At 39.6% G+C, this 288,358-nt stretch overlaps 7 protein-coding genes and 1 pseudogene across 14 annotated transcripts in view; 4 read left to right on the forward strand and 4 right to left on the reverse strand.

Moving 5' to 3' along the window:
- The first annotated feature begins 312 nt into the window (after positions 1-312).
- On the forward strand, positions 313-17,381 carry slc6a2 (solute carrier family 6 member 2). The gene is given in 15 exon segments (XM_020941406.2): positions 313-805; positions 1,378-1,509; positions 3,337-3,574; positions 8,661-8,799; positions 8,929-9,063; positions 9,522-9,625; positions 10,164-10,179; positions 10,182-10,293; positions 11,579-11,691; positions 11,778-11,906; positions 12,422-12,521; positions 12,759-12,859; positions 14,323-14,490; positions 15,748-15,819; positions 15,905-17,381. Coding segments are annotated over 15 exon segments (1,878 nt in total). The 5' UTR covers positions 313-510; the 3' UTR covers positions 15,929-17,381.
- Positions 17,382-22,065: 4,684 nt separating this feature from the next.
- On the forward strand, positions 22,066-35,252 carry slc12a4 (solute carrier family 12 member 4). The gene is made up of 24 exons (XM_020941710.2): positions 22,066-22,333; positions 27,857-27,954; positions 28,043-28,174; positions 28,419-28,565; positions 29,007-29,061; positions 29,189-29,319; positions 29,406-29,647; positions 29,791-30,005; positions 30,093-30,257; positions 30,333-30,431; positions 30,504-30,561; positions 30,629-30,803; positions 31,032-31,150; positions 31,239-31,337; positions 31,410-31,529; positions 31,645-31,749; positions 32,902-33,070; positions 33,161-33,356; positions 33,454-33,623; positions 33,697-33,828; positions 33,906-34,013; positions 34,082-34,269; positions 34,369-34,502; positions 34,613-35,252. The coding sequence occupies exons 1-24, from the start codon at positions 22,198-22,200 to the stop codon at positions 34,702-34,704; spliced, it is 3,285 nt and encodes a 1,094-aa protein (XP_020797369.2). The 5' UTR covers positions 22,066-22,197; the 3' UTR covers positions 34,705-35,252.
- Positions 35,253-35,314: 62 nt separating this feature from the next.
- Positions 35,315-44,758, reverse strand: dpep2 (dipeptidase 2). Of its 2 annotated transcripts, XM_055154581.1 has the most exons (12): positions 44,689-44,758; positions 38,798-38,904; positions 38,412-38,531; positions 38,201-38,327; positions 37,986-38,115; positions 37,775-37,925; positions 37,326-37,395; positions 37,061-37,237; positions 36,058-36,142; positions 35,906-35,981; positions 35,653-35,788; positions 35,315-35,584 (listed from the first exon to the last, which is right to left on the reverse strand). In XM_055154581.1, the coding sequence occupies exons 3-12, from the start codon at positions 38,519-38,521 to the stop codon at positions 35,396-35,398; spliced, it is 1,251 nt and encodes a 416-aa protein (XP_055010556.1). In that variant the 5' UTR covers positions 38,522-38,531; positions 38,798-38,904; positions 44,689-44,758; the 3' UTR covers positions 35,315-35,395. The 2 variants fall into 2 exon arrangements, with proteins under 2 accessions (XP_055010556.1, XP_020797294.1); XM_020941635.2 differs by lacking the exon at positions 44,689-44,758 and having other exon boundaries at positions 38,798-38,966.
- Positions 44,759-47,841: 3,083 nt separating this feature from the next.
- On the reverse strand, positions 47,842-49,859 carry LOC110175357 (ribonuclease P protein subunit p25-like protein). 2 transcript variants are annotated; one of them, XM_055154753.1, is made up of 3 exons: positions 49,547-49,859; positions 49,180-49,424; positions 47,842-48,983 (listed from the first exon to the last, which is right to left on the reverse strand). In XM_055154753.1, exon 3 carries the CDS (start codon positions 48,916-48,918, stop codon positions 48,283-48,285), a length of 636 nt encoding a protein of 211 aa, XP_055010728.1. In that variant the 5' UTR covers positions 48,919-48,983; positions 49,180-49,424; positions 49,547-49,859; the 3' UTR covers positions 47,842-48,282. The 2 variants fall into 2 exon arrangements, with proteins under 2 accessions (XP_055010728.1, XP_020797184.1); XM_020941525.2 differs by having other exon boundaries at positions 47,842-49,424.
- Positions 49,860-100,036: 50,177 nt separating this feature from the next.
- On the reverse strand, positions 100,037-234,924 carry celf6 (CUGBP Elav-like family member 6). The gene is given in 15 exon segments (XM_055154985.1): positions 100,037-100,164; positions 104,204-104,347; positions 104,803-104,815; positions 105,918-105,954; positions 105,956-105,980; positions 107,078-107,158; positions 108,082-108,144; positions 112,830-112,979; positions 114,420-114,564; positions 115,440-115,583; positions 122,747-122,826; positions 129,303-129,431; positions 138,932-138,980; positions 227,021-227,103; positions 234,780-234,924. Coding segments are annotated over 15 exon segments (1,416 nt in total).
- A 32,926-nt stretch (positions 234,925-267,850) lies between these two features.
- On the reverse strand, positions 267,851-279,533 carry LOC110175359 (protein mono-ADP-ribosyltransferase PARP6). Of its 5 annotated transcripts, XM_055154984.1 has the most exons (24): positions 278,889-279,019; positions 277,580-277,672; positions 276,770-276,862; positions 276,439-276,516; positions 275,860-275,954; positions 275,714-275,774; positions 275,472-275,562; positions 275,244-275,310; positions 275,013-275,162; positions 274,226-274,376; positions 273,905-274,036; positions 273,678-273,773; positions 273,468-273,560; positions 273,270-273,395; positions 273,061-273,126; positions 272,918-272,985; positions 272,770-272,818; positions 272,542-272,654; positions 271,795-271,867; positions 270,367-270,436; positions 269,501-269,580; positions 269,307-269,370; positions 269,136-269,220; positions 267,851-269,043 (listed from the first exon to the last, which is right to left on the reverse strand). In XM_055154984.1, exons 3-24 carry the CDS (start codon positions 276,770-276,772, stop codon positions 268,941-268,943), a joined length of 1,914 nt encoding a protein of 637 aa, XP_055010959.1. In that variant the 5' UTR covers positions 276,773-276,862; positions 277,580-277,672; positions 278,889-279,019; the 3' UTR covers positions 267,851-268,940. The 5 variants fall into 5 exon arrangements, 1 of the variants encoding a protein (XP_055010959.1); XR_008632341.1 differs by lacking the exons at positions 267,851-269,043; positions 270,367-270,436; positions 278,889-279,019 and adding an exon at positions 279,473-279,533 and having other exon boundaries at positions 269,153-269,220; XR_008632340.1 differs by lacking the exons at positions 267,851-269,043; positions 270,367-270,436 and having other exon boundaries at positions 269,153-269,220; positions 278,889-279,018.
- A 202-nt stretch (positions 279,534-279,735) lies between these two features.
- pkma (pyruvate kinase M1/2a) overlaps positions 279,736-288,358 on the forward strand; it is an 8,723-nt gene continuing 100 nt past the window's right edge. The window contains exons 1-11 of one of the 2 annotated variants that reach the window (XM_020941347.2): positions 279,736-279,896; positions 283,454-283,632; positions 283,709-283,800; positions 284,352-284,483; positions 284,568-284,754; positions 284,824-285,094; positions 285,166-285,316; positions 285,394-285,546; positions 286,759-286,925; positions 287,315-287,496; positions 287,565-288,358. The exon at positions 287,565-288,358 is cut by the window's right edge and continues 100 nt beyond it. In XM_020941347.2, coding sequence (XP_020797006.1) covers positions 283,482-283,632; positions 283,709-283,800; positions 284,352-284,483; positions 284,568-284,754; positions 284,824-285,094; positions 285,166-285,316; positions 285,394-285,546; positions 286,759-286,925; positions 287,315-287,496; positions 287,565-287,671 — 1,593 coding nt within the window. In that variant the 5' untranslated portion in view covers positions 279,736-279,896; positions 283,454-283,481 and the 3' untranslated portion in view covers positions 287,672-288,358. Of the gene's footprint in view, positions 279,897-283,453; positions 283,633-283,708; positions 283,801-284,351; positions 284,484-284,567; positions 284,755-284,823; positions 285,095-285,165; positions 285,317-285,393; positions 285,547-286,294; positions 286,462-286,758; positions 286,926-287,314; positions 287,497-287,564 lie in introns of both variants that reach the window. The other variant, XM_020941346.2, reaches the window with a different exon arrangement.
- Positions 282,188-282,304, forward strand: LOC129409297 (5S ribosomal RNA; annotated as a pseudogene).

Here is a 288,358-nt window from a genome sequence, read left to right on the forward strand (position 1 = left end):
CAGTCTTTCATCACAGTCTTCTGGACGTCAGGGGCACAAAGTCATGGAGAGCTGCCTGTAGCACGAGCACCAACGCCACACGCGAGAGAGTAACGGTTGGTGATTTTTTGAAATGACAACGTAGACACCTGGTCGTTTTTATACATTCTTTATGCCGTTCAATGGCACATAGGATTTTGCATTTTGACTTATTTTCTTTCACTAATTTATTTGTTATTATGAATGCACAATCACAAGGAGTTCCAGTGATTTGTCGTGCGTAACTGTAATCCTCACAACTTTACGCACACCTCCAAACCTCTCCAAACCTCAGTTAATCTTCTTTTCTCTACAACCAATATGCACAGATGTGTGACCAGTAGTTCCCGGGGACAGTACTGGCCTATTTAGTTTTTTAAAACAAACTCTTGGCGTCCTTTTTGTTCAGACGCAGCGGCTCAAACCATCAGCTCCTCCGCAGGGGGCCAACACGCAGTGTGGGCACTCCGACGCACTTCTCACCAAGAGAAGATGAATATCCAAGTCGTGCCAGAACACAAGCTCTCTTCAGTGGCTCCGCTTAAGCAATGCAACGTGGAGAAGAAGGAGGTAGAACTGATACTCGTCAAGGACCAGAATGGCGTGCAGTACACCAGCTCGTCCATCATGCCCGCCACTGGACGCCGGGCAGGTCCACCCGGTTCCTCCGAAGATGACCGAGAAACATGGGGCAAGAAAATAGACTTTCTCCTGTCAGTGATTGGTTTTGCAGTAGACTTGGCCAATGTTTGGAGATTTCCTTACTTGTGCTACAAAAATGGAGGAGGTGAGTGAACAAACTTGTAATTATGGTCAAAGTTCGTATTGTTGTTAAAGAGCACATAGGAGGCGCAAAAATCAAATATGTTTTACCACCAGTCATTTTCTGTAGTTTCTGTAGTTAACCCGCGTGCCACGCTTTCAATTTAATTATAAATCAAAATAGATATTTCACATGATCATGTCCGGAAGTTGTTTCATGGCAAATTGACAGCTCCGACAGGCGTGAATAGCTAATAGTGTATGAATGTAACTATATAGTACAGATGTAAGCAATGTCAAAAACGTGTCCTGTCTTTAATAAACTGGTGTATCAGATCTGAAATACAGATACATTCAACTGTCCAGTCATATCTGTGTATTTTGTTTCTATGCAAGGTAATGTGATATGAGTTCAGGGTAAGACATGTGACCACAACATTTTACCTTGTAAAATGATTTAATTGTACTCATGTACCTGTACTGTACATTATTACATTACATTACATTGTTTGTGTACCTGACATCAGTGACCCCCGGTTGCACTTATGACCTTTCACCTCATCTGACTAACAAAGTTATAACTTCCTTGTCTTTCAGGTGCCTTTTTGATCCCTTATGTCCTATTTTTGTTCATTGCGGGGATGCCATTGTTCTATATGGAACTTGCCCTGGGCCAGTTCAACAGGGAAGGAGCAGCCACAGTTTGGAAGATCTGTCCTGTTTTCAAAGGTAGATCCCCACAGACACACACATGCACCCACCTGCTGATCGTGCACATAACAGCCACCCTCTCTTTCTTTCACTCATCTCCAACAACCTCTCGTTTGCTGTACTTCTCGCTTGAGCACTGGCCTTTCATTTTAGCCCACGGTTCCTCTTTTTTTCCCTCAAGGTGTCACTTAAAACTAATCTTTCTGTCACAGCGAGCCCCTTGTTTCACCTCTGGCTTTTCTGCTTCCCTTCTCTTGTTCTTGAACTCCTCACCCTCGTTCATGTTTTATTGTAAATGTCAAATCAATATCAATTCAACAAGAGCGCTGTTTGTGTTCATTAAATGTTGAATCAATCCATTTGAGACATGTATCAGAATGAGCTAGATGATGAAAAAGGTCAAATTATATACCGTTACATTGGAGGTTTTTGTCCATTTTGCATTTGGTTTAGGAACTTTGTGAGTGGAATGTCAAAAGTGCTGAAACTGGAGTGGATACTGTTTTTATTGGCTGCAGTGGTCAGAATGGGTTTTTATGCAGAGACAGATGAGTGATGTTTTATGACTTTTGGGTTTGTGAAAAAAAATATTGTCTTCTAAATTTAACTAAAATATTTCCTTAACGTAGCATGAAAACATACTGATATATTGCACTGACAGCAGCTTGTAACTAGGGCCATAGACTTCATCGTTTAGTAGATTTTTTTTTCAATCTTTATACCACATTTTTTGAAACTTGGTTTAGTTTGACCATTTGACTCAAACAATTTAACTAAACAGGGGCTTAGGTGATCAAATAATTTGGAACATTTCTTATCTTAGCTCTTAGCTCACACAGTTCTAAGGCTCTTTCTCAAAACACTTGACACAGCTCTCATTCAGAAATTCATTAGGATTTCACATATGAGTCAAGAGTACAGAGGCATCCTACTTTAGCATATATAGGCCAAATAACCAGTGTACTGTTTGTGTAAATGTCTTGTACTGTTGGTGTAAATATTGGTTGAATTTCCAGAACACCTATATTACATACAGTAAGTTTTTTTTTATGTATTTGCTAATCTGACATCTTTCCATCTTTCACTTTTATTCATCACAAGTATTTGAATAAAATACCGCACAATCCAGTGTGCATATCAGTAATACATACATTTGTTTCAATTGTACCGTTTACAAAAAATGTTACAATATATTGAAAAAAACAAAACAAACTATTCCAGCCCCAAATGCGTATGTGTAAACTGTGAACCCCAGCATCAGACTGCACTAAGCCAGTGATACTCTGTGGTCACTGAAACCAGGACTAATGCGTTAGAGCTGCACTGTCAAATGAAAGAAAGAGCACTTAAAAACACATGAGCAAAGTTTCAGAGTTTTCATGGTAAATTTTGCTTTTGGGGGATGATTTATTGGTTTTGAATGTAAAACTGCATTTTGCTGAGATGAAATCTTGTTTAGGAAAATCATAATCCTGTTTGGGATTCTGTGTGAGCTTTTGCAAATGTTGATTTTCAATGGAGAACTGTGTCAAAGATTGCTGATTACTTTGTTTGAACTATAAATGGTTTATGTGGACGGTAGCAGAAAGCAGAGGGGATGGAGAGAGACAGCTGGAGTTTTCAAAGTTAAAGTGTTAAACTTCCTTATTTACCAGTTTACTAGTACTTATCTGTAATAAACGGTCGTTATTTTGTCTTGTGTCTTTGGGTCAGATCATACAGAAAATGCCATGCTCATGCCATGCACCCTTTATTGACTAATTGATGCACAGATCATGTCTTTATTTGACCAAGAATTTATTTAGCCCTACTTGTAAACCTTATATCTGGTATTGTGCCCATCAGGTGTGGGATACACAGTGATCCTCATAGCTCTGTATGTGGGCTTCTACTACAATGTCATCATCGCCTGGTCACTGCACTACCTGTTCTCCTCCATGACAAGCGAACTGCCCTGGCTCAAGTGCGGTAACAGCTGGAACAGTCCCAACTGCACTGACCCCCAGGACATCAGTAGCTCTGTCCTCGGCAACGGGACATCCTACGCCAAGTACAAGCTCACCCCAGCAGCGGAGTACTATGAGTGAGTTTTCATTTATTCTCAGATTCCTAAAGCTATTAAATAACTAGCAATATGTACTCCAGGCATTCTTAAATATCACAATAATACTTTCTGTTGGCACTGCATCTCCTGGAGCATGTCATAGAGCCAACAAGATTATGGATGTACTAGTACTACAGTATTGTATGCTTGGTGGTGGTCATTGAGTCTATAGGTGTGGAGTGGCTGCTCTTTGAGTAAGTTGAGGTCCAAATTAGTCAAAACCATTTGTGGTGTTCACCATTGTTTTAATTTAGACATTTCTAAACACAGGCTTTGTAGATCACAATGTTGTATTTGCTCATGATTTGCATATGTGGTTCCCTGATCCCTATAGTTGTCTATGATTTTGTGGAAAATCTTGCGTCAAAAATAGTTCTTCATTTTTGGTATTTTTGTCTAAATGGTGAAATATGCAAGTGTTCCTGGAATGATTCTTTGTTGAAAAGTGTAAACTGCAGACGCTGTAAATTTGAAGACTCCTAAAATTATCCACGCTTCACTGCTTGTCTTGTAGAAGGTGTATACATAAAAAGTTCAAATGCACTCTTTGAAGTATGCAGGAAAAACAGTCCATCTGTGTATGCTTCAAAGACAGCTCACTCTTCCCGGCCTCTGTGTGCATTGGGGGTGCAACCCAGAGGAAGTCTGCTGGAGTGACCAGGGACAATGCCTGGGACATGTGCCACAGACGCAATCTACTGACAGTGCCTCTCAGACAATATTGAGCTTTTTTGATTTCCGTTTACTCCGCCAAATCATTCCATATCCTAGAAATAAGTTTTAGTTTATCACTGTGAAATCAGGCTGGAACTGTTATCTAAAACCTGATATAGGTTCTAGAAGTTGATATTGGTCTAATTCCAAGTGGACTTATTTAAGATGGACAGTCCAACAATGGAGTCCTTCTAGACAGAATCTGGTAAGGGGTGAGCCTCTGTTGGGGGCAGTAAATCCTTCTCAAGCAGTGAAGCAATGCCAAGGCACAGCATGGACCCACTGAATCAACACTGTCTAGCTGCACCTTTTTTACAGACATGCTCAAGAGCTGTCTGTCTACAGCTATTATGTGCAAATGTACTGTACTACTACAGTAAGTAGTGTTCTCACTTGATGGCAGCTAATTTTCAAAAGCAAAATAGTAAAAAGTATTAATCTATCAGTCTTTGCTAACTGTACGTATTATGTCATTCAGTAACAGTCCTAAACTGGAGCAGGATAATTTGTATGTTTGTTGTTTTGTTTTGGGTTTAAAACATGTCTGCAAATACATGAATAATATGTTAGAGGAGTAGGAGCGGGTTAAGTGTAAAGGCCTCCAGGACACACACACAGGAGACACTTTCTGAGTATTCTGAAGAGTATTATTTTGCAGCATCAAGTATTGCACTGAGGACTGTCACTAGTGCCAGTCTACCCCACAGGCTAAGACTGCATAGTTTGGTAATAATTGGAAAATAATACTTAATGAATAATTAAATAAATAATTATGTTTTTCTTGTATTATTTGTGCAATTATATTTTCTCTATTGATTATTGCATTTATTTTTTACATGTCTGTGCATGAGTCAAGTAAGGTTTATCGTGTAGGTCTGGTATATCAATATCATTTCGTGTTTCCTCCCTATTCTGTAGTTTTTAAGGTATTGCCAAAATAAGGCTACAGTTTGACCAGCACTTGACACGTGACCCATTACCTTATTTTCTTTTAATGGTTTATACAACTTGACATTGTGTTAATAAAACAATAGTATTATGATTCAAATCACGAAACAATGTGTATTAGAAATTGAGGTGAGGAAAGGACTAGGAGAAAAGGCAGGTCTGCCAAAAAATAGATGTGGGCATTTTGCTGTAATTACAATTACACCAGGCTTCAGGATGTGAAAGTAATCTCGAACCTGCTCTTTATCTTTGCACATTGTCTGATGAAAGGAACAGAAATATTAATAATATGATGATTATTGCCCTGGAACTGAAAGTCAGCCACAAGGGTCACAAGCCACTACTACTCTTTGTGCTTGTGCCAAGCCTAAATAAACATGGGGGTTTGGGTCAGTGAAGGCGCCCGGCATTAAACATATTCTTGTATAAATCTTTGCACGCGAGGGGCAAGGTTTAAAGTGTAAAACTCTAATGGGAAAAAAACAAGTCCATAGTGGCAGAGAGAATCCCACATGACAGAAAAGCAGGCAAACATTTTTTTGTAATGCAGCACCTGTAATCTATTGTTGTCATAGGGATATGTTTTACATTATACTCTCTCCCGTTCTGTAATGCCACTGGCCTAGGCATAGTACTTCTCATTTCTCCATTTAAAAAAGCAGCATTAGAGAAGCATGTGCACTTCATCAGCTCTGACCAACAGGCCACAGCTAATGACCTTTCATGGTTTGAAGGTTTTACTCTGCTCCTGGAACGAATAAAGTGTGTTGAAAGAGAACTGTTTCTGATTTTATGGGACAGAGGATTACACACACTGGCCTTGGCCTAACCACAGGAATATTAGTCAGACAGACATGATATATAATGAGGGAAATACATTATGTGAAAGGCAAAATGTATCATTAGAAGGCCGTTCTTCATCAGTACAGACTAAGTACTGGCTTCTAATTCCCATAGCTCATTTTTATCTATTTTTGAAGACATCAGTTAGTCTCATTTGCACATTACCTAACACGCACAGTCATTCACATCAGGGATTCCACTTAAGCTCTAACTAGACTTAATAAATTGTGCACATTTAAACCAAATCTAATTACACACGCAGCTGAGGAAATTGCATTTAGTTTTAGCAGACAATGTTTCTTTAAATAAAACTTTTTAAATGAAATGGAGACGGCTATCAATTAAAATATTTGGCTGGTATGCCTGTAATTACTTCTTTGTTTGTTTAAAACAAGCTAGTTTAGTGTCCAATGTTTTGATGCTCTACGCACACAACACCATGCCACCCTTGAGTACACAAAGGACAACTAATGGCAACAGTGAGTTTCAGGAAAGTGGCATATAGGCAGTTTGCTGAGCGATGATAAGAGTAAATGTGTTTAGAGTAACAAGACCAAAGGGACAAGGATTGATGTTATAGCACGCACTTACTTATCAACTTTATCAAATGAACAAGGAGACCTAGGGGCATCACAACACTAACTCAAGATGTCCAGACTCTAAATTTCCCTTGCCAAACAAATTGTATCCTCTTGTCACTATCTGTCTCCCACAAGTCTTAATGTCTTTGAATGCATTATCAGATGAGATACAAGAGAAGACACTGTACTTTAGTGTCTTGAGCTGGAGCTTTCCATGATTCCATCTGTTGTTTGAGGAGTACCCACTGTATTAGACCAACTTCACTGTTTATAAACCATTCATCACTTTACATGCTGTGTGTGTAAGTAAACCCCTCTTAAAAAGGCACTCAGGGGAGGAAGAGCATTAATGAAAATAACACTGGTCTGAAAATATGAAAAAAAATAAATTAATTAAACAATTACTGTAGGTAGACACATCATAGTATGGTAAATGTGCATTGTGTCAGTCACAGACCTCCCATGGTATAGGCCTGTCTCACCGGACCATCCATGTGGCATAAACACTGTCTGCCACAAACCAGCCACACGTCATAGATTTGTGTCTACTGCCAGGAATAACAACCAAGAGTTTAAGTGCATTCCAATATGTCACTGGAACTGGAGCTTCTGTGTTTGCCGTATTCCAGCCGTCTGTAAAGACCCAAACAGCTTTCTATGAATATGTAGAAAGTAAAATGATGCATCACTGATAAATATAGAGTTGTTACAAACAGAACAACCAGATGCTTTTATATTTAACTATAAGTAACATTGTGTTATTAAAGAGCTGTATATGTGTGTATATATATATATATATATATATATATATATATATATATATATATATATATATATATATATATATATATATATATATATATATATATCCCTCTCCAGGCAGGCGTTGCAGATTTGCAACAGCTAAATTCCAATTACCTACTTACTGTAAATCCATATTTTATTAGCTTTTTTTACTCAGGAGCCTTTTTTCCCATCCATGCTGATAAACGTGGGCAATGCAGACTGTGTAAGAATGGCTACACACAAACGGCCTGCCAGAAGTGCAAAATACTTTTTTTGTTTACAAAGGATAAAAAAGTCAGGATTGTATATTACTACTCCATATTATAATTTTCCCCAAATATCAGATTTTTCCTGATACTAAAAATTTATTTGAGCCTGAGAGGGTAAAAAAAAAAAAAAAAAAAAAGATCAGTAATATGTTTACAATCAGTAAAAAACACATTCATGGACTGTAGCCTTCGAGCACATTTATAGTCCTCTAAAGAGAATTAGATGCTGTTTTTGTCCTGTGGGCCCCGGGAGATGGGTGATACTCCCTTGCATCATAAGGCTAAACTCTTGTTGTTGCTAGTGTTCCTGCAGACAATTGCATTTTCAATTGTACAGTCTGAGTCTAACCAGAGCTAGGGCTGGGTCCCTGGACCTCAGTTACATCCAAACATATGTAACTGAGAATATTTTAACTGTTTGCCAATAGCACAACACAATAGGATGTCCATAACCAGAACAGATGTGCAAGTCACCTCTACTGAGTGCTCTAGATGTAGCGGAGCAACAACTATACACTGAGCTCCTTTTGGGTGACTTTTCTTTTCTTTTTAGTCATGAAAAGTATGGGCCATGACAACAGACCATATGAGTCATTGACTGGTAAATTGAGAACTTAGCCTTTTTGACTCAACTCATATAACTCTTTACTAAATTCTAAGCTAGAGATCGACAATATTGCTTAGAGTTTGATATCAAATTATAAAAGAAACATGAATGATAATTCATTGTGAATTCTGAACAAATGCTTTCATGAATTCTCAGACACATGACTGTTTGGTTTAATGTTTAGCTTTGAAATTAAAGAATAATATGCGGATACATACAAACATGTGTAATTTATTGAAATGAACTAAAAATAATAGATATTTGGTAAAAACAGTCCACATGAGCAGGGAATGATTTAATGTTTTTCTCCTGTGCAGACGGGGTGTGTTGCACCTCCATGAGAGCAGAGGGATCCATGACCTGGGCATGCCTCGATGGGATCTGTCCTTGTGTCTCATTTCAGTACTTTTCATTCTGTTCTTCAGTCTGTGGAAAGGCGTCAAGTCATCAGGGAAGGTATGACCTTCTTAAGTCTTTCCCCCCACAAATCAAAACAAGTGTGTTTTTTTTTTCCTATTGCAAAACCAGCTGTCATGCAAACATTTAAGTTTTTGTAGTTTACTTTTTCTCTTTTCCTTCTTCTAGGTGGTATACATTACTGCCACTATGCCCTATGTGGTGCTGTTTGTGCTGCTGATCCGTGGGGTCACTCTACCAGGCTCTATGGATGGAATAAGAGCCTATCTCCACATTGACTTTAAAAGACTCAACAACTTAGAGGTTGGTAATAGTGGTACTTAGTTAACATTCAAAGTAGTTTTCTTAGTACGAGATACAGTTCCTACTGCCCCTTCGTAGTGTTTATGTCAGCAAAGCTTTCTACATGCCTGGTGACTGATTCACGGGGTGGAGAAAACATACTGAATCCAGGAACTGTTCTGTGTATACATTTCACTGATATAATCTTGACTCAAAGTGCACCATGTATTTGTAAGGGGAAAAGGAAAAGTTTACCCCTTTGAACATTAACAAGCAATTATGGAAAGACAAAATTAAACTTTAAGCAATGCATGCAAATTGAGTCGTCGTGGTTGAATAATAACAAAAGCTTATACCAGATACATACTAGAAACATTCTTGTGTAATTAATTAATATGTTTGCGTATTATATTTTAAAAACAAGCACTTATTTTAATTGTTAAGTTGCATCTTCTGCTTTTTTTTTTTTTTTTTTTTAGGTATGGATAGATGCTGCTACCCAGATCTTCTACTCCTTAGGAGCAGGATTTGGCGTGCTCATTGCATTTGCGAGTTACAACAAATTTGACAATAACTGCTACAGGTGAGACTATGACTGTAAAAAAGTATATACACATGATAATCCAAAAGCAAACTAATCTAATCTTACCATAGTGTACAGCCATACACCATAATAACAACTAGAAACACTGGAAAAGTCATGGCCAAAGGCAATGTGTTGACTATTTGGTGCTGTTCTGCCTCACAGAAAGCAGACATTGAATTGAGGTCGGCTTATCTTTTTTCCACATAATTGGTTGCAGTGCCTCAGTTATAAGAAAATGCTGTCGGCAAAACATCAGTCAAGTCAATTATTTATTTTAATACATTATACCCCACGGACAAAACATATTTTGCTGCAACTAAGGTTTATAAATCATAACGCTTTTGCCAGGACATTTGTTTGGCTGATTGGTTTCTCAAATGCTATGGTCTTGTCCAATTTGTCTGGTTTCCTTTCATGATATCAGCTTCATAGTTAGAAACCTAGCAACAACAACATAATGTACACACATATATTAATATTGCTTCTTTCAAATATTTTATTACTATTTCTTACTCTTTCATTGTACTGTTTTCAGGGATGCCCTTCTGACGAGCACAGCACTGTGAACTGTGTTACCAGTTTCTTCTCTGGGTTCGCTATTTTCTCAGTACTGGGCTACATGGCTCACAAACATGGAGTGAATATAGAAGATGTAGCTACTGAAGGTAAGAAAGTCTGGACAGTAGAAAGTCTCTTTTGAAGATGTTCTTACAGCCTTTTTCATTTGACATTTGCAAAACAACTCACACAAAATGTATGTGTTCTGGAAATTCAAGTAGGATGTTAAAGTTGGATGTTTCTGTATTCTGACTTGTGTGAAATCCTTTGCTGATAGATTTTTGGTGCTCACAAATATTTGCTTTTTGATGTCATGTTTGAGTTTCTATATTAAAAGTAATGGAGACTGGATCAGCATTCTTTACCACGTGACAACAGGTCTGTGGTATTGAAAAAACTTGAATTCACTAATCAAGTGTGTTTCTGAATGAGAGCTGTGTCAAGTGTTTTGAGAATGAGCCAGAGAACTGTGTAATGAGAAATACGCCAAATGATATGCCACACACTACAGGACTTTTCTGTCTTAAACGATTTTTAAACATGCAACAAAAGGTGCACATCACAGACACGAGGAGACTTAAAATCTCCAATCCCAAAGACTGCAGCAGGATACGGCTGCAGACCACAGGTCGCAGTTGTGAGCGTGATCGTGTTAGCTGTTTCCTGTCTACAGTAAACCCACTCACTTTGAGACTTTTAAAAGCATTGCATTTCTAGTTCAGATACAATACAAAACTGTGTTATTATTTTTTGTGAAATGTGGTGCAATACTTCAGATGCATGATTTTTTAAGTATAGTCAGGAAGTAGAGTCACTATTGCTAATCTGCAGTTTTACCTTGATCTGTGCACTGTGTGGATGTAAACAGACACACGTGAGGAACTACTCTGATCTTTTTACTTTCAAAGAATGCTTCAGACTGGATTAATAGCACAGTTTTGTGGACTGGATGTCCTTATTTGTGGAGCACTTTAAATTTACCACTTTAGGAGTGTTGAGTAAAGTCTTCTCATTATTTTCACTATATCCCGAGTTTGTATGTTGTGCCTCTGTGTCCGTCACTCCTCTGCCCCTGACGCTCTGTTTTATTGACTGTTATCTTAGCGTTGCTGATGTTTAGTGATTACGATCTGACAGAATAGATCAGAGTCACACTGATATCACACACACGAGGAGCTCAGTGGCTTCACGAAGGCACAATGTCGGGTCACAGCTCCCCGAACTCGTGGAGAAGGAAATCGTGCGGCCAAAATCAGGCAAATTCTCCTGTAGTGTGTGGCAGCCTTTAGCCCCTGTTCAGATAAATGCTTGAAAGTTTTAAAAAAAATGTGGTAAAATGAAACTAAAACTAATATGAATGTTTTTTTTTTTTTTTTTTTTTTATTATTCCAGGGGCAGGTTTGGTATTCATCATCTACCCAGAAGCAATATCCACACTGCCTGGCTCGACATTTTGGGCCATAGTCTTCTTCATCATGTTGCTGACTTTGGGCCTTGACAGTGCTGTAAGTTTACCTGATTACACATAATGAGTCGGCATTCACCTCACCAGCCTAACATTGCTAGTGTTGTATCTGTGCTTCGTTTCTAGATGGGTGGCATGGAGGCCGTCATCACAGGTCTGACCGATGACTTTAAGATTCTCAAGAGGAATAGGAAGGCATTCACCTTTGCTACAGCATTTGGGACCTTTCTTATTGCTTTGTGCTGTATAACAAATGTCAGTACTAAACTTTATTTCACTCCATTCACATCTACATTTAACTTGGGTTAATGCGTCTACTTCACAATTGATTTGAAAATATAATTTATATGAGCAAACATGCATTCAGAGCGTGGTTTCAGATAAAACATGTCCTTTGAATAACTTTAGTAAATACTGTTAAAATTCTGCTTTAATTTGGGTAGTTGACACTTGTGTACAGAGCAGCAAACCAGTATCTCATGATACTGGGAACATTTGTCACAAGATTTTATCAAAGGAACATTCAAATAGCAAATAACTTATCATAATGTAATTTATGGCCTATTAAATAGTATAGGTTATTAACTCTATATTAACTAAGTAATATAAAAAAAGTTTGCTTTATGTATAGTTATTTTTCGCTGCTGGATCTACAAGTGTTTTTACTTGCAATGTTTGAATAACATTCTCTTCACGTATCACACTATAGCAGACACCTGAAGATTAGCACAGCACACACACTGAATTATCTGTCTGTGCCCCTGGTGCAGGGTGGAATCTATGTGTTGACTCTGCTAGATAAGTACGCAGCTGGGACATCCATACTGTTTGGTGTGCTGATTGAGGCTATCGGAGTGTCATGGTTTTATGGTAAGACACTCACAATCACACTCACAATACTAAACAGAGGAGGAGGTATATTTATTATAGACAGAGGATAATCTTTACAGACATCACCATGGTACTTTTGATACAATCACCAAGCACATAGGTGGACAGGGGTGTAGTCAGTCATTGTTTTACTATGTCTCCCAGTGGGTATATATACAACGAAATGTATTGTCCTGAACATGTGTGATGTAACATTTGTTCTGTATCTACCTACAGGTGTGGACCGGTTCAGTGATGATATTGAGCAAATGATGGGCTTTAAGCCAGGCCTATACTGGAGACTATGCTGGAAATATGTTAGCCCTGCTTTCCTGCTGGTGAGAGGAACACAATAAAGCTCAAATCTTATGAAATGTTATGACAGAAGATATGCTACATTTTTAAAAGCATGTAGATTACTGGATCTTCATGATATGCATAATGTTCCATAAAAATATATCCATCTATAAATCATATATGCAAGTATAGGATCTTATAAAATTATATTACTTAACTCTACTTTTTCCATCTGTTATTCAACAGATTACAAAATAATATGAAAGTCACTGTATGTCCTTGTATATTGGCTAGCAAATGAATTGCGGTGGCACTCTTAAACTAAAACAAAGATGTGAAATTAAAAAAATGTTATTACGCTGTCAAAATTTTAATTAGTGACATCCACTGGAACTTCTATGAACTTATGAAGAACACTTATATCATTTTAGCACCTCAAACAAGTTCCGTGTGGTTTGAGTGGGGTCAGTCCACGTGTGCTAGCGGAAGAGCATAGCTGTGTCAACTGTTGTCCAGCGGAGGGTGGAGAGATCATGTGCTTCCTGTCATTCACAGGGCTGTCTGCGCCATCATCCAAATAGTGCAAATTAACAGCTGTAATCAGAGATAATTGTTCATGAGACAAAAAGATCAAACAATTATAAATGGACACAGTGCCAACATTTGTTTCGGTATGTAAATGGGCACCGACAAGCTTTTGTGTCTCAGAAGAAAGTGCTGTGCTTGTCCGACATATGACCTTTGAATTAGCAATATCACACATCATTTAACTGCAGCAATATATTTAGTGTGGAAAATAACATTTTATTCTAACAAAGTTTTAATAAATAAAAAGACACTTCATTATGTTTTTATGTAAAAAAAATGAATGGAAAATTATTTTCAGTAGAACATTACTTTTAGTACAACAGTATGTATTATTTAACAACACACATTAATTGAATACATGTTGAATAGTTAATTTTACTGCCATATATAGTGGAACATTCTGGGAGAAGCCAGAATGTTCCATCAGATCCATGAGACAAAGTTGCGTAGCGCACCTGTTAGTATTTTGTATTGACAGTAAAATATTTCCTGAAAACTACAGATTTTTAATACTCCTTTTTAGTCTGCATGAGGACTGTCACCCTTGGTATCCTTTCTCCTCTTTGGCATTTGTCACAAGTCAGGCAAATTTCTGTTGAATGGCCTTTTACATGGGCCTGCAGTGGCTCCAATCATAAAGGCCAAATGTGAGCTGTGTCAAGAACAGGTGGATCGGGTTAGAGTCTGAGTGAATTGTTTGATTTGAGTGTATACATATCCTCAGGCAAAGTCCCTTGATGAATAATGTTTTTGATGAGATTTGTAATTCAGAGCATGTGTTCTGCCATTGGCCGGACTTTCTATGTATCTGTTTGTCTTTCTCAGTTATTTGCTTTTCTTAACAAACTGTCATTTTTATATTTCCTTGAGCTGAAACACAAATTCACACAGACCATATTTAATTTTTTCTCCACAGTTTGTTGTGATAGCCAGCACCGTTACAGCAACAAGCCTCAAGTATGATGAGTATGTCTTCCCTCACTGGTCTAACGTCATGGGCTGGGCCATCGCCATGTCCTCCATGCTTTTTGTTCCTGTTTACGCCATATATAAATTCTGTAGTCTACAAGGAAGTTTCAAAGAGGTCAGTATCAAAACCTGTGTGAAAAAAGGAAATTTCAGTCATTTAGATGCTAAAGGGTCTACTTAGCCTGTTCGTGTGCAATATGAATACAACAGGATCTCACACACTCCAAATAAGACATTGCATAACCATTCTTAGATGTTGCGATATGAGATACACTACCATGCTGTTTTTTTTTTTTTAAATATATAATTTATAACTATCATTTATCAGTGTACATTCCTGCTGTAAGCTGATGACACAAGTGCAGAGAGAGCACAGCGATTGCATCAAGCCAATGAGGATTTATTGACCCTCATCATCAAAGCATTTTACAGCTATTTGAATCTGTCATCGGTAGTCTTGCCAGCTTCACTCCAGTGTACACAGAACCTTTCCTGTTGTGTAAAGGATTTCTCATTCATCACACTTCCTGGAGAACACTAGCAAAACCAAGAATCGGCCATTCATAGTCAATTATTTATTGAATTTATATGTACAAGTTAAAAAGTAATTTTGTTGTGTTAGTTTTAAAATTTTAGAGTGAACCTTGTATTAGACCAATCCAAAACAACTTTTAAAACAGATATTTCCACTCATATTTTTTACTTTTTATTACTTTGCTCACTGTATTTACTGATCTGTACCTGCTTTGAGTTGAACCACATTTTGGTATTGGAGATTTATGTTAGAAAAAGGGTTAACAGAGTGAGCAAATTTTCCCCTGCAATGTCCAAGTATGACTTATCTTTCAGTCCACGCATGGTTCTTTGCATGCGTGTTTTTAAATTTAGTAGCAAGATTTAATCAGTACCAGTTAGGGATGCGAGGACACACAATTCCCACAACACATGATCCACAAGAACAAAACAAGATAACGTTTTGACATAAATTATAATAAATACATTTTGCACTATTTTGGCCAGACAGTTTATATTTTTACTGTCATTGTAGCACTGTCAAAACATGACTCACCACTGTTATCCCTACTTTTTGTCTAAGCCAGCTTCAAACACATTTTATGGTATGAGATCTTGTTCCATCCCTAGTACCAGTGGAAACTTTTTTGTTACCTCACTTACTGTTTGAAGGTACCCAGTCATAGTGTTGTCTAAACAGTTTTGTTGCTCCTGTTTGTGGTTATTATATGAATGGTTTTAATCCAGATACAGAAGTCTATCAAATTGTACCATCAGTCTTGAATTGATATTGTTGCGTGTTTGTTCTGACGATTCCTAGAAGAAAATGGATATTGACATCTTGCTTTGTTTCTTGTAGCGAATAGCCTATTGCATCACACCAGAGCAAGATTACCACAAAGTTGCAGAGGGGGACATACGCCAGTTTAGAGTAAGTAGCTGTTTTATATTTATCTTTTAAAAAACATACAAAATTTGAATAACTGTGATTCATTTTTTTCCCACTTTCCCTTTAGCTGAAGCATTGGTTAGCCATTTAAAGGTCCAGGTATAAAACAAGACTTAGGATCCGCCCATGCTGCCTGAGGTTGGAAAAGTACTATAATACTAATTATACTACATCATGTGTACTCATTCTAGCTCTTACACAAAGCACACAAATGGGGCAGCACATAGAGAAATGTTTTGATTGTATCTGCAGACATGACTTTTTTTTGTACACATTTTTTTATTCAAGTATTTTTATTTTTTATTATTATTATAATACAGGGTGAGAGTGCACATAGTTATATTACATAATGTTTTGGAAGTTGTATTATTTATTTATTATGCTACAGTGTATTATGATGTTCTTGTTCTTGCCTGTATTGGCAGAATTTCTCATCTGTGTTAGTGCCTTATCAACCAAGACACTTCATATTTTACTGTACAAAAAGGAGAGACAGTTTAAAGTGTTGACTCAGGAACCCACTAAATTCAGTGTGTAGACTGTTATCTGTTGCTTTTCACAGGAGTGTATGGCAGACAGTTGAAGAAAAAAAGTGCCATGTTTACCTGGGTATGTTTCTTGTTGGAACAAGACAATGGTCACATAAAGTTTTAGGATATTTTGTTTTTCAAGACATTTTCCCCTGAATGATGCTGGTGTGAGATGTATTTCATGATACACTCCAGTAATATAACATTTAAAAGCTCTTGTTCTAACAGAAACATACTGTATCAAGTTTAACTGGCAGCCATCCTCTTGAGTTTGTTTTGACCCTGTCCATGTCATTCAAATCTTAAAACAAGGGGTCAAGACCAGGGGAGGAGGAAAGGTTCTAGTCTGCCACAATATGTTAAAAGGGAATTACATCTACAAGCTTTAAAATAACCAAGGAGGGCTTCTTTTCTGGAAAGTAATCTAGATTACAGTTAGACATTATTAGCTCTTTTGGCAATTGCCAATAAATGACTGTTGCTACTGTTGTGAACTGATTTTAGCCTTTACATGTTTGTGTGGAAGAATGTGTGTATTCTGTCTAGTGTATGGAGAGTATTGTCAAAATGTCAAAGTCAAATCTGGTTCTTATGTTATTAACATCCCAAGTCCTGGTATGTGAGAGAAGGTATTTCTCTTTTTTTTTTTTTTTTTTTTTACAAAATGTATTTATTGTAAAAAGATAAATTTAAACCCCTATTTGAAGGAAATAAGCCACAGAGAAGTAAACTAATATATGTGGACTATATAAGAATCTATAAATATATTCTTTTGTTATATCTAAACATACAGGCTATTTATCAAATTGTTTATATCAAGACGTGAATGTAAAGTATTTTAGGCGTAGCTGTTTATTGGTATCACATAGTGTTTGATGTATAAGAAGTATAAGATTCTCCTGTGTAACTCCTGGCTATTTCATCAATTAAGAACTGTGACCAATTACCACTTGGCTTTCCTGGACTATGTTTACAGACAATATTGTGTACAATACCCATGTGACGTCCAGAGTGAGTGACACCTACAGTATCTATGGAGAAGTATGACATATTTACAAATATTAAAATAAAGAATTTCGCTGATGTGACTGTATTCATTTATTATTATATATTTTTAAATGGTGATATTTAGTATATGTGTGATAGGGCGTTTGTAGATCAGCAGTGGCAGCTGTTGAGTGTATGAGCAAGATCTTCATAAATGTATGTGTAGTTGGTAAGATTATTGACGAATGGATGGATTGGACATTACCACAGATTGGCAGCCATGTCTCTTTCAGTCAGCCCCAAGGAAGCTGAGGCTAAAGAAGCTTAGCCAGTATTCACTCCCCAGTGTAGGGACTGAATGAATAATAGGTGCATTGAGTGCATTATCATTTTGTCTTATGGTTATGTGGTTTGCCGCTAAATATACTACCAAACTAAGCAATACACATGGGACCAAGGATTTTTGTGGTGACCATGGAAGATTCTTTAAAAGACCACAAGATTACCCCTGAATTTATTTAAAGCCTATTAAAATCCCCTGCTGTGCACAATGCTGAACAAATGCTTGTTTTTGTATAGCCCTTGCTAACTGATCTCTTCTGTGCTTTTCAGAGCTCTGTCCCTAATGCAACAACAAAGGTCAAAACCACAAGTTTGTATCAGATTTGTTTAGACAATAAAAGTCAAGTGGGACCACTGCAGACTGCTTTGTAATTGTAAAACGAATGCGATTCCTTGTTAATGTGCCTTTAAAGAACCATTCAAATCTAATTTCAAGAGCACAGCTCCATGTGGGCAAGCTAAAGGTGATGTGTTTAAAGTCTGGTAAGCTTACATTTATAATGTAGGCGATAATAGTTAAATACCTTCAAAATGAAGTACTCCAGTTGGACATATATTAGAAAATTATTTAACTCAACAATTTTCCACTGTAGTGTCCAAGTATGCAGTATCTTTATATCCTTGTGTAGACCTTTGAAGACACGTTTTTAAGTTGTCCGGCATGCAGTGTCTAAAGAGCGCCTTTGTAACTGTTTGTCACTTTTCATATCCCATGGGCACACCACTGCATGATTCATGCTTTTCCTGTTTACACCCTAAACCACCTTGACCAGTCAATGGGTTTCTATGAATCAGCAAACTCTGACCTGCTCCCAGGAGTTTGAAACACTGACTATGTTCTGGCCCTCACAAGTTCTGGTAATTTTAGTCATGATAAACTGCAGCTGTTTCATGGACTGAACACCACTGGCACCACTGTCATAACAGCCATAAGAGTTACATTAAACACAGAATCTCTGTATCTTCTGAAAATGAATCAGATTATTGCAATTCACAATTACTTCAGATTAGGCACTGCACACCAAACACCAGCATATCATGCAGTTACTCTAGCTCTTATGGTTCCAAGCAGGAAATGCTGGAGCTTCATCACCTCGTACACAAGTGTCACAGTGAATGTGTTATTTTTGTCTTAATGTAATCACAAACCACAGATGAACAACAAAAGATGAACGACTAGACTGATGTTCATCTTGATTTTAGGGCAACTTTTTACAACAGTCCTTCACACTGTAATGTGCTTTAGTAAGTTATGCATTTTAACTTTTTTCTTCATACACAAAGACACTGCAGTGTCATTTCATCGTCTTGCTGGAAATTTTTAGAATAGGCTCCATTGTAAACTCTTTGCTTCAGCAATGAACGTAAAAAGCAAAGGAGATTTACAGTATTGTGCATCAGATATTGACCCCATTAGCTTGGACCTTGTCAGAAATGACAGAAATGACCATGAATCAGGCTTTTGACATTCTCTCTATGAGAGTGTTGAACACATGCATTAAAGTATTAAAGTAAAGAGTCTTAGTAAGACTTTTTTTTCTTTCTTAATTCTATGTTGTAGTCTGCATTCTGTCATGAGTATGATGTTATCAACTCCATCAGGAGGTTACTTCCTGGGAGGATGGAGCATGTTTGCTGTTTGGGGCTATTTCTGACACAGCATACACATGCCCTATTGTGAAGGTCAAATGTTTGTCAAATGAATTTGTACAACTAGCCATGTGAACTAATTGTAATGTGAAAGATGTGCTATGTCTATATATTTATAGGCCTATATAGTCAGGCTAAAACTGAAGTATGGCCTAAATGACAGTTAATGGTCATATTATAACCACGTTGTTTGGGCCATTCTGTGACAATAATTTCTAGAGGATTTTTATTTATTTTTATTAGATTATTATTGGTGTTTTTATTGCACTAAAATACCTTGAAAACCTGTAAACTGGTACCCAGAGCTATTTGTAACTTGGCCTGGTGGATGAGAGCTATCTCCACCAGAAATCTTGGTGCTGCTATATATATAAGAAAATTGTTCCTTATTGTGTCAAAACAATTGTGATATTATTTTTACTTCGGAAATGATGTGGTATCATATTATGCCTATTCTTTTTCAAGGACTCAATAGTAAGTCCAGGGGTGGTCCTAGGCATGGGCGGACAGGGCAGCCGCCTGGCATGGCATTTCATTGGGGCGGCATAAGCACTTGGAAAAAAAAAGAAAAAAAGAGCGCCCCCTTCTGGTTAAGAATTGTGATAATGTGCACTGCATTGTTAAAATTGGCTACGTGTGAAATATTTTTTGTGTTTGTTTCACCCTTGGGGGCTGCTGTAGTGCAATAGTAGTGCTGTCATGATTGTATTTTCTGATATTTAATAAGCTATACTGAATAATATGCACCTGACATTAATAAAACGTTCTGATGAAAAAAATGTAAAAAAAAATTGTCTCTCACGGGGGAAAGGACTTTTTTGGTCTCCGTGGATGGATGAGCCAGGATGGGCTCTTGCCAGGGGAGTAAATCAATGCAGTCCAACATGTTTTATTATTGACTCAATGGTGTTTTTACACATTTAAATGATGTCTTAAGTTTCAAGATAATCAGATGGTGTGTTTTTGCTAACCATTGTATTTCCATTAAGCAGGCTGCAGGATGCAGGTTTGAAAGAATAACAGGCTGGTTGCTTGACATTCATTGTCCACAGCAGAGCTTCAGAGGAGGGGACCAAGTGAAAGAAAGTTCCCTTGGGGCCAAGTCAAACTAATGATGGCAGCTAAAGGTAATTGGATCGACTTAAGTCTCCTCAGGCACAGTATGAGAAAAGCCCAATCAATGTCAGTGCTAGAGAGATGGGGGTGCTGAACTTTCACATCCAATTAGATTTGGCCAATGTTAAGTACCAGTCAAAATGCAAAGAAACCACTGTTTTGATCAAACGCCCCAAATTACTTCATAAGGCCGATAGTAAACATGGACTGCCACCAAACATTAAGCATTAAGGCACCTTTAAATATTAATGTAACATGAAAATATTGAAAAATAGACTATGAACATTACGGTAAATATGGAGATACAATGTGTTGTAGATTGATAAATTGTATTTTACTATTATGTAAAAAAAAAAAAAAAAAAAAAAAAAAAAAAAAACTTTTGCTGTAATGTGAGGAAACTTGCGGAACATCAGGCCTTTGAAACGTTCGGATACTGCCATCTAGTGGTGCTTTTCTATATGACACGTGTAAATGTTTTCGTGACATATGGCGCCAAAGCTTGTTTTCAGTAGAAAAGTAAAGGCTTTAGCGTTTATGTAATCACTCCTCATTCATGAGTTCTGTGTACCGTAGCAGTAGCAGTAGTAGCAGTAGTATCCTAGTAGTGCTGTCAGAAGTGATCACTACGCAGATTAATTGATAGTAAAAACTAGTTTAAAAACAATACTCTTTTACAATGAGTAGGTCTGCTGATACTGACAAAAGTCACATAATCAGGACAAAATTGGACTTTTCTTGAAAAGAGAATAGTTTGGATTTCAGAAATTTGACCACGTGCTTTCAAACTCCTATTGTTCTGTATCGATAAAAGAGAGTTATCTGTCTGTAGTTTCATACATATATCAGTATCATTTATATATATATATATATATATATATATATATATATATATATATATATATATATATATATATATATATATATATAGATATATAGATATAGATAGATAGATAGATAGATAGATAGATAGATATAGATATAGATATATATAGCTTCGCTTCAGTTCATTAGCAGAATCAGACTATGATGAGTGGCCAGTTTTTTTCAAAGACAGGCTTTATTTTGAATTCAAACATTACATTACACTTTTATTATTATTTTCCACCCAGTATTAACGCAAGTGAACTTTTTGAAATCTTCTGAAAGACCTACTCAGAAGTGGCGTGGTCTAAGCAGTGCCTCGTTATAATAACCACCTTGAGAACAGACCTTTGATGTGGAACCTTTATGGCTCTAAATTAGGCCCTATACTACTGAAAGGCCCAATTTTATTGTGTTATTTAAAGAAAGAGAAGCAATTTGTCATTAGGTTCCCATCCCTTAGCCCCTCCCCCACTGACTGTGCACATCCCAGTTTGTCATAGTTTGATTATTTTCCAGACTGCCACGTTTAGTCTAGTGAGACGCAGTGCCAAATGGTTCAAAGTTTGCTGCAATCAAAAGAACAGAGATAACAGCTTCATCTGACCCAGCATTTTCTCAGCATAATTTCAGGATAAAAGTGCTCCCCTGTCAGAGCTTTTTCTAAGTGGTTAGTGGTAGTCTTTCTAGGCACATTGGAGACCAAAAGACCCAAAAGGGGGCTGTCTCAGGGGCGTGGAGTATGGTAATGGCCCCTGGAGGAAGTGAGCGCAGTCTAGTGGAATGTAGTTGCCATTATAGTGAAGCTGGAACTGGCTAACAAGCTAACTTGCTATGTGGAGTTAGAGCTTGGATACATAGTGATGAAAACATGCCTCATTTTACAGTGGTGCCAGTGAAAGACAGAGGAGAGAGCAGCTATGACAGCCTGGAGGGGGTCAACTGGGTGGATTACAGAGACACTGGACAGGACTACACTGACCATCAAGACACTGTCAGCTCGGATGGTGAGTTAAAACTTTTTCTTTTCCTCCCAACACACACACACACACACCCATCTTATAGAGTCATGTTTAAGTATGGATACTGTGGGAAGTATGTTATGTTATACACCTATGAATCACTGCACTTGTCTGGATGATCACAACAACAACTTGTATAATCTCCATGACAACTTATTAGGGGTACAAACTAGTTTTCTTAATTCACTTACTAATTTCTAACTACATTAACATTTGAGAATACAGAAGCTAGAAAATGTTAGTGTCTGTAAAGTGTGACAAAACACAATGGAAGGCGTGAGAATCTCGCACAGAAAGGATCAGAGGGGGTGGGGTTGTAGTGGGGGCAGAGTGCCACCCCTACAAGAAAAGCTGTGAGTTCATCTCTGTACAAAAGATAGAAGGAAGGGGGATTTGCTTTCAGACATATTTGAGCAGAACTGTTATCCACTTGTGCCTCTGCCTTGGCATGTCTCATTCATTAGCTTTAACTGCATTTGAGCACTGGAAAGGCAAGAGCAGAAGGGAATGGTAAGGCAAAACAAAGGCAAGAAAACTGACACAAGCTCTGATTGGTGTGGATTGAGAAGAGAGAAAAAAGTTTGAAAGAGTAGGCACGCGGGTGGGGCACTGGTTAGAGGCACTGGCAGGGCCACAAATGTCTGGTAGACTCTCTAACTATAGATGCAATGGAAGAGCCTAGTCGATCCGGTTCAGAGCCATGCTAACCAGGTTTCAAGCCAATATAGGGCACACAAGGCAGCTTGGGTTACAACAACATTGCTTTTACAAAGTCTGCAAACAAGCTTATAGATTAATGAGAATGGTGAGATAACTTTCTGCAAAAATAGCATCTTGTTTTGTACTTTGCCCCTTCAAAGTTTTAGGTGAGTAAGAGAGATAATATAGCCTGAAATGACCCTTTAGGGCATGGGAATTTACTACATGGCTGTTGCTGTCAAAGTCCATTCTAAACCACCCGAAGTGAAATAAAAGTAGGATACATCTGAAAAACATGACAGTTTTGATCTTAAGCCAAGTATGTTGCAGTGAATACACGTGGTAGACGGTAATACTGCTTCCACATATGTTCAGCATCTGCTTTTGTGATCTATGTCTATTTTAAGTGCTTTCAAATGAATTTAGTAGGAATCGGGAAATTTTGACGAATCTGGTGACTTCATGATGGGAGTGGATGGTTTGTACATGGGTGTTACTTGCTGTATTAGAGGGCCAGTGTGACGTCGGCATGCAGCTTGGAGGATATGACAGTGCACAGTCTGTTTGGGGGCTGGCATCTCCAGTGTAAACAGTGGGGTCATTGTGGCTCCAGCAACTAGCCTGAACCAACTTTAGCTCTGGGACTGCTTGTGTTTAGATTTTGTTCTTTGTAGTGGTCCGGCAAGTTGCAGAATACAAAATTACATTTACTTTGAAAGGACCCATATTATGCTACTTTCTATCCATCTGTTCTATGTGTTATAATCTGTTATCATTTATATAAATATAATTTACTCATCAAAAACATACCATGGAGTTGTGTTTTGTTTCATTCACACATGCTTAACAACCAAACCTGCGTATTTAAGGTGAGCTTCTCTCAAACTGAAAACACACTTTCACCTTGGGATGTCATGTGTCACAAAAACCTCTTGAATCATTTGGAGGATTTCAGTGCTGGAATTGCCGATCGCTACCAAACTAAAGGTAGAATCACTGTGTGGAACAGAACATTTTGAATTTTTGAGATGTAGACAGACTAATAAAAAAGGTTTATTCAAGCATGTGTGAATGAAAATGCAAGTTCAGGTCTGTTTTTGAGGAAGTAAGATTATAACATGGTTTAAAGCCCATAAGAGTCAACTTTGCGTAGGACCTTTAAATAAGGCAGGGTGATGTAAGAAAAGAAAATTAATCAAATGTTTATACTGATTGATCGCATTTATTTATTTTTATTAACAAATAAAATGCCTCTATTAGCATCCTGAGCATAAAGAGAGACCTTCTTATCAAGTAATTGGATTAGATAAATAATACCATACAGTTGTTAATGATAAAACATAAAGTAACATATATATTTTACTTAATATTGTTCAAACCTTTTTTGTGAACTTGGAAAAAATACTATGAATTCCTAGTGTTCTTGTGAGATAGCTATGGTAATGTGGCAGGGATGATGAAGGAGCTGGAACAAATGTAGCAAACAACCATCCCCGGGTCCTCACATGCTTGTTAGGTCTGCACTCTCACAGACAAACCAGGATCTTTCAATAATAATGCATACAAAGAAATCAAACCAAGGTGAAACTGGATTCTCCATCTGAATGCATGAGCCTATTTTACAAGGCTTTACATAGAATGGACAATGAAATGTTCTGTCAAAATATATATATGAGAAACCAAATTTCTATCATAACAAATGTACTTCTGTTTTTGTTAAGAATCATGGTCCCTATATCCAACGTCATCCCTTAATTTACCTTACCTAACCTGACTAACCCCATTAAAATACAGTGAACTTGTAATTGCCCCTTTTCAGACTGCAGCGCCTCTGTTTTGATCATTAGCACGCACATCAAAGCTAATATGTCTTAGCACAGCGGGATCACATTCCTAACTTCAGTTCAGCCATGGGCCAATTACTGTTGCTTGCTACAGAAGGAGGCTGAAACAGTGTAGAGGATACTTAAGGTAAAATTGCCTTATTTTTCCTGCATGCCGCACTAACATGATTTGGACTAGACCAACACGAGCACAAGGTGTTTGTATTGTCCTACAAGTTCACACCTTGTTGACAACATGCCCCACACAGTTCACAAGGCCTAAACGGAGCTAAGCTGTGCAACGTGTTAAGTTTTCATTAAAGAGGAAATTTAGCAAAGAGGCTTTTAACTGCCTAAGAGGCTAATGATCTGTGATATTGCTTTCTGTGATCGGCTTTTAAAAGGGCAACTTGTGCTAGGGGTGGACGATGTTGACAAAAATGCATATTGGCATATTTTGTAGTATCCCGATAATAATATTTAGATGAAGTTCAACAGGAATTTACTAAACGGGCATTTAAAGGGCCTATATTACACTATATTACTATACTATACTACTATACTACTACTACATTACTGATCTAGGTTATTCTTCATCAAAAACATACCTGGAGTTTGCTTTGTTTCATTCGCACTTGTTTAACACACAAACCCTGCATGTTTAGGATGTTCCACCTTGTGATGTCATGTGGTAATTCAGGAAGTGCTCCACTGTTTTTAAACTCTATACATCTTCACTAGATAATTGGATAATTGGACAAAGATCATTTCAGCCCTCTACTGAACTAAAGGTAAAATGAAGCTGTTAACTTAAAAACTACTGCTTCATGACATCACAAGGTGAAACAGAGCATTGAGCTTTGAGTTACTCACAAAAATTTACTGACAAAAGTGCAGAAACATCACTATATGGAAGTTTACAACAGTTTATTTTATTTTCACTTTTAACTACAACATTCACAATATATCATTCACACAGATTTCCTCTTTTCTGCATCACTCCAGGAAAAGCAACTAAAACACTACTCTCTCCACACCGGTGCATCTTTCAGGGAATAATTTAGGTCCATAAAATGTTTCTTTATAAAAGAAAAATGGACAATATGTATTTATACAGCATAAGATGGGGGACGGTTTGAAGGGAAATTTCCAGGTTTGTGCCCATTTTATGTGTATTTTAACTATAATATGTTCAGATGGGATATGGCTATTTTTGTTCTTGTGAGAGCTTATGTATTAGTTAAAACAAATCTAAATATGTAATTTAAATTTGCCTTGTTTCAAATGGAGTTGCACAACGTTTTACATAAGCCTGCTGGGCCTGAGCATGGGCTGTAATGCAAACTGTGAGAGCTGGCATGTTGCTGCTTGTCACTTGTGCGGTGTTATTTGCTCCCGGGTGACTTTGTACACTTTCATAACCTCCTAATCTTTAATCTTCTTAATTTCACATTTATCTTGACGTTATTAAACATCACCCCCATAGTGATTTTGACTAGAAAGGTTCAGCTAGCAACCAAGAATGACCTCTCACTAAAGCAACAAAAAACCCACCAACCCTTTTGACTAAATGCTCTTGCAAGAAGACAACACTAGAGGGCAGTGCAACTCTTCAAAACATTGTAGTTATTATTTCGATGGTCCTAAAATAAATAAAAACCATTGCGTTTACTCTTACTGTGTGTTGTTATCAGATAAACATATTTCAAGTTTAAAGGTGCTCTAAGTCACCTTTCTTGTGTAGGGTCTGTCACTTGCTTGTGTTCACGATGATACTGTTTTGCCTAGAATATTCTGGTGCTTACACATCTATCTCCTTCCCTATAAGCAGGTGACATGACAAGGCCTAGTTACAGGTCAGATCTGTGAATAGGTGGTCCCGCTCACAGTAAGAATACATTTTTTCCAAGTCATTTTTGAGCAATAAAAACACTCATAACTGAATGAATATATGATACATACTACTGTACTTTGCAACTCTCCAGGCAAAGCGATAACAAATTAAATGGTGACAAGAGTTACGTAGTGCACCTTTAAACAAATGCATGCAAACATCAGAAAATTACAACAGTGAAATTAAGAAAAGGCAAGGCAAATGTATTTGTATAGTACAATTAATACACAAAGTAAGTCAAAGTGCATATGAGAAAGACTTTAAAATCACAAAACAAACAAATAATAAATATATCATACAATCATACAATTAACATTAAAAGAGAAGAGTGCACACCAGCTAAACAGAAGTGTTCTGAGCCTGGATTTAAACATGATCAAATATCCAAATGCATACAAAGCTTCCACATTTGTGCCCAGTGTATGTTTGGCTAAATCCCTGAGAGGCACTGGCACCTGCACCACCCTCTCTGTTGCACCATGTGGTCAAATGGGCCTTTGGTGGTGTCACCCTGAGTGACCGGGCGTCCTGGATAGTCATTGACGGTTCCCCTCAGCCTCAGCACACTACACTGTACTCTGCACATAGACACAGCTATGCTCAACACCAGCGGCACCACTGAGCCTTACAGCACAGGTGAGTCTGGACATGCATTTCTCTGTCAGTCAAGGTGGTAGTTTGATAACAGTTTGGGACGTGAGCAGAGTTTTAGGTTTCCACAACAACATTTATGTAAGGAGACATGTCTGGTTTTATACAGTTAATTACCTCCAGCACAGTGACAGCTCTGCTTGAAACTTTTAATTGGATATTCATTGTGAAACATCTGAACTTTGTACCTTTGTATAATTTTGCTGTTCACTTAAAATTAATTTGCTTAATATTGTGTTTTTGATGGTATACACCTTTTATTCATTATCTTCAGATCTCATCCACACAGTAAAGATTTTTTAGCTTGCCATCGTGGGACGAGACCCAGTTTCCATTTTTGATTGACTTTATTTAATATTTTTGCTTGTGGTATGAAATCTTCATATCTCTAACTAAATGTGTCCTCGTTCATTATGTTTTGTGCTATATTTGTCATTGCAGGACATGGAAACCAAAAAGAAGATAGCCCTTTTCTCAATAATGCTGAGGCCGGGGGGAAAAAGAATGACTACTATGACAGGAACCTGGCATTGTTTGAGGTCCATATAATTCTATTCAAACATTTCATTATAATAAAATCAAAACTTTGCAACTCACTTTATCTCCAATTCTGTTTTGGTGCGACAGGAAGAGCTGGACACCAGGCCCAAAGTCTCATCATTGCTCAGTCGCCTGGTCAACTACACCAATATCACCCAAGGAGCCAAGGAGCACGAAGAGGAGGAGATCTGTCAGACTTTACGCAGCCACACGCCCAAGGTCAGGCATGGTCACTTTTTGCACACTGGCTCTATTGAATCCAATGCCATCTTTCATTTCCTCTACTTTTCTATTAAGACGTGTTGATTGATTGCCTCAGAGAACACACTGAAGTTGTGGCTGTTAAGATCTAGGTTGTACTCGGAAGCTGGCTTTATTGAATGACCTTTCAACGTACAACGATCGATACAAGTGATCAATGGTGAATACATGCCCCTCTAACTTTAGCTCTCCTCTCTTTCAGTCTCCCAACATGGGCACTCTGATGGGAGTCTACCTGCCCTGCCTACAGAACATACTTGGGGTCATTCTGTTTCTTAGACTGACGTGGATAGTTGGTATGGCTGGCATCATGCAGTCTCTTCTGATCGTCCTCATGTGCTGCACTTGTGTTAGTATACACACACTAAAACACATGTGTGGGGTTTTATTTCATGAAGGTTAGGCCTAACTGTAGCCATTACTTGCCTAACCTAAATTATTGTTTATATTTAAATGTTGTTGATGTAATAATAATAATGAGCCATAACCCTTCAATGTGATACATACCTGCCCCAACACTGAAAAGCTTACTAAACTTTTGGAAGCTTTAAAATACTCACCCTGAAAAAAAAGCTACAAAAAACAACAGCAATTAAATTCTGTTATTTTTAATGTTATCTGAATGTAATAATGTAGGCCATCAGTACCACAAAATTTCATTTCATGAATCAGTGAGGAAAAATGTCCTAATCAAACTGTTAATTTGACATTTTTTGTATGGATGTACTTGGATGTCTCTAAATCTTCCTATAGTCTGCTAACATATGTAATGAATCTTTTTTCTCTGCAGACAATGCTTACTGCCATATCTATGAGTGCTATTGCTACTAATGGAGTTGTTCCAGGTAACATACTGCAAATAAAATTCAACACCAGAAAATGAAAATGTGATTTTGTGCTTGTCCACAAGATGGCAACATTGTGTAAGTGTTATTTGTGGATGAGTAATATTCTTGTTCTGCTGTTTTATAGCTGGCGGATCCTATTTCATGATATCCCGTTCCCTTGGCCCAGAGTTTGGAGGAGCAGTAGGCCTGTGTTTTTACTTGGGCACCACATTTGCTTCAGCCATGTATATTCTTGGAGCTATTGAAATCTTTTTGGTCAGTTCACCATATCCTTGCCTAGTCCAAATGTACCAGTTTACTTTTATTTTATGATCCTAATATTTATTTTGTATATTTTCTAGAAATATCTTGTCCCCCAAGCAGCCATCTTCCATGCTGTTGACCACCATGGTACTGACAGTGCCAGTTTAAACAACATGAGAGTGTATGGATCTATTTGCCTGAGCCTGATGGCTGTAGTGGTTTTTGTTGGTGTCAAATACGTCAATAAGTTGGCCTCCCTATTCCTCGCCTGTGTTCTTATCTCTATTGTGTCTATCTACGCCGGGGCAATTAAATCTATAAGTCATCCTCCGGAATTTCCGTAAGTTAGGGGAAGAGCTTATCAAAACAAGCCTTTCTCTTAAACAGGAAGTTCAAATTATAGTATGTTTTGATGACTGCAGAATACAGATAGGTGTTCTATTTTAATCTTGAAATAATACTTTTCTTTCTGCTCTTTTCAAGAATATGTGTGCTGGGAAATCGTACTTTAGTCAGCAACAAATTTGATGTGTGCACCAAGACTGTAATGCAGGGCAATCTGACAGTGCCCAGTCAGCTATGGGAGAATTTCTGTACTCCTGGAAACCTAAGCAATAGCCAGTGTGATGATTATTTTCTTCAAAACAATCTGACTCAGATTCAGGGCATCCCAGGTCTGAGCAGTGGGATCATCAGTGGTAAGAAGTGATGTCTTTAGTCTTTCTGCTTCTAACTGGCCTACAGCATTCACAATGATAAATGATGGACTCTTTTACTCATTATAGACAACATGTGGAGCAACTATATGTACAAAGGACAGGTTCTTGAAAAGGCAGGACTGCCATCTGAGGATGCTCATGGGGGCCTGGAGAAGGTCTCCATGTATTTGACAGCCGATATCGCCACATCATTCACTCTACTGGTGGGAATATTCTTCCCTTCTGCCACAGGTATGAAACTGTTATTGTTAGCAAATATAATGCATGTGATTTTATTATTACACTGTTTTGTCTTAATTTTTATAGGAATCATGGCAGGCTCTAACAGATCTGGTGACCTGAGAGATGCTCAGAAGTCCATCCCAATCGGAACTATATTAGCTATTGCCACCACTACACTTATCTGTATCCTTGTATATCCATTACACTTCTTATCTCTTTACAGATATGTTTTTTTTTCTTGACATCTGGTTTAAGATTTAAGCTCTGTGGTTCTGTTTGGAGCCTGCATTGAAGGAGTTGTCCTTCGAGACAAGTATGTTCTCTAGTATTTTTAGTAAAGAGGAATATTATAATTCCATACACACTATTTGTCCTTTCAGATTTGGGGATGCAGTGAATAACTATTTAGTGGTGGGGACTCTGTCTTGGCCATCTCCCTGGGTTATTGTGATTGGCTCTTTCTTCTCCACTGTTGGGGCTGGTCTACAGTCCCTCACCGGAGCTCCTCGGCTTCTGCAGGCCATTGCCAAAGACAACATCATCCCTTTCCTCAGGGTGGGACAGACTTTATTTGTACAACAGATATTGAGTATGCCAGAAAATGTAAAACAATGTAAAAATTCAAGTTAGGAGTTTTATTGTTTTGAGGCCATATAGTTTTCTGGCATAACTGCTGTATTTGAGTGCTTTCATGCCACAGTTACAACATCTGGCATTCAAATCTGAATACAGCACAGTTCAAAATAATTGTACAATAAAGGTGTTTGTTTTGTCATCGGTTAGGTATTTGGCCATGGAAAAACAAATGGTGAACCCACATGGGCCCTGCTGCTCACGGGACTCATAGCTGAGCTGGGGATACTGATTGCCTCACTGGATATGGTAGCTCCTATCCTGTCAATGTGTGTAAATGTGCACATGCAAATAATACGCTGTTTATACAAAGCAGGGTCTATCTGTGAAGATGTTAACATGTATCTGTTTTTGTAGGTTCTTTTTAATGTGCTATCTGTTTGTAAACCTGGCCTGTGCAGTGCAGACTTTGCTGAGAACACCAAACTGGAGGCCAAGATTCAAATACTATCACTGGTGAGAGAGGTGTTTTTGCAATATGTGCAGTGATAAACAAAAGCAAATCTTCCGTATTTACCCCCCATACAGGACTTTATCATTCCTTGGAATGAGCATGTGCCTAGCTCTGATGTTCATTTCCTCTTGGTACTATGCCATTGTGGCCATGGGTATTGCTGGGATGATCTACAAGTACATTGAATACCAAGGGTACGTTTTATTTGGCTTAGATTTGGACTCAACTAAAATATTAAGGAATCATAACAACATATTTATAAGTGTGGCTTCATGTTTTTACATTTATGCTTTTATTTTTGTAAATCAGAGCTGAAAAGGAGTGGGGTGATGGCATAAGAGGACTTTCTCTAAGTGCTGCACGTTATGCCTTGTTAAGATTGGAGGTTGGACCCCCACATACCAAAAACTGGAGGTACTGTTATTTATTTAACAAAGTAAAATTAATTTAATTTTATAAATAACTGTTTTGGAAGAACACTTTTTTCCAGTAGTAGTTATAGTTATTTTATCACCAGATCACATCGAAACATCAGATTTTTTTTGTAATCCTCAGTTTCTTATGATAATAAAGGAGAAATTCAATTCTGTCAACTGGACTAATTACACTGAAACTAGCACACCTACTTTACAGTTTCTGTTTGTTAGCTAGGTCTATTGAACTGCACTCAGTGCCTCAGTCATATTAACATAATCATTCAGGCCCCTGATGGGTGCTTTCACACCTCTGGCTCAGGCTATTATTCAGGTATATTTATTTAGGTATATTTATATTTATATCTGAGATTGGAGTTGTATATAGGAGAGATTATGTCTGAGCCCTGCATTTCTGTTCAAAGATGGATTATTTTTCCTAACAAAAATAGCCTCTTTAACTTCCCTCTCAAACCATTTGTTTTCTTTGGCTAAGATATGTACCTCACTAACCTCAAAGGAGTGGTTAATGACTTTAAGATGTAGATTTACAGCAGACTGCAGTCCTGAGCAGCTCGGCCATCTATGTTGGTACATGAAGTGGCTGAATACACTGAACGGAATATACCACATTGCTTTGTTGTGGCTTGGTGTTTTGTCTTTCGGGTTGACCAGTTTCTGTCTTAAAGCGTTTGTAGGTTTGAAAAAGACTGGGATTTTATGTTGTCTGAAAATCTTCTGTAGTTTTTTAGAAACCACAGCCATGTAAGAAATACTTACGCCCTTTCTCCTGGGTTCTGATTCTCTGTTGTCCTGTTTTTTGTTGTTGTTTTTTTTAGCTAGGAACCACTTGGGCCCTGTGTTGTAATGTTCAAATAACTCAATTTTTGTGCTGCAGTGGATGGTGTGAATCAAAATGCAGGTATTGGTCAGTGTGTGTGGGCCACCAGCCTACCAGCAATCTGGCCAGAACTGAAAAAGCAGCTTGGATGAGCTGTGAAACGTATTCGACCAAAATAAACTTTTGTCCAGTTCACAAATTGAATTTCTCCTTTACCATGTATTCTACCGGGACGACTGAGGGATTTCACAGTTTATTATGACCTATCTGAAGCTGATGACAAGTATTGAACATGTTTATTTTGACTTACAGGCCTCAGCTACTGGTCCTGTTGAAGTTGGATGAGGACCTGCATGTGAAGTATCCCAGGATGCTAACCTTTGCCTCCCAGCTGAAAGCAGGAAAGGGTCTCACTATTGTGGGAACTGTTATCCAAGGAAACTTCCTGGAAAGCTTTGGTGAACTGCAGGCTGCAGAACAGGTTCCTGAATTAGCATGCAGTCCAAAACTGACTTTGACTCCTTACTCTAAAAGCCTTCCTGACATTTGCTTACCTTTTTATCCTTTCTAGGCTGTGAAAAACATGATGGAGATAGAAAGGGTCAAAGGTTTCTGTCAGGTTGTAGTGGCAAATAAGGTGCGGGAGGGCATCGTCCACCTCATCCAGTCCTGTGGTCTCGGAGGCATGAAGCACAACACTGTGGTCATGGGCTGGCCATATGGTTGGAGACAGAGTGAAGACCCACGTGCTTGGAAGACCTTCATCAGTAAGCTGCTTTTACTCACAGCATGGTTGTATGCCTATTTATCTGTAATAAATATAAAATATTTTGTACACATATGTATTGCATTTGTCCTTCACAGACACTGTCCGCTGTGTAACTGCTGCTCATCTGGCTCTGATGGTGCCTAAAAATGTGTCATTCTACCCAAGCAACCATGAGCGCTTCATGGACGGCAACATTGACGTGTGGTGGATTGTCCATGATGGAGGGATGCTGATGTTGCTACCATTTTTGCTCAAACAACATAAAGTAATAAATAATTCTAATATTTTTGTCATTATATCAAAAACATGATAACAAATCAGTTTTTTACTATTGCTAGGTTTGGAGAAAATGCAAAATGCGCATTTTCACAGTAGCTCAAATGGATGACAACAGCATCCAAATGAAGAAGGATCTGGCCACATTTCTTTACCAGTTAAGAATAGAGGCGGAGGTGGAAGTGGTAGAAATGGTAAGGCTTTATTACAACAATGAAAACTGCACTGTAAATACTGACTTGAAATTCTAAACTTTCAAAATGCACTTCAGCATGACAGTGACATCTCAGCCTACACGTATGAGCGGACACTGATGATGGAGCAGAGGTCACAGATGCTGAGGCAGATGAGGCTCTCCACAGCAGAACGACAAAGAGAAGTATGTGCTATTTGGGTTGTCAGTTTCAGATTTTAGTTAATAATTACTTATTATAACTTTTCTTTTAGGCCCAGCTGGTTAAGGACAGGCACTCTTTAGTTCGCATGGGGAGCCTGTACTCAGATGAGGAAGAGGAAGTGTTTGAGTCCCCACCAGAGAAGGTTCACATGACATGGACAAAAGAGAGGGTGGAGGCAGAGAGAAGAAACAAGAGCAATGCACCTGAGAACTTTAGGGAGCTCATTAGCCTTAAACCGTAAGTTTCACATATTTATTTATTCATTATATATTTATTTAAAAATGTATTTCATAATGTAATTTGTATGCAATTTGAATATTTGTTCTTATCGTGCAGAGATCAGTCCAATGTCCGACGAATGCACACGGCTGTGAAGTTGAATGAGGTCATAGTAAACAGATCGCATGATGCTCGATTGGTTCTCCTCAACATGCCAGGACCTCCCAGGAACAGTGATGGGGACGAGAATTGTATCCTTTGGCTAGATTGAATTTGTGAATTGTGTTACATTTATTCTGTATCATGTAAGGCATATAGAACAGTGACTGCTGGGTTGCGTGTGTTTCTTAACCTTCTTCAGATATGGAGTTTTTGGAGGTGCTGACTGAGGGGCTGGAGAGAGTATTACTGGTAAGAGGTGGAGGTCGCGAGGTTATCACTATCTACTCATGACCAGCCCACTTCCTTTTTCGAACGGACTGCACTCTGCCTGAACTGCAGAAGACATTAAACTGTTGTAGAAGTAAAAGTGATCAACTTTGGAAAAATGTATCTTATTTTTGTAGAATTTAAAACAGCAGTATTCATATTCTTCACAGTTCTGACGTTTATAGCAAATCAAAGCTGTCCTTGTGTCACAAATGAATGAGTAAAATTTAGATCAATGAGGTAACCATTTGACAGTATTATAAAGTTTTATATGAAAGGACCAGCATTTCACCATGTTGCAGTGATCATCTGTCACTTGTAGTGTCACAGACATAAACTAATTTGATTTTGAATGCACACTTTTTTATTTATTTATTTATTTTTCTATAAACTCTTCCCGGACATTTTCTATAAATGTTTATTGTAAAAAAAATAAAGAATAATTAATAGCTTTACTGTTAACCTTGACATGTCCTTCCATAGATGGGTGGTACAAGATAGAATCTAATCAAGATCTGTTTTATTAACCATGTTTTTTTCTATGTCAAAAATACAAATATCTTGAGAATTTGGAGATTTGTTTGCCTTCTTGAATGAGTGATTATCTTAAAACACACAAGAATTACAGATTACATTCTATTTAACAAAGACTATACTTTAATGAATTTATAGTTGCAAACTGTCTATATTTGAATCTCTAGTGGTATGGAGGTCATTACAGTAAAAAAAGAGTAGAGAGAAGCGGGGCTGCAGCTAAAAGAATGTGCAGCGTTGATGGTAAATGTTGCTCAGATGATGAGGAGGGTGAGTCTGGGTGCCTCAGCACTAGTCTACAGGGGTTCTGCACTTCCTCCACGCTGATCTGCACCTCACTGGGCGGCTCCGTGACCATTTTATCACGCACCTGTAAATGCATTTTAGTTTAGTTTGACATTTTTTTAAGTTCTAAACTGAATAGAAAAACATTTTTACCTCTTCCACCTTATTAAAAACTCTTAAGAAGTTCTGTCGAAGAATGTCTGCCAATTCATGCTCTGTCCAGTTCCTCTGCAGTAATTCCTGGATCAAGGCGGGGTACTTTGAGACATCATCTAACCCCTTGGGAAAGCTAAGAAAATAAGAAAAACACACATATCCAGTTATTTGCTTTCAGACACAAATCCCAAATTTATGGCCCAACTCCACCCATGTTATACACAGGCATGTTTTTTTCCCAAGTTCATACTTTATGGCACCCTCAAAGTCGCTTCCAATTCCTATTGAATCTGCACCAATGATCTTCTTAATATGATCAAAATGATCTGCAAAAAACAGTAAAAACACAAATTAATGCAACATTGTAACATTTCAGATTATGAATAAACAAAATTACCTCACCAGCCACAAGAGAAATGTTTGCCTCCCTTTTACAGGAAATGAAATTAGAATGAAAATTGACCATGATCAGACCCTGATTCTTTTTCTGAAATACAATATCATTATAGCACAACATTAGTAGTTGAGAATGTGTGGATGGGCATTATGTCTTCTTTTCCCTTTTGGTGTTGCAGACTATATCGAGAAATAAAGTATCGTGAGTGTACTGCATGCATATATTAAATACTACAATTATATATTTGTTTGAATAGCTAATGCTTAACCAGTGAAATTTGATATATGTGTTTGAAGAAACTGCTGTGTTTGAAGAAACTGTTGTGTAGGTTGTGTCTTTTTAAGGAAATTCTGTACAGAGCAGCTGACAAGGAGACATCCTGGCTGGCACCAAACCTAAATAGATCAGGTCATATACATAAATGGAGAAACTTCAGGGAGGACCCAAGGCGTGAACCTGATCAACATATCATTATACATATTTCTGTGAATGTATATATACTGGGTTAAGGGACAGATGCAGGCGTTCAGACTGCCTGAAACTAAGTCCTGTGTAGAATAGGCCATCAGGGATAGTGGTCTGACCCAGAGCTCTGTATTAGAATTGTATTGGACAGGGAATGAATTCTTTTTACTTTTAATTCATCGATTCCAGTTGTAATTTTTGATAGAACACTCCTAACGGTGTACTTCTGTTTATTGGTGCAGTAAATGCAAATGCAGGAGCATTCAAAATACGTTGTCACTGACAGGAAGACTGATTTGCATGTGCCAAAACAGTGCCATTTCCCATCTCAGTTATTATTATAATTAAATTTAAATCCTTAATAGGTGAATTAATTCATGGAGCTTATGGTATCCTTTAGAGATATTTTATCTGTTGTTCTGTATGGACAAGAGTATTTTATTATTATTATATTTATTATCCCACTACTACCACTGACTTTAAATTAACCCATCAGTACAATACAAAATTAAGCTTATTCAATTTCCAGCTGGGTGTTCTTACCAGTTCTTTCAACATCGAGTCTGGTACATTGCGATCATTGTTGCATAAAGTATATGAAGATGAATGGCTGAAAATCACAGGGGCTTTTGAAAGTTTTAGAACTGCTTGAGCTGTTCTCCATGAAGTGTGGGAGAGGTCTATGATCATGCCCAGCCGGTTCATCTCTTCCACCACAGCCTAATAACAAACACATATTTCTTGTATCACACATAAGAAAAATGTACCAAACTGGCATTAATTTGGCACTAAAAACATGTGAACTCACTCTTCCAAAAGATGTCAAGCTGTTATTCTGTCTTTGGTAAAAATTGTATCTTTTGGAGGATGATTCAGCCCTGTGTTAAATAAAGAGCACTGCTTTCAGACATGTGTTGTAGAACTATTGTGCAGATAAGCAAAATTGAAATCCCTCAAACAGCATTGTATATATTACTAGTTATTTGGTAAATGGGGCGTAAACATCAGTAACATGGGGATAATATAGGGCAAAACCTTTTCTTGTTCAGTGTCATTTAATCAACTTGCATCCATAGGTGTATATGGAACATATAAGGGAAAATGCCTTAAAAATTTCAGTGTTAAATACATTTTTCATTTCAGTCACTTTCATAAATCACTTACATTTTTTTTCAAATTGATATCTCAAAATCTATTCACTTAAGATATTTTTTGACTAGATTTGTCTCATAAAAATATAAACCCTGCATACATTACCATGGCGTGTTGCATGTGTGTGTGAGAGCCATAGACCGAACCCCGAGTTGGTAAAACATTCGCAGAACTGGTAGGCTGCTGTCAATGGAGTGGCCTCCCTCAATACTCAGCATACAAGCTATCTTGTGCTTCATGTGAGAGTTTCTCAGTTCTACAGTGACAAAAAATGGATTAACCATAATGTGTGACAAATATAATATAAAAAGTTTACCCTGAGTGGATGTGACCAGCTCAAAGTCTTGATTCTGTGTGCACACTCGTTTCAGCACATCTATTTGCTCTAGGGTCAGCCTCACAGCATCCTTCTCCTGAGCCCCACACATCACATACACTGAAAACATCTACAAATACATTTAAAACATAAATAACTTTAAGATACAATAAACGGTATATTATATTGTGTAGGAAAAATGGTGTGACTGGTACCTGTGCTTGGACATGCCCAGCCACGAGGCGGCTGATGTCAGTGGCAATTTTGCTCATGTTACTGAAGTTTATTTTGTTCACTTGGTTATTATAGAGTTTTCTCAGCTGAAGAGCAAGATCATTGTGACTGGCACAAAGAGAAATAAGATAGATTTGTATTTGATTCGTGTGTGTGTAATTTAAGAGAAATGTTTATCGATAAAGCTCTTACCCATCAATAAGAGGATATCTAGACATCAGATCGCGCACCCTGTCTTCTTCTGAATAGCCAGAGATCAACGCGCACAGGGAGACAAGGATGATGCACTGCAACCGGTACATGGCTCTACAGCTGCAACCGTATAAAGTTTACTCTTACACAGAAAAAAGATCATCATGTCTTTCATCATGTTTCATGTGATCTTTACTCCTTCATTGATTACATTCTAGCAGGACAAAGTTGAATTTAATTAATTTGTAATAATAATATAATAGGCCTAATAATGAAAAGAAACTATAGCCTTCAAAAATCCATTGTGCTTAATTTACAGCAGAAATGTTTAATTTACAGTTTCACATTAAGCCCAAAAACTCCTAGTGATTTTGCCGTTCACTTACCCGCTGGCTCGTTGAAAAGGGTTGCTGAGTGACTACTTCACTGAACAACTGTCCAAACAGAGGGAACTTTCCAGCTCTGACTCTCACAGGAGATACACACAGCGGACCTTCACAAAAGAGACAGACAGAGCAGCGTGCGTGACTGTCGACCGGCCGATGAGCCAATACACCTCTTTTAATTAAAGATACCTTAAGATAACACCTAGCTTGTAATTACTCACATAAATTCTTCCGTGTTTGGTAAAATTTACCATTGCTATAAAAAAAAGTGAAGCACAACTGTGTTTAATAGTTCGCTGAGGCCATCTGCTGGTGAAACTATAGGCCTATTCACTGTATGCCTCCGTTATAAATGCTAAGCCAGCGCAGCGAGTGATAAAAGACAATGCTAATGTCGTTATATCACCCACAATAAAGCTAACAAACAGATTTTCACCACTGTCACAGACTGATGTTAATGTACAAACGGATAATGTACTGTCATCACAAAACAAGAACAATAAAGTTGGCAAAAGAGTGCAGACATCCCGGGAATCTGTGCCAAACGTCAAAGTCAGAGATACGTTGCTGCTAGGAGACGGGGCTATCAGTGGTGTGAGTCACAGAGAAATCCTAACATGCTGCTACCCCACATACACTGTTTCTGAGATAACAAAACTCCTGACAAAAGTTTTGTCAACACACCAAGGGGTTAAACAGCTGATTGTGCACGTGGGTGCAGTGGACATCAGAATGGAACAGAGTGAAATCTTGAAAAGGGATTTCACTAAATTATTCGAGGAGCTTAATAAAGTGGAGGTTAAGACATTTATCAGTGGACCTCTTCCCAACATAGACCTAAGGAACAGGAACAAATTTACCCGACTGTTTCAGCTGAACACGTGGCTGCTGAACGTGTGTGCGCGGCCAGAGGATTGCACTACATTGAGAACTTTGATCTTTTTTGGAAAAGGGAGGACCTGTTTGAGGGAAATGGCCCACACCTAAGCAGAGGTGGAGTGAGAGTGTTGACTTCCTCCACGCTCTGAGGCACTGGCCTGGACAGGGTCCTGTGCATCCAGTGAGAGAAAAGAGAAATGGGAGAAGCATCCCTACTGCACCAAACAGAGAACCAGCCAATGAGTCAGCACCACTGACAGCACCACCGCTGCCACAACCACAACCACTTCCCCCTCCCCCAGACAACAACTCAGCAGCATCACCACCTTTCCCTCCCCCAGAGAACGAGTCAGCAGAACCACCTCCCCCTCCCCCAGAGAACAAGTCAGCAGAACCACCTCCCCCTCCCCCAGAGAACAAGTCAGCAGAACCACCTCCCCCAGAGAACAAGTCAGCAGAACCACCTCCCCCTCCCCCAGAGAATGAGTCAGCAGAACCACCTCCCCCTCCCCCAGAGAACAAGTCAGCAACACCAGCACCACCTCCCCCAGCACCACCAGCACACCCATCACCTCCGCTGCCCACAGACCAGCCTGGAGTCCACTTTGCTATATCTACTCCATCAACGGACTCTTCACTCTCCTTCTCCTCCCCACTTTCACCCATGGCACTTCCCAACCATCTAGAAAGCCTTATCAGATCGGGAGTCAAGATGGTTCCTCTCACACCTAACGTAGCACGGTCAAGGGTTCTGACATCAACTATGTTGAACTCTCCCCCAAACAAAACTGTGCCTGTTTCACCACCAGAGACTCTCTCAGCTCTCCCCTCTAATCTTTCACCCAAACCTCCCCCTACTCCACCTCCTTGGCCCTCACCTGGTCCCTCACCTGGTCCCTCACCTGGTCCCTCACCTGGTCACTCACCCAAACTCTCCCCTGCTCGCCCTCCCCTGCCTTTCCCCAGAGCTGTTATCACCAAGACGCACAGGGCCTCTGCTGTGTCCCAGGACATACAGTCATGATAAAGGTAATATCAGGCTGGGGCCCTGCGATGAAGCTATATCTCCAGTTACAACACATAGACGGATTAAAAGAAGGACAGTTAGACTGTCTAATCAGAGAAATTTAGTTCACATTCCCTGTAAGAAGATAACATCCAGTCCTACTGGAACAGAAACTTGCTGTGCTCAATGTCAGTCGAAGGCGGGGGCCTCGGCGACCAGATCTCCGGACATGGAGACTAGCTCTGGGGACATGGAATATATATATATATATAATGTATGTATATATACATTCCGGGGGAGGCTGGAGATAAGTGTCCGAGTGGGCTTCATTCTTGGCCTCTATTGTTAATGCGGCTGCTCGTAGCTGTGGGCGTAAGGTCTGTGGTGCCTGTCACGGCGGCAATCCCCGAACCCGGTGGTGGACACCGGAAATAAGGGTTGCCGTCAAGCTGAAGAAGGAGTCCTATCAGGGTCTTGTTGGCTTGTGGGACTCCTGAGGCAGCTGATGGGTACCGGCGGGCCAAGCGTGCTGCAGCTCGTGTGGTTGCGGAGGCAAAAACTCGGAGCTGGGAGGAGTTCGGGGAGGCCATGGAGGAGGACTATCAGACGGCCTCAAAGAGATTTTGGCAAACTGTCCGGCGCCTCAGGAGGGGGAAGCAGTCCTTCACCAACACTGTTTACAGTGCGGGGGGAGAGCTGTTGACCTCGACTGGGGACGTTGTCCGGTGGTGGAAGGAATACTTTGAGGATCTCCTCAATCCCACCGTCACGTCTTCCGAGGAGGAAGCCGAGGCTGGGGACTCGGAGGCGGACTCGTCCATCACCCTGGCTGAAGTCACTGAGGTGGTCGGCAAGCTCCTTGGTGGCAAGGCTCCGGGGGTGGACGAGATCCGTCCTGAGTACCTTAAGTCTCTGGATGTTGCAGGGCTGTCTTGGCTGTCTTCAACAGGTGTCGGAGCCCCATCGAACCAGGAACCTGCCAAGGTCGGCAGAGGAGTGGGGCGGTTTGCAAGCCGAGTGGTTGTGTGAAGCGGGCTTGGGATGAAGGATTCAGCTCTTCCAGTAGTCTTTGAGGGCCATGGTTTCTCGACCCTGGAAAAAATGGTGGCTTGCCCCTCTCCGGTGTGTGGGTGGGGAGTCCCTGCCTCAAGTGGAGGAGTTCAAGTATCTCGGGGTCTTGTTCACGAGTGAGGGAAGGACGGAACGTGAGATTGACAGGTGGATCGGTGCAGCGTCCGCAGTGATGCGGTCGCTGTATCGGACCGTTGTGGTGAAGAGGGAGCTGAGTCGAAAGGCGAAGCTCTCGATTTACCGGTCAGTCTTCGTTCCTACTCTCACCTATGGTCATGAGCTCTGGGTAATGACCGAAAGGACAAGATTGCGGATACAAGCGCTCGAAATGAGTTTCCTTCGCAGGGTGGCTGGGCGCTCCCTTAGAGAGGGTGAGGAGCTCAGTCACACGGGAGGAGCTCGGAGTAGAGCCGCTGCTCCTCCACGTCAAGAGGAGCCAGCTGAGGTGGCTTGGGCATCTGTTCCGGATGCCTCCTGGGCACCTCCCTCGGGAGGTGTTCCGGGCATGTCCCACCAGGAGGAGGCCCCGGGGAAGACCCAGGACACGCTGGAGGGACTATGTCTCTCGGCTGGCCTGGGAACGCCTCGGGTGAAGGAAGTCTGGGAGTGGCATTATATATGTATATATATATATATATATATATATATATATATATATATATATATATATATATATACAGTACTGTGTCAAGGTTTTAGAAAATAAATAATAAATAATGGTTGTTGTTGTCAATTCACACAAAGGAGTACACACAAAGTCAGGGATTCTGTAGTGTTATACTCAGGTGTATGATCAATCAATTATCCCAAACAGGTCCTAATGATCATCAATGTCACACGTAGGTTGGAACACAGTCTTTAAGTGAAACAGAAACCGCACTGTAGGAGGCTTAAAACTGAGTGAGGAAGAGCCAAACTCTGCTACGAAGTTGAAGCTGTGGAAGTCAGTCTCATGTCACAGGTCATACACCGTGGCAAGACTGAACAGCCACAAGACACAATGTAGTTATACTGCATCAGCAAGGTCTCTCCCAGACAAAGATTTCAAAGCAGACTGGGGTTTCAAGATGGGCTGTTCAAGCTCTTTTGAAGAAGCACAAAGAAACAGGCAACGTTGAGGAACGTAGACGCAGTGGTCTGCCAAAGAAAGTTAGTGCAGCAGATGAAAGACACATCAAGCTTATTAGCCTTCGGAATCGGAAGCTGTCCAGCAGTGCCATCAGCTCAGAACTGGCAGAAACCAGTGGGACCCAGGTACACCCATCTACTGTCCGATGTCTAGCCAGAAGTGGTCTTCATGGAAGAGTTGCAGGCAAAAAGCCATACCTCTGACGTGGAAACAAGGCCAAGCGATTCAAGTATGCACAAAAACATAGAAACTGGGTTGCAGAAAAATGGCAGCAGGTGTTCTGGACTGATGAGTCAAAATTTGAAATATTTGGCTGTAGCAGAAGGCAGTTTGTTTGTCAGTTGCCAAATTGACATGTACTAGCCTATGGCATAATTTTGCTTTCAGTCTATTATCACCTGTAACAGAAACACATTTTAATTAATCTCAGGTACAAGATATGATGCTTGATTTGGTTATTGTGTCCTCATATAGTCATGACAAGTGCAGTTCCTGTGTGATTAGAGCACCCTGCTGTTTGGAAAAAGTAGTCACAATTGTGTGGATATTACTCTACCAGGTTCCCACTGCGAACAGTGCACTCTCAACTGATATGTTTAGGTTTGGACTAGCTGAATAAGCTAAATGAATAAATAACTTGACAACCAGCCCAAATAATGAGGTCTAGAGGAAGATTTAAGTTGTCGGTTTTCCTGATATACTACTGTACTCCAAAATATCACTGGAGAACAGAGTTAGCCTATTCAGTAGAGTTCTAAAACAACAAGAGGGACTCATTATCTTTTTGAGAATAAAAGGTGCCATGATGGTGATGGTAGTATATTCACATTACTGAAATGCAGCAGGGAACAAACTTGGCTTATGTGGTAACCAATCCCTCCCTCACACACTATTTTCACATAGTGGCTGAAGAGTCTCGTCCAAGGACCTATTGACAGTAAACTGGTCAGACCAAGTGAGCATTCTATCACCAAACCACTATCATCCCAGGCGTTTATTTCTTTTTGTATGTATAGCAGTGAAATTTCCAAAAAACAAAACAAAACAATCAACAATGATGTAGCCTATAACAAGCTAGAACATTTTAATTTAGTCTTCATTAGAAGGAACAGTGTGCTTAGTTGATTGTTTCCATCTACAGTCCCAGCCAAGTCATTCCAAGAATGACTTTGCTAAAAAATGCAATATTATTCTTAGGTTATAGCACCTGCCCTTGTAATTAAACAGTTGAAATAAAAAAGTATAACATTTCATGAATGGAGAACAGTCCTCCTAAAAACTCATTTCAAAACACGTAAAGCCTTTGCCTGAAACCAATGAATAGTGATACTACTGCAGTCCATTAAACAAAATATACTTCTTCCTTACACCCAGCAGAGGGCAGCATCATTCTGGACAAGTTATTTCTGTATATGTGATTTGGAACCATTTAAAGGCATTCAAAATAAATATATACATATATTTATAAATCTCCAACCCGAAGTGCCTTAATTTATAACTTAAATTAATTGTCACGTTTATTTATTTTTACTTTATACTTCCCACTTTATAGTAAATGATGTTTACCCAAATGCTAGCATTTGCAAATTCAATGGGATAATCTGCAATGTCTTCCTCCAGGCAGCTGGGGACATTTTGTTTCACTGAACTTTCTCATTTCTTGTGCCCTGGATGCTGGCAGCCCTGTAGTCAGTATTCATTATCGCCACTTACAGCTTTGACTTAAGCACGGCAATTACATCCTCAACTGCTCTGATTAATCCAACATGGAGGCATTTTACAAAAAGACATTTTCAAGACACTTACCAGGGAGTAGCTGGGGCACGGCTTGTTTATGCTGATAGACCAGCCAGTCATATTGGAAATAATATGTTTTCACTGGCTGCTTAAGTGTTCTCCTAACCTCTTGTGTACACTGCAGAGAAAACAATGGACCATTGAGAGGAGTGATTAATTTTGCATTTTTCTTTAGACATAAGATGGAAGTATGTGTTGTGTCATGTTTAAAATTGCAGTTTTCTATAGCTGCAACAACCATTTGTTAAGTGGGGAGCATCTTCACTGCTCACCAGTTAACTACTTAACCTTTTCTATTCTCTTGCAGCAATCACATGATCAATCACTGCCCCATTACGTGACACAGGCAGACAAAGTGTATTGAGAGTGAGAAAAAGCAAGAGAAATGCTGACTTGAGAGCAGCTAACACAGGCAAAAAAACATAGCCCCAGTAAATATTCAATTTAAAGGATTCCTAGATAAGGCGGGTTGAAAAATTGAGGCAGCACCCATTCTTCTAGATAAGAGAAGACGGAGCCATCTGGAGGCTGGGAGATAGCAAACTCCCACGCCATCCCCGAGACCTCACTCTCATCTGCAGCAGCGGCAGAGAGGGGGAAAGTGAGTGCCAACACTTTCATTATGTTAACTTCAAAATGAATTCATTCACATTCACGGCATGCACTTATTGGCTTTGGTAAACAGGAGGTTACTCTTTTGTCCGCCACAATAGACAGTGATAATTGGTCAGGCTGAGCACAATGTTGCCATAGTGGGTTAAGAATTTGTAAAAGGTTATTAGAACAGTTATAAAGTAGTCTAAAAAATCTCAAAAAAGTCTACCAAAATCTACAAATAATACATATTTGTTCAGGCTTAAAAATATAAGCAAAATTAAAGACCATATAGTATATTTACAGGGATACACAGAAAATAGAATTTCAAGTTGATTTGAAAAGAAAAAAATATGTCAATAATATGATTTAAAAAATAAATAAATAAAATGCATTTATAGACAGAGGCCTAAAGTCTGTTTGTTATAGTCATGCCAATTTGGGGGATTTTTTAAGTTAAAAAAAAAAAAAAAAGGCAGGAAAAATAATTGTTTGTCACAGGGAAATTATTCAGTATTCCACTGTGTGTGCTGAATGTATTATCTTACTGACATGCACGTGTATTGAAAGACTTAAGATGTAATATTTCTGATATAGGTTGCTTTTTATAAATAAATAATATATAAACTTTTGTGATTCTGTTTGCATTAAAATACAATTAGATTTTATAAATAACAAACAAACACACACTTGGCATTTCATATTTTGGTCTTTGCAGAGGGCAGATAAGTTTTCTCTCATTGGATTAAATGAAGCAGAAAAGTCATTGTGCAGCTGGTTAAAGATGCACACGCAGTCACAGTCTGGCCTGGATCCCCTCCTAATCAACCTTGACTTGAAAACAAACATTATCGGCTGTAGAGAGGCTCTGGTAAATAACCTTCCTCACCTTCTAATGCACTTTGTCGACTCGTACACTCAACCATTTCATGCCAGTCACATTGCATTTGGCTCTGGGATAATACTTTTGTCACTACATTTTATCTGTTCTCTCACTCAGGTATGCAATGCTGCTATCCCCAATTACCTTCTCCTGCATTTTCGCGTTGGGCCCAGGATACTTTCTGCTTGATAAGAGATGCGGGTCGATTGGAAATTTACTTATAGCGTCACTATCTCTTTGACCGGAATCTAGGACTGACTCTCCCCATGGGCTCCTGTGTAAAAAGCTGTTAACTGTATGATAACAATGACCCACAGTGATAACCTTCCAGACTTAAGGACACACAGTTAGCTGCATGCAGTTGCAGTGTTCCTTATTCAACCTTGGATGCTCTGCTATACTGTGATGCACTTAATGGGATCGAGAGGGAGGCTAATCACTCTGCGTGCACCTGACCATTATATAGTCTAAAACTGTTCTGTGGTAGTCAGGAAGAGAGGCCTTAGCATTTCCTTGAAGCGTATTGTCACTTTGATTAATATAGCAAAGGAGGGTAACATCTGCTTTTGGAGATTTTCATTAAGATCAATGGTAAGGCTGCAGACAAGAGTTAGTGAGTCTAATTTATTATACCCTGAAGTCAGAGCTGATGAGATGGTAACAGTCCTACAGGATTTGAGGTTGCTGCGAGTTTGAATTAAGACATGGAATTGTGTTCAATCATTTACAATGTACACAATACTAGTATCCAAATACATTCTATATATTGCATCCAGTTGTTGCTAGTAACTCAGTTCAAAGTTAAAAATGGTATTATCGTCCCCTTAGAATTATAAGGTTCTATCTATGTCATAGGTAATTCTGAGATTTTGAGATTTAAAGTTTTGACCATTCATAGAGCACAAAGGAAAAAGGGAAATAAGGTTTTGCTGATATAAACAGAATTATAAACAGGGGTACTCAGGAACAAGAATATGAGTACTACAACAAAAAAGGTCAGATGGAACCTTATCATTTGAAGGAGATGCAATTTAAATTAGATGGGGAAAAAAAAGAACATGACTTAACGCCATATTATTTTTTCAAAATAGAAATGAATAAAACATATAAAATGAATGAAAGGTCCTTAAAACTATTGTATTGAAATGTGATTTTTACTTATTGGCAAGAGTTGCTACATTCATTGTCTGTTCTTTCTTGGTATTAATGGGAGAAATTAGATAAAAACAATATGGAGAAATATGTGTGCACAAAAGTGGTTGCCTCAAGTCTTACGCTTATTGTCTTAAAGGTAGTAGATTTTTACAGGTAGGTAGCTAGTAAAAAAAAAAAAAAAAAAAGGATCTCATGGTTGACTTGCCTTATATTTTGTCAGATAGTGTATATGTGAGAGTCTATCAGACCCAGTTTTAATCCATTTCCTCAATGTGTTGTGGTATGTTGCTATCTTAATGATAATCTTAGCCTGTATTTTTGCCCTGGGCGTTCCTGTCAGCCCGTGGTGGTTACAGGGAGCTGCGCCTTATCAACAGCTTTGTCATTAAATCAGCTTTTCTACACACAAATTTCACTTCCATTATCAGACCATCAACGCTCTGATTTCCTTTAGTCAGTTCAATCAAAGCTTTGCAAATGGGGTGTGAAAGTTGGAAAGATTAAATACAAAAATAAAATGGCGGCTGGAGACAATATTTAATTTGTTTTTGTAATCAGACATGAAATTATTTGCATTTATTTTTATCAATGGCTTGAAATAGTTTTGTTTGTGTACTTTCAGAAGCTACATAGTAATGATGGAAGGGCCAAAGTCTTTCACAGGATGCAAGCAGAAATCTGCTCCCTGTGACTTCCATGGCTTTTTCTCATATCAATGTGAAAAATGCATTGAATGAAAATGTCAGTTTTGATATGTGATGTAGGACGTCCCAAGAAAAACATCCCTTTAAATGCTGTTGAGTCAAGCTTCAAAATGGTCCTATGCCCTCCAGTAGTTCTTCTTGGAGTGCACGGTTCTATCTGAGTGAGTGTTCTGATTGTCTCAGCATTGTGCTTGAGCGGAGGGCAGCTCCAAATGAACTCCTTCTGATTCAATCCTCTCCACTGTTTGACACAAGTCCAGCCTGCAGTCACAGAGGGGGGAGCGCCGCCTGGGCCCCTTCCCCCAGACACACTCTTTTACCAGGGGGGAAAGACGCGGTGTATGGCAAAGGTCCTGGAGGTCTTTTACATGCTGCTGACTGTGACGAATTGAACCCCTCTCTCTCCTCCCAAAGTGCGCTCAGAGCCTCCGGAGGTTGGTAGCCGGGTTCCGTGGGGTCAAGCGGGTCTTTGGATAGCAGAATACTGATAGAAGGGACTGACCTGTGCACTGTCATCTCGGACGCCCCCCCTTCGCTGTTCTCCCACACCTCTTTCACAGTCTTGTAGCGCAGTTTGGTGAGCTGGTGGAGGGAGCCCACTTTACGCTTCATGATCTCAGCACAAGTGATGGTTTTGGTAACTGCTCTTCCCGACCCGCTGAAGACCACCTGCCTCAGACCTCTGGCGCTGCCTTCGGTTCCAGTGGCTCCCTTCTCGCCTTCCATCCGAGCCATGGCGAAACCCATTAGGTTACGGATTTTGCTGCCCTCCTTCACGCGCATCTCCAACACTCCGGAGGGCAGTCCTGGAAATGGGCTGGGGCTGTCCTCCTCACTTCGACAGACTTTTTTGAAGCCTTCTTGCCCTAGTTTGACTGCTGGAGGTGGGGCAATAGGTGGCATTGGTTTTGGTGGGATTGGGACACTGTTGACCACTGGTGTCTGGACAGGAGGGTTGTAGGTCTGACCTTGGTATACAGAGCACATCGCCATGCCTCCATTATTCGGTATTTGCATCTGTCTGTTAACATTCAGCCCTGGGTATATCCCCGTATTGTCCCTGCTTAAGTACTGGCTGTGGGCACTGGCCACTTGGCAACCCGTGAACATTTTTAGTAACTATAACTCTAACCCTATCTTAAAAAAAAAAAAAATACAGCTCACCGAATTTTGGGTGACATTTTTCCTTCCTCCCAGTCAACAGTGGTGAAATTTTAAGGACTTCATAAGAAATATTCCCCCGTCCCCAGGAGCACTATCAGTGGAGCCTTTAATGTTTCCTCTCAGTAAGAGCTGGAGAAATAAGATAAACGCCAGGCTGCTGAATTAACAGCACTGTTGGGACATTTGAAGATATTCTTTAAAGAGCATCTCAATTTCAGACCACAAATGGCGAGTGGGATAGAAGCCTGGTGACAGATACAACAAAAAGTGTGCTCAGTTATGCATCATATTTACATTAGACATTTCAAAAGTTCTGGTTAAGAACTTTCTTTAAAGCATATGAAAGAAATACAATTCAAGACTTTACCTTATTCTCTGAGACTCCTTCTTCTGTGGCATAGTTGCATCTTCTGATCATGTTTCGTCAACTGAAAGCGAACCCTTTGCTTGGACCCAGCTGTGAAAGTTGCAGTCCCGGCGTTTGTGCCTCTGGATGTTTTACTCCAGATAGGCTCCAGCTGTGTCTCCTCTCCTTGCTCTCATCCTAGCAGTGGCGTTGAGTCCACTGGAGGTCGGCACCTGGGGCGTCATCCCTGGAGCACTGTCCTTCTCTGCTGTGCTGCTCTGGGAAGTGTGTTCTGTTCCCTCCATAGAGACATAAGGGACACAAGCTGCCTCACTAATGCTCACAGGAGGAGTGTCAGTGTGGTTGAGGCAGAGCATGAGGGAGAGCAGAGACAGCCCTCTTAAAGGCACCGGTCTCTTCATCCTTTACAACAATGCACTCCCTCCCACAATTATGCCATATACGGCGCGTAAAAAAAAAAAGGAGAAGTGGGTAGGGCTGTGTCCCTTTAAAACCCAGAGCCCAGATCCCCGGCAACTTTGTCAGTCTCTTTAGAGGACGTTCTAGTGTGCAATGTACATGACTGATTAAACTCGAGTTCTGAAATAGAGATTCAGTCAACCTTTAAAAATGCATTTTCAGCCATGAAACAGTGAATTAAATTAGCTGGGCTTATAATTGAAAACATCCTTCAAAGACCCAGTGAAAGTCAGCGGCATTAAATTGCACTGTAGTTACCCTTTATCCTATTAGATGTTTGCGACCATTACGATTTACATAATGCAGCATTAATAGCTTCATTGTGGAGGCAATCAAGTGGCGCGGCGAGAATGCTGTCTCTTAACGCATGGATTGCTATAATGTTTCAAAGGCTCGAGAGTTCTTGCGATCAAGGACATAAGGGCCCCAAAAACCCACAGAACCATGACTTCTATGTTCAGGGTGCTATATTAATGCTGACTGTCTTCATTAGGCTGTCATATCTGTGTAGGTGAAGGAGATGGGTCTGACAGCTGCGTTAATAAGTATCTTAATGGGCTTTCCATCACCAGTGGGGGGCGCTGCATGGTCCAGAGTACAGGGCGCAGACAGCTGTGGCACTGCCTGTCCAGCCCAGCCTGGCGGTGGACAGGTGGATTTGTTTTGGTGTGTGACTGACAGATGGGAGAATAGGTAAAGACAGACCAGTGAGGCTGAACCTATGGGGCCAGGAGAAAGTGCGAGACAAGCCCTAACTACTCTTAGCTCAGTATCTGTGAAGACCAGCTCTACACAAACAATAAACTCAAAGTGGCTCAGTCCCCACTGTATACAGCCTTTACACTTCTATTCTTTATATTGAATTTGTCTTATCGTTGTCAGATTCACTTTGATTTTTAAGACCATGTAAAAAAAAAAGATTCTCCATAGACATTGACAGCCATGTGTAACCTGTTATGATATTGAAAAGAAAATAAACAGATCAACACCTTTAAATATTATAGAAATATTATCACAATACAAATATTATATGTTAAAAATGAATCCCATTTGGCTTTGGCTTTTTGTTGAGAGTTACATCATGTTGGAAGAGTTTGAGGTTTGATTACATTCGATTATGTTGAGTATTTTTTACTGATATGTTTGTTATGTTGCAAGTTATGTAGTATTTTAGTTAAATTTGCACCAATTCAGATTTTTCATTTTTGATACCGATTCCCATACTGTTGCAATCTAAGGACATTAACTAATACCAGAACAGAGATAATATCTTCAAACAAAAATAAAATAAGACAGAACTGATTTAAATGTGTGCTATAGGTGTTATTTATCGCTCAAGTAAAGACGGAACAACTTTGTATAAATTAAAGTTCAGACATAATACTTTCTGGGCTGACTAAACTCAGTAAATTGTCCTTTTCAAATCATTGTACATGTCCAACCAAAATATCTGATGAACCAATATTTGGAAGCTGATATCCAGTCCAACAAATGTTTCAGTATCTGCGCTGATATCCAATACCATCATCAGATTAGTGCATCCTTAATTTTAGTGGCACTTTTGCATCTGTTGGGGCTTAAATTTTATCTCTGTGTTTGTCCTCCATGCTTGCTGGTTTTGTACTTATTCATACTGGATAAAAATGCTAAATGATATGTCCATTACACTGAAAAATATACTAACCAAGAATAGTGTATGGTGTTAACTGTGCCTTTTACTACAGTATAATAACAGAATGACAACAATCGCACTGAGAAAACTTCAACAATAAAAAATGAATGTTTTTTTGTCTTCTCCAACTCTGCTGCATGTTAGAGTGCTCCTGAATATATATCATTGCTTGTGTTTTTTGTAAGTTAAGAAAGAGACAGAGAGCAAGAGAAGACCAGGGAGGGGGAGGGCCTGTAGCTCACACTAGCAAAGTGATCATTCTGTTGTTTGGAAGAAATTACCCTCATCAGTCATACGGAGATGCACAGCTGCCTAAGGGGATGTGGTAATGTTACTGCATAATAAACTGTGTTACTGTGTGCGTGTGCATGTATATGTGTAGGGAGTGCAGGCAGAAGGTGACAGAAGTTTGACTTAACAACTGAGAGGTTAGAATTGATGTGGTGTAATCGTCCCTCTTTACAACCCAAAATTGGCACCTTATTTAGTGCTTTTCAGCTCCAACCCGAAGACTCCTCACTCACAACATCTGATAGATTAAACTGTTTATCTGAAACGCTGGCGTCCCCCAAACATTCTGCCTCTCGATTGCAGTGAGTACGATTCTCCAGATAGCAGTGTAAAACCATCACGTTTTATGGAGTGCCTTGTATTGACCTTTTTGAGCGGAGCGTTTTTTCTTTAAGTGGCTTCGTTTAATGATGGGTAAAGGCAGCGGCGCTCATGCCTGGCCTCACGCTCCTCCTCCACACCTCCTCCACACAAGTGTCTCTTGTTTTGTAGCTTTTCAAGCACTTACTCCTCACTTTATCTGACCCCGACAGGCACTAGTGATGGTCAGGCATTCTCTTCATTCACTGGCTCAGCTTTTATTCCTGCCCACCTCAACCTTTAAGAGTTTTTAGAGTAAGAGGAAGAGACTGACAAATTGCACTAGTCCTTTCTTGACTTTGTGAGACACTTTGAAACCCCAAAGTGCTTGTGAGGCGTTGGCACAGTTGGGCTTTGTTTGTTGTAATCCTACATAAGGGTATTGTTGCAGATGCACCTTACAGTGACAGCCGGTTGCTCACTTTACGTTAACCGCAATGTCTTCACGGTCATCAACCAACAGTGGCCTGGAGACTGTCATTTCACTCAGTGTGCCTGCTAGCCTGCAGCGTGGTTCTGCCCCACAAACTCACAGCCGGGCAAATGTGTGTGTGCGCTTGTGGAGGGGGGTAACACAGACGTGCATATGTGCCCCAAAGAGAGGCACACTCACACAAAACTATACACTCAGCATAAGGCAGGCTGTTGGAGCAATTACAGAAACATGGCAGAACACGATGAAGCAAGCCCACTATCAGGGAAATAGAGTGAGTAGAGAAAAAATGATGACGCCATTAATAACAGTGAGGCTTGGAGGTTAAGATGGAAAAGGCGGGGGTGACCCTTTTGGTGATTTCTCTGTGACAGCACTTTGAGGGGCAAATGGTCCTGTTTGTATTGCATATTTGAACATTTAAATGGCCCTATTTTACAGCGTCAATGCAGAGAACTGCAGTATTCCAAATGTTGTAAAATGATGCTTTTACTGACATTCTTGCATCCCTTATTTTGATTAAAGACAGGTCACATGCGTATTGTTTTAAAATGTTAGCGTCCAGCTTTCCATATCGAGTGCCTTTATCGTCAGCACTGAGATGTGTCATACAGAGGAAAGGGACGCTTCTGAAATCATTTATAAAAGAAGGATGAACTGAAAAGCGGAAAAAAGTGTTGTGGGTGATAGAAGCAGTGGCGCAGTATAGCCAAAGATGTTGAAGAAATTCTGGTGCAAAACATATGGCAAGTCATGATTTATGAGGCCTGCCTGCAACATGATGACTTCAGCTTCCAAAACCAAACTATTTTACAGAGCTGTCATTGTCATTCTTTATACAGCATTAACAATACGTGCATTGTCAGTAGATGACTTGGTGGAGACTTTTTGATCAGCAACAGAATTGATAAATTACAAGTGAGGAAAATGAAGAAAGAATACCTTGGAACATCTATCATCTCAGCTTTTGTGAGAAGTGCTCAACAGCTGATGTTCTCTTTCTGTTTAAAAGGGCTTAATGTGTTAAAAGTTATACAGTAGGGTTATTATGATCTAACCTACTTTTCTGTTGAAACACAAGATACCTACAAGTCTTGCTTACTCGTGTCTTAGGCCAAACTCCGACAGAGCAGTCAGGTTTGTTGATTTCAGTGACGCTCATTGGTCATCCATCATTTAGCAAAAAATAAAACTTCTCTCACCTCAGATTGACAGTGTTAAGCGCTTCACTCATTTCTCTCTTCTGAAGAAGTCTGCAGAAGCGAAGAAGTCCGAAGATGAAGTCCATAGCACCCATGTTTTTATTCATTATTTTTATTTATGTATTTATTTTTGAGACAAACAGACTATCACGATCCATTTGAAAATTATGCATATCTGAATTCTGGAGGCTGGATTGCAGACTTTTAGAAGTATAAACCCTACCAAAGATGTTTTTTTTTCTTTATAATGAGAAAAACATAAAAACAACAAATCTGAAACTGTGTTTTTAGAAACTGAATTAAATTATTTACTTTATGTGGTGGCCGGAAGTAGCGCGAGAGAGAGAATAAGGGTATTTCATCATCAGCTCCAGACTGTCCACCTAAATGAAATAATTGTGTCTTCTGTTTGCTAATTATGTCAATTTTATCATTATGTAATTATTTTCAGCACTCACTGTTACATGGCCCTGTGCACTATGATAAAACAATAGACAAAAATACCTATAATTAATATTAATTAAGCTTTCCCAGCTTATACACCTGTGCGAAGGAAGCTTTTTTGCTTTGTTTTGCCTCCTTCACACCATCTAAACCACTAATGTCCCCAAAATCAGAGCCTATAATTATCCCTGTCATGTAACCATCAAAAGCATGTGAAAATAAAGGTGAACTATAAAGTTATTACCAACATTTGTTATCCTCTTGATAAGGCTCAACCTTCAAAATAATGAGTGAGTTAAGAATCGACTGCATGGAATTCAGGTAAGTCATATTATTTTGTTACTCTCAAAGAAAGAACTTGTACATTTCCATAGCCAAAAAGTACATACCTTACTGTCTCATAATGGTTTTTGGTTATTTTAATAGACTATACAGGATGCTTCTCTCTCTAACATTCATCTTTTCATTTTATAGCTGACAAAAGTTTGTGGGAAAACATAAGTGAACTTTCCAAGATGCAATTACATGTCCAAATTTATCCTGTATTTAATTGCCCTGGGAGCAATCATTCTCTGCCCTACAAATCTTTGGTAACGCCGTACTTTACAATAGAGTCATAATTGCAGGAGTTTAATTGCCTGCCAATGCTCTGCTCCCTCTGCCTGCTTGCATTGAAGAGCCCAATAATTAGAAACAGGGAGAAATTAGGTGGCAATTTTGTCTTGGCAATTATCATAATGCAAAAGAAGTGCCATTAGTATTGTTAGCCTCACAGTACATAATCCTTTGACACTGTCAAGTCCCTCTCTAGCTGCTGGGTACAACAACTCTTGATTTCCCTGTAGCCTCTGCACTTCCTCCGTCACTGCTTGAGTCAGCTCCCCTCACGCGACAGGCTAACTGTGCTAACAGCACCAACAGACAGAGCCCATCCATGCCCCGAGTGCTGGAGGATTAGCGGCTACAGTATTAGCAGCCTGCTTCTTTTAAAGGTAGAAAAATTGGGTGTTAATCCTCTTCCACCATGTCAACCATGAAATTGTGTTTGATATAACAAAAAAATTATACATTTGTCAGAAATTGTACTAGTGCCACACAGCCATTTAACTTTTCCCCTTAATATTTACAAAGTTTTATGAACACACAAGAAGTTAGTATGTTTTCAGCAATGCCCTCCCTTGTCTTTGTCTCAGTTTAAATCATGTTAAACTTATAAAAGCCTATTTCACAAGTCTGTCTATTGAGGCGGAGTTAAGCTGCACATCAACACTTAAAACACTATCACGGTCAATTGACACACCCCAGCCCACTTTACTAAAGTACTAACCAATGCCAAATTCAGGATTAGAACTTTATGTACTCTACACAAAATCAGTCAAGGGCATTTTAGAACGTAAAATGTGGAAAAGCATCTTCACTTATTGTGCAGAAGTAGAGTTTGGCCCTTTCAGTCTGACTCATCTGAATAGAATATGAAGAGCTCCTATAGTTAAAGAATGGGAGTTTACAGATTGTGTATATGGTCCAGAGCACATTACTGAGGTAAATGATTCTTTTGCCTACATGCACCCACTGACCTGTTTCATCCATTTCACCTGCTCCTAGTCAGTCATGATTTAAATGATGGGCTATTTATTTTGGTTTCACGTTATTCAATTACATCAAGATGATACTTTTGGCCAATTTAAAATGCAATTATGTCATTTGATTTGACAATCCCATAACAACATTGAAGCATTTATGTTGTCCCTTTGCAATTGTGAAATACATTTGCAATTTAAGTACAGGAGTCATTTTTCATTTACATTATTTTCACTAGTTTACTCAATCATGGTTGTTGGAACAAAACATGTATTAGGGATTGAAATGTACATAACTATATATTTTTTTCTGGTGGAGGCTCCATATAATCCACACTATAGCCTCTTCTCCATTAGCACTGTTCACTTGGACACAGCCTGGACACAGGTCACTTTGATGGGGCCACTTACACCTCAGTTGTGCCCTCATTCTGTGAGCACTACTCTAGGTTCAAACATCTTGATAAATAAAATCAAAACTGTACCTGAATTGTATGTTTTAATAAAAAGGACAATCTGAGCCATGCACAAAAACATTAAATAGTCTCAACTAGCTTTGTTTTGCTAAACATGCTGCTATTACTGCAAATCAGGCGGTTTATCACAAGATCATGTCAGCGTTAGGTGAGAAATTAATATTCTCTGTTTATATTTTGTTTTTTTGCCATCTTGTTTTTGTCTTTTGAGTCTGTGTTCTTGTCCAGTCATCTCGCTCTATTAGCTCCACCTTATAGTTACTGAGCCGACGCAAGCTACACCGCTCTGGGAGCTAATACCAAGGGTGTAGGTTTTTTATAGGGATGCTGGGGACATGTCACAACCAATATTTGGGGAAGGCAAAATACTCCTTATCAGTATTTGCCATTTTATTTGAACATGTTTTAGTTCACATTTTGTTTATTAGACGTTCTGATATGTATTCAGTGATATGACGACAAGGTTACCTTTGATGCAATTTCATTGTCTGCAACAGAGTGATGTTATTAGTGGTGCCAGAAGCCTAAACTGGGGAAACGGAAGGACAGTGCCAGCACCCGAAGATGGTGGCTTGAGCAGGTGTGAGTGAAGATGCTGCGCACCAAACTTTGAAAAACTTTTCAAAAGGAACTTACTTGGCTTCATCTTCAATTAAACTTGCGTCATAATGAGTCGCTGTGGAAAAAGAGCGACTATCACCACCTCCCAAACGGAGCCCTACCCGTGCGCTGTTAGCAGCCTGACTCTACTGACTATATTACATGAAAAAATGTATCAACATTACCTCACAAATATCTCATCACCAACAAGCAAAGGGAAATCTTCTACAAACTTCTACATTTCTGTTATCTGGTAAAGAATCATCTTAGAAAGGCAATGGACACAAACTGTACATTTTGTGAACTGAAAAATGAAACCACCTCTAACTTATTTTGGACCTGCCCAGACGCTGTGTGTTTTTGGAAAGAATTCATCAAACATACAGTAAATTCCGGACTATACGCCGCTACTTTTTTCTCACACTTTGAACCCTGCGGCTAATAAAACGATGCATCTAATATATGGATGGATTCTTTGTTTGTCACATTGTCCATCCAAAATGGTCTAGGGTTTGGCAACACAGCAGATACATGCAGCCTGAGAACAGAAAGTTCCGGTGTCTGTGCGATTTACTCATGGATGTAGGATTAACATGAAGTTGCTATACTAGCTAACGATATTGTCAGTGCACTCAAATAATTTATCGTCGGGTGACAAAATAAGTTACGATGCTAAATTAACATTAGTGAGGGGGATACGTTTTACCCGTATGTGTAAATGATGAGAAGAAACGTCTCAATCTTCAGTAGCCGGACATCTACTTATACCTGATCGATAGAACTAGCCTAACCCCCCGGGAGAACCTGAAATCTGCTGAAATCCTACAAGACATGATAGAGACAGGGCAGCAGTTCTTGCAGGAGTCATGCGCAGTAGAGCGCGGGGAGAGACGGGGATGATGCGCTGAGGCAGCGTAAGGAACTGACTCAATGCACAATGACGACAAACAGCTGACAGCCCATACTTGAAAATGTTCTTGGAGACATGGACACCTGCGGTTTATATACAGGTGTGGCCTATATATGTACAATTTTTAAAATTTTGTTAAAATTTTGTTGATGCATTTTACCCTTTAGATGTGCTCTTTGGTTTATGCAGTGTGCATCATACGAAAGGTACACAATATTAAATATAATTAATCTGTTAATCCAGATGGCCAGTATGGTTTACAGGCCAGGGGCCTCATTTATAAAGCTTGCTTACGCAAAAATCCGTGCGTGCGCGCTTCCTATGCCAACCGCGGTATTTATAAAACTCGACTAAGGCGTGGCTCTTTGCTTAACTCTACGCCAACTCGGGACCTCCTGTAAGTTCTACGCAAAGTCTGGAGACACGGGGAAAAAGCGACACTCGTGGAGAGAAGCAGAAGTGAACAGAGTTTGAGGAAGTGTTTGATCAGAAAATCCACGTATATAGAAGAATTACCGTCTGATTTGTGAATTTAAGTGTTTGGTTCGCCAAAATACGGAGAAGGGCTGTTTATTCCTCTCATTATTCTCCACAATGTTATACATTTGACACTCGTGCACGAGCGCGGCCACGTTCCCTGACTCGGTGTAGCGCAGAGTCCCACAGTCCACACCGCGACCATAGAACTTCTATAGAACACAGTCTGTGACCAACACAGAGGACGAAATAATGACCCGACCTGAGAGAAAAACTCTTCCCTTGGATGCAGCAGGAGCCAGGCTTTGATTTAATGAACGCAACTTTAACACTTTTACTTTAGTCTTTACGCACCGAGCGCCAGAGTGACCCGAGTCTGCGGACAACACGAAGCCTACTACCCGAACCTGACCCGAACCAAAATCTTCCCTACATTTTTGTGTAATGTGGAACTCTTGTACATGAGAGCTGCTCTCTGACTGTATGAAGAACAGAATAATGCCAGTGCCCGTCCCGACCCAGACCCACACTCACACTCATAGGTGAGCAGTTTGGCTGTTTCGTGTGGACTTTAATTGGCAGAATAGCATCTGTATCTGATGTGTTTCATGCTAAATCTGTGTCCTCGTATCCTCGTGTCCTTCCCTCGCTCCTTTCCCTCTCCAGGGGAGGGCATCTGAATCTCTCGCACGCGATCATAATTTACGCGTGCACGTATCTACGTGCATATATATAGAGGGCCAGTTCTCACACACTTCATAGACAGACTTAAAAATATAGCGATAAAACTCTTAAAACAGCGAAAAAACACATGGGCTTTACTGCAAAGATGTGCTGCCTAAATATTATAAAAAATGATTAAAAGAACAGATGAGTCATTGTTATCACTTTTAGTTTTGTATTTATTTATTAAACAAGGTTTAATAAAGTCTTTAATAAAGTCTTTTTCGTGATCACGTGGTGCTGCGTGGAGCGTCCCCCTCCCTCTGTCCCGCGTGTCTCGGTCAAACCCACTGATTATCGGCTCATGTTTATGGAAATCTCATTCACGAGTCACTTTACATGCTCCTTTTATGGTGAGGTGGAGGTGTGGAGAGGGCGTGACGTGACGTAGGTTTACGTGCGCAAATTGTAGTTGCAGGTGGGATTTATAAAGCAAAGATTGCGTGGTTTGGTGCGTGCGGTGGGTTTTCTAAATATGGAGTTTGCGTGGCGCACGCCTTGTCGTAGCTACTAGGTGTACGCACTAACTTACGACAACTCCTGCGCAGTTTTTATAAATGAGGCCCCTGATCTATGAGGAAATAAACTCTATCACTGTCAGAATGCCTTTAGGATATGTTATAGCATCAGAAAAGTTACACAATGCTCCTTTAAAACGCAGTCGCCCTAAAATTAGCATGAGTTTACGAAATTACAACTGAAAAATTGTTGAACTTGCATATATGCACAAACAGTAACACAGTTGTAAGAGCCAGCTTAGGTACAGAGCGTTATCTCAGAATAAAACAAGAGGTGCTAATACCCACGTGAGTAATGAGGAGAAAATGACTTTGGGAATCACAAAGTCCTTCAGCATTAACGTTGTACAATTCTCAGTGGCTCCAGAGCAATCAAGCAATGGGATTTACAAAGGATTTTCATTTGGGTGCATTAGCCAAGCTTCTGGTGCCCAGGACGGCATGTGAGAGCTCCAGCAGGAAGATATGCTCTGATAAGTTTTAGGGTCAACAAGCTGCTGCAGTGAAGATGATAACAGTGCCCTGACTGCACACACTTCATACAACAAAGAGTACCCAGGTAGCACAAAGCCCATGGACAATAGGCCACATATACATGTATAAGGTGTGGTTCAAGGTAATATTTGATGCTTAGGAACATATGCCAAATTGACTTCATCAAACATCATAATATCTTTCCCTACTTACTTGGTCTTTTATTTTTTCTTTCTTTCTTTAATTACTTGAAAAAAAACTCCACAGACTCCAGGTTATATGGAAATTTTTCAACACCATAAAGTCAGTTCCTAATTCAATGAGAAATCTTAGCCTATGTTATAAATGATCTAAATGATGAATGATATTAGTTTTCTTTAAACTAGTTTGTAGGATGTGAAAAAACATTGCTGTCTTCTATCAAAAAATACTAAAATGATTAGAGCAAGTCTGGTGATGGGAGCGAGCTTCATAGATCACAACATACAGGCCAGTGAGGGGCACGCTTTTGAGCTCTGGCAACACCTAGCTCTGGAGAAATATGCAGAATTAGTGAAACTTTCATAAATAAAACAAGACCACTATTAGCGTGAATAAAGCATGAGCAAAGACTTCATTCATAATGATCAAATAGTTTATTAACTTTTCTAACTAACTATTCATCCTTAGAACCTACTTAATTAAGGGTTTGGGGATGGACGTTAGGGTAATAATAATACGCTTGATAAATTATTTGTTCATGAAGTCTTTGTTTTTGCTTTATTGATCCCGCTCTTAACATAAACGTCATTGGTAGAACATTCAGGTCCACTGCTCCTGGGCAAGACACTTAACCCCCCTCACTTCAGTGTATGAATGTGTGTGTGAATGGATGAGTCTTTCCTTGATATAGAGCACTTTTAATGCCTTTAAGGTAGAAAGGTGCTGTATCAGGGGTCGGCAACCCGCTGCTCCGGAGCCGCATGTGGCTCTTTAGCACTCCCCTAGTGGCTCCCTGAAGCTTTTTCAAAAATGAGTGAAAATGGAAAAGGAATGATATTTTTTTGGTTGTTGTTTTAATATGGTTTCTTTAGGGGTAAAGCCATATGTGCATATGAAACACATGAAAAGTGTTTCAGCAGAACAAATAGATGAGCTGAAGTGGTGTGAAGTGGTGTCCGGTGCCTCCACCTGAGAAGTGCTTTCCGCGAAAAACAAAAACAAAAAAACACGTGCGCAGACGGACGCTCAGAACAACATATAACGAACCAAACTGGATTCACACTTCTGTCCGGATGCTTTGCACCAACTCGGAACCAGCCGCGGTCGAGCGCGGAGGACCGGAGCAGCCCGGACCTGTGGTGCACAGCGCATTCTCGCTTTTCCCGCACGGAACCAGCGCACAGATGACTGCACTGAAGCACTCGGACCCAGTCCTTTGCGCCCTGGTCTTGCTCGGCCCAGTCTGGAACCAGGACACGGAGGAAGCCTCTGGACAATCTGACCAACACTGTACCCCCAGCCCCGTCTTGAGGAGCTGCGCGGTGACTGCCCCGTGTGTTTGGCGCTGTTGCCCGAGCTCAGAGCTTCTGCTCCGAGCGATGTGGTGCCGTGAGTTGCGTACAAAGTTCTACATGCTGCTGTTTTATGAATGCTCCTATGCACGATCAGAAGAAATGCGACTGCTGCTCTGAATACTTCCATCATCGTCGTCAAAGCAACAGGTAAACGTCAGTCGCACTTTCAGCGCGTCAGCTCCTAAAACTCCGTTTATCTCAGTTTACACGCAAACGTGGAACCGGAGTTTTCCAAAATCTCCACTCTAGCTGGAGTTTTTTAGAAAGATTCGTTTTCAGAAGCGAATTCGCCGTTTTCGTGTAAACGATGTGTACAAACGAAGGGAAATGTCTCCGTTTAAAAAAATACCCGTGTACGTGTAAACGGGGCCTAAATGACAAAGGAATCAACACTAACCACCTGATTTCAGTGGCTACAGACGGCGCACCGAGTATGAGAGGGTCGCAAAAGGGGTTTGTGTATCATGAATGCTCATTTTGTATTTGTAGCCTACTTAGTCATTTTAATAGTAGGCTTATATAGCTAACATACTGACAGCCTGTGTTGCCTTCATATTAGGCTTATATAAGGCTTTTAATTTTTTGCGGCTCCAGGCAGGTATGTTTTTTGTATTTTTGGGCCAATATGGCTCTTTGAGCATTTTGGGTTGCCGACCCCTTTGCTATATAAATGTGACCATTTACCATGCGATCATGTATTAAGGCTATTAAAAGTATAGTTAGTGATGCCAGTGAAACAAAACACAACTCCACATTTCTGATTTAGATATGCCATTATAGGCCCTTTAAAGTCATACAATGTATCAGACAGTTATAAACCCTGAGATCCCACTGCTTGACATAAATAAATGTGTTAAACAGGAAAAACATGGCGTCAAAAGACAACCAGTATGGAAAACCAATGGTAGGTTGGAGAAATGTGCGGGTTTATGCATGTTCCCATAGTATTGAATGGCCGACAGCGTGCTTGGAGGAGCATTCTGCTGATGGAATCAAAACCCCTTTTACAGATTCAAATGAGGTGCACTCAGCTGTGATTGGTATTGGAAAAGCATTTGTCGGAACAGCGGCTCACAGAAGGCTTCTTAAATACGAGGCAATCACAGTGTCGAGCGCGAGCGAGACGAGGCGAGAGGTGTGCCCGGACTGCAGAGCGCCGAGGAGAAAAAAAGGACAAAGGATTATGATGGTAATAAGCGGTAAACCAAAACAATGTCATCCCCTGATCCTGTACTCTCTCTCTTTCTCTCCCCACTGTTCCTGCCTATGCCGCTTAACCCTAAACCCTACTAACACCCCCCTCCTTTCACCCTCCACATCACATATTGACAAGGCCCATTTTTCCACAGCGCCTCAGCCACAATTTAAAACTCATTTCTCATTATTTGTGGTGAATCCTCCGAACATACAATTTCTAATCTGTCGTAGAGGCTCTGATGGCTGCCTGCAGAAAGTATAGGGACTTTATGCAGATGCCCGGCGCGAACACCTCTACGCAATGTCAACTCCTGCACACCCGACTGGCCTTTTTTTATTATAGACGTCAGCAAATCTGCATGCTGTCAACCGGGAACCTTTTGTGCTAATATCTTTTTTTTCCCCCTCTCCTCTTTTATCTGAGCGTGTGCAATTCCAACTGGAGGTATTTTTACATCCCAGTGATAATGTGCCGGCACGGATCAGACAACCCCAATCTTCAAAAAGATACAGGCTTTTGACAAACTGGTGATAAAAAAATCTGCAGGACTGGCCCACAAAGGACAAGGTAGGGGCGGGTGTATTCAGAAGGGAATTGTAGGAGGGACTTTGTAAACCTATAATTTGGCCTATGCGATGAACGGTTGTCAAGGCTTAAGCTACATCCAAAGTTGTGTATGTGCAAAAGTGAACAAAAAGGAGCAAGGACAGAAAGAGCTATTATTATGCCAGCAAGAGAAGGCTTTGGCAGCTGGGAATGGGGAAGAATAGAGGGGGAGATGTGTGGTGGTGGTGGTGGTGGTAGTGGTCCTCAGTCACTTTATCAGTGCTATGGTAGTGATTTTTTATTTTATGTTATTATTTTTTAACCGCCAGTATTTCTGCCCACTGACTGTTTCTTCCCCCACAAGACTAAAAACATACTTCTTGTTTTACTGGGCAACTCGAAAAAATAGTGAGTGCTTTAGCAACCTATTGTTTTTTCTTTTTCATGACATGACGTTACATCATACATACTAACAGGAAAGCTAATAGTTTCAATGATAGAGAAGTTATCAATTTACCAACAAATTATTCATGCATTGATGCTCTTTGTCTGTCTGTGATGTTTATGGCACCACAGGCCCATAGCAGTGGGATGAAGAAAAACTATGACTGAAGTTAAATTAAAAGTTGTATTTTAAGAGAGAAAAAAAAAAAAAGACCAAACAATATGATGAGAATAAGACAAGACAATATTAAACAGATAAATCGACACCACTCTTCTTTCTGAGCCACTACAACAGGGAGTTTTTGTTCAGTCAAACATAAAGATGAGATAACCCAGTAATCCTTTGCCACAAGATGAAGTAAACAACATTGTGGTTTACAGGAGCATGTTGCCCTCAATAAGTAGCTACAGTTTTGCACTGTGCTTTCATAATTCCAAAAAGAGAGGTAAAAATGTGTATAGACATACAAACATATCCAAAACTGCAGGAGAAACTTAAAAGGAAAAGTGTATCAGCAGTGTCAATCCTATTGCATAGTGCCGTCTGGAATTGTTCTGCATCATTATTTGTCTACAAAGAAAATATTGTTTCAGATTTTTGTAAAATATAATTTCTCCATAGCTAAATCATTAAATCTACTGAAATATGTAAGTGTTTGAACCATATCTTGCTAAATATCTGCTCCGACCAGAGGAGCAGTTTAAAATACTAAACAGTTTCATAAATAGCTCAGTGAGTTTGCCTGTCATTGCTGCAGCAGCAAATCAAAAACAAGCGAAAGGCAGAAAAAGATGAGCCTGAGCGGATAATTGATCAGCCTGAAATTACCAATGGATTTCTGCACAGCTCGCGCTTGAAAATCCATTGTGCTTCGGGTCATCTATTGGGAATCATAGAGGTATGTAATACAATGAAATTGGCACACAACACAGTGCTAATAATCTGTTTACACCTCAACCTCTTCACCATTGATTTCCATTGTTTTAACACACCAGCTGAAACCCCCACTTCAGCTGGGGGGGGCCTCCATGGTCACAGTGCAGCAAGCAGGGCTGCCTCTATCTTTCCTGCATCACTGGAAACCAAAGCTAACTTACCAGAAACTGTTGAAGAACACCCACTGAGAACTTATACTAAAAACAAATGTACTTCAGGGTGTTTTGGGTCACATAGTGTAATGGTTAAATGTGCCATCCCGTGGGACTCCATGAGGCATCAGGTGTAAGGGCATCAGGTGTAAGAAAAAAATCTAATAGGAAATAAGGAAAAATAATACATAAACCATGTATCAAGTATAAGGGGGAAAATCCTGGGCATCTTAATCCTTTTACTCTTATTTTGAGAGGAAATTTCTGCCTTGCCTGAAAAGTCCAAAAAGATTCCTCTTTATAACAGTGGGACTTAGATTTTGTTTATGTTTGTGTACTCTGCTCACAGCTCGGGCAGTACATCCATCGCCTGTTTGTGTCTATGTGCCTTTAAAGAGGCTGTGAATGATCTTATTTAGTGCACAATGATTGCTGCTTTAACCTGGCAGCCACGCTGGGTGCTGCTGCATTAATAATCGCAGAGAGGCAGGAGAGCTGGCGAGGCCTGTACCTTGTTCACTGCTCTCTCGTTTGCTATCTCCACAGCACCAAGCAAAGAGCCAGGAACAGCAGGGAAGTGTGGCGGAAAATTACAGTCTTCATATGCCAGCCAGGGAGGCTGCGGCTGCGCTCGGTGGGGGCCAGTGTTGTGTGAAGAAGACAGAGGAATGGGAAGGACTTTTGGGGCTAATGCCTTTGTGCTGGCAGCACTGTGTGTATGTGTGTGTCCATGATCATGCAAAGATTTGAAACTTTTGGCAGACTTGTTTTTCAATGAGCTAACTCTAAAAACATTGATGACACACCCAAGTTTGTGTTTATTTCAGAGTTACACTAGTAGTGGAACGAAATCTGTTTTCAATGTCAAAAAGCCACTCATTGTCTGGCATATGTATGTGCATGAAATTGATATTTAAGATAAGATTAATATCATCATCATCATCATCATTATTTTAGAAAAGTGACCTTTAGTAAAGTTTAAAGAACTTGCTCTAGAAATGTCATGTATTAAGTTTTTGTTTATCTGATTCATTTCACAAAATTTGCCTCCAGCAAAAGCTGAAAACACAACTACTGAAACACTAAATCCATTAATAAATGCATTTTGCCCAAGGTACTTTGACATAGTAAAAGTCAATGCTGCTGCTCCACAGTCTTCACTGCAGGGCTCTGAGGGATGATGAATGATGAGGTATTTCTTTGTGTGGCATATGAAAGACAAACGCACTAAAAGCCTGGGACAAAGTAACACCACTAGACCTCCTTTGTGTCAATAAGAACTTTAAGGGTTGAAACTGCTGCCCTTTTTAAGTGTGGCCAACAATTCTCTCTTTCAGTGCGGTCCAGACGACATTTTGATTGGTTTTGTGAAGATTAAAGCTCCGCACACTCTCTGCCAGGGAGAACAGTATAATTGATATTTCAGCTCTGGGCAAACTCGCCGCGTGCAGGCCAGTGGCTGTTTCAGCAGAAAATTAATGTTAGCACAGCTTGGCGGCAGAGTGGTCGGCGTGTTTCAGGAAATATACTCAGAGTTAGGTCTCTCTGGTCCACTGGCTTCTGCTGTAACGATCTGTGTGTGAAATGGGCATTGTGTGTTTGGAAAATACATGAACATCTCTGCATGAGTTGTCGCCAGCCACCATCACACACACACGGCTGCACTCATTTCTGCTGAAGTTAGAGATTTGGTAGTCTTGCTGTGGTTTTAGTGTTGTTGTGAAAATACTTAATTCATAAAATAAAAATGAAGTGGCGGTAAGTGCTGTATAATACTATTTTGTGCTACAACGTGACTTCAGTAGCCAATGTGTGTGGGTGATGTGCGCCCACTATAAGACACTCTGTGCTCAGCAAAAATAACTTATCCTTTTCTCTGAGCTTAGACTTGGGTTGGGGTTGCTGAAATTTAAGAAAGCAAATAAGGAATTAATTGGCGATTATTGAGAATCCTCCATACTCTCATGCTAGAAATGCATAAACTCAAAATGCACAGACCTACATAAACAGAATGCTATGGTGGCTATGGCATTAAACTGTTGTGGTTTTTCAGTCATTTTATTGAGCAAAAGTACATTAAAAACATGCTTTTTTAGAGTGAGTGGTGTCACCTCTCCACAGATATGACTTCTAACTGGGATTGGAGGTTTCATTTGCTTGTTTCCATGGAAGAATATAAATTTAACCTGTGATGTGTAACTTTTGAATGGTGAATTAGGGTTGGATTCAGATCTTGTTCTTTCTTTCCAATTTTTATACAATTTTACACTGATTAGCACCAAACACACAACAACACAACACAAGAATTGGCACAGAAGCAGTGCAGTGAGCACGAGTGAGAGCTTCGTGCACAAAAAACAAAACAAAACATGAAGACAAGACAAGCAGGTGGCAGACCCTCCATCAGAAAAGTTACAGACTGATTAAAGTTTGATTTTCTCGTTTTGTAGAATTAGAAAGTTGGTTTGGTCATGATGATGGGATTTGTACTAATTTGTTTTGCACCAATTGCTTTCAAAGTCCATTCATGCATGTCAACAATTTTACTAAAAAATATCAAGTTTACGGGAGTGTTGGCAAAAATGGAATGAATCAAACCCAAATCATATTCCCACTTTCTTGGCACAAATTTAGACTACAAATGTTTTATGTTGCATTTTGAATTAACCAAGCACATTCTAACTGCAGTATATGATTTTGCCTGAGTGCCTCTCAGCATTATCAAGTTGCTCAACAATGAGGAAGCATCTCTCGTCTACTTCATTAGCACATGTATCATTCAACCCCAATGAAGAACATAAAACCCAACCTAGCATGAAACAGCGATGGAGTCCTTGTTCTGATAGCGCCCTCACGGTGCACTTGCTCTGAATGGGCCATTTAAGTTGACACAGGGGATTAGGCAGATGATGGCTGCAGAGGTCCGTCATATTGGTGCAGTGTGATTCGGACCACATTAACAGGACATTAGTCTCATTTCCTATTCCGCTGGCGTCCACTTCCACACAACAGCCAGAGCAAAATCATTGTGACCCCTTCTGCTCCAGCCTTTCATTTCCTGTCTCTATTCAAGGCGCTCTTATCTCTCCTCCCTTTTTCCTCCATGCCCTTTCTCCGCAGCATTCTTCCCGCCCGTCCTTGCCCCTGCACAACCTATTTTCTTCTTCCTTTCTTTCCTTTCTCTGTTCCACATCGACGACTGGGTGAAGCCTCTCACCGTCACGCATGGCCTCCCTCTCCTTAATTACCATGTATTCTTCTTTGGCTAATAAAAAACGCTGATGAAAACGATTAGCGCTTCGGCTTTTGTGCGAGGACGGATTTGGGTGCGGATAGGATAAAGAGCGGTGGTAAGAAGTGAGGAGGAGAAAATTTGCGAAAAAAGACAATGAGGAAAAGACTTAGAGTTGCAGAGAGGAGAGAATGGGATAAATGGGATGATTGGGAAGATGGAGTGAAGATGGAGTGAACGCTGTGGGAAGGATGGATGGGAGTAAAGGGGAAAATGGCAATGGTTTGGGCAGTAACCCGTTTGTTGTCTTTGTTGGTGTTTGGGTCAGAGATGCTTTAGGCCCTGAGGGAACTTCCACATCTTATCACAGCGAGCAGACGGCTGGCACATCTTTCTCATTACTAGCCTCTCAGTTATAGATTACTCCTGCCTTACTCCGCTCCCCAGCCACAGGCGTTCTCTGTTACAGTCTTCAGAGCGGCGCTATAGCCCTAAACACAGTTTGAACTACTGAATACAGGCTTTTTCTTTGCCTTTATGATACAGTATTAAGTCACTCAGTCTGTCCGTGTAATCACAGACTCAACTTCAACCAACTGTGTCTAGAAGGAGAAAATGAATTACGACTCCTTGTTTGATTGAAATGCCTGAAGGTTGCAGTGTGGGCCCCCCACACTGCAACCTATTCTTCTTGCAATATGTGATTACTTCTTGGCCCAGAAACACTGCTGATTTTTATTTACATCAAGGCTACTAAACTTTTAAAAGTTGTTTCAATACATGCACAATCATTAGTTGTCATTCTAAAGAATTAGGCAGTACAGTGGCATAACACGGTCACAGCAATAAGAAAAAAGAAATATTTTTCTGTGTGAAATTGACATGCAATTCTAATGCCTGTGTAATTCTTCTTACAGGTATACAAACTAATTATTCACAGTAGGCATAATGCAGTAATACCACTATGTTCATCTGTTTTTTTTTGGGGGGGGGGATTGATTGTGGCATCAAGGCTCTCTGGCTCACAGAACTGCCACACAACTACTGTGCTGTTTCTTGTTGCAGAAAGTTGATGACGTTATCATGGCAGACCATTGGTTTTGGGTGATGTTTTGTACTCACCCTTGTGATGTAAATATGTGAAATGAAAAATATAAGGGGACACCCTCGTGCTCACCTTCTGTGGAAAAGGAAGATTCTCTTTACAAATCCGGCACCACAGTACAGAGTGGTCTTTGTGTACCCACAGTGAGTGCAATTTTGTGTTTGCATATTTGGGCCCATTAACTGCAGAATAGCTGTCCAACAACAGTTGATATGCATTTGTGCTTTCGGAACAAGCTTTGCCATTACTGATTTGTTGTCCTGTTTCATGACCCCTTTTCAGTGAATACGCAAGCCCCGTGAGGCATCCTCCACATTTACATGTTAATGTTTGCAATTTGTAAACATAAATTGAAAATGTCAGAAGCTCAATGGCCAAATAGAGATAAGTAAACACATTATTGAAAGGCTGTGGCCACTTAAATTCGGGCACCCATTCCATACAAAAGCCAGAAATTATTGGGAAGGAAAGGAAGGATGGGGAGAAGGCTGGAAGAAGACAAAGAGTAGTACAAAAGAGAGAGAAAGGGGCACAGGGGTGCTTTAATTCGCTCAGCACGTAGTTGCCGAGGGGGTGAGACGATTAGGTTTGTGATGAGAGCAGCAGTGTGACGGAGAGGGCATGGGGGGTGTCAGGATGAGCGAGGATCAGGCCCATGAGAAGACAGAAACATTATCACACCAGGCGCTCACAGACGCACACATGCACCACTGCCACTGCTGCTTTACACATGCTCACATACTATGCACTGGCATCCGCTCAGACAGTGTGGAGCCAAACTCACAGTGTGGCCACAATTCTCCCCCAGTGGCTCTGCTCCCCTCACCCCTGAAATGCATAAACACTCCCCCAGACGGACTGAGACTTTGTGAGAGAGGGAGTCAATGCAGTGGGTGCGCGCCTGTTCCCCTGGCTGCACTCACATTCATCACTCAGTCGTGGGCCTGACAGGAGCCTCTGCCCTACGGGGCCGGGGTTCACACATACTCACAAGTCCGCACAGAAACTACAAGAGAAAAGATCCTGGCCTTAGAAAGACTCTTAAAGCAAAGCAGCTGTGTCATTGCTAAACTTTGGATACGGAGATAAGGAAAGTGCAGTCGTTGGCAAATTATATGGCCTATTTTATTCACGATTCAGTGTAGTGAGTGCAGCAAGTGAGGTGCCTAAGCATTTGTATTGACTGCTTTTAATGATCTTCATCTTTGCATTTGTATTGTAAATCATTGCATGGGCTCAGATACTCTTTCCATAAGTCACTGTCTTTACCTATACAACTTCAACTTCAAGCCTATTACACCATTTTCTGATCTATGTTATAATGTTATTTCTTTATCAAAAACATACCTGAAATTCTGTTTTGAATTATATGGATGATTTCATCCCAGAAATTTCTGGTCTCTTCTAAACAAAAGGTTAAACATAGTTGTTGACTTGAAAACTACCAGGTCATGTCATCACAAGGTGGAGCAGAGCTTGTTCAGGTGCCAAAGTAGGGCATCAGCCACAAAAACTGTCATTGTGTCCTTAGGCAAGGCACTTCACCCACAGTGCGTGAGTGATGGTGGTGGTCGGAGGGGCCAATGGCGCAGATTGGCATCCTCACTTCCGTCAGTCTGCCCCAGGGCAGCTGTGGCTACAGTAGTAGCTTACCACCTCCGGGTATGGAGTAAATGAATAATGCTCTGTAAAACGTCTTTGAGTGTCCAGGAAAGTACTATATAAAACTGATGCATAATAATAATAATAATAATAATAATAATAATAATAATAATTATTATTATTATTATTATTATTATTATTATTATTACATTATTATTATCATTTTGAGCTTTGGAGATGTAGACAGCCTTATGAAAAGGCCAAGTTAAACATGTGTGAATGTTTTTGATGATATATCAACATTATAACACAGCTTGAAGCTCACAAGAGTCAATTTGGGGTAATATAGGTCCTTTAATATTAACCAATAAAGACATTGCTCCTTCAAAAGATACAAAGTCATTTTCATTCAAGCCACACTTTTTGTATTATGTTTTCTTTAGAAAGAAAGCAAAATGCCAAAACATCTGTTTTACAAATGGTAGCCTTTTGAAAAGTGTTCAGGGAAATAAAATTTCCATGAAAAGTTAGCAGGCATCTTGAAAGGGCTTTCAGAACATGACAAGCTAAAAAATCCATAAAGAAAAGATAATTTCCCTGTAGCTCTGTTTTCCCTTGATGGCAGCCTGCAGTAACAGATGCGGTACAGTCATGTGTGAAGAGCCGAGACCAGGGATTAATCTATGTCACCAGGTTGAATGTGTTCATTATCCTCCGTCAAACGCTTGGTGTTTGTGAAAATGGTGGAAAACAATCAACAGTCATCATTGAAGGCGTATGTCATATCACAACAAAAGAGCAGACAAGCTGTTATTACTCGGAGGAATGAACGATTGTCTGACAGAGAGGAGCTTTGTGGCCACACTTTCCAAGGCTTACCAAAATATAACACTTATCTAGAAATTGGCTGAAGAAAGAAGCAGACTGTTACTTTAACTATAGACATAAAAAAATCCATCAAAGTGCCACTATATTTGTGAGCCACTCAAGTCCAGCCATTTTCATCAGTCCATGTGATGTGAACATGTCAACAATGGTCATCCACAGCAGCTGGGTACATTGGTTACTCATCTACTCCTGGTGCTTACCTATCAGGGCTTTTTATTCATTGTTGACTAAAGAACAAGTGAACTAGTCTTTCCTCCTCTCTGCAGCATCCCTAATTATGACTAACAGCTCCCTATTTCCATTGCAAACATAACTGGAAGTTTGACTTCCATAAAATATTTTAGGTAACAGAAACAAAGATAATTTGGAGACTGATCTTCAAAAAAGCCATGTCAAGCCACCCTCAGCTCAGTCTAAATTTCCTCAGATGCTCAAATGCATTCCTGATTCCTGGTTGTGTGCTATTATCCTGACACACAACCAAAGTGGTAACAAAACCATTGTTATGGAAATACTGTATATTGCGGACCTGACTGAACTACAGTATGTGTGGAGAAGTGTGTATTCTGAACCCTAGGCAACCACATTCATACAAGAAGATGTCTTGCCTATAGAACTCGTAGCAGTACTAGAACCATCACTGCTCTTTATGGCACATATATTCCCAGTGACTTCTATGTACAAGTATTTTTACTAAGAGCAAAATAAATTATATACAGGAAATCAGACAGAAACATTTTTAGAGACATATTTAAAGCAGCTCTTAGGGTCAAATGAGACTAAGGTCTGTGTAAAATTAGTTTTAGGACGTAATTCTGGCGCTCTGTTAGAATGCTAGTTGTTCTTAGCATTACTGTGATGGCAGAACTCTGCCACAGCCTCTAAAACTGGTGAAGGGAGCTTATAAATTCACCATAGTGAATAATTGAGATGCTAGGGAACTAGTTTTGTTCATCACGTTTTTAAGACATAAAATGTTAAAATAAGATACAGTGACTTTAATAATATTTCATACATGATTTATCAAAATAAAGAATGCCAAAGTGACTGAAGGGGAAAATGTGGTTAAAAGAAAGCATTAAGACTGTGGTGATGTGAATGTGTGAGCTGTGGATTTGATTGCATAATGACAATTATTATTATTATTTTTATTAATTTGTTAAACATACTTTCTGCACTTTTGTCCTGCCTGAAGCTGTGAGTTGGAGAGCTTCGAAATGCTCATTTGAATGTGTTCACTTGTGTGTGGATTGCAGTATTAATGGACGTTCCAGTACATTTGGTCTGACGCCAATGGGCCCAATTGCTTAGCATGCCTGCAGGACATTAATTGATGGCTGGGTTACGCTTACTAATAAGTGTCATAAATAACGGTTTAGCAGGACGAGGGCGAAAATCTCAAATACATTAACCACCGCGTTGACATCTTAATGGAGATTCAACTGAGATGTGATCAAGCGGAATCCGTCAAGTAGGAATCCATTATTGCAAGGTTGTAGGCAGCAAACTCAGTGATAGAGGATGGGAGCTTTAGCACTCTGGTCGTGTGTCATTCAGGGCCTAATGGACAGCCTTGTCAACATGCTCTCCCCGCTCGCACACATGGCCCTCCACCAACACAGCTGTTGAAGATCTGTCAAACCTCTGTGTCTGGGTACCACACGCCCCCTCCTAAAGTCACTTAGGGGAGCTAGTAAAAACCACGGGCCGTTCAGTGGCAGCATCATTGATTTTATCCCCAAATTATTGTTGAGGACGAACCATCCCCTGCATACCAATGGCACTCTCTATGCAGCACGAGGGTCATTCTAGCCCCTCATTGCCACTGTTTATGGGGAGGGAACTTGTTGTTGTGCAAATGGCGGTGTAGGATGTGAAAATATGCACATGGACACACAAGTATAACCACCAAATGCAGCGGTTCACACTTTGCCAGTCACCTAGTTTTGGGTTTGCAGCCAGAAAGCTCATCAGTGGAATTGCAGGTTTAGCCAACAGAGGATTTTTCTGTGTAACCAAGCCTCAGTGAATAGGCTGAAAACCCTGAGCTCCCACAATATAATGTAAGTGGTGCTAGCATTAGTTTCATGCTGGGATTAAATGATTTAGTAGAGTGAATGGGAGCACATAAAGCATAAGGGGAGCAGTGGAGACGCTACAATAAGAATGTATAAGCTTTGTTGTGCAAAGTGTAGTGCGATTGAGTCGACTTGTTTACTTGAGTATTTTAACATCCTTTGCTAACCACATGAACGAAATATATACCCCTTTCTTTAAATTTAAACCAATGTTTTTGTGTTTGTTGAATATTTTAGTTTGGATGCCGTTTGGTGTCAATAAAATATGTTTATCATTGCTGGAATAATAACAATTTTCATATATGTTGTTGATTCCTGCATATTTTAGTCATCTTGTACTGTTTGGCATTTGAGGCTTGAGTGTTCAGAAAATTCCTGTTTTCACCTACCCCCTATCCCTACCCACATCCTTTAGTTAGTTGAGATTATTTGAAAAAACAGGGCTGTGTGATATATAGGGTTAGAAAAGGAACAATAAAAACGATTTATACAATACATGAATGTCCACTGCATGCTTCAATGAAGTGTCACTAAGAGGCCTGTCAATTCTACTGCTTTGAACAGGAAGTCAGTGCTCCCATTTCTTTTGCTAAGTTGTTTAGATCAATATTGTGTTTTCCATATTGATCAAAGTGTAAAATTACACTCTACTTATGTTATAGTTCAATACTAAGGACCTGAAAAAAGCATAATATGATCTTCAACCTCTTTCCAAACTGTAGACAATAGTTTTTTTGTGGTCAAGGATGTATCGGGGCACTTTGGGTAGTTTTCTTATTACATAAAGTTTAAACCTTTTTCTTCAGAAATATTTAACATCTTGACGCATAGGGCCTTCACAGTGCTCTGCCTTCTTTTCTTAGCTGCAGTGGTCGATCATTAGTCTACATTTAGCCTGACAGGCTTTGTTAAGGGGGTTTCTCAAGTTTATCAAACACGCTCTAAGTTTCTATTGTGAAAGTGCCAGTGAGTGTGAGTTGCCGTGACAGCCACTTGGGCTTGTGTGTTCCCTGTTCCCCACTTGTACATAATGTGCTATTGTTTATTAGGGCCTGTACAGTGACAGTTGTGTGCGTGGCAAGTAGGTAATTAGCATGCATTATTCAAATGAAAGACGGAGGAGATGAGGGTGGGGACCTGTCCACCTGGTTGTCAGAGTCTTCTCGTTCGGCACCACTTGCTCCTCGCGTTCCCTGTGTCACAGCCTGTCTCTGGTTAATGTATTCCCAAGCATCAGTATAATGTGCTCTTATTGCACTCTTTTATACCACAGGCTGTAATTGAAATAAGACCAGGTTCAGAGGTTTTTAATCTGAAATCTGCTCTTTTCAGAAGGTACTTATCATAATGAGTCAAAATGGGCTTTCATTATGCACCTTTAAATAGAACCTAAATTATCAAACTTGAGTGCATATTTGGGTTTACATAACATTGCATTTTTTCCACATGTAAACTGCAACAAAAGATAATTATTTTACAGTTATTTTTTATGATGGTTTAATATCCAGAAGCCATTAATTCAACCAGAAAGCAGTGGTATGTACAGAACAAAAATAGTTTTGTAAAACATTATGCGTGCTGTATGATTAAGGCAAGCTGGTAAATCTTCTGTATAATGCTTTATTCATACTGTTTTAAATAACATTTATTTTGAACTTAAATTACCTTTTATTTCTCTTTTATTTGATTTATTTTCAACAGTAACGTCAGAGTTACGCGATAGTGAAATTAGGCAAAATTGATCAAATTATTATTTATTATTATTTTATTGTAAAATTGAATTCAAACTAGGATTCACTCCCACCCCTGCCCTGTCATTCTGCCCCATAGGACCTCATGGAGGACTAGCTGCTGTTTGCTCAATTGATCAGCCTGACAGAGTTCCCACTTTGCACACTTCATATTTAGTCAACATCTTTGTGTCAGTTTAATTGGGTCCCTATCTCCACTCATACTATTTACCTACTCACTCCAACACAGTGCTAAAGTCCCATCGTCCCCAGGTGAGACTAGAATGTCAATGTGCCCGCTGAACAGGCAAACTTTTTTCAGCACTGACATTGCAGCAAAGCTCTCAGTAGATTATTTAACCTGAATATTTACTTTATGTAGCTAACTGTGGTGCACTTGCTCTGCACATATTGCTTGAAAGCACCCAAAACACACTTTAAAAAAAGACATATTATGCAAAATCGACTTTTATGACCATGTTATAGTAGTGTTCCCTCACCATTAGCTCACTGAGTTGTGTTGTAATTGATTCATGCACGTTTAAGTAACCCTGCATTGTCATGCATTTAAAGCTTGAGTGCTCAGAAAATTGCCATTTTCACCTACCCCCTGTCTTTGCCCTTTTTTCCACATACTTGTCAATATTCAAAACGTTTAGGTTCCGGGTCCTAGATGAAGGGCTCAAAAACAATGTAACATAGCCATTTTCCAACAGTAAAAATACATAGGCTGAATAAAGATCTTCTGCTTGATACTGTGAAATAAAGAGTTTTTTCAATTTTGTACAGGAAGTCAATGAACCTGTTTATATCAATATTAATAGGCTAATATTATTTATATTGGACTAAATGTAAATTAATGAGCTATGTGCATTATAGTTTCAAACTAATTTTACAAAATCATGTCTTCCTTAATATATAAAAGAGAAAAAAAAAGTTATAATTTTTTTTTTTTTTTTTTTTTTTATCAAACAAGAACAACAAACTTACATCGTCATCCTATTACTCTTTTTTTTTTTTTTTTTTTTTAGTATGTTCATCCATGTGTGGTTCGCCAGAGGTCTGTTTGACTGCGCGTGAAATCAGACTAGCTTAACTCCCTTAGCTCATACTGGATTTGCACAATTTAAACACAACTGTCTTTGGATTCTGCTGGACCACCGACTAATCCTTTGTTACCAGAGGGACTACAGGCAGCCACTGTGCAGTCCCCCTCCGTGTCCAAAAGAATACACAATACTACTACTGCCATCATGTGGACACTCTGCACAACTACAGCAGCACACTATTTGTGTCTATATCTATATCTACATCTACATCTACATTTACATTTACATCTATATCTACATCTACATCTACCTATATATACCTATCTATATATATGTGTGTGGGTGTGTGTGTGTGCATGTATACACACACACACACAACGATTATTAAAAAGAAGATTAAAAAGAAAAAGAAAAATTACCATGGCAATTTCTGCACATAATTGTCCACTTTTAGGCTGTATGTAACATCTTAAAAATGACTGAATCGATCATCTCCCACTGCTTCTTTTAAAATAGTCTTCATGCGTTAAACAAATAAGACATAGATGGAGGTCTGCTTTCTAAAGGATGACGTGATATGAACATGAAATGAGTCAAACAAAGACACTTACATATGGAAGAACAAATATGTTTTCTTCCTTTTTTTCTTGGTGTAAAAGTGCAAAATAGAACCCATTCTTGTATACAATATCTCAACTGAGTTCAATTTTGGTACAAAATAAAGCTATCCCAAATACTAAATCAGGCCAGCAACATTTACATGGAATCATTCATCCCCACTGTAATAACTGTCCTTAATAGCACCAAGCAGCACTGTTTTATTCAAACCTTTGATTTGATGTAGTTGGTTTTATGTGTTGTCTGGGGGAGTTCAATTTACAAGATCAAGTCGTGCTGAAGACAAGTTTCTGGTTTATCTTAGAAGAGACAAATCAAGTTCTATTTGATTTGATCTGACAGGGAAAAAACCCACCAAACCACAGATTTCGTTCATATTTTTACTACTACCCCTGGTATTATAGTGATATACAAATACAATTTAAATGATGAATAAATAAGAATAATATATACCAGGCAAAACCTTTATATTATGATTGTGTTACTATTACAGTATTAAAAGCATATTATGCTACTCAAAAGCTCATGTTACCTGAAAGATCCACAAGATGGTAGTAAGTCCCTGACACATTTCCATAGCTGTTACTAAGCCAGGTATTCCTACTTTTTGCTACCTCAGTTCATTCACAATAAATAAAAACAGCAACACATGAGTAAATTATGTTTAAAGTCTGCATTTCAAATGGATTTGCTATTTGGCTTTTAGTAACAATATTTTATGTACAGTGACCAAAAAAAATGAAATAAGGTAAATGCGTGTTTCATTTAATGCCATTACTGTAATATTTGTCAGCTGCTAACAGCATTTTATCTGCATTCATAAAAGCTAAAACCAGCTACAATGTGACTATTTTAACTGTGTGTGTTGAAGGGTCACATTACAGTAATGTTAAACAAACATACGTTGATACATGCCTACGGCATATAGCAAATAATAATTTAGAAATGGTTCATTTATGATGTGCCAAAGATAAAAAGAGGCTCTCATTGATGAGGTGTTTTTTACATTTAATTACACGATTAGAGTAATGTTCTCGTGCCTCTTTTTTCTTTGCTGGGCTTTGCTGTGTTAGCACTCACTCCAAATGCTTTTCGAGAGCTCCAGTGCACTGCATGTGATGTACAAGCCCACTGTAGTGCATGGCTCACTACTCCCAGTTGCACACTGCATGCTAAGCTAATGGTAGGGAACCTCTGTCAGGCACAGGCCCTCATCATGAGCACCCAACCATCAGGGTTCAAGCTCACATGTGACCATTAACACACAGGGGCTGGGGGGCGCTGATATCCACATGGGGGCAGAGTGGGGGGGGGGGGGGGGGGGGTCACTGTCCTGGAGTACGCTCATACCAGGCTGCACTTCCCAAGGACATTAGCGGTGCAGTCCACAGGCTCTGGGGTGGCAGCCTATCATTAGTGTGCCTGCTAGAGCCCAGAGAGGTGATAGCAGAGGGGGAATTGCGGGCTTTCATGTATCCACAAGCTGGTCCACGGGACGCCAAGCTGAGTGTGGTGATTTAGCTCAGAGGTGACAGAAAATGGTGGGTTAGTTTAATGGCGAGTTTGTGTGGCCATGTAAAAGCCCTCATCAGAGAGTGGCCAATGGAGTGAATGGGGGAGAGGAGCCAGAGACCAAGAGAGTGGGGCTGGAAAGTGTGTCAGATGATAACGGAACTGGGGTTTGTGCCAGTAAGGTGTGATGTTTATTTAGAAAACAAAGCAAGGTGCCTTGCCCATTTACAATACTGAAGTATGAACTGCTTGAGTGGAAAGTGAACCCAACATCTTCCCAGCAGACAACTAATTTAGCCTCTGTCATCAGTAAACAGTTAGTAATAAGTTAAATGGTTAAAATAGTTATTATAATAGTTATTATTTGTAGTAGTGTGATAAACTTATAATTTAAGTTGACACAAAAATCAATTGTTCAAACACCTGTGTGAATTTGTCTCCAAAAATTCACTTTGAATTTCACATTTCAAAAAGAAGAAGAAAAAATCAATTCACCATCTCTGTCTCCCTTGGCAACAGGTTATAATCCATAGTTACGATGAGCGGTTGCTAGGTGCGTTGCCGAGATACGGAGCGTACTGGTGCTGCTTAGGAGGCCAGCAGGTCCTGGATGATGGCGTGGAGATGAGGGACAGGTGAGAGCATGACAAGAGAAGGGGCAATGAGGAGAGGAAATGGAGTCGCACTGCTCAAAATGACTCAAACACAGCACACAAGAAGGAAGCACAGAGCTGCAGCCGCTCAGTGGTAAACACAGGCACAAGCTGCACAGTAAAAGACTGTGCTCACTATAAGAGCTGATGCTGTTTAGAATAACTATAATAGATATATTCATCGGATTCAGCCTCCAGTTTACAGGCAACATTTTGAGGACTATTCACCATTTTTAAAAATATAATATTTTGTTTAGAATTGTCAATTGCTATGGCAACAGTGCTTATTCACAGTGCACAGTGAATACAACAGTACTCACTCAATAAACAGTGTTCATTACTCTGAAACCCATGAATAGGTCTCGGCAAAATATGTTACTGTTAGACAGTGTGAAATACAAAGGCTTAAAAGTTTTGGCTTTCTGAAAATAAAATGAACATGACAATAAATGTGAAAACAATATATTATAAACAAAAGAAAAACACAAGGTTATATTGCCAATGATATATACTTAAACAGCCATAAAGTCATCTCAAGTGTATTTATAAAGCACATTTAAAAACAGCCACAGCTGCCCAAAGTGCTCTACAAAGACAATATAAAGTGCAATCTCATAAAATACAATAAAATAATACAACACAAATCCTCCACTCTGCTTGTGTTGAAAGCCAATGCATACAGGCCTACATATGTTTTCAACAAAGAGTAGTAGTGATATTTTAACACACTAAATATAAAACACACTAACACACTAACACATTAACACACTAAATATAAAAATAAAATAATTCAAGTTCAGAAATGCCAGCACCAGCTGCTTTCCTGCCATATTTTTGAGCTGAACCGTCACGATGATAGAGGTCTGTGGGACTATTTACTCAGTTTCGTGCTCTAGAGGAAAGTCTTATTTGGTATGGAACCCGCAGCAGCAAAGCGATGCTCCCAGTACAATTATCCCACGTTTCACCCCTAGGGGGCAGTAGCACCGTGCATCACCACTTGGGACACTTAACTCTGCTCTTTCTTGAGATCAAAGGCAGTGCCATGCCAGCAGCAGCAGCAGCAGCAGCAGCAGCCATCACCCTCCTCTGTCAAGCTCAGGACTAGTTTCTGACAGTCCCAAAAAGATATTAACATGATGTCATAGTGTAAAACTCCATCTTTAAAAACAAGGCTCCTCTTTCTGCACGGGCTATGAAAGGACACAATAGTTTTACTCCAGTTATAGCTGGGTTTCAGGGAACATCACAATATTCTATAGGCCAGTCATATTTAATACAGATAAGAGCAGCTAAAATTGATATAGTAAAAATGCAGGTTTTTGTTGTAATACAATGAGGTCACGGGTCTAGTCACTGATAGAAATAGTCCAGTTCAACATTTTTGCATTTGCCTTTTGGATATTTCATGGGATAAGTACGACATAGTACAATGTCAATTTGAAAAACTGTCTCTTGCCCCCCTGTCTGGGATTATCACGTATCACATTGTATAATCTGAAAATCACCAATTGAAAATGTTAAGTAAAAATATAAAAATAAAATAAAATAAAATGATGATGAATGTTGTATCTCTGAAAAAATGTGAGAAAAATATAAATGTGTTTATTCTACTTTACATTGATAAATAGAAGAAGAATAGCAATATAGCTGTTGGGTGATATTTTGGATACGGCTTTCTTCTTTTTGATGTCTTGGTGAGTTTAGAAGATTGAAGATGGCTTGCAGCTAGCAGTGTCAACAAGGGAAATACATCTCCTAGTGTACTGTCTTTAAAAAGAACCCAAGAAGTTAATACACAAAAGAATACAAAATGGATTTGTCTTGGTGAGTGTTGTTTTTAATCACAAGGATTGTTTCGGAGATTTACAACATTGTTTCTTAGCATTCTGAAAGCCTATGCTGTGAGTATAGATTACCAAATGTGTTTAGGACCATTAAACAATTGACGGAGCTTGTGTTGAGTGCCTGCGCTTTTGGCATCACTTCTACTTCACATTGTAACTTTGCTTTGAGGACAGGCCCCTGTTGGTTGATTGGAATGACTCCCCTAATTGGATTCCATTCCTAATTGAAACGTAATAAAAATGCATCAGTAGACGTGGAACCAACAATTACCTCATGCAAATCTCTTGATGAATTGACGTGTGAGAGCTATAATTGTAGCTGTTAGGAAAAAAATGCATTGGTTTCTCCTGGAATAGCATCAATTCATACGCACACTTCATGGAGCTTCATCTGCAGTGCGAGGAACCGTTTGTCAGTGCTCTTGGCTCTTGTTTGGAGGTGTGCTGAGAAATGAAAACATCTGCATGCTTTCACGTGGAAATGCCAGACAGATTGGGCATTTGAGAGTTTGTTTCACGTCGTACATTTGCGCGCGTGAAGGAAGGAAACTAAAGTGGGAATGTGGTTGGCTTTGTTTCCCTCTTCATCATGATGTTTGGCAGGTTATGACTACACAATCTGCTCAGGCTGTGGCTCAGGCAGCAGAGGCGTGCACACTGTTGCATATTTGGATAAGAAAAGTAGAATGGATCTATCCGATGTTATGAAAGCTTCTATTCCTTCTGCAGTCAATATTGTGAACATCATCCCTCCGTCTCCTGATGAGGACAGCAGTGTAGAAGGAAGGGGTTAAAGCATCTTCTGAGTTATTGCCTACCGCTGTAGTCATAGCAACAGGTTAATAAGTACTTCTCTGATCTTCCTCTGTTGCTGCACAGGTTGCTAAGATACAAATAGCATCCTGGACCCAGTGGACTGAACTAAAAACATCTTTTTATTAGAATGAACTTTAAACATATAAACCTGAATAACCTAAAAATGAATGATAAACAATCATACGATGTCATGACCTGAATGAAACCGTTGAAATGAGCCCAGTGTTGCACCTACAGTCTCAGAGATTGCAAGTAGCACATTTGACCTATCCAGGCCAAAAACATGCACAAGAAAACAAGAGTTCTTATGAACGAGTACTACCTCACACCTCGGAGCCGAGTGGTTGGCTCATGTCTAAAGGTAAACGGGCCAATCAGCTTTGGAACGGAGTGGCTGTTCCTAGACGTGTGTGAGAAACCAAGGGCAAATTAAGCATTGCCTCTGAGTTGCATCATTCTCTCTCACAGCTCTATTAGCAGGCTAGCCACAATGTCTCTTTACGAGAGCTGCTCTCAGAGCAGAATTAGGCACACTTCCCTGCAGTGATATGTCTTTTTATGAAGCACGCTGACATCCTGTGTGCCAGTTCCTACAGAAAAAAACACATTCTCTGTTAAAATATGGCAAGTATGGATACCTCTGCTCCACATGAGGTGACTTATGAGCTCTGGCAGCACCAGCTATTACATGCAGAAATTCTATTCTATTCCAACCTTGATTAACTTCTCTGACATTAAGATGAAATACTAATACTAATACTAATCTGATAGTGCCATCAATGATGAGAATACCGATTCAAATAAATTTAAGATGTATATGACTCACCTTGTCTATATCCTCTCTCTGTCCTCAGCTCATCTCCATCTACAAATGCAGGCATTTTTCAGAGAAAGGCCCATTGATTCACAACGATAGACTTTTGTTTAGACTGACACAACAAGTGAATAAACAGACACACTGCTTGATTGGAGGAAGCTGTGAGGCCGCAGTAGGGAGCGCACAAGTCGTTTTTGAAGATAATGCTCTATCCCTCCGTTCCCTTTTGTCACAAGCCTCATTCTTTCACATGGGCTGGTTCAGCTGTCAGCCTGCAGAGGCTATTTACATCCATAGTGGTGCATGTGTGTGCCATTGCTCCAAAATTAGCCCTTACCCATGTGTGCTAATTTGGCAGCTGTAATTGTGTATTTGTGTGATTAAGACTGTAATAGCAAAATAATGACACTTCATTTTGATTTATGAGAACAGGTGACAGTTTATGTCTGGAAGGTGCCAGGTAAAATGACACTGGCCCATCAGCGCTAAAGTGATCTTTAGCTAATCCATTCAAATGTGTCATGGGACATGCGTGTCACCCAGTCTGAAGGTCATGCAAACCTTTGTCCACGTGTCACTCAGGCGTGAATAACAAAGAGATTCTACAATAGAGGAAGACATAGGGTTAATCCACTTTCTTTATTAAAATGACATAGTGAAGATTTGAAAGATTTTGACAGCACAAGGATGATGAGGCTCTATCACTGAATAAGTGATTTTCAATTCACAGAAAGACGAACAGGATCCACAAATTTGAAAGAGTGTGCTCTTAAGCACAACAGTCCTTTTCTCTGTACATGTACAGATGAAGGCAGCCCACTCTCCAATACTGATTAAAGGCTCTCGGCTCCCACGGGGGCCCGGCTGCTTTGGGTTCATTCAATGGCTGGCTTGATTACTTGATTGGACTCATTGATTGAAGGAGAACTTTAATGACCTATTATCTCAAGTGTTAATCAGGTGTTGACAGACAGCTGAGGGACTGGGCAGGGCTGAAGGCCAAACTGGACACAAGTGGCCAGGCTCCTGCTGCTCCACTGAGTCAGGGTCTGACAAAGTCCACAGCACGCACAGACCGTGGAACATGTGACACTTTATGCTCTGGTCCCGCGCATCTATGACTCACATGTTTTTCAGCTCAGGCTCTACAGCTTTATGATGGACCATCCATTCACTTACATAATACTAGTAGAAAAGAGTGCTCTCCTCACTTTTTCTGGAGTCTATCAGTTCCTCCTTGCAAAATGCAGAAGTACCCTAGGCTCCTGTCAGATAGGTAAAGTAAATCCAAACTCTTTTCATAGTTCAAAATACCGGCCGCCAAATTGAAGTTTAGACCTTTTTTAAAGTCTAACATTGAATAACTTTGATCAAGCAATCATTTCCACCTTGTGAGTTTCCAAAAAATACCCACTTTTCATCTTTACTTGAAAAGTGAACACTACTTATTATTGATCGTTTTTAGTGGCACCACTTTGCTGCTGGAGGTTAGTTAGTGAGGAAACAGCCACATGCATTTTAGTCTAAAAACTACTGTATGATGGCATGACTTGAACGTGAAACCTGTAGTCTAGTAAAAGCAAAATTGTGTTTTCCATTTCCAACCTTGGTCATTGCTATACTATGTACAGTATTAGTGGTCCATTTCATCAGACCTCATTGGGCATTCTTAGGCGTACTTTCTAAACGCCTAAGTTACAGGCTCCTGCATCACCTTCACTATCACCTAGTGAAATCTCCCGTGCCCCTCTGTTCCCCCCACTCCCTCCTCTCCCTCCTCTACCCTCGGCCCACCGCATTTCATCCTTCTCTTTAATTATCTCCCTTTTCAATCCCAGCATCTTCAGGTCTCATCAATGCTTCTTAATTTCCATCAATACGGCTGCAGCCTAAGCTCTCCCCACCTGTCCGGTCGCTATAGCAACCACACCTCTGACAACAAAGAGCTCTGTAAGACATGGCATGCTGTATTCCCCTTGATTAGATATTGATTAAGCTTTTGTAATACATAATAGGCTTTTCTTTCACACCTTCTCTTTGCACTTATTTAGTTAGAATCTTTTGTTATTTAGGAATCTGCATGTTAAGCAGGTTGGAATCGAAATCAGCTATCAGAGAAAGAAAAACTATGGGCGATATACAACCACAGTACATGCAAATCAACATTATAAAGAGTGGGGACGACAGCACGTTTATGTTGGGAAAGTGGCATTGCTTATGCGTTGCGGCATGTTCCATTAACGGGACATGCTAATAGTGCCTGTTGGAGTGTGGAGAGTGTCCCTAATGGATGCACTGATAGATTAATGGACTATAAGAGTCAAACGCTAAATACATCCTAAGTGACATGTGATAAGTCAGGATAGTAAATATTTGTGTAGAGCAGGGAGAAGAAGTTGAAAAGCCATTACGCATGATTACCTGTGGACATGACATTCTTTTTAGTTAAATGTGACACAAAGTAATGGTGCGTTGCCCAATTCCCCCTACATCTTATTAGTATGCAGAGGGACGCTGACATGATACAATTGGTTTGTTCAGATTTACGAAATTAGCCTGTGATAAATGGTTTGAGATTTGAGATGTAAATATATGAGATGTCCAGAAAGCAATCAGAATATTTGAAAGTTATTTTGTGGTAAATTTCACCATCTAAACAGGCGCACTAACTGTTCTAGTGTAGGGTTCACCACCTTCGTCTCCAGTGAGATGTTTTGCCAAGTATGTTCCACTCTACCTTGAATTTATTTCAGTACAGGTATTTTTATTGCTCAACATGCATTGTTACTGCGCCCGGGGCCCATATTATGCTATTTACTGATCTGTTATAATGTTGTTTCCTCATCACAAACATACCCGGAGTTGTGTTTTGTTTGATTCACACATGTTCAACACACAAACCCTGCATATATCTTCTCTCTGTGACATGTCATGTGGTAATACAGGAAGTACTCCACTGTCCAGACACCTTCACTAAAATCATTTGATTGATTTCAAATTTGGAATTGCTATTGCTTTACTGAACTAAAGGTTAAAGGTAGCTGTTAACTTTAAAACTACCTCTTCATGACATCACATGGCAAAGCATTTTGAGCTTTGGAGATGTAGACAGACTAATAATAACAGGCTATTCAAACATGTGTGAATGAAGAAAAACACAACTCCAGGTATGTTTTTGATGAGGAAACAACATTATAATATGGCTTAAAGCTCACAAGAGTCAATATGGCGTAATATAGGACTTTTAAAGTATTCAGACAAAAAAAATCCTTTCTAATATTGTTTTAATCCCATTATACTTTAATAGCATATTATTATTGCAGGAGGATGGTGATATATTTTTTGAAATGTCTCTCCATTTTGAAATAGTACGTGTTTATGACACTAGCCAGATTTAAACTAATCTTCAAAATCCATTTTTCCCATCACTCTGTTGGCAGCCTCCACCTTTGAACTCTTTAAGACAGCACTCAAACAACACCAATAAAGTAAATACACACAAGAAAGTGGTTGTAGGATTTACGCTTAAGATTTGCAGGATACAAGGTTGAGAAAAACAATTTTTCTCGTGCCGCACTGGGAGAACGGGGGGTCACAACTGTGGATAAACCCAAGTACCGTAAAGCACAGTGTTTGGAGCAATCTGACCTTTTTTAACAACTCAAACAAGGATAAAGACAACGAAATGTAATAACTTTCCCCTATCTAATCCATACTTCATGATTATCCCACACTCCAAAACATTGGAAAGAATGGAACTGTCAAACGAGTCTTGTTGTTCCATTTTCTTTCCCACGGCCCCCCTCCTGGAGACAAACAAACAAACCCCTGTTAGCACATTTCATCAGCTTTAGGGGTTACAGAACAGATTGAGTATCGACAATGGTGGCAGTCGAGGCTTATGGCTCAAAAGCAGCCGGTGGAGGGAAAATCTCAGGGGTAGGAGATGCAATCGAAAGGACCAAAATAATTCTGCAGGACTCACTCGAGGAACAATCCAGTTTGTCATGTGGAATCATGGAGTGTCTGGCGCACAATGAAAAAAGCTCCCCGGAGGATTTGGCCAACGGGAGTCAACAGAGCCACGAGTTAGTGCCCCACCTGGCTCGTCTTTGTCTTTTTATCATCTGCAAATTTAGCAACAGTAAATCTATTTCCGCAATAGAGAAAGGACCAATAAACAAGAAATGATGCGCGGTGTCTGGGGATGGGTTTTTGGTCATTGTTTGCCTCCCGGGTGTCATAGCACAGCATTCTGGGAGCAATTACAATCGGAGAGTGTTAATGTAACCTTCTGTTGTGATGGACAGTTGTGGGGGCTATAGAAAATCGCTCAACCGTCGTAATTGGCCAAGGGTTCATGAAGCGTAATGTAACTTTTGTTTGAACTCTGGACAATGGTTAGATGCAGCCCATTGCTCAACCCAATGGTAGTACTGGTTTTCATCAAAGTTGGGATTAAAAGTTTTGACTCAAGAGCAATTAAGCAAGGTTAAAAATAACTTTGTTGTTGTTTATCTTTACTGTTGACACAAAAGAAACACCCCAGTTCCTGTAAGTGTAAGCTATCTTTGCACTTTCAACCATCTTTGAAAAGCTAATTTGAGTCCATGGTGCCTGACTCTGAGTCATGAACCTGAACCTAAAGTCGTCATGCACAACTCATGTCCCAAGTGATTTGCTGTATTAAAGGTGCTGTACCCGGTGATATTTACTGTCTTAGAAACAAAACAACAACAAAAAAACAAATAGCTCTTTTCAAAATGTCAAAAAATAGTTCCTCATTTATGAATGCAGAGTATCATAATGATTCACTGCACTGACTTTATAAGTGCTTATAACCACTAGCATGCTACCACTCACTTCCTCCTAGTCAGACAATAAAACACATTATAGATAGATGCAGACACAGCAGACTTCTTTTGACCTTAAGAGCAGCTTATAAATATATCTACACTGGGGCAAGACAAATTCTGGTCAAATACATGGAAACATCTTTTACAGCTCCTTTTAGTTACAAGTTCCAAATAATATTCATGGTTTGTTAAGTCATGTCACCCATGAATAAGAAAAAAACATTGGCAGAGGCAAGATTGTGTAAGCAGGGCAAAGTGGTAATGATGCTAATAATAGTGTGTTTGAGGTTATAAAAAGTGCACTGACCATAAGGTTCAAACCAGTAAAAAGAGCTGAATGAAAAGAATCTGAATGAATAGAATGTGTGCTTGTATTTGCTGTCAGCCTGCTGTAATGCACACATGATGAAGAACAGCACTCATATCACCTGATTTTGTTTCCACTGTAACACTTCAACACGACACGAGTGGAATATCCATTTCCCTTTAATCAATGTGCAATTTATTTCCCTCCCTCTCACAATTTCCCGTCCATATATTATGCATTATTCGCCCTTTTTAAATGATTTTCTACTAACCTTCTCATTTAATTTGGTGTGTAGATACGGTTTGTGCTTTTAGCTCAGTTAATACAAAGACATGCTGTAAATGTATTCTTTAACGGCAAAGCTGAGTTTAAGGACATTTTTTTCCATTCATGAATATACAAGTGTTCATTGGGACATTGTTGTAACACATCTTACAGAAAAAACATACACGTAGGCACACTGAGAGTACAGTTTGTTCGATGGTTCTCCTGGTGCATGTGTCAGTTATTTTTATTTTATTCATTCTATTTTTGTATTCACTTTACATAGTCATCCCTCTATGTGCCCAAGACTTGTAGAAACCACGATAAGCCATAGCTCCCAGCAACAGGAAAATGATGATGAACCAGACAAAAAAGGACACAGCAAAGCGTTTTCTACAGGACTGTGCTTTATTTTAGTCTAAGCAGAATATAATGAACTAGAACTACAGAGTTCAGGAGCACTATGGGAGTTATCACTCCGAAACAGGGAAACAGACCGAGCCAACATTAATTCAAATTACGTCTCTGTTTCAAACAAAAGAGCTAATTTAATCAACAAATGTAGGAGAAAATAAATTGAATTTATTTAACTAATCTATAGTTATGTTAAATTATTCATTATGTCAATAAATGATTGGAATGGACTTTAGACAGTGAAGCTGGGAATGTAAGTAATTTAGCATATAAAGATTGATGATGCAAAATGTCTGACGACTACATATAAATTAAAGGCTCTATTCAAACACTTGATTAGAGCAAAGTGCTCAGTCATCTGAGTTTGTTTACATTTTGGTCCTTGTAACCAATGACAATGGAAGTAGATGACCATATCCTTAGTGTCAAATGGACTTGAGGCAAACAGATTCTTTACAACAGATTGGACACGTTCAGAGAGTTTTTGGCATTCCCACATTACAGTGTGTTTGACCACTGTTCACAGGTAGTACTGTCAGAGAGAACAGACTGGGGTTAAGGCAGAATTCCCTCCTAACATAAATCTGACGGCAGCAAAGCATTGTGGCACATTGTACGTCTCCGACAGCATGTTTAGACCGTGCTGTACATTACAACACAGTACACACAGAAGATGAAAAAGTTGACCGTAAACACAAATACATCAGTAATCATCTTAACAAAGCTGTTATCTAAAAAAAAATAACAAACATGACAGTTTTTATATGTCTGAAACTGTGGGATGTGACAGCAAATTACTCACAATCAATCCAGGCTGTTTTTCTTTTAACATCCAAAGGCATCAAATGAGATTCTCTGTAGTGCTGAACTCTGTTGTGCAATGGATTCTTATTTTCTTTTTGTTTTCAGAATCCTTATGACTTGTACTGTCAGTCCCCATTTACAATGCAGATTGTACATTGATGACTTGAGATAGGAAAGTAAAGTTAATATATCTTTTTTCATTAAAATGATGCATGCATTTTCTGATACATAGGTTGTGCAGTCGTAAAAGAACGTACACATTGAAAACAATTAAACCCATTTCAGTACAAGGGCACTCTAAAAGTGCAAACTCTGTGTTCATCCCAGCTTCAGCAGATAATTAATCAAAGAAGAAATAATAGCATTTGACAAATGGCATACATGGGTATAAAATGTCATTTCTGAAAATCAGTGCTTCACTATACAAGAAATTAAAACAATAAAATTGTATTTTTTAATAAATTTGTCTCATAGCTTCCTTTTCTTGAATGAAATATATTAGGTATTTTTTATTATTCAAACCTGTCTATTGTATGAGCTATAAAGAATGTCAAACACAATTGAAAAATAAGCTATATCGTAGTATGTACAAGTCGATGCAGTTGTGTGGTCAGAGCAGAAGCAGGTAAGGTCAGGCATGTGGGACTCTTGTGGAGGTCTATGAGTTCTCTGTGGTTTGACTGTATGTGTTGTCTTCTATAAAGGCTTATGTACACAATAAACAATTCTCTTGCAGCTTTAAAAATCCATTAGGTAAAACTAACTCCTTTCTATGTTGCGAAGCCCAGACGTCTACTTCTAATGTTACTTTTGGACGCAACTTCAAGTAGTAAGTGTGAATGAACTCTGTCATATCTGTTCATCGGGCCCATTTGCACTAAACCAATTACTGCAGCGGCCATTTTTCTTCTGTCAGGAAATCAAGAGATGTCCGTGTAAATGACAGCTCCCTCCAGGGCCTTTGCTTAGCTTTACACAAATCCTCCACAAATCCCTGGTAAGGGCGTGCAGAATGCATGCTCAAAGCCAAACTTGGAGTGCTTAAACTGACTCTCCCCGATCCCTGCTCTGCTGTGGATACGTTTTTTGTGACATCATTGTCCCACAGAGTTCGGCTTCTCAACACAAACTGCTATAGAACCGTCATCTTCTGTATTTTGCTATTTACATAAGGTAATAGAAAAAAGTCTTTGTCTTCATTACTCAGGCATGTTTGGAGCACACCAAAAGCAATTCACTGTGCATTGTTGCTTGGATGTATACTTTCACTTGGTTTTGAATGGCAAATATGGATTATCTAAAAACACTATCTTTTGTGGTTAGTAAGTAAGCCCTTCTGCTCGCTCCCTGCTACTGAATACACTCTGTGACATTTGTGAAACCTCCCTCACGACCAATGGGGTAAGGCAAGGCTCTGAACCTCTCCACTAATCATGACATCATGGCGCCTGATGCCCTGAGTATTGGGATTTTGTGGAGTTTCAGTTTTAGCACACAGCACCCCCACCACCCAGTGCACTTTTCCCCAGTCCCTCTACGATTTCTACAACCGAATCCTGCCAGATGATGGAAAAGCTCTCTCTCCCAAAGCAGCCATTAAAAGGGAGGCATTAATTTCGTTCCTCTTGTCCAACAGGTTCCTTTAATTATCTCCCTCTACTTTCAGTCAATTACATTTCACTTCCTTTCCTTGACAATCACAGCTATTTTAGGGTGAGTGTTATGCACCTAAGGGTGGGAATAGACATTTTTAAGAACCCATGCTCTATACTCTAGTGTACAGTAGTATTGAGTGTTTTAAGAGATCTACTCTATACAGATTGTATAGATTGCTTTAATGTATAATACGCATTAGGCTATAGATCGTACTTTGTAATTGTGCCAGTGAAGGAAACGTGAGCATTACTTTGAAAATATGTAGTAGTAAATCTGGTTAATACACATTTTATCATATTGTGTCTTGTAATTCTCTATTCAGGTAAAACTTTCTCCCCCTGCACAAGACCCTTTTACCAGTGATGTAATCAAGAACACTGCACCCAAATCTGAACATTTTGATTTGACCAATTTAACTTACAAAGATAGTTCCTAAAGCAACACATTAGACTATAGAACATTTTTACAGTAATTGCTACATTATAAAATAATTGCAATTTGGCAAGTGTACTCTTAAAGATCTCTAACATAAAAAATAAAACTAATGTAAGTCAGTTGTAAAAAAAAAAAAAAAAAAAAAAAAAAAAAGAAAAAGTCAACTTTCCTTGATCAACTTTCATTGTAAAAGAGCACCCTATTTTTCTGCTGATTTCACATTGCTAGCATTAGCCCTGGAATAGCGAAAATGCTACATAATGCTGCACTGTTAGCCAAGCGGACAGCAGAACACTAGGCGAGGCTGGGCTTTGACTCACTGGGGACACAACCAATTATCAGCAGTGAGTGTTGAGCATAGCATCTGATCAGATAGAAATACATTGTGAGAAAATGCATTATTGAAATAGGCATGCAATAATTAGAGTCTACCTTTGTCTCATTTGTAATATTCATCTAGAACAGTGAATTTCTATTTTGTTTTTATCTTATCCTATAATTTCTTGCTTATTAAATCTTTGCAGGCATATGAAAGACTATACAAGGAGCGGAGCTGAACCATAAACCTATCTGTACTGCCTCCCTTGTTGTGATGGATATTATTTGAAATTTGAAGTACCACTGTTTTTCACAGATCCTGGCTGACAATAATGAGTTTTGCGAGTGTTGCAGCTGGGTTACAGGTAACAAAAGAGCAAGTAGAGCAAGGTTTTTGAGGACAGGCGGACAAAGGTAGTAGCAGTCTTGGCACAGTTTGGCTAGACGGGTTTAAGTACCACAGCACGATAAGGACACATTTGAGGTCTGAATTCTTGGTTTTGACCCACTTATTGACAAAAGAACATTTGCTGTCCTACTTTTTCCCTCTGCTTATGCCACTCAGTTGTGATAGATACACTTCTGGTTCTCAAATGGTAATTTAATTTTCCATTTAAAATTGGGCTAAATAATCAAGTCTTAAAGGTGCACTATGTAACTTCTATCATCTGTCACCGTGGAGATGTCATTACTTTGCCTAGAATGTTCCACAGTACGGCATAAAACATATATATCTCCATGGAAACAAGAATGTGATACCAACAGGTTAAATCTGTGGAGAGGAGACCTTGCTCACTATCAAATATGCATTTTTTGGCAATAAAAACACCATGTTCAATAGTGCAATACTGTAGAACATTTCTGCAAAGCATAAACATCTCTACAGAGTAAGCAGGTGGTGGACCCTCCAACAGAAAAGTTAAATAGCGCACATTTCAGTAGCTATGATTATAAAACAGTTATCCTATTATCTCAGAAGTTTGTGAAACTATAGTTTGAGAACCATTTATCAACATTTTAATATTGTGGAAGACTTCATTACACAGCCTCCTTCTCCATTTTGGGGAATTTGGCAGTGTTATCATTGCCAGGTCAGCCTTGCCAGGGAGTAGGCACAAACATAATTCTATCTAATCTTCCTTCTGTCATCCGCGTGCATGTAGGGGACCATCTCTCCCGTCATTTGGTCCAAGTGATTATCCCGGTGATTTTTCACTTGGTTGCTGCTAATGTATAGAGGCTGGTGATTATGCCGTGATTAGGGAGAAAGGTGAAATAGCATGTCTAATACGGAGTAGGAGATAATTGAGGAGCAGCGAGTGCATGTAAAAGAGGAGGGTTTGGACAGTGGTGGGTTGGGCTTTTGGAGAGAGGAAAGGCATGGATGCTCCCAGGACATTGAAAACAAGGGAGTACCAAACCTTCTGCTAATTTAAATGACAACAAATGGCAGTGCTTTATAGTCTGTTGAAACTGCTGGCATGTGTTCCCCCTAGCTCCTTCTGTGGTTTTGGAATAGATTTGAAGGAAAACAGGAAGAGGTAAATTAGGCTTTTGAAAAATAGAAAAGAAAAATAAATCACTTTGCTCTTAACATTTGAAAATGCTTCCTCCTTTTCAAATTCTAGTAAATGGGTCAAAAAGTTAAAATTCCAAGAGGTCTGTGTAATCCCTCAAAAGAAAAACTGAATTTTGTGAACTGGACATAAAACGTTTTGGTCCAATTGACAGAATATAATTTTTCTTTTGCTAAAGATTCCAAGAGAATATTTTACAGTTTATATTAATTTTAGTAAATAACATATTTTTACAGTGAAATATTATTTTCATCTTTATTTGTGAACAATGACATTTATTATTTTGTATATTTTTGCATTAATTTATTGATTTTTTTTCTCTAACATTTTAGATTTTTACATGTATGTTTTTGTTGAGCAAGCAGCCCCTCTTATTTCTGGAAAAGTAACATGAGCTGGTGTAGGACAAAATTGTTAAGATTGACAGACAATACGGTTGCTCCCTATACACTCGTCTTAAGCCTATATTGATTGTGTCGTAGTCCTAACCGTCAAAATGTAGACTCTTGGACACTAAATCAAGAAGGTTGTGGGTCAGCCTGGCCTGCTTGGCAACAATGGCAGAAGTGGGATAAACAATGGCATTTAAATGAATATGTCTTATATGTTTTGTAATCTCTGTAACATGCAATTTTGACTGCATCTTCTCTGTTATAGGTTTTAACTAGTGATAGGGGAAACTCAAAAGTATTGCAGCAACTAGTGGACACATATCCTTGGCATCATATGTGGTTCTGTATTTCGATATTCTTACAGCATGCATGTTTATAGTGAAAAGCACAGGTTCTTTCTGCTGGCAGTTTTAGTAGCTTATTCCTCTACCTCCCTCCCCTTGGCCCTCTGTCAATCTGTGGCTTTTATATTTCACACTCAAATGTTGGATTACAAAAGGTCATGGAAAACAACCAAAAAGAGCAAACAAAAGCAAAGACTTTGGGTGTCCGTTTCGCTTGGTCTTTACAGTGGATTGTCGCTTGAACACAAAAGGCTGCACCCGGTCCAGCACAGACTCTCCAGAAGTTCACTCGTTTTTTGTTTGTCGTATTGTTCTCCTGTTTTTGTGATTTTTCAAAACAGTCAATTCTCGACGGATGACCATGGTGACGTATACATCAGATGAGCGAGATATCCAGTGGCTGATACCATTAATGTCCAAGAAGAAAGAAAATTGTGTACAGGGGCATGTGAATGCTTCCTTCAACTGTATCTTCCCATTTGCCCCATTCATAACAACTTCAAGTATTTTTTTTAACAACAGCATGGGTTTTGCAAATATACATTTTTTTCTAATCTAGTTTGACTATTCTACATCCTGGTGCTAAGCCAGAGCAAAGTCAGCCCCTATACTACTACACCGTTTCTTTTTTAAACACCTTTTCCATGTTCTTTTATTCATACTTACAGTAGGCCACTGGATATTGATTTAATGTTTTTTGACTACGAGTAAATTGTAATACTTGCAGCTACAAGGTATGAGTTTTTAAATATATATATATTTATATATTTATATATTTATATTCTTTTAAAAAGCATTTAGTCCTTTGGTCCCTATTTCCTAAGGAATGATGCATGTAAATTATCCTGGATTCTCCTCCACGTCTCCTGTCTTCTCGTTTTTTCTTCGTTAAATCCAGAGCTTGCCCTGTCACAGAGCACAACACCTGTGTAGGCACAAAAACCAAAATGGCAGCAGGCTGGTGTGTGTGTTAGTGTGTTGTGTGGTTCGCTTCAGTACTTGTTGGCATTTGCACGTTTTTATACATGTACAAAGTTCTTTTTTTTTCTTCATTTTATATCTTCTTTAGGTGTATATGTTTGGTTTGTTTTTCTGTGTGTTTCTCTATATCCTGTGTCGGTATGCATGCTTTGAGCATAATGAGTCTATAAAGGTTTTTCCCCGTCATGTCTAAAAAACAGCAGCAAAAAGTTGGTCTCTGCAAAAAATCTTCTTCCACAGACGCCAAAGCAAAACAGGGAAAAAAGAGGCATTTGCGAAGAAAAAAAAAGAATGAAAAAGAAGAATAAGAAAAACTCTGGGATCCTTCTTTCAGTCACCCAATCTTTCCACAGGTTTCTCCAGCAGGATCAAGGGACCACCCTTCCTTCATGATATGTAGCAGAGCAAGAAGTCTTTGTACTTTTACTGCACTTGTGGAAATAAGGTGTTGTGGCCCTTCATCCTGTGACAGAGAGAGAAGAGAGACAGAAATAGTGGATTTAGAGCGGTGGCGGTGGCAAACATGCTCAGGGTTGCTGGATCCTGGTTATCACACAGACTGACAGGCACAGCCAACAGCATGAGAAACAGACAGGAAAGGAAGGTGGAAAAAACCATGAGGGTGTCAGTCAAAAACAGAAATAGGTGGGCTAAGAGTGGGGTGGAAGGTTCTTGTTGGAACCATGGAGAAAAAGACATTGCCTCTATATGTTAAGAAAAAGGCCAACCTCATTTAAAACACCTTCTCATCTGCAATAATGTCCTGAACACAAAAACAAACAACAAAAGAAAATGGGGTAATGACAGTACTGTCCAGTGTGAATAAAACACATAGACTTTAATCTGGGCTCAACACAAAACACCTACACAATTCATTCCTTGAAATTGTGCCTCAGCGTTAAATGTGTCCGCGCTGACAAAGGATCTAGTTTACAGACTATCATCCCTAATATGTGGTGAGCAATGATGTGGGTGTAGCGCAACTATGGAACCGACTCCCTGGGAAACAAGATGAAAGGGTTGGATGGTGTGTGCCCAGTCGCTCTTTGACGTACCTATCCTGTAAATGAGCTTATTATGATTTCATATGTCTCTATGCTGCAGTGTGGATTGAAACTTGTTCTGTGTATTAAAGCAAGCGTGATCATTAGCAATATAAACCGCTTCCTCAATTGCCCAGTGCCTTCTCGAAAGTCACTAGCTTCCAACATGATTTCAACATGAACTCCTGCGTCCTGGCATGAGCTACTTGTCTCTACATTACATCCCCTTAATAGCCCAATCTTGTGGATGGCTCTATAAAAGACACCTGACTGTTAAGAGGCAGAGTTATTGATAGAAAGACTTCATCACTCGCTGCTTGCCTGGATAGAAACAGCAGAGTTCATTGCATACACAACAGGAGAGGGTGTCGCCTGCAGTGCAGCTGAGCGAGCCCAGCAAACCAGCCTGGAAAAAGTATGGCCAAGAGGGAAAGATACAAACTCAGAAGGAGAAAGGGGATCTGTTACACTTTGAACTTTTTACAGACCACAAAGGGGTATAAAACAAAACAAAGACCTAAAGCTTATTTATCTGTGAGTTTAATTGTGGCACATTTTCCAGAGTACAAAGCAAATAACGCTGCTATGCATATTTTTTGTAAATGTATGTGTACAAGTGGCTTTTGGCGATGTGGCTGTGCACTGCTGTATCCTGCTCTCCTGGTAATTGGTTTGCTCCCTCATAAATAAATAAATGAGGAGTGATTCTCATGTTAGGCAAATAAAACAATCTTGCAGAAGTACTCCCTGTGCAGATGAAATCCACAGAGAAGTGGAATGTCAACATTAGCTTGTGCTCTTGCATCCAACTCTGGAGAATTAATTGGCTACACAAACACAAGGTTGTCTTGGCCATCTTTCAACTAAAAAGCTGTCGATCAGGGCGGATACGGCTCCTTTTGCAAAGGTTACCTATTTGTATAAAATCATAGATAGCTGAAAAAACATTGTTGATGAATGTGAAGGAATATAGAAATAGAAATGCGATACATCCATACACATGACCCCACAAGAGAAAGTAAAACATCACAAGGGCACACGGTACAAGAGCACAAAGGATTAAGGCCACTTCCAGTTATAGTCCACCAACCAGTCAGCACGTCATTTACATTATATGTACCACAATACCAGCCAAGAGAGGCATCAGTAAACTGCACTGCACAGACTGCCAAGTACAGAATACACTATTTACAATCAAGAGTCTAGAGAGAGAATTTGAGAGATACCAACGCCACGTCATGCAATGCAGTCACAGTCCCACCACATGACGTCATCCAAAAGAAAATGACACCATGGGCTCACTTACAGCTGTGGGGACTCGGCCCAGACAGGAGGGGCAGTGGCTAATGCAGGCAGGCCACCTCACACTGTGATGGGCCATGGCAGGGCCACGTGTTGGGTGCAAAAGAAGAAACAAACAATGGGATTTTCGTGTCCTAAGTCACATTTAAAACCACATCCACACTTCACCCCATACTTGGAAGAATAATTTCTCTAAAGTTAAATGGAGAAAAAGTTTGGCAAGAAAAACAGATATAACAGAGGACATCATATTTAACAGAGCGCAAAAGTGCCTCTCCAGTGCTGGAATCATCTCAGTCTGACAACATATGCAGGTTAAAAAGTTGAATTGATGTTTTATATTCACCAAATACCCCTTAAGGCAGAGAGGCATATTTTAGGAACTTGCCCTGTCTACTGTAATTGGATTTGCCTTGCATTGTTTGCGATGAGGGTGGCCATATAGTGATTTTTCCCCCTTGAATTAAGTTTATCTTTAAGACACAGAACGCAATTTCAGAAAAGGGTGACTCCTAAGACCAGTGAAGAAAATGCTGTCTGATCGTGTTTTTAATTCAACTTCAAAGTGAACTAGCAAAGCATTACAGAAAGAAAGACTCAGGAGTTATCAGTGCATTAAGGTTTGCACACTTCTACCTTGGAACACAAAAGCTCATCATTCACATTTCATCAGGTTATTTCATCATAATAATACAGGGGGTTTTGAATTAAAAAGATGTAGTTGGAGCTGTATTCACTGCTTCTTGCCTCGCTCCCCAAAACTTTCTTCTTTTTGAACTTCATAATACCTGACAGTTTTTGGTTTGTACAGCAATAGCAGAAAATGACAAAGACGAGGACTGAGGACAAAGGGACAGATGGATCAAGACACACACGCACACATACAACTTTCACCATATATGAAATTATAATCTGTAATCTGTCAAAGAAACCCAAATCTGTCTCCTCTTCATGAGACATTTTCTGTGAATTGTAACTCGAACAAAGAAGTAGTATTCTGATGCTTTTATTTATAGAGGAGCATAAAGCTAGCCTTATGTTGTTCGTCTAATTGAGGGTTACGGCATTAATCTATTTATTATTGTGCACTGGCGGCAGCACTTGGGAGAATTGAGAGAGCTGTTAGAATAAAGCATGGCATTAGTTTCTATTGAGAGAAAATTGTGTATTTGTTTGGCTTTGTAAAGGTGTTACTCTTTCTATGCTGAAGCAGTGCTAAATGAATGGCACTGTGATAGTAGGCTTGGTTTTCAATAACATTTCATTTTTCTCCTTGTCCCATCTGCAGTCTTCATAACTCTATCCATGATATTAAAGGATAAGATGACTATTTTAGATATGACTTTTGAAAATCTCGCTGTCAAATCTTCTAGTCAATTTTACTTCTTCTCCACTTCTATAATAAAACACAGCCCAATGTTACAGAGATAAGACTTCGGTGTATAATAAAAATGCATGTCTTGATGAGCTCCACTTTCTCTTAAATAAATGTTTAACTGAGTTTTGCATGTTGCTAAGCAGCACAGACAAGTACTGCGGTACTATTTTCAGGCTGAACTGATTGGCCTATGCATTTGTGAACTGGTGGTTTAACAGCTTGTATTGATTTTCTGAGCTATACCCAGCAGACAGCTATTTATGCACAGCTAGGTATTGATGATGTCATTAATTTGCACAGGAGCAACCTGCATCCGGTACAAATTAGATTTTAGACTGCAAAGGAAACAAAAACAATTTTGTGGAGCGAGGCGACCTGACAAAAATCTGAAGAGGCTCATTTAACCAAAATTGATACCTGGAAGAAGCTGGTGCCCTGACACATACAAAACAGCATGACCAAAAATAAGCACTCAAATACAAGAATATAGCATCTCTCCACTACTCCTACCCTGTCAAATCTGACAAATTGACATTTCTTTAAAAAATATGGAATCCAGTCTTAAAAAGTGAATACATTTACATATGTAAGTTTACTTATTAACTTACAAGACTTAGTATGGATGCAAATGGATATTTATGTTAGCAAAAAAAGAGTAAAAACATCATGGTAATAAGTACTGATTGTTAGCTGACAACTCCTCTTACTGTGTACATCTTAACTATAATAATATGTAATTGTCTGTAGGCACGTTCTCTAGAAAGACTCAACAGAGCACGCACATTGCTAAACATGTGTGTGTGATGTTGTTTTTAACAGTTTCTTAGATTTCAGTTTAACCAAACTGGCTATTCTTCTGAAATAGTGCAACTTTATTGCTGAAAACTTTAACAGACTGAACTTTTTGAAAAGGCTGAAAGAAACCACCTTCCTCCTGATGATAAGATAAAAGATGATACCAGTGTGTATGTGTGTACATATGTGTGTTGTTACTGTACCGGGGTATGGACAGAAGACGAGTCAGTAAGGTCGGTTGGCATCCTTTGGCCGCTTGAGCTGTACCTTCAGCCTCTTCATGCCTATCTGAAAACCATTCATGGCCTGGATCGCCGCTTGAGCACTGGACGGATTATCAAAACTCACAAAACCTGAAAGAAAAACACAGAGGAGAGCCCATGAGCAAAGAAGAAAGGTGAGATTGAAGTTTCCACCAAAAGATAACAGAAATGGAGAAAGGTGCAGTGAATAGAGGAACGTGATGAAAGGAGCCAACAGGAAGACCCCTTTTAACTCCTGACAATGACGTGACAATAGGCCTTTGTTTTGTCTTTTGAGCAGATTAATTGGAAATCTCTGAATTAAAAAAAGATTACACAAAGCACCGCTGCCTAATAACATTGATATGGAAAAAAATCAAACAGCAAGAGCTATTAGAAACTCGGCAGGGACAAAAACATGAAAGATAATGGGAAAAGGGCGTACAAGAAGTGTAACGCTACCTGCTGTCGTGTAGAGGATTGTCTAGTCCATGTCCATGAATACAAAATATTCACAAAAATATATTCCTATATTTACCTTACATCTACTTATTGTACTATTTTGAAAATGTAAAAAAAAACTGAAGAAATGTGTGGGTCAACAATTAAAGGACCTATATTACACACTGAGCTTTAAGCCGTGCTATAATGTTTTTACCTCCTCAAAAACATACCCAGAGTTGTGTTTTGTTTCATTCACACATGTTTGAGTAATCTTAGTTTATTAGGCATCCCCAAAGCTCAAAATGCTCTGTTCCACCTTGTGATGTCATAGTGGTAGTTTTCAAGTTAACAGCTACATACCATATTCATTTAGTTAAGTAGATTGGAAATTCCAAGCCTGAAATCATCCAAATGATTCTAGTGAAGTTGTAGTGTTTAAAAACATAATGAATCGGTTCTTGTATAATCACATGACATCACAAAGTGGCACACAGTGTTTTTAGTTTGAGAGAAATACAACGTATGTGAATAAAACAAAACACAACTCCAGGTATATTTTTGATGAGGAAACATTTCGACATAGATCGTAAAATAGCATAATAAGGGCGCTTTAAAATGACATAAGTCTTACGTGAAAAATCATATTTGGACTGTAAATAAAAATGTAATATGTAATATGTAATATGTCAAGTGTGTTTGCTATTTTCAATATACCGTGCAGGCCTGATACTTACAACACATCAATATCAGAAAACATGAGTTATAAGACAGTGGACAGGAGCAGTGGGCTGGAGGCGGGCTGTCTGTCTGCTGTCTGTGTGTGTGTCCATGTTCATGTAGGGAGTGAAAAGTGCAGGGCATAGGGGTCGTGCCGAGCTGCTGGGAGCGGGGGTCTGGTAGGACACGGGGTGCTGCTGCTTGAGTTATCGCCCTGGTGCGGAGGCAGAATTAGCCCACAGCCCTTCCACGGCATCGGGACTCCTCGCCAGCCCTTATCAGACACCCGCGTGATTGACAGGCCGAATTTTCCACCTGCCAGCTGATTTGATCACACCGCTATGGGTCCAATTTAATTTGGGGGGAGAGGGCAGGCTTTTGTCAGTGCAGGTGAGATAAGGCTGCTGCTTTTACAAACCCTTTAAACAAACTGAGCAGGGGAAGGGCCTGTCAGCTGCCAGTGATCCTCAGCTCCGATCTCCTCACACGCGCGCATGCACCGACTCGGCCTTTAATGAACCTTCATACCTCACGTTCTACATGCCAAAGATGTCGACCGGTGTCAGGGTACAGTAGCAGAAGAAATAGTTTAGCTCTGGAATGAAAAGGTACCTGGGTCCATGTACATTCAAATACATTACATATGTATAATAAAACAGGGCTTCGTGTTGGCTGCTCTTCCTGAGGCTCAATGCCCTGAACAATACTAAAGTTGGAGATAAGAGAGCCCTGCAGCACACCATATCAGTGCACAATGAGTTTTTATGCATTTTTAATGTTTTACAATGATGATGATGGCACGAGAACATGTGGCAATGTTGATGTCCTCTGTATAGATAAGAGGCATTTGGAGAGAAGTGCTACAAATACTCTTTTTGGATTGTTAAAATGCAGTGCTACAGTATAGTAGAATATAGTATCATATTGCAGATTTGTCCAAAAATGTGAATATGAAACAAAGCTCTAAACCTCTTCAAACACAGATATATTTATACCCTGCAGAAAGAGTTTGGCCCCATTTAAAGTGTATGAGTAATTTGTTCTCAAACGACCTTTTGAAACGCATTTGAGTTGCATCCAGTTAATGCCACTTAAAAAGGTAAGCTTTGATCACTTACAAGTCATCATATAATGACAAATGCAGAGGATTAAGTGAAGTATAGCTGGGGAGTTATTTTTGTATAACATCAAAAGGAGTCAACAATTATGTACTTCAGCTAAATAATATGATTCATGTGTTGCCTATAATGAAAAATGCGCTTATAACATTCTCACTGGGGTTGTGTAATAAGCAATGAATCACATTTACTGTTTATGTTGTCCATTTAAAAGGTCATTAACATATTAAATAAGGGGCCAGTCAAATTCAAAGGTTAAAAGGTTAAAAGGTTTTTTTTACACAGTCACAGTTTGATCATGAGTTTCAACTAAATTACCGTCGTCTGCCCTTATCAAGAAAAATATGAAACAATGTTAATTATAACAATTGATATATTATTGCTTATAATGAAATATTGCATTGTTAATCCAAATTAATTTCACATATTACTATTTTAATGCCGCTTTACTTGCATAAACTACTCAATTTGTTAATTTTGTACAAAAGAGCCACGGGATTTCTGCCATAACAATTAGTCTGGAAAAAATTACAAAAGAATGAGTGGATAATTTGCTATATTTCCAGCCAGGATCTTAATTACTAGCCGCGCGAAATACGCCAGTGAGACTGATGAGGTCAAGCTCCTTTTGTCCTGCTCCTTTGTTGAGTGACAGTTAGTGATAGTGAGAGGCATATGTTTAGAAAAGGGCCCAGCGATCCAGACAGGCCAAAAGAAAGACAGTGTCACGAGATGGACAGCTAAGAAAAGCCTCATAGAAGTGCCATGCTGAAGAGAGAGTGAAGGAAAGCCAATGCTGGGAGTCTGCCTGCGTCTCCCGGGGGCCGCTGTCCAACTAAATCAACAGCACAGGCCCACACTATAGTCTATTATTAGCTCTTTAAGCCCGTGGATTCCTCCTGCACCGGCTCTATTGGACTGAACTGGTTTGCAGTGTGGGAGGTGGAACATGGGGAGGTGGGAGATTCGTGTCCAACTGGTGGCTCTCTGGTGGGGAGTTGGGTGCTGAGAAAAGCTCTTTTGTAAAGTCAGATCCAATGTATAATACTATACTGGTGGTGGGTGTAAAATGAAAAGTGAAAATGTAAATTGGATTAGGGAGTCGATGTTAAAGTTTGCGATAAGAGACTCATTGCACAGCATATCAAGTTTGTATGCAGTTTTAATGTGTCGAAATTATTATTTGGTACTAATGCTGATATTCACAGTCATATGGATAAGAAGTTGCTGAAAAACTGCTGTATATAACTTCATAACATAGATCCCGTTAACATATTTAATCGGCACATGCCATTGAATTGACGGGATTCAGGTATATTACGCAATTACAAAATTTCACTGGATCCAGACAATTTTCATTTGTTTAAAAATACAATCAATCACAAATAATAACTCAAGCAATATCCAAAAGTAAGAATTCAAAGTTAAAATGTACCCTGACAACCAAATGGGCCACATTTAAATGTGTAGCCTAGTAGAAACCATCTTACTAAATGTAATCACACTTTTTTCATTGAATAGATAGTGCATGTGAAGATAAGTTTTCAAGTCTCAAAGCAAAATTCATAGCACTTGTAACTTTAGAAATTTGGAGCATCCTCCAGTTGTGATTGCCTGTGTCTCGTCAAATTTTCACAAATAATGAATCCAGGAATAAATGAGCGTGTATCTATGAGCCTGGATCTCCCTTCTCAGCTCTCTGCTCAGTGGCATGTAACACCACCTTTAAAATGTTAATTGTGCCTTGATTAGAATAGACAGTGGGGATAAACGCAAACTAATTGGAAGAAGGGAGCGAGAGGCTAGAGTGGATTGCCAAAACACAGCCTAATTATTAATGACATTTTCAACGTCAATTTTTTGAAACTCACCAAAACACTTGCTCTGATTGGTCGCCCGGTCCACGAAGACTTTGGCAGAAATGACGTTGCCAAAAGGCAGGAACATTTGCATGAGCTCCGCATCTCCGAACTCTTGCGGCAGGTGATAAATAAACAGGTTGCAACCTTCTGGCCCTGGTGATGAGAGAGAGACAACAGGATGGATCGTGTGCATTCATAAACACAGAGATGGCCAGCAGCCGCACACACTGACCTCCACAACACAGGGATAAAATATATGCAGTCGTGATCCAAGGAGAGAGACATTTTACACACCACAGACTGCAAAATACATTCAAATATTTCAGGGGCACATTTGTAGTTGCTTATTTAGGAGATGGCAAATTAAAAAATTCTATTGGATTACTCAACTTTAAAATGAAATTAATTTGAGTTCATAACCGTGTCCACACTCACAACAGAAATCTAATATGATTCATGTTAAGTCACAAGAATTTGAATAACTACAATAGATTTATGAATGTTGAAATCAAATATGACATAATTTGAGTTTTAATAATCTGTGCTTGGTGCATATGCCCCAAACACTCAACATAATTAAATAGGCATTTATAGAATGCATAATGTGCCCTCCCTTTGTTGCTTGGTCAGATGGTTTTAAGATCTTAATTTGGAAGCAAATCCCTTATTTCACATAAAATCTTAATTAGCACGTTTTAATGCACTGTATACTGTACATGCAGCGCACGGAATGATATGCTAGGGAATACAACATAAAAATAAGCTAAGGGTTACATTTCACTCAATTCAAGAAGGAATCCAGCAGCAAGAAATCATTTTTTACTGGCAAATTATACATTTATATCACAATAATGCAATAATAGGAGGATTTTATTCATTTCTGTAATACAATAAGATTTGAGCTGTAGGGTTGAATAACTGACTTTTCTGGATAATAATTAGTTAACTCTGCTATTTATTTGTTGTAGCTCGTGCCTTTTAATGATACTGTATATTTTAAAATTGGTTTCCATATTAATGTGGCATTTCTCTGTAGCAATATATCTCCCTTCAAAATGTGTTATTGTGACAGGTCTCCACAATAGGTCACAGTTCCTTCCTATGTACCATACACCAGCCTGAACAAAACAGAATAAAAGGTATATCAAATCAATAGGACTGATACAATGTTATTGGTATACACTAATTGAGTTACAACAAGTCACAAACCATTTTCTTGTGGCATTCTGACGCCTAAATGTAGAGAAAGGCATCGGGATGGACATCTGGCTTAAAATCTATGCCAAATCAATATAAATCACTATACACCGAGGGAAAAGGAAAAAGCCAAAATGAATCAATGTTTCAGATGAAATAAAACACTGTGGCAGTCCAGAGTAGGGAGAAACCACAGCACGCATTAAGACATAAGCCAAATTTTTGCCCCAATTCCTGTGTGGTGACAGTTGGGACTTTCTTTCCAATCTCTCCCTCTCCACGCTTCCACACTCACTCGCCCAGCTGCCACATATTGTACGGGCCAATCTGGATAAGGGCTGGACTGGACTGGAGAAAGCCAAGCATGGACACCCCCCACCTCACCCGCCTCCTCTACCCCACACACACATCATCCGCGGGGGCCTTGGGATGTGATGGACTCAGGGACAGTAAGCTCGCAGCTGGCTGACTGGCTACTATTCTGTCGTGTCTGAGTGCTCAGCATGATAGCATGACCAGATGAGACTGAGGAGGTCTGCTGCTGCTGTTGCTGCTGTTGCTGGTGGTGGTGGTGGTGGTGAGGAGAAGGCTGATAAGAAGACTGCAGTGCTGGCCAGGCGCAGTGAGATACACGACCCACACAAACACACACTAAAGATTAGGTTTTTATTTATACAGTCTGGGTACAAGTGCTGCTTGTTTTCTATGCTGCGAAAAGTGCAGATTCAGATATTATGTAGGGCTATAGAGGTGACCGAAGGAGGGAAATTGATTGATTCTGACATAGTTAGCATAAAACTAAATAGTTTTGCTCACACTTCCACATCCAAAGTACGTTCTAACTTGACTTCTATAGGCAAATGAATATGTTTACTTTTTCATTTCATTTTTTTGTTATAATAATATTGATGTCCAGAATTTACAATGAAAATCTTCATTTGTATATTCATATTAATTTCACCTTTCAACTACCCCCTGCTAAGTGCTCCCTTATCCTCGGGAATGGGGAAACACTGCAATAGAGAACCAGTGGGATTCAATGAAAACGACAAATGCTTCTTCTCAACTGGGATTGGAATGGCCCTTATTTGCACATACTGATTCCTATATCAATAATATGACTTTGAGTTCTATATTTGTCATGCTGGCTTCAGTCAAATAATACTTAAAAACTAATTCCACTCATAGGCAGTTTTGAAAGTACACTAAAGTGCTGTCCCTAAAATGCTGAATATAAGTCTTTCCAGGCTGTCTTGGGCAGTCATACAGAAAGATAATTGAGACTGACAAATTCTGCCAAATGGAGTGATTTACAGTCACAGTATATCCTATGCTTTATTACATCTAATGCTATATGGCACAAGAGTGAACACTATGTTAGGAATGGCAATAAATGATTATGCATGCAGCTAATTAATGTGATGAATATTTATAACCACTTAAACACATTGTAATGGACTGATTAAGCAGTCCGATGCTGCGAGTTGGAATTAGTGCAGTTTTTGAATAATGACAGACTAACTTTCCATCTCACTGCTAATGTTGGTCTCTTTAAACGGGGAGCCTTTTTCTCACATTTTCCCCAGCCAGCTCTTTCCTGCTAATTCAAAGCAGCGTAGCTACATTAGAATGGAACATGGCAATTATCACCTTTTATCTTGGGTGGGCGCGCTCGCTAGCTCTTACCTTCCCTCTGTTGCTGGGGAATGATGGTTGGTTGCTGGGGGAACGCTTGGCTGATTGGCGCATAGGCGGCAGGGTAGGCTGCTGTTGCAAAGGGAGAAGCCAGAGAGGAAATTTATTTTGCATCTGCATTTTTATATTTGAGTCAACACAAGTCATACTATTAATTCAGTGCATTTTGAATCTGATGTTGCATAAATAAACTGCATTATTACAGTGAGTAGCAAAGGGAAAAATAAAACAATACTGTACAACTTGACACAATGAAAAGTGAATAGAACTACAGGAAACTTTGTGTCAGGTATGAATCATGACAGAATTAAGACAAGTGAGGTGAATAAACGTGCATGAATTTCATTTAAATCAACTTATTTGATTTAAGGTGTCTATGTTTGGTGTTAAATTCAAATATACCATGGAAAATATCTTGATGATATGATTATTGTGCTTGGAAGGTCATTAGGTAAAAAACAGTGAAAAATAGTAGTTTTTGTAGTTACTAAACCAAAAGAGCTTCAAAACCAATTAATCTGTTTTGTGAAGGGTTGATTCAATTGAATCCGGAAGATGCTGTCTACAGACTAGACAATTTATTTTCCCTTTTATTTATTTTACTACTAGTTTTACTACTACTAGTGCTACTGTTTTAAATTTCAGGCTATAGAGCACAGCTATGGTAGATGCAAAGCCCATAATAAAACTCTGGCATAACAGAATTGCTGATGTTGCAAAATATACAGTTAGCGTGTTGTGCAACTCTTAATTCAGTTGACGTTCTTGGAAAGTGTAGTGTGTTCAGATTAGCTGTTAGCAGTATATAGTATCACATGCATTCAAATTAACCATCCCAAATGTGTGTCAAGTTGTCTAATCAAGAAAGAATCGTGGCTAGTCTTCTGCGATCTCTGCCTGTCATAGTAATGTGACAAACACAAGTGTAGTGTGAAGGGGACAGATGGAGGAGAGAAAGAAGAGGGGGATGAGCCGGTAGAGGAGAGACAGCTCACCTGCGTAGTGTTGGACGCCAGCATAAGCCTGTTGGAGAGGGTCAGTCACCGTTGGACTCTGTGCTGCAGGAACAGGAAGAGAGCCAGAAACACAGGTGACTGAGAAGAAGACTCCAGCCAAATTTCATACACTTCCCTTCAAGTTACATTGTACATTTGAAAAACATGTTGTGGAAAACAAATATGGAGCTTCACAATACATTTGCATATGTTGTTTTTGTAGTTACAGTCATTGCGTCATGGTGTGATCTGGCAGGGGGCAAAACAACACCAACTAAGAAACACTGTTTGTATTTGAATAGGGTATTTTAAGCAGTACGTTTTGCTTTCTGAATCTTAAAGATGCACTCTGTAAGTGCATGCTTGTCTCCATGGAGACGTGCTTGCAATGTTCCACAGTATGCCCATAAACTCATAAAACCATAAAATCTCTATGGAGACTTGCAAGCCAAATTACAGGTTAGAGTTGTGGAGAGGTGACCCCACTCACAATAAGAATGGATATTTTTAAGGGATTTTTTGAGCAATAAAAAACACCTGTAGTTGAATAAATGCAAGGCAGTTTAGTTTAATACCATAGTGTGGACAATTTAAACCAAAGCATTCAAGTATTTTTGAACAGTACATGGTTATACAGATGAGATGGGTTAATTTGAGAGAGCCATGTCAAAGGCTTACAATTTACTTTTTGTATATCTGTTTTCAAAAGTCAAATTTAAAAATATCATCCATTCTTGAGCAAATCCCCTCAACTATACTGTTATTAATAACACGTGTAGAAGATGGTATCAAAAAGAAGAAAAGACAGATTTTCCACAAGGAGATATCTGTTCTTTTGCAAATAAACCCTTCGTAAAGCTGAATGTGAAACAGAGAACAAATCAATATGCAATTAGTACTACTTGCTGTGATTAAAGGCGTACTTTGTAACTTTTCAAGTGGAGGGTCCATGATTCACTTGTCTCCCTGGAGATGCTATTGCTTAACCCACGACATTCCATCATGTGGCATTAAATGTGTCAAAACAAGCATGTCACGCAACTGGGCCAAGTAATAGGCCAGATCTGTGGAGAGGTGACCCCGCTTCACTAGAAATGTATATTTTCAAGGTATTTTTGGAAAAAATAAAAATAACTGTAATTGAATCCATGCAAGCTGCACAAGTGACATGCTGTGGGATACTCCAAAGTAATAACATATCCATAGAGAGAATCAGATAGCAAACCAACACCTGAAAAGTTACATAGTGCCCTTTATGTAAAAGTAACATATCCTATAGTCATAAGTTATAGATAGGCCTGTCATGGTACCAAATTTTGAAACACAATATACTACTACAGGGAAATCTCACAATAAATGATAATATTGAAACTGCTTTATGCCACTGACACAAAGCAGGATAATAAGTAGAAAAGTAGTAGCAAGTCAGTAAACCAATTTTAAAATAATGAGTACCATTAAAAGGCATGAGTTACTAGAAATAATCACAGAATTCACTAATAATTAGCCATAGGAGTAACTTATTCAACCCTCTATGGTTCAAATCTTATCGTATTACAACAAAAAATGTACACCTGATAAATATTGAACCCTAGAATACAGCAATTATTGTGGCAGGCCTAGTTTTAGATAGTTATAGAAGTTAGGCTATAGTGATCACACTTTTGTAAACTAGTTGGAATATCTTTTTCATGAATTAAAGACACAAATATCTCACCAGTTTTGCTCATCTGCATTATTTACAGTAAGAGGGTGGGGTTTCTAAATGTTATGAATGCGGCATTGGTGAAGGCAACAAACAGTTAAGTTACACTGAGAGACCAAATTGGAAATTGGCTAAGCTGGCGGGAGAGCGTTGGAGGGTAAGATCACAGTGGGAGTGGGAGAAATTTGGGTTGTCATTTCTCTCAGTTCTTCAAAATGCCTGTTCGCCCCAGATGTTTGCATCAAATATTAACAACATGCCAAACAAACCACTTTGTAGTTCATTACAATTGCAGCTGCCTCTGAATAATGCAGTGACAGAGGGGGAGTGTGTGTCTGTCAGTTCTTCAGGAATGAGCCCCAGACAACATTAAGAAGCTGAGGACGGGACGAGACACATCAAATTAACCGTAATGGACTGATGGATACAAGTGATGAATTCATCCTGATACTCAGGGTGGCAGCTCCAAAATCTGCCGAAGACACTCTTGACTGACCCTGGAAGCTTAAAATGCCTCAGTTCAGATATGAAAAAGATGTCAGATGGAGAGCTGCTGCAACTTTTAATCAAAACCATATGAGTTGAATTTTTTTCAAGTAGCATGCGTTATATAATATGTGTTTTGGAATCAAGTCAAGCAGGTGCTGTCATTTACATTTTGCTGATGCACTGTAAATACTATCCTGTCAGCTGAAGAAACTGTAAGCAGTAAGTAGCATGCACCAAGAACCAAAGATGGAAATGAACAAATTACTAGTACTATCTCAAAGTACTGTAACTGAGTATATTTTCTGAGTAATTGTACTTTTTGGAGTAGATTTTATAACCTGTACTTCTAGGCATGTAATTATAATTGGCTACATTATCAATCAACTTTAAACAGCTGTATCAATCAAGTTGTATGTAAGCTGCTACTAAAATTCCATTGAAAAGTTAGTAAGAGTAATATTTTTCATGCACAATTTTACTTTAGTGGTGATGTGTGAGAATACCACAGGCCAGTCAATTTGATTACAGATGGTAGCTTTAAGTATAATTTTTTAGTTGAGAACATTTTTAGCCAAGTAACTGTACATTAACTTGAGAATACAAAATTTTCCAATGCTTTAAAATTAGGTTCCTTAGTAAAGAATTTATAACGCTATAATATGCACTAGTTATTTGTTTATAAGCACTTAAAAAGCGTCTATCATTTGTAGATGTTTTATAATGTTAATAAACCATGAGTATGAGCTTTAATAAGCTCCTTGTACTTAATAAGCTGGTTGTATTCAAGCCCTTAATAAACATGCTTAATTTGATTATAACAGAAGGCGGGTTAATAAATACATTTACAAAGGCTTTATTACTATAAAATTTATAAACTTCCCTAATCTTTCTACTATTGTAACCATGAATAATCATACTATGAAAATATAACTTTTGATTTTAAGCAAAGTTAAGCCTCAACAAATAAGCTTGTTAATAAGACACACAGTGTACTTTTGTAACAACATATTTGCAATGTAGGCGAGGGATGAATTAAAACTGTATTCAGAGCACTGGAAATCACAAAGTCAAGTAATTAACATGACTGGGCAAGCCAGTGACTGGTATCAAAAATTAAAACTCAGTGAGCTCTAATTTTGAGTCAAGGTCCCAAGAAAAAATATTGAAAATAGTTTCCACCTCAAAAATCTGTTTAAATGGGAATCTAATTCTAAAGCATTACTACGACTATTTAAAGTCAGTGTGATGCTGGACCTGGTTTACATCTATATTTGAAGCAAGGTGACTCGACATGTCTCCTGAAGACAACCCGGAGAACTTTCTGTAGGTCACACATACTGTTGATTATCATGTCTGTTTGAAATGAATCCTCCACCTGGCTTAGGAGTTTTCAGACACTTTGTCTGAGCTGACAGAGGACTGTCCCTGCCAGCTCCAACCCAGGGATGTGGTACTGGCGGTTGTCCGAAAGATCTCCCACGGCCTGTGGCAGCCTGATGCGGGCGTGTTCAGCATGCCATCGTCTCAGCTAGATATGTTGGACCATCGTGTCCTGGATAGTGTCACTGAAGCTCTGGGAAACATGCTCCAGAGAGTGCACTTTTCAGGCTGTATTCAGGACCAAATGATTCTGAAGATTATAAAGAGGATCTATCAAATGTGTCCCCATGATGCACTGGAGGAGTTTCTGAAATCCTTCTGCTCCGGCCTGCTGAAGGCCATCACTGACCTCATTGTAGAAGACATCTAAAGTCTCTTCCCTCCTGAACCTGAGAAGGATGAAGTTGGACATCCCAGGACTTGAGGAGATCTCAGAACTCAAGGAGACCCCAGGACTCAAGCTTATCCCTTGACTCGAGATCCTCCCAGGACTCAAGCAGGTCTCTGGACTTGAGACCCTCCCAGAACTAACTCAAGGTCCAACAATGGAGGAGCTCACATTCCAATAGAGCCCCCTATACCTATACAGCTTGTTCAACATTTTGTTGTGACACATCATCATGTTTCATACAGAATATGTTATTGTGCCCTCCCCCCGCAGAACAGCAAGTGTCAAAAACAAAACAAGAACTAATTAAATATTTGAATACTTTGTTATTACTTCAAATTTGAGGTAGAAGCAGTGATTTTCCATCCTTTATTCACTTTCAAATCTAGAAAGATGAGACTTTGTCAGATTGTTCCCCATCACAAATAAGATCTCTGTAATTTGTCCACAACAAACAAATATTCGTTTATGATATTTTCCAATTAAAACTTTTAGAGGGCACTGGAGAGCATTATTTTTAGATTTAAATATCATTGTGTCCAGCTCACAAATCTTATACATGCTTTATTGGGTTCATTCCAGTCAAATATTTATACATGCTTCAAAAACACTGACTAGTGCCTTTACTAAAGAACCTTAATTTAAAGTGTCAAAATCTGAGTACTCTTAAAACAGACCATAGACTATTTATATCGCTATTATTGCTTTCTGATTGGATCTTTGGATCATCAGAATGTTTAGAATGAATACAAAATATTCTGATATGCCTCCTATTTCCTGGTTTACCTGGGTAAGGGTGGATCCCATTGGTGTAGATGGGCTCGGACGTTGGCTGCCCATTGCTTTGTGGCGGGAGGGCACTGAATCCATTCACTCCAATGGGCGTGGCTATGCTGGGGACGGCAGTGGCACTGATGCCTGGAGGTGTGCTGGTGCCTGTAAACACATTAATACCCATTAAATATACAGCTTTACAATTATCTTCTGAAGACCGCGGCATAATATTTGTTTGATTAGAAAATTAATTATTGTTTACATCAGTATTATTGCCAAACTGACCAGTGAGACCTTATAGTTGTGTTGATTTTACTCCAGGCGTTAATCCCAGTCTGTCACCTTGACAGTTTGGGCCTGTTTTATTATTTCTCTAATCCAGGTGAAGGGCATTTAAGTCAGGTAGGATTATGTTTGAAAGGAATGTGTAGGCCTTGTGGATTACAGATGCCATATACAGCATACAGACACTTTATTTAATACATCTGCAGTGACCCCAGCTTCAGGCGGGCGACCTACTTAGTGTCGAGCCATCAAAGCTCCTCACGACAAGAGCCAAAAAAGATAGTTCAGATTGAAGGCCAGGATTATCGCACACAAATCTTTGCTCTTATATTGTATAAGCAAAGGACTCGGCATCCAAAGTCAGTGAATTGGCCGTGTTCCCAGAAAATACATACTGTCATTCTGCTGCTGAGGAAAGGAGCGACAGATGAAGCAGAGGGAGAGATAATAGCAGCCCGAGAATGACTGTAATGTGGCTGCCAATGTGTGACAGGGAATGTTTTACATGTTACTGTCAATGCACGTCTCAGCTCCGGTTCTGCTCGTACCAGCTCCTACTTCAGAACACAACTTGAAAATGCTACAAGGGCACAGGATGTATTATTACTGATTCTCTGGTTAGATATAAAAGTTAGATATTCCAGGGCCATGACAAAAGTTTTCTAAGGCCGTGCATTGGAGAAAGCTATGTACACAAATGATGTCATGATACTTTATTATATCACAGTGAGCAATTACACAAGAAAAAATATATTGCTGGTTGTCAGATGACATCATAATATTCTAGCCTATGTTAAAAGCTTATGTTATTTAATGCAGATGGGTGGCAGCTAATGTTAATATAGTTGGAAAGCAGATTTTTGTTGTAATACAGTGAGTTCTTGGGTCTGGTCAATGATCATTTTCAACATTTATGAATTTACCTTTCAGATATTTTTCAGTCAAATACAATGTTATCAATAGATAAAACTGGCTCTTGTCCCCCATCTGGGAGCATGTACTCATTGCATTCAAGAATCTGAAAACCACCAATAGAAACACATAAAAGAGCTTTCATATTGTCAATCCAAAAAGAGATTTGGGAGTGATCTATATATTGAGCAACCTATTCACATTAGTAGTCAAAAATTCTTACCTTAATCACTATGAGAATAATAAGATTCTAAGATTGCATGTTTGATTTATCTTTTAATGCTGGTGTTTTAACATAAACCCTTGTCAACCTTATGATTTCACAACATTAACACATCTCTATAAATCCCCTATTGTTTGCATATGGCTCACTGAGTTATTGCGCTGGAAAACCTGTTTGCGTACCTGAGGAGGGAGTCATGGGAGTCGCCACCAGTCCGTTGACATTGAAAGCTGCCATTTGCTGCATTTGCGCTGCTGCGATGGCTGCCATGGGGTTCAGGTACGAGCCTTGTGTGGCAGCCATCAGGGCGGCTTGCTGTTGCATCATCTGCTGTAGGATTAGAGAGCAACGGGGAGAGTGGGGATGGGTGGAGGAGGGGAAGGCAGGGCAAGGGAGGGTAAGGGAAAGGTAGAGAAAGAAGAGGAAGGTGAAATAGCCTCAAGACTGGAGCATGTTTACTCTTGCATGTCTGTTTGCCTGGCCAATGCCTTGTTCTCAAACAGGGTACTCGGTGTTGCCCTACAGCTCTGCTCCTCCATCCCACTGATAAAATGCTCTGGAGCTCATTATGTTACTGCTAGATAAAGCTAATGTGAAGTGAGTTTGGGAAAAAGATACAAACCCAGGTAGTACATGTATATATGGGCTTGGAAGCAGAGTTTGTGCAGTGATTGTGCATGAGTGGGCGATTCTCACCTGTCAGAGTGAGTTGTTAGCTACTGTGTGAGTGCAAAATCTCACCGACTCCTAATTCAGGCTGTGACTTTCATGTGTGAATATAAAATGGGGGATGGGTGTGTGAGTGTGTAGGGAAAAAAGTTAAAAATATGAGGCAAGCATGCTTTCACAGGGGTCTGTCTCTCTGCTTGTAACCTACAGGAAGAATAATGGTTATACAGGCAGGTACATATTTAAATTCACAAATCCATTAATGTGGGATCCAAACACAGTTATTAGCAACAGTTCAAAGTTTCACACTGTGCATATATGATAATGATTTGTATTAAACAGAAGAGGCAGAGGATAAACAGTGATACAATAATGCTATGTAAATTGAGATTACAGCAAGCATTTAATGGTGTAAATTACACAGGGGGCGCCGCGTACCTATTGGGAGAGAGTGAGTTCAAAGCTTAATCACAACAGTTTGTGGTTTCTTTTTTAAAGCTCACCGTCTCCTCCCCCGCCGGGCTCAGACTTACAGCATGAGAGTAGGCGCCATAGGCCCCAAACTGGATGGTCATGGGACTGAAGATGCCGAGCTGCCCGGCCATCTGGTGCATCCTGCGCAGGGTCCTCTCCTTATCAGTGTCTGCAAACTTAACTACCAGACTGGAAGAGGCACCCTGCAACCACACACAACAGAGCTCATCAGTCACACACATCTTATAAAAATATGCCATACTTTAGTTCTATATAAATACACTCAGCTGTTCATTGGACCCCTTTGCTGTAAGATGCATGTGTCTCCAGGGAAATTAACATAAAGAAAATATACTTCACAACATGTCATTTCATTTCAAATTTCATACGGAATAGCACCAATGAAGTGCTGTGTATAATGTACTGTACACATGGAGTTTTCACATAAAGCTCATCGTTATAGTACATTAAATGTAGTCAGTCTGAATGCTTGTAATTGACTTCTGACTGATGTTTGCTTTTGTGAACTTTCCAACTCAGTGTATACACTGTGAATGAACTGTGCTCCTCCGCAGGTCCCAGGAGCCTCTGTCCCCTCCCGGTGAAGCTCCACTGACTCCTGTCCTGGGTAATTAGGTCTGACAAAAGCCTTCGGCATGTGCAGGGCAAACTATTGACTAATGGCTTTGCCTTATGGCAGATATACTTCTGTATTGATGTCTCTGCTCCTCAGTTTGCATCCAATTAAATCATTTGAGAGACAAAGAGCAGACCCGGTTCCTCATGTGACACCCAGACAGACAAACAGACAGACAGAGAGGATGAGGATGCTGCCAGGCAGAGAAAGTAGCCATAGATACTGTCAAGAGGACCAGGCTTCTATTTAATTACAGGCAGTGCATGCTGGGAAAGAGCACAGAGCAGCACCAGGACAGAAGGACGCATGCAGCCAAGGGGCAGTCCGGACACGATTAGTAAGATCATAAAAGCAAAGACACAGAGCGAAAAGTACCCCATAATCACAACATGAAACAGCGCTTCATAAAATGTCTCATCCAGACGGGGTCAGGACAAATTCACACTTTGATTTAGAGCTCATTTTTGTTTTTCTTCTTTAAAATAATAATACCATTTAAGAGACAAGCCCAGTCGTGATCAAGGTTGTCTGTTACGATGCCAGCACAGTTTTGGGCTATCTTCACACAATGACTTGCTTTCTAGAAATTCTCTATATTCCAGTCACATCAGTAAATGTGGTGGATGTGTGAACCGTTTGGACGGTGCACCTCAGTGGGGACACTATCTGAGTCAGACAGCCCTGCTCCAGGAGGAGGCTACTCCTCCCTCGATGCCATTTCAATTAGTTAAATCAATAGTCTGACGTGGCAGTGTTAATGGCACACTTTTCCATTCTAATTTCATTTCCTTCCACTTGCTGACCTTTTACACCACTTTCTCAACTCCATGGACCAGTTTGGAGGGACTGCGCAGTTGGATTTAATGAGAATAGTACTGAGCAAACATGCTTTCTACCAGCAGCGTGGCACCCGGGCCTGCCTGCAGCACCGCCTGGCATTTAGATCACTTCCATTTTCTGCTTTGTGTATCCGGTGTATTCTTATGTTCACTTAATACCTCATGCAGAATACATTGTGAGCATCCGCCGCATGAGCAGGGAAAGCCGCGGGGTGTAGCTTGTGCTTGGTGACTCAGGGTGTAGTCTGGCCTGGTCTGGCTTCTGCTCCTCTCTCTACGGCACAGTGCTTTTGTGGCAGCGGAGTGGAGGCAGGCTACAATGTCTTTTCTGAGCGACTTTGGCAGCAACACTGAAGCACTATCGCAGCCTCTGCAGGTGTCGAAAGCACAGCAAGTCTCGTCAGGGTCCAAGCAATCCCAACTTTAAGAGCCTAACTGTTGTGGCTGAGATGAAGTGCGCTATTATCGTCCATTTGCAGGAAGGATCCCATATCCTCTAATTTTAGTGTGTCCCAAACTGCGGTGGAGCAACCATTTGAGTACTACTTAAGAAAAAATATACATACATTAAATACTGTATAGAAACTGAAGCACCGTGAAGAAACACGCCCCAACAGCATGGAGCATGGAAACGCCACATCCTGCAATAGGTTGTTTTTACAATTTGATACCATGATTTCAAATGGACATTGATGAAAAATTTGGACCATTGCCATAGCAATTAACAATCTAAAGCAAAATATGATATGTTCAGAATGAATATATGTCCACAAATCTTAAATCTTGTTGTTTGTTTTCATTTTTTTAATAGTCCTTTCAGCTGATAACAATCACAATTTTGAGGTTGAGTAATGGCACCACATTCTGAAGTTGTAAAAACATAATTTCAATTTAGTTTATTTACACTGACAGAGAATATGTTGAATGTTGTGCTAGTTTTTATTTCTTTGGATAGGCTCAGTAATTACAGATATTCACAATAAGCCAGCTCAACAAATCTGCCTTCTGACAGTTTAACAGCTAATTCTACCATAGAATTCTAACAAGCCCTCCAGCTCAATTTTTAACTGTGAACCCGTGAATCCAACCTATTGAACCCATGACTTTCTTGGAGAGTACAAGCCAATTTGCCGCCATTTGCTAGTTCTGTGTGTGTGGATTGTCAAATTCCGAATCAATATGCAAAACACTGCACTCAAAGAAACAGCCTATTTGTTGTGACGACCCCAGAAAGAAAAACGAACTGAATGAAATCTCTTCATGGCTGAATCATCCCACATGAAACAATATTATATGGACACTTAATTAAGAAACAGGTGGCAGCAGACCATGGGCAGTGGATGCAAATGCAGCCACTCCTCACTGCGAGTTGAAAATCACAAGCTGACAAACAAACAGAATAATAACCCGAGCCGGCATGGGTCCTATACCTGGAGAGAAAATGAATTTGCTGAATTTGATAAAGGCCAACAGGGAGCCTTCACTTTTGACAGGTACAACTAAGGAATTTGTCATGGGTTCAAAAACTAATCTAATTCCCTCAACAACACACTTGACTTGTGAAAATCTCCTGAATTGGATTTCCGTATGGGCCTACAGAAAGTATAGGGAGGGAAATACCAATAGTAATAAAGGGATTAGAACCATCAGGTACAGCAGGTGAATTTGCATTGCATAAAAAGAGTAGTGTGTATGTTCCCACAACACAGTGACCGCTATAGTAAAAATAGCTTTAAAGGGTTACTTAGCCTAGTTTATACACCTACTTTAGTCCCTACAGTGGACAGTCAGCACACTCCCAAATTACACTAGCCAAAAACAGCCATGCCTGGGTCACAGTGACTTACTTGCTTAGTGGTAAGAGAGGGAGAAAATACTGTAGTGTAAAAAAAAAATTATCTTCATTTAAATGTTACACCTCTCTAGACTATTTTAAAAAGGTGTTTTAGGATAGTACTGCACAGTGATTTGTGTAAATATGCAGAATTTAGAATGGAGCTAATTTCCATCCGTATAGTCCTCATCACTAATAAATAGGCCTATCTCTCATCATCATTATAAGATACAATTGAAGTTGAATAACCATTGGCAAACTTGTTAAAGGCGGAAAATGCTTTAGAAATACTGTGCTTATTTTTAAATGAAAGAAAATCAAAACAAAATCAAAACATAGTACCCGTAATAAAATAATAAGTTCCAGAATGCTTCTTTTAGTTCAATATACAATTCATTACCCATTATATTATGAGGTAATCAATTGTGGTTCAGCTTGCAGTTCTACATTTACAGACTGCACCCCAAATAATATACACAAAACTTAGGTTTCATATATATTTCTCCTGTATAGTATCTCTCTACACTATCATGTATAGTGAGCCTTGTTATCCACAGTACTGTGTCCAGACTTCCATGGCGTGACACTGAACATGACACTGCTCCTGTCTGCTTCTCCCTGCCATCTGAACCCAAGCCACCTGCCCCTTCGCTTCCTGACACCCATACAACAGCTGAACCAGTTAGCACAGCTCCCCGTGCCCAATCTCCCTTTAAAGTCAATTTCGGAAGCACCTGCAAAGCACAATAAACATCAATTAAAGCTATGACCGCATCTATCAGTGCGTGCCCTTTAGTGGCATGGCGCGCCCTTAAACTTCATTACAGCCTTTCATTTGAGGCCAGCGTATTTTGCTGTAGGTATTAATGATGGCGTGAGTGCGTGTGCCAGGTAACACAGATGCTGCAGAGAGAACATTAGGAAAGGAGAGAGAGAGGCACTTCTTTGTTCAAGGTTCATCTAGACCACAGCTGGCAGTGGGCAGAGGCAGAGCAGCCGAGCAGCCGAATCACGCCTCCTGTTAGTCTGTTGTTGACGACATGTGGCACTGATATTATCCAAATTAACTGTGTAGCCCATCGGTACCACAGCCTTAGCCGGGTGCTAATGGCCACCTTGCCAATTAATCTGAAAGGCAGTTAGGTTTTGGACGCGGTGGATAACAGGTGCAGAGATGGAGGAGATATTTATACAATCATTAACTTAGATCATTTAAACTACCTCAGATGGATTGGTCCCATCTCCTTGTAAAACTATCATTGCATCATTAAAGATTTGTTTTTTTTGCAGTGCATAGTATTGAAGTGTGCACTATTTTCAATAGTAAATTTCACAACCAAGCAACAACTTTGCACAGGAGCTGTAGTTTGCCCATCAATTTAAAACTTTTCATTTAGACAATGACTAATGCTCTAGCTATGCACTCTTGTAGAACTCTGCCAGGGGAGTATCATATCCTAAATCCATTCAAACTTGATGTGGTAAGAGCAGGTGTGGTGAAGTGCTGACAATTTAAAGCATTTTTAAGATGTGTAGAGTTTATAACTATTATTGTTCTGTGATTTCATTGGATTGAAAAAGACTCATTAAAAGCCCATTAGATGCAATATGTGAAAAATAGTGTAAAGTAGGAATGTAAAATCATTAAATATCTAATTTAAGTATATATTATAATATTTTATAATAGTTATGCTTACCAATGCAAGTGAACAACAAAGTCATTATTCAGGTTTTGTGCTTATTAAAACCAGACCCTTGTGAATTATACGAGAAAAAGTTTGGCTTCCACTGTACACAAAGTTGAAATGACTCCACCAGTTTATCAGTCTCTCTCTCACTACTTCAATGTAATGCAAAATGAGACGGCATCAAAAAGATGTGTAAATTACATCTGGCTTCCAGCACACTCTCTGACTGCCAGGAAGCATCCGTAAATATTTATTGCGGAACATCAGTGGAGTGTGTGAAGGTATGGGCGCCTGCCAGCAAAAGTGAGTGCCTGCGTGCGTGTCCAGCTGTGCAGTACTCAATGCAAAGCTCGGCCTGTATAATGCCTCATAATTCATTATTTCTTTTACTTAGTCTTCACTGGTGACAGAAGAAAAAGGAAATTACAATTAGTGTAAAAGGAGATGGATAATAGTTCCAGATGTATGAGGCTGACTCACAAACTTAACTCTGTAATAGAGTGGACAAATGCATTAGCAAGTCCCCATAGACTTTTGTGTACACACAAATAGACACTTACATCAGCAAACCAAAACAGAAGTGCCAAGGTTCCCTGGAGTGAGCGGGGACGCCAATCATTTCTGCCTATTTAAAGTCAGAGACTGTTTCATAATATATGAAGATAAATAGCCGCATCTCAACCCTTTTGCTTTTAAGAGGAAATGGAGAGAAGCCAAGTGTGAGAAAACCTAGACAGAATTTTAGATGTCACAGCCAAATACAGTCTAAATCATATCACTTATGAAAATGTCTTTGAAGGCATCCCTATTGCATTTGATGCTTGATTCACCAGTCCACCCAAAACATACATGCATTTTTTGTACATTAGGCAAATTTGAAACTTATTTATTTATTTATTCATGTAGAGTAAGTACTGTATCCATCAGTAACTGTAACAAACCATCCAAATGTATTAATAGTGCTTGTAGATCTGCCCCTGGCATTTTCATTCTGCAGTGGCAGAAATGTTTTACGCAAAGATAATCGAAATAACCCATAAAAGCATGTGCCTAGACATTTCCCAATTTTAAGTTCAAAAGTTTATTGCAACAATTTTATGCTTTTGCTGTGAACACGACTAAGACTACTTCAGCAACGTAGCAACTAATTTCACACTAATTCCCAAATGCACCATCAGGTTAATAGAGCTGCTCTTACTTTTAAAATGATGAATCTTAGGTATGTTTACTTACCTATATACTTCTGTACTGACTTCTAGACTGGGCAAATATAGGAGGTGCATTTTCATCTAACTATCCTTGGACTTCATTCTGAACCTTTGGCAGTCCGTAATATCACAGTATCATATACCATACAATATCTCCGGAGGACATGTTTAAAGATTCATGCACTGTGCAAAGTAATCACATCTTGATAGGGGTGTGAATGTAAACACCATATCTCTGGCTGAAAAGGTAGTTTGAAAAGAGTAGGACATGGATATATAGAGTCTAAAAGAGAGGGACTGAATATGCCACTGTGTGAATGTGGTGAATGCTGACTCCTGGAATCTTTTGTTAAAGCTCATAGCAAAACTGAATGTGAGAGTTGGGTAGTTGACGTGCTTTGAAAACGTATGTTTGTGGAATATTAGTTAATCTAGGACATATTCACCCAATGTGATCCTAAAACTGGGTGATTTGTATTCCAATAACTTACAGTTACTACTCCAGTAACTGGGCTTAAAAGAAATTTAGCATGCACTACTGTTATTTTTTTGTTTGTTTTGTTTTGTTTTTTTGTTTTGTTTTTTGTAAAGGTGAACCTGGGTTGCCAGTGCAAAATTTCCCAGTATACTGAAAGGACATGCCTCTTGTGAAAGCTCAGAACCTCTAAAATTCACCCAGAGGCTGCAGGGGCTCAGGTTTAGGTAGTGACAGTGAAACTGGCAACCCAAATGAGAGACTCATGTGAGGCACATTCTGCTTTCTGATTGGATAATAATTCTGACAACCAAAAAACTAATTATAATACAAATAAATGCAACTTCATGTCCCACATTTTTTGTAATTAAGAATAAAGGAACATTATAATTATTATCTGTAAAAGCTATATTTGATTTGATCATGTTTACCTCGTATCTGGAGACACACAGATGGGTGAAGTTTATGACATTTTAAATCTAAATCATACATGCAGTTTCTTCAAGGCAGCAAAGACCCTCCTGTATAAACCTCATTTAGTCAAAGGAGAGGATCAAAGTGTACAAACAAGCATTCACATATCATTATTAGTAATTACTGACGATGTGTAGGAGCTTTATATTTGACATAGCCCTATTTGTCTCTATTTGATTCAAAAGTACTATTATGTTTATTCTCTACTTACCGGCATAGTTTGTCCCCCATGTAAGCTGTTGATGGCTGCCTGGGCTTCTGCGTGGCTGGAAAACTTGACAAAGGCACAGCCTGCACAGACAAACAAAACAGAAAGAAACACATAATGAGTGAGATAGCCTTGCATATGGAAACACCACCATTGTTTCTGCTTTCTAAATAGATTCTGCCATTAATTTGTTGGTGCTGAAAAGTGAATAAATTAGATTATCAATTGTCGTTGGGGACAACAGCTCTGCCGAACATCCTGTCCGCTTCCTTTTTCTTATTCCACTTTGGTGAATAGAGGCAAGGCGTTTACTAGCCTGACTTGCTTGTGATTATTAATCTGTTTAATATTTACACATTGTGATTTGTGTGCAGTCACTCAGAAAAGAGATTATGATGACATAGTATTATAATCTGTCCATCTAACCGGATCTCTGCTTGTGTGTAATTTCAGACTGGAGGGAGAGGCTTTTTGCTCAAGGGGTATTCAAATGATCTCAAATCAGTTGTGTGTAGTTTATGCACGCTGCGCAGTCAACATAAAAGTTGGCCCAGAGACAAAAGAGCAGCCAGTGGCGACAGCATTCTGGAGCACTATTGTATTAACATTTCAAATAGCTAAAATATATAAAAAACTGATTTACCATGATAATAACACAAGCTATACAACCTAATGTTGAGTTAGTGTGTGTCAATGGACAAGTCAGGGCAATCTATAAACTACATTTAAACAACATAAAGAAAAAGCCCCAGGACTGATATACCGTCACAGTAAAATCTGGTAAATTTCCAAAAGCTATTAAATTAAAGAGAGGCGATTTCTCTAAGTTTTATGATGGTACTAGAGTGGAAGAGCTACTCTGTTATGTCCAATTCTCATCCTTGCCTTCAGGTAGTCGATGTGTTAAATCAAAAGATATACCTAATTAACAAACTTGCACACTAATTCCGTCACCTTTTCATTAATCAAGACAGGGCGGTCTCTGAACCTTCTCCAAAGTTCAGTCCCAGGTTTTCATCCTCTGACAAGTTTTTCAAAAGTTATATATTTTTGTTACTTTGATACATTTCTGTGCTCTCTAAGGAAATGTGATGACCCATTTAAATGAACTACGATAGGTGGCCAAGAAAGGCCCTTACAAGCCCTGCTAATAATCCACCAAGTGTCATCTTTGCTTCCATGTAACATAAATTAACATTTCTTTGACAAATGCAGAGGTCTCAAGCTGAAGGGTATAGCTACATGTGACAAGGCATCTGAGGACAGTCTATGTCTAAAAACACACTCTCTGTACAATTCGAAGGATAACAATCTCTCTGAAATTAGACAGTAGAAAAGGCCAAGTCTTTTGTTCAGGTTCCCAAAGTGGTATAGATCTACAGACGCAAAGTGATAAAATGCTTTGACACAGAGTTCTGTTGCTCTTTGACTTCACCATGGTCACAAAAGGTCCTCTGAAACACTGGTGCCCTCTGACTGAGAATGTGAGTGTGGGAGAACAAACATATTTAACCTTTGTAGTTTAATGTAATTGGAGGCACTTTCATTGTGTGAAACCCTTTTGGTTTCTAGCGAGAGCTAAGTGGCGTTCACCAAAATGACTATCAGATACTGTGCCAGGATCCCGCTGACCTCAATCCTCCCAAAAAAAGCTTGGCACACACCAGCAGAGTCAAAGTCACAGCAAACATACAAGGGCCTCACATTATTTTCCAAAATAAAAGCGTAAAAACTGTGATAAAGCCAATTGTGCGACACTAAAAGGACACAGGGAAGTGAGAGTGCAACATCTCCAAAGAATCCAGCTGAGTGCTACAGCCTCATAAATTATAGTGCACATTTAGGTTTTTGAATTTGATGGCTCCGAATGAGAGAAGGAGGGAAAGAAAGGCAGAAATTGTATTGCTTTCAAGCAAAGGGGATCTGCTGTGCCTTTTGAATTCCTGGGGTATAATATGTATGCATGAATTCCATCCCGCTGGATGGGTGACATTTATAACACAACTTAATTATAGACCTAAAAGCCATCTCTCTATTATTCCTGACAATTCCAAGCTCTATTCAACTCTGGCAGCAAGTGTTGCACTTTGAAAGTACTTTGAGGAGCAGCGTAAAGCGATGGATGTTAAACTTCTCTGCCTTTTGACTGGTGGAGAGGGCCACTGAAAAGTCTCAGAGTAGCATACATTTACATCAACAGGGGACAAAGCCTCCATCATGGAACAGATAGCACTGTCATTTCAAGGTCTGTCTCATTCAAATTACACAAACCCCATCCCAAGTGTGGGAGCTGGCAAAATAATTTGCCGTAACATCCTGTAATGATTGCATGGGACTGCTGAAAAGTAGGTAAAATTAAATACCAGATGAGCACTGTACCATTTAAGCCGTGAACTTAGAATCCTCTGGAGGTTTAAACAATAAAAGTTTGGCCAAGGAGCGATGATCGTATTGATTTAAACACAAATAGTAATAGCACACAGGAGACAGTAGAAAGACAACAGTTGATGAGTGTGAAGGAAGGCGCAGGTGACACCGAGCCACAGTCTGAATGAGGGAGAAAACTAGCTCCTGCAGCAAGCCCTTTTCATTTTATGGGCTGTCAATCAACTCTGAACATCTGGGGTACTTGGAGAGAGAGAATGCATGGTACAGAGACAGGCAAAATGGAAAAAGGGACAAAGAATAGCAGAGGATTCATGACAAGATGTACAATGGTTAATCAAGAATAAGATTATAGATTGTATATGACTTGTGAAATGTACAAGATATTAAATCATGACTATTCATAATGTGAATGAGTTTTTATTACATGGACCATATTGTCAAAAATAATTGTATTATTTTTGTACTTAAAACATTGAGACACCCCTGCTCCCCTGACAACTTTAACTCAATTTGTGCAGGATTTTCTATGTGGTCCAACAGAAAAGGTTGCTGCATCAAATATTTAGACGTTAGTGCAGCCTTCTATAGCCCTGTTAATGGAAAACTTTTACCAATCCTGTGTTCAAATACTGCTGTTCACATAGGCTGAATCTCACTTGCTACAGCTAAAATGGCACAATCTCCAGAAATACTCTATGCATTTTATATCAACTCTGCTTCAGACTGGGCAGGGAGATGTCTTTCTGGGAGAACAAGAGCATATTTCAATATTTCTATATAATTCCCTAACAATATGTGTGTTTTAGTCAGGACTAAAGATTTAAGCTTGATTTTGATACTAAGGAAAAAAAAGCTTGTTACTTCTTTAGTAATAATAATTAGGAATCTGATTGATATAGTGATATAGTGCCTTTCAAGATGCCAAAAGTGCTCTGCAGGGCGTTACTCATTCACCCCATTGATTACATTGTACTTTGCCATGAAATATCCAAAACCTAAATTCACAAATGATGATTGTTTCTCAGGGTATTACAACTAAATCTGCATTTTAAGAATATCAATTTTAGCTGCCCCACATCTGTACTAAATATTATTGGCCTATAGAATGTGCTGATGTCATCTGAAAACCAGCAATAAGATACTATTGTAGCCACAACTGCCCTGGGGCAGACTGACAGAAGCAAGGCTGCCAATCTGCACCAACAGTCTGTTCAACCACCACCAACGCTCATTCATACACTATATTCATACTAGAAAAACTGGGTGAAATGCCTTGCCCAAGGACACTGAAGCCCTACAGTGGCACCTTCAATTTATAGTGGTCTCACATCCAAGTACTAACCTGGCTCAGCCCTGCTTAGCTTAGCTGAGATTTGACAAGATCAGGTTTTGGCAAGTCAGTATGGCCATTTTAATATCACCATTTGATTTTACTAATTCTGATATAGATCAAGAACATTTTATAACCACTCAGAAAAGGTCAGGTTTGTTATATGTGATTTACTTTTTTTTTTTTAGGTTCAATAGCTCAGATACATAGATTGATTAGTATCTGGGTATCAATACTTTTGACAATCCAAGAAAAAAAAATCATCTTATTATATCAACACTAACTTCAAAAGGTTACACTTGGTTTTAAAACTTTTTTAGTTGCACTACAGTAATTATGTGGATTTTTACTTCTTGATTACCATTATTTTCACCTAACTTGAGCACTATTTTGGGCACTCAACCCACCTCCAATCATTTCCATGCTTTGGTAAATTGGGCACCTCCTTAGCTTCGAATACATGTTGATGTAAAATCTGACAAGGGTTGTAAATAGAAATAATACGCTTTCGACATGACAGCAAATGCCTCTAAATGTGGTGAAATGTGCGGCACCAAAGTGAGTGACAGAAACATAACCCGCAGCCTGGCAGCTTTATTTACAGTAGGACATTATCGTCCAATGGTGTCTCCAGGGAGGGATGATGGGAATGTGGGAAACAAACATGATTACACTCCTCCACTTTGCTGATAACAGGAAGAGTGTGAGGAGGAGGGAGGGGGAGGGGGGAAGAGGGGGGGTGAGGAAAGACAAGGTGTTTGTGATGTATTTGTTGAGTACGAGCCCAGGGTGGAGAGTGGAGCTGCAGTAATGAAGAGACAACAGAAGAGGATGGCGATGAAAAATGAGACAGAGGAAGCAGAGTGAGCAGAAGGAAGGGAAGAAGAAATGCAAAAAGGAGTGAGCAATGGAAGACTGGAAGGTGTGGCAGATTCAAATTCATAAATGTAACTATAAAACGCAAACTTAAGAAAGACTCTGAACTTAACCTTGCATTTTAACCATCCATTTCAAATGTGGTTTGTGAAAAGTTGTATAATTAATGTAGTAATTATTGAACAAACCAAATGAAAAGGTCAGGACGCAATGGCCAAAAAAAAAAAAAAAAAAAAAAGCCTTTTTATGAATTTTAAATCAGCTCTGCTTCAGACTGAGAAGGGAGAGGTCTTTTTAAGAGAACAAGAACACATTTCAGATCACACTGTTTGTAATATTAAAAAGCCTTTAATAAAATTCTGAATCTTAATTTAACCATGCATTTAGCCATCTATTTCAAATGTGGTCTGTGAAGTTAAATTATTAGTGTAATAATTATTGAACAAGGAAAAAAATAACAAAAATTTAAATTAAAAAAAATACAGAAAAATTGTTAATTCCATCCAAGTGAATAGAAATAATGTATTTTGAAACTGTTGTCTTTTTTTTTTTTTTTTTTTGAAACTTGGATTGTACGATGGTTATTGTGACTTTAGTGCTATGAGTTATTATTAGTCATAGTATAATTATTGGTAGTACAAAGCTACCATGTATTTATGTTTCTCATTTAAATATCCTCCTTGGCTCATTTATATGTCAAACAATCTGCAGTAACTTTGCCTGACATTGGTGTTTTAAAACCAGCAGAGGTGAAAAAAGAAAAGAGGGAAGGTGAAGGAAGAAGAGAAGAATAAAGTGGACAGACAGGGGTCAGACAGAGGACAGACTGGACACAACTCTGTGATGGAGGAGTATTGGGGGACAGAGGGGACACTAGTCTGTCATGGTCACATATTTATCACATTGTGGGTATGAAAATCTCTACACTCACGCCATGAACACCTGACTCCTTTATGGGAACAAAAAACAAGTTGTCATGATGTAAATGCATTATTATAATATGAAGAACAAGGGTTGAGGCTCAGATATGGGATAAAATAGGTTAAAATCAGAGCTTAGGTTAAGGTTAGGCAAGTAGTACTAGGGTTAAAGTTCAGGTCAGTCTCCAGAAAATCCATGAATCCATGAATCCATGTCAGTGTGATGTCCCTAAACAGCATTTATGGAGGTGTATTGGAGGACTCACTGGACACAGCTCTGTGAGGGCTAGGTATTTATCACATTGTGGGTAATCAAATCAGTTTACACATTTAGATTATTGGGACAGGTCCTTGTGATGTAAATACTATATTTTATTTATTTGAAGATTAAGGATCTCTTTTTCAGTGGAGTCCTGGCCCCACAGATTGACCCTATTGTGCATTTTTTTAGTGGTAGGGGAAACTGGAGCATCCAGAGGGGAGAACATGCAAACTCCACACAGAAAAACCCCGCACTGCCCCAGAATCGAACCAGGACCTTCTTCCTGTGAGGCAAGAGCACTAACTGCTTTGCCATTGTGCAGCCACTATTATATAACAACATGATTTAAAGTTAAGATTTGAGTCAAAATAGGTTAAGGTTGGGGATTAGAATAAGGTTAGGCACTAGTAATCTGCAGGAAATTTCAGGATGGTGGCAGTCGATAGGGATGCAGCAATGCAGTTTTCTCATGATTTGATGTGTATCGATACATGGGTCACAATATCAATATAATATAAACATGATATCAATGTGATTTCAATATGTATTATGTCTCAGAAGAACAAAAACAAATGTTATCTGTTTCAAATGTTAAAAAACATAAAGTTTGAAATATAGTGTTTATGGGGCTGTTTTCATATGTATCGTGAACGTATCAGTTACATGAGCATATTGAGCCACATGTATTGAACTATTATATTGAGTATTGTTGCACCCCTAATGGTGGTGTATTGGGGACAGGACACTAGTCTGTGATGGAGGTGTGTGGTGGGTGGCTCTGACCCTTACTGGCCCCATCAGGCCCTCGCAGCACGGTGCACTCCTCGATCTGGCCAAAGGTCTCGAAAAGGCGACGCACGTCATCCTCACTCTGCTGTTTGCCCAGCATTCCCACAAAGAGCTTCCTGTCTTCTAGATGGAGAGAGGGAGAGAGAGAGAAAGGGTGTAAGGAAAGAAGACAACACACTCTATAGTTGTGCTGAGCTGAGGAGCTAGAGTGCATCTGAAGCCCCACTTTTATCAGCAGTCGGCTGTGTTAGCGCTACTGCTGCTGCTGCTGTTGTTATTGATCTTACAGTGGTGCCGTGTGCCACCCCCACCCCAGTCCTGGTGTAAAGGCAGATATATTTGTGTTTCCGGTGAGCTATTCAAGTCAGCCAGTGAGATGTTTGATAGTGGTGATGCTGTGTGCGCTGTGGGTTTTAGGTTTGAGCTATAGAATAAGAGGATGTTTTGCTCAGGTAGGCGTAGTTCAGATCTGCAAGATGCTTTATTCTGTTTAAAGCGAATGAATACATACGATGTTAGACTGCGTCTTGTCTTTATCAAAGGTTGACATGGTGTCACAGGTGTTGGGCATTGACAGGAAAGAGTGAAATCTTTCTTTGTAATGCACAGGATATAGCTGTTCTCATTTGCAACAGTAGTGAACAAGTTCCTTCTTTGTTCAAAATACTATTAGTTTAAAAAAGTACTGATAACGTACATGTGATTTTGTTAAGGTATACAAGTGGTTGTAATTTGATTATGCAAGAGATTATGTACAAATATGAAGGAATTAAGAACCTGCAACCACCGACAATCCTATTACAAACCGAACCTTGTTATGGATCCTGGCTATATAGTACTTGCTTCTTCCTAGCGGTTAAAATTTCCAGGGTTTTCCAATGAATTATTCAAGTACCCCAGAATTTGACAGAGCATTTGTGTTTTTGTACAACTTGAACATTATGCATTTCCCTATTTCTCCCCGTTGTGGAATGAAATGGCGACTAGCAAGAAGCCATCGCCAGAACTGATGGAAAGTGGCAGGAAGAGGAAGAGAAGTTTATTGGAAATGACACTGTTGATCTTCAGTGTGAGTCATTTGACTGGTGGCGAGCGGGTATGGGAGGGGGTGAGCATGTGGGAGGGGGGAGGGGGGCATCACCTGGTCTTCGACAGATGTGACGCCTCCTGTACCTGCCAGGCCCCATTAGACGCAGCTGCTCTAAAAATATAGCACCCGGGTTTACTTTTGGCGACGGGGAAATCAGAACCTGTTCCATTTCTGTAAAGTTCATATGAATCACATTCGGGCTGCTCGCTTGACCACACAAATGAGTGTTTGAATAATGAATGAGACTCCGCTGACCTGGGCCATCTTTGCCGCTGCTGTTGCTGCTGCCGGAGATGTCCATGTTTGTCCGTGTGTACTGACGCCTCACACAGCAGGGGTATACAGACTTAACATGACTGCTCATTACTGCAGTTATCTTTATGTCTTAGATATATGGCAGTAGAAATGATTCGACCATCATTTCATGACCAATTCTTCTTTGATGCTGATGTTTTTGTTATAAAAGATTTGAGCTTTATTATGCTTATTCAGACTTTCTATGTCAAATCAAATTAATTTACAAATATGATAAATGACAGGACTCTTGAACTATACTTTGTTTTCAAAGAAAAAACAAAACAAAAACTTAATTGCTATAATTAATACATCTTAATTAAAGTAGATTTTGGCAAAATTTGTGAAGACATTGACTTGCCTTGAAATATAATTTACCAATCCAGTTTTCTGAGTGATAGAAATCTAGCACCATTGCCATAGCAATTAACATCGCAAAAAACAAATATTATGTCTTTTAAAGGGCAAAAGTCCTCAAAATATCACCTATAAACAGGAACCTGAAATCAATAAATAGAATAAACTTGTGTTCTTATTGCAAGTGCAATACATTATGTTTTGTCTCAGTTCACAACAATATTTTTCATTGAATTAGTTGCTTATACGTTTTTTTTTACAAACCCACAAATGCATAACTTTGGATGGTAGGGAAGAAAATTATTTTTTGAGAATGTTGGAGTACTGAAGATGCCAAAGGACTGAACTCATAACCTTTCTTAGAGAATGTGCTGCTCATTACTCTGCTGTTGTCAACCTAGAGCTTTCACCCTTTAACCAGAGTCTTTCTAGTCTTGCACTTTAGTCTTCAGTCCTGCACTGTCGTATAAAAAGCTCCAAAGTCAGCCGTGAACAGGTGTGCGTCCGAAATGAGCCTGACCCCTCCCTGCGCTAGCAAAGGTGAAACATGGGGATCACAGCAGCCCGCTCCTGTCTGTGCCTCCATCCCATTTCCAGGGAGGTGTCAGTGTTAGCGCCTTAAATGGCCATAAGTGCACTTTTACAGGCCTCCTGTAGTGTGCTAATGTTTCGGGACAAAAAGTCTCATCTCGGCCCGGCCCGGAGAGATCTAATGGCGGCTTTACAAGGCTAATTAACAAGCCATGAGTGAGGTAATGAACTTTCCAAATGTGCTGGCAAACGCAAAAATAAATGACACCCCAGTGTAGACATTAAAGGCAGTGTGAGTGTACTTCACAGGCCTCCTTTGGGAGAGCCACTGCCAGAAAATGAATTCGGAGCTGCTATCTTTTCATTGCCGGACCTGAGAGTGTCTCGGTTGGCTCGCTGCATGCCCTGGCCAGAGTATAGATTGCTATTAATTAGTCCACTTTACACCTGTCTCCCAAGCAGCTCTTATTGGATTCTGCAAGTTCCTGCACATCTCCTATGGCCACTTGCGAGGTTTAAATTGACATTTTATGAATATTAATAAATATCTCCTAATGCGTGCTCTGCTCTCACACAGGCCCACATGTCCAAAAGGATATCAGGTAAATGTTAAAGGTTTCTCTTTTCAAGTATAGCGCTGTGCAGTGTAAGGCGAGCTAAAATAGTCCATAGACAGAGGTGTTTTGGGGCCTCAAGATTACATCTAAACATTCTTATTTTGGTAGATTTAATGCACATAAGAACAGTGTTAGAACTCTTTTTTGGGGGGTATTTATCTTGTATATATAATAGAATACTTGTAATACGTTTTATCATGTGATGGATGGCTTTTTGCCTTGGTAGCAACTTATGGGGAGTTACATAAGGCAAGTATAGTTACCTAAAACATAAATTCAACATTTCTTACTATAATTTAGCGATTAAAACACAATGGATATTCATTTGAAATTTGCTGGGGCCGCCACAAATGATCTGCCTCTAGGCGCACATAATAATTTACATTTTAAATTTACATATTGCTTTTACAGCAATTACCCTCAAATTTATATGTGCTGAAATGGTACAAGAAGTACAACAGCTTGTGACCCCCGAGGCACAAATCTAACAGTTTAACAAATAATTATATATGAAATCTGTGAAGTAAAAAGGGCTTTTCAGATTTTCATTCATGATGCCACCATTTTACCGGTCCCATATGGATGTACACCTGTAGATCTACAGATATAGACATGTCCACAAAAGATGTTATGCTGACAGCTCTGTTTCATGAATGCAAATAAAAAAAAAAGGAGATCAAAAAAGTTATCAAAACACTACTGACATCTGACAATTGCTTGTCTCAGGAAGCCCTTTCATTTCAGCACCCGGTATATTAAAAATTAATGGATTTTGCACAGACGCCATATGCTGTCAAGATTGATGCCTCTCTCAGTGGAATAAAGTGGTACTTGTGTTATAGGCAGCAGTGTATGCATATAGAGTGTACTTTTCCCTCCATACATCTCTCCATTGTCTCCATATTGCACCCTTTACTGTCATTCTTCACACTATCTTCAGGCTATGATCCATTTTCTATGAAGTCTACGTTTCAAAAAGTTTTAGTCTTCCAATACTATTAATATTCTCTATAAAAGAACTTTTGTTGTCTTGTGTGGTAAATATTCTCCTTTTTCACAGATTCTATCACTTTTTCCCGCTGGCAGTAGTTAAGGAAGCTTGGTGGTAGTAAATGTTCAGAAAGCACGGACAGCTGCATTCAACGATAAAAGATGCCTCCTAGGCCACTGGGTGCATTTCAAACACACAGTAATGTTGCAGGCAGCATAACAACAGCCAGAGTTGTGAAGAGTTCTTATAGACTCATTAGAAAACAGTGGTGCTTCCTGGCCCATGTGCCTGGGGGGGCTTGCCACCAGACACACGCACGTATGTAGGCGGGCTAACTTCAGCCTTTGTTTTTCCCACTGGCAAAGTCTGGGTTACAATGTGAATATAGGCATTGATGCTTATATATATATATATATATATAGACAGCTAACAACGAAAGCTTTACTACTATATGTGTTTCAAAGAGAACACAACATGAGAATGTTCACATAGTATTCATCAAATAGTAGCTGGTTGATTATAGCTTTTGTTTTTCATGTGTAAAAAACAAACTTTCTGATGGGTGTCAGAGCCCCACCAGAAAAGTTACCTAGAGCACTTTTAATTTAAATAATGCCCATATTATATAAATATTAATGTAATGTAAAGAACTAATACTAATGTAAAGAACAGTTTTGTGAATCCAGATTTGTTAATGTGTCAGCTATAATTTAGAACTGTTGAAGCTTATTAAAACCTAAGTTAGTAAAGGCCTTTGGCAATGGTTTTGACAGCTTTAATCAACTTAACTTTTGAGCCCCAGGGAATAACACTTTACCTCTAGGACACACTCACTATGATGGATAGCCCGTCCTTTAAACAGTGTTAATGAAACCATGTCCTTCTTTAGACAACTAATCACCAAAAGTCAATTAAAAAGCACCATTAATAAAATCTAAATAATTAAAATAGTAATTATTAAATATTGTTGAAGTACAAAGCATTGAAAAGCAATGATAGATAAGATAATGCAATAGATACCCCAAACTGGCACACACATGTATAGAGAGGTATTATTTTCTCCTCCTGTATGGAAGTTGAGTCCCTTTTCTGTGCAAAACAAACCATTCCATTCTGACCTCTCTAAAATGAAATGTCCCTCTGACTTTTTATTCCTAATCTCATCCATATCAATGACAACGAAAGAGAAACTCAAGTCCGAAATGTTAAGCTCTGCTACACATCGCAGTGTGGAAGTGGCATAGATTTTTCCAAAGATTTTTACACTATGAGATTCAACTACCATATAACAGCATTCCAGCAAATGTTGCTTTGGTAGCTCTGGTGCTTTCTATGGATGGAAAGTAATTGTAGGATTTAGTCTATTCATTCTATTTAGTAATATTAATGTACAAAATTATAACAATTCCCATAATGAATACAAGTCTTACGTTGAGCAGAAGTTGGCAGTAACAGGCAGCAGGCAGAAATTAGCTCAGACCCACAATTTACCCCAAATTACAGACAATCACAGCATCTATGTATTGTAAAAATATATAAATAAAATGTGATGTTTTGAATTACTTACTTACTCTGTTTTTGCACAATAAAAGGCTCACAAATAAAGAACTATTTATTGGCAAAAATATTTCAAATGAGTTATAGTTTATGTCCTTTTGGGAGCGTGGTAAAGTCTTCAACCCACTTCTATACATTTTCAAACAAGAAAAATTGCCTGTTGAAATGTAAAATTGTAAATATGTATTTGTCAACATGTATTATCCATCTTTAGTCTATTTCTCAGCACACATACAATGGTTCATGAGACTTTTCCGAATTGGCATGATTGTGTCCAGAGGCGCAGTGGGATCTTTTGGAGTGATTTGCATGTAAAGTGGAGTGTGCTCCTTTGTGGGTGTGTGGGGCCGGAGCAGACAGCCCCTCCTCTGTGTCCTGGCAGCCTTCACTCTCCACTACCTGCTGCGCTGGGGCATTACTGCTCAGTGTGCAACATCTTAAGGTCCTGTCAATCTCTGCACTGTCCGACTGGGGTCAACCTTCTGAAGAGCAGCAGGCTGGCAAGGACAAACATGGCCCCTCCACAATAGCTGCTTTTGGCCAGACATGCTCAGACGAGAGGCCGTATAGGACAGACACTCTGGCAGTTGTTGAGGCATTGAAGGAGACTGCAGTGCTCCTGTAAGTATAGACCAAAACAACATTGTGGAAATAATAAACAAGGGAGCTAAAGAGAGGAGACGTGTTGGCGTTTGAATGGCACGCAGTGGAAAAACTAAGTGTTGATGGAGGTTGCAGGACATTTGAAGAGAGTCTCGAAACCTTCTTATCACAGTTAATAAAAGCAGAGGGTGTTGTTGGCTGACCCATCATCTCGCTTCTCATCAGTGTGGTCTCCAGTCTCACAGCACTCGCCACAAGAGAGGGACCTGGCTCCAAGATTGTGTTTAGATAATGGCCATCTCCAATCATAGATAATCTGGCCCCATCTTTTCTTCACAGACACAGCGGCAGACAAGGTCAGAGGGAAAAAGATTCGTGGCGAGGCGAGGAGGAGATAGGGCCGGGGCGGCTGGGAGATGATTTACTGCAGAGATTCACTCAGCTGCCTCCATCACCCTCCGTTAACTTTCTCATCCTGTCGCCGCATCTTCACTCACTCTTTTTGTCTCCCATCTCTCACCCGCTCCATATTCCTCCACGGGTTACACTCAAGCAGAGCAGAGCCTCTATCTTCCCCCTCACCTCTTCTCTCCCATTGTATTTCTGCGACCAAGACAGTTCACGGATGAAAGCAAATGCTACTACTATTTCTAGAGCAATTTATTTGGATTTAAAGCACTTTTACACTAACATTTGGCTTATAACATATGTGGGCAACTTTTTGGTTTAGTGTTCTTAAAGTTTTGGGAAAATGTAGACCAAATTTGCAGCTACGCTAAATTAATTGAAGTTGAAATTACAGGCTGGTAGTGTTTGCTTGTAGCAGAACATTACAAATGAAGATAATCAGCTACCACTCTGCATTTAAGAAGCTTTCACAGCATCTTTGTACGTTTAAAAAGCTCGAAATAAACAATAGGATTTGAAGCATCACACAAATTTAGATTTCTGAATAAAAGGCTCGTCCACCCACAGAACAGACACCTCATGCTCTGTTCCATTCTTTTAGAATAATCCAAGAGAAATGAATGTAGACATGAGTCAGTGCAGCCGACAGCAGGAGAGTAAAGACTGTGCTCCAGTGTGGCTCTGAGCAGCAGGCCTATGCGGCGCCAGACGTCCTAGACATTTTTTTTCAGCGCAGGTTTTCTTCCTGACATTCTCCATCCCCAGAGAGAGGATGTCTCTTAGGGACACACTGAACAAAAGAGGGTCTACTGGAGTCTCCAAATGGAGTAATGGGCCCTAATGCCTGTGCAGACACATAATCGAGACCTCTGCACAACTCCCCATGACAGATAATTGCCCATGTCTTGGTAGTGATAAATGTGACTCCATTCTAAAGGTGCAAATGTCCCGGTGCAGGCCTGGCTTTGACAGTGTAGTGGGCCCCATAGGGATTGGTGTACCTGGCTGCTCCTCTGCCCCGGAGATGAATCCCTTGTTACTTTCCTCCCCCAGCTGTGCTGTCTATTTTCCTTTAACCACAGGCCTTCACAGTAAATCTCATTTCATTGTCAGTCGCGGTTGTGGTTTACTTCCTTGGCCTGTCTCCTGACTTCCTGTTGCCATTAACGCTCAATATCTCTGTTGGGGCCTGTCTGCTTGGTCTTATTTCATTCTGGGCTGTGTCCTGTTCTGTCCTCTGAAGAGAAAGTTCAGCTGAAGCGCTCACAGGGCTGAGCTGGCCTTAGAGCCTGTATTTTATTCACACTGCCGGTTCATGTCGCTCCTCTTTCAGCGAAAAGGGATAGTAATTGATATTGGGACCCATCCATCCTTCCCTCTTAAGCCCAGAGATCCAATTTATCTTGGTGAGAATGCCCATTGGCTTTTGCCCAGGCCCTGTCAGTCAGACTTTGCTTGTTTTTAGATGGCTGTTAATTAAAGGGCCTCCATGACCAAAATGAGATCTCCATGTGGTGTGTGTGTGTGGTAACAGCATTGGACCATCTGACTCACGGCTGACCATATACAGTAAATCAGCCCAGTGGCTCATTGCGATGTGACCCGGGCTGTTTAAATCAGCACTCTTAAACGCACGCACAAGCCAGACACAGAGCGGGCCAATTAGAGCCACAGCCAACCATGTAAATCTTTAACTGGTCTAATCTGCATTAACCTCAGTGATGGTACTCACAAATGGGTTCAGAATGATCTAGTCAATCAATGTGTCAGCCAGACTATCTACAAAAGTGAATACTCCACAATGCAATTTGGCATCCTTTAGTGAGGGAGCTGATGGGAAATGCGGCCAACCTGATACAGCTGCTTTTGTGGAAGTTTGACTTTGACAATGAAACTTTAGGGGAAACACTGAGGCATTGACAAAAAGACTTTGATATACGAACATGGCCTAAATTACATTAGGTTTTTAGTAAAAATTGTTTTGTTTTTTTTTCAAAATTTTTTCGGAAGACTGAATATTGCATCATCCAAACATCACAAGAAAAAATACTGTAAGTAATGAGCTACTGTCACATATTTGTAAGCCCTACATTTAACAAGATTTAGTTATAAACATTTAAGTTTTTCCTCTCTCTCTTTGCAGAAGCCATTCTATTAACTAGATAATTGCAGCCTTTACTATTTGACAATTGTGACAACTCAAACTGTGATTTCAGTTTGATTGCAATATTGATACTTTGCAACATTCCCTAGGGGTGTGATGCTAATTGTAAGCCTTACTCTGTCTAAAGCTCTGTTCTTCAAATTAGACTTTAATCTGATCTTTAATGCAACGCAATTTGACCATAAAGGTCTGACTTAGCTGGAACTACAACAAGTGAGCTGAGTGGTGCTGTTAAACAAGTTCCTCTCACATGAAATTACAGTTAAAAGCCAGCCAGCATTAGCCAACAGTTTTTCAGTTAGTCACGGTATCTCTTTTTGTTGAAAATCAAACTCCTAAACAGGACCATGAATGCTTGTATTGATCACAGGCTCCAGAAAATGTGCTGTTTAAATCTATTTTGTATTTTTTCTTGAGTTTTCAGACAAAACTTCTTAGCAGTGTTTGCTAATATGTGCATTGTGTCACCATGGTCATTTCTAAAAATTTTGACATTCATATACATGTAGATCACTTCACTACAAAGTATCAATATTGTGGTATCCTATTAATGAGGGATGTAATATGTTTTGTGTAATATGAATCAATATTAGGCAAATTTTTTAAAGATAAATGCATGAATTGGAACTAATGACAAAAACTAGTTCTATACTATCCATGTCTTATTCTGAATGTCCATCTGTCTAAGGGGAAATGTCTCGATTCTGGATGTAAATAAGAGTTTGTAGGATACTGGTCATCTCTTTGGCCTCTAATATGTCTCTGCCTTTGAACTGCTCCCAGTGACTGTGAACCTGAGACAGGCCTGGTGCTGGCACAGATGGGAAGTCAATAGAAGCAAGTGACCTATATTACGAGGTACTCCACTAACTCCCTGTGTGTCGCCAGTGAGAGCAGAATATTAAGGATAGTACGAGTGTGTGTGTTGTGTTTGATTCGGGGTTGTGTATTTGTGTTTTGGTGTGTGGTCTAAGAGGGGCGTTCAATGGAGAGTAGGAGAAGGTTAATTACCTCCTCGTCCTTCGCTGTCGGCTGGCTTCACCTGGATGGGACGGTTCATCTGGATAGAGCAGAGGAGAGGAAAGGAGAAAGAGAAAGGGAAATCCCAGGTTAGTCAAAGTATCCTCAACGGCATGTCTTTCACAATAAAAACAAGTATTCTTTGGACTGAAATGAGGCAAGATTTTGATAGACTAGATCAAATCACAGCCAAACAATGTTAAATGTGGGATTATGTGAACAGTAATGTAACATTTGTATGTAAACAGACAAAATAACAATATGATGTGGTCTTATTACATCTTTTGATCAATATCATTCTAAAGCTATTCAGAAAATGTAGCATTTTGTTATGCTATTTTTTCAGTAGTGATACTTGCTCAAATGCATATCTAAAAATGTTTATAATTTGCTCATTGTGGGACAAATAAAGGTTTATTTTATCTTATCTTATTATTATTATTTTTTTTTTACAAATGATTAGTATCTGGGTCTTGACACTCTTGACAACCCTTGCAGTATCCAAACCAAGACCACGACCAACATTGCAACCTTAACTTAAAAATGCCAAAGAAAGTTAACCCAAGACCAAACCAAGACTAGGGATGGAACAATAACCGAAATATCATGATATCGTATCGTCAAAAGTCACAATAATATCGTGGGCTGTCACAGTATATCGAATTACAAGTTCCTTTGCTTAAATGCATTGTTTTACAGTAGCAACAGCGTATCATCATCAGAAACTACATATGCCTTGATTCATTGAACATGAAGAAACATGGTTTTTACTTGAATTCTTGGGATTATGATGGAAATAATTCACACCAAAATATTGTCAAGGTATTTTTAAAGCAAAAAAGTGTTCCATCTACAATTATATACACCTTTCCAAAATATTGCAATAAATATCCTACCGTGAGATGTATATCATGATAATATCGTACTGAGAGATTTGGATATCGTTAAATCCCTAACCAGGACATAACACTATTTAAACATGAAACTCTATATAATTTTAAATCAGCAATAGTCTAGAACAAAAAACTAAGGAAACAAGAAAAGGAAAAACTTTTGAAGAAAGTTGTGCCACCAGCAGTACCAACACAACAGTTTAAAATGTCAAAGTATTGACCAAGAAAACACAGAATTGGGTCAGTTTTCTGGATTTTTCTTAGAGCTTAACACAAAAATCAAAGAGCGACTGCGCTGTAAAAGAGATAAATCTGTGTGCAAAGTGTTTAATTAATCCCTGGCTTTGCCTCTGGAGATGGCTGTATTCCCCACACAGTTCAGCAGAATTAGCACTTTTCAATGACAGAGTCGCACTGGGTGTCAGATGGCAATTGGAGATTAATGCCATTACATCAGCCACTCCCAACCCCACGGGGACAAGTCCTCTCTACCTCCTCCCCTACGCTCCTGATTCTTCGCTGACTTCCAGACGCCCAGTCACCAACTCATCCTGACCCACTGCAATCTTTCTTCCTCCCTGTCCAAATCTTCTGCTTTTTATCCTACTCCGATTGCGCCCCTGGTCTGGCCCGCCAAGCAGCTCCTCGCCCCATCACCGCCTTTAAAAGCTATTGAGGGCCACCAAACACAGCAACCATAAAACATCATGTGAAAGGTTAACAGTAGGGAATCAATAAACATCCTTTGAAGATCCATTTGAGAGTGAGGTGAAAGCAAAATGTTGCCAATGTTACATAAAAAAGAGCTTTATAACTGGCTGCCATGAATGAAAAAATATATATTCCCCTGCTATTTGTTGTTTATTTTTTTCCTATTCCTGGATTTTGAATATGAATAGATGAAAAGACACTTGATTGTATACACGCAAAAAGAATTAAATCTCCTTTTCCTCTGTGACAAGGGTGGGTGGTTAAGCAGCACCTTTGAAGACCCCTGTATTAGCGTAACCCACGCTGCTTTTCTTAAGTTATTTTTGCATGTTGTTTTATATTTACTTTGTCCAAGGCCTCTATCTTTAAGTAGGCCACGAGGACAGGTCCAAATGGAGTGCCAAGGTGCTGCCCACTCAGATCACTATACTAGGGCAGCGCAGTGGGTGTTGGGCCCGCAGGCAACACAGCACTTGACAGCACTTGACATGAAGCGAGACCATGGCCAAATATAGACCTGTGAGTGGTGGACATGTATAGACAATTACATACATAGTGACACCCGGGGGACATAATGTACTCGCCTCGCAATAAGCTGTGACACCAGAACAAAGCTTAAGTGACATGACAGACGCGTCGTACAGGCAAAAGCACAATCACAGATGAGATAGGCAGGCACTCCACCATCCACTGTTTGGACTGTAACTCATGGCAAACAGCACTGAGCTAGGCCTGTCTCTGTAGGCGAGTCTGTATAGGGAACTTTATTAGGTTTGCAAGTCTGAAGTTGAATTTACAGAGAGAAGGATGGTTGAATAGTTTTTATAACCTCCATGGCACATCAGTTACTCACAAGCATTCACAGATTCATATATTGAAGGTGTACACACAGGTGTCTCGATGTCTTGCCCAATGACACATCAATAGTACAAAAGGGGAACAAACATGTGGGTGAGCACATAAGCTTCTTAGTGTAAAGGCTGTAGGATTGTGCATTAGGTTTACAGTCATTATTCTAAAGATCCAACAGAGTTCTCCAGCCTTAGGACCTGTACACAGGTGTAAGTTTAATGTGTTAACTGGTTCTGGTGCATGCTGCCTGTGGCTGCGTTCAGGGCAAAAGTTGTCACACATAAGAGGTTTACATTAACCTGAAGTCCTAAAATCCCAGAGCAGTGATCAGCCAGCTTTTAGATTTTAAACGGACACAATTGGTCAGGAGGCTTCATTAGTCGCCTCTGAGCCGCACTAGCAACTAGAGTCATTAGCCAAGCCAAAAGTACATTTGAGGTTGCCTGGCAACAGTGGGGAGGTGGCCGCCAGGCAAGGCAAGCTGGCCAGTCTGTGGGCCGTTAGCCAACCAATTGGCACTCCTTTCTTTTTTCTTTTTACTTTGCTCAGTCCAAGGAGGTCATGGGGAGCGGGAGGGAACAGCTCTCTGAACTCCCACCTCCAGCATGTCCCACTTTCATGTCCCTTTTTAGACACTGTGACAATGAGTTTTCAGAGAAGTCCGCTGCAACTCCAACCCCCTGCCAAATGACCAAGTTCAGTTTCATGCTACGGTTTAGAGTTCTGCAAAGATTTAGAGCATGTATCTGGCAGTGGTTAAGATGTCTGTTTCTGCGTCACATTATACTGTCCCCAACATACATTTCTCTGTGCAACCAGCGAAACTGTTCCCAGCATTTCAAGCTGCCTACATAGAAGCCTGCAGTGCATTGTACTTTTATCTCCTCTCCCCGCTCATCCTGTCACAGACATACACACTCATATACAGAGGCACAAAAGTCTGGGGGCTCAATAGCAGCAGGTGGCTTAGGTGACATTTTAATCCCTTATTACTGAGTGCAGGATTAGCCAACAGATCAAGGCAGAGTTAATTATATGAATTCATCAGAGGCTGGGCGAAGAGGCAGCCTGCTATCCCCTAGGGCCAAGACCCACCTCCAGCCCCACCACCAACACAGGCACACACACACACATATACACGCACAAGTGACATTCAACCACACCAGCTACTGATTATTAGCAACACCAACGCACACATCTAAGATAGTATACAGTACAGTGGCTCCTCTGGAGACGCTCTAAGACAAATGACATGTTCTACCTTCCCATTGGCAAACACAGAATAAAGTGTGTGGAGATGTGTCTGTGGCTGCAGAGGCTGAGAGCAGTTCAGCACCCCCGTCTTGCTTTATCTTTGTCTCTCTCTGCCCCTTTGGCCTCCAAAACCAATATGCTTCCCACCACAGCCCCTTAATGGGTTGATCAATGCTGACAAATAGGCAGCTCATGCTGTCTTGCCTGGGAACTCACAGCTCTGTGCCTGTGTGCTGCTGCACTTAGAGTGGCCATCTCTCTTTCAACATCCCCTCTTTTCCACATTTCTCTTTTTTTTCACATACTTTTTTTCACCTCTCCATATTTTCTGCTCCTTCATGCTCTATTTCTTTTATGTCTATACATTTTTCCTGCTAATTTCCAGGGGCAAATCTATATTTCTCATTCAGCTACAATGAATAAAAGTCACAGAGGGAGTGGAGAGCCACCCGTGCAGAAGAAAGGCACTTACTTACACTGCAGTAAAAGACGAAGAAGTTAAAATTTAAGCCAATGGACAGACCAATCTCTGACCATATGCATACAGTACTATTTTTGGACATTTTACATCACATTTGTCATTCCCCACTTGGAGCTTAGGTAGCCATAGATGCCCTGGGCCCGTCTGAAAACACGGACCAAAGCAACCACCTGTGCCACTGTTGTCTGATTTGAATAGAAAAAATGAGAAACTGCATTTAATAGACATTCAAGAAAAGGGTGCAGAATTCTACCACAGTTATTTTGTAATATTTTTGAATAGAACCTTAAACCTTGAACCTACTTTTTTTTTTTATTCATGTTTTAATTGCTCCTTTTGACAATCCTGACAAAATAATTAAATAGCACATATTTCATCTCTTTCTTTGGCCATTGATGTATTTATGATGCATTTATGTACACTACACTAATAGGCTTCTCATTGTCTGTTTAAGCACCAGTGAATTCACTGAAGCTGTTGATGCCATTAACAACCTTTTAAATACAATAAAGATGAGTGGCTGCTTGCTTTTAAGAACGAGAAAAGCGAACGAGCACATAAATAATTTATCAATGTTTGTTTACACATAAAGGTTTACAGCTAAGACAAAGAAAATAGTTTTATTTAACTTTGGTTATCATCTTATTAGGCTAATTGTTTGCTTTCACCTTCCAGATAAGTTTGTATCATTACTTAGTCATCATCCCTATCCCTTATTTCCTCTTGGAATGTGAAACAGGGAGAGAATGTCTCCTCAAACTGATGTGTAAGTTCCAGAGGCGGCCAGAGAAGGCAGCATGTCGCAGACACAGTTTAGAGCCTTGGTGCACGCTCTGTCTCCCACAAAAGCAGAGAAGAAGAAGCTAGTGTCTGTGGCGGAGAGGAAGAGGGAGAAGGGGGCGCTGACAGCTCAGCAGAGGGTGGCTGCTGCTGCTGAAATCTGACCTATTTTTAGCTTGAATCTGCGCTCCTTTTTAAAGATAGGTACTGGGGGTCGCTTTGGGAAAAGGAGGGGGAGCATCTGCTCCAAAACACTGCTCCTATTGAGCCCAGCCACTATTCCCCAACGTGACAAGCAGCGTCAGAGGGGAGCGTCTCACTGTTTGTGTTTTGTCTCTGTAATCTCTGTCCCGTTCTCCATAATTACCTGGAAATTGATTCCCCCCAGAGCAGGGTTTTGGCTTTTAATTTATCTCTATGAATCCGGTATTGGCTCTTCAGTCCTAGGAGAGACCCAGCTGCACATCCTGAACCAATCTATATCGCCCTCCCTCCTGGCCTGGTCTCGCCAAATCCAGTCTCCAAACCCAGCCAGCTTTCATACACGGACATTTCTCTTTGCCTATTTTTATTTCTACCTGCTGTCTGGCGAGCGGGCCACCTCTCGAGGAGCGCCCCAGCTACAAACAGACAGGAAATGGATGAGAGATCGAACCATCATGCTATGCTGTGCTCCATAAAGCCCCTGTTCTAACACTGACTGCAGATGGATTGCTGTGTAGATCAGTGCGACCAATGGCCAGTGCACTATATTACATTTATTGGACCTCCTCCCCATCGCCTCCTCCTCTTCACGCAAACGTCAGACCAGTAAAAAATAGACAGGGGGAGTCGTGGCGGAGGAAGGTAGGGTGACAATTGGACACACTGAGACAAGACTAACAAATTAGTCAAAGTGACAGGGAGTTTTATGAGGCCTGTGCTTGTGAGGCACCTGGCCCACTGTGTCCCGGGGCATCAGAGGCACAGCCAAAAGTGTGGGCGCGAGGAACAGGGTTTAGAAGCCAAAGTAGAAAGAAAGCATAATATATCAACTACAAAAAAAATGAAAAAGATTAATTTCACCTTCTCCTTTTTGTTGATGGAGTTTTGGAACAGCAATACTGGTGGTAATAATGTAATTTAATAGCTTTCAAATAGAGCAGAGTCACATCAGAGTCTGATCGTGCCCAAGATAAGTTAAAAGCAAAGAAGAAAAATATGAATCTAACAATCTTTTCAAGAATTAGGCAGTGAGTTCAGCTATGATCTCTAACAATTTGCATAAACAGGCTGCACAGTCAGTGACAAATGCTCAAAGAGTCACAAATTCACATCAGCAGATTTATAAGTCTACTAACTCAATGATTCATACAATACGATTCAAGCTTGACATGCATGCTGCTTGGTATGACATGAATATAGTTTTCACACTAGCAGGAGTTGTCAGCGTAAAATGAAAAAAAAAAAAAAAATGTAATAGTGTGAAGGAAAAACTTTTGATATGCTTTCTATTCTATTACGCTTTGTCCACTCATTGAGAAGGATACTTTGAAAATTTATTCAGTTACAGAATAGAGAATACTGGTATTTAAATGTATTCTGTAACATGTTTTGTTACATAGTCCAAATCAGACTGCTGTATACTGAAGACTTTCACATTGAGTTGCTTCATAGCTTTCAGTTTTTTCACCATTTGCATTTATCACGAGTTAGAAAAGGAAAAATATCCCACATACACATACCACAAGAGGAATGATTTTTCTTTTTCTTAATAATTTTGTGCAGTTTAAAGCCAAAAGTACATGAATAAATACTGCAGTCCCTTGATTTTAGTATTTAACTGTATTCTCAAGATCACCAAATGAAAACGTAGCTGAACCAGAATATAGTTACTCAAATTTATTTTCTGAAAATATATTTTAGAATATACTCTATAAAATACAAAAATGAATTCAGTACAAGAGTGCAAAATCCAAACATTTAGTATGAAATGCACAGAAATGATGTGTGCATACAAACAAAAGAGCTGGCGCCTCCCTAGAGCATCCATCAAACACAAGGCCACAGTACAAATGTTTCTGAGCCCAGCCGGGGGAAAGCGCCGCTAAAGTGGCTCACGGCATAAAGAGGAGTGGGAGAATAATAATAAGTGGAAGGTAATGACACATCATGCATCTGTCAGATTTATGAGTCCATACTGTGCTCTGCTCCTCTCTGCTCCTCTGTGTACCTGCTGTTACTGCTGCTACTGCTGCTGCCGGGCGTGCTCAAACGGCCCACTGACGGCACCATGTCAGCAGTGAGCCATCCCCAAAAGCACGGTCCACCAGTGGCTTATGAAACACAACTGGACTCTGTATCTGTGCTGTGGGCAATGACAACCTCTGACAACAGGACACTCACAGCCCACAGCGCCTGCACTGGCACTGGAACAGCACAACAGAAAGCAGCCACTAAATAGCAGGTACAAGAGAACGCTTAAACTGAACTGAAATATTTTGTAATTTCGTCAAAAAACAGGAGATTATGGCAAATTATGTAGCTTGGATTTGTACACAACAATACAGTAATGAGTACGTTTTGGTCCACCCATTATTTACTTCTCATTTGCATGTCATTTTGGTAAGCTGCTTGTTCCTTTTTGATTTGGATTTGGCAATTACCAAAAGCGTTTTCGGGCAAAATCATTTTGTTGTTTTGGGCATCATTGCACATTTAGAATAAAAATTGAATGTGCTCATTATCACTTGATTGGACTTGCTTTGCTGAATACTGTGCCTTAATGTTCTTTTTGGTAGTAGAAGAGCACAGTTTGAACATTGCTGTGATGGGTTTATTTAATGGAAGTGAGGATTTGTATTTTGCAAGAATTATGAAAATAAAGACATAAAGCAACACATAAATTTACGAAGAACATATCTGTCATGACAATTGCAACAAAGAAGTAAAACACTCTTTCAGATATTAATATTGCATATTAAAGGGCCAAGATTACTCTATTTTCTGATCTGTGTTATAATCATGTTTCCTGGTCTCAAACAGACCTGGAGTTTCACAAATGTTTAACACACAAACCCTGCATATTTAGGCGTGCATATTTTCTGTCTTCTCTCAAACAGAAAACACTTTGTACCACCTAGTGATGTCATGTGGCAATATAGGAAGTGCTCCACTGTCTTATTAAACTTCACACACCTTCACTAGAATATTTTTGATGATTTTGACACTGGAATTGCTCATCTCTACTGAACTGAAGGTTAAAGGTAGGTGGACAAGGTGGAACAGAGCATTTTGAGCTTTGGAGATGTAGACAAACTAAAAAAAAAAAAAGAAAGAAAAAGGATTACTCAAACAACAAACAACTCCAGATATGTTTTTGAGGTAACAGCATTATAACACATGGCTTAAAGCTCTCAAGAATCAATTTTGTGTAATATGGGACCTTTAAAAGTAAGGAGAATGCAAACGTTTGTACTGTTTAAGTTGTCTGACTGAAATTTAGTACAGGATTTACAGTCTGGTCACACTCCCACCTCTGTGTTTTGGGCCAAACTCAGCTATCAGGTTTCATTTATTCCAGTGACACATGGGAAACGAACAAGCTCCTTCGTCATCTATTATAAAACAAAGGCAAATTTCTCTCACCTCACATTAACGGCGTTTAGAACTTCACTCATTGATTCTACGGAAGTCTGTGCTGTTTTTTTTTTTTTTGTCTTTTTCACTTCTAAGCTGCTGTCTTAGTTTTGATATTGACAGTCCATGCGTTTATCTAATTGATCAATCTGGCCGTCAATCACACACATCTGAATTTGATAGGAGATAAGATGTAAGGAGTATAGAAAATATGTGTAGTCAGTGGCCACTTTTCACAATTTCACCAAAAATAAAGATACCCAAAAATGTTGTATTTGAAGGTGTATTTTGAATAACTGACTTAGATTGCACAATCCAGTTTTCATCCTCTTTGATCTACAGCTGAAAACATGTACAAATGAACCATACAATAAGCTGTGAACTGAAGCTACAAGTAATTCAGCTGCTGTGGTGCTGATGGAGTTGAGATCATGGAGGCACTCATCAAAGCGATAGTATCACTGATAAATGGTCTCATAAATACTCAGTGTCGAACAAATGCACAAATAAAACAGCTCTTATAATGAAACACAAGATGAATTATCATGAGCTCTGAATGACTTGTTATTAGATGCACAACTGCATGCATGCATGTTTGGAAGCACTGCACTACACATACACACACACACACACACGCACACATACACACACCAATAGATAGGAAATAGACAGGCATTCATACTCTAGTGCTGTCAGTTGTGCCCAGCCATGCCTTTGGAGAAAAATCCCCTGCAATGGAAGTGTGCTCTGAGCCCGTGTGAGTACAGAAGGCTGTTTGTGAAAATGATCACATCAATCGAAGAGATAGATAAAAAGACTGGGAGCAATTGATAAAGTGCCACAATTATTTGGAAGATGAATGAGTGAATTTGCTTTTGAAATTGGACTGGATCTCGGAGCAATGGAACAGAACTCATCATCATCAATGAGGCTGCCGTTAGATTGCTTTTTGTCACAACCCCGTGCGGCTGTGGACAATTGGATCCATCTGCCAAATAGGATCAAATAGACCTACTCACGCTACATCGAGGTGATATATAGTGACCATGTGTAAAACATATTATACAGCGCACATACCATACATCACTGAGAGGCTTGCTTATGTGTGGGGTGAAGTGCAGCATTTGTCATTATGCGCAATACAAATAATTCAGGGTAAATAAAAGCAAACATAGGTCATCCAATCTCCAGGGGGCACAAGTTTGAAACTATGGGTGTGGGTCAGAGGTTCAAGTCAGACTGTAATTATTGAGAGTAAATAAAGTAGAAAAGATACAAAAAGAAAGATAAAAATCTCACAATATGCTATGTTAAATCAACACATTTAAAAGCTTAGTTTTCAGTAAGAACCACAACCTCCTCTAAATATTATCCTTTTATTGCCATTAAAGTATATTTTAAAAGATGCTTCCCATAAAACTCTGAGTTACATTATTGTGTCCTATTTTTATTTAAGGCTATAAATCCACAGGCCTTTGCTGTTATAAGCTCATAATGATGCATTGGTTAACACTGGCTGAATATTTGAGCCACATAAAAATGGTAATAGATTAAACCAGGGCAGTTTGCGAGTGTTGATGCTGCCTCCACAGACCCTATAGCATACACAAGTGGGCATCCATATGCATTGTATGTGTGTGTGCATATGATAAAGCACACAAGAGAAGCCCACGCGGCGGGGGGCTTTGTGCAAAACACAATAAGTGATGTATTATGCTGGGGGGTAGGTGACAGGGTCTGTTTGTACAGTGAAAGTCTGCAAATGGGACACTATTATGAGTATGGAGCTATGAAGAATGGTGTTTGGGCACAGATCTGTCCATGGAAAACATCGAGTGTTTTTACCTCAAGTATTTGATGTCCAACAGTATATTACATTTCAAATGTTAGTTCAAATTCTGGTCGTTAAACGTAAAGTACTTCTTTATGGCTGCAAGATTTTGGAAGAAAGCATTTAATTATGATTTTTCTGACAACTATTGCGCAGCAAATATTCTTCAGCTGATATATAGGCCAGATTTTGTTTATTTTCCCCAAATTATGATATGATATGAAATGACTACAAGCTCATCCACAAACCTGTTTTACTACAAAGTGGATACAACAGCTGTAATCACATTTTATGCAATGTCCTCTTCACACTAAAGTGTTCAAATAAAGCGTTATGCATAGTCTTTAGGCATCTGGTTGGGACAATGAAAAAGATTTAAGACTAATAGTAATACTAAAAAGTGCAAACATCCACTCAATATATCGACTATTCTATCTCTAGATTCGATTTTAGACATGTTTATAAAGTAGCATTCTATTCACAGTGCACATTGTAAACAACTGAAGGTTCATTAAGATTGTTGCCAAAACACTTAAGTATACACTGATAATAACACAAAACATGTGTGTAGTGGTCTTGACTGCAAGTACAGCAAGACTTTTCTAAAAAAAAAAAGAGTCTTCTATTTCTTAAATAACTATGTTTTACAACTTGAAGATAGCAATTTTGTGTTGTGTAAATCTAGTACTTTTATTTATGTGTATTTATATAAAGATGCAATACAAAAATCACCAATTGTCAACCCTGACTAAACAGATATTTTTTAAGTTACTGTTTGACTAATTAGAGTTAGTAGTTGTTGAGCACTGAGGTACTTACAGCGTCTGGCTTGTGGCACCAAGTCCCTCTTGCCTAATTCACATTTGCTGGATGTCAAAGTATATGAGTGTGCCAGTGAGGTCCTCTCTTTGTTTGCTCAGATGTTTTCACATTGTTGGGTTCCATGACAGGCTTGTTATTTTTGGTGTCATCTAGCCTTATATTGACTCTGTATGCAGATATGTAAAATGTCAGCTCCATTATATTCTGTTGCAATCTACAGAAATCCAAAGCAAAAGCTGTTGTCAAAGAGGTGACAGGCAACACTTAAGGAAAGCATAATTACATTTTACTGACATGAATATAAAATGTCAATGTCAAATCACATCTTTTAAGCTTGTTTTAGTGTTGTCACAATATTAAAATTTAAAACAAAATTTTTATGCTAAGAAAACACCCCTGTGTTAATTCTAAAAAGATGTAAACTGTAATTGACTAAATTCAAATAATTTGTAGATCAAGATCATTTCTAAAACTGGCTTTGTTTTACATGTTCACTACAAATCTGATCATTATGTAATGCCTGGAGTTATCAGATTACTGAAATGACATGTAAACAGTTACATCAGACCTGAAATATCTTATTTCTCTCTGACTGTTCACACCTGTTCACCTGTGGACTTTGCCTTCTAAAAATCCACTAATTAACTGACACGTGCCACTAGGTGTTGATTTTCAGATTTTTCTTGGCCATGTAATCATATACAAATAATCAGTTCTTATTACTGGGTTACATAATCCTGCTATGTGATACTGACTTTCAAAAAGTCACTATTATGTATTCCGTGTATGCTGTCATTTTGTCCCCTGGATCATTCCCTCTATACGTCCACGCAGGCCTCCATGTGTCTGGTTCTTGTGCGGTCAGTGAAGGGGCCTGGGTAAAGCTCTTGTGGGACTTGGGCTGTCAAAGGGCAGTCTGCCCCGCCCGCCTGCCCGCCTGCGCCCCCTGTCTCAGCCTCACCTGCTGCGACGCTTAATTAGGCTCAGGCCACTGGAAAAGTGTCTGTGTCTGAGCCCACAGGGAGGGTGTCGAGGCATGGCATGGCAGGGCACGGCACGGGTGGGCCGGGTGTAGCACTGCCAGCTGATAAGGTGGCCCCGCCGTGGTCGTCCGGAGACACGTTTAACCCAGGAACACCCACCTCTACGGCACGCCGCTCCTGTCGGCATTAGGCTGTCATTAATTACGCACGCACACTTTTATTAGCCCTCCATTTAGGCTAATCAACAAGCAGGCCCTCCTCTGACATTGTTAGCTTGCATAACAAGCAGAATCGTCACATTAACACAGATGGGAGCTTAAACGCTTATCAAGATAGAAGTTACTTTCAGTTATACAATGCTATGAGTATTATTTGTGACTGCAGAAAAATAAGTCTTAAAAATATGGGTGTAACTAAGAACAATTTTAGTAGGTGTTTAAGTTGTGATTGTTTTTTATTCAACTGTATAGGTTGACATATGGTGACTGGAGGCTTCAGTGTATTCTTATGAAAATTGAAACTGGTTTATTGTTTTTTTGATATTTTGATTTAATAATGCTACTGTTTTTGTTTGTTTGGCCTTTTGGCATATGTTTTAGAGTCTATATAGCCCAGTTAATGGTTACAATAATCTAAATATTTGTATTTATTTATTTAGTTTTACTATACATGCAGTTAAGAGCTTTGTTTCTTCAAACTGCACATTATACGTAATTGCAATCATCCAATACTTACTTAAATGTACTATTGTATGTGGGAGTATGCTTTTAATAAGTACGTATGGTATATACTGTTATCATACAAAGAACAATTCAATTAGAGATTACTGAGTAAATGCTAGAAACCACTTGTGGGCATGAACCCTTATTGGGCTTTAATGAGGCATCCCAATCTCATCTTACACCCCAGGGTCTTTTGTCCCGCTCCTGTTGTCCAACACCCTGCTGCCTGTTTTTCTTACACTGCTGTCATTAGGAGACAGCTAAAGCTAAAGCAGTAGCTTGGGGCAGACAAGGAAGCTTAAATAGCATGGCAGGAAGTTAACATTGCAAGGGAGCCATGTATTTTTGGAGGAGGGTTGGGGATCAAAGGCGCAGAGGAGATGGGATGAGACAGGACAGCGTAAGCCCCTCGGGTGTGTGTGTGTGACTCATATTAGATAGGAGCCAAGCAAACTAACACAGGTTGGAAATGGTGACAAGGAGATGAGCCGTTTGCCTCCACGACCAGCAGGGAGCAGGGGAGCGGAGAGCTGCCCAGAGCCAGCGCACAACCTCCTGGGGTTTCAGCTGCGCCTCGGCTGGAAATAAAAACACAAATATAGCTGTGTACAAATATGGAGGTTGACTTATTTGCCAACTTAAAATCGCACTGTGACAAAAGCAAACGTGCCATGTGAAAAACTTTAAAGTTGAGATCTGAAAATATTTGACATTCAGGTTTGACTTAAAAGCTCAGTGGTAAGTGCTACTATTGCAGTGCCAAGATTGTTTAGCATCAGACCCCACTGTTATGAGATACAACAACAACTAAAAGGGAAGTGTTTGGAAAGACATAGGCATGCTCAGATCAAATGTGTTCTCGTGTGGTGTAATGGCAAAATAATTTTATGTACAATTTTAGATAAATGTTGGTATGCCGTGGAAATTATGGAAAATAAAAAAGATGTATAATGAAATCTAAATCTATAAGTTACATTTAATGTATTTTAAATTTTTTAGTGCACATTTTAGCATTTAATTGTATGTATATATATATATATATATATATATATATATATATATATATATATATATATATATATATATATATATATATATATATATATATATATACACACACACACACACACACACACACACATATATATATATATTTGTTTTGTTTTTTATTATTATTATTATTTTAAACAGGATTATACACATGTGGGTGTATGGAGCTCTTAGAAATATACTTTGATGAATTGCAGTGCATAACTCCTAATAATTTGTGCAAAGCATTAAAGAGTAAATAGCACTTTTAATAATTTACATAGACTAAGCCACAGGCCATGCTGAAACTGAACAAAAAGTGAGCAGTAGTGTGCGCCAAGCCTTCATTAGGCCCCTGTGCCAGAACTCAGGTTGACTCAGAAGGCACAGTCCTCCCCAATTACTGTCTCCCAAAATGTGTGCTCAGGGCAATGGGAACCCATTCTTTACTTTTTAATTCCTGCTAGGCCTGTTTTATGGCATCCTGATTGACTGTTCTTGGTGGGGAAAAATGTGTCTCAGTTCATTTTCAGCTTCTGTCTTGCTCAGTGTCAGCATGTAAGGATTATAGACCAGTAGGTAATATCACTGTCTCTGAACCATATTTACCACTAAGGTCTGAGGCTGACTTTTCCAGTATCCTCTTAAGTGTTGCAGCTGTACTGTAGCCAGGATGTTGTGCAAATGATTGTATATGTGCTAGATACAATCTTAAAAGCTGACATCTTTAAAGGGCATTTAACTGCAATGCAAAATTAGCAGGCGTTGTTTGTTTATTTCTGAAATGTGTTGATTGTTTATTTAGTGTCTAAATAAGGACAAACATATGCACACAATCATGCATGTACACATTCTAATTTGTGTCAAGAGGGGTCTGGAATAAAAAGAGTTAACACACTCTTTTCTGGCTCTTATGGGTGCCTGTAAAGGGATAAGGAGAGGAAAAGTGAGAGATAGAAGGAGGGGATTGAGAAAATGCCATTTGGGGGGAGAGCCAAGTGGGTCTGCTAAACGAGTGGATTCTTATGCAAATACATGCTAATTTATGCACGTGCGGCGATGGCAGCGCCTGAGGCTGCTTTGATTGGCAGTTGCAGGTCTGTGTGCTGTGGAGGGACACTTTGGCTCTGGGTGCAGAGCTGTGTAAAGTTGGGCCTGTCTGTCTGTCTGTTCTACATGCTCAGGATGCTGCAAGTGCATAGGTCTGGAGCTGCCTTCACTGCACTGGCTGCAGCTACAACCAGGCTTCCTTCCAAAAAAACTCTCACTCACCAAGAGCTCCAGTCAGCCAGCTCCAATGCCTTCATGGCTGGAAGCAGCCGGAGCATCATTATAAAATCAATGCCCCAGCTTCATCGCGCCTGTGTGAGCAGGGGGGCAGCCATGGGCTTGTTTGTGTTGATTCTAGGGGTGTTTGTGAGTGGCACAACAGCACAGCCGCACACTCCGTGCTCTGCGTGCTCACTAATGGGCTGACAGAGAGGCTCTAGGTCAGGGCCTCCCATTACTTGAGGAGAGAAAGCAGCTAAATGAATAGAAACCTGCACCCGCGCCCACCCTCAGGAAATGTAAATGACATTTGTTTCTGTGGCATGGGGCTGTCATGCACAGCTCAGCTACATCTTCATAATGTAAACATCAAATCCTGAATATGGTGGTGCCAGTAATTGGTTGGTTGCTATTTATCAGATTGTGTTTACTTTTTTGTTTTTTGTTTTTCATTCTTTTTTTGGAAGACCAGCAAATGAAAAACAAATTGTACTGTGCGAGGATGAAACTATTACTATAATACACATTCACACTGGGCCCCAGGCCAATGGAAAGGCGCTTGAAAATCACAAATAGGTTACCCAAAAATATGGTGCTGCCTCATAAATAAACTGTGTTATAATGAGGTTTGGAGACAGAAACAATAGCTGCACTTTCCAATGACTTTTCTTCATCTCAGTAATATAGTTTACACATGCTTTCAAGGCCTTATTTCAAATTGTCATCTAAAATAATCTTTTATTTGCCTGCACACCATAGGTTTGTGGAATCACAATGACTCTTGCCTTTCCCCCAGGCGTTTCACATGTGCCAAAGCCGAATGGGCATTTGTTTTTAAGGTCCACAATTATACCCTCTGCACAGCATGGAGAGTAGAATTATGCAGTTGGCACCCAGAGCACCCATCTCCCACAATCCTTTTCTACCGCAGTGCAAAATAAAGCAAAAGCATTTACACACATTAGAAACAAACACACAGAGTGCTTTTGTTCGTCACACCTGGAGACCACAAATGGGTTTGTCTCATTGTGTAATTGAAAATTATTTACAGCCGCATCGCTCTGGTCCCAAATATTTACTCTCATTTTGGCAGTCCCGGAGCATCCTTATATCACCATATTGTCCTGACTTCACTTCTCCATCTCCACATGCCAAACAGACATTAGAGGCCATGTGGGGCTGTGGGCTCTCTATTATATTATGACCATTTCCACACTGTAGTCCATGAGGCACTGGCTTTTTACAATATTATCATAACATATTTGTATCAGTTGAAACAAAATGTGGTCTCACCTACTGGGCAAAGGGTTTAAAACAATAGGATCTGCATTACAAGAAACAGCATGGGCATAATATGCTAGTGAGTCTTCAGAAACAACATTCATCAGAACTGTTGCACAGCAGTTCAAAAACAGCCCTGCAAAGAGTGGACACTAAAATACTGTATTTTTGCTAATGTCCACATAGTGTTAAAGTGACTGTGGCTTTTATTTCATTATTGCATTCCCTCACTATGGCTTTCTAGATTAAACTGTCAATATTAAAATTCACCCTTAATCACAGAGCACCTTTGTTTTGCTGTCGCCACTCTGGTCCATTTTGAAATGTAATTTCCTGAAGTAGAGGGTCGAGAGCTGATGCCATTTTGAATGGAATAATTGAAGTGTGTTTTGCTGCATGTTTGTCATGGCTGTGCTGTCCTCTCTCAGACTAAAGGGTGGAGGCATGTTGAAGGCCTGCAGAAAGCCCTGCAGCTCCAAGCCTTTCATTTGATGAGAAGGCATGAGGTGAGCTGGAAGAGGAAATACATCTCGCTGTATACCACTTGAGAGCTCATTCACTGCCGGGGGCTATTGACCACACCATGTCAGCTTCTATGCTAGAAATGTGTCCCCACACAACACTTAAATTGCATTTGGACCTGGGCTTGGCTGAGCAAATGCCTGGCCAGAAATCAATGAGAGGATACAGGCCTCAGTGGACATAACAATGCAATGGCTTTCATTTCAAATATTGATGAATGACACATGTGTGTAGTCATGCTAGTATATGAATTGTATGCAGAATGTCACAGAGACTATAGTTCCTTGTAAGTTAGTTTACACATGAATAAGTGACATGCTACAAACACTGCTATAACTCTTAAGTGTTTTTCTGTGTACAGACAGGAGCCAATAAGCTCACTCAATTCTGTGGGGAGATGGGTTAAATGTTTGAAAGAATAAGTAAATGGAAAAATAAACATTGTATCCTGGCTTTGCTCCACTGATCTGTAACTAACTGGATAGCCATTAAGGTTTAAAAATCCCAGAGTGTGAGACAGACTGGAACACATTGAGCCCCAGCTCTGCAGAATAGATTTTCATTTCCTTAATCAACTTCCTTATTCATTCCTTTTTTTCAAAGGAATTAATATAGATCAGTGTTAATGGATCCAAATACGTGAGTGGCAGCATGTGTGGAGTAGTGGAGGAGTGCAGATCCTCTCCTTCGGCTAGAGCAGCATCTGTTGCTCCCAAGCTCCGGCACTATTTACAGATAGCTGCCATTATGTATGCCTGATCAAATTCGGCACAACTCACAACACGCACATGGCCCAAACCAGAACTTCAAAATGAAAGTCAGTTGGTCAGGGGAGTGAAACTCTACTTTAACATCATTTCATGAATTTGAACAACTTGTTGCCATGGATTCAACACTTGTTCAATAACTTGTGCAGACAGCAACAATTAATCACATGCTTGATTGTTATAATACAGATGTAAGAGCTATTTAAATCTGCAAATTGCATAGGTCTGTACATTCTCTAATTAAATGCAACTTTTATTATAAGTGTAGGTATGTTCTTAATCAGAGCTTTATAGCAGCAAACCTGTCAGATGAAGTTAGATTTCTAGTTTGATTTGTAACACATTTTGCTTTCACAGGCAACACTGGAAGACTTTATGCATACATCATAAGCACTTTTTCATTGTGTGTTTTTGTTATTAGCCACTCATTCTTAACTGAAACACAAAAGTGAAGAGATTGAAGTTTTAGCACCTTTTCCATTAGCTTACACAACACAAACAGTCTCCTTCCAGTTATTTTCAATGTGGTAGCAGGTGGCTTGAATCTCACCAACTATGGGCCTAAGGCAAGTGCACCATATTGCCATGGTACTCAAAGTGGACCATAACATTAACAATTCACCGTTTGTGTACAATGTTTCTCCAACTGTTGGACAATGTCTGGAAATCCATCTCAGTTTGACCCACAATGACAAATTCTATCATCAATACACAACAATGCCATAACTCAAGTATAATAAAGTACATGTTGTATTATTTAAATATTAAGTAATGTTCTTTACTTGTGATGTTGAAAAAAATATGTCTTTTCTTCAATGATAAAACCTCTGAGCATTCTGCAGAGCTACACTATAAAGTTTTTTAAAGGGAAGCACATGGGGCTGTTACATCTCAATGTATATTTTATACACCGTATAAAATGTTGATGTGATGATTCTTTGGGAGATTTGTTGACATTGTCTGACATCTCAGGGGATGTCATTTTTTTATATATATATAAAATGTGTCATCAAATATACATGCAGCATGACATGAACAACATGCTAAAAATACTCTGTCTGTCTGGTGAGAGCCACAAACAGGAAGCTGTCTATACATCTGAATGGTGGTAAGGCTATAGACACACTTGTCACAATAAATAATAAACAATATTACTGAGACAAATATAAGCCACTGATACAATAACACTAATTTAATGTAAGCCTCTAATACAAAAATTATTCTAAACGTACATTATTGTTTAAATATGAGGAAAACAAAAACGCAGAAATGCAACATGTTAATAGCTAGTTTGCATCTATCATGAGTCATAGAATTTATATAGCCATTTCAACCCAAATCAAGCACAAATCTTATCGAAGTAAAGAAATATGACAAAAGCTCCATACTACAAAGAAAAAGCATAGATATATACTATTTATTGATGATAAGTCGATACATATTATTGTAACATAGGCTCTATTCTACATATACTACACAAAGATAATTAAATCCACATTTTATGCCACGACTCACGCAAAGCGACTGTAGATAGCTAGACCATCAACAAATTTCACTGCTCCCAAAGCAAACTAGAATCCGTTGCAATGTGATGTGCCAGTTTGAGGTTTAATATGACCACTGTTAGTATTCCACTGAAGTAAAATGCTGTGAAGGTTGAGTGCCGAAATATGCTGCAGACAGTAGAAGTGACAAGGCAGTGAGAAAACTGTGATGATGTAAAATGACTCAATCATAGACCATGTTGAAATGTGGAATAAAAGAACAAAACATTCTAATGCCAGGACGCATAGTACTGGAAAAAGACATGAATTTGCAGCAACCTAAATTATTTGTGATTGTGCCTCTCATTGCAAATACCATATAGTGTCAGTTTTTGCCCAAACCAAGCACCAGATGGATGGGTTGCCACATAAGGCAAGCTCATACGCCAGAAAACTTACAAAATTGTCGACTCCAACAACTTTTGAAATGCGGTGAACTGTCACATGCCAAGCCGTCGGACAGCTTGGAGATTAAAAACAAAAATATTTGGATATGAGGCAGATTTCCAGTCGCTCATTGCAACAGTATAGAGTAACTTTCCATGATAACATCAGACATGTCTGAAACATTGACTTATGTCCAGAAACAGTGTAAATTTTTAAAAGGGCCTGAGTACAAGTACAATAAACAATGTTCATCATTGGAATAATGCCCATGTGTTAAAAAATAATATAAGTAAAAGTCTAAAACTATAAAAGATGATCATACAGTGTCAATTTTTGTAAAGAACAGTGGCATTCTAATAAATATCTGTGTAAATGTGAATTATTTATATGATGTTTAAAATGAAATAAAAAAAAAATTCTCACATATCACCACTAGATGTTCTCTATTATGTTACTGCTGTCTGATAGTGTGCCAGCTTCGGTCTGATCGAAGAAGAGAAGACAAGATAGCACAGGTGAGCCCGAACAAAGGCCAGGTGAGGGGAGGGTGGAGGGGGGAACAAGAGTGGAGGGGGAAACAAGATCCACATCTTCCATCTATTGGTAAGAAAAAAAAACATTAAATAAATGTACAGATGGTAGCTTTAAGATATCCTACATACTTGTATAACATCACAATTAGGATGATTTTATGCTGTTTTATCCTACTTTTGAACACTGTGCTTTATGCTTTCTACTCTCGCCACTCTCTCCCTGGACGACATCATATCACAACGTGTCATTTTGTTTCATTTGAAAATCTTTGCACCTGTCCTTTTCATACGGCTCTTTTAGTATGCCACTGTCTGCTCCACAACAACTGGGACTAATGTGACAAAATCATAGGATACATTGTTCCCTTTTTGCCGACGGATAACCTCTGATATTACACCCTTCGGGGCGCTGCAACTATAAGCTGCTTTTTTGTCTATTGAAGAAAAGCTTTCCACTCTGGTAGATTACGGTCAGGGACGATTAAGATCTCTGTGTGTGTAGCAAAAAAGAGAAGGAAGAGGGGATGTGCACAGTGGAAGTTAAAAAAAGAAGGACAGAGACGACGGAGGAGATAAAACAGATGAAATCCTTCCCTCACTCCGGAGCCCCGAGCCGCTAAGTGGGCGTGGCAGTCCCAGTGCACTAGCAGCATCATCGGTTCCCCTCTTTTGGATGTCTTTCTCTCCCATATCCTCTTTGTAATGTCCTCCCAGCTGAATTTGCTTCTCGGCTTCAAAAAATCCTTTACCCTTCACATCTAATATGAGCTGTTGCATTTCATGACGGGGCATTCTCGACTTGAGGTTTATTCTGAGTGCAGTATACAGTTGCAGTTGTGAGTCGCTCGGTGTAAGTGGATCGGGGGGTTGCACTACGCTGTTAGATTCATATTGATTGTTTAAAAGAAGTCACTATTGTAGAGTTTGCACACACATTGTTGTTGGATTCTGAAACTGTAATGCATTCAATGTGTCTGTGAGAGAAATCACAATAGTCAGTTGTAATGTAAAAGCAATGAGGAATTATGGGAGTTGTCAAAAAGATATTCGCCTATAATTTTGAGGCTGTTGAGTTTCATGCGAAGCACTTTGTTTGAATGGCCTGAAATGACCTTGGTTATTATATCCATGGACTGATCAAATCTTTGACACATGTTACCTTTTTTTTTGTTGTTGTTGTTGTTGTTTTTCTGAACAAACTAAAAATTGAAGCAATGGAGCAACTGTAGGCTAAAAATATGCCTGCAAATTACTTTATATGATTTAAATAAATTTTATTTTTTTAATTAATTTTACAAAAGTGAACAGTTGCAAAATGCAGTATCACTTAACATATATGTGGCCTTGGTATATTGGTTAACAGTATTAGTAAAATCAGTTTTGAACCATCCCTACCATTTTGCAACGTTGCTAGCTTTTACTGCCCCTTATAGCCTGGCTTTAGGGAAAAAAAATAAATTAATTAAAAAATATATTTTTATATATATATATATATATATATATATATATATATATATAATATATATATATATATATATATATATATATATATATATATATATATATACATATATTATATATATATTATTATTTATTTATTTCAAACTAAATTACAAGCTGAAACTGTTCACATTCAAACATCCTTTGAACATGCTTGCCATTGTTAACATGTGTCCTCGTCGCTCACCTTGTCTGCTCTAAAAAAAAAAAAAAACACTCAAGGTTGTCTCCGGGTCTAGTGGTTGTGTTACTTGTGATGGTTTAATTTTTATTCCGACAAATTATTTCAAACTGAATTCAAAAACATTACATCATGTAAAGTGTTAAGAGGGTCAGGGGAAGATTGATGTTGCTTCACTACATTTGACAAACAATCCACTTAAATGTCTCAGATGTTGGAATTTTCACCCGCCCTTGGCAACTGATTGTAAATTTTGACTCCCGATGGCTAGTTTGTCCTCTCTATCAGTGTCTTTGTCAGATCACATCCATCACTCGTGGGTTTCAATCAAAGCTTGCTTACATTATCCTGGTAAAGATATGTGCTGTTTTGAGCAAAGCAATTTACTAGTTATAAAGTTGGGCCCGGTTAAATCTGCTGCCCTATCTCCTTTCTAATTTAAAGTGTTGCTGAGTCACTCTATTTTCAATTACCGTTACCAAAACTCTTTCAGGTCTAAAGCCAATTTTGAGTAAATTCTGTTGAAACAGGGGTGGGAGCAACCTTTTTCAGTTCAAGATCTACTAAAATACCCACTTAAATAAAGGCATATTAAAATAACATATACAAATCTACCATATCAAATTAATAAAGGAATTTTGAATTTGCTTGAATTTGATGTAATTATTTGACCATGATGAGCTATTTTATCACCTCAGGTTCTGCTTAACATTAGGCAGAAAGTGCCTGTAATATTCATGTATAATATAGTCCCAAAATAAATATGCACTGTCCCATTTTACATGATTTTAGTCATTTGGTGATGGGCAGGAGCTGCTCAGTAACACTCAGGGGAAGAAGCTTAAAGTGGAGTCAGCTTTTCTTTTGCTCACAACTTAGGAGCAACAAAGTAGGTTACAAACAGACAAACGGCGTAAACTGGTAGGACTATGATATACTCTTCATCTCTATCCTCTGGCTCTTTCAAGGGAGATACTGTGTGTGGCTGTAATGAAAAGAAAGAGGATGCTAAAGACAAAAACGCTTAGAGTGTATTCTAACTGTAGCTTGCTGTAAACACATTTATAAGAACTTTAAATCCCACACAAACACAACACAAAAGGTTGCACATGAATTTAGAGCATGTTTAAAGTCCTATATTACACACATTTTGATGTCTGGCGACATCAAAATGCTCTGTTCTACCTTGTGATGTCATGAAGAAGAAAGCAAGTGTCTATCTTTTACCTTTTATTCAGTGCAGAAATGGAATTTCCAGAGCTGAAATTATCCAAATGATTCTAGTGATGGTGTATGGAGTTTAAAAAACATAGTGACTCACTTCCTGTACATATATAGCGTTGGTGTTAATGGTTTCTGTTTGAGAGAAGAACCTAAATATGCCATAAATAAGTGTGAATGAAACAAAACACAACTCCAGGTATGTTATAACACTATAACAGATCAGAAAATAATGTAATATTTAAAGTTCATTTACATTACTGTCACTGGGTTAGGGTAAGGGATATAGGCTTAATCCATGAATAAATGTCCATCAATAAAAGATAAAAGTGAATAAAAATTATTAACATGTAATTACCATACTTACTTGTTTAGTTACCACAATATCTTAACAGACTTTTTACTGTGCTGTAAAGTAAAGTGCTACTCCAAAAAATAATGACATATTGCAGCAGTTGTGGGATGGCACTTTGTGTGTCATAATCCTGAAAAGAAGAAAAATAACAAAGATGTTCCATTTGAGCAGCCATATTCAAATGTGCTGTTACAATCATAACTCTGCATTACTTCTTTGGTACATCAAAAAAGCAGCACTAAGTGTCAAAGGAAAATATTATCTGAATAACTTTAATTCCATTTCCCAAATACAGGTTTTTCACAACAGAAGCTTTGAAAGAGCTTTAGCAAATGAATACTGTTGCCTCCCAGCAGTGAATCAGCCATATGGTAAAACAGTCTCCCTGAGGGCCCCCATCGCACCTCTCATCTCCACAACAGTAGACACACACTTGTGCATAAAAAACTCTACATAAAGTACAGGGGGAGTACAGAGCAAATAGCATGGTGCGTTGCAAAGTGGGTGACTGGGAACAGATGTCTACCTTTTCTTTTACCCTTTTGTTTCACCCCATTCCATGTGGTATCCAAAGTCAACCCAAGTCAGGGCACTAGTCTGGGCTCCACGTCAGACAGCATGGGCTAAAATGTATTCGTACAGAAGTTGTCCATAGAGATTAAACCTCTCAGTAGTGTGGGCAGGGATGGGGTCAGAGTTGACTGGTAACGAGAAGTGGCAGGATAAGCACAGGGCTCACAATGGATCTCTCCTGTGTGCTATGCAGACCTCTGAACCTCCAGCTCACTCACTGTTTTGTTTTCAAATGAGCCAAGTTGACCTTAGCGGTGCATTAATACATTTCAGATGCAAAAACATCCTTGCCCAACAGAAAATAAAGGAAAGAAAACATGCGGCTTGTGGCTATATAAAAAGATGGCAGCTTAGAGGAGAGTTTATTGTTATGGCTGTTCACCTTTATACCCTGGCTGCAGAATTAATTTGAGCATTTGAATATAACTTTCATGTTTGGCTCAGAGATACAGTGTGTGCAATGATCCTCTATAAAGAGTTATGAGTTCTACATGGGAAAGGCATTTAATATTTGCAGGAGGGCCATGAAATCACTCACTACAGGCTTAGAGGAAATACTGTGTGGTTCATTGAAAGCTGATAGAAAAGTGCAGTACAGGCTGGGTCAGACTAGACTGGAGGAAATTCAGGCAGACTATGCATTCTTTAAAATTGTGTTGACATATTTTTAAATTTACTATTGATCCAAACAGCTGCTGGACAAGTTGACATACAGACAGCGGAATTCTAGTGTTATATTCACTTGCCTCACTAATCTTTTGAATGTTTACCCATGTGGAGCTTTAACCATGATGTTATTGAAGAAACTCAGCATTGTGCCGGTGGGAAGGCAAGACTCAAGCTGAAGAGGTCACAAAGCGACACAGGCTACATCAGCCATTTCTGCCTTGCAAACCCCCATAACACAGGGCCAAGGTCAGCCAAGCAGCCCACAACCACAAGACTGGAACATCCCAGTGGCAAATGGCCAGTCTTTGATCAGGCGTGTCATTTCTATCATGAAGGTGACCCACAAGATAAGCCCGTGTCAACTTGCCAGTGCCCCAGTGCTTGGCGTAATGGCAAATATTCATTCTCTATTCTCCCATGGAAAGCGAAAAGTTGTTTTTGGTCCTGTTTGACTCAACAAAAGGTCAGTGGCTGAAAAAAGGAGGCGTTTTTTTCCCCTTCCTTTCTTCTTTCTGAAGGCTTATCTTGGAGACAGACGGAGGCCAAGCACAGTGAGCTGAAAGGCCTGGAACACACTGAGCAGACAAGAATAATGGCATCAGTGTCCCTGCCCGACCGGCGATCATCCTGTGATCCCATGTAACACAGTATCCGCTTTGCACATGCTCCTTCTGTGGGCTCCACTGCACCAAGGCAGACTGACACTCAAGTTAATTAAGATTTTAATCCAGGGTGAGAGTGTCAGTGGAATAGTGCACAACAAAAGCTGACTAAAGCCTATCAAGACCAGGCTAAAAAGAAGATTTAGATGTACACTACATGATGCAACAATAGTCATCCCACCACTGAGGTCAGGCACAAGCGGATCATATGCCAGACCATTTCAGTGCCGTTTAAGTTTGGTTCAAATTCATCTTCAACAACTGGGTGTGCTGAGTTCATTTGCAATCACAAAATGCATAATCAAAAGCCATGTCTGATGTTGTAAACATGGGGAAACAAATTACCCACGATGGTAGGGGAGCGACAATCCATGACTGACTAGATCAAAAGAGGGATGAAATTGACTTGGAAACGTTTGAATGCCCCTACTTCTTAAAAATTCTCTCGTAACTTCCAAATAGGACAGCTTGCTTACACTTGAAATGTTTGGTGATGAAATATGAGCTTGCACAAAGGCCGCTTCAGTCCTCGTGTTTTTTTCACTCAGGAGCAGAATCACATTCAAGGACCTTTCTTTATCAGCTTGCCCCTGGGTTCAGCACAGCCTAGACTTCGACCTCCGGGGAAATGTGTGGTTGGAGTGAAAATGCGAACAAACCTTCCCAAAGGCCTGATAGCAGATCAGTGGGCTGCAGGAGAGGCAAGGGCCTATCCCATATTAGGAGGGTTCAACCACGTGGCACGGTTTGTATGGAGGAATAAGTGGGACAACTCCCAGCAGGACACACCAGCACCGCCCAATAAATGATAAAAGAGCAGGACCGGTCCCCACGCTGCCTTATTGAAGTTTACCTTTGTACCTTTCCTCGGAATCCCAATTTGCCCCTCCCGCAATTTTACCGCCACATCTCATCTCCCCCCACTGGAGCCTGGCGCACACAGCCCCGTTCTACCTGACTGCTGTTTGTCACCAAGAAGATAAAGGATCAAAGTGTGCACGAGGATTAGCGTGGATACAGGAACTGTTGCTGATAAAATAATAAAAAGCCTCTACCGTGGACTTGATTTCCCTAAAGAGATAGAGAAGTTGTTTTTACCCTTAAAGTTGGTCTGAACCATGCTTGTAAGACGTAGTAACTGTAGAGGGGTCTCTTACAGGCCAATATGGTGGAATAAATACTAATAACGCAGGTATGCAAATGACTTTCTCTTACTGTGTGCTGGTTTTCAAATTCATTTGATACAGTTTTCCTAATAAATGTCCTCTTTGACACAATCCATTTACACAGGTGTGGGGCTGGCCACATGTAATACTGGTTTGTGACCTCATTTTGCTCAGTCTTTCATAGAGTCGACATATGAGCATGCATATGGAAATGATAGATGACAAGATGGCATATCCAGCACACCATTGCCTCTTCTTCATTATGCAAACAGATATGAGATGGGTAATAATTTGACCCTCCTGGTGGCCTTAAACCCTCTCATCATTTACACTGATCCTCATCCATAACCATACTTGACTATGAAAACAGGACTTCATCCCAGTGACGACACGATAAACTCTCTGTAATGTGTTTTTGCTGTTCCATCCAGCCCAATACCTTTGCACTTAATATGCTGCCAAGTTAATCAGCGATGGTTGAAATCTGAGAGATCACAGGCACTTTAGCTGCTGACGCGCCTGGCGTTCCTCAAAGGCAATGGCTGATGGATCTCCTGTGTTCATTATGGAGAGAAAGGCTTCTCTTTAATCAGCCTGGGACTCACTTATCATAAGGATGACTTGCCACACGCACATGCACATGCCAGACACTTAGTCCTGCACAAGTGTGCAATTCATGACAATGACACTCATGTGCTAAGAGCGTATGGTATAAAGACAATATACATAAAGTCTATATGTGTGTTATGTTTTTTTTTTCCTTACAGAGATGGGAGTAGATAACCATTAACAGCTGCTTCCAAATGAAACTGTGTTTAACAATAATATTCTTTGGAAGGAGAAGGATTGAAATGTGTTGTCCATTCCACCTGCTTCTACTAAATACCACTAAGTCTACTAAACTCATAATACTACTACAATAATTACTGTTCCCAGGCCAGGCTGCACCCACTTCCTCACCAAAGACATTCAGCCTTTTTTCAAAATAAAAAAAAGAAAAAAACACTGACAAAACACAGATCAAACACAATGTTTGTTGACTATCAGAAACTAGAGGTAAATATATAGTCTATATTATTATTGTTTATGTATACTGTTTTGCCTCTTTCATCCTATATGCGTGTGTGCGTGTGTGTGTGTGTGTGCCAGTCTCTTTGGCTTGTGGACAGGCATACACTGATTTAATCACTCCCCAGGCTCAGTGAGGGGGAGGCAGAGGAGGCTGTGAGGCAGATAGGAACAGACACATGCGACAAGGCGGAAGAAGGAGCGAAAACTGCTCAAGAAGAAATAAATAATGTAGTATTTATAAGCTGTCTACACCGTGGGTCAACTAATAGGTAAATAAACATTTAGATTCACTCTTACAATGTCAGAAAACAATAATAATACGTTGTTTTGGACATGTGTAACCTTGCATGCGTTTGTGTGTGCAGCTCACATGCACAAAGAGTATGGCAGCGGTCAGTGATGGACAACAGGGTGGTAATGGGCCTGGCAGTACAGGTTGTTCTGTAATCTCATCACACTTAACTCAATAAGGTAAAGGTCAGGCTGTCCCCCAGTTACATGCTCTGTCCCGGCTCTGGCCCGCTGCGAGACAGAAGGCACAACCTGAGGCTCGATGAACAAGAACTGCTCATTCTTGTCTGATCAAAGGTACTTACTGCTGTCAAGCACAACTCCAGAAAAGTTGGGGCACATCATAAATATATAATCTGACAGTTTTTCGTTGCAATATATATAATAGACAATACTTAGGATGGAAAGAGTATGTCAGAATTTACTAAAAGGTAAGGTAATGAGGTATTTTCAAACAATATAAATAGCAAAACTAAAAATGTAAAGTGCAAAGATATTCTACTTGTTGCTCTAACTTCTTTTAACATGACTTATGAAGCCATATATAAAACTAACGTAACATTTTATATTTTGATAAAAAGCTACTTTATCTTCCTTCTGTCTATTACAGGTATTGATTTAAAATTGAGCTTTTTTATCATAACTATGCTAAATATCCCAGGATCAACATGTATTTGACTCTTTGAATGCAGTAAAGGTGAAAAATGACAGAGCAGCAAAACAGAATATATTTTGGTGATAAACTGAGATTACAAGATATCCATGATTGTTTGAAGGTTCAAAATTATCTGATACAATTTCAACTCCATAAATCCAGCAGAGCAAGTTTGCTTCATTTTAGGTTAAAAGGATAAACGATTTCATGGGACATTTCTTTTTTTTGCTATAAATGAACTTCCCTACACTCGTCCCAAACTCCTCTAAAACAGCATATCCTCTCCCTGTGCTCAGTGTGTGCCTTACTCTGTCATCCCAGCGAGTTGGATGGAACTCCCGTTTGACAGAATCAGACCATGTGATCAATCAAACAGCACTGACAATGAGAAGCAGCCCGTAGAAACATTTCATATACTACACCCAAAATGGAAAAGTACGAGCTTTAGACTGACAGACAGGAGCTGGGGCTGTATTTGAAAGCACATCAGCAGGAGTAAGAGCGCTGGAATATTTCATTTTAATCAGTAGTCATCTTTTGCCGTGTGTGAGTGCGACATGGCAGGCGTACAGAGGTGAGAGGGATCTTTAAAAGTGACCCAGGAGTCTCCCAGTGAAATGCCTCTAATCAGCCCCAGGGGAGAACAACCTTGCTGGGCTACGGCTGAGAGAGGAGCCAGGGGCAAGAGCACACAGCCAGCTCTGACAGACTTTCTTCCCCGAGATCAATAAGCAGGTTCCCTTTTTAAAGTGTGACATGTTTAGAAGAAATTTTACTTCTGAAATCCCACAGAGAGGATTTTTTTTTAGATTTTCTGTTGAAATTTCCTGACATATCGTAGGTGTGTGAACATCTGTTCCGCAGTTATGAGTTGCCTAGGATTACATCAGCCTGCTCTTCATTAGGGAGTGTGGCAGGATTGACCTACGCATATTCAATATGTGTACAAATAATGGGATGTTATAAATGATCAAATGCTAATCAAATGTGCAAGAAATTCATAGAAATGTGTTTGTTTTCACTAACAACTCATCATAAAATAATCCTTCTTCAGCTTTTGCCTTGTGACTTCTATTGCAATCAACTCCCCGCTGAGCACATTAATTAAAAAATATTAATTTCACCACTCCCACTACACTAATTATTCTAGTTTCAGTTTGCTGTTATTACTACTACTAACACTGACATTATTCCACTACTATTACAACTCCTACCATCATATTTAAAAAACAGTACCAAAATATGAGTTTTGTTTTAGGAAAAAATAAAGAAAAGAAAATGCATTAAAAGGTTATATTAGCTGAACTGCAAACTATGACTTTTTATTTATTGATTACTAATAAACACAGCTCTAAGTGACCAGAAAACCAGGAAAAGTAATAATCTTTATTGTTACAAATACATTTTGATATCCCTAATAAGTGTTTATCTCCAGCATCCACATGGCTATAGTCGAAACTTTTTGACGTGCCTTTAATTAAACACGTAAAAAGACCTATTAAGTCCAATATTTGCTTTCGCTTTAGCTGCCATTGTTTAATTCTTGGTAAGGCATCAGGAGAATTAGCCATCTGTGAAAATACAAACAAACCACCACCGTTTTTTTCCCTTTTTTCAGATATTGTCCTGAGCGTTGTAACATTTTCACACTCATATTTGTTGTCTTACATGGCAAACAAACAATTCCCATCTGGCTCCCCGGTAGGCAAACTGCATCTGCGTCTCTGCCAGCCCCGGCCAGCCCAGCCCCACTGCTCTATACCTGAATGAGGCCGGCCCGGCGTGTTTCGGTGCATAACTATCTCTGCCATCCACGGCGGCTGACATCTGGCAGCGGCTGACTGGGCACGGATCAGCAGCGTAGCTTTAGGGGAGGTCAGTGGCTGGGGAGGGGGCGGCGGGGGGGCGGGGAGAGGGGTTTGGGGTTTGCGGTGCATATTGAGTAGTCTGATTAAGCAGAGGAGCACAGAGGGGCTGGAGCATGGGAGACTGAGAAGGAGAGAGAGAGAGGAGGGGAGGGAGAAAGAGAGAGAGGAATGGAAGAAGAAAAAAATAGAATGGAGGAGTGGGAAGGGGGGAAAGAAAGAGAGTGAAAGAGAGAGAGGAATAGAGGAAGCTATAGAAAGGAAAGGACAGAAAGAGAGATACAGTGAGAAGAAGGGAAAGAGTGAAAGCAGAGGAGAGAGACAGAGTGAGAGGAGAAGAGGAGGGAGAGAGAGAGGGCCTGCCAGGGAGACAGGCATGACGGCACACACAGACCTACAGCTACGCGACCGTCACTGTCCAGGTAACCAATGACAACGATGAGCTCCTATTTTTCACACTAGATGAATCAGCTCACCGCCAAATGTCACAAACACCAGATTGAGGCTTTCCAGTCTCCAAACTTTCCATGTTCTACTTTCCAGGGTCACCAGCAAATGCCTCGTGCCACTTATCATGCAGAAATTTGCATATTAACTTGGCAGAGACTGAACACTAGCTGCCCTTCATAAGACATTTAAAACTACACATTAATAGGTTATGCTCACGTGCATCAAGTAACAGTATAAATCGCATATTTATATGAGCTATTGGATTCATATTTATGGCCCAATTCATAACCATCTTGTTCAACATAAGAAGGTTGAGCTTGAGTATGCAGTAATGACAAACTTGTGTATGCTTGGGGTGGTTGGCGTAAACAACATTTGAAGTACATTTGTACATTTGAGTAGAAAATATACACATAACATAACATAACATAACAGCACACCATTGTATCTATATATTCTTTGAATCCTTAGAATTAAGGGATCATTTTACATATGATTAGGCAAATGATCAAAATACAAATTTTAAAAAGGGCTAAAAAGTTACATAGTATGGCTTTAAAGACAAATAAAAAGTCTTTCAAAGTGAATTTCCTGAACATAAACAATACAGACTTTAAATCATTGTCAAAAAGTGAAATTTCTTTCTCAAAAGTATCCAAACCACATGCTTTTTCCAACAGAGGACTGGCAATGGACTTCATAATTAATAAGACCCAAGTTGATCATTGAGGATTAGAAAGGACTGAATCTCCATCTCGATTAAAATTAGATTTATAGCACAGCCCTACAGATGACCTATGTATTTTCTCACACACTGTCTACTCACCAGTGCCCATAACAGAGGCAGAATAATAACAATAATGAGCTAGTGTCAAAACAGGCTCCTCCAGCTGCCCTGCACATCCCTGCTCGGCTATCACCAACGCAGCTCTCCTCTGATAGATAATTTGTGCAATACTCTCTCTTTCACCTCCACCAGCCACTCCATCTCGTACCAGCGGCACACCTTGCATGAAAAAACCATCAGCATCTGCACGGAACATGCCCAGGTGCATTATGGTAACTGATGAGTGTTATCACGGTAAAAAATAAAAGCAGAGGCGCGTAAATCAAGCCGTGATTGGGCGAATCATTGCTGCAACACGGGCCGCGGGTTTATGGAGCATCCCTGACGTACGCTGATTGCTTTTGATTCTCTCCGCTGTGTCTGCTTTCCCAATGAGGTGCAGCCAGCATGGGTGTCAGCACTGGCCACCTGTATATAATGGTTCATATGAAAAATAGATGTGTAACGTGCAGCTTATGCATGGTCTCCCCACACAGCTTTCTCCCTGATTGTCACCTGTGTGGGGGTTAGAACGGTGCGTTGTGGAATATTATGGGCCAAAGGAAATGTCACGATGATTTACAGGTTGTAATGGACCTGATGATGCGTTGCTTGATGTCGGTTTTGTATTCACACATTCAGCTGTGAAAACTTGAAATGTTTCTGAGCAGTAGAATAGCATAATGCAAATAAATATAGATTTATTAAATATAGATAAATATAGATTGCATTGATGTTGATTGAACACAATTTAGCATTATTAAATATGGCTGACAGCTTGAAAGAGTTGTTTTTGAAGGACTGAACTAAAATATTCTCTATGGGATGGATAAGTTTTGGAACAACATTTCCATGTAAAAAGCAGAAGGAGGTCCTCCCCCAGGCCAAGAAAGAGTCTGGTTTGTGAATGCATGTTTTTCAGTGAAATAAAAACATCCCAAAGAAAAAAAAACACGGTTTTATTATTTTTTACTTTTCCTCTCTTTGCTAAAAAGTTACACAGTGGGACTATAAATGAACTACTTAGTAACTCATAACACTGAAATGTAATGGAGTTTCGAGTAGGCTGATTGTTTTAAATTCAGTAGTTACATGGTTTGACCTCTCTAAGGGAAAAGATTAAAATAAAGATGTTTCATGCTTCAAGAAATCATAGGACCACAACATTAATGTTAAACCATGTAGGCGATGACATATTTTTACTTGCATTACTTGGAGCCAAGCTTCTGCATTAACAACTGATGTCATGGTTACTATCTGCCCATAATGAGGCACACACAAAGCGCAGGATGCATGTCAAAAAGATGATGCCCAGAGAATAATAGATTGAGGGGTCATTTGCAAAGATGATAATGAAATAATAATAATAGCACACAGTGGAATTACTGAGCTTTACCCACAATATTGTGTGTCATTAGTGCCGCCACTAATGTTGCCGTTTATGCTTGTGTTCTACACCAGCTCCCTCTAATTAGGCGTGGGCTTCTAAAAATAAACAGCAAACTAAATAGTGGGTGAAAACACATGCAAATCTGCTGTTGACGTACAGAAATAATGGTGGCGGGGTAGAGGCGCGCCGTGCTGGGGATTAGCGCCGTGCTGCAGACTAAAGTAATTGAGTTGAGTGGTGTTGACACCCAGGCGCAGTCAGAGTGCCCATGTTGTGGAACGTGCAGCAAACGCGCACACTATGGGGCTCAGTGGATTTGTGTTTTGTGCACAGCCTGTGAAACTAAAGGTGTTAGCGATTGATAAAAAGCTGGAGAGGATGCATAGATGCTAATCCTGGTATAGCCTGAAAGAGATGAGTGGGGTGCACTTTTTTTCTCCTCCTGTGAAACAGTGCAGACAATATGGTGCAACATCTGACGAGGTGAAGGGAACAGAGCTACAGGGCAAAGGGCTCAGCGGAGACACTAAAGACGGCTAAAGGAATATTCACATCCAAAACTGGGAGATGTTTAAAATAGTGGATGATTTGATTTTACCATGTTGTTATTTATTATTACTTGGAGTTTTTACTATTATTTTTCAATTATATGTTGGTTTTGGGCAACACTCAATCAGTTAGGAGCCTGCTCGTCATCTGATCCTAAGGTTGGCAGTTCAAATCCCACTCTCAATGTAAGAACATTGTTGGTGAGATTAAATGGCCTACAGGTTGGCGGTGCATTTCCAGCTTCCACAGATCTTTACTGTGTCCTTGGGCAAGACACCTACCTTGCCCCTAGTGCCTGTGTACACTGGTGTATGAATGGGAGTGTGAATGAGTGGTTCGTTGATGTAAAGCACTCAGTGGCTTGAAGGTGGAAAAATGTGCTATATAAAAATATGACCATTTACTATTGGTTCAACAGGTCAGTATCTTAGCCTACAACTTTGACAAGGAAAAAAAAAAAGCAACTTCCTTTTACTTTATTTTCTATACTTTGATAAACTTGACAAACTTTGCCAAACAACTTATCACATCACATTAGCTAAGATGTTCTAGAAATGTGGAATTTAGATCAATAACAGTTTGGACAATGCTTCAAGGTTTTAACATCACCATACCCCCACATTCCAAGTCCACTGTCCCTCTGCTAACCATGTGTTTGGCCTGTAGGAAACTGCAGCTCCCTGAAGTGGCCATACAAAAATGATGAGTGCTACACAGAAAGCACTTCACCTTTTCACTATAGAGGAGAGACTCAGGCTGGCCTTGCAATTCTGCAGGGCCGAATTTACCATTACAAAGACTTTGAACTCTTACAGAACATTCAAATCCAGTGTCTCTCAAACAGAATCCAATATAAATGAAAATGGGGTGTAATGTTGACAGTTTTATGATATGTAGGAGATAAGCTGGAATATACAGTGGCTTAGAGCAATTTATACTGCAAAGAGCCTGTTAAAGCACGCAGGGGCACAGAGGGCCACGCTCATCTTGATAATTCCTTTCTTAGCCTTGTCACTGCGGCTTTACAACTTGAAGGAATTCCTTGCTCCCGTGACATTGAGTTTTTCCTTCCTTGGTATTTTTATATATTTGGAGCAACACTGTAATGGGTTTTTGACACACACAGCCTGTTTTTGCATTAATCTAGAACAGCCAATGCCTTTATTGTAGGAAAGTTGTTGCTAATGGAAAACTTGAAGAAAAATATATAACAAAGAGTTGTTATTTGCTCCTCAATAAAAAAAATACTATAAAGGCGCCCTGTGTAACTGTTTTGTTGGAGAGTCCACACAAGCTTGTGTCCATGGAGATGTCATTGCATGTCTGGAATACTTTAAAGTATGGCATTAAAGTTATATATTGTGTCTATACCCAGTCACAGGTGTTTTGCTGAAATTCCTTTGAAAAATGCATTTTATGTATGTGAGCTCACCTCTCCGCAGATCTGATCTTGGTTTTGTGGCACATAATCAGTTTGATGCCATTTTGTGGAATATTCCAGGTGATGCAACTAAATGTTAATAAGCCTGCCACGTCAACAAATTTTGAAGCGAAGTATACTGCGATAGAGATATATTGCGATAAATGGTAATATTCAAACTATTTTATTCCACTGATACAATTAAAATAAAGCAACATAATCCCAATATTTTTTTTTTTCTACAGTAACATTAAAAGGCCTGCGACACATAAATAGCTGAATGAAGTAAAAATTAGCTTAGAAGTAACTTATTCAACCCTCTACAGCTCAAATCTCACAGCAAAAATAGATAAATAAATCTTCAAAATTTTACAAAGAAAAAGTACCACGATAAATATTGAGCCTAAAAATATATTGTTTTAGCATTCACATGTTGAATTGTGTAGTAATTATTGTGACAAATCTACATGTTAATGAGGAAAAATAGGTGGCGGACCCTTTTCTATAGAAATGTTCAAATTCTTGTACGGTTAAATCTTTGTTTTTACATCCGTTTCCCAAATATGCTATTGATATGCGGTAAAATTCTAAAAATGTTCTTGTCACTTGTGATTTGGCAGTGATGTGATAATGATAGACTAACAAGCCACTTTAGATGACATGAGATGTAAGCTAATGACACACACAAGCTCAGCCCTGACAAAGTTGTGACACTTGTATAATGTGAGTAAAATACAATGTAATGATTAGCAAATCTCACACAGCATTCTTATAACCAAGAAAACACAGCTTCTTTTACACCTAAATTCTGGATTTTGTTCATTTTACATATTGCCGAAAACAATTTTGAAACTGACAAAAACTGCAATTTGCCGTATTTAATTTTCCTGCATGATAAGGCTATCGTATTTGTATTAAACGTTATTTGAGAGCTTTTCAGTTTGAATTTATGATATGAGCCGTGTCACCCGAGGACACCAAATTGTCGTTGTGGTAATTACCGTACAGTGAAATTATGCAGATAAAGCAAATGAATGGGCAAAAGTTGCAGTAAACAAGACACAGGGGAAATTTGGGGCTACTGATGTGAAAAACAGTACCCGTGATGAGCGATGGCACACTGCACAGCTTAGAAGGTTTTTCAGCACTGAATAGATATTTACCTCTTTGTCTAAACATTCCTGAAGGTCAGAAAGTATCCAAAAACTGAAACAGATAAAGCTCTCATAGTGTCTTGTCTGTATTAGTCATTTCTGTGTAGCTGTGGTAGTAGTGTTGTAATAGGGAAAAGTGTGGTGACTAATTTCTGCCTTGAATGCAGTCCATTTGGCATTGCCTTAAGCGCCGCTCTGTCCATTACCGCGGCTCTGACTCACAATCTCTCTAGACCTGGGGCTGTCAGCGAGAGTCACCCTGGTGGGCGTTCAGACACACAGACACGCTGGCATACACGCGCTAACAAACATTTTCACCAGCTAACACGCCACATATACAGCCTCGCCCTTCGTTCTTCCTGTCACTCTTTCTGACATGCACACATAGTTTTGCTTTTTTTTTACTGTAGGAATTGGGTCTTTTTATAGAGCGGTGGTTGTGTGGGTGGCAGTATGGCCGTGCTGTTTTTCGCCCAGCTCAAACTGGATCTCAGATCAATATCCTGTCCCCCGCTGACCAGCTAGCTCAGGCTGGACAGACTGCGAGTGAAAACCTGTCCTTGTGCTTTTAGTGCTCCAGGCTTTTACCAGAAAACAGTATATTCTCAGTAATACCATGGTCACAGTTTTTACATTGCAGATACTGAGTAAGAACTTGTTTTATGCTCATTCAACATCATCTGGCTTATGTTAATTAGAAGTACTATTTTGTCACTTGGCCTTGTCTTGCAATGGAACACTGACCAGGTTTGGATCTCAGGTGAAATTAATTTTTAACTAAACAACACACTTTGAGTTATGAGTCAAAACTGATTAAAAATATACATAAATATATTAAATGTATTTATATTTCTTATTCCAGGCAGTGTTTTCAATTGATATAGATTTGTGGATTTAATAATACTATTACTGACATTTTGACCAGTTGCAACAAACAAGATTTGATTTGTACAACTTGTCCAACTCCATTTTCATGTTAAGTTATTTTGCAATTCCTGTATGTAATGTCTGTATGGGAAGAATCACTGAAACCGTACCAGCACCTATATCATGGACACCACAGACTTGGTAGACAGTCACCAGTCCAACAAATTGCTACCAATGTTTATATGTCCATTTAAGGCTTTTCATAACTTTGTTGAAGCTGCTCTCTCCTTCATGATCAAGGTGACTTATGGGGCGTCTGGTGACACGGCGGAGCATTCAGGATCCTATGCTCTGACAGATTACGGTGTTGGACAAGCTGCCACTTGGAGCAGTATGGCTGTGATGGCTCTGATAATTGAAGTGCTGGAAGGTGGATGGCTTGGACAGATGAAGCCAGTCCAGTCAATGAATCAATAGTGTAATTGTGAGCTGCAGGTTCTGACGGCCATTTTAACAGCATCACAGCTTGAACAAACTTTTTTTTGTCATATTTCATTTGTTTTTTTGTTTTTTTTCCTTTTCTTTCTTTTCCGAGTATCGTCTAAAACTGCTATCAGGTAAACAGAGCCACATTATGAATCAAATAATACCATATGAGCCGCAGGCAACAGGCATCGTATCCAATACAAGAAGTGACAGCACAAGGGAAAAAAAAACACCATTACAAAAGATGACAGCCAATATCTTTCTTATTGGCATTAACAGGCACATTGATGGAGGTGCATGCTTCCAGATTCTGTTTATTATTGTTATATTTCACAGATATAACCAATCTATTTGCCTATCTCCTTCTTGGCAAACAGAGACACTGATCGACATTCATAGCATGATAGTAAACAGCTTGCATAATTGTTGGCCGTGCTCCTCAAGTCAATAGCTATGACTTTATCAGCTGGAAAACACACACAAGGTTTGTTCATGGACTTAATTGAACAGGAGTATGTGGGTCCCGATGCTTTGCACACAAGTCATACTCCAATCATTCACATGTCACATGGCAACCAGCACCACCGGCCTGGTGAGACAAGTTAATGTGTGACAAGAGGAAAAATGAAAAAGACAAAACACAAAGTGACTAAGGAGCATCCACACTTGCATATTCACCAGATCAAAAGTGAGACTAACCTGGAACTAAACCTAGAACTAAACCTAGACTAGAACATGAGCAAACTATTTCTACATTAGTTTTTTTGTTTGTTTGTTTGTTTGTTTGTTTTGTTTTGAGCTTACTCAGTAGACAAAGCTTCTACTATATGTAGCTGCCATCTTGTAAAAGAAACCATTACTATTTACTTTTTTTTGTTCATCTCTTGCATGGTATCCAAGTCACTATTGCTCTTTGGTTATTTAAAGATCAAGAACATCTTTGTTCAAACTAGCAATAATGCATTAAAAGGTCACTCATTTGGCTGATATTGCACAATTATTAAGTAAACATGTTGTCAGCTCTCTGCTTGAAGACTTTCAATAAATAAATAAATGATGGAATAATCTCAGGCATTGTGTATAGAGGCACATACTTTGAAAGAGTTCAAGTAGAGAGCCGTCTTGTCACTTCTGGACACACTTCAGAGTAATACAAAAAGTAGTGAAAAGTAAAGCGTGCAGTGACTGAGAGCAGGACATTGAGCAGGACACAATAGCAGTCTGACAGTGTCTGCAGAGAGATAGCCCAGAGAAACAACGCATTGATTGCACATTAAATATCACTTTACAAACATGTCATCCAATCAGTGGGTGTATTCAGTGGGCTTACAATACAGTCCAAGATGTGAAATCTCAGACCTGCGGTTTGGCTTGTGGACAGCCGCGGAGGACATTGAAAAGTGTGTGAAAGACCATTGTGATGATTTCTAATCTACTGTGGTCGCGGGAGAATGAAAGGATTTGTCACCAGCGGGAGGCAGACCTGGTTGGCTAACAGTGGCCCCAACACACACAGGCCTGCAGCCCCATTTACACTCCACAGAGCGGACTGAGCCAGAATCAAGGTAAAAGTCACATAGTGCTGATGAGAAGATTTATCTCCATTTTTAGATGTTAAGAGGATATTTAGAAGAAGGACAAAGCTTAACCTTTTACATTTCTCTGGTATTCTCAGACCAAATTATCTTCAAAATATTGTGTTGGAGTTACTGCAATAAGTGTGTAATTTGAAAGGGTCAAAGCAGCCATGGTGAGATAAAAGATTTGCACTGCCAAATGGGATGAGGCAGTCGAGGAAGGCACTAGTGACAGGTGCAGATGAAGATAAATGCCAGGAGCTGGAGGCCAAAGTTGTGTTTGGGCCCAACAAGAAGAAGGTGGCTGAAGAGGCAAAAGAAAAGTCCAAGAATGAGAGTGAGAGACAGTTCCAGAAGATGGGGGTGTATCATGCAGAGGTAGAGAGCAGTTAGTCCAGGGAGGGGGTAAAAGTTAAAGCACAAACAGGAAAGTGAGAAAGAGAAATAGCCAATTAGCAGGAAGCCAGCAGGTGTGCTTTCTCTCCCCATCTCCTCTTCCCTTACCCCCCATCCCTGCTATGGGGTGGGGGGGGCTAACACTGTGCGGGCCTTAAAGAGCAGAGAGTTGCTATGGCAACTGCCTGGCACGCTCAGTCTCCAGGGAAACGGAAATGTCACAGCTTAAGAGGTCTCACAGAAAGCAAGTGAGGAAGAGAGAGAGAGATACAGGTGAGAGTGAGGAAACGCAGCCGAGGGATCGATGCATTAGTCCTTATCTCCGGAGCGAGCCTGTCACATTATCTATGGAGTTTGTGTATAATCGAATTAATCATCTGGCATCGTCCCACAGCCTTCTTGCTCACTTTGTAACTTAGTTTACCGCTCCAACAGATGACAGCAGAGACAGTGCAGGGTAATTTGAAGATGGTCCCTTTGTGAGAACCACAGCCATGTGCTGACACTTTTTAAACACTATACAGTCTATTGTCAGGCCTTCAAGAGCTAATCAACTTTCCTGTGTTTAATCAAATATTTATTCTCATAAGGAGCTGTGAGGCCTGAGGGTGTGGTGGGGAAGCCAAAGTCTGCATGAGCGGTGTGTGGCGGAGGTGTTTGCTGCAGAACTACGGGCTGACCCTCCAAATCACACATTAGCCTGGGCCGACAAGCTGAAAGCCCATTAACCTGAATGGCCGCTGATTGCTCCACTATTAACACAGCCTGACTCCTCTTCTCCAGGGCCGAACCCACTTACACAGGTGCTTCAGGACCCCTCAAGGTCTTGCTTTAATCACAGTAAACAAATGTTGTTGTTTTTTTTTGTAATGGTGGCACCACCTTGTTTGATGCATGCTGCACATTATAGTCACCACTTTTCAGCTGAAATCTTTGTTTTCCGTGTGATTCATGTTGTGAATGTGCCCATCTGGCATAATTGACCTTTGTCAGGGGCCTGTTGTGACTTAAAAAGGTTGTTGGCTTTGTGCTAGAAAGTCACAAAGAAGGAGAGGTGTGTCTGTGGCTGTGTGCTGTGGAGATGGCCAGCTAAATGGAGCATTTCTCCAGCTTGCTGCTGCATGCCTGACAGTGTGGCCTGGCCATGCCTAATTTATTTCCTCTTTTGTCGTTGTTGTCTCCATTCCTCGGTTGATTAAACCAACCTCATGCAGCTATGCTCAACAAATAGCCTAATTGAGTACGACCTTGGCAAATGATATATCAGCCCTATCCTCCAAAAACACCACCTGCACCAGACGCCCATCTCCCCATCCCATCGCTCTGCAGGCTGCCGCACCACGCACAACAAACATAAACCGGGGATTCGCCTCCTCAGCCAAAGTCATTTCTTGCACGACCTTTCCCACAAATCACTGCGATGACACAAGCCTGGATGGATCACTGGAATGGGACACATTTGTATCACTTAGACCTTTCATCAGATGCACGCAGATACTCATCTATTATTCCCCTTTCCATTTGCAACTTTCACCCCACAGCCTGCACACAGAGGGCAAAATAAGTGAACAAAACATCACTATCAAGCCCACCCCACACAGCAGCTGCATCAGGCTTAAGCAGAGTAGAATTCTCATTAAATTTCTATCCCTTGTCTGTGTTTGGATGGGAGTTGGAATGAGAGGAGCGGGGGGCTGGTAGTTTGTGTTCAAAGCGTCCCGCAGCAGAAGATCTGATGGCTCTCTCAGTGAGCGCTCTGGTGGGACCCTCACAGGATACAGATGCCTGCTTGGAGATGGCTTCATATCTAATGAGTGTGAGCTCCAGCAGGGCCGCACCACACAAAGCAACACTGCCCTGGATTCTGTGTTTGTTTGCCACCACAGGCCCCGCCCTCTCTGCCTGAGCGCTCAGTCAGCACTGAGACATGCGCCTGCCCACAGCCAGCCTGTGACACTGATGTGTTCCTCAGGAGAGATGTGTATCCTGCAGGTAAACACCTGGAGGCTGAGAAATCACCCTCACATTCAGACAGCAGCTCTGTGGTGTAGCCCGCCGCCGCTAACAAACTCAGCCCTGTCTCTGTCTGTCTCTACATGTCGGCCACACACTGGACTGACACACTGGACCATGAACCACTAGTGACACATGAGGAAAAATGCTTAAATCAGCTTGAATGTTTTCTTTCTTTACAACAGCAACTAACAACATCCTGGGGCAAAATAGCCTATTTTAGTTGTAAAGTCAGATGTGAAGGGGATCTAGGATTTTGTGTTTTCTTGTTGGCCACTGGAGAGTTACAGGGGCCCTATTACGGTATGCTAACTTAACTTTCTGAGCTTTCTACTGTGTCAAAACAATACCAAGAATTTGTTTTGATTCATTTATGCATGTTGGAGTAATCCTGTCTTCTCCAGTAAGGGCTGGTACTGGTTGTGTTGCTGTGCTAATAAGGCCTGGTGACCCATTCTGAACAATGCTGGCACAGGTTGACTTAGTCAAGTCAAGATTTTGCAACAGACCGAAGAAGATTTTTCAATAAATATTTTATTTTCATGTCAAAAAATAAGCTTATTTAGAAGAGTCAATATTTCCAAAAGAACATTCCTTTATTCTACCATCTCCCACAAAAATCCCACACTTCTTGTCTGGTTATTGCAATAAAATCCCAAACATATAAATTGTTCCATAATTATCATAAAAGATAATTATAACAATAAAATAATAGACACACAATGAATTCTCTTATAATTTATGTGCAAAAAACAATGTATTTTTTATCACTTGCACATTTTCATCTGCATGTGGGACTGTAGTGACCTCTACTGAGAACTTGAAGGAGAAATGCACTATGTAAACACAGGATTTTATCTTTTACTTCCCTCAGAGCTACATTGCATCAGGCCTGGAGGTGGGCTAGAGATGTTCGGACAAAAATAGGTCACGCAACCCAGCACACAGCCCGGGAGAACGGCGGAGGTCACCAAAGTGAATGAAGCTAAAGCTACAAGCGGAGCATTAGCCGGACGAGAAAATGGAAGCAACAGGATAATTGTGGAGCTACGCCGCCATGACACAGAGGTCAGGCTTTGTTTCAATACTTCAATGCCAGTGATACATTCCAATGACAGCACTCACAGGCATCCACTTTTAAAGTCAAATGTATAAAAATCACACCAGGGGGTAATGCATATGGCGGCTCATTAAATTTTCACTTTAGAGTCCTTTGACAAGCTTCAGATTTCAAGACAGCGCGCTATTGAGGGCGTGTCAGAATGGTCCCTCTAGGCCACTCACATAAGACAAACAGCAGGGGGTGTCTATGCTCTCTGCCATTTGGACGATTAATGCATATTGCCACAAGGGCCCTATATGCTCCACAAACCCTTGCGCCATTATAAGAAGCCCGGAATGAGCGCTGATTATATAGAATCTGGATGTCCCAAGATGGAACTGGTTTAATCAAAGTTGGTGAGAATCCTACAATCTTTGGGGATTTAAAAGGGTTAAAATATAGGATGGAGGATGTAAAATAAGGATTTTACATTTTACAAGTGGTATGATAGCTGAGTTGACCTGCTGGCTTGCGACAGTATAAGAGTGATTTTATTTTTTATTAAAGTTTAAACCATTAGATGCAGTCTTCTTGATCTTGGTATTCAACTTTTAGTCTTTTTCAAAGCAGAGTTTACCATAATGAAATACTAACAAATCTCATTCTAAAAACGCAAAACAAATTTAAAGGAAAATAACCAGGAGGAGTCTTAAAGGAGTCTTTTTACATATATTAGTACTGCTAATAAAAATGCTAACACTATTTGTTATTTTTCATAAAACCATCATTTCATAAAGTCTACAATTTGAGCACTTCCCCCATCCTGTTTATTGATATTCCTCATACTTGTGCTCAGGGCCCGTGAGTACCTAAACCAAGCCCTCTCCCAGCATGGCCGTCCTGCATTCATAATCATCAATCAGTCTGTAATGTGATCAAGCTCCCCACGTCACTGACAGTCCACACCAGGAGGCCTGCACCAGCTCCACACCCAAATACCGTATTCCTTTCACCACTTCTCTGCAAATGTGCCGGGGGATTTATTAAACATTTCCCATGGTTAGCAATTTACATACGACCAATATCACAAGACTTCATTACGCAAATAATCCAGGATCGCATCTCTCTTCCAATGTTTGCAAATCTAATTATTGCTATATCAAATCGAATTTCACTGCTATTATTTGTATTTTTCTGGCGGTAGGATGATGTAATTGCTACGCTTTAATATTACTGTTGTTGATAAATGTGTTTGGTTTCCTCTGTGCAGAAGTAGACAGTCCAAAGGGCAGACGCGCCACACTAAAGCATGGGCCACTGCTGGGATAACAGCGTTAATGACATTATGGTGCCGCTCGAAGGTGGAGAAAGGACATTTGGCACACAAGGAAATGTGTGGAGAGCAGAAATGTGAAAGGACTGGGTTTAGTTTGAAGACACACACGTCTCATATGAATTGTACTGTACTTTGCCTCAAGAAAAAAGAAAATATGAAAAATGTCTGATTCAATAATGTTCAAATGATCTGTTTTGTGTTGACAGTTTGATAGACAGATTCTGCAAAACATTATGACCACGTCGTATATTGGTTCTCATGATATTATGTGTTATAGCCAAGTGTATAAAATAAGATTGACACTTCAGTCTCAGCTTTGACCAGTCCATATTGTTGTGTTTTCAGGCAGGTCACTACATATACCTTTAAATTTAAAATCTTATTTAAAAGTTTGCTAAAGACACACAACGTTTACCAACTAATCTTTCAAATTTATTATAGTCAAATTATTAATATTCTTTTTAACTGAAATATAACATACTCTTGTTTTTTGTGTTGTTTTACTGTGTATTAGGGTAAATTTACTATTGTATATTGTTGTACATATGGTGAGTGATTTATGAATGAGTGATTGACAGTAGTTGGAGAAGTCATAGATTAGATATTGTAAAAACATTTTGACACTTCAGAAAAGCCACATATATTTTTTTCTTGCTATTAATCTATTTATTTTAGTTCTAGTCTTGGTCTCAATCTCGCTCATATATTGCTCTTGATCTAATCCTGGTTCTATGCAGTCTCAGGTAGTTCCTTAGTCACTGTGGGGAGATCATCTTTACTATAATGCAGAGCAAATATGCATGTCTGCTATTTAAATATGGGCAATAACATTCAATGGGGAGCATAATTAGCTGCACCATATATACTAGACAACAAAGTATGCGACAAAAGACCATCTCTGATGCGTACCCTTGGACCAAATGCAAGAAGACGGAGCTATTTACAGTACAAAAAGATCTCCACATCCTGTCTTTCATGTGCATTCCTTTACATCACTATCTACATGTTTTCAAAATAAAAACAAAGAAAAAGGGAAGTTTCAGTTGGGGAAAGCAAGGATGAAACAATTCTTCACAAGTTATCCCTAGAAGGGAAAGCAGCGGTCCCGAGAGTTCCTATGTCCACTATGAATGACACTCCAGCAGCTAAGCTCTCTGGGGAGCTTATTCACAGGGTACCAGCACACACACACACACACTCACACACACGCAGTCAAAGAAAACCAAGCAAGAAAGAGAAAAATATGCCTTGCGTTCTTTCCTTTTCATTTCTCTTATCTTTGATGCTCCACTGTACAAACCTGGGTTCTCTCTTTGTAGCATGTTGCAAATGAAAACATCGGAGAAGCACCGGAAAAATGATGCACCCTAAGGTGGGAAGAGAAGGTGACTGAACAGAGGTGCTAGTGAGCTGTTTTCAAACAAACAACCAAAAAACAGAAAGGAAAAGTGGAGCATCTTGTTAATGTGCTGCCTACAGTATAACCTTGCTCTTATATACATTACCTTTTTCTTTCTCACTGCAAGTTTGTACTTTCATACTTTCAACTCCAAAAAAAGCTGCATTTATGGCAATATGCTGTAAAACCATTTGCTTTGCCTAAAATATGAGGACTGGAGCAGTTTAGCGTGTGATAGTTTTGCAGTTTGTTCAGTGTTTTGACAGAATGGTGCCTAAATCCAACAAAATCAAAGTTTGACTATTCTTTGCCAGTCTACAATCCCGCATTACTTCCCAAAGCCTTTTCCGCTAAAGTACTCAAAGTTCTCCCATGAGCTAACATGATTCACTGCTTGTTGGCACAAGTGTTGGGACTGTAGCAATGCTGTAATTATAGAGAAAAGGTCCAAAGTTTTCCTTTCTGTCTATTACGCTTGCTATGTTCTTGTAAGAACAGTTACCATTATTAATAATTGCCTGATAAACTACTGAGAAACTACATCACAATAGATGGTTAGCTTGTATTTGACTCAGAGCTCTGCATATTTCAGATAAAGTTATTTGATATGGACACTGACATTGGCTGCAATAACCACACTGCATCATCACATTTCTGTTTAGTTTTTTTTTAAGCTTTGAGATTCCATTTGTTAGTGCACAATGCAGTCTTATGTACAGAATAATATGACATTAACATATTGTGCCATATGTTGATATTTTCACCATTTAAGAAGCAAAAACATATTTATGCAAAAAAAAAAAAAAAAAAAAAAAAAAACACCAACAACAGAGGAACAATCTTTGAGTCTTCTAGTGTTTCAAATTCAACATCATATTAATGTTACTATTTCCAATACAGAATCTGCATTATTTTTGTTGTTGTTGTTGTTTGTTCATCTTGTCTCTTTGAGTGCTTTTTTTTCTCTTCTATTCAATATTCTCCTCTGTTTATTCATCTGAAGACCACAAATGGTTGTAACTGAGATGGGCGTTAGCCAACACAGATAGCAGCATCTAAATCAAGCAGGAGACAGTGCATTGGCGCAGGGGGTCGATAGCGTAGTCAGAACAAGCCATAACAGCATCAACATCAATTCGACAAAGCACTAAAATGGGACTGTAAGAAATCCAGGCTGGGAATTAAACAGGGATGAGCCAATAGGAATGACTGTACATGGGAATTAAGTGCACTGAAGACTCAACCGTGAGCAGGCAAAGAGAACAAGGAAATGAGAAAACCAAGCAACAGTGGTCTCCCTAGTCTTGTTTAAAAACACAGTCATGAAATGGCAGATGTGTCAAAGGTGCTCGATGCACTTTGAAATATTAGTCAAAGATTATTCAAAGTTAGCCAATGTTAATGAAGTTTGAAGAGTTATGTAGGTGCTTTGTCCATATATCTTCATTTGTTCCACTAAGTATACTTTAAAGGTGCACTGCGCAACATTTCTGGTGGAGGGTCCACTAGCTACTTGTCTCCATAGAGATGTTAATGTTATGGCTGGAATGTTTCATGGTGAGGCATTAAACATATCCATCCAGCATTTATTCATTACGGATGTTTCTATTGCTGTGAATAGGGGCAACTCTCCACATATCTTAATTGTAACGTACTGTAGTGCTGTAACCTGCCTGTCTTCCTCGTGATAGATAGGTTTAATCTATACTGTGGAACATTCTAGACAAAGCAATAACATTTCCATGGAGACAAGTAGATAGACTGACCCCGCACTATAAATGTTATGCAGTGCACCTTTAAAAGTATAAATCATGTCGCTGCAGTGTCCCTTTTTTGATCAAAGTGTGTTTTTGATTGTTGTGCATTGAGGATAAGTATCTACTACTGTTGAATAGATCCATGAGGCTTTTAAATCCATCAAATGGCCTGCACTTATTCAAATGCGGACAAGAAGTGGGCCCATCTTCTGAGACGTGGGTGTTTATGATATAGGCTCTCCAGCAGCCCGTATAGTATAGGTTCTGTCTTGCCTTGGGGGAAAGTGCTTTGAAAAAGGAGGTTAGGGGGCATCGCTGGTGTTGGCAAACAACCACAAACAAGCCACTTCACATACTGATGCCTGTGCCCTCCCTCTCTCTCTTCTTCATTTCCTCCTCCTGTCTGGCTGCCACGCCGTTCCCACAACCCAGGGCCCCCGTACAAAGAGCCGCACACTGCTTTATCTACTGTCCTCTGCCCAGTTCACCATCATCTATTTATTTATCCTGATCCAGAAAATAAAGAGGGAAATGAAAACACACCTTTTTCATTATTTTTTTCATCGTTCAGTCAATGCTTTCCAGCTGACTAAAATTCATATTTATGCTAATACGTGGCACCTCTCCCCGCCTCTGCCTCGCATGGGAGATGGGAGCCGGGCCTGAATTAATGACATTGCATCGACGGTAATGTTTGCTGCGTTTCATTAGCTGGTATATCTTTAATTTCCAATAAACACAGTAATTAGGCGGGCTATCCACAGAGACGGGCTCTGGCAGGGCTGCTACTGCTGCCGTGGTAACAGCTGTAACCGAATCTGAAGCGAGCTAACTTCTAGCCGAGGAAGACTGGCAGCTTAACCAAATCCTGCCGCACAGTGGGAAGGGCCTCAATTCAATTATATGAAAATGAAGCCCACCAATGATATCCGCTAGGGCCGGTGGATGAAAAGTGAGGGAAAAGTGGCAAACAAGTATTGTATGCATGTGCAGAGGAGATAGGAGCTGACCAATATGATTCTGGCAACAAACAAATCAAAAAAGTAATATAAATGTAGACATATTTCCGCTCTAATCTTTCTTCAAAACTCTTTCCGCTTTCAATTTTCAAAAGTTCTTCTACAGAAAAAAATCGCATATGCTTAAAAAAAAAGTCAGCCTCCTCAGATACATCCTCTGTACAAAGGGCAGGCTTAATCCTACACATTATCGTCAAAGGACTCGTCACGTACAAAGCCGAAATTTACCATCATGACCTTTCAGTTCTCTGCTAAGCCTTGCGCTATCCTACTTTTGCAGACTCGCTTTTGTGTACCGCTTCTATAGTCATCAGAGGATTGCGTGATTTGAAATGTGGAGGATAAAAGAACAGCGTGAAGACTAAAGACAGGGACTAGACAGCAAAGAGAAACAATGATGAGACAAAGCATTTGCGAATCTCCTTTTTCTACCACCGAATGCACGGATTTGAGCTAAACAGGTAAGAAAAGGTATAATAGAGAGTCTAACATTGGCTTGCCTGTCCATTTCAGATTTACAAACAAATTACAAATTGCAAAACAGTTAATAGGTTACGTGAGGTAGTCAGACAACTCCACCTGGAGTTGATGAAGCTGAATGCAATCTGAATAGTAGTGATTTTTACAAGGCTAAAGAGAGACGGACGTATTTATGGAACAGCCATTCTGCAGGGACACTGTGACACAAGCTATTTTATTTTAAGTAGTGCCCAGGGCCTTTATTTACTTCAGCTGCAGAAGGTATCAGCCTTGAATTAAATATGAAGCCACATGTCTAATTCACTCATTGGTCAGATTTCCATCCAACATCTACCTACAGCCTTGCACTTAGTATAGAACAAAATAACATCGGAAAGGATTACAATTTGTTGAAAGCTTATGCTATATAAAATATGGTGTGTGCGTTAATACTGTAAGTACAGCCCAAACACAAATATTTATAGTGCACTATGGAACTTTTCTGGTGGAGTGTCTGCTACCTGCTTTTCTCCTAAGATGTTAGTGCTTTGTGTGGAATGTTTCACAAATACAGCACATTCATTCAACTACAGTTGTTTTTCTTGCTCAAAAATAGGTTGAAATAGTGGGATCACATCTTTACAGACCTGACCTGTCATTTCCCTTCGTGGTGTCACATGTTTTCTCCACGGAAATAGAAAAGTCAAGGTATACGCGGCAGTCATAAAACCTTTTATACAACGAAACTGTATTGGAATTTGTAAATTTGAATTCCATGCTGATTTTTGAGTAAAATAGATCTGATTTATGAAATGAAAACAATCTGACAGATTCTATGTCAGTCACTTGCCAGTCTGAACTTCCTCATATTTCCTCCTGCTCTTCTCCACCTCCCATGGCCTCCCTCTCCCCAGTATATACCCTCAGACCGAGGCTATAGAAAGGTCATAGCTCACTGGTTGGTCCCTGGCAGCCAACCTCTCCCGCTGCTCCCCATACCATCCGCTTTCACGTGGAGGTTACGGGGGAGCCTTGAAGCAGCGCTGCATGCTTCCCTGTGGGTACCCTAAAAACCCTGAGCCCAGGCTGGTCTCTCAGCATGTCAGATCCATAATGTCAGACATCTCCATATCCCCAGTAATCAGCCCATCAACTGGGACCATGTGATTAGCGACCGAAGCTCACCAGTCCTGTTCAGACTTCGCACTGGAGAACAATAAGAGCTGACATCTCCATCTGCTGCCATGAATTACTGCTGTTGCTTTGCCTTCTACTCCCTATCACCCAGACAGGGAAGTGGATGGACTGACCACCTGTCACACTTCTGCTTGTACCAAAGAGCCATTTAAGCATTTGTAAGGCTACCTATTTTGAGCTGGGCAGTAGTGATCTAAATTTGCAAAGCAAGTACATTTTGCTCTAAAATTAAACAGTAATACTTATGTGCATTTTGTCTCCTCTGTCCATGCATACAGCACCATTACGTACTGCTTTCAAAAGTTTTATTAGAAGAGTTTTGAAGAATTTTGTACTTTTATGCAAATAGCTGCAGACCATAGTGCTAGGTAAAGGGGAAAAAAGTTCTGGAATGAGAACTATGCTAAGTTTACTATTCTGAGTTTAAAAAGTAGAATATGTTGGCATCCTATTTTGGCAGGTAGTGTAGGGTTGACACGTTGATACTGTTGTGCTAATATTCCCAGCCTCAATTCCTTATTTGTGGCTAGTTGCAGCAGGAATAGCAAAAAATCTGTTTTAGTAAAAATCGGCACAACCAATTTCTCAAGTTCATTCTACCCTTTCCCACCAAATCACAATACTTTTCACACTTTTGCACTTGGTCACAGTAAACATAGTCTGGAGGAAGGCAGAAGGGGTGGCTAACCTTCTCGTTCGACTTGATCTTTGGGTGAACATATGGCCAGAGAGAGCAGTGAGAGCAACGTCTCCGCAGGCAGGATTAGGGAACGCAGTAACAGGCTGTGAGGGAGTAGCGATGGGGGCACTTTGGCTGGAGCACCACGTAATCTACCCAGCAAGCCAAGCACAGATGCTGGGCCACGCAGGGAGGCTCAGGCCTCGTTAAGGCTCCATTACAGAGGAGTCCTGCTTAAAGAAACACCACTGCCAGGAGAGAATGCTAATAGAGAGTGGGCAACAGGATTTTATGAAATATTTAGTAAATGCCCTTAGTGGTCTTAAGATTGTGTCTATTTTATCCGTTACAACTGCATTATATTGACATTTATCATTTGTTTATGTTAAAGTGTGTGATTTAAAAACTGTTTCATACATATCTTGTCTTTTTATCTATTTATTTACTTTATTAATGGGGACCAAATCACTTCTCATTTTACTTTAAGATGCCTGAATATAAATGTACATACATAAAATTACATGTTATAGAAAAAACTATTTTGTATTAGAATACACTAACAAATTCCCATTACAAAAGTCATTTAATTTAAAATGTTAAAATACATTTAAGTTTAAATACCTGAAAAGTAGATTATGGATTCAGGCTCTATAACAGCTGATTAGCAGCAGATGAAATAGTGTTAAGCACTGTATCACACAGAAAAAGGCATCCCTTTTCCTAAATCCTCCCTTTTACCATCTGTGATTTCAGACAGACTTATTTTGTGAAAATGCTTGCTGTTAACAAAGGTGGAAAATGATAAAAGGGAAGAAGCCTGAGGAATCATGCTCAATTGAACACTGGGGAGGCTGCTAACACGGGGCTCTGGCACTTCTGCCAACATGAGTTAGCCTTACAGGACGCTACGGCGTTGATTAAGAGACAGGATGGGAATAGGTTTCAGCTCTGTTCAGTCTGAGTGCAGCAGGTGCAGGCAGGGATGAGCCAAAGAGATGACAATGTTGATCAGCCCCCAGTCTGTGCACTGCAAAAAATATGTTCCATTTAAGACACATTCACCTTCCATTTTTCTTTTTAATGTTTTGTGACATTTAAGCATTTAAAATACAGCAGGGCCATAAAGGCAGTGTAATAATAATCAATCTGAACTTTTAATATTTATTTTAACAAGTCATTTTCTTTTTATAACAATGTGTGATGTTTATAGCCCAATTACATCCCACGCACATGTTTAAAAGTGTCTTTGCATATTTGATTATTGCATGAGCATTGCATTCCCATTTCAGTTTTAGCTCTGTTGCTTTTGTACAGCATTGTGCAGGTAAATTGTTTAATTATATATTATAGCTGTTTGAGCGTTTACTTAAATATGGAGGGGAAAAAAATACTGCAAATATATTACAATCAATTGCTACGCTAGTTTATATAGACATTTTATGCAGTGTGGAAGCAAGGAGAGATTCTCTGGAGAAGCATGTAGGCCGAACTGATGTAAGGGAGATTTTTCCTCTCCACTTTTCACTGTAACAACCTCCCTGAGCATTTCATAGCTGCATATGCTGCTGCTTAAAGCACCACTGAGATTTATGCCGTTGTCAGCTCACAAGGGTGCAATCAGGAATAAAGATCCCATAAACCCCTCTGATGTGTCCACAGGTACGGTAAGACTAGGTTATTGCTGATGGCATATAAAAAACCATGTAACATTGGGTTCGCTACTTTTTCCACTTGCTTATATGGAGTGGAAGCATATGCTTCAGGTGAGTCCTGGACCCTCTGCATTCACATTATTATCATGAAATCCAATAACTAAAGTAACAAGACAACAACAATGAGACTGATGAGACAAACGATCAGGCCAAAGGTTATGGCTGTTTGTCACTACCTCAGTTGTGGTCTAGGAAGTTGAGTAGCATAATCTCCTTCTTAATATGAGGAACAGACCTCAAGATCAGCAAGAAGTCTTTACGGTTTAATTTCGTATCAGATGGGTTTCCCTAACATACAATAGAATCTCTTTAAAAGTCAAGACACCCGTGTAAAAGGGATTCTCAATCTTCATGGGGCTTCTTTGATTAAATACAATAAAAAAAAAAAAACTTAAAAAAACTGATGCACTGCTGATGCATTCCTCTTAGAAATGGAATTACTGTAACTTCGGCAATTTGAGATACATAGGCAACCCATGCATGTGCACAAGCTTTTTTTTTTTTTTTTTTTTTGAGAAATTTACATTTAAACATTGCAGCCCCGTTTTGATAAAGCTTAGACAAGCCTGCACAATACAGACTTTGTCAAACTCTTTTAAACCCTTTCAGTTTTCCTTTTCACTTGGAAACAAGAGTTCATTAAGAGCTTAAGAATTAGTTAAAATAAACACTACACACAACCTTATTGCTATACCACCAAGTTGCCAACATACAAATATGATCTATACTCTCTACCCATGTCAGTCAACCTCCAGTCATAATGTTATGTTTAATCTTGATATGCTGTTGAAAATAAACTCAACTCGGATAGTTGGGAAAGCGTGCACGTCAAAGCTTTACCCTGCCTTTGTTTAAACCCTAAGTAATGCTGATTTCCTCTGGGTAACTAAGGTTGCCAAGCGTGTGTTGTGTTGGTCTGTGTCTGTGTGTGTGTGTGTTTGGGATGTTTGTCCACTCGTGAAGTCCAGCCAGGTTGGCATCTGTAGTGTTATGTGTTCTTGCTGGGGCTATGCACAAATGTGTGTGACTTCATTTGGACGCTTTACGCTCCTGGCATTATGTGTGTGTGCGCGCGCGTTGCACGCCAGGCTACCACTCAATAGGTTACATAAGTGTATGCGGTGCTTCGGGGGCTCAGAGCTCTGCGTCCAGCTGGCATGCTCGCCTGCTTCAAGCCTTTCACTTCTATGAAAGCACTAACTTTCTTTATCTGCTGCTACACCTGTGTTTCCTGAGTTTTAATTGATTTATTTGTTCTTCAGATAAACTAGGGTGACTAACGGGGCTTTGCTGATACAAGCAGACGTTGAGGCTGAAACAATTTACTTTTTCATTCTGTATTTTCATGGTGAACTTGTCAGTTTTTACGGATAGCCTGATAGTATCTACTCAATCCATCACGGTTCAAGTATGTGGTCAAACTACAGTGTTTGAAAGAAAATGTCTGGATCTCTACATGCCTGCAGTTTGATGACTGATGGGAAAAGTATTTGCGTGAAGGCCGGAGTATGAAAGGTGTCTTGCTGATGTCTGTGTGAGATTGCTCGGTGGTAATCAAAGAGGTGGCACAGTGTCATCCACATCCGCGGGCTGTTTTTCCCTCCCAGGGACAGAGCCGAGCTGCTGGCCGATGGCTCGGACATCTTGGCTCGGTTGAGGATGCACTGCCACTCTCCCTTCCTCGCAGCATCCCTCCCTCCACCCCCTCTGGGCATCTCAAGGGCCGTCTATCCCACTTCATCGCATCAGGCCACAGCGACAGCTCTTCCTCGCCTTCCCCATCAATTCCCAAGCTGGCCGCAGCTTCTGCATCGTCTCCTGCATCCTCGGCCAGTCAGCAGCTGCCCGACAATGCCAGCACTGACAATCGCTTATCCTGCTGTCTTCAAGTCTGTCAACCCTGGGCCTGTCAAATTAATGTCACAGTAAACAGCCAGGGAGGGAGAGGGGAAGTGTGGGAGAGGTGATAGGGATGGAGTGCGGATGGAGCAGGGTTAGAATAGAAGTGCTTTGGCTCACAATGGCACACTTGTGACATATATATCACTGTGACCCTATCTTCTGCTCATGCTGCTCCCTCCCCTTCGTGGCCGCTCAGCCGCCTTTTCCTCATCTTTCTCCCAGGTAATTCCCTCAGTCACATCAGTCCTACTCATCCCTCACGGTGCTTTTGGGTGACACACATGTTCTGTCTCCATCCCCTGTAGTCTCAAAGCGCTAGCTCAACACCACTTGGATTCAAAAAAAGAGAAGAAGAAAAAGTAATGGGCAGAAAAATGAAATGACTTTCTGGGCCCTCACGTAAAGCGCGGCTCACTCCTCGAGACAGGCAATATTCCCTCAATTATTGCCACTCACAGAAGCCTTGCCAGTGGATAAAGTTTTAATTCCAGGCTGCCAATAAAATGGATGCTCATGACATAATGTGGTAATAACTTGGGACCGCTTTGGGATTTGCATGACCATTGGTTTGGCATGCATAAAAACACAAGCATAAAACACATACAGTAAGGGTGCAATGAATTACAACTACTCAGGTCAATTTTGGAAAAGAATCCAACGTGAACACGCAAAGTGTTTTTGTGGTCTCACAAGATCACAGGCTTTCATTTTACTTTTAAATAGTATGGTATTTAGTATTTAAATGGTTTTAAATACAGTATTCTACATGCAGTGGGTTTTAGGTGCAGCGTTAGTGTAGTGCTTATTCCATTTATTCTCTTTTGTGTAAGACTCTCTCATTTTGCTGCATTTTGCTGCAAGCACTACATTTTCTACTTATCATTTTTGTCATTATGGTTTAAAATAACATTTTTGACTCCACATTGTTCAGAGGTAATATGATGTTCTTGGAAATAGTACATTCTTGGAGCTCCCAAATTTCCATTTTTGTAAAACTGAACTTTGAATGTGTATGGGAAGTGGTTTGCCATAGTGCGTAACCTGAGGCACTTAGACGTGTGATTGGTCAGGGGAGGGGAGGGGCCCTGCTGTGCTTAGATATGTGCTCAGATAATTGGTTGAGAGAATTGGGAGTCGTCAGTAGCCACTCAAACAGAAATGGGACCAGTCAGCCGCGCTTAAGTGCCATTTTAACATTGTCATTTTTTCTGCCTTTTAATTGCCGTCAAGACTTTGAGGGCATTTGAGTAGTTTCCTTGGGCTTTTACAGCTTGACACATTCTAATTGTAGATATTATGCCTAAATATACAGTTAGGTTTTGAAAAGTTGTGTCCAAAAATGCAAAAAAAAAAGTAAAAAAAAAAAAAAAATATATATATATATATATATATATATATATATATATATATATATATATATATATATATCACAATTTGAATAAACGTATAACTGACATTTTAGTAGATCAAATTATTATCCAAAATAATTTGATCAATATCTAGAATGAAAAAAGGAAAATATCTCAAAACATTTTCCCACTTTGTGTTTGCCTTTGTGTGTGATATTGCGGGGACTAAAATGTGTATGCACTCTCACATCATGTGGACCTGCCTTCTTCAAGGAGACAAAAATTAGCCCATGGCATAAACAAAGTTGAGATACGGGTTAAAATAGGTTAAACTTGGGCTTTATATTAAGGTTAGGCAAATAGTTACTATGGTTAAGGTTACAATCAGTCTGCAGGAAATATATGTAGTTAATGAAATGTCTTCAAGAAGCACAGAAACCCAACCTGTGTATGGGCGGATGTGTGTGTGGAAAACATGTGCTGCCAAGGGATTGGCCCAAGGTAAACATGTCTTCTAGTTTGGGGTTGAACGCACTTTCCACATAACCACACACAACAGAAAGAATGAATACACCCAAATTTGTCAACAAAAATAAAATCAAAGTAATTCTTCAACATTATTTTCCTCAGCTCCCCAAAACTTTTGTACAGCACCGTACATCAGACCAATGAGTCATGCACAACACGGCTAGAGAACAAAAGAGACAATCTTCATACTGCTGACACACTAGAGCAAACACAGAAGCATTCTTTGTTTTTGTGATTTTCATAGCGAGCAGGGGAAGAGCGCCGGCTTTGTCTGGGGCGGAGCTGCGTGACTGTGGGGATCGATAGGTTTAACCAGCGGGGGCTTGGGAGTGTGGAGCGGGAAGGAGCCCAGGCAGGAGGTTATGGTGCTGGGCAGAACAGACTGGAAATGCTTTATCACCACCAGCAGCAGCAGCAGCCAGGCACTGTCTCCCATCAGGGAAGCAAGAGGCTTAGGGGTTTGGGAAGACGTGTGCGCGGGGAGAGAGATGACAAATTGTATCATTCAGGGTCTTCCACTTGCATGCTGATATTGTTTGATTCAGTTGTGAAAGACCTCATGAGAGCCCGGTGCGTCTGCGGCTGCCCCGATGTCCCTCACTGCGCAAGGTTCGTGTGAAGTTATAAAAGAGAAAATACAACTGAGCAGATTCATAAACTTTTCAGACCAAGAGCAACCTTGGATGAATATGGATTTCAAAATAGCTTATTTCTTTTGGGAAAGTAAGCAATGATAATAACATACAGAGGAGGAGCACACAGGGCTGAAAAAATAATAACAAACAAGGACTAAATCAAGACTGGACCAGTACTAAGCTAGTCTATAACAGAGACCAAGAACTAAACCCAGTTGAACCTAGGACTAATCAAAAATTTTGAAGCGAATGAGTTAACAAATGTGAATGAGTTAAGTTAACAAACACTAAACCAGGACTATACACCAACTTACCAAAATCATAATTATGAAATCAGTGGTAACCTATGTAATTCCTCATTTGTCCAGTATGTGGACACTGTTTTAGTTTAGGTTGAAACTTTGTAAAACACCGTCTAGATCTACAGTTAAAACCTTACCATAGACCAACGCTAAGTCAACCAGCATGACGTAACCTTAATAAAATAAAGAAGAATTTGCAGCCAAACCAGGAATAAGGACTGCCCTGACAACACACCAGATACCACAGATGGTCCCTGGTGCTGCAGTTTGAGAAGCACTGATTTAAAGCGCACAGTAGTGAGGAGCTAAAATGTTATATTCGACAGGTTGGCCTACCCTTTTCCATTGGCGCATTTGCCCCGAGACAAAAAATGTATTATCATTCCTCTTACAGCACTATTTGGATCAAAGAAAGTGGTTTCATTGGTGGAGTGAAGAGATGAGGGGAGACAAGGTGAGGCTAGGAGACAGGGAACAGCGGAGCATTAAAGGATGTGCTGAAAAAGGTGAATATGAGGCCCACACCAGAGAGAGAAAGCGTCGGAGGCAGGGGGAAAGATGCTGACTTGTCACACCCAAGGCAAGAACATCGGCTGGATCAAGGTGATGGAGTGCACCAGGGTACGTCTGCGGGTCACAACAAAATTCTAACTTTTCATTCATTTCAAGTCACAGTACTGCGGCTAAAACACCTACGTAAATATTGACCCAATCAAACAGACATTATATTCAGTAACATACATAAAGTACAGTTGCAACCGTGCATTGTACATACTGCATATAGAACAGAACGTTATCTTTGTAACCACAGTGATGGAATACACTTATCACTTGATTAATTAGTTGATTAAAAGATTGATTAAGAAAGAAAATTAAGTATCTAAATCAGCTATGGAGCCTGAGGGTTCTCAACAGCAGAAGTCAGCAGAATGTTCATTGAATCTAGCTTTATTCTTTGGACTATCCAAACAAGTGCATTATGTGGGAGATACTCCATCATTATTATTATTATTATTTTTAATTATTATTTTGTATTGACCTTATTCTGCCTCTCCCACTTTTGCCTCTAAATGCTACTAAACCGCACTTTCTTTTTGTGGTGGCACTTGTGGTTAAGGGGGAATCCCATTTATTTAAATGCAGATCTTGAAAAATGTTTTGTTTTGAAATGATTCTAAAATATAAAGTAGGTTGATTTGTGTATTTGTGTGTTTTGTTCAACAAGCATTGCTAACCAACAAGTCAACAATACTCAGTCTCCACGAGGCTTTAAAAACTGCTTTGTACTTTGTATAGAACTTACTTGCTATCAAGATTGGCAGTCATTTGCAAAGTAATACAACCCATAATAATGGCAGAACGCTACAACAACTTTCAGAATAAGGTGAATAAGAAGAGTTTTGCTTCTTCACACTTCACTATCATTGGTTACATCCACTCAGAGCACTAGTGAAGCAGATCAATAGAAGGAGTGCATGGGACAAAGTATCAGTGTTTGAGCATAGAGCTTCATTAAAATGAGAGCAACTGAAACAATCCGATTACATGATGATTACATGTGGCGATTATGATGACTGTACACGAATAACACATTGTCAAAGGAATTAAATCACAATTAGATTTTTATCTCCATATTATTCTAATTCTTAGGATGAACTCCACTTAAGGTCCTCAGTTGCTTGAATTGCCTCCAAATCCAAATGGGAATATTCAGAAGAAGACAGATTAATTATGATGCATATTGTTGAGTTGTTTATCTAAATAGTTCTGATGGTTTGGTTTAGGTCTGATAATTGTATTAAATTAACATGTATCCAGATTGACTTGCCTAAACAGGTAGCATTGTAATTGTGCTGAATAATTCGCCTTAATGCCTTTTAAACAAACAACGTTGTCGTAATTTCCATCTAATCACGTTGCATTATTTTGCCTGATAAAATATGCTAACTTGCATTATTATTGGTAATGAAGGCAGGAGAAGTTGCTCTGCTCTGGTTTCTCTCACATAGCTCGCACACGGTGTACAGTAGATGCAAATCAGCCCGCCGTCATGCTGAGAGCTGATTTCAAGGGCAACTCTGAACAAGGATGTAGACGGCTTTTCATGTGAGTCCTACCTTTCACCTGAATCAGACTTATCCCGCGCCGCCATCCCCGAGCTTTAATTAAAACGCACTCCACAGCTCAATGTTTGGATTAGTCGAGATTCCAGCGCAGACTGTGAAATTTAATTTGATGATATTTCTGCCTATCACTAAAAGAGGTAAACAACTGCGGAGACCTTTTATGTAATCTGCTCCATTTTGAGTGGCGTTTGTGATGATGGTGGGGGAAAAAAAAGTCCTTTATGCAAGCTCATTCTCTTGTGCACTTCAAAACTATGCGGTATTTGTCTGTGAAACTAGCATTGGAGTATTTCACTTGCATATTTCCCTTTCAATAATGGAACAATACTTTCTAATACTGCTTTATACAATGTTTCAGAGAGACTTTTTGACAGTTTATGAATTTAGTAATACAATACAAAGAACTTTTAAAAATGAATGTTCACTGTATATGACATTAAAATGATCTATTTTGCATTTATTTAGGTAGTTCTATTGCTGGGAAGTACTCTGAACAACATGTATTCTTAATGTGAGCTCACTTCTCCACAGATCTGACACTGTAACTTGGCCTGATTGTGCCACCTGCTTGACTCTCTAAAGACAGACTTAAAGGTTTAATGCTGTACTCTAATTTACCAGGCAAATAAATAGCATCTTCTTGGAGACTGCCAGAAAATATCACCTATATCACCTATATGTTGGTTTACTGAGATTTACTGAGAAAAACAACATGACATTATATAAATTTATTGTAATCTGTGTGTTATTTTGGAAGAACAAACTGTATCCACCAAGCAGCAGAAAAATGCTTCATTTTTAACATTCAGAATTTTGTTGGATATGGTAATGATAGCCTGTGAAGCTGGGTCAAGTAAACATGTTTTCCAATTTGCCATCACTGTTGCAGTCTGTGTCATTTCCATTTGCATGGTAATAGTTCAAATCAGTGAGGTTATGGAGATATGAAGGTGTAATAAACAGATTATACTGGAAAAGGAATTATCGGGGAATAAATTGAGGATTTTATGGTCAAAATTAACAATCAATGTATACAGCAGTTTCAGTGAAAACAAAGGCAGGGATAACTCACACATGTGTGGGGGCTGAAATCTGCATTCAAAATCCCACCATCTCTGTTTAAGAAAAAAACAGATGGAATTTCAAGAACATTGCTATAAACATGATTAAGTGGCAAAAGTTATTAATAGAAAGTTGTAATGTACTTGAGAAAAGGTAGACCTGTGTAAAGTATAATTTTCCCATCAAACATAATGCAGCCTGTGACAAAGTAAAAGTGAGTGTCTCAGCACTTACATTTTGCCCTTAATAATCCTGCCATGGTTTACAGTTTAGGTCTGATTGTGGTTCAAAGGCCACATACTAAATAAAGGCTGTTTTGTTGAGGCGCCCTGTGCATGAACCAAATCCACAAAGCACTAGAGAACAAGCAACTGAACAAAAGCTATATGGAACAAATGATAATAAAACTGTTGGAATATTGAAGATAATGGATTATTTATGTTCATGTCCATTAACAAATGCATACAAAATATAGGCCAATTACATAAACCAAAATAGTCAAAAATTTTATTTGGTTTTATTTGATCATAGATTATATTTACTATTATAATTCATTCTTTAATGTTGCCCCATTCCGAAGCAAGTTAGTTTGTGACTTTTGCTCACTGACAGTGGCAAATAATTTTCTTTTATTTTGATGGAATAGCAGGATTATAGTGTTTGTATATGGAATTGAAATAACAGTTTTTATGAGTGTAACTTTACAATAAATCATACTTTATAAAGTCTTATATTATAAAGTTTAAAGCCATTCAGACAGGTTTTTGAGTAATCTTTTATTATTAGTCTGTCCACATCTCCAAAGCTCAAAATGCTCTGTTCCACCTTGCGATGTCATGTAGTTGTAGTTATGAAGTTAACATCTTCATCTTACCTTTAGTTCAGTAGAAATCATCCACATGATTCTAATAAAATTATATGGAGTTCATCATAAGGTGAAACAGAGTGCTCTCTTTTTGAGCGAAGAACTCAGCATAAATCTGTGTGTTAAGCATGTGTGAGTGAATGAGGAAACAACATTATAACATAGATGTGAAAATACCGCGATATACTGTAGACCCTTGTGCTTTTCTTTTTTTAGATTGCTGAAGTAAGCCTATTTCAGTTGGTTTAGTGGGGGTGATCTGACTTTAAATTTTACTGCCCTACAGTTTGCTCACCTCAAACTTCTCTCCACTCTATATTAAATTTACCTCCATAATTGTGGGTGCAGGGACATGAGCTGATAATACGGCCTTTCCCGGTGCTTTGATAGCTAAAGCCGGAGTGTGTCTAACCCCGAGGTACAGGCGCAGATAGAAAGTGGGCAGCTTAGAGGGGCCGATAAAGGCTTTACCTCCATTACGGAGCCCAAGATGAGACCAGGGCCACCGCGCCTATGGATTCTCAGCACGCCTCCGATTTGTCAGCTTTGGAGAAGAATGCTGTAATAGTGGACGTAATGGCACAAGAAAGGTTGTTGTTGGAGTGAGTGGGCGTGCGAGAGAGGGGGGTGAGGATGGGGGGGCTAGGGTGAGCGAATGAGTGATGGCAGAAAAGTGGCCGCAGATGTATACAGCCGAAACAGCCATACATCCTTGTTAGACCCCCACCAGCTCTCCAGCCCCCCCAGAGGTCACTGCGGTCCCCTCTACCTTGTGCTCGGACTCTGTGCGGAGTTTGAGTAAACGCTTGTGTAACACTATATTGGTCAGTGAACAAGTTTATTCTTTTTTTGTTTGTTTATTTGTTTTATTGATTATTTAGTGATGTATTTATTCAGCACTAAAAATTCTACCAAACTTAGCATAGTTGGGAAAATCTTTATTTTTATTGTCTTACAAACGTACAACAGAACTAGTAAATTTTTATTTCTTGCATCCTAATTAGTCATTGTGCTGAGTTTGTAAGCACTTATCACAACTTTCACAGAGTAGATTTCACGATCATTGTAAAGAACAACTAGCAAGTGAACAACACACATCCTAGTTTTTGATAAATCACAGATTATGCCAGTCCCAATTTGAGAAGTTTCATCAAAACAATTCATACAACTTTCAGAGACCAGAGCAGATTTTGCAGTCCCTGTAAAGAACAACTAGCATGCTAACACACACACATCCTGCACACACATTATGCCAGACGCAAACCTAGATAAAATTCATACAGACGGTACACACAAGGAAAAAGAAGAATCATCATAGCTGTCCCAAATGACTCAAATGTTCTAGACTTGTTTCCGGACTTTCACAATGACAAAACAATTACCAAACCCTTTTTGACATCCTCTGCCATCCTCTCAGTATCCGCGGATAGCCCTCCACCACAGCACCGCGGGCACATTCACCTTGAGCCTCACCAGCAGCCGTGCGGGTCAAGTCCTCTCCACGTTCTTGCCTCCTTCTTCTCCTCTGCCCTCCCTCCTCCACTAAGCCTCACACATCACTCCGAGACTACAAGGACACAAATGACCGCTCCAGACAGCACCTGCTAGCATCTGCATTTATTACCTCTCAGATTTTAGTGACACATAAGATTGTTTTTTTGTGTTGTGTGCTCGGAATCGGCCCTGTCAAAGTGGCCTCTGGCTCTCATCGCTCCCAGGGTTGAGACAGGCAGAGGTCAGTTATGAATATACATGTGTGTGTGTGTGTGTGTGTGGGAGACACTCCACAGAGGAAGATGAATATTGAGTTAGGTGTGTAAGGCATAGGCTACATTCCCAGTTACAATGTCCTCTGCTGTTTGTCTGCGCTTGGCTTGTGCGCATAAATATTTACACGACTGTCACGTTCACGATTTATAGGACATTCTCTTCCCGTAAGAGATGTATAAAGTATTCTTTCTTCATTCTTTTCCTTCACAGCGACTTTCCTTTAGCGCTAAGGAAAAAGTCTGTTTCCCCAGGATGTCTGTGAAACCTTGTTTTCATAGCACTGTGTACCAAGAGCCCAGGTTGGTGAGAATATTGTCTCATTATATTGACACTTCTCGTCCTTGCCCGTTTCAATAACCAACTTTGGGCCATAGAAGTGTGTTGATATAAAAAAAAAAAAAAGAAAAAAAAAACGAAAGTTGAATTTCGCCAACTGGCCTGGCGCTCGAGTCCAAGAGAAGCAACATGGGGCGATATAGCACACAAACAATGAACTTATTGTCTGTCTTTGTAATATCCTCAACAACAACTGCGGGCTAACCAATGTTCTGTTTATTCTCCTGTGTGTGACCAGGCAAACTAAAATGTGTTTGGCCGATGCACATCCCCGCTCCCTGTCTCCCTTTATCACGGTTCATCCTGCCGACTGCATCCTAATCTGCCAATGCCAGATCTATTTTGCCATGTAGCTCCTGTGATAGGTTGGCATGTAATTAACTCCCGGGCATGCACTAGGGGGCTGTCATTTGCATGGTAATAATTCTCTGCCTCTTACTATATGATGGGCACTGCAAACAGCCCTATCTTACACCTTATCAACACCAGCATGATTATCTAACTGGAATAATTGTGTATGAACTGAATGCATTAACCTAAGTTTTTATTGGCTGATTTTTTAGCTGGAAATTTGTCGGAAAACTAGTTGTGTGTAGATGGAAGATTGGTATTTGAGTTCAAATCTATGCAGTTTGCTGTAGCTCCTTTGGGACTCTTTCTGTTCAATTACACCTCCATAAGCATTCAAACTCGGACGAACGTTAACATTTTTATAATGGCATTAGCTCTATCATCAACAGGCATTTTACAGGCTCCATATAATCATAAACGCCTTATCCACTGCCCGGTCACAAGTTTGCATTCACGACTAAGATTCCCATGCAAAGATTATTTTTTTGCTCAGTTAGGTAAAAGATAATTGTTTTGCCATCACTTCAATACACTTCAAGTAATCTCCCCAGGTAGCAGTAGTAGGAAGTATACTTGTAGAAAATGGGTGCCAACAATGACTAAATAAGTCCAGCATTTATTTTTTTTTTTTAAGAATTGTCTTTAGGGTGCGTTCACAGTTGCACAATCACCACATCAAAATTTAGATTAAACTGGCTCTAAACCCAGAACTACATGGTCTTCTATACATGACCACACCAAGTGTACATTTGGACTCAAACTGGGCTAAAACTAGGACCAAAAAAAGAATAACTTAGATTATAAACAGCAGTTTTGGGAAATTTAGGAAACGCTGCAAGATAGAGTGCAAGATATCATGAGTCAAATTCAAGGAACAATATCATTACGATAAAACCCATAATACATAAAAGCTAATACTAATATTGACCTTTATGAAATAAAAAGCAAGCAGTGCCAAAGCTAACAGCGGAACAGGGGGTTCCATTGTTTGCAGAGCTATTTCCACTTCACCTTTTTGAGATGAAAAGTAGTCAAACATTTAACAGCACAGATTAATCTAACAAAGCAGAAGAGTCACCGCAGAGTGAGTAAGAAGCGTGCAAAAATGTTATATGGAGTGTTTCATTTATAAATATATGAAGAGCTGATTAACAATGTAGAACTGCTGCTGTAAACTTCCAAATACATTTCCAAATAAAGCTATATTTCTGCACTTTCACATTTGTCTGATACTTCTGAATTTAATTTAAAGATGCCGTTTAACACATTTTTGATGGACTGTTATTACTATGGAATATTATTTGAATAATGTTATCGGACTACTTATAAAGTACCAAAAACTGTAGAAAGTGTCTAGTGCTGAACAGTAAAGTGGAAAATAAAATACATGAAATTAAAAAAGTATCTACTTTCAATATATTGCAAAAACTGTGACCAAAACATTTCACCTGTGTTTCCCTCTGGTTCACCCCAGTCACAAAGAGGAGTTGTTAGGAGAAGCTATAGCTGCACTGTGCGTATAGGTCTCCCACATTAGCAGTGCGAGATGAGGTATTCAAGGGGGGCACAAGGTGATTATATGTGTGTGTTTTGAGAGATGGATGAACGGGCTAAAGATTGCGCTCGTCTGTCGTGCTACAGTGCTCCCCATCAGATGTAATGAGTGCGCCGGGGTGACCTCAGTCTCGCAGGTTCACGGGCCTGATTAAACATCGTCTCGGGCTGGGCTCTTGGGGGGGCCGGCGAGCACCTCCAGCACACCCCCCCCCTCCCCCCTCCGCACACCTCTCCTCCCCGCGCTCCCCCTCCGACGTCCTAATGGCTTCCTCTGATCTTACCCCATTTATCTTTATCACCGCCCCTCGCACACACACACACACATCGCTGCCGCATACCTCACTCCTTTCCCCTGGCTTTTGACTGTCATCTGTCTTTATTAAAATCCCCCCTTCTTGGCACGTACATGTGTTTTTTGCCGCTTGTGTTTTCTTTCCGCTGTCATCTCCAGGCTTATGGGATGCTGATTTGCAATTATGGTGTAACTACTAGCTTCTATACATCATATTTTTTGCCATGTTTATGCAGACTTAGTTAGCCGTAATGAGGTTGAGGTTGGAAAGAGGGGGGACGGTGATTAACTGTGAGCCGATTCAGGAACTGGCGTAACTCATGAAAAGACAGCTTTCTCCAGACAGGGATTTTGATTTATTCGCCTGTAAGGTGTAGGGATACGGCAGACAAGAGGTTGCACGAGGTCACAAGTTAGAGACATGCAGGCGTTTTGGGCTTTTCTGTCCTTTGGCTTTGATCTTGGTAAGTTGGAAGAAAAAGCTGGTTCAAATCATCACAGAGATATTCTAAAGGGTCGCAATTAGAGGCAAATAGCTGGCTATTTATCAAGCCCTTTCATGTCCACCTTTTTATTTTATGAAAGCCCGTGAGTGGCGGGGTGGTATAGGGGCTTTTTGGAGATGAGCTGCAGTCAGACCTGAGCGCAGTGTATAGAGAGAGCTGCTTAGAACGCCATGACCGACTATTTCACATTCACTCCTGAGCTATCAAACACTTTGCTCTGGTACAGAATCTAGCAGCTAGTCAAAATGCCAAGGGCACTTTGGCATCTGTGTTTGCTTTCAGGGTGGGACTTAGCAGTTTTGAACAGGGAAGTGAAGAAGCTGAATAACAGACAGGGAGGTCAAAAGAATGGGAGAGAGGGAGAGAGGGGTGCGGAGCAAACAAGGCGTCTACAGATGCATATTTTTTCTCCTCAGTTATTTATTTACACCACTGCCTGAGAAAGCAGCCCCGCGCCTCAGCAGCAGACAGACGGCTGGGAGAAGACATGTGGCCGAGACAGACAAAGAGAATACAGAGAGGCTGTGTGCAAATACACAAACAACTGATGTTCAGTTCAGCAGAAAACATTTGGAGAAATTGCTGTAAAATAACCTTCTAAAATGCGTATTATATAACACGCTATTGTTTTGTGGGAAAAGAACAGAAGAATATAAACTTGCGAACTGTCAGGGTAAATTGTTTCCGATGATCAAGCAACAGTGGAAACTATTCCAATTTACATGCAAAGTATTCAAACTTCCAGTTAAGACAAAAATAGTATCTGACTCAATTCCAAAAAAAAGTTGGTTACAGCAAATGGAAATTTCATGAACTGGGTAAAACGTGTTGAAATGGTGACAGCTATTCAGTGGTCAGTAGAATTACAATTTGACACACAAAAAGTGTAAAAATAAACTTCCTGTACTCCTCTGCAGCTTGTATCTAACATATCGGGGCACTGGGAGTTCTTAAAAATTCAGCAAGAAATTACAAGTTAGTCTGATGAAGCCTAGAGAGATGGCATGTTCCGCGTATTAATAGCATATTAAAATTACAACAAAACCCTGACCTTTCCACATGACCCTGGTCTTATAAATATATTTTATAAGCTAAGCAGGTTTAATACATTCAGATCAGGTATTTGCAATCCCATAGCCCCTCGCCAGGATCCAAGAGTGTGCCCACGTTTGAGGAGATGTCAAAAGGCTGCAGGGCCTTGTTCTATATGTCCTCTCCCTGCTGGCTCTGCACAGCACAGTCAAGATTTAAATCTCTACACTGTCCCTATGGCTTCCATTTATACCATATATAACAAAATATGAGACACTGCATTGAATTGTTTTTTCCTTGTTCTGTTATTTTGCTGAATGTCAGTTAAAGCATATAAATCAAGCATATTTTAATATTTTCTAAGAGCAGGATGTTGGGTTAGTTAAAGTATGTTCTAACTGATATAGGAGCTTGCCAGTTGTATCTTGAGCTGATGTACAGTTTGTTCTAACGAGCAGATTACTGTAAACAATCTAAAAATATGACTACATCGCTGAAGCAAAGGCAATGCAGTGACAAGCATAATGAACACATTGATTGCACTGCGAGCTGACATATTTTCAAGTAAATAAAGCATTTTTATCACCTGCAAGAGTTGAAAGAGTGATAGGAACGTATGGAAGTGCCCATAAAAAGTGGAGTACTATGAAACAGGAGCCAAAAGTCTGTGCTTAACTACATTTTCAGACTAAGGCACTGAATGTACTTTTAATAAGCATGTGTAAATATTGCATTTGTAATATTTGAAGCCAGTCACATTTTAAAACCCTCTTGGAAACTGTAAGCGGGAGTCATGCAGTATTTACATGTATTCGCATTCACATACAATGCATATTAACTGGTATCTCCATAATACGCAGGGCTCCAGCAGTGCGGGGGAGCAGAGGGGGCTGTGGGGGCCTGACCGCGTAATCATCTCCTAGAGAGTGATCATGAAGGCCTCCAACATCCACAGCTCCTGCACACAAACCCCAGACCCCCTGGCACGAACGGCAGAGCGGGAGGAGGGAGAGACAAAGAGTATTTACTGCAACGCAAGGGAGAGAGAAGGCAATAAAGTATGGGAAATATGGAAGCTAAGAGGAAATTAAAACGCAGGCAGGGGGAGATATAGGAAATTGATAGCAAATGATGGAGTTAGAATACATAGTCATATTTTAGAGTTACACTCACACTAAATAAACCATAGTGAAGCATGGAAACCAGGTCAGCAACTACGGGCCTTTGGTGGGACTGTGTAATATTTGAGTAAGACCCTGGCATTGTTTGTCTTGCTAAAGGTGAGTATATTTAATTTGTTGATATAAAATAGTACAGTATATGGTTTAAGATCTTTATTAAGGATTCATTTACAGGAGAGATGACATAACCTCTAGAGATTTTGGCTGGTAGAGATTGGCTCTTACCCTATGGTTGTTAATGCCAAATAAAAACTAGAATTGTCAGTAATAATGTAAGTGATAACTGTTATTCTTGACATTCTTGTTTGTTACTTAGTTAACAACAATGGAAGTAAATCTAAGTGATAGTGAAGACTCTGCATGAAAAGATAGTAAAAAAGGATAATGGCATTCCAAGGAAAAGATACAAGAAAACTAAACACATGCAGTGTTTAGTGAAAGGGGGAAAGGTTGTCGAGAAAAACAGGAAAAAGCTAAAGGGTGTGATAGGGATCAATGAAGAAGACACAAATAGAAGAGAAATCGGACTGTTGCTGTCGTTCATGCATGAACGTACAGACAGCGTTGCCCGGGAAACACCAGCCGCTTGGATTATGAGCTGATTAGTTCTCGTCCTGCGTGAAGACCCCCAACCCGGCTGCCTGCACTCCCCGGGATATGTGCACGCTACCTGGGCCTGCACGCTCCAACGAACAGTACCCACACACAAACACAAGGAATGAACTAAGTCTTTACTCTTGAATGCCCATTGTATCCGCTGTAGCCAATAGCTTTCCACGTCAACATCTCAATCTTTTCGCCTCGCGGTTGGACCTTTTTCTTTCTTTCTGCGCAGGTGTGTGTGTGTGCACGTGTGTGTCTGTGCGCGACGTGGTGGGGTGCTAATCTTGGCCCTTATCTCAGCCTGCAGCTCGGCTCACCATTCCCCTCGCCACAAGCACCTTATCTGCCATCACTGTCAGTCAGAGCAGATCAGGCAACCTACAGCTGAGTCCGCCAGACCCCTCGCCTCAGCTTCTACCCTGACAAGCAGCGCCTCTATATGTCTATTACTGCACTGGTGTCCGGGCACGATCGGCACGGCAGGATGCACAGAGCAGGTGGTCGTAGCTTTCACGCCATGTTTGGTCTTACCAGCAAGTCAGTAAATGCTTTTGTTTCAGATCAGTTTGAGGATAATGTAGTCTTGATCAATGTAGACAGGAATCCCAACAATGGTATAGAAAAGATAGATTTTTTGTGGTTTAGATTTGAGAGAAAGTGGTGTTGATATTGCTCAGTATTTTGAAGATAATTTATCTTTTATATATAATTGGCAAAAAGATACAATTTTATGGTACAGGTGGTTTTAATTTGATGGTTCACCTAAACAGAAAATCAGTCTTCGTTTATTTATTCTTCAGTTTTGATTTGCATTTTTTAAGCACCCCATTTTGCAAAATAAATCATACTTAAGAATTAGTCATTGAGCCACTTTCTTTCAGCAGTTTGAATTTACTGGCAATGAACTCGAAAAATATGTCTTCCATCGGTTTATCAGAAATGGCTCTTTCTGAAAGATAGGAGAAATTGTGTATGTGTATATGTTTGTGCTGACTATGGCCACTTACAAAGAAGAGAATTATGCAAACAAATGCTGTCATTGCCGGAGGTTCACCAAGAATGCTTTTTGAATTCATTTTTTGCACTGCACAGAAAAATGTATCTTGGACCAGAAAGCCAAGTTTCACTGGCAGCTTAAACTTTAGTTCAACATTAGTTTTGATTTGGAACTGTCAGCAGTACAGAACACATTTCATTTGTGTGTTATTCTGTAGTCTGTGTGTCCATCCAAAGTCCTAGAATTGCTGTTGGAAGAAAAATGTCTATTTGGAAGTTTATTTTAAATGTTTTTCCTTAATATAGTTTGGGGTTACTAATGGCTGGTGTCTATGACTGTGGGGCTTAGATGGAGTTTGACAATTACCAGTTGAAGACACATTTGTTATTTTGTCTTCGCTGTGACTATTTTATGTGCCACAATAGCAAATTTGAGTTTTACAACTGTAGCATTAAAATTGTGAGAGGGAACAACAATTTTTCGAACTTATTCATAATAGATAACACGATAGCTCTCTGAACGAAGTAAGTAAAGTTAATGTGACATAATCTTTACTTTTTACTTTTTTACAATTATATTGTTACCCTCATTGGCTTTATTTTGGAGGTCACCAGAGGCACTGTCATTAACATTCCAGTGTATGACTTTACATATGGGATGCCACTATCAATTGCAAATAAAATAAAAAATAAAATAATTCCTTCCCCCCTGTTCATATAAATGAATGGGATTCCTGCTTAACCAGAAGTTCCAATCACGTAGCTTTCTGAAGTAAAAGTGGGCACAGCAGAATAAGGTGGATAATCACAACTTTTGATTAACCGAATAATGGTCAATCTCTAACAAATGCTTTTTGAGAGCGAGACAGTCCCCACACATAACCTAAAATAATACTGAGAGGATGTGAACTACTTTCCAATGATTGAACAAGCCAGGGATAAAACCCACAAGTCCCACGCTGAGTACTCCCCTTGAAAGATTAAAAAATAAAATCTATTAAACACCGCAGAGCTATTTAAGCAACATTGAAAATGGTAGACGAATTTTGCACACTTGTTCCCCTCATCAGGAGGTGAAAGTGACCTCCCACCAGTGATTGGGCGCAGCACCGAGCAGACATCCGCATTTACATACCCACCCACTAATCAGCACCTCTAATCCACACTGCTGGCATTTTGGTTCAAAAGCCTCATCACGGGGGCCGTCGCACCAAAAGCGCAACACAAAAGACAAAAAAACGTCCAATCACACACATCCCCTTTTGGGCAGGTTTCATATTTTTAAGCATGGCTACTTTTATGTGGGGGCAGGTGTGCTCTGGCTCCCTAATGCTGAAGTAATTGTAGATAATGGAGTTTTAAGGACAGCTGCTCATGTGAGTTTAAGTGGGATTTGGGTGGAGATTTATGGCACAGGGAAAATGGGCAGGAGAAAAAGTTGTAGAGGTGTGAGTTCTGAGAAGAGGAGGAGGAGGAGGAGGAGGAGAGGAATGTGAAGGTGAGAGGAGAGGGGTGTCTCACTCGCTCTGGGTAAAGGTGAGAAGTAAGAACAGAAGCAAGAGGGTGCAAGAAGACAAAGGAAAGGTTATATAGGAAAGCTTATATAAAAAGAATAAATTGACTCCAAACTAAATGAATTACTAATACAAAAGATATTCAAGAAATCTCAATTAACAAGTATTGTGTGTAGTGTAGTAGCTATAATGTATAACTGACTGCACTATTATGTGGTGTGGTGTGCTCACACTCTTCAATAAATGATGCTCTTATTGGCTGTTGAATAATGGCTGCAGAGGGAAGTCACAGAAAGAGTAGCTAGCACTAGATTTGTCTTATATGGGACAAATAGGGACATATGCAGTAAAGCAGAAAAGGGATGAAATATGTAGCAGAATTTTGCATTTGCATGAATTTTATAAAGGTGAAAATAAGTGCCAGGCTAAACCAACTTAAATGTGATGTTGTTCATTTTATTTTTTAGGTGACAATACTTAAAGGTGCATTGTGCGACTTTTCTGGTGGATGGTCCGTCAAATGCTTGCTATAAAACTATAACTATAGTGAGCTATAAAACCACCTGTAATTGAATAAATGCAAAGTAGAATACTGTGGAACATTCCAGGCAGAGCACTGACATATCCATAGAAGGAGTTCTAAACAAAAAGTTACATAGTGCACCTTTAATAGCTTTTCTGATGGGGAGTCTGAGCCCGACAGCTGCTTATCTCCATGAAGATGATACTGTTCTGCCTGAAATGTTCCATGGTATGGCATTAAACATCTATTCTGAATGTGTTCAGTTCAGGTGTTTCTATTGCCAAAAAATAAATAATACTTGAAAATGATGCATTGTTCCTGTGGGTGCAGGCTGGCCTTTCCATGGATCTGACCAGCAGCATGGCCAGGTAGTGCTACTGGCTGGACAGTACCCACCCACCACCAGAAAAGTTACATAAGGTAAATAGATATTAAAATTCATAAGACAAAATACAAGCAGACATGGTTTAAACAACTTTGCATTCCAAATACAAAAAAATATAACCATCCCTTCTTATTTCTGCTCAAGTCACGTTTTACTGTAAATATATTCAACAAATGTGCTTAACCTCAACCTACTGTATTTTTGTACTGCATTTAGACAGTGAAGTCCAGACAAGCCTCGCTGCTATTTTTACAATGCTCTAGAAGTAGCGCTGGCAACACATTCCATTCTAACTACGCCCCGGACCAGAGGAGTAAAATTGGGTAGTTCATCTTCAACTCATCCATAGTTAGAACTGCACCAGCGCCTCCCGAAGAAAGAGGGTTATGGAGGGCACGAGCTGGATGACTAATTGGGGAGGATCTGAAATGAGGCTTGACTTAATCTACCCCCTCGAATCAACTCTGCCCTACAGTATGCGTCAAATGGGCCCCCTAAGTGGTGCTTTTCCATTGATTATACCTTTTCAATGTTGCGCTCCAGCTCCTTGTTGAAAGAATTTGACAGAGGGGAGAGAAAGCAAAAAAAAAAAAAAAAAAAAAAAGGTACAGGGAGTTCTAAATGGGGCGGTTGAAATAGCGGTCAATACTTATCAGGGGCAAAAAAGTAGTAAAGCATGGAGTGAGTAATATAATATAAACAGATATAGCAAGCAATTTGGGAGGAAAAAGCCAGAGAGGACAAGGTGTGTTAAAAGTGTGTGAGCGCGCTGTAAATGCGTTGGTGCGTGCGACTTGGCCTGGCATGGCACTCTCACTTTATGGGGTGTGGAGGGCTGCTCAGACTGCTTTAATGATACACTTTAAAAGGAAAAACTAAAACTGCGGACAGCATCAAGGACTCCTCTGCACTCCTCTTCTACCTATACGGACTCCAACACAGCAAGGAGGGGATGTAGGAAATGAAAACACATATAAACCTAGACTGAATGGATGAAATTAAAGCAGGTTTTGTCCTTGACTGTTTCAAAAAAAAAAAAGCCTGAGTATTTTATAACTAATGTTTTCTAAATATTCCAATTGTATAATTTATGCAGTAACAAAGAACACCTGCACAAAAGGTTCTGTACATCTTTCAGTAAAAGTAAATTACTTTGTTAGAAATTAAAGGTCCTATATTACATAAAATTGGCTCTTATGAGCTTTAAGACATATTAGAATATTGTTACCTCATCAAAAACCTACCCAGAGTTATGTTTTGGTTCATTCACACGTTTGAATAATCCTACATTATTAGTCAGTCTACATCTTCACAGCTATAAATGCTCTGACCCACTTTGTGATGTCATGATGTGGTACTTTTCAAGTTAACAGCTACTTTTTACCTTTTATTCAGTAGAGACTGACAATTACAGGGCTGAAATGAGCCTAGTGAAGGTGAATGGAATTTGAAAACAAAGTGGACCAATTCCTGTATCCTGAATCCTTAGCCTAAATATGCAAGGTTTGTGTGATAAATGTGTTTTAATGAAACAATGTTTTTTCGTGAGGAAACAACATTTTAACATAGATCAGAAAATAGCATAATATGGGCCCTTTAAAGTTGCATTTTATAACCTTTGCGGGTGTCACTGGTTTGTGTAAGTTACTGCTTTGCCTGGAATGCCTCACACTATGCTGCTTCTTCATTTGCAAGTGTTAAGGTAAGGTTAGTGTTAAAGTACTTCAAAATATCATGAAAAAACATGCATAATTACTCTGAGCGGTTTACCTCTCCACCGATATGACCTGTAATCCGGCCTGGTGGCATCACTTGCCTTGGAAATGCCTCCATGGAAATAGGAAAGTTTAATGTTATGCCGTGGAGCATTTTAGGTAAAGTATGCTGAATGTCTCCACTAGTAAGGTTACACAATGCACCTTTAAAGTCACACTAGATTCAAGCTGACTTTTTTCTCTTGGGGTTTGTATGCTACTGTACGATACCCACAACCACATTGTTTTCTTCCAAACTGTGTTTCAATAAAAAATCAGGGAGCAAACTTGTACTCACAGCCATTTTCAGTGCACAAAACACTATTGGAGGAGAAACATCTATTATTAAAAACACACAATCTGGAGGCATTATATCAATGTTGTAAATATAGCATTCTTTGTTATTGAATTTATCATAAGACCGCCTTTCATTTGCTTTGTCTTCACATTGCAGTGCTTTTTATGCCATTATTGACTATATCGCCGAGATTGATTTACGCTACACTATTGTTACATTTGTTAACAGTCCTTGCGGAGTCACACCTTCTCCTTGCATTCCAACACACGTCTCTGCACACGCGGTACACATGGGCAGACGTACCTGTACACATGTTGTATATGATCGCGGGCCATAAAGTGACAGTGTGGAAGTCAAGAGGTGAAATTAGCTGTCAGGGCCGGCAAAGTCTCCTCAGATGTGCCCCGCGCGCCCGGCCACTGCACAAGCCCCACAAGGTCTCTTACTCACACCCCTCTCACCTATCACTGTAACCTCTCACAGGAGAACATAGCGCACTAATGCAATATTGATCTGACAATATGCTGTGTGTAAGTGTGTGTGTAAGTTACCAATGAAAAAGCGTGTGTGCTCGCCATTTGGTACGAGCTGGGGAGCTGTGAGAACTTTGTTAATGTACAGAGCCCTGTTTGTGTGTCTGCTGGAGTAGGGATAGGAAGTGGCTAAGGCGAGATATGTATTAATAAGCAAGAGGGGAGGTGTTAGCCTTGATGCTATTCCCGACACCTCACCGTCAGTAGCTTCTGGTGCAGTGGCAGGTCGATTGAAGGCAAACTTGAGCTGCAAATTCTCATCACAACTTTCTCCTTTGTATCGAGCATGTGTTCCCTCCAGCTTTTTTTTCCTGCTCATTAGGAAACACAGTGTTACATGAGTGCCCATTAGTTACAGGTCAAAATTCTCCCCAAGCAGACTTTTGTAAGCTAGTTAGAGAAGTAGAAAAGCAGCATTTACAAGAATACAAGAATAAAACAAGCGGATACAATGTGAAGCTAGACAATGCATTCTGAGCTGGTTAACCAACTTAATGTGTTATTGACAGAGTGAGGCAGAGTAATTAAAAATGTACTTAAGTACCTTCACTTCAAAGTAATACTACTCAAGTAGAGAGTACAAAGTAGTGTTATAAGACAACATTTGATGTCGGATTGGTGGTTAATTACAAATACAGTGTAGAGATGCACCGATCCAATACCAGTATCAGATATTGGTGGCGATACTGAAACATTTGATCAGATATCCACTTCCAAATATCAGTTCAGTCGATATCCTGGTTGGATAAATAAATTGATGTACTAAGACTGGTCGTAGTCAGCCAAGAAAGTCTCATACTGTTTGAACTTTTACTTAAACAGTTGTTTAGTAGTTATTTGAGATAAATAACAGCTACATAACACATTTGGATAAGATTAATCTCACTTTACTTTTTTCTTCAAAGGAAATAAATGCCATTTTCTGACTCTGCTCTGGTATCAGTTATTATTGAGAATAGGCAGATACCTAAAGCCATAGTATTGGAATGGGTATTGGAAATGAAAAGTGGATCAGTGCATCTCTAATACACTCAGGCACGAGTTTAAAACTCTGTCTGAAAACAGAGTACTGTTTTATTAAAGAGTTACTAACCTTGTTTTTACCTTTTTGTATTATCTTGAATTATGGATTATTCACCATATAGCGGAACATTTTGTTGTTTGTTTGGATAGCACAACTGCATTGTCAGACAGGGCCAACAAACAAGAGTAAAGGGACTAAGATTCTTTTCAGGTGCTTTTTGCCTACAGCATTTACCCCTGAACATGGTTAATCTATTTTTGGCAGTTTGGCGCTGTATAGTTTAATTAGGGAGATGGATTCAATGTTCTAATTTGTATGAAGATAAATTACCCACTGTGAATATGAGCTGAATTTCCCGGATGTGTAACAAAACAAACAGCATCATGACAGCCTTGAATGCGAATTGATAGACCCAATCAGCAAAGAAATTATCAACTGACACAGAATGCACCGTTAAACAACATGCAAAAACACTGTATTAAGCCTGATGGTTCAACAGGATAGGACTTCAAATTGTGTATAAAATTGCCAAGAATGGGAAAATAGAAATGGAAAGATTGAAACAAGCATTACCTTCAATTGCTACAATACACAGTAACAATAGAATATAAACAGCAATGTTGAATGGACTTTATTTGAATCAACTGCATTTTTTTTTAGATAGCCACCTGTGTATTTAACAATAATATTACATTAAAAGAGCTATAGAGATACTTGGAAATTCATTTTAAACCTCGGCACCATCTACTCCTGTGGGTTCTTTGACATTGACTTACCGACCGCCTCCATTCATTTCAAACAGAAACTGCATTTATTCCCAAAATGGCTGTAAAGAACGTACCCAAGTTAAAAAGAAAAAGTTAAAGGAAGAATAAATTCATCGCAGCTGGAGATATGTGGCCTTCATAGCCTCCAAAATCTTAAGCGCAGCAATAAGAGCGGAAAAATCAGCATTGTTTCAGATCTTTATGGAAATGTTGTTTATTAAAATGAGCTGTCTGCATGTAAAAACACTCCATACTTTAGCCCAGCGCTCGGAGCAGAATAACTGAATGTGCAAATGGCCCTTGCTAAGGCTTCCAAAACTTCAACTAATGTTTATGAGGTAAGCAGGAACACAGCACACAACTGTAATAATGTCTCCTGTACAGCTAGACATACAAATACAGTAGTGAAGTACACAAGAGTAACAGTAATGGATTGAAAGCTGTAATTATCTCTTTGTCAACCAAATGGGATTGTTAGAATGGTATACATACAACTGCGTGTTTATTTGGGTAAACCACAGCTGTAAAGTAAGCCACATGCACGATAGCAGTATTTTACAGTTTCCAAGCTTTTAATTTTTCAAATATATGCAACAAAATTTTTGTGGATTTTCTATTAACTATTTTCTATAACTATTCTACAACTATTTCACAACACTGATAAACTTTGCCAGCATTAATCTGATTTGATTTCATGCAGTTGTCCTCTACCAACATAACTCTATTGTTCAAAATCATTGGTTATACAGTATTTTCATAGTTCAGCATCATATGACTAAACATACTTACTCCAGCCAGAGGGGCTCAATAACATAAATGACTATTAAAAAAAAAAAAAACTATCAGCAATGTTTCCAATCTTTATGGAAATGATCTTTATTAAAATGCATGTAAAAAACACTGCATACTTCAACCCGCTCCGAGCACAATGAATGCAACAGTGCACAAAATGCCCTTTGCTCGGCGCTCTGAAAACTTCCTCTAATGTTTATGAACTCAACACAACCTCACATCTTGCAGTTACACAACATGCCATGCAAATGCTATTGAATATAAACCGACTTCTTGCCAGGGCCCGAGCAGCAGCAGTCAGTCCCAATGCAATAAAACAGGCCCGGCTAACTAATGGAAGCACCCACGCAAAACATACTTTTTATCGCGCGGCACCTTCACCAAACAAACACACTCACGTCTCCTTTGTCCCAGCCCACTCATTGCTCGTTAGCGCCTTGTTTTTCTGTGTTGCTTTAGCGGTGACACACTTCTTCCCAAGCTCTATACTTTTTTTTCCTTTTTTTTCACTCTATCTGCTGAGAATGCACGCACAAGGCAGCAGCCCGTGTGAGCCCAAAATACTTCACTTAACAAACTCCTCTGATTACAGTTTGACTTTCTCGCCATCACAGCTCCTCTCCCTTCTGTCTTTAATCAGCATGTAAACAAGCGCAAGGTCGTTTTGGTTTCCTTTAAAAGGGAAGCGGGGTATAGCCAGATAAGGAGCAGCACGCCGTAGTTAATCCTTTGGACACGCTGATGGAGGAGTTTGTCCCCGGTGAAGCTAGGTTGCTAATTATGCGAGCAGTGCAAGCCTCTCTTTTCAGTGTCCCGTCCCTGCCATGGTGACTCATCAATTTGTCTTTGTTCTGTTGTGTTCACTAGATGGTTTATTTATTTATTTAAATTTTTGTTTTGCTATTATTAATACGAGTGGGTGGGCTTATAAATACATGGAAAAATAACTAAGCATATGTCAAATCAAAGCAAAATTATTATGCCACTTTTAGAAAATAATAAAAATGAAAGCACAAACATTTCTTGTAAAAGTTTAATCAAGTCCTTACTGCACTGTCACATATCAAACCAATTGTAACTATCAGCTTATATTAATAAGTCCCTTTGCTTATACGATTTAAAACGGAACTAACCACATCCTGTGACTGGAGTAGGAAAAGTGGGTATATGGACAGTCCTGCCCATTTTGAAGCTCATAAGTAAATGTTTCCACTTCATTTTTCTCAGACTTTTCAAAAAAAAAAATCAAATATTAAAAGTTTAAAGGCACAGTGGACGCAAGTCAGCTATGTCTATATTGCATTTGTTCTTAGTAAAAAAAAAAACTTTAACTTAAAATTGGTGAAGCATTTACTTATTATTAACTTAATGGTTTATAAACATTCAGAAATCAATATTATTTTATTGATATATATTTTTATTTGCTTTCTTTTTTGAAAAGTCTATGAGAAATTGAATGGGATATTTACTTCCAGAACCTTGTGGTGGGTGATCACAGTTGAACTCCATATTATCCTGCCCAGTGACAGAACTGGGTCAGAACAAGAATCAAAACACATTGCATGTTTAAGCACTAAAGCATATGGTACAGCAGATAGGGTTTTGTTTATCTACTGTAAACCTTATTATAATGTTTTAAATGTAGATATACAAACTTGTCCAACATTATAGAATATAATGAGGGAAAAGTGGCCTGGTGATTGCAGCCATACCTTTGAATTTTCTTGCTTTGAACAAACACATATAGATTGCTTTGGTGTCTTTTTGGATTTTTCAAACCTCACATCTGTCTGTTCCACAAAAGACAGCACTACCACCTGAATGTGGGCTGTCAACATCTGTTTGCGATGAGACTACCTTTTCCCTCCACCAGACGCCTTTCAAATACCTGACTCACAGATTAGCACCTTGTTTGTCTTAGATTTAATTGGCTTTATCCCAAGACTTTTTTTCTTTTTTTGATGAGGCAAAAATACGCTCCAGAATATTTTTTTTTTTCTCTGTTTGTTTATCCCATTGCCGAGCCTTCCCTGCCAAAAAACCTGAACTTAATGCAATCAGATCTTTGATGTTTAATTGGTTTAGGAAATGTCATATCTGGCTGCGTGGCGTATCGGAGAGACAGTGATGGAGGCTCACGCGGAACACTAAAAGCATCATTCCTCAAGGTATGACAGTGCACAAGGCTCATTTCCATTGCTGCTTTTGCTATTTGTCAGCCTTCTCCTCTTTGCCGGTGAAGCAGCAATGTTAACAATGCTGTCCCCACATTTACTAGTTCTGCCTCATTACAGCTAAAGAAGTGCATGAATTAGCACAGGAGCTAGCTCGCAGGCTGACTCCACTGAGGAGAGACGGGTACGGAGGGCACCCTGAGGACAAGAGGGATTTAAAAAGAACACTCAGGTAGAAATAAAAGTAAATATAATGTTCAAGGATGTAATCCCAGGGCGTCTGTGGCAGGGAAGATTCATCAGAGACACTGTGAACTGGAAGATAATGTTATTCTTTTTAATGTAGTACGATTGCGGAACCTATTGTTCCATTAATAGGTGTAAAAATGTGTATTGCCCTGCTAACAGATTTTTCTGCTGGACTGAGGAGTGAAGCTGTGTAAATGAAGCTGAAAATAGTACTCCTCTTGCATCAGTGTTAGTAGCAAAGCAATTTGTTTGTGTGCTGAAATGATCAGAGGGAATTTGGTGAAGATGAACTTTTAAAACATAGAGAAAGACCTCCTCTCGATTACTCCAGAAAATGTAATGCAGTGGGGGGCTTAAATTACTCAAACATGATGGAAATAATTGCTGTTACAGTTTAAGACTAATACATAAAAATGAATTGAATGAATGAATATATGTTACCTAAAATTTTGCATTGTAGAACAAGTTGAAGACCAACAGGACAAACGGAGCAGGTTGTAATGTCCTTTTGTGCCATGGGCCTTTAAAGTGCTATCTGTGCAGCTCATCTGTGCTGCCTCTGGCCTGCCATCTTTATAGGTCATTTATTGGCTGTGTACAGCAGCTCTGTTTGTGCCCAGTCCTGGCATTGAGGAAAAAATAAAAACAACTATTCTACCATGTCCGCCCCTCTGCCTGTCACTATTAACATTTTGCACTCTCCAAGGTTGAAAATCCCATCAGATGGAACAAAATTAATTTTGGTGCAATATTCAGGGCCACCAGTCACATAATAAAAGACGCTCGCGAGCATCCCCCGATTGTGATTCCATTCACTCTCTAATCGGTGCGATGGCTTGCACCGTGCTGTAGCTTAGTAAATGCTTTCTTCCCAAGGGGATAAGAAAAACAATGGGCCTTTCTAATTTCTTTCTTAAAGCGAGCCACAGAAAGAAAATGATATAGACATAATTGATGACGAGGAGAGAGAGGCGAGCTTTTGCAGAGGTCTCACGTCCACTGCCCATGCGTTTTTTTGTTTTTTTTTTCTCTCATAATAGCAGACGCTCAGGGGCACTGGAGGTTGACAAATCTGGCACAGAGGACAAATTGATCAGTAACAGAACACAATTTGTCCTTTAAAAGAATGGGCAACAGCCGTGTGTGGCCTGTTATTAGTTTAAACTGCATGTCTGTCTAGGACTGGACTTACTGTGCTAGAGCAGAGTTTAGACATGGAACCATTCCACACTCAGCTACAATGTTGTAACACACAATACACCTCCTATTGACTCAACGAACAAAAGCTGTCTAAAATCATATGAGTGTTTCCTGCTCATGTTCACATATAGAATTTATTCTGTATATATATACTGTAACTGTACAAACTGTGCCACCAAATTATACCTGGGCAATTGCATGGTGTCTATAGTAAATACATTAGACTTTTTGTTTCTTATGCATTGCCAGAAAAGTTCACATGGGGTTAAACTTCGGGCTAACGTGCTCTTCTTCACAGTACACATTTTATCATTTAGCAACTTTTTCTCAACTAAAAGGAGCAGCAGTGAGAAGAACAAGAGAGTAACTTTTTTGCGATATCTTCTTCACAGTCGATACTGGGGTCAGGTACTGCTGGCACTCACAAACCAAGAAATGGATCCCTAGTTTCCACAGAAAAATCCATACCGTGTAAATGACAAGTGTAAGGTTGTGGTGCCACTTAACACTCAGCACATTTTGAGGAGAAAATGTGCAGAAACACAATGGGACTGAGTACTGTGGAGAGCTGAGGAGCTTAGAGAGCCAAGGGTGAGAACAAAAAGAAAGCCCCCACATATACACACATCTCTTTTCAGGGAAATATTTAATTGGCTTTTGAGCCTCAGCAGCAGCCAATTAGCATGCCTGTTACACGTGAACACTGCAGCTAATTGGCCGGAGAGGAAACCTTGCACTGGCCAGTAGTCGACCAAACATTCTACACTCTAGGGGAACAAAAGACAAGGAGCAGTGTTGTATTATAATTTTGGGGTCACAAAATTCATCAAATAGTCAGAATATTTTTAATAGTATATCTATACTGCAGTAAAATAAAAGTACTTTGATCATGTTAACTGGTTTATGAGAATTATTTCTTTTTTTCCTCTTATATACAGTATATATAGTAAGCCCTAGGTGGAACAGTAAACCCAAATTTGCTGTTCATTCGCTGCTTTCTTTTTGGAATCCTGTCATTCTTTAACAGGGTCATTATAAGTACTTTTTACTTCAGCCAAAACCATTGTGTTCATATCATGATCCAAATGGGTTGTAGTCTATGCCCTTGTAGTGCTGCAAATGATCAAATAAACGTCTACCACTAAATATTAACTACTACTAAAATACTGTAGTAATCATGTTAATGGCATTGCAGAACACTGTGTCCTAAACTGAAAGGGAAAAAAAAGTTTGTAAATTTTTTGGCCCATTAAATGATACACATCAGCTTTTAATGTCTTATTATCTCATTACCTCATTATTACCGCTCATCAGTGGTCTATGAATAAGTGAGTGCAAATGCAGGCACAGCTGATAGAAGTTAGTCCATGGCTTTAATACCCCGGGTGTTTACTTGTAGCTTTCTTAAGTATGCACAGTCCCAACAAAAATAAATACTTTAACAACCTATTCAATGCAATAGCGCAACATAAAAACCAACAACTTTTCTATACCAAATTATATGTGCCATTTAAAGGTCCTATATTACGCAAAATTGACTCTTGTGAGCTTTAGGCCATGTTATAATGTTGTTTCCTCATCACAAACATACATGGAGTTGTATTTTGTTTCATTCACACATGTTAGAGTAACCTTTTATCATTAGCCTGCCTACATCTCCAAAGCTTAAAACGCTCTACCCTTTACCTTTTGTTCAGAAGAGACTGGATTGACCAAACTAGGGCTAAAATCAGCCAAATGATCCTAGTGAAGGTGTATGGAGTCTAAAAACACAGTGGATCACGTTCTGTATTGCCACATGACATCACAAGCTGGAGTGGTTTTGGTTTGAGAGAAGAACTGCCTAAATATGCAGGGTTTGTGTTTTGTTTCATTCATACATTTGTGTAACCATTTATTATTAGCCTGCTTACATCTCAAAAGCTCAAAATGCCCTGTTTCACCTTGTGATGTCTTGAAGCTGTAGTTTTCATGTTAACAGCCATCTTTTACCTTTTATTCAGAAGAGATTGACAATTCCAGGGCTGAAATCATCCAAGTGATTGTAGTGAAGGTGCATGGAGTTTAAAAACACAATGGATCATAATGGATTCGGTTTGAGAGAAGAACTCAGCCCAAATTTGCATGGATTGTGTGTTAAACGTGTAAATAAAACATAACACAACTCAAGGCATGTTTTTGATGAGGAAACAACAATATAACAGATCAGAAAAATAGCCAGCTCCTTTAAGGTCAACTATTTGCCTACATTGTAAGAACTTAAAATACAAAAATATTGAAATACATGAGTTCATTGCTCTAATCCAATGTGCATGTACAGACAACAGATTCAACAAGCAAGGGCAAGAATGCTCCGTTCCTCTGATTACATCTACAGTACAATGTGTAGCAGCGGGATCTGATGCATAGGACATCCAGCGCTCATTATGCTCTTTACATGCAATTAATCAAAGCATGTAAACAGTGCCCGCCCCAGCCACAACAGACAGCGCCGCTTTCCCCTGTGACACCCTTAACGCTTTACACACAGTACAAGATTTAGTAAATAAGCCAATGAAGTGACTGATGGTGCAGTGAAAATTCATAGTCAATCTGGAGCTGATTTAAGATGGTGCCCCCCTGCTGAGAGAACACACACATATAAATACCGGTCCCTGCTCGTGGTCTCGCTGCTGGGCCTATAGTGTGTGGCGTCGTGCCAACATGTAAATACTTGCATCCCAGCAAGGTGAGGTGGAGGGGGAGGTATGGGGGGGTAAGGCGGGGGGAGCAGTGGGAATTTTTGAAACGGAAAATATATGTGGGAATGTTTAGGCAAGCGTTTGTGTTTATAATGAATCGTCTCATTTCCTGACTGTAATTTTACCCCCAATTGAACACTTCTTATGCACAATTTATTTATCCATCTCAATCAATTACAATGCTATATGCACTGTCTGTCACGATATGGAACAATTAAATGTTGGTTACTGTAGATTGAGTGATATATGATCATTTAAATTGTCCAATCGGGTGTAAAAACAATGAAGACAATGTTATAGCTATATACTACTTTATCATTTTTGTTTCAATAAAACATTTCATTTCCCTAGCATGTTGTGGTTTTGCATTCTGATTTGATTCAGTTTTAAGATAAATGCCATTGCTGACACACAAACCCTATCTGTCAAGGTTTGGCTCTGGCCTAAATAGATTTGTAACCCCTTCCGGCTGCATTGCCCTACTTTTGCATTATCACGAGGGCTAAATAAATCTTATTCTTACTAAGAATATTGGCAAAACCGCCCCACTAAACTCAGATGTTTGAAAAAGTCATTAACAATCATAGAAAAATTAATTGCTTTGCCGTGCACTAGTAGTTGCTTGGAAATAATACAACCACATTTAAGCATGTCAACATGAAACTTGTCTTTGTTTTGGAAGGAGGTTTTTACAGTCATATCTGTCAAACTATACAAGCTTAATGGCCCTTTTACAATGTATATATGCATTTGAAAGCTGCATTATAATATAGTTGACATAAGTGAATAAGTCAGATCTATTATCTTTGATTCCTTCATTCATTAGGCCACTACATTTGAATATCGTGGCACCTCCTAAGAATAGTTGCTATTTTTTAAATGCCAGATGTCTCACTGGAACAAAATTAGCATTTGGGCTGCCCCGACAGTCACACACAAGCAAGTCCCAAGCAGGCTGCACAATAACACGGCCAGCACACTGGAAGAAAACACAGTGAAATGGCAGCATTATACGAGCGAGCATTTCAAAGCATCGGCCCATGACAGTGACAATGAGGCTTGTCCAGTAGTGTCTTTTTCAGCCTGTGCAGTCAGAAGGATTATCTGAATGTGAAAAGCTACTGAATATTACCATTCATCAGATTCTAATTCATCTTTTGCACTTTTATCCATAGCTTGCATGAAATACTGTTTTTTAAGAAAAATACATGCTAATTTATAAAGGTGAGGCTGGAGATTTGTAATGCTGGAGTTTGATCTAATATGAGGTGAGTCAAAAATTTAAATAAATAATAAAAAACATTAATCAGGATCGAACATTAGGTGTCCTTGTCATGGCATTTTCTGACAATGTACCAAAGTATGGACTTAAATCTTCACACATTGAAACACTCTGAATTTTGTCTTTTTGTAATGGGTGTCTGGAGACATTTAAAAAAATACTTGTTTTTGTTTTGTAGAATTGTGATTCCACTATCATTCAACCAACAAGGGATGTTTTAGAAAGTCTCATTCTACAATACATTTTGCCTCCTCTGACATATTATTCATGTGTTGACATTGCCATGAATTTAAAAACAAGCTATGATTTGCATTTTGCATTAAATGATCAAATGTGTTCATGCCCCTCCAGATTAGCATTGTTGGGAATAATAAACAGTAACTTTTAATGACACTATCAAACCATTGGATAAGTAAGGTATTTTTTCTCCAATATCTCAATAGCCAAACACAAGCGAGTCCAAAGCAGACCCCAAAATCCACACAACCAAAACAGTGGTGAGAAAACACAGTGAAATAGGAACATTATAGAAGTGAGCATTTCAAAGCACCAGGCCATGACAGTGACAATGAGGCTTGTCCAGAAGTGTCACTTCGCCCTGTTTTTGCTCCTCTGCTCCTTTGTCCCCCCATAGCCTCCTCATCCTCACACACACACCAGCGTCCACACTGAAGACAGCACATCTTTATTAGGCCTCTGTATGCAGCCCGTGCTCTGTCTGAGATTGCAGCGCTGACCCCTTGCTGTGAGCTTTACAGGGGGAAATGTTTACGCAAACCCCACAGTACATGCCATTAACCTCTTTGGAGACACAAGACAAACAAGAATGTGCCTCTGCCAGGGTACAGCATTGAGCCCGGAACAACCTATCCAGGACCATCATGACAATCATCTCATTACGGAGCAGTGGGAGGCAGTAATGACCCGGAGAGCCCTGTCTCCGAGGGACATTTTCTCTGCGGTGCACCAGTGTGTCTAACACTTAGTGAAGTACCGCTGATATGCAGTCGAGTGCAAACAACTTATTAGGACGACGAGAGGCGAGGAGCTATATGGAGCTGCCTACACTGGGAACGTCAACGCAATCAAATGTTGGAACTGCGCAAGTAAACATTTAGGAACATGTAGGTGGTGGAAATACATCACAGCTTTGTGTTAGAGAAATGTACTTTTGTCCTCTTAAGAGTGTTTGTGCGGTAGTGAAGGTAATCACTGTATGTTCTCTCTCTACTTTTATTTACATTAATAATGTAACTTTTCTTGGTCATTCCTCCTGGGCCTCTGTGACTGTTATGCCATATTCTGCCATGTCATCTATTATTCACTATTATACCTTTGTACATGTCACTGTCCGGCCACTCTGACCTTCATTAGCTAAGAACCTTAATCTGTCAATCAATCAAAATAAATGACTAGAATAATTAAATAAATTACTTTGAAATATTGAAAATTGTATTAATTCATCTTCCACACACTCTTGTAATGAGACAATATCTGATCCTAGGCTTTAGGCCTGGTGTAGCCTGGACGCTAATAATTTAATCTCAAAGTAGAACATTTTAAAAAGCCTTAAAAATGCCTCAATCTTGGATTTGACTTAACAACACACAAAACAACTCTCTATCTTCCTCATGTATTCCCCACTGGCAACCCCTTCTCCCAAGAGATTTGAATTGATATCCTCAGATTGGGATTAAATCCATGACCCCAGAGGGGGGTCTCAGTGTGGGGTAAGAGGTATGAGGACAGACGGGGGTATGAGGGTCTGCAGAAGCCGCTTCTCCTACTTAGCGGCCCGTGGGTGTAATTCAATCACACCTCGATAATTCCCCTGATGTGAGAGCCCAATCCCCACTACAGCGCTCAAGTGCAGACAGACAGCAGCAGCTCAGCCTCATCCCACACCGAGGGTCTCCTCCTGGGTGGGCTTAAACACCCACTGTTGGCTGCAATTTACCTGTGTCATTTAAATAGGTCCATTATTTTAATTGAAAAAGTTGCCTCACCGCCAAAGGCAAACAATAACAGTGCTGAGCGAAAAAAGGGAAAAGGAATTAAAAGCAAAACAGCAGATGGTGATATACATGGCAAAAATGATTGTTTATACTTACTGTTTGATTATATGTGATAATGAAAGTGTGATTCCTCAAGGCAATTAGAGTGTGTGGCAGCCATATTGTGAGAGGACAGGGGAAGGACGACGCAGGCTGTTATGAAGGAGCGCTTATCAAATATCTCCGCCGGGGTGATTAGTGTAATAAGACACTGCAAGGTGAGATAGGCCACTTGCACTGTTTTATGTCTGCTCATGCGTGGGGGTGCGAGTGTGTAACAGTGTGTGCGCGTGTGTGAATGGGGAGTGGAAATTAGGGGAGAGTGTCACTAAGAAACTCGCTCTCGTTCCAAGGCCTAATTTAGCAACCATTGGTCACTAGCCAAACAAGGATGTTAATGGAATCCTTTAGCATAACATGTTGTTCCCTGAGTCCCAATTTGTGGCTATTTCAGATAAGAGGTAGGAGGGACTAAAACTATGTATTTGTGACTCAAATACAGCAGCACTATTTTCACCATCTTTTTGAAAGCTATTTAAGTCAGTAAGACAGTGAAATTTTTTTTGAAAAGCTTATAAAGTATATATTCAAATATTTAAAGAAGAGTGTAATAGAAAAACTGTAATAAACATTGAATTACTAGTAATCATAGCATAAAATTACTATCTATCCTATTACTTTATGGTTGTCAAAAGTATCAATACCCAGATACTATCTGACTCTGAAAATAATATCAAAACAAGACACATATTAGAATTATCAATACTGAAAAAATGTTGAATATATATTTTTGGTTTTCTGAGCTTTATCAAACTAGTATAAAACCCCATGGTAACATTAAATAAAGTTATTATATTACAATTACTATGACATCATCTATAAATTATTATAATGGTATAAAAATTGGTATCTGGTATCAAAAATTTTACTTGACATTTTGGTATTATGACAGCTCGACAACACTACTTTGGTTGATAACATATGATCTCTATTGCTTGACACATTTCTTATAGGTATAATAATCTTTTACTTTCTTCATTCTGTTCACTGAATCTAAAGAGGTTGAGTGTTTGCTTTGTAGTCTCTGGTGTGATGTGGTGATGTGATGTGCTGAGGCTGCTGTGATGTGGGGCTCCGGGGGCTGTAGTCTCACACACACAGGGCAGATTGGAGGCACTTACCCCTGGCAGAGTCTTCTGTTCATGGAGGGCGCTCTGGGCCTTCAGTGCAGACTCTCTGGCACAGTATGTTAGAAAGGCACATCCTGCAACATCCACAGACACACAAAGATTACAGCTTTACAACTACTCTTTTAATAAGTCACTTTGCCCACGATATATTTACAGTAGCTCATTCTCATAATTTAAAATCTTTATCATTTGTTATACATTGTCCATGAGTTTCAGAATGATGAGAAAATATGTCTGTTGCCATATCTTTTGAGTAGACTTAGACTTAGACAAATTTATTGATCCACAAGGGAAATTATTTGGACACAGAACCTCATACATCACAATAAATACAATAACAAAGAGCAAAAATACAAATGGTAATAATACATTCAAAATAAGCAGGAAAACTAGCAAGGCAAAAAGCAAGGGACTGGTGTCAAGTAAGGTGTAAGTATATGTACAAAAAAAGTATAAAAATATAATAAGTATATTTGGCTATATACAAGAGGTTGTAAGGAGATAACACGAACAAGAGCAAGGAAAAGACTTCAAAATATTGTATTTATCAAAACCCAAGAATAGATTGCATTCACGTGACATTACACTATTCTAGATGTTTTATAATAAGTTTGTGGGACAGGTCAGAATTATATGGTAAAATTATTTTAGACTTTAAATGCCACATTGCAAGTTTACTGAACTGGCATACGGTTAATACTCTGGGAATATTCACAACAAAAATGTCTCATCTGTCAACATAAATTAGCAAAAGTGAAATGATTGTCTTTACTGTATAGCTTCAGAATGTAGTGCCATTATTAATTCCCAAAGACATTATTGTTGTTGGTTGAAAGGATTTAAAGCCATAAGATTAATATGGCAGGTTTGTGAAGGCAATCCCAAACAAATAATGATGAGGTTCAACATTTGTGGATCCTGATTTGTTTCCAGAACAGGCCCCCACCATCCATTTGACATGATGACATCATCAAACTCTAGAAAGGACCCAATCTAGTGATAGTTTGTGCTGTGAACACTGCAAAACAAATTTGCCTACAAGTACCAATATAATCACCTTGAAACTGATCCTTGATGCAGATGCATATGCTAACGGGTGTTATTACAAAAATGTGCCTAGTATTTTATGTGTACGATATTTTGGGGAGAGCTTAGCTGTATTAATATTTATGCTAGTTACAGTGCAGCTGAAAGTGTTATGCTGTAGGAAGTGAGATTTAAATACTTTAAATACAAAGGCATACAACATATTAGGTAAACAAATAAATCTGTCCCCATTATTTATTATGTCTGCTCATTCGAAAAACATGGAGCACAGATATTTCATTGGAACACAGAGCTCGAGTCAAACTGCAGAGTCAACACTATATCTATGTTACACTCAATAAATAAGTTATTGTCACTATGGTACTGTATATCACCCGCCCCAGGTCTTTTAAAACAATGTCATGTTTTGGATTTTTCATTTGGTAAAATGTAGCTTGTGTTAAGTTCCAAAAGCATTTTAAATGCCTTTAATTTAAGCATTCATGTTGTGAAGAGAGGACAAAATATATTACAGATTAGAATGATGTTTTTTTTTTTACATTAACTAAAGTACCTTTGAAGTCATTGGAGTACATAGAGCAAATATGAGTCTTAATTCCTAGATATAACACAAAACCGCTTCCAAAGTTAAAACAACTCGATGAACTCAAAATCCTCACACTGTTTTTTGTTGGATGTCAGTTCTATAGTTATGAATTTGTGTGGAAAAGAACGCCTGCTTTTCAAAACCCAGTAATTAAAATTCCTTCAGCCATCTCGGGAGACTTTTGAAGTTTAAAAATTCAGTGTAAAGAGAATGAATATACGTCAGTAAGTGACAGCTTTCATTAAAGGCCCAGTGCTTGGCTTGCTCTGTGCTTGGTGGAGCTGACAGTGGATGACCCCATTCACAGAGGTTTTGCACTGTGCAGCATAATTTCCCATTACTACGTGTCACACCTGCCGCCAAGGATTCCCATGGGAATGACACAGACTTCCTCACATACACATGCATTACCAAATGACACCCAGTTTGCAGCGCGTAGCACCCATCACCTCTGAAACCACTGCACTCTGGCACCTGGCCAAGCGAGCTTCCTTTCACTACAACCTTCACCCACCTCCACAATGAGGCAGTAATTCAAGAGGAGAAAAGGATCACCTGAACGACACTGATGAAACAGGGCGCCACATGGCACAGGCACAAAAGTTTGGGAGCCCAGGGAAACACTCTTCATCCTTTGTGAAATGACAAAACTGTGGGACACAGTCAGCGCCCCCTCGGGAGCTTGTCCCGCTAAAGCTTATGGTAATTGTGGGAAGACACTCTCGTCGCCACTGGCTTGACATTTGCTTTTATATTTTTCACCGCTATGCACACTGATCACATGCAATAAAATGTACCCTTCCAAAAGTTTCGCCTTAGCCTGACAGAATATATATTGAAAAATAATAAATATATATAAAGATAAAAATACTGTTGGCAATACTACTATTTATCTCAACAGTCACAAAGAAAATCACAAATAATAATAGTGATATCAGTGAAAAAAAAAGGATAATAGTGGGAAAAATCATAAGCCTGCAGGTTCTCTTTTTAAACGCACCATTTAAATAAATAAATGAAATTTAAACAAAAACATAGAGTAGTGCACACATATTTGGCTCAGAGACTACTTTGGACCTCAATAAGCCTGTTTTACACCACATGAGTGGGGAGACCAAAGAGAAGTGACATCATCATTCTTGGGAGGAGATAACAGGGATTTAGCAGCTGGGAGCGGGTTACAGCTGTCAGCTCCAAACTTTAAGTTGACTAATTGGCACAGAATAAAATTCATTTTTGATGTCATACAGACTTGGTGTCCCTTCACTTTATATTCAGCCATGCAAAAATATCTTCAAAAACACTCCTTTAATTTGTCTAAAATGACGCAAGCAAGAGTAAAAAGTTTTAGGATGTCACCGGCCCAGTACTGCCACACCAAACACTTGACAAGATTTAAGTCATCTCGTGGGAATAAAGTTTTGCTGGTTCTACTTCAGTTATGTAAGGTTAAGTGGGGTGAAAGTAATACTTTGGTAATCAAAGACAATTTACTTCACTATAATTTCAGACGAGGACAGGAGTTCAACACATTGTATTTAAGGCGGTTGAGAGAGTCGAGCGGGAAAGACTTCCAAAGAGAGATGTGTCTGTGCGTTTGCTCAACACATTTGTGCTAATTACTTAAAGAACTTTTCTACTTGTGATCGTTCTCGTTTTAAAATGAAAATTAGAATGTGCTCACTACTACTTGCACCCAGGCAATAAAAGCTTCTCAAGGCAGCAGACACATGAAATTGAAGAAATTTGTATAAAAATTCCTGTCAGGCGCAGTAAATTTGTGAAAGATTCAGTCTTAGCAGATGTCTAGAAATGTCTTCAGTAAAAAGTTCTATTTCAACTTTAGACTGATTTGAATAAAGAAAATATTAGGGCTGTACAATATCACAATCAAATAAAAATCACAATTTGAGTAGGGGCAATTATCAGACCATAAAGACTGCCATTATTTAGGTAGATTATCCACTATGGACAACAAAATATCCTGTAATTTTTAGAGCTCTACAAGGTGCATGAACTTCTTGAATCCATTTAGCAGTTCATATTCCCTTTTTTTCCTATTTTAATGCCCCTGGAGGTGAAACTGCCAATGTGAACAGAATCGTTCTTTTTAAATTACAAATCTAATCGTAAATCGCAATAGTCAGAAAAATCGCTAATATATTTTTTTATTCATTCAGTCCTAATATTTTATGCTAACATGTAAGGATTAATTACTGCCCATCTTTGACAATTGACGTTCCGGTATTTAGCACAGATTACCAGCAGCACACCCTCCTCCTATCTTTAGCTGTCTATCCATCTACATTCAGTTCAGAGCAGAGAGCTGTCTGCTTCACATAGCCTCCTCCTAATGATCAAAGAGGTCATCTGTAGACTTAAGCTACACCTGTCACTCACACTGCAGAGACTGTCAGTTACTGCCCTGCTCTTTAAAGCACTACATTGTAGATACAGCTTCATACAAACATGTCCAAAGTCGCACGCAGGATTTGGAAAATGACTAAACATAAATTGGAAAACATGGTAAGACAGATGATTGAAAAAATAGATAATACTGTGAATGTTGTTTTGAAGATACTCCAAATTTCAACAGTGAGTTAATAGTTACTAATAATACAAAATATGCTACAAAAAGAGCTGATTAAAAATAAAAAAGGAAACTTCCAAATAAGAGTATAAAGCGATATTTCTGCACAGTGTGGGGTATGTGTATGCATGTGTAATTTTAACAGTCTTTCTAATACTTAAACTTCAACCTGTTTTAACACATTTATGGTGAATTTAAATAACACTGTCTTGACTGTTATTGAGATGCTTCAATTAATATTCATATATTCATTTTCGTCAATATCACTCACCCCCAGTTGCAATGGTAAAGATGTGGTGCCCAAACCATTACTTCCTGCTCTTAGTTCAGAAGTACTATCATGTTCTTCTAATCCAGTCAAAAGTATGCACTATTTTTGTCCCTGTTTTATAACTGACCTTTTAGATAGTCCTAAAATATATTTACTAAAGCACTCTGAATTTAAACTTTGCACCATACAGTATTAATTATAAGCAGTGTATTTTGCAAAGGTAAACCAGGCCTATGTCTTTTTCCGGTGATATGAGTTCTTTCAAATTAGATGTTAGTGCCCTTTTGCGGTTTTCCTTTGACATTTCAATGGCTTAGTGGATTTTTTGTGTCAATTTTCCAGGCTATTTACAGTCAATTACATTGCGCAGACCAACCAAGGAGAGCAGAATGGATGAGAATATTTAACAACTCTTTGTTTCCCTTCCTCCCGGCTGCGTGCTGCTTGCTCTAAGTCCCTCCTCTCAGCACCGGAGACGGATTGATAGATACCGCTACTCAACCGAAAGATTTGCCCCCCGCCAGCATTCAGCATGTCTGAACAATGCATGCATTCTGGCACTGCCACTAAGTATTATGATAATGTAGTGCTTAGCTAAACGGCCCATGTTAAACAGCATAACCTGGCACACTGGTCCAGCAATAGTGTCAAGTCATCCCACTTGCTGCAAAATGCTCCACATACACACAAAGCTATGTCCAACTGCATGGTCTATAATCTTCTATACAAGCAGGAGATCTGGAGACAACCGCCTCCACAGTACATCAGCAGCAGGGTGTAGAAAAATATAAAAAGTGAAAATTCCCAAGACAACCATGAGTCCCCGGAGATCCCAAAAATGCCCAAAGTTAGGATTCGCAAAGCACAAAACATCTGCTCTAATTCATGCATTATAATCCACATGAATTAGTCATGAGCAAACACGCCATATTTTGATCTGCCTTTAAGACTATAATTATGGTGTAATTCTGTGTGCAGAAAAAGGTAGTAGAAAAAGGTATTACTTTATATTACTTTGCTCCATCTGGTTAAAACTAATATTCTGAATTTAAAAATATGTTTTAAATGCAGCTAGGCACTAAAGCTTCATAAACTTGATGTTTTTGGATGCCACTGCAGAGCTCATTACAACCTCCTACTCTTATTACACTTATATGTTTGTGTTACTGCTTATGAAGAAAATGTGGATTCAATCTGTGATAATGTTATCTGCTGCCTCCAAGGCCTTTGTCATAATAGCCTTCCACTGTGTGCTGGCATATTAAGCATTCCTCTCAACAGTGAGGTGCACTGTAAGGCACAAATATGCAACAGTTACACAGTTGTATTACTATCACTTCTCAGAATCAAACAGCAAGGGATTTTTTTTTTTTTTCAGGAGGCACAAGAAAGACATGGTGAAATTAAGGTTGTATGTCACCTGGCTTAAAGTGTGGATGAATATAGTTGTATTTATTTTTACTCCAAAGTTATCCAGAGTTTGGACTTTCACAGACATTTCAATTATAATCATATTTCAAACATATATTGTACATCTTGCTATACATACAAATTGACTAAATACGGAACAATACAAGTTAGAGATACTCCTTCATATATTGCACTATTACTCGTGAAGATGAAATATAGTACAATTATGAATTTAAAAAAATTGACATATTATTGCAATAATAAAATATGTCAATCAATAAAAATGAGTGAAAAGACATCAATTAAATTTTTTATGATAAAAAATTTTAAGTATGTACCCAATTGGGTGTTAAACTTGTTAGATTGGAGATCCATTATGTTTCACTGGAGAGCTTTTTCAACTCTTCCCTTATAAATATTCTGTTCACTTGCAACCTCAACTAATCCCATTTTGTTACTCTGGTATTTGCATGCTTCCAACAGGTATCACACATTGATGTAGCAAGAGCCATGAACAGAGTGGAGGTAAGTGGCCAATAAGAAAAACTCATCCATATAATGCGTTTGTGAAATTTTATTAAAAGTGTGCATGCCTGCGCTCTCAAAGTGACTTTGAATGTCACGCAGGATGAAGTGGGCATAATGCATACATCAGAGGGACCTTGGAGGAGCCTGATTGGAGCAGGCAATACAGTCTGGCTTTGGAAAAGGATTATCCTACTCGAGGTACACGTCCTCCTTCAAGTGTTGACATTCAGGGATGCTGGAGGACAGGCGTAAACACCACAAACATGGGGAATATTGTTTTAATCGATCATAAGGCTCTGAGGAGCAGAGCAGTGGTATAAAAGACCTATACAGACATGGGATGCTAGTTGGAGAGGAACAGGTGGCGCATGAAGACCTTCAGGGTCCATGCACACAGTACAGAGCCAGGCTGAGGCTGCTGCTCCCACTAGAGCGCTTGATTCAGGCAAATCAATAAGATCACGAACTGTGGCCACAGGCACACATGTCCTACATAATTTGCTTGCTTTCTGAATAGATTATTTATAGTAGTCAAGTGCTGGCAAACTCAATGGATCCTACAACTACCCAATGATGACAGAAAAATAGCAAAATTATACATTCATGGAATAATGGAATGTTGTTGTAACAGTGGTATTGATCATTTTCATGAGTTTATTTTTCCTATCATAATGATACTAAATGTACTGTATTTAACAGTAGCATATCCATAAAGAAAGTTTAGGTACTACTACTACTACTACTACTACTACTACTACTACTAGGTTATTTCAGAAATGGCACATTCTGCTACAACTGTTAAGTAAAACAAAGGCACTAATCTGTGTTATTAGTGAAAAGGGAATCGGCCCAGCTGTGATCTTTCACTAATAACTACGCCTCTCCGGACCTAAAGGGGATTTGACAAGACCAACGAGGAGATAGCCTGCTGGATGTCAAGCTCTACTATTATCCCGCTTTGTACTTCCTGACTGCACGCCAGCCGCCCACGGAGCAGCCGCGTTACAATGCAGCTGCCATGTAAACACTATTTTCCAACACTAATGACGTGCTAAAGAAAGTGGGCTAGCGAGCGAGCACCGAGCCAGCACATGTACGGCAGCAGGCAGCGGCTATAGCGTCCACGCGTGTCCCGCCCCCTTCCTTCCCCCTTAACGGGAGCCAATGTAAACACACAAAAGCAGCTGTAGTATTCACATGCGCGAACAATTAACCCCACTTCACTTCCACGTGTGAGAGGGAAGTGCCCCGGTCAAAACATATGTGACATCAGAGTTACGGCTCAAGTGTGCGTAGACATAGCGTATAGCGAACCAACCTTTATGCATTCCCGTGAACCTGTCTTTCAGTACAGTGAGTTCGTATATCTTTCCGAATTCCTCAAAGAGCGGTTTGAGGTCTTTTTCCTCCAGGTTGCGGGGGATCTGGCCGATGAAAAGCTTGATGGCGTCGTGGTCCTTCATGGGGATGGTGTTCTGGCCGATGGTAAGCCCGTTCATCCTGCCGGCGCTGTTCGTGGTGCTGAAGCCATTCTCTTGCTGCACTCCGTTTGCAGTGACTGTAGCCATCTTTCCTCAATGGGGCCGGCTCTCTCCACTCTCTCTCTCTCCACACGCTATCTCTCCTCCTACCCCCCTCTCTCCTCACAACTGCACAGCGCACACCCCCTAGTCTCCTCGTTATATGTCCCCTTTCCTCCTCCCTCTGGCTCATCCGCATCCGTGCCTTCTCTCCCTTCGGACTAAACTCCCTTGTTTGGACTCAGCCACGACGACTTTATTATTTATTTTTACAATCTAGGCTCTTTTTTTTTTTTTTTTTTTTTGTATTTCTATCTTCTTTTTATAAGTCCAACCCCACCCCGCCATCCACCCACCACGTCCCGTCAGTTGCCACTCTGGCCGTGACGTCACTCGCACTCCTCTGATGAGGCCACGCCCACACGCATAATCAGCGGCGGCTCCGCCAATGAGAGCAAAGCAAAAGCTGAGGACGCCACAGGACAGTGTAAGAACGCAAACATTGGTGTGGAGTGAAGAGCAAGGAGCATTTAAATCCCGAGCTACTATTTAGACTATATGCCGGAGATTTCAAATATGGTATAGGCCATTAAATAACAGCACTACTTTTGTTATAGACAGAGCGCTAATGATTTCAATGCTAATGTCTTCCATTAGTCTGTATGCACCACTGATTTTTATGATGCAGCTTGCTGTTGTGTAAATAATTGCCTTCATTATGCCTTTCAGTTGATCCAGAAGTCACACAAGTATATAGGCAGCAGGACCGTGAGCGTCAGAGTAGCAGTTATGATCGACACAGCTGTGGAGTGTTATCGAAATGTTCACTATGGTAACAACTGTCAAAGCCAGTCCTCAGGAGCCAGGGCCCTGCTGATTTTCATTCTAACAATCTAACAGGGAATATTTTACACCTGGGAGACCAGCTGAATGCGATTAACTACCCAGGAGGTAGAAAAGCAGAGCTCCTCCAGGGATTACGTCTGAAAACGTCAGCTTTGACTTGTGATTTTATAAAGCACCCATGCCCTTTTCAGAAAACATTTTCACTGATAATAAATTAAAGAAACACAAAAAAATACTTGAGCTAAAAATCTATTCATGGATGCATGCAACTAGTGCAATGACCTTTTTAAACTGATGTAATGCAATGCTATATAGTAGCCTTTTTAGTGCTGGTGTTGCTGATGTTGTTTTGCAAGTGGACTTTGCTTTATATTTTTCATGTCAAGCCTGTGAGTTTTTCAGATGATTGAGAGGGAGGTTGCAGCACTGTTAGGTGCACAGATCAAAAGCATATTCCAGTGAATAATTAAAAAGATAGCCGCATGCTGAGAAGAAACATGTAGCAGCATCAATTTGGCCTTTTCAAAACAAATGTACTTGTTTGAGCCCTCTATATTGGATGTAAAAGATATATGAGGTGGACAAACAGAACTTTGAACTGCAGCTAGCTCCAGACTTAAGATTCAGGGGCTGTCTGTGTCGCTGTCCGTGGTGCTGAATGTACATTCAGACCACAGCTCTGGCCTGTATGGACAATTTTATCAGTTTGCTGCTGAAACCTGTTACAGTTTATAGAGAACTAAACAGTGACATACAATTATTTTAAAATCTGCTTCATGAGCAATTACACTGTATGAAAACAGCACACTTTCTCTCAACTAAATGAACCATTCTTCCTGGTGATGTGTATGCAAGACTTTGATTCCCTTTCCCTCTGTCCCCATGCAAATTTGACATTTGCAAGCCTTTTGTGTGCCTTAAATAGTGTTCCCATATCAGTGAACAGCATTATCTATCACAAATAGACATCAGGGTGGCCACCTCTCCCCAAAACATTCCCTGGTATGATAAGCACACACATTTATCAGGTGTCGTTCCACTGGGAATTGGACGTCATGCTCACCAGTCTACTGTTGAAGAGTCCCAGTGCAATTTGGTGCGGATCTTGTTTAGCTTTTGATGGATTATGTGCCTCCCGTTCTCCGTGTCTGCACTGGTTTGTTAACCCCTGGTGTCTGTCAGAGGGATGTACATGTGGGACAGTCGTATTCGAGAGCTAACAGTAACATCTGGCAGCGTGCTTAGCTTTGTGATGAATATTTATTTAATTCAGATTTAATCAAGTCTTCATAGACCTTCTTATCCAATGTCCTGCCGAGCCTCTGTTATGAATGGAAATCAAAATTACAATGAGTGTCCCAGGTTGATACTGCATGTGCTGTTCTATCCAAATTCAAAGACACAGCTAATTTAACTCTAGTGTTGTCTATGGACTTGGAGATTTTCGTTATCCATGTTTTTGTCATCTCTCAGAGGGAAGCTTGCCGGCACAGCTGTGTAGACTCGGAAAGTACCTGCCAAAAGGAAAAGCAAGTACCACATGATCTCGTCAATTATTCCTGTGTGTAAGCATCCTCTTTGTTCCAGCACGGGCAGAAAGGTTGACAGGGTACCTCTTCTTGTCTCTGCCAAGCTCAACACCTGGATGGCTGCACAGGGCACCTCTGTCGATCCGTGCTGTTCCCAGACAAAAGGGCTGCATGTGTCGCTCGGGCGCTGATTTAAAGAGCAAGTCAAAAGAATAATGTCTCCCAAGGATGTTTCTCACCTGCAGACACATTTTATTCAAATTATTTCTGGATGGAAAATTCCTATTAGCAATTTGATTTTTTTTTTTCCCCACCATCCCTGCCTTAAAGCAGCTCTAATTCATATTACTGCCATCAAACCCACCACTCACCTACCACCAGTAAAGCTTGAGTAATCTTAATAATACTATTTTCCACCTTAAAATTTGGACATCCTCAGACACATTTGGACCTCCAAAGGTTTAGCAGGTTGCCCATTTACCAGAAGATTGGCAGTTCAAATTCAATTTATTTTCTACAGCCAAAAGTCAACAGCAGTCACCATGCAGGGATTGACAAAACTACTGATTTAAATAGCAGAAAATTTGAAAACTCAAACAGGGAAACAGTCATTGGGTAATAAAAGATAAGCAGATTGACCAACATTCAGAGGAAACAAGCAACTGGATAACTGTGCCTGGGGCATCCTCATCCTTAAACCTACCAGTATAAAGACTTGTTAATTAAAATAAAAACAGTAGGGAAAAAAAGGCTGTGAAGGAGAGATCCACTCCCATAGTAGATGTGTTCAGGACTGACACACACCCACTTGCAGATAGAGTTCTAGTCTGTAGAGCAAGAGTCTACTCAAGACAGAGGGATAGAGGGTGACTCATTCAGGATATAGGCTGTGGGTCAGCCAGCAATATGAGGTCATCCAGGCAGGTGAGGGACGGGGAGGATCCGGGTCCACAGGTCAGGATCGGGGCATGGAAGAGGCCAACTGAGATTTAGTCATCACTGGGACAGCCAGCAGCATCTCATTCTAGTGTCCCTTGTAGAAGTTGATGAAAGAAAAAGACCAGCAGTAAGGCTCCATCTTTAAGTTAGCTGCTAACCATTAGCATGTTAACATTTCAGCTGGTTGAGCTGTTTTGTCTCTATAATCTTGTTACTATGCTCTGTTTAATGGCATTCCTCCAGTCTAATGGAAAACATCAGGTATATTCTGCCTAACTAGAACTAAAACAGAATAGGAAGCTGTGCTAAATGTGTCAGCAAACTCATTTCCATTGTAAAAAAAGAAAACATATTTATAAGCATTTCACACAATTCAGCTACTATTTTCCAGTCATGAGCTGGCACCATCGCTGTTTTTATTACAGAAATTATTCACACCACTGTCAAGGTGACTTGTTAGAATGTCACAGGCACTCCACTTGAAAAAGCTACCAAAATATAGTACCTTGAAGGAGGCAAAATCACTGGCATAAGTCAGGCATTGTGGCTAACAGCTCGGTGTCATGCACAATTCTCTTATACTGTGTGTTCATTATCCCATTAAACTAGATATATGCGGTGGGCCAAGTGGAACGTAGTCATGCATGAACATTTCTTACTGTCTGTTTTGTATGGGAGCGCACCAGAAGAGCAACTATTGATATTCATGGCACAGGCTGTATGAGGTGTGACAGTATTTTTGTGAATGTGTGAGTGTATATGGTAATACTGGAGCAGACTGGAATCTCAACCATAGCTGCTAGCCAAGAAAGGGGGCTCACAACATCCCCCCACCTACACAAAAACATTCAATCATACACTATCATTTTCTCTTAAAACACAATTTCCTTGCCAGTTCATTTGTTTCAGCGCTGTGGGGGAAAATGTGCACTGGCACCGTTTGGCTCTAGCCTGAGTAAAAATCTGATAAATTAAGTTTTTTATAATGAAAAGGTGTGTTACATCGTTTCTGTTTTGTAGTTTGACGTACATATATTGGAGTCCTTTGCAGCACACTTAGCTTCACTTGTTATGCAAAGTAATGACTAAATGAGAGAAAAACAAATCAGAGGTCATGGAGAGCGCAATGAGTCATCGGCTTTCTGGCAGATAATGAATCCCACAATGCACTGCGGCGGACCTCCCCAGAGTACGGCCATGTTGGGTTTACATCCAGTGCTTTTTGCATGTAAATGTACTATTTGGTTTGCATTAACTGGGAAGTGAGTATGTTGCTGTGGCTCTTGCTTGAGGGGATGAAGTCAAAAGTAGTTTTGAGGTTTGGACAGTGACGCCTGGGAGCAGGACACATGAGTAAACTGCCCTGTGCCAGTCAGTACAAATGCAGATGTGACGAGTTAAAGGAACACAGTGTACCTTTTACCTTTTCTCTGGTTCACACATTTGGTTTCATTTTGACTACCATACGGACTTTAGCATAATTTCGCACACTTTTGAATCTTTTCACAGATTACGATGGTGTACAGTGTACTGAAATAAGTAATGCACATGCAGCCCACTTTGTCTGTGCCAGATAGTGTCAGATTGGATAGTCGCAATATTGTTGGTAGATACTTTCCTGTTCTTTTCTTATCTTCTTAGGAGTAAGGCTGTAACATTGTACAAATCTTTCAGTGCCATATTTTTGCTGAATTCACCTCACGTTACAATATTTATTATGATGCTGTATAAAGGCTCATGCCACTTTAAAACTATTACTTTCTCTAGGACTTTGTCCTGACAATCCCTTATTGTTATCATTAAAGGGCCCATTTTACACTATTTTCTGATCTATGTTATAATGTTGTTTCCTGATCAAAAACATAAAAACATATCCAGTTTTGCTTCATTCAAACATGTTTAACACATAAACCCTGCATATTTAGACTTGCTCTCTCAAACAGAAAACACTATAGGAATGCAGGAAGTGCTCCACTGTCTTTTACTCTCTACACCTTCACTAGAATCATTTGGACAGTTTCAGCCAATGAACTACCAATCTCTACTGAACTAAAGGTAAAAGGTAGCTGTTGACTTGAAAACTCACAAATCGCAAAATGACACCACAAAGTAGAGCATTTTGAGCATTGGAGATGCACACAGAATAATAATAAAGGGTTTCTCAAACATGTGTGACTGAAACAAAACACAGCTCCATGTATGCTTTTGATGAGGTAACACTATAACATATATAAAAGCTCATAATCTGTTTTGTGTAAAATAGGAACATTAATGTCATATTTCCCTGTCAGTAATTCTTCATATTGGTGGCAGTGAAACAGAGAATAGATTATTATAAGAATTGATATTGTGTTATCATACAACAAAGATATAACATTTAATACAATCTTAGAATACTTTACCCACTGCCACCAGAGTTGTAGAGGAGGAGAACAGAGCATTTTAATTTGTTGAGATGTTTAAAGTTTTGAATATAACATGGTGTTGTGTTGCTTTAAACATGCAGAAGAGTGCTGCAGTTCATTGTGCTTTACAGAAGGTATAATCGTGCCGTACACGCTCTCCACCCACTCCACTTCCCTCCGGCTGTTGTTTCGATGTCAATTTTCCGTCATCCTTGATTCCTCTGATGGGCTCTTTAAAGTACCTGTCTATCTATTAGCACACCACGAAAATGCTGAATTTAAGCTAAACAAAAGATAGTTTTCTTCATTTAGCCACAAATTACAGTAAGTCTTTCATAACTAATAAAGGTTGTAGCTTAGCAATAACTGTTTTTGATGAAAAATTAATCAAAGTGCGCCTTTTCAAAGCCACAAAACTTGAATTGTCTCATGCCCTATACTTTGATAAAGTTGACCTACTTTTTTTGTCTTGCAGATGTTTGAAAAGTTTCCACACAAACTCGCACACACACACAAGCCGCACACATTGCTCCATCGGCAAGCCAAAGAAAGTTCAAACGCTGGTGAGGCAGACAATTACATAACAGTTAACTAACAAAGAGCGTGCCTCATTAGATTATACTGTGGAGCATTACTGCATTAGGAGGGAAGGGGGATGTGAAGGAGATGAGGTCAGGAGACGATAGGATCTGGTGAACCAAGGACAAGGTTGCAGTAAGTGATTTGGAACAATAAGGCTTCTGCCAAAAACAATAAATGCAAAGTAAGCAGAAACTGACATAATAAACTTTGCAACTCTTTTCCAAAACAGTGCACTATTAATTAGGAATGTACAATATTAAAATTTAAAAGCCATGTTCACACTATAAAGTTTTTTATAAGGTTAAAGTAGATTTTATTGCATTTGAAAATCCTTGGCATGTCCAGGAATCTATCCCTAGATTTTGAGCTTCGTTAGTATTCCCTGGCTGAATGATTTGCCTTTTGTACACATTTTAGGTTAAACATAGTACATTATCTATAAACATAAATACATAGATGTAGGCCTGACAAACAATCACGTTTATCAACTCAAATCTACTATTAAATCACAGAAAGTAATGGTGGTAGTAGAATGCAGAAGGGTATTAGGTTGGTATTTACTGTTGTATTTATCAAACTGTGGGGAGTAACTCTGTATACACACTCACATTATGGGGACCTGCCCCCTTTATTCCGAAAAAAAAAAAAAATCATCTCCCCGTTATGGGAACTTATTAATATTATATCAACACGACTTAAAGTTCAGATATTGGTTAAAATAGGTTATGGTTAGAAAATAAATGACTGTGTAGAGTGATACCTGCTGCGTCTTCTTATTCCTGCATGGAATATTAGAATATAAATAACAAAACATCATCATATAGCAATCAGTTTTATGGATGGCATGAAGTCCTGGCAGCCCCCTTGACACAAACAGTACTCAAGTAAATCATTTGAAAATTCCTCAAAGGCTATAGGGCACCACGATAAGGACGATAACACAAAACCACAGTGCACCATTGCAGAGATTAATACAACTACACTCCATGCAGCCATGATATAAATGTCCTTTATTTGACTACACTCAGACTGGAAGATTAAAAGCCTAAGCAAAGACAAGATAATGGCTGCCGACTATAAAAACGATATTGGCATTTCAACAGCTTGCAAAAAGACATTTTCAAAGCCATATAGTCGTGAGTGCTTTAAAATAAGCACCCCTTACAGCGCGCCATTACTAACAATAACATCGGCACAATGTCATCTGCATCTGAAAACATCCCAATGGAAGCGCTCGTACAATTTGCGGTGGGAAAGCTCTGACAGATGTTTATATATAAAATTAGAGAGGGAAGCGTTGATGTGTCGCAGTGTCCTTGTAACTCATAGCAACATTTTTTAATACCTAAGCTTAAGCATAGCCCCCCTGAAAGCACCATTAACATAATGGAAATTACACTCGGTTATCTGTTCATAATCATCATGACACAATAAAAAAAATCTAACTGTTAAAGTGTGCGATTCAGAAATGAGTTGAGCTGAATGTCACTGCACACTCACATTTAGAAAGCTACACAATTTTTCTTATTTGAGAAACTGATAACTTGCGTTGTTTTGCATTACTAAAAACATATGCCTAACTCAGAGAATGGTGTCTGCAAAAGAATTTAGGTGGATTCTATTTGTTAAGGAACAGAAGGAGTGAATTAATTATAATGATGTATTTTGTGTACACTACTCAAAACAATTGTGCTTTCTCATTTGCATGTACAGTAAATGAGAGCCACTTACATTCTGATTGGCTACATCTGTTGAGCATCTTTATTATGAACATATATACTTGTGCAATGCCATACTTAGATTGCTATAAAGAAAAAAGACAAAGGCAGTGCAAAGTTAATGTAAAATGAAAACACTCAATTGGACGTGTCAACAGTATATGGAAAATGGCTATCAGTGTTGAGTAAGGGTATGGAATGTTGAGGCCAGCAACTGAAGACGAGGAGTAAACAAAACTATAAACTGACACTAAAACACAAAGAGGACAAGAAAGAAAGTCAGATTTGCCAACAGTTTTCAGTCAACATCCGGGTAGGAAGCCAATCATGAGCCAGGAACTAGGATCAAACAAAAAGGATTAAAAGTAAAAGAGTTTTCATGCCACCTTGTCTGTTCATGGAAAATGGTATATTGCCATGAGGTAACACTCAAGGTATACCCAGTTTAAGGCCAACAGGTTGCAAAGGGCAATATATATAGATTTTTTATTATTATTTTTTTTTTTTTCAAGCTTTAGAATGTGCCTCAAAACAACAGGTATGAAAAACAGTAAATGTTTTGTAAACAGTAGTATTCTTCCTGGTCTGCAGTGGCAATTCCTCCTATAAAATGGTCAAAAGATGAAGCATTTGTTAATGTAACACAAGGGTGGTCAAAGTTAACCTGGCTAACACCATATTGATATATGTAGCACTCTAAATTGAGTTGTACTCATTATCAGCCTGGAATGGCTCCTGCTGATATCGTGCAGACGAGGAGGGACTCTCAGTGGAGTTTTAGCCAATCACAGCAGCCAGCTTACATGCTTTGATTATAATAAAACAATATAATTTTTGGAAAAATTAACATTTTACCTAATATCTGACATTTTACGGTTTGCAGCTTCTGAGCAAGTAGTTAAATAAAATGTTTTTGTTGGAAAATATATGCTGTTGAAATGTGCTTGAAAACTTGTGACAATCCAGGTTGCAGTGCAAGGTTACATCAGGTTGCGCTGTGTGTTCTGAACCAAAATATGCTAGAATTACAGTATAGTACCGTGATAACTAATTCTACTTTTTCTGATGGTTCATAGAAGCCAGATTTTGCTCCACTCTTTACTCACTCACTCACTACCTCCAATAATAGAAATATGAAGCAGAACAAACACACATGTATTCCATTGTATTGTACTGCGTCATTCAAACACATTTAGCACATACAAAAGAGTCATGTGAGGACACTGCCTAGCCACACAGCTCCTCCCAAAGACTAGAGCAGAGCTTAGCCTCTTTCTGCCATTGTCACACTCGATGCACTGCTCCCTAGCAGCCAGCCCTCAGTTCCCATCACACGCAGCAACACAGTATCGCACCGAATCCAGTCAGCCAGTGTTAGCTTCTGCTGTGAGCCCCCCTTTTTAAAGACTGCATTTTGGTTTGTCATGATGTAACTCATAGAGACTGTTTGATTAAGCCTGATAGTGTGTGGTGGCTCTGACAGGCCATGCTGGGCTGAACCGGAGCTCCCTTCAGCATCAGCAGAAACATACATTGTTAATAGGCGTCTTTATGTCAGCGCACAGTTGTCATCACAGCCTATTTTTACTTTGGTAGAGGCCTGGCAGGATCAGGGATGTGGCATTTGAAGTTGACTCACACAAACGGCATTGCTTCACAGAGCCTACACAACAAGCTGTTCCTCGGCACGTGTTGTTTTCCATCCAACAGAAAAGTGTTTAGAGAGGGCTGAAATAAAGTAGCATCTTCTAAACTAAGCGCGAGTTTCATTAGCTTTTTGCACCGCATTGTCAACACTGTTTGATTTCAACTGAGCTGCCTTTGCGCTCAAACTCAATGCATCAAAACAATGACATCTGCTTTACAAGTCCTAAAACCCTTGGAAGATCTGTTCTTGTTTGAGACGAGGAACAGTGAAGACATAAATACACTCACAAAAAGAACACAAGTGAATGGTATTTTAGAGCACCGAAAGTGAGCATGTTACATTACACTGATGTAGCTTTCATCAATGAAATATTAACAGTTGCTAGTAATTCAACTATGCAAAGAGAATGCTATATAATACTAAAATATTATACTGCACTTATTGTGGCTAGAGAGATGATGACTAAACTTCTTACTATGTTACAATCTCATTTTAATGTATCCTGGATTAGATTCTATACAGGGAAGCACAAGCTAAATATTATTACATACTAATGATCCATACCTGGCGTCTAGAAGTTCCAGACAACGCACTTTGTCCAGGCCTTGGTAGTCTGCATTTAAGTCATCCATCATGGAGTGGAGCAGGTGGTCAGCACCCAGGGACTGTCTCCAGACCTGAGCCAGAGACAAGGGTCATGGGCATTGACCTGAGCATTAGCCTACTGCGTCTGCTACATGTTTCTGATGGTGGTGTCAAAAAGTGGTAGAAAAGTATTTTCAAACCGTTCAAACCCAACAAACAAGATTTGGCAGAAAAGACAAGCCTTCTCTGAACAGGAATGAGGACTTAAGGTACAATCTGTCACCCATTAACAGCTCCATAATCAGATCCAAAACAAAAAACAATAGGGATGATCAATGTTTGCTAATAGATTCTAAGAGGCACTTGAATTATTGTGCAAAATATGACTGAGGTGACAGTTCACACTTCAGGGTAGTTCAATGGCCTGAACTAACAGGCTCCAGACTCCTTACTATAAACCACTAGTGTGTGTGTTAGTTTCACTGTCGTTAGCTTGTCCCTTCAAACAGATACTTATTAAGAAAGTCACAAAACCCTGTCAGTGCTGAAGAAGCTACTTGGATGAATGGAAAAAAAACATATTCTCCTTTCAAAAATTGTCCAGTTGACAGAATTCAGTTTACAGAATTCAGTTTACATACATTTTTTTGCTATGAACTAATCCTGGACAACTGAACTGAGGGCTTACACAAACATATTAATAGCTTTGGTTTGGTTCATTGTGAATTGTTTTGTAACTTCGAACAGCATTGCAATAAATGATCTAATTGCAATAGTAATGTAATAAATGATCAAACCAGGTTTAAACTAGGACAAAGTATGTCATGCAAGAAGACCTGTCCCACAATCTCAGAACTGTGGGAGAAAAACTAGCAGCACATCTCCACTGGCCCTCTCTGATGATAAATTATATTCATTTAACTATTGGCCATCCATAGACAGAACAGACCAGGCGCTCCTATTCACTCACTATATGGGCTCATATTTCTGTGCTCTGTGTGACTCAGCTTGAGTTTACACACAGATCCACCTTTCTTCGGAAGTCTGAGGACCTCTGGGGCTCCACATCATATTGTTGTTTTATACTTATTTTCTGAGAATTTTCTTTTCCCAATAGTGTGCTTCCATCCAATATAGTGCTGCTTATTGTGCTGGAAGGACAGGAAATGTTTGTTTTGCAGTCTAAAGGATGTGTTTTGTGTCTCTGAGCAGTCAAGGTTAGGCTCTGAATATTGCACTGCGTGATGTTCCCTTATATTGTTTATTCTTTAACCTATTTTACATTCCTTCATCTGCATAAGTGAAACATGGTGGTTTAAATGTGTCTGTCACGGTGCTAAATGACTTGCTGCTTTTATAATACCTCACCTTTACAGAAAAGCAAATTACAGACATGAAGAGCTAATGCTGACCTTAGGCTACTTAGGCACTACAAATCTACTATTTACTTACAATTATGTTAATGGTTCTTGAGCAAATACACAGTACAACAGAGACTAAAGTACATCACAATAAGTTTATTGCACTGCATATTTAAAAGCAAGCAGAAGCACATACCTCTCAGGGAATTGAACCTTCTTTGCAGTGTTGAAAGTATGCCATGTGACCATGTTTTGAAAAAACAAAAATAATAATAATATGTTTAGCTAACTAGTTCATGTGCTCCTTCTACTTCTTTTTTGTTTTGTGCTGTGTGGCAACCAACATTTAGGTGCATTTTCGCCACCTTCTGTGCTGGAGTGTGAGCCAGAGTATTACAGAATATTCTAGATACTGAGAAATTATTTCCCCTAAAAAAAATTACATAACAATTTTACATTCTCCTATGAACCATTTAGTATATTACACAAATTAAATGCAACCTCTTTGTCTTTTTGAAATTCTTGTCTTAAAGTCCATCTCTGTATACATTCTTACACTCTTTATAGATCATTACACCTTACAGTTTAAAATAGCATGCTCTACTGCTTCTAGCTCTGGTCCACACTCACAAAATCCAGAAGGATATTTAGCTAGTTTAACAAAAATATTAGCAAAAACCTATCCTTGCAACGAGTTCTGTCTTCACTGGCCTCTTGTGGCTGGAGTTAGTATTTTGCCTTAAAAGAAGGATTAAAGCTACCAATTTCTACATGTTTTCAACTCAAAAAAAATGTGCGTATATAGAAATTACAGTGTCATCCTTGTATAGTTTGAGTTTTAAGCAATACATCAGCAAGTGCATGGAATTAACTTTGTGCCTGTTTTATACTTGCATGACTTGAAAGGCATTAAGTATCACTGTCAAGTAGGCAGCCAGATTGCATCCACTGTCCCCCCTCTCCCTGATAGATGATTTGCAACAACACAGAGATAAATCTGCAAGCTATTTTTGGGTAGTGACAGCCTCTACCTGTATGCCGCCTGCCTGCCTGCTAGCCCACACCCAGACAGTGACTGGCCTAATGTCTGGTCACAGTGGCTTCCTTCAAGCGCTCCTGCAAGTTAATAAATCCTGGGCCATCTGTTTCCATACAGCCCCTTTCCATTACCTCCCTGGACCTCTATCTAATTAACTTTCCTCTCGGTGCCTCTTTGTGCCCATGTTCAAAGTGGGGAAAGGGAGGACAGAGAAAGTGAAAGAGGCGAAAGGTAAATTTGTTTAACCTGATGTTTTGAGGCAAAGTAAACAATGCGGTAACCTAGTTAGCCACAATGCATTTTGTGTGATTTAGTAGCCATGGTATTAATAACCATGTGAGTCTGAAGGGTGCTTAACCATGCAATAAAGAGATGGGGCATGGAGTGGCGCAATCCGGTTTTCGCTTTGGAGAGGGACTCTAATTGCCAGCTTGGAAATCTAATGAAAATACTCCAAACAAATAACAAAGCCGACAGAGAAGAAGGTCTAAACTAGAACAGAGGAAGGCAGGAGAATATAGGGAATAATTACAGCTATAAAGATGTTTGTACAGCTATTAAAGGCAGTTAATACTTTGCCAACAGTGAGAGCATTAATTCAATGTCACAAGGATAAAGCATCAAAATGTCAAGCATAAATTGGAAAAGGTATTTGAGATCAATAAAACAAGCGTCCATAGTAAGAAAAAGGAAAACAATATAAAGCTTCTGTGTGTGGCGTGCTTTAGGAAAAGATTTAAAAGCTGACCCAAGGGGACATGCAATGATCTTATTTCATCATCGGATGGCTTTTTATCAAATAAACATCTGAAGCATGTTCCCAAGCCATATTTTTCATGTCCTTCTTTCAGATAAATGTCATTCTTTGAGGACACAAGAGTCAGTGTTTAGAACAACACCAAAAACATTGGCACAGCCTATAGCCGGGGACACTTTTAACTACTTTTTGCTCTTACAATCTAACTGAAAGCATCTACCATCAAAGCCATTAGGGTGCCAGAGTGCCCCTGCAGTTTTGCCATTAGCCCATAATATATTGGCAACAACATGGTACAACGGCACGGCTAGATCAACATACATGCACTGCGAGGAAATGTTGCCCATAAATAGCCAAGTGCGGAGTGCTTTTTACGGCGTCGCCGTACGCTATTGTATGGGACATGTAAGTTATGTGTCCACATTAGGCTGTAATGTCCCCATACAAGATGATGCCACTTTTCATGGCTGTGCCTTTGACTATTCATGGAAAACATGGAGACAGCTGCAATGAGACGAGCTGCTGGTTGGGAGTCCAACTGGTAATTTTACTTCTCCCGAGCTGAGCTAAAGCTTTATGTGGTTCTTTATTGGAAGTGGCAGATGTGTGACCCCAAGGCCCACAAATTCTATTCATAAACTACAATATGAATGCTTGGTTGTCAATATGAAAATAAGACTCTGTTACAAAGATACAGGCCTTCTACCCGCTGGCGATGATATTTCTGACACATGTTGGAGGCATTCCCATTTGCATGAATCCTATGCATATTACATTGCTCCGACCTGTTGGCTACAGCAGGAAATTGTCATCATTGGTTGCAGGCAATAATAGTAAGTTACTGCTACTTGTCATATGCCATCCTGCTTCTGACATAATTTATGTGCACAGGGCCATTGTCTCCTGCACCGCGGGGCATTTTGTGTGCCTGCGATTTCACTTTATGACGCAAGGAGCAGCATCCAGCCATTCCAAATACCTCGCCACATGTAGAGAGCCACCCCTTCTCTCCATGAAGTCAATGTGTTAAATTCTGTCAAAGCCACATAGACTCCTGGTGAAATGGGACAGCATGCGGAAAATATAAGTGATCTGGATGGTTGCAACCTCTGAGGAGCTCATCCAGAAGGACATGCCCCTCATTACAGCTTTTTGCAGAGAACATGGGTCTTCCTCCATCATCCTCCACCTCCTCCACCTGCAGCAGGTCAGGGAGCCAGGGAAAGTCTCTGACATGACCTCCAGTAAAGAGTGCTTGTCGGAAACCACTGGAGATTCAAGATGGAGGGCGTAACCAGCAACTCACCGAAGAGGGAGAAACACATGCTTCGCAATCAGCCATGAAATGCAACCTGGCACCAATTGGAGCAGAGCTGCGGGGGGGCTCTCCGGACCTCCCAGGCCAGCTAAACAACAGGGAGAGATGGGGAGTGTGGGGGGCGGGGTTGAGGGGGGTACGGAGCGCGCTGCAGGCCACGAGGTCATTCTACCTCACAGGCTGTTTTATTAATGTAATTAAACACGGCCAAGCTCTCTGGCTCCACTTCATGGCTGACCTCCACAGCAGTGGGGAAAATAGGAGGCAGACAAAGCAAAAAGAGAGGAACGAGGGAGACAGGGGAAAGGAAGGTACGGATAACAAGGACATGAGATTGGCAGGATGAGCCCAGATGAAACAAGAAAGGACAGGCGCAGAAACCAGGAGGGATAAAAAGCTCCAAATGCAGTGTGATGCTGGTGAGGGAGGCTGGACGTGAGTCTGAGAATGAGTCCGCAGGACAAGTGGACTGAGCCGTGGAGGAGTCAAGGCCGGGGCACTGGAGGAAAGGGAGGTCAACGTGGGGCCAAGCACAAGCCTGTGGGCCCGGTGTGAGAAGTGAGGAATGTCATGTAATCATATTAGACACAGTTCAGTGCACTGTCTAAACACGGCTGTGTACTCAGCCCACATAATGATAATGGGGTTTCATTTTTTAATATTCCATTTGCACTAATTGGGAACAAGAGTCTTCGTATTACCCGCTAAAATCTGTTGAACTGATGCTGAACCAAGAAAGCAGCGAGAGAAAAAGGCACATTTTTGCCAGTAGATTACATCTGACTTTACATATTGTTGATTCTGTTCCCCTACTGGGGAAAACAGAATAGCCGAGAGCAATTCAAAGTGCTCTGGCTGTTGCTAAGTGGATTTTGAAAATTCAATTGAGTTGAGTTTGCTGTTGCTATAAATTGCGTCTTTATACTCTATAATTAAAAAATCAATTATGTCCAAAGTTGAATTAATGGAAATTTTAATTATACAGTAAACTTGATAGTTTTATTACTTTTTTCTTATTAGGTTTACCATCATTGTTTTTATGGCTTTGTGCGAGGCAATAAATTGATTCTTCAAAACAATAATCTTTTTTCTCACGACAAGAAAAACGCTGCATGATTTGAGCTTGGTTGTTGAGTCACTAACCAGATTTGTTGTCATAAATATGCAGGCTCATTTCTATTTTGTCTTTGTTAGAAAACTGTCATGCTGTCATATGATTGTGATTGCCATGCTCCTCACTAATGACAATGACCCAGACCTCGGATCAAAGCAGCACTGACAGATCTCACAAGCTAAGCAAGACTGGGCCTGGATAGTACTTGGATGGGAGAACGCTGAGCATATCAGGTGTCACAGTGGGGCACCAATGGCAAAACTGTCAATGTGTCCTTAAGCAAGGAACTCCATCACATTGAGATACATTGTACCAAGTTGTAGCAAAAGAAACTGAAAGAAAAATATCAGGACCACTCACTTAAACATTTAGAATGATAGCTCAGTTAATTATTCATATCTCACCTTATAAAAATATAAAATTGTAAAGTCATGCAGCACAAACAACTTCTCCTTTTAAAACTATGCATGGGGATTTTTCTTTTTCTTGCTAATATTACAAAAGATATTCTTGCTGTGAAAACCGCTGTGTTCCCTCATAAAATTTTAACATTTAGCTCTATCAAACGCAGAATAAAGAGCAGGCTGGTGCTTTGGTAATACAAACTGGGGAGGCTGGCTTGTGATGGCGAGGGTCGGCATGAATCCACCACTGTATATTTGACAGTTTGAAGCACACCCAGTCACCGCCCATTCTTCATCCCAGCGGCCCTACATTAGATGCCTTGTCAAAATAATTACATTTCTCTGTATTAATTGATGACTTATAATGGAAATAAGAGCTGTCGGGGTATGTATCAAACTACAGCAATAATAATAGCAGCAGCAATAATGAAACAAATATCAAATGAACAAATGAGGGAGAGTATTGGACAAGACTGATGGGCGGCCACAAAGAGAGTGCAAGTGAGGGACAAAGAAACTATGATATTCATGTATATATTCAACACTTTAGCTGGATAATATGCTTAGTACGAACGATTTTACAAACTAATAAATCACTCTGCTTATTTTAATACACACATAGACATAATCCCATTAATCTGTCAAGCTTTTTCTTTTGTAATCAGCATTTACACACACATAATAGCCATATTGCAAAAACACACAATTTTAATATTGACGTGAAGGCTCATTTCTTTCGCTTCTTCGTAAAAATAACAATGCCGTTTATGGCTTTTGTTGTTGCTAAGAATGTATGTCTAAATTTACAAGTGGTTTTCTCATGTATTAGCATGCAGCTACTCTGTGTCCATTATTGGCCATGTTGTACGGTGCTGGAATCATTTGTTGTTTTTAAAGCGGACATGAACAGACCCATTTGGATTACATTAAAGGAGGGGATAAAGTTGTTTACAAATTAGGTAATGAGTGATGTTGATTAGAGTTGATAAAATTATGCTTACTGCTTCAACCTTAAAGGCCCCATATTATGCTATTTCCTCATCTATGTTATAATGTTGTTTCCTCATCACAAACATACCTGGAGTTGAGTTTTGTTTCATTCACACGCTTAACACACAAACCCTGCATATTTAGGCTGTGTTGGTCTCTCAAACTAAAAACACTTTGTTCTATCTTGTGATGCCATGTGACAATACAAGAAGTGCTACACTGTGTTTTTAAACAAAATACATCTTCATTAGAATCATGTGGATAATTTCACCCCTGGAATTGACGATCTCTACTGAAGAAAAGGTAAAAGGTAGCTGTTAACATATAAACTACCACTTCATGACATCACAAGGTGGAAGAGAGCATGTTGAGCTTTGGAGATGTATGGGTTACTCAAGCGTGTGAATGAAACAAAACACAACTCTGGGTATGTTGATGATGAGGTAACAACATTATCACATAACTTAAAGGTCACATTTTATGTAATATAGGACCTTTAATTGGCAGGAACATCATTTGAATCACATTTGTGCAACTCACGAAGAATGGTCTTAAAATGTAAATTCCCACAAACCCTACTTAAAGATTTTATGTAAATCTTGAACTTCAGAATTTTCTTTATAAAATAGCCTTTAACATCCAAAGCTAACTCCAAAAGGTTGTCAAAACAGCAGACAATTCTTTTTGTGTTTGCCAAAATAAAATGGTTTTGGCATTCAGTATCAGTATAAGCAAGTGTACAATGATGGTAGAATAACAAATTGGAAACTTTATAAAATAAGTTTTGTAGATGGCTTCAAAAGTTATGTACCAGCAAATGCATCTTCTCGGAGCTGAGAAGAACTTCAATAAAACAAGTTGGTGAACATCTTGTGGGTAGAAGGCGACAGGGAAACAGTTTAGGAGTTATAAGGGCATCTGCTTGGCTCACTTCCTCCTTCTTGGATCCAAATCTCTCCTTCTATGTTTCTGGCATCTTTTTCCTCAGCAAGACAGATGGATTTCCTTCTCCCTGGATAACCACCATTGCACAAACACACACTTTGATACCCATGCATGCACGTATAGTCGCACATATAAGGCACCCCACAACCGCCAGGTGCATACAACTTACAGACGTAGTGACTTTGACAAACAAATGCACTCCAGCAGGCACGCGCTCATAATCTCCGAGCCTGGGAGACAGACAGCTGTGCAAACACACCCGGCCCACATCCTTGGGATCCGAGCGGCGTTCCAACCACAACAGCAAATATTTTCACAGCATCTTTTCTATTTTTTGTTCCATTCTTCCATCAGGAGATATGCTTGAAAAACCGCAGTATAGACTGATAAGGCATAACCAGTAGTGATTGAGTTATAGTAATAGTACCAACTGTCCAGGAGTTCAGATAGATTGTACCAAATATGTTAAAGGGCACATATTATATTATTTTCTGATCTGTTATAATGTTGTTTCCTCATCAAAAATGTACCTGGAGTTGTGTTTTGTTTCATTCATACACACAAACCCTGCATATTTAAGCTGAGTTGTTCGCTCAAACAGAAAACACTCACCTTGTGATGTCATATGGTAATACAGGAAGTGCTCCATATGCCTTCACTAGAATCATTTGGATAATCTTGCTAATCTCTTTGGAGATGTAGACAAACTAACAATAAAGAGTTACTCAAACATGTATGAACATTATAACATGATAAAAGCTCACATTAGTCAATTTTGTGTAATATAAAACCTTTAATTGGAATCTGTCTCTAGTTTTTTTTTTTTTTTTTTTTTTTGTATCATTACTTTACTGTTGCTGCTCTTGTACTTTGCTGTTGCAACATCAATTGCAACACCAGTTTCCCCTTTGTGGGATAAATAAAAGTTGCCTTTATCTTAAAGGGGTAGTACCTTTTTGGTTCTTATAATAAACGTGTAATAAATAAAGTAAAATATTCCTGTCCACTCATGTGCCATTAGCATGATAGTTGTTCATAGCATTACCATTACAGCCTCTGAAAGTTGTGAAAAGTGAACTAATTGCAATGAATAATTAGGATGCTAGGAAGTGTTAGGAAAAGTGAGGAATCTGCAAAGTGTTAAAAATGAACTAGTTCGGTTTTTCACATTTTAAGACAGTAAAAATAACATCTTCAAGACAGTAAAAATCAGATCACTCACAGTGGCTTTAATTGCTTCACCTGTCACCGGTCTACTAGCACTCCTTCCTTGCACAAATTTGGATAAATAATGACCTAAGCAGTCAGGGAACAATCCAGAACAACCACAATTACGCTCTTTGCACAGACATTATTTTGGCTTATTGATGAGACTGGAAAGAAGGAAAAAGGGAGAGAGCCAGGTCATATGAAAAACATTCTTCAGACTGTTGCCGGGGGGATTTGAACTCATGACGCCCTAGTGGGTCGCCCTGAATATGTGCTGCAGCTGCCAGTGATGGTGGAGAAGGCTCTTTGTCTGTTCTTTGGGGAACATACAATGTAAATGTTGTGACGTGGTTCACTGTTGGAGTCTGGAGCTGCATGATAGGGCCTGCCTGGAGGATTATTTGATTAGCATACTCCATCCTCATGTGGACCAACACAAAGTCATGCCAGAAACATTCACTGCACCAATACAAGCACATTCAGGTTTGTTCATTAAGCACCAAACAACAACTTCATGCAATGCAAGCTCTGACACCTGTCCAAAAACACAGATTAATGAGTTTGTTTATTTGTTTGATTATCTGTTTAATGCTTTCTTGTTGCGTAAACAGTAGCTTGTCTAAAAGGGGTAAGAATTTGAATCTTGGCATAACTTCAAATAAAATATACTATTAGATTAAAATAGTGTTATAATATTAAAATGATATTTTCTAAGTCATCTCCGGAACCTAAGATCAGCGTTTCACAATTCCCACTTTGGGAACACTGCTACAGTTATATGGGCTGTTTTTCAGCTTCTTCATCTGAAATATCAAGCGTGTACGCTGTCAACTGTAAAACACTCATATCACAATGGCAACATGAACAGAACGTACTGCAAAAGTACTGCTTCTTTAGTAAATGTCCCTCTTTGTACCTATGTGCTTCTGATCTATAGAGTAGTTTGGAAGGAAGTATAAGTAGCACTAAGCCTACCTATGAATAGAAAACCATAGGGAGAGGGATAGCACAGTTTAAGCCACATAATAATATATCTATTCAGGCTTGGTTAGGAGTGAGTATTTCTTCCATTAGGTCTCAGGCGTGTCTTCAGAGGGGACTGAGGGAGAACAGTGCAGTGATTGAGTGCAGAGGGTGCTGGCCGTCCTGCAGCATGGCGCGCTGAAACCGAGGTTAATTGGATTGTAATTAGAGCGGAGGTGATTAATTGATAGCATCTGTAAATTTGGATGTTTCCATTGTAAATGTGACAAATGAGAGCGTGGCAGGCCCGCGGATGAGATGGGAAGAGAGACGACTGAGCTGGGGGGGAGAGGGAGGGTAGGGAAGGCAGACAAGAGACAAGCAAAAAGAACAAGGGGTTGACAAATAAGATACGATAATACGTGACATGTGAAGAGGGAAGTTAGTAAGGCCTGTGAGTTTAGATTGTGTAGGTAAATAGCTCAACAGAGGTAAAATGGGTGGGCAGGCGGGACTCATGTCTACAATAATTTAGTGGTATTAGTGCATTTATTTACAGACTATTGAACACCTGCATTAAAAGTCCTACGTTAGACAAAATGGACTCTTAAAGCCATGTTATAATGTTGTTAGCTCCTCAAAAACATACCAAGAGTTGTGTTTTGTTGGATTCACACATGTTTGTGTAAACAGTCTACATCTCTGAAGCTTCAAATGCTCTGTTCCACATTGTGATGTCATGCAGTGGTAGTTTTCAAGTTAACGGCTACATTTTACATTTAATTTAGTAGAGAAAATATCCATATGATTCTAGTGAAGGTGTATGGAGTTTAAAAATACAGTAGAAAGTGACATCACAAAGTAGAACAGAATGTTTTTTTATTTGAGAGAAGAACTCAGCCTAATTAAGCAGGGTTTGTGTGTTAAACATTTGTGAATGAAACAAAACACAACACCAGATATGTTTTTGATGAGGAAACAACATTAGAACATAGATCAGAAAATAGCGTAATATGGGCCCTTTAAAATAATTTTGCAATATTTTCCAATACATGGTGCAATCAGATTACTGTATTCTGAATAGGCTGTTTACAATCCTTTCACACTGAGTCACATTACATTATAGTGTAAAAACCCGACATAGGATTAAAACAGCTTTGTGTTATGCATTTATTTATCACAGATTAGAGAGGACAAAATCGAACATGTACACACAAGAGCTGTGTTTTTCTTTTTCTCTCACTAATGCTGAAGCCTAACTTGATCAAGGACTGCAATGTATTCCTTTGATTTGAAATGTATTTAACTGTATTATGAATGCCACAGAATGAAAGAGTAGCTGTACCAGTTTATATAAATTATGTATATTCTGTACATGTGTCTAGTTACTTCTCAACATAGTATATTTGTTGGACTTATATGACAAAATCTACATCTGTCACACAAATTCAATAACCTACAGTATATAAGAACTTGTTTCAAAAAGTTTCCTTTCTTTCTTTTTCTTCTTCTTGCTTCATATCAACCAAAAATGTGTTTAAATTCATAGATAGGGCTTACTGTTCCTAGCACAATCTCTCAACTTTTGGATCAAACTGAATACTCAATGATACATACACTCTCACTACTGTGAATATAGAATAGGAACACAGATTTTTGGTAGACAGGACACACTGTAACGGGCTTATGAGATAATGCTGTTCACTTCATCACTGTATGTAAGAAGTACTTAAAAATATATATTGCCAAGCACAAAATGAGAGGGGTCTGGGGGGAGTAATAAGTTGGGCTTGATAGATGATGACTCTATGGGGGTGAACAGATGTGAGTCTTAGTGGTAGCAGAAGTCCCAACAGCAGGCTCGCTGGTAGAGTACTAGTAGTAATCAGTATTAATAGTTGTGCGTACTTTTAAAGAGCCCTCATTATGCTGTTTTCTGATCTATTTATCTATATCTATAATAACAAACATACCTGAAGTTGTCTTTTGTTTCATTTACTCAATAATGATGCACAGTTGCAAAGTTCCCTGACTTGGACTCCTCCTCCTGGGAGATGGATAAGGAGATGATCCATAAAGCTCTAAAGCTGAACCACCCAAATATAAGTGGAAATCTTCACCTAATGTCTCTTTATGGAAGATCACATGCGACTTGAGCTGAAACAAAGGAGAAGGAGGAGGACAGACATGCACGCTGCCCGACAGACCCACGGACAGACAGCGAGGATGAGGAGTGGCTGGCGCAGCTGTTGTCAGGAGGATTGAGGAGAGGAGAACGGATGTGTCCATTACCGGCAAGACTGTTCCCCTGCTGCTATGGGACATCAGGCTGTCACCGAGAACCACCTGTGTAGGACTGCGCCATGTTTAAGCAGATGAAACACACTGGCGCACTATATGCACGGACACACTCGGCTTCACTAATGCAGATGGATATACGGCCCGGCTATTAGCAGTGGCGGATTTACAGTGGCCCGTCAGCCTTCAAGCTTTTTAATGCCACACGGGGCCTGTTTTACAGCTCTGCCCCAGGGCCCCGATCGGCTTTCAATTAGCAGGTGAGATGCAGCTCTGGTCCCAATCAATAGCGCTGGTTACGTCGGCGGCAGCGGCAGGCACCCTAGGGCCCCAACCAGCTTGGAGGAGAAGGGTGAGAGAAGGGAGAGCGGGTGGAGAACTGAGGGAAGAGGAGAAGAAAACGCTGAGGGGGAGTGAGATTTGTGCTTGAGGGCTGTTTAAAGGGATGGGAATTGTCACCTTCTTAACTTGGGAAGTTGACAATAGATATTCAGTGGTAGCTTTAAAGGCCCTGAATCAGATTTTTTTCCATGTACAGATATACCTATTATATAAGCAACTCTTGAGGACAAAGTCAACTATGCATAGTGTCTGCATTTAATTATTAAGTGTTTAATTGTCACAGTATCATGAAGTGTGCTACCATGCTACCATGCTAATTGCTGTTGGCTTTAAACTCCACTCTGGCCACTGAAAGTTGTGAAAAAAGCTCGTAAACTCATTTTGGTGAATAATGAAGATGCTCAGAATGCATCTGGTGAGGAATATAGGATCACTGCAAACCATTTACAGTGAACTGGTTCTGTTTTTCACATTTCATGCTTTTTTTAAATTAGGCACAGGTATCTATTTTACACTTTTTTTTAAATTATGAAACAAATATGGTAGTAATGTTGTAAGAGTAATGTCAAGCTTTTCCCTCGGTCAGTGCCTTTGAAAAGCAGACATTAGCCCAGATGCGTTGATAAGAAAAATGAAGTCTAAATCTCTCTTGGTGAAAGGAATAATTACACACTGATTAGTTACATATATACATTATGTATAACAATGTCTACCCTCAGGTCAGATTATTATATTGTAAACATGCTTCAAAATGACTTTTTCAAGGGACTTAATTCAAATAGAGTGAGTGAGACTAAAGAGGTAGACTACTCCTCTGTTCTTTTCTAGATGCCAACTGATTTAAGAAGGCACTTGAAAGTGACTGAGCTGCTTCGTGCCCACACAAATTTGTCTCCACTATTGTTCTCTTAACGCATCCAACTTTAGAAGATAACGAGATAAAATAACACAAGACGGACACTCGCTGCTATAGCTTTCATGTGGTAAATTAATCCTGGCCGTCTTTCGAGGAACATCAATAAAATCAACACAAGTAAATTCAAACTAAGCTCCACACTTTCCAAACTTTGTGACCAGGCTTTTTCAAAGTGTCAGACGTGAAGGCAAAACTATTTGGTAGCAAATTAAATATGGATGAGAATTGAGAGGAGTTAGTACTAAACCAATTAAGAGTAATTTGTAGAAATATATATATATATATATATATATATATATATATATATATATATATATATATATATATATATATATATATATATATATATATATATATATACTACAAAAAAATCACTTTAAGTAATCTACCATCCATGCATTTTTTACTGGCTAGAAGAATGGTCCCTAAGTGCGGCAAATGTTATTGCGCAAGGTTTATGTTTTTCTTTGACAAGGTTTTCAAAAATCAATACCCAGATAATTGATACTAAAACTAGTACTTAAACTAGAAACTCATCTAAAAACAGAAACAATAGTGAGCAAAATGGATTTTCGGGGTGGCTCAGATACATATGCACAATGACATGTATTTATTTTTACCATGATTTAATTGGAGGATCATACACACCGCTATACAAAAAGCATCTGGTTATTAATCATGGAGAACCCACTCTTCTATGCTCATCATATTGAAATGTTGTGAATAAATGTATCCACCACTCACTCTGTTTTATTTTATATATTATATAGCAAAAGATGACAGGGAAAGAATATGTGGCTGTATCACCTTGCAAATGCCCAATCTCGTTTAGACGCTAAGCAAGGTTGGCTCTGGTTAGTGCTTGGACAGGAGACCTATGGGAATACCAGGTACCACTGTGGAGTGGCAGTCGCTATTGCGGATGCTGTTGTTGTGCTCTTGAAAAAGACACATCACACACCTTACACCTATAGCACAAATGAGATGTGTTAGTGAGTTGCAGGTGGTGGTCGGAGATTATTATTATGTTTATTGCTAGCTTTGTGTCTCTTCTTAACTTCCCATTGAGAACTATGGCAACAAGATGAAAAATGTTATTCAGTCTACATGCCAAACCGGACATTGTGGTATACAGCTGCACTGCTAATTAACCATTTATGATTGCTCTATCCAATTTCATGCTAGTTCTTTTCTTATAATTTGTTGGAAAAATATTTCATTGTATTGTGCACGGTGCAAAATATTAATCAGCCTCACAGCCTTCTACATAATTTGGCCTCTACCTCCAACTCATGAAAAGAAGCATTCCATTTTCCTTTTGGCGGGGGACTGTGCCGGGGACTGGCGCACAAATGGCATTCACACTGAATAACACAGAATTGCGCGCCATTTTTACATCACGCTGCACTCAAATTGTCACAAATGCAGCCCACCCATCAAGCAATTCTCTGTCTCTATTTCTTTTGTATTTTGTTTCCTTTCTGTGTTTTGCAGCCTGGCGAGGATCCATTAACAAAGGCAGAGAGAGAGGAGGAGGAGGTTATACAGCAGATTGGAAAGCTTGGAGATGGGGAGCTACCGGGTTACCAGCTCAGGATGGGCGTCTTTGAAGGCACCAGCGGGGTAGACGGGGGCGAGGGGGGAGGGCTGTTGGGTAGTGTAGGCTGGGGCGAGTTAACCAGGTCCCATCTTTGTGCACCAGTTTTATCAGAGGGGGGCAATGAGGGTCTTTGAAAGCATCCCAGCAGGAGATTGCGTGTGTGCATGCATCGATTGTACGGGCCCGCTTTTTTCCTACAAATGTGCATAATTTAATCTGCAGTGAAGTATGCGTGCAGGGACATTAACGTGAGCGATGGCTGCCTAACCGATTGAAGCCGACTGAATAAGTTCTTCTCCTATTCATGTATGTGCGAATGTTTGTGCGCGGGGAGCAGTATGCTACAGTAGCTACATCTCACTCGGAGCGCACTGCTAAAGCTGGAAGGAGCTACAGACAGGCAGGCAGGCAGGCAGCTCTTCCCCTCCACACATCTCTGTTCAAAGGCGCCATCAAAGTCTGGCAGAAATGTCAGTGCTGCAGGCAGGGGACCGGCCTCTGAATGTCAGTCCTTCTCAGGTCAACACCGAGAGCCATCCTGCCACGCATACGCAGGCAGAGAAACAGGGAGAAATGTGCCGATAAAACTGACAAACATGGGGACAGTGATTAGGGGAGGTTGATAAAATGGTGGAGAGAAAGGAAAGGCTACAGCATGATAAGAATGGGAGCGTGAGATTGCAGGGAGAAATAATAACATGGGGATAAGCGGACGAAATCTTGGGGTTTTGGACCATCACAATGTTCTGCTTTCATTTTGTCATTTTCTGGGAGTGCAGCCGGATGTCAAGTGACTTCAGGGCTGGGATCTTGGACTAAGAGAAGTTCTATTCAAGCCAACAAAAAGGAAAAGAAAGTGTGACGGTTCCAAAAGCTTTTCTATGCTAGATATATTTGCAGAGACTTAATATATTTAAATTATACGTAATGAAAAGATAATAATATGAAAAGGATTAAAACTTGAGTGCATTGACTGAACTTTTACACATCATATATATCTTCTTATATACAATACACACTATGCAAATAATAATATATTGTATTTTGGGGTGTGAATGGACTAGATTACAACTGGTAAACAGTATGTTATATACAGGTCACAAGTTATAAAAGGTTGTTTTGTAGTGTTATACTGTGCAAAAACACTGACAGTTCTCAAGATGGCTTGCAGCTAGCAGCCGAAACATGTCAACAAAGTAAATACATCTCCTTGTGTATTGTCCTTAAAAAGAATCAAGTATTTAATGCCCACAAAGATAGGCATTATAATCAAGTTACCAGTTTTGCTTAAATTTAGTCCATTGTTCCTTTGTTTAGACCAGAGTTCAAATATCTTGCCATAGCTGCCTTGGGACATACTGAGAGGGAAGTGGCAGCCATAACTCACCAACAACATAATCAAAAAACACACTATAACATTATATATTACAATAATTTGAGATTAGGAAAGTGTCTTGCTCAAGGGCACAATCACAACATTCACAGGTACGAGGGAGGTCCAAATGAACAACTTATGAGTAATTGGCAACCTGCTCTATTCTGTTTTACCCAGTATAATTTATATTATTAAAAGGTACAATGAGGCAAGTTGGGAGAAATAAAGTTTGGATATGCCATCAAAATTTTGGGGTTTGAACCACTCCGGCCTTCATTTCACCATCTTTTGTGAGTGCAGCGGATGTCAAGTGACTTCAGGCCAGAGATCTCGGGCTAAGAGAAGTTCTATTCAAGCCAGCGAGAAAGAAAAAGTGAGGGGGACGTCTCCAAAAGCTTTTCTATGTGAGATACATTTGCAGAGACAGATGGAATACACACACTGTGCACACGGCGTAGATACACACAGCGGTGATTGTCCCTGCGCTGGCCATGAGGAGCCTGTCAGATTACAGGAGGGTAATTGAATGGTAAGGGAGCAGACAACACATCTAGCACAGCCGGACTCCAGAGGCTGCCTCCACCAACGCCGGAGCTCAAGGGAAATTCAGGGCCCACTTAATACCGAATTGGAGATGGGACGTATATATGTGAGAGCGTTCGGACGGTGCGGGACAAAGGAAAGTGCCAGTGACAAGGGTGAAAATGGTGTCTTTTAATCTGGGCCCAGCTGGGTTTTAAGCAGAGGTGAGGGAGGGGATAACCAGCTGACCTTTCACAAACAAATGCCTCTATGGATTGGTGCTACAGAAATCTGCTGCTGATGATGCAATATTTATCATGTTAAATATATTATACAGGATCCAACGCCTCATGTTTTATGTGAGAACAATTCAACATTATTATTCTTCTTTTAGAGTTGGGAAGCATAATTCAGGATTAGTATTTATTGACTACTTGGGTTGGTTCAAGGGCAGAATAGAAGTACGTGTGGCAAGTATGAAGCGGATCAGTAATACAATCGGTTTTAGCCATTGGGTTTTGAATTTTTTCTTCTTCTAACCCTTTGTCTGAAGGTGACACTAGCAATCCAACTTACATGTCAGAACTGTGGAGTGGCAACACACTGAGGGAAACAGCGTAAACACAGCAAGATTTATTAGTGCACTGGCATACTGTAGAACATTGAAGTAGTCTGGAACAATACTTTTAAATGGCAATTATTAAAAGTCAGTTATATTCTGGAAATTATCACTAAATGTCATTTTTGTGTTTTTAAAAAACAGGAAAAATCTAACAAAAAATCTTGACTGATCAATATGAGGAAAAACAAATGACATATTTACTGTCATATCACCCAGTCCCTAACATAATGACATGTTAACTAGTAAGTAAATTTGCCAAAATATTATTGCCTGAGCAGTGAGCATTGAGCAGAATCTATCATGGCTATCGCTGCGTGTAAAATATGGGCACAATGTTGTGGAAATATGTGGGCACCAGACAGCTGACTTCAGCTGGGTGCCGATCACTGCAGATGGGAGACCAGCAGCTCAGTGGGAAACTTTGTTTTGGTGAATAATAAAAGCCCAACAAGTGAACATGTCTAGATGAATGTAATGACAGTACAAAGAGACAGACATGGAAAATAGAAAGAAAGGAACTGAAAGAGGTGCCACGTGTGTGAGGAGGAAGGAGACAGGAAGACAAAAACAAGAAAGTCTAGCGGGTGTAAAGTTTCCCCTGGATATGATATGTGGATATGGGGATGTCATCAAGTCTGTGAAGTGGAAATAATAAAGAATTAGGATTGTCTCTGTAGACAGGGGGAATTAATCCAAAATGAATTACAAAGGGGTGAGTAGTGGAAGAAGAGAGGGAGAGGGGGTGGGGAATCAACATCAGCTATTTCCTTTTCCTCTGCTTGGAGGCAGATAGGGGGCGGCTTGTGCGAGTACTGCGAATTCCATAAAAATTAAATTAACAACAAAGGGGCAAAACTCACAAGTATAAGCAGAAAATTAGTAGTACGGGGTGGAAATCTGGAGTCGCACAGAGAGCTGGAGTACAGATGGGAAAAAAGACAGAGACTATGGAGAGGAGCGGAGTGGGCACTGTTGCTGCCAGATTGCGTTGCTCTTTTGTCCCCCCTCGTCTCTCTGAAAAGGCTGCTGGTGTTAAAGAGGATATGCCACATAGGCCATTGTAATAAATGCCACTTGTAAATTGCGGAGTGGAATTATACAGCGTGCAGATGGATCCATACGCCTGGGCAAAATGTGGCCAAAAAACCGGGAGCGATAATTAAGACTTAGGGGGTGAATGACAGAGCCATTTGTGACGAAGGAATATGGCGGCTCCCTCGCTCTCTGGCAAACAGAAGGGCTCAGAGTGGCTTGGTGTCACAAAACATTACCCACACAGCTGTTGGCTTTATGAGCAGCCATGGTGTACGCTCTTCCTCCCTACACCCCTCATCCTCTGCCTCTCTTAAATCTGCTTCTGTCTATGCATTCTTCATCACATCACCATCACATTAAGCTGTTCTTATCCCAGCTCGGTCAATATACAGGACATGACATACAAGAGGTGTAGCACTTGATTCTTTTCCAAGCTAACAAACTTTAAAAGACATCTGACATAAAATTGCCAAATACAGAGATCACTCAAACATTCCAATAATCTGAACATTTCACAGGCAATTTTAGTAAACTAGACCACTGTGTGCTGTCGTCCAATAAACCTCACCATTCTGTGATGTCATTCTTCCAAAAGAAATCATGTGAAATTCATACTTAAAGGTCCTATATTACACAAAATTAACTCTTGTTAGTTGTATGTCATGTTAGAAGGTTATCTCCTCAAAAACATACCTGGATTTGTGTTTTGTATCATCAAGTCTGCAGTATTGGTGTGTCTACGTCTCCAAAGCTCAAAATGCTTTGCTCTACTTTGGTGTCAAAACAGTAGTTTTCAAGTTAACACCTTTTGCCTCCCAAGGCTGAAATTATCCAAATGATTCTAGTGAAGGTGCATGGGGTTTAAAAAGTGGGGAGCACTTCCTGTATTGCCACATGACATCACAAAGGTTTTCAGAAAGACTAAATGTGCTGGGCTCGTGTGTTAAACATGTCTAAATAAAACAAAACATAACCCCTGAGGAAACGTTATAACATAGATCAGAAAATAGTGTAATACAGGCCTTTTAATTAATTCTTTCTTTATAGCCTTTCAGTTTGTCTTTATGTCTTCAAACGATAACATCTGAAAAAGCATGTTCAAAGTTTGAACTGTAGTGCACAAACTTCCTATACATTTGCACCAGATTACTGCAAAACAACATCACTGCCGCCCACTGCCTTTTCCTTGCACTCCACTATCTCGGAGGGACTGGACAAGGACTTGTACTCCATCATTCATATCCAGGGAAGAGGCGAAAGAAGAGGCCATACACATAGACACACATGCAAGCAACACCCAGCTGAAAATTCAATAAAAAGCGCACTGACAGTACTGTTTTGAATGGGCGCTCTGGCTGACTGTGGCTCTGGGCGGACTGTAAAGTAGGAAAATCAAATTCGGTTGTCTTTCTCACACATAGGCCATTTGTTTAAAAAAAAAAAAAAAAAAAAAAAAAAAAAAAGGAAAAAAAGAATAAAAGCAGTGTGAATGTCAGTCCCACTTGCAGATTGTCCACTGGTGTGGTGCTCCTGGCTGCAATAGCTGAGGTAAGTCATGGATGAGAACAGAGTGTACCAGGACCAAGACTTCATGCAATGAAGATCAAATCAAGGCCAGTGGTGCATGAAAAGATACCAGCGGACAGCTCAAAATTCCAAACACTAGCAGCCCAGACTCACATAAATGGCATCCTGATGGAGTGGGTTGCAGGACCTTCATGGACACTGGTTTATTAGACCAAAATTTTACATGAATGATTAAGGGATTTGCTCATTTCCCCTGATTGCATCTGCATAACCTTGTGCCAAAAACGTACTATGAAAAGTATGTTGATTAACTGAATGAGAGAAAGTGTGATAAGGTCTTTACTTTTATAAATAAAGTCAAGAAAAATATATTTCAGTAAATTTCTGTGATTGGCAAAATTACATTTTAGGTGATTTTCTATAGGCTATGATTAAAGAGATTCTTTAGAAAAAGTATTGAAAATCTGTCATAATAAAGCATATACTCCTTAACTTTAGAGAATTTATTGATACATCTGATCTGGGTACAGACTCTTTCTTCACTGTATCAAAAAACACAGACTATTCTATTGTAGCCTAGTTTTGCTGCTGTGGTGTTGGTCCTCAGATAGTGAGTAGGCTCATATTCTGTAACACGTTTTTCATTCTAAGAGAGACAACATCTTGAAAAATGTGTTTGATTTTAAAGATCAGATCAAGACGTTAAGGCCTAATAAATGGGTTTATGCTTTGTTCTTACAGTTGGCTATAGGCCTATCTCAAGGCATTCATCTAATGTCCTGCAATCCAAAGCTATAGTTCAACAAGTGCCGCCATCTTGTTTCTGAAAGCATTTTTTTTTTTTTTTTTTTTTTTTGCAAATGTTCTCTCCTCTTGGAAATTCAACAGATTTATCTTACTTGGGCTGAAAATGATTCTTATTCTGATGTGTCCCCCAAACTCTTGCCCTCTAGTCCTCCCGTCTCTCCCCTTTTAAGTCCATCTATCTCTCCGCCTCAGTGGTGTGGCTGTCTCGCGGTCCTCTCCACCTCTTTGTCTCTGTCCCGCAGGGGCTCAGGCGGCGTACCGAATAGCCTTAATTCAAACGAGACCCCTTCTCGCCCTGTTAAACCACCGACCTTCTCTGTCACTCCCTTCGCCCGCTACCTTCCTTACCAACGCCATCGGGGGCCTGAGCTGCAAGCTAAGAGACCCCGAGCTCAATAAAAGTGTGGGTGATTAAAGGACTCCCCATAATTGCTCCTTTTTCGGCAGGAATCAAGCAGGTCCCACTTATTACCAAGACTGCGGAGGTGGTGGTGGCCATGAACAGTGACTTCCGCCGAAAGCCAGCCACCCGCTGTGACCCCCCTGCCCCCCTGTCAGTACTCTTTATCTGGCCAAACAACCGCTATGTGTTGTTTATCTGTTTGTGAGTCTGCATATAGGTAGCCATGGCCCTATCTATGTACGAAGGACTATGCAACGCAAGAGCTCCCCCCACTGGTGAATGGCGCTGTACAGTTTTTGTGATTCCAGTACAACAGTTTGCCTCGGGCCAGCTGGCTTTGGGTAAAGGGGACCGAGCCAAACCAGAAGACTGTGTCCAACATAAGTGTCGGGTTTCAGAGATCATAGCTGCAGTGAACCTTGCACATCATCTGCTCCTCATCCACAGACATCTGCAGAGGCTGTTGACAGTATAGTGGCAGATTTGGTTGAATTCTGTGGCAGGTTGTTTGCTGGGCTGTCAAGAGAATTATGGGGACCTAGGCAAGAAGGCTCACATGGGGCCCTCTTTTAATAGAAAATAATAGAAAAATAGTGCAGTTCAGGACAGGTCAGTCAAGAGCAACAGAGCTCTATGCCCTCTCCGGTTTGTCTAAGGGAAAATAAACAGTGTTTACGTTATGTATAGACATTGTGTTAATGCTTCTTGTAATAAAAGACAAGTGTGGTTGGCTACTCTTTTTATAAGGGTGAGGCTACGCACCAAGGTCTTCTTAGGCTCACATTGCCTGTTGGTTTGTTGATTAAAATTAAGTTAGAAAATACATCCATTATGTAGCGTCATCTTTTAGATAAAAATGACTATTACATATTCTTAAAAGACATCAAATATACATACACTAAGAAACATTACGTTATGTTCCCTGGTTGCCTCTGCAGTATGTTTGTGGAATACTACTGCCCCCTTCTGTTCACCATGTTATTACATTTCCCAGCTCCAGACACAAAAGGGTTCTAACATTTTGGTGATGATACCAATTTCCACAGAGGCATCAAAGGGACGGAGTTTGTGTGTAAAACTGTGCAAAATCAAGCTTTATTCTTTTTTTTCCCTCAACATCAGCTCCTTTCATCTTCATCATCATTATAATTGCAATCATTATCGTCAACATCATCTTTGAAAACGCTACTCGCCAGAGACAGTCAGCAAAAGGAAAAGATTCTCAAAGACACTTGCAGCTTTCAGTTCTGGCGTTGGCTCTCACAACAATGAGTCGTCTGTACATGTGCACCTTTTCTGAGCAATACATTTCATAATGGTCTCCAATGTCTTTATATACAAATCACTGTCTTTGAGTGCTCCACAGTCCATTCATCAGTCAAATTGTCCCAGAAGTTGATTCCAGCTCACATCAGTCAAGATGTTTCACAGCACTTTCTTGCCTTCTAATTTACTGCATATCCAAGGAAAGTCCATTATCCCAATTCAGGCATATGCAGAATAAGTGCAATGTCTAGTATAATGTTGAGAGAATACAAACCCACACGTACATACATAAAGTACATGACTAACTGATGAGCATGATTAGCTATACAAGGTCGTCATTCTCCAAGGTGAAAACAGAGGAGCAGTAAATTTCCCTCGGTAATATGCAGGTCAGTACAGGACCAATGGGGGCTCACTTAGACCTTAACCTCTCTGCAGATAGACTTAACATTATGTACATCTTGTAAGGTGCGAATTCATTGGGAATGTAGTGCATAAACTAACAGTCAGTTGAAAATAGGAAACAGCTTCAATTATATTGACTGGTTGAAAATGAATAATATTACGTTGTACATTATCAAAATATTATAAGAATGATTGAGTTGATTGATCAAAATTTGTTGAGAAACCTAGCAGATAACAAGTAAAAGTAGTGTTATGCAGTATAAAAGATATGTAAATTGTCATTCTTATTCAGAAAAATAACACTACAATACAAGATTTGATATTTTGGTGTTTTCTGCATTCTTGTAATTTTGTTGTTAAATATTCAGTGAGTATGTATAGACATTATCAGATGTTGAAATAAATCTACCATATGGAATAGTGAAGAATGAGCCACTTTGCCTGTCTGTGCCTCTCAACCAAGCCAACCTACGATCCAACTTGTGTTTATTAGCTGGAGTAGATCTGAGTCCCAATCACACGCATAATCTCCTTCTGCACCTTAGGCTCTTGGGTGTTGATATTGGCATCTCCCACCTGTCCATCCTCATACCTGCATACAGAGAGGATTAAATAATAATAAAAAAAAAACATTTTAGCATATGTAAGTAAAAGTAATCTAGGATATGTGCTTTTAATACTCACACAAAAAAGAACCGAGTGCACACATGGTCAGAGACTGGACACACCCAGATATTTCCATGTTTCTGTAGGTCTTTAGATGTGATTACTGTAGAAAGGGAGCAACAAACATGACATTTCTAGTAGTAAGTACTATCTGTCCAGTGTGTCTTCAGATTTTTATTTTTTTTTTACCTTCACACAGGGCAATGCAATTTAGATTTCTACTTTGCAGAAATCTTGATTGTATTGGACGACTCTGTTTAAAACAAAAACAAAAATTCTAAAACACACAGAATTATAGATATGAATGGTTTTCCCCAAATACATACAGCATTTACTTGATTACTAATAAATATAAAGTAATTATTCTGTGTGAATCTTATAACCTGTGGTATGGTGTTCATTCGGTTGTATCGCTGCACTAGCTCATCTTTGGTGGGCATACGGTGTTGTCCTTTCCCCATTCCTGCACACAAAAAAAAAGATGTACTAACAGCAACTTGGCTTTAATGCTATAGTCTTCCCAGTAGGTCTATTATAAATAGATTAACCAAGGGTTTAGCAGTACTCACCAGCATGTGATGGATACTGAATGTAAGATAAACATTTTATGAATACTCCACCACAGAAAGTTCATATTGATAATGGTATGCAAAGATTTACAAATATGCAACTTTCATGTCTCAGTATTCAAGATTGCTTTATTTGGCTTGATGGAAATGTGTCTTAAACACGCAGTTACATTAACACTAACCACTAAATCTGTAGCATGTAGTCTAAATATTGCCATACTATGAAAACATAACTGAATTATTCATGAATTGGATCAGCCATATTTTTTTTAGATAAGTAAAAATAATGTATTTTTGTATGTAATGGGGGGTTGCATAAAATGCACAATGTTATGGGGACTTTCACAAGTATTATGATAAATAATAAAAAGAAAAGAAATGACATCATACAGAATAGTTGAACAACAAAACCACATATGTTTGCAGCCACAACACAAAGTATGATGGTAGGCAGGGTAGAGCTCATTGAACAGACCTGCACCCAACATGGACACATAATAAAATGCAGCACAACAGGTTAGACCATGGAGAGAGCCCACATGTGGAGATGGAACATCCCAGCATGAAGACCAAAGCATGTGACAAACAAAGCATACTCAATCCACATGATACATGACAGTGCCATGGAGGAGCTGAAGAGACTCACGTAGGGTCCAGTGGTGAGGACAAACCATTCATACCTGAGTATCCAAAAGATATGCTGGAGATGGGGCTTAGATAGATGCCCTTTCCATAGGCTGCCCCATGCAGCTTGGGTTCAAAAGAGCAAGAGGGAAGTGTCACTGACCATTTGAAAAACACCACCGGACGCATAAGACTGAAATCTTTATATACAAAGAAACAATTTCCTTGCAATGCACATTAGAAAAAATTTCAACTAAATGTTTCTTCTCATCACAGCGCTATTGAACTGTACTTCAATAGTGGCTCATTATTTATAATTTCACAGATACACGAAGAGAAGTGAAGACTGGCTTGTAAGGTGTTCATGACAATGTTATTTATTTATTATTGTTGAATGAATCAATCCAGTTGATAATAAAAAAAATGTTAATTGTAGAGCAAATGTACAGTGCAATAAAGTAAGCACATTGTGCTAGCTAGGCAACAGACAGACAATATATATCCCTCTTTGAAGAAAAAAGTTCAATAGTGCTCTGAGAGGACTGATGAAACGTTGACTTAATATATATTTTTAAAAATCAAAAGGCGAGATTTGGTAATGATTTGGAGATGGGGTGAAGCAAGATGAACATTAATCTTTAAGACTCCAAAAAGTTCTGAGCGTGGAAAGGGCAAGATTCACAAAGAAGTCATGGTGCATGAAACGTGACCAAGGGAGGGAGAACAAAGAGCAACTTGAGATACAGGGAATAAAAGTGTGAGATCACATTGTGGCACATCTGGATGGAATCAAAAGTAATAAGGGACTGGAGAGTCTGTGTGATGGCTGGAGCTGAAGGCAGACTGGCTCCTTCAATAACACAATGACAGAGGTGTAGCGCGGGTGTCTGAGCTCAAGGTGAAAAGGGAAAGGCGAATGAGCAGGCAGATGAACACCCAGACCGGATCAAACATTGACAGTTCAAAAAGTTGGGGAACAAAGAAGATATAAATGAATCACATCGCTGGGGAGAGTAATCCAAGCTGAGGTGAGACATTTCAAAGCTTTCAGACTTAATTGTGTGTTTAATCTATTTTCAGACAGTGTCATCGTGTCTTCCAGCAATCATTATCAGTTCTGTTGTGCAAATGAGACAGTTCAGTCGTGTTTTTATCCTTCACAAAACTGCTAACAATCTGCTGCTAAGATGTCAAGTTTCATTTATGAGAGAGCGTAAAGTTTAGTGCAATAAAATGAACTGACTTTTCATAAATGTCCTGGCGCAGCACAGCAGATGTACTAATTCGGAGTACCAAAATAGCCTTAAATAGTAACCTTGGCCTCATAGGCTCCTCATATCAGCACATACTACAACTTTGTCTTCATTTCTCAAACTGTAGAAAAGTGCTTAGATGTTGTTATGTTACTTTAGAGTGCTTAAACCTCATAACAGATGCAACAAGATGTGATAAATATGATGGCTTTACATATCCGACTTACATACCTGCAGTTTAGTATAAGAGGCATTGACGAGTCCATTTCTCAGAACAGAGTGCCAATTTTCTATATGAGAACCACTAAGGAAAGGGCAGAGAAAGGTAAAGATAAAGAATAGATTAAATGTGGTGTACACATAAAATACATACATATAACAAATATGAGTTTGAGTTTAGAAACACTAGTGTCTTATTTTAGTTTAAGGAGCTACCATTAAAAATCACATTCACAACATACAACAACAAAAGTGCACCAGTAGTACAGCCTGGAAATTTTGTCTTGTTTGCAGTGTTTCTGTATTAAATAATATATTTCCGCAATTTTCTAAACAGGTAAGAAGACTGCTTTAGTAGATACTCAAGGTAACCTCCTTGCTCAAAAGCCTATTTGTTTCTAATATATTTAGCGGAGGTTCATCTGCCTTTGTTAGGCTCTTCATCATAGATAGTATTTCTGGCTGCATGTGCTGGCAAATGTGGATGGCCTCCCTCTCCAACAGAAGGAACAGACTGTGTGCTCCTGATGGTTACGGTTTTATAAAATTTGCACTCTACCCAATAACCAGGTGTTAAACTGACTCATGATCGTGTCTGACACAGTGTAATGCTAAATTATGCATGAATGTTTTGGCCATGTGTGAGGTCTGCTGTCTTTGACTAACTGCCATAAAGTTACACATTTGTAAACACCAACTTACAGTAGAGCAAAGACATTATAGATTATGAGAAAGGCAATGTAGGGCAAAAGGACTCACTGAAAAGCAAAGGTGCTGCCGTAAAGCTTCTTGGCAGTGCGGAAACGGGCCTCCTTGGCTGGTGGGCTGCTCAGCAGCAGGAACTGGTGGGACGTGTGCATGAATTTCAGTTGCTATCCCCACCACAAAGCAGGGGGAAATGGGGGAAATAGAGGGAAATAAATATAATTTAGTTATAATCATGAGTTAGTCATACAGTTAGTCTAGACATCTGTTCAGGTTTCTTACCCTACTCAGAGGTAGCTTGACAATATGTGACCTGTTACTTGAAATAATCCTATAGACAGACCAAAATATGTTTAGGCATATTTTATTCCTCCATAAGGGTTGTCAGTTTTGTATATCATATAATTAGCCTATTCTCAAATTGTCTCACCATTGTAGCAGGGGATGAGCAAGGGGGTCCAGTTTATCCATCTGCTTTTTAATTTCTAGATAAGAGCCCTAAGACAAAAGGAAAACAAGGTTTAGATGTGTCCTTTAGGTTACAATAATTATTTGTAAGCTTTTGTCTTTTACCTGTGTCATCTCTCGAATTGACATAACACTGTCTAATGCTTTTTGCAGCCTTTCATAATTCTTCTTCTGTGTTGATTGTTTAAGCCGAACAACCATTGTGTACGAGAGAAAAAAATAAACAAATATTTGAGAAGATATTGCATATCTTTCACATAGAAATAAAATGGTATAGCAACATGTATTTTAGTCACAGTGGAGTAGATACTGACCTTAGGATTGAAGGCCAAGGTTTTGGGGTCATTGGGATCGACTACAGATGGATAGGGCTCAAAGATGATACTCTTGCGAGGCGACTCAAGTGCAGCTCGACACATGGCCACCAGGAGGTCCACCACCTGCACAAACAGAGATTTTATGTTATTTTGCTGAATACATATTTTAGTTTCCTCCTGTAAGATGTGTCTTACCTCTGCTCCGGTAGCTACCTCCTCTGCAGCTCCTGACATCACGCCCAGAGTGTAGAAAGAGAACACACACAACTCCCTAGTGCACACTGCCGGCTGGAAAAAAAGTACTTCAGCATGTGAGCAAATTAAAATAATTCAGTCCAAAATGTTGAGTTCTAGTGAAAAAAACACATAGACTAAAATATGAAATATGCATTGTAACTTCTATACCTTTAACATTGAACCATTTTGAAAGACGTGCTGCTCATCACAGACCACACAGTACTCGTTGAGAGTGGGGATCCTTTGTTCAGAGTACTTCATTATCTGCATGAGAAAAGCACAGCGGTATCCTCACTTAGCACCAAATGTGGCAATAAAGTGAAACAACATAAAAGCTTCCAATCAACCATTTTACTAACTCAATGTCCTGAATTTAACCATTACTTGTATCTAACCTGCACTAGGAAGCCATACTCCAGTGTAGGGATGTTCTTGCAGTGCCCTCCCGCCTGGGATGAGAAAAACAATTCAATCAGCTGCCTCGTGGTTATCTGCGCGGGGGCCCTGGCCGCTGGGACAGCCACAGTCTGATGAAGCAAGTGAGACAAAATATTATGGGACACGCAATCTGGCCATCTCACAGTGTGGGGCAGGGAGTGACACAGGTTGGGACAGTGCAGGTGGCAGGACCAAACTGCAGCTTCAGAGTAGGTAAAAGGGGACAAGGCACAACAACACAGAGCAATTAAACTATAATGTATTAATATGACACTGACCTGAGTGTTAGGTGGATAACTAAACAGCTCTCCTTTGGGATTCTTCATTGTACAGGAGATAGAGCGGTTCATCAGCCGGGTCATTCTCAGCTCAGGAACACTAAGTTTTCCTTTTAGAACTGTGTCTTGGATCAGAGGAAAACTGGGAGACCTGCAGATGGGACAAAAAAAATATAATTAATTTGTTGTATTTGGATCCAAAACATTATAAGAAAACACTGTACAGTAAATAATCATTATACCGCTTCACTTTGGACACTACAACCATCTGACACACAGCTCTGGTCCAGTCATGCAGTTGTCAAGACAACCTAGTGGTTAGTGAGGCTGACCTCCATACTGAGCACTCGTAACTGTCAAAGCATCCTGCAGTTAAACAACGCCTGAGAGAAGTCCCTTCCTCTGGGGAAATTGTCCAAATGTGTCTCTTATTGAATTTTGTCAGTCTTCAAGTCGATACTGTCAGTCTAGTTTGTCTCTTACACATTTAACAAAACAGCACTGACTTTAAAAAAAAAAAAGTAAAGTAACAGCATTTATGTATACATGCTAATTAAGCATGTAGTTCTTGATTATAGACAAAAGTAAATGGACATGCAACAAGCCTTTTTAATTGTTCATTAATTTGCCCTTTTGTTGTTCCTATATCCCCAATTCTCAAAGTATAACATATAATGTTAGAACAAGTCACTGACACCTTCTTTATCATAGACAAAAGGCATATGCATAATTTCATAATTTCACTGTTTTTGCTATGCCAGTGGTGTAAGAGCAGGCAAAAATGTACTTAGGTATGGGGGAGAAGATGCTTAGCCCAGCTCTGAACTTTTTGATGGTTCCTCCAGCTTTGAACCAGCTGTGCCTCTTCTCCTGTTGAGCCTTAAGAAATTCATTACTAAGATGTTTCCACTGCTGAGAAGTGAATGTGCTCAGGATTCTGTAAAAAAAAAAATCTACTTGGTGAGTAAATAATAAAAATAAATGCTATTTTGCAATAAGAAAGCAAAGTAGGACTTACTTTTTAAGTTGTAAGCCAAGACTAAAACCGTCTTTGTTAGAAGGCTGAAAAACCTCTACTGATGGCTCTAACAACAAAAACAATATAAATTTAACAATGAATGTAAAGTGACCATTTCATTTTATCATCAGCACACTGAACTCAGTTCATCATAATGTTGTAATTGGCGCAGTTATAAAAGCCATAAAATAATAGTGCATTTACACCACTACTACCACTACTTCTTACCAGGTCCATCAAGGTACTGTGAAAGAGAAAAACGCAGTCTTAAAATAATGGGTTCTGTTCTGATGACTTTCCACGCTGTTGCAACCTCCTCCTAAGGCAGACACACATAAATACACACAGTTAACTAGCTAATTAGAGCAATCCATTAAAGCACTATGAACAGACACTACATTACAAATGGTGTGCTCCTGTGGAAAATGACAACTCTAGAATATTAATGGGAGTAAAAAATGCTGACTCACGTCTAAAAATCCTATGTTAATGTGAAGGTCGATGTCCACATCATCAATTGTACCATACTCCCTGTACAGAAAGATGGACACAATGGATTTTATGAATAATACGATCAGTTAATACGACAAGTGCTGCCTTCAGATGCATTCCTTACCTGACAGAGATGGCACTCTCGGTGTAAATGTCTTTCACTGCCTCAATATCTGCATCTAACTGAGGGTGACGGTATAGGTCAGCAGCACAACTACCCTGTAAATAATAAAACAGTATTTTTTTAATGCAAAGAATGATAATTACATTATATAACAAATACTATAAAAAATACTACTGCTTTGGCACCATGAATACCATGATTATTATAATTGTCATTTGGACAATGCTATATATAACTCATAAATAGGGCTGGGTGATTTAGCACAAAAAAAAAATCATACCATGACTTTATCTTGTGAGAAAACATATAAAATACATTTTTTATTCATGCTCAACAGTGAGAAGGCTAGGCAGGTTAATATTCTGAAAAAATATCAATATGATAGCAAAGGTTTGTGTTCTAAAACTTAAAAATTAAAATTATCAAATGGAAGACTTGTAAATCATGAATGAATCTATAATACTATGACGTTAGATAAAAGCATGAGTCAGCATAGACATTCATGAATATTACAACACACGCCACATATAGCTATCTTTTATAATGTATGAATGAATGTGGGACATGAACTGGCCTTACCTGAATGCCATAGAGGAACTGCTCGGACTCATTCTCCCCGTCTGACTCCTCATCTGTCCAGCACTGGCCTTTGATGTCCTGTGGGCCCACACATTGTCAAAAGCTAATACGGTGAAGCGGAAACAAAACACAGCCTTCCTCCACCATCCTTTCATGTGACATTCTTTCTCTATATTTAGCTTCTATTGAAATGCTTCAAACTGAGCTGTTTATAGCATCAGAGCTTGGCTGTTTATACTGGAAAGACAGAATATTAGATTTGAATTACATAAAACACTTCGAATCAAGACATGGTGACACAGCACAAAAAACAGAATGAAAGCTGCCTTACCATTAGGTCCGTTGATCATAGGTTTGCTCAAACAGGCCCCCGACCGTTGCTAATCATTGCAGCCATTTCACGCAATAAAAATCCTTCTGAACACTGAAACCATAAAAAATATGCAACAAAGAGAAATTATGAAACAACAAAGGTACGGCTAGTGTGATGCCATTCAGTAGAACAGTGCCCTCCGCCTCCTTTCTTTAAATCGTCCGTTCTTCACCTTGCCATGTATCCTAGCAACAACCATTTCAGCCTCCTTTCAGAGTGGCATTAATCACTGAGAGGAGAATGTGTGGGAGATAGTGCTGTACGCTCAGCACCCAGAATGTCTCTTTTTCTATGTTTGTTGTCAACCAGATGTGAATATAAAGCAAAAAGCTTATCCATTTATTAAAGTGTACATTTGCTGATGTCATTTTGTTGTCACGTACTTAGAATCAGGCTGGGAAATATATATTGTGGCATAACTAGCATCAGACAAAAGAAAGCACAGCATGGCTACCGACTTTCTATAAAACCGACAGATTCTACAACTCTTAGAGCCTCAAATATTGGGCATTTTGTGTTTAAATCTCCACAGAATCCCTACACCACTGCCATGTAATCCACAGCCCTGCTTGAATTCATAACACACTCAACATCGTGCCAGCATTGTCCGCCATAGATCTGACCATTGTCATTTATTTCTCATACCAATAGAGTCTCGTGCCTCTCAACCCCCACAGCTCTTTTCGATGTCCCAATTTTCCAGCTTTTTAATGCAAACACAGATGCAGTCAGGCGTCTTCCCCCTCCCCCTTTGTACCCCACACTTACCTCCAGAGAGGATGGAGACTGGGATGCTGTCCTTTGCTCAGCTGCTCCCCCTCTTAAAGGGCACACCTGCTTTTCCTTCAGCGGCTTCTCTTTCTGCAACAATCACAACAAAGCGGCTACATGAGATTCACAATAGTCCAGTTCTACAACAACCTCCTGTCTGGGCTAGCGCTATGTGAGCAAGCCATCTGCTGTGTGTGTTTATCTATTGCAGATCTCTGCTCCTACTGCTGTCTTATATTTTGCCTGACAACACTGAAAGCTCCGAGCATGCTCAGTAGGGATAGGCAGCTGGTCATGTGACTTGCAGCTGACTGCACTTGCCTAGAAAAAGCAAAGAAAATGGAGGAATAATGGTTCTATTTGTGTGTACACCAATCCCTCTTTAAGCTTATGTCTGCATACTTCTGGGCTGTTGCATAATATTTTTGATTCATTGTGTGCATTTTGTTTGAGTAGTTTCCTTCAGTATTTTAAAAGAATTTCAGGATAAGGTGATTATTTAATTTAATTTTCAATTACAAAAAAAAAAAAATACCTGCATGAAAAGGAGCAAAAAGACATAAAAATGTATATCCCCACCTTTTCATACAAAAAACTGTTCCAAACCCAATGGAAATGGTTCTAAAGCCAAAAGACTCATGCAGAATAATTTTATATAAGGAAATTGATTAAAGCCAGCATGTTAAATAGGGCTGGGAATCATTCAGAAATTGCTGATACGATATATACCTCGACACACTGGCCACGATATGATACATATCTCAATACAGTCAGCTTTCCATTCAATATTATATATTTCAAATGGATTCAATACGGTTAAAAAAATAATAATTCATGGCTGTAATATTAAAAGTCTTTGTTAAACCACTTTTTGTGCAAAGTTAATATGAAACACACCACTGTAATCATCAAAACAGTGAAAATGTCAAATGTGTTGCATAAACGAGTTTCTTTCTTCTGAACAAGCAACAAAACTGTAGCACTGTAATAAAATAATTTAGTAAAATTACCAAAAAATACCAGATTATCACATTAAACGTCTATGTTGATTTAATAATTGTCAAATATCATAATAACTTAAATCAGCATATTTCAGATTACTTTAAAATCTATTATAAATGTAGATTACTGTAAAAGGTAAGTTGCATTGGCTATGCTGTATGACCTTTTTTCTGAATGTCTAATTTTCTTGTCTCATCTAGGAGAATTAACTGACTGTATGCCCAGATTGTCTTACTCCAGCTTAGTAGTTATGATTAATGCTGATTGACAACCATGGGACTGATAACTCAGCTATGTCTCTCACCTGGGCCAGCATGTGTTCTGGTCTCTATTAATGGCTCTGATCCGATCCATGCAGCCACTGAAATGATACAATGGGTAGCGGAAGCAGCAGTACCACCACTGCTATAAACAGGTAAGAAAATAACATGGAAAAATGCAGTGGGACATGGCTATTTATTTTCTGTTTATTTTACTTTTTTTTTTTATTATTTCTGATGTATCAAAAGAAGGCTCATGACCTGAACATGGCATATGATAGTAACAGATGCTGCACTGGTAGAAAGAGATAGTAGCACATGCAAGAATACATTTTGCAGTTTGCTGTTTATACCTACTGTATGTTGGTCAATACTTAATATTTCAATTTACTTTATTACTTAGTGACAACAACAGTCAGTACCACAGTTTGTGTAATGCTGCATTTTTGTGGTCCTATAGATTGTAAATGTATTGCACAATAGTAAACGCTGGGTGTCGCTACAGATCAGTTTGCATGGTCACGCTTAAAACCGTGATGTTAATTGAAAACAATTTTATGCGTCAATGTAGTGTATACCACCGGTGTGTTGACACCACCCACGAGGACTGTAGCACAATAAAACATACCTGTTATCTTTACAAACTTGCCGTGAATCTCACGAAAAAGAAGGAAGTTAAAGTAACTAGAAGAGGAAACAATTCAACCTGAGTCACACAGGTCACGTGTTAGACAAGATGCTATTCGGCTCTGTGATTGGTTAGAGAACTTTACAAAGCACTACCAACGCATTGTATCCTTCCGCATACAATTAATACGGTATTTTTGTTTTTTAATTAAACTGGAAAATAAATTGATCACAAATAGACCGAGTAATAGCACGTTACTTTAATTCCTAAAGAGATTAAAAGGGTGCGGCTAAGTGATATTAACACTCGGAAGGATATCTCACAGCATCCGCACGAAGTAGTTCCGAGACTAGAACAGGGATCACCTTGAGCTGCAGAAGTGTAGCGTCTGTTACATCACTTTGAGCTCTTCTCCAGTTTAAAGGTGGGTATCCTGCTGTCTCTGCTGCTGCTGAAAGGGCTTTTTTTCTCGTTTTCGGTAACTGCTCTAACATTATAGTCATTTGATCCCGCTTGGCATCTCGCTAACTGGTAACGTTAAGTGCGTGGATGATCACATGGAGTCCGTAATCACTTTAGCAGTACTATTTGGCTTATAAATGTGGTTTATTATGACCAGAAGAGGAACAATTAACCGTACACCAGTGCTTCATCAACAGAGGGGTTTATACATTACATTTCCTATTTCTAACCAAGGAGGACACGAGATGCTGCACATCCATCAATTATAGATGATCAAACCGAGCAAGTGACAGTAACACGTCTGCTATGAAAGACATGTATTTATTTTTGGCGTTTTCTGCTCATTTTAATCTCTTTTGTAGATGTAAAAATGATCAAAATGGTGATGCTTTGGGGTTGGAACATGGAAAGTTTCTTCCTGTTGTGGGTGTGACGAGCGCGTTCATTGGCTCTTCTTGGTCATGTTTCTTCTTGAGGAAAATGTGACGCAGTGATGTGAACGTGACCTCTGTCGCATCGGCATTGTATCTCAATAGATATGCGGCTTTATAGGCCTATTACAAAAGCGAAAACGAGCTGATTAGAGTTATGTGCAATTTTTGTCCTCTTTAAAATGTAGACGACACGTACAGGCCCATTCAGTCTACTGTAGCGCGCCATTGCAGCAGTCTGTAGCGGTGTCTTCGTGACACTTGATACCAGCCAATTGTGTAGCTCCCTTCTCATGACAGGACAGTTCTTCTGATTGTTTTTGCTTATCTGGAATTTGTTTCTCAAAAGTTCTAAGAGGTCGACCACTTGTGTTTATAGTAATAACTCTCTCCAAACACTCTTCTGCAGTAGGTCTAAATAAGGTAACACCCCAGTCTATCTACACCCTGCAGTAACAAAAAGCAGAGTAGAAACTTTGCATTCTTCCAAAAGTTAAATATGATGAGCTATTTTCTACACCTCGTTTTGTGCATACTGTAGGTGGGCGAGTATATTTGAACTGCTTAGCTCTTTGTGATCGTGTTCTGGGTCAGTTCACAGCTGCCATGGCTCTCATGGAGCAGGTTAATCTACATGGGAACAATACCTGTTATGTGGCGTCCTTCTCACACAGTGCAGTCTAGATAGACCTCAAACACTACAATATCTTTGTATAACTTAGGCAGCAACTGATAAATGTCTTATCTGTGTTTGCAGCTTGAGGCAAGTTAAAAATATATTTTACAAACACTCATGTTGTGAGTTATTATTAGGCATTCCCATTTTAGTTCGGGGTACTGGGTGACATAGGCTGTATTACCTTGGATGCACACTGCTCTCTTGGTCATTTGGAGGAACCTCTCGTAAGTTTGCTCTGAGATCATGGTATAGACCTAGTTAAAACAACCTTGTTCCAAGTCCTTTATCCTTACTGATGGGATTTACTCTGGAGCTCCTGAAACTGTCATATGTATGTTCAGGCAGACCAGTAACTTGTGCTCTATTGGCTATTACTGGGAATAGGCGATTTCACTTTATAGGCCGCGGACACTCCAGCACTCCGGGGCTGTGCTGGAGATCAGTGTCTGTTCACTATCTGTTTGTCCCCAGAAGAAGCAGGAATATCTACTGGTGGTATGTAGCTTAGCATGCTAACTGGTTAACTAAAGAGCCAGCATGAGTTTGAGCATGCAACAGAAGCAGAGGTATTGAATATCTGAAAGAAAGTCAAACTGACATAATCACAGTGGTTACAGTCTAGTTTATATTTGCAAGTTGGCTGGTAAATTGTAGTGTTGGGTGGATGTGTCTGTAGGGGATTGTAGAGGATTACATGCAGCTACTTTCTAAAGTTAGCATTGCATCTGTGGTAGTTGGTGTTGGCTGTTATTGCTTGTCATAGGTGTATTTACGTCACATTGTGGTTTGTCTCTTATTAGTAGTTTCCTGCCACATGTCTGTCTCCCCATGCCTTTTTATGTGCTGGTGAGCTGCCACCGTGGGATGTGATTCTGCTCACGTACATCACTGGCCTGGCATTTGTATGTGAGCTTCAGTAGTGTGTTACATCATCAGGCAGACTGCAGTCTCTGTTCTGTTTAGTGCAGCAGTGTCTGGGATCCCCCTATCGAGATGCATTCATAATTAGAATGAGTAAGAAGACCAGAGGGGGCTGAAGTGTGACTACTAACTAGTGTGTAGTTGCAACTAGTGAACTGTTTCACTCCGTAGTCAAAAATGGAACCAGCTCATTTAAATGCAGTTTTGTACATGTGTTAAAAAGCAAATGGCCATACCGGCTTGTAAAAGCCTGATCCCATCAGATCTCAGAAGCTAAGCAGGCTGGGCCTGGGTAGTACTTGGATGGGAGACTGCTAGGAATTCCAGGTGCCACAGTGAGGCGCCAGTGGCAAAAAAACTGTTGTTGTGTCCTTAGGCAAGACACTTCACCCACATTGCCTAGTATGAAAGTGGTGTGTGTGTGTGTGAGTGATGGTGGTGGTCGGAGGGGCCGATGGCGCAGATAGGCAGCCTCGCTTTCGTCAGTCTGCCCCAGGGCAGCTGTGGCTACAGTAGTAGCTTACCACCACAGAGTGTGGAGTGACTGAATAATGAACTGTAAAAGCGCTTTGGGTATCTTGAAAGGCGCTATATACTGTAAATGCTATCAATCAATCAAAGGAAAGAAGAAATTTCTCATCTTGTAAAGACTGAAACAAAATCTTATATTAAGAAGCCATCCTTTCAAGTAGTATTTGGCTATGACAGTTATTAAGTGTAAGTTTGTATTAACTAAGACATAATGTTATGTAACGTAATGATAATGTAATGATTGTAAGTGGTGCATTTGTGGAAATGCCTGCAGTTGGTCTTGACCGGTAAATCGAGAGCAGACTGACTGTTAACGCTTCATCATTTGCGATGTAATACGAGACTTTACACTAAAATCATGACACACCCGGTATTTCCCAAGTGCTTTGTGAAAGCGGCGGTGGTGGTGAAATCTTGCCAAATTTTGTCCTCTATCTGAGCCTCATGGTGGTGCTGTTGTCATGGTAAACTTTGAGGGAAGCTAGAGGGGAAGAACTGAATGTACCAAATGATAAAGAGGTGTTAACTTGTCTGGTAATATGCAGATGTGAAATAGATTTTCCAAAATCATTCATCTCTATCTAGCTGCTCTTTTTTTCTTTTTCTGACACATTGGGAAATCACAGCATTAGTTCACAGTCCAGAAGTGTTCAGCAAAGACTTGAATACAATATACTACTAACTAATGCAGCACTCCCATGCATTGCAGAACATTTTTGTAGACGTTTAAACTATAGAGTTGGAAGTTATATTACATCCTGTCTTGTTTAGAACACAAATGGTACTGCATGAATAATTGTAGCCTTTGTGACTTTAAATTGTAATTTCAACTTGATTGTGATCAATCTTGCAGCCCTAGTGTGGAATCTCATAGCATGTCAAAACACAGAAATGTAATATAAATATGATCATATGTAATGAGCAGGCCTTTTAAATATAACAATCTTTCTTTTTTAGGACCACTCGCTCTACACCAGTGAAAACCATGCAAAAGGCTCAAGATATGGGCACTGCCTTCATTCAGACGCAGCAGCTCAGTGCTGCCATGGCGGACACCTTCCTGGAACACATGTGCCTGCTAGACATCGACTCTGACCCCACCACCGCACGCAATACTGGCATCATCTGTACTATCGGTTAGTTCAATTTTCCTAAAAACAATATAATGTATTTGAATAAAATGGAAATGTTAAAATATGCTTCTTGAAACAGGACCAGCCTCTCGATCTGTGGATATGCTCAAGGAGATGATAAAGTCTGGAATGAACATTGCACGCTTAAACTTTTCTCATGGAACACATGAGGTTTGTAATTCCTCCTGTGCACATAAAACTCTTTAACAATAAGTCTTGCTATTGTTCAATGTCACGTCTTGTCTACCTGATAATATTGTGATCACTAGTGTATTGTGGTTTATCACAGCCTGGATGTTTGTTCACTTTTACCTTACTATGAGTTTATCCATTGCTGTTGGGAAAGCATAGGTCTAGACTATGTACTTTAAACTGGTCAACTATATTTCATTCTATCTTGGCAGATTACAACTTACATATTTATTAAAAATATTGATAAAGAATATTTTATGCAATAGTATAAAATGCTGTCAAATTTGTCATTTTCCCCTGCAGAGAATCTTCTAAATGTTAAAACTAGAACTTGCTGTGTTTCTGTTTCTACATTTAACCTGAATAATCTTAGTCTGTTTTATATCCAGACTGGTCCTCTTAGTTAAGTTTTATTAGTTGTATAATTTTATATGGTTTTATAACTTGAACTTACTACGTTATGTAATGCTCCATTAAAATTTACGCTGGTTAAAGGTCACACATTTTGTTATATGTTGTCCGTTATACAGTATCATGCTCAGACAATCAAGAATGTCCGTGAGGCCTGTGAAAGCTTTGAACCAGGCAGCATCAGCTACAGACCTATTGGCATTGCCTTGGACACTAAAGGACCAGAAATCAGGACCGGCCTCATTCATGGGGTCTGTTATTGTTCATTCATTATAACACAACACAATTTACTGCACATGTAAAAATATGTAACCTGTATCATTTCAATTTGACAGAGTGGTACTGCAGAAGTGGAGCTAAAGAAGGGCAACATGATCAAGATCACCTTGGATGATGCGTATCAAGAGAAATGCAGTGATCAGATTCTGTGGCTCGACTACAAAAACATTACCAAAGTGGTGGAAGTGGGCAGCAAAATTTACATTGATGATGGACTTATATCTCTACAGGTTATGGAGATGGGTAAGTGAAGGAGTTGTCAAGTTTTTAATGTCTTTGAATGGACAAAGCATAACTCAAACCTCTCCTCAGGTTCTGATTACCTTATGTGTGAGATTGAGAATGGTGGCAGCCTGGGAAGTAAGAAGGGAGTGAACTTGCCTGGTGCCGCCGTGGACCTGCCAGCAGTCTCTGAAAAGGACGTCCAGGACCTGCAGTTTGGCGTGGAGCAGGGAGTTGACATGGTGTTCGCCTCTTTCATCCGTAAAGCTGCAGATGTACATGCTGTTAGGGCAGTACTGGGAGACAAGGGCAAAAACATCAAGATCGTCAGTAAGATTGAGAATCATGAGGGTGTGCGCAGGTTTGTAGGACTCTAATGGGTACATTTAAACCTTTTACTAATAAAATAATAATCAAAATGGTTAATTATAGATTTGATGAGATTATGGAGGCCAGTGATGGGATTATGGTGGCTCGTGGCGACCTCGGGATTGAAATTCCCACAGAGAAAGTGTTTGTGGCCCAAAAAATGATGATTGGACGCTGCAACAGAGCTGGCAAACCAATCACATGTGCCACTCAGGTCAGATCACAATATTTTATCATTTATGAAGTAGGTTAAAATTGCTATAAATTGCCGTCTGATTATTTCTCATTCAGATGTTGGAGAGCATGATCAAGAAGCCAAGACCCACTCGTGCTGAGGGCAGTGATGTTGCCAACGCTGTTTTGGATGGCGCAGACTGCATTATGTTGAGTGGTGAGACAGCCAAGGGAGACTACCCCCTGGAGGCCGTGCGCACACAACACATGGTGAGACACTGACATTGAATAGCTGTAAAGTAAATGGCAATTCATAAGATATTAGTACTAAACACTGGCTGAACAATTTGCACCATAGCACTAACATTCTGATCTCGCATTGTCATACTTCCTGACAATAACATACTTCAATACTTTTTAACCACTTAAATTGCTCATTCTGTACTAAATCTGATTGCATATTATTTACATCATGTCGATCATGTGAAACATGTATTGGTCAGGGATAGATGGAGTCCATTAGGTGAAGGTTGCCTCCACTTTAACTGTCCAGTCAAACCTTCCTGGCATTCTCCTGGCTTCACTGCAGAGGCCAGAGTGACTCAGCAGTCTGCTGTCTCTTCCTTTGCTTGGCAACTTTCAACTTATTTCTGTTTGGCTTTGCAATAAATCAGTGTTTTCACATGCTCATAATTTGCCTGTGCCATGCATTATATCATTATTATATCAAAAGCAATAATTCATGTTTAAAAAAAATATATATAAATGATTTTAATCAGTATTTGTTTGAACTTTTTTTTTTTTTCTTTCCTCCTTTCCTCTACTACCAATTACCAACATTTTTGTTTCTCTATTTCTGGTTTCTGTCTGTGTCTTTTTCTGTGCTATTAATCCAACATTAATGACCGATCTGTCTTTCTACTTAACTGTGTGTTCTGTGTGTTCTCTCTTTTCTTCCTTGCATTTGTGTCCCTGCTGTGTGAATGCCGTGTCTCTTTCATGCCCTGGCTTGTGATAGATTGCTCGTGAGGCCGAGGCGGCCATGTTCCATCGGCAGGTGTTTGAGGACCTGCGCCGCTCCACACCACACTGCAAAGACCCGGCTGAGGCTATTGCAATTGGGGCAGTCGAGGCATCCTTTAAGATCCTAGCCTCAGCATTCATTGTGCTCACAGGCTCTGGAAGGTAGGACGGAACGCTGGTCTTCATTATAAGGAACAGACTGTTCAAAGGGATTTTGAGCCTAGAATAGGGCAAGTCAGGTCTTAGGAGTCTGTGACTGGGCCACTTCTGCAAAACTCCCAAACTACTTGTGCACAAAAATGTAAATGTAAAATGTATCAAATTTTTTTGAGAACAAACCCAATTAGAAGTGGAGTTTTGCAAGCAGCTCTCAGTGGTGTGCGTGCTTTCAAAATCTGTGTGTGTGTGTGTAACCTTCCTTGCTTCACCCATTCATTCCCATGACACCTCGGTGCACAGATAGCTCGAGAGGCAGAGGCAGCCACCTTCCACAGACAGCTGTTTGAGGAGCTCAGAAGACACTCCCAGTTGACCAGAGACCCCTCTGAGGCTGTAGCTGTGGGAGCTGTGGAAGCCTCCTTCAAGTCCTGTGCTAGTGCCATTGTAGTTCTCACCAAGAGTGGAAGGTAAGACAGAAGATGCAGTAGTTTGTGTCAGAGGTAAGGAGTCTACACTGCCCCTGACTTTTTACTCCTGTCCTCAACCCTTTTAATCTTACTTCCCTTGTGTGAATGTGTGAACATAGCAGTAGGTGGAGTGAGTGAAGTTGAGCTTTAATCAAACTGAAATGAATGTTAATTGCAATATGCAATTTTAATTAATATGAAAACATTCAACATAACAAATTAAAATGGGTTTGAATTGACATGCCAATAAATTATTTTTGCCTGGTTTAAGTGGTCATGTGATTTTTATATGTGCATGAATTCCAGAGAAAATTAAACTGCAAACTAAAAATATATGTGATGTTTTTTCTTTACTTTAGTGTTTTTAATAGTTGCTTTGTGTTTTGTAGGTCCGCTCACCTGATCTCTAGGTACAGACCTCGTGCCCCCATCATTGCTGTTACTCGCAATGCGCAGACAGCTCGCCAAGCCCATCTGTACCGTGGCATCTTCCCAGTTCTTTACACTAACCCTGCCCATGATGTTTGGGCTGAGGATGTGGACATGCGTGTCAACTTTGCAATGGAAATGGGTAAATTCAATTATCTATTTTAAATATTAAGTGCACAGGTGGCCAACTAATATGCATCACTTTTGCAGGTAAAGCTCGAGGCTTCTTCAAAGAAGGAGATGTAGTTATCATCCTCACCGGCTGGCGCCCTGGCTCTGGTTATACCAACACCATGCGTGTGGTTCTGGTGCCCTGAAAGGTCACTGGCTCTTTCATAGCTCTTCTTCACACACTCCAAGGCTCTCCCCACACAACCAAAATGACTCCAACATTCAAATAATTTATTTGGAAAGTATGAAGTATACAATAAGAGCTATGTTTTCCATCCATGCCACACTGTATCCATTCCTTGTTTGTTTGCCAGTAAAACTATAGTCTATAGGGCTCAGATTCAACAGCTTGTCCTAATCTGCTGTATCTCAAATGTCTCTTATGCATCAATCTGAGGTGAGATTGATGGGGCAGAATGAAATACTGCTGTTCACTCCAGTGCAGCTGCAGCTCCATTGTCATAAAGCCAGCCTTTACAGTAATAGATGTTTGTTGCATTCCTAACCTAATTCAGACAATATTGTATTCATATTACTTCTATTCAATGCCATGATATGTATTTTGTCTATATAGATACAGGCAGATTTTGGAGGTCGAAATGTGTTTGAACAAGTTACTGTATTGTGTTGGTGTGTCATAATGCCTTTGCATTTTCAATTTGGGTCAAATGTTCATTGGCACTTAAGAATCTTGTGATTCGCAAAAGTTAACTGATATGAATAAGCACTTTTCTGGGTTTTTCCCCCAGTGGGAGATGTGAAGTCGAGTCCTGCTGGGCATCTTTCCTGTGTTAGTGACCCACATAGCTTTGTGTCTTGTATGCTTTTGATTG

This window comes from Boleophthalmus pectinirostris, unplaced genomic scaffold (assembly GCF_026225935.1).
Source record: "Boleophthalmus pectinirostris isolate CB_2022bp ecotype Guang Dong unplaced genomic scaffold, ASM2622593v1 HiC_scaffold_19, whole genome shotgun sequence".
NCBI classification, from domain to species: Eukaryota; Metazoa; Chordata; class Actinopteri; order Gobiiformes; family Gobiidae; genus Boleophthalmus; species Boleophthalmus pectinirostris.

Coding starts and splice junctions, on each gene's coding strand:
- dpep2 (XM_055154581.1), bottom strand. CDS start 38,521: ATGTACCGGTTGCAGTGCATCATCCTTGTCTCCCTGTGCGCGTTGATC. Junction 36,143..37,060: donor ACTCGATGTTGAAAGAACTG/GTAAGAACACCC, acceptor ATTGTATTTCAG/AAAAAGAATCAGGGTCTGAT. Junction 35,789..35,905: donor GACTTTGAGGGTGCCATAAA/GTATGAACTTGG, acceptor TTATTTTCTTAG/CTTTCCCAAGGGGTTAGATG.
- slc12a4 (XM_020941710.2), top strand. CDS start 22,198: ATGCCTCATTTTACAGTGGTGCCAGTGAAAGACAGAGGAGAGAGCAGC. Junction 29,062..29,188: donor TACTAATGGAGTTGTTCCAG/GTAACATACTGC, acceptor GCTGTTTTATAG/CTGGCGGATCCTATTTCATG. Junction 34,270..34,368: donor GAGCTCATTAGCCTTAAACC/GTAAGTTTCACA, acceptor CTTATCGTGCAG/AGATCAGTCCAATGTCCGAC.
- LOC110175357 (XM_020941525.2), bottom strand. CDS start 49,125: ATGTTCACGGGTTGCCAAGTGGCCAGTGCCCACAGCCAGTACTTAAGC.
- LOC110175359 (XM_055154984.1), bottom strand. Junction 273,774..273,904: donor AGTATGGCTTCCTAGTGCAG/GTTAGATACAAG, acceptor TTTCTCATGCAG/ATAATGAAGTACTCTGAACA. Junction 272,819..272,917: donor GCTCATCCCCTGCTACAATG/GTGAGACAATTT, acceptor GTCTGTCTATAG/GATTATTTCAAGTAACAGGT.